This window comes from Abrus precatorius, unplaced genomic scaffold (assembly GCF_003935025.1).
Source record: "Abrus precatorius isolate BTA unplaced genomic scaffold, Abrus_2018 Scaffold7, whole genome shotgun sequence".
NCBI lineage: Eukaryota > Viridiplantae > Streptophyta > Magnoliopsida > Fabales > Fabaceae > Abrus > Abrus precatorius.
Window position 1 is genome coordinate 16,720,575 of NW_020874417.1, and position 251,656 is coordinate 16,972,230.

The following is a 251,656-nucleotide window of genomic DNA, read 5'->3' on the forward strand; positions in this document are numbered from 1 at the left end:
CAACGTGAATCCAATTAAAAGGCCTCCCACCTTATGTATTACTCCAAGAATATTGCTACCACTCATAATTTCTACAGGGAAGAAGCAACTTCCATTGGATGGATCCTGTGTCACAATAGTAGCCAACCCCTCGAAATCACATGCCTCAACACTTTGGTCATTCAATTGAAAGTATTGATTGAAAGCATAGGAAGCATTACCAGCTTCATTCAAATTTGCACAAGAACAATTGGGACCTAAGCTTGAGCAATCACCATCAGCACAAGCATAGCTTAGTGGACCTGGCAACATACTCATATTAACATTCTTTTTAAGGACACACCATTGACGCTCTTGGTAGACAACCCCTTTTGCTCCTATAGGCCATTTCTCTTGTCCTTGACCAGAAAAATCTATAGGAAACTTGGGTTTGCCATCATAACGAAAAATTCCCCAATGACGCTCAAAATTTCCAGGTGCAGTACTCTTCATGTTCTCATCAAATAGAGAAAATAGATAAGCATTCATACGCCCTGGGTGAAGTGGAGACCCTTTCTCACTCGCCATTTTCTTAAGGAAACCTTGGTAGAATCTTTTTGCATTATTTGCATTAGCTTCTTTGGTACCATCAGTTGGCCATCCAATTTCACCTATGGTGATTGTCACATTAGGATGACCAATCTTTTTTAATGACCAGACAAGGGTATCTAAATTTGCATCAAACACATTGGTATATTGTACATTTTTGTCATTAATACTTCTACTATTACTGTCGAAAAAAGCATAATCTGTTGGAAAATCTTCATTTTGATAGAGGCTAAGGAATGGATATATGTTGACAACAAATGGGGACTTCCTTTCATCAAGAAATTGCACTATTTGTTTCATGACGTCAAAAACATCATTGCGAAAAGTTCCATCTGAAGGCTTGTCTGAATTGGACTCGTATACATCAGCATTTAAAGCCGTAGTCACCTTTATTTGGTCTCCCAAACCAGCCTCATCAATAGCCTTTTGAATATTTTCCATCGCTGGAAATGTGGTCCCTATGTATGAACCATTGTAACTAGACAAAAATGGTTCATTTCCAACAGATACATATCTGCAACATAATAAAGAATACGCTTTAAGTTTATGATATGATGTTCATAACATCATATAAATATTAAATTTATGAGAAGGAATTACTTATATACCTGATGTTGATCCCTCCATCATGAACATGTTTTGTGACATTATGTTTTACCCATTTTTCTGCATGATGCTTACTTTTAGATAACTTCTTCAATTGATCATTAGGAATTCCAATCATGAGTTCAATGTCTGTGCCAGAAAAGGCACTTACAGTCCAAGAATCTGCATCGAAAATCTTTACTTTTTTAATTGCGTTGTCCTTTAGCATATTCACCCCAATGGTAGGATTCATGGGGTGAGATGCTATGGAACCCCAATTGACACCAATACCCTGTACAGTATTTGCCCCTTGACCACCTTGTAGCTGGCAATGAGCCAGAATGAAAATCATACAAAACACCCACATAAATGAGTAGTGAATGTTAGTCAAAGTAACAAAGAAAATAAAAAAGAAGATTCATCATCAAGTGAAAACATTTGTTAAGATTGAATGATTAATAACATATGAGCGAAAATTGAATGCTCTTAATCCTGTGTGTTTAATTAGCTACAATGTCTAAATAAAGCATTATAAGAGTATTGGTTATTAAGCTACCTGTGTAACTAATTTTCTAAATGTAGTTGCCATGTATTATAATATATAATTTTTTTATTATTTAAAATTTTATTTTTCCACGTAGAATTACGGATAGAAGAGAAAAAGTGATTTCGAAGTTAATTATATTTATAAAAATATTTAAATCCAAATCAAGGATGTAGGGTCTTATTTTTTCACTTCATACATTCTTATATTTTAAAAAGTTAAATCCCTGCGCAATAAGCAAACGATTTCCTAAACATATTTGTATAAACTAAAGAAGCAAAAAACTAATAAAAATATGTTGTAAAAAAAAGTATAGGTTTATATAATGTTTGTGGTTATTTTAAATATTGAATAAGATTTAAACTTGCAATAGTATATTCACTTGTATTGAAAATATTATGAGATTTTGTATAAGTGATAATTTTAAAAATATTTATATTTGTAAACAATAATAGTGCTAAATTCTTTTAAAAAAAGATAAATATTTTTGTAGGTTAAATTTAGTTGTTGAAAACAATATTATTTGATAGACATATATATATATATATATATATATATATATATATTGTATCATTTTTAACAGTTTTATCGTTTTTTTAAGAATATTTTAAGGAAATCATTACATGTTTTCTAACACTAAAACCCTTACATTTCTATTACTGAATTAAAGTTTTAAATAATTACTGCAAGTTAATTTATATATAGAAAGTAACAAAAAAACATTCATCTCTCAAAAAACTTATAAATATTTTGAAATCACACCATAATTTAAAATTAAAATTTTTGTCTGTATTGTAACATTTTTAATTGACATAGTAATATTTATTAGAGTACTATATTATATTTACCCTATTCTATTATTATATATTTAATTAGCACATTTATATATAAAATTTAAAGTGAATAATTAATCTACATTTAAAATTAATTTTAATATTTTAGTTTTTTAAGGGATTAAACTGAAACTTTTTATCTTTTATAGATTAGTTTGAGGTTTTATTTTTTAAATTAATTTTAAATCTAAATACATATTTAAATAAAGTAATATATTTTTTAGGAAATACATATTTTAAAAATATCTCTTTATCTTTATTGATTATATTTAATATATTAAATTAATCTTGTCAAAATTAATTTTAATAAACCTTAAAATAATTATGTTAATGAATTTAAATTAATATAAAAATGTATATTTTCAAATAGTTAATTTTATAAATCTATTTTTAAATATTTATTTTTAATATTTTCTTACAAAATTTTAAAAATAAATTAATACTTTTTAGTTTCTCAATTTTTACACGTTTTTCAAATTTTAATTTTAGTTTCTCAACTTTTTTAGCTCTTAATTTTTTATAAGTTAATGTTTTTAATCTCTCTTATTTTTGTATAACTTAATCAGTCATGCTATTGTTAAAGAAAAAATATTAAAATTTTCAAAAATTAACATTAAAATACATTTTTTTTAAAATTGTAAAAATATGAAGAATTTTTTAAAAACTATTAAAATACACAAATAGACTAAACAAAAAAATATTTATCCATCTTACCTGTTTACTATAATAAATAATTTCAGGTCAGAATTCAATTCACAGAAAATTGAATTCTAGACTGGATTTTTTTTCATTTTTAACTTTTTTTATTTTTTATATAATAAAATAAATATTATTATTTAAATTATATTTATATTTTGTTAAAATAAATATTTATAATATGTTATTCTAATAAATATTTATAAATATTTTGTTAATTATATATAATAAAATAAGTTTTATTATTTGAATCATGTTTATATTTTTATATTATGTGAAAATGAATAAAAATATTAATAATATTTATTTTACATATTTAAGATAATAAATAATATTTTTATTTTTTTATTATATTATTTAATATAATTTTAATTTTTTTAAAATAATATTAATATTATATTCTGAAATTATATTTTTAGTTATTTAATATTATATATTTTTTAAAAATAAAAATTACAATAAAAATTTATTTAATTTTATATTTTTATAAAATAAATAAAAGTATTAAATAATAATAAGTATATTTATTTATTTTGAGATATTAATCTTTATTAAAATTTATACATAATTATTTATTTAATTTTTTTTAATTTTAATAAATATTATTAAATAATATTATGTAGATATATATATATATGTATATATATAATTATATATTTAATATAAATTACAAATACTAAAAATTTATAAGTTACAATGACATTCATAAAATTAAAAATGATATTAAAATTTTTTTAAAATAATAATAACAACATAAATTAACGATAAGAACTAAAAATTTGAATTAGACATGGCTTACTTGTGTGATTAAAGTATAACAATAAAAATAATTTTTTGTTTGACTTTGTTATTTTTTAATATTTATTTCTGTTTTTATTTTATTAAATTTTTTAATTATGAATTTAGACATAAAGTTTAACTAGTGTAAATTGATAATAATTTAAATATGTGTATTTTAATATTTTTTCTGTAAAAAATTCGCCAAAACTAATCAGCTATAAAGAGAAATTGAGTATTATTTTATCAGGACAAGACAGTGAACTAAACATTCTAACCTGTCTTCATTCTGAATGATAACCCCTCCATAAACCCTAGTAAACACTAACAATAACAAGCAACAAAACTAGCAGCGGTTGCTCTCGACGTTCTTTGTTTCCCATTTGCTGCTGTCGTCGTTTTAGTCCAGGTCTCATTCGCGCTTTCTTCTCTCCTTTTCCCCTAGTTTTTCTCCTTTAATCCTTATTCATTGTGATATTAGTGATGGTTCACGATTCAGTTGTAGAATAAGGGATTTGAAACACTGTAATTATAATAATTTCAATTCCACGGATTATTATTATTGTTACTGATTACTGATGTTAAATTTCGTAGCAGAGAAATGAGGAAGAAAGTGGACGAGCGAATCAGAACTCTCATTGAAAATGGCGTCAAAACAAGGCACAGGTCAATGTTTGTCATCATCGGCGACAAGTCTCGTGACCAGGTCTCTCGCATTCTCTCTCGGTTCATTCTCACCACAAACATCGTTACTTTGTGTAGTAGACTTGTAGTGATAGGCCTATAAGAGTTTGAACTGTTTTGGAAACTTCATTTAGTGTCAAAGAAGTAAAGAGTAATGCGATTTGAGTGCTAAATGCAGTCTCTGCTTTGCGCAGATTGTGAATCTTCATTACATGCTTGGCAAGGCACAGGTCAAATCCAGGCCAACTGTATTATGGTGTTACAAGGACAAGCTTGAACTAAGCAGGTTCTGCATACAATTTATGAAACTGTCTTGTGTGTTTAAGCTTTGATATACTATTGTACTGGTTTGTTTTTGAGGTTTTCTGGATGAGGTTTATGAGAACTTGATTAATATGATTACAAATGCAGTCATAAGAGAAAGCGTGAGAAGCATATGAAAAAATTGATAAAGAGGGGTCTTTTGGATCGTGAGAAAGCTGATCCATTTACATTGTTTGTGGAAAGTGGAGGACTAACTTATTGCTTTTATAAGGATTCTGAAAGAATTCTTGGTAATACATTTGGCATGTGTATACTTCAGGTATCTTTCACTTCATTCCTGCTCAATGTCTTGTGCTTTCTAGGCTGTTTTTATTTTTCCATTTTCCAAGATAAATAAATTTCTTTGTCATCTTTCCTTTTTTTAGGATTTTGAGGCTTTGACACCTAATCTCCTAGCAAGAACAATAGAGACAGTGGAGGGAGGAGGGTTGGTTGTTTTGCTGCTTCGTTCTCTGTCCTCGCTGACCAGTCTGTACACCATGGTGATGGTATGTATGAATGTTGATTCATGATAATTGATATTTTTTTACTTTTTATTTTATTTTTTAAATCACTTGGTTAATTATAAGATTCCTATTAGACTTCTGTACTCCCCTCTTCTGATTTCTGGATATTCATTTTGTTTCCTCTTTTCTGCATTGCATTTATTGGAGTTCATAGACTTTCACTAAAATATTAGATATCCTCTCATAAAATCTCTTGTTTTATAAAAAGGGATATTGGTTATTATCTGAGGCATCTCTTACATCCGATAAGTAATGGCTTTCATGAAATATTTGGAGACTTCTCAGTTGTAAGAATATTTTATAACAGCAACAGACCAAAATACATCATTCAAGGATAAAATATGCCATATCAGAGATACCCTGAATTCTTGTCCCCATTAAAGGTATTTAAATATTTTTAATAAATTTATTTTATATAAAAACGTAATGATAAATTTAACCATAACAAGAAAGTTAGGTTTTCTCTACCTTAACTTAAAAAATAAATAAATAAATAAAAGAATGAAATTAACTACTGTTAGATAGTAAAAGCATATATTTTACGACCCTGTATTTCTTGCTACTCCTTTCTGACTTGATAATTTCTTTCATCATTTCATTATTAAATTACATATCAAAACAGGTTTGGATGCATATAAGAGGCATCCCCAAAGTTCTTCTGCTTTTCTGCTGAGAAAAGTTTGTACCAACTTAAGTTCATTTCTCAACAAGAATAAATTTTCATTTTTGTCAAGTTAAATCCCAAACTTAGAACTGTTTTAAAACACATATATCACAAAGGATTGATAGCCCTGTAGGTTTGATTGAGGCTTCACTAAAATAGATGTATGTTATCAGAGAAGTAGATATTGCCACTAAAATACTTATTTTATCTGGGGCTCTATTATAAATAATTGTGTTCTCATTCTCCAAGAATTTTACATGGAAGCTTGAAAACCCAAATTTATGTTTCTATGATTAAGTAGCTTATGAGGCCATTGCCTACCGTGCATGCTACTTTTCTGTTAATAGTCTCGTCAAGTTTTTTCATGCGGTTTACTAATTGCAGGATGTCCATGATAGATTTCGAACTGAGTCCCACTCTGAGGCTACTGGACGCTTCAATGAACGATTCTTATTATCACTTGCTTCTTGCAAGGCATGTGTGGTCATGGATGATGAACTGAATATATTGCCAATTTCATCTCACATAAGGTCTATGACCCCAGTTCCCGTTAAGGAGGTACCCACCACATTATGTCTTTAGCAAAACATTTCTTTCTTTTTCCCTTTTCTTTTTTTATGGGGTTTGCCTATGATTTTTGGTTTTAATGCATGTATGATGGAGGGCATGCGTTATTCACTTCTTTTAAATACGATATATGGAGGATAGAATGACCTACTTTTAATGATAGGAAAAGTGCAAAAAAAATTTGGTTTATTTAAATATTTCCCTGGTATTAATTCTGAGTTTAAATATGTAATGTGTCTTGGTTGACGTTTCTGGAGATTATGGTGCAAGTAGGTCCTCTCCGTCAAGAATCTAGAGGCATAGTTTTCTATATGTTTTGCTTTCTATTATATTAAATGCTTCAGAATCTTGGTGATATTGGAAGGCATTTTATAACTGAGAAAATTAAGATATATTTGTACTTGTAAAGATGGCAGGGAGAGATAATAGAGAGTGGAAGAAAGAATGGTGTAATTCTGTATCGGGATGATCTGTATAGCACCTCCCTATGTATATACTACCAGTATTGGGTCAAGGATGTAGTACTGTCTAGTATAAAATACATCTATCTCAGCTTTCATACTCTCACATTTCATAGCCCTTAACAATAGTGATTAATTTTTCACTTTTGGTCCGTCATTAGGATGCTAAATTCCTCATACTTAGTGTCTAATGCTCATTATTGAAAACATTATGATGATAATTTTTGAAGTTATTATTTTCTAATTTGTGGTCTTGTAATTTTGCATATAGTTAAGTATTTAATAAATTATGGTTTTTGTTCTCTTGCTATTTGATTAATTGCTAGTCTTACACTCTCGCTCCATTCTAATGTACATTCAGTTGTAGTTCATGGACTTGCATCTTTTATAATCATGTTACCATATATTATAGGATTTTTTTTTCTTCTCCCTTCCCTTTCTTGGCAACCAAGCAAGATGCTTGTTTCTTTAAATTTTGGTGGGGTTTTATCATTTCTATGTATTGATTTGTCTCTGAATTGATGCTGTAGGACTCTAACGAGCTCTCAGAAGCAGAACAGGACCTGAAGAACCTTAAGGAACAACTAAATGAAGATTTCCCTGTTGGGCCATTAATTAGAAAGTGTTGCACATTGGACCAGGTAGGATTGTCTACCTCAAATTTGCACTGTCTACTGTGTTCAACCAAGTTGGCTTTTTGGTGGTGAATGTCAGCAAGTTCTATATGGTTTATGTTAATAGGGAAAAGCTGTTGTGACATTTCTGGATGCAATTTTGGACAAGACACTTCGTAGTACTGTTGCCTTACTGGCTGCTCGTGGCCGTGGGAAATCAGCTGCTCTTGGTTTATCAATTGCTGGAGCTATTGCTGTTGGGTACTGTGTTTTTTGGACATACAGATGTGTGATAGTAACATAAATTTTTCAGTGTCTTATTGGAAACTTATCTATGTAGGTATTCAAATATCTTTGTGACTGCTCCCAGCCCTGAGAATTTGAAAACCTTGTTTGAATTTATATGCAAAGGCTTCGATGCTCTTGACTACAAGGTACTGGTTCTATCCCTTGATAATCTTACCAACACTACAAACTCTTTTACAGACACCTTTTTATCCTCAAGATAAAAAAGTATTTATCACAAAATCTTTTCCAAGGGAACACATTTTTTAAGAGTGCTACTGTTTCCAATGTGAATAGGAACATATTGACTTTGATGTGGTGAAAAGTGTGAATCCTGAATTCAAGAAAGCTACTGTAAGGATCAATATTTACAAGCACCACAGACAGACAATTCAGGTAAGTTCATTGGTAATGGTAATTTTTCTGCATTAATACATGAAGTAGAAATTGTCTTGATAGTAAGAACTTACTGTTGCTGTAAGGTTACAAGTAAATGTAATTATACTTTTTCCTCATCTTAATTTCTATCAGTATATACTGCCGCATGAGCATGAAAAGCTTTCACAAGTTGAACTGTTGGTTGTTGATGAAGCAGCTGCTATTCCACTGCCAGTGGTGAAGTCTTTGCTTGGCCCTTATCTGGTCTTCTTGTCTTCTACTATTAATGGGTATGGCAAGTGTTTGTTTTTGGTGAAACATCCATATATCATGCCAAAAGAAATCTTTATTTTTTGTAAAGAATTATCAATCCTTTTGAATTATTAGCTCTTTCCTTCCTCTCCTTAATCAAGTTTAATATGTCTCCTCAGTTAACTTCAGATGTGACTTAATTACTGAAAAAACTTTGTTTTGTTTTTGGAACTCATGTAAAGGTATGAAGGTACTGGACGCTCTTTATCACTGAAACTTTTGCAGCAATTGGAAGAGCAAAGCCATGTGTCTGCTAAGAGCACAGAGGGCATTGGTTCTGGTACTTATATGCTTCTTGCTTTTTGAAGCCACTTTAAATAAATAATGTGCTTGTCATGTGCTGTTCTGAATGGAAATACAGTCTAAGTGGATTATGAAATTAAGATTATTAGCTTTCAGTGATCCATTAAATGATTGTAATACAATTTATTTCAAGGTGCATGTGCATTACAGCTAACTTCTGAGTTTTATCTTTCAGGTCGTCTATTTAAGAAAATAGAATTGAGTGAATCCATCAGATATGCTTCTGGGGATCCCATTGAAAACTGGCTTAACACTCTACTTTGCTTAGATGTTTCAAATGCCATCCCTAATCTTAGCAGGTTACATCAAGCTTATTTCATATTTCCTTGAAAGATGAGACTTTTTTTGTCTATCTCCATTTAAAGTTTTTCTCCTGAAATCAGGTTACCTCCACCCAGTGAGTGTGATCTATACTATGTTAATCGGGATACCCTCTTTTCCTATCATAGAGATAGTGAAGTATTTTTGCAGGTGAACCCAAATTTATCTGATGATGTAGGGTGTCTTGTGATTGATATTTTCTTGCATTGAAATGTAGTAAAATATTGTATTATTGCAGCGAATGATGGCCTTATATGTTGCATCACATTACAAGAATTCTCCAAATGATTTGCAACTGATGGCAGATGCTCCTGCACACCACTTATTTGTACTGCTTGGTATATTTGATTTTCTTTCTAGTTATTCTTCTTTGTTTTCTCTTTTTAGATTAACATGACTTGAATTTGTCTTATAATGGTATTTGTATGACAGGACCAGTTGATGAATCAAAAAATCAACTTCCTGATATCTTGTGTGTCATCCAGGTTTGCATCTTTGGCATAAATCATCCTTCTTTTTTTTTTTTTGCATTTGGCCTGTCTTATTATTCCATGACTGGACTTGCCGCTTGCCTTGTCTTTTTTGGCATAACCTATTATCTCCAATTTTCTCATCACTTATTGTCTCTTGTCATATGCTTTCTGCTACCAATTTACCATGAGTTTTTTTCCCCACTGGTTGATTATGATCTTTTGCTGTGGCCAACTAAGAAGCAACCAGCATATAAATATAGCATATTATGGAAGCTGAAGGAAACGGTTATTTTGATACTAAAATTATCTGCAAACTGAGATGCTATCTTGTACTGGTTTAAAATGGTTGAAGTTTGGGGTTCTCTTTGTGTAAAATTTGATATTTAACAATGCTTGAGTTCTTAAATCAGATATAAGAAGCTGCTGTCTGTGCTTATGAGTTCTGATTTTTCTATTCCCTTGGGCTTTATCATACTGGACAAAACTTGTAATTTGAGGATTAATTGAAATGTTTCAACTTTATGCTGGTTGCATGATTTCTTTCACCCAGCAGAAACTTTTTCTTTTTGCACCTTTTTCAAAAAACTTGATGTTAGCTTTAAGTTGGTAATTCATTATTATTTATGTCTATACTGCAGATGGTTATGTAAATTATCCCCTTTTCTGCTTGTTCTCTCTTTGTGACTTCCCATTTTCCATAACTTCTATCTACAGGTCTGCCTTGAAGGGCAGATTTCTCGTAAGTCAGCAATCCAAAGTTTGAGCGATGGTCATCAACCTTTTGGAGATCAAATACCATGGAAATTCTGTGAGCAATTCCGAGATACAGTTTTTCCCTCACTTTCAGGTGCTCGCATTGTACGCATAGCTACACATCCAAGTGCCATGAGGGTAACTTTTATATTCTGGCATGTAGTTTAACCAGATTCCTTCAAAGTTGCAATATGTCAACTTTTATTGTCTTTCTTTAATTTCAGCTTGGATATGGTTCACAAGCCGTTGAGCTATTAATACGGTGAGTGCATGGTTGCTTTTTTGCTTCAATTGGAGGAATGTTCATTTTATCTTTCTTTTTACATAAGGTTCCAAGTGCATTGAGTATTCTTCAAACGTTTTTTATTTAATATTTGATTTATTAAGGGTGATCCTTGGTTCAACCATGTGCCATGTGGTAGAAAATATCTCTTTGTATGTGTACAGTTAATTAGTGCTCTAATTGAGGAGCTAATTTAGGAGCCTATTCATCTCGTCAATTGAAATTAGGATTTTAATTATTATGAGTAAAGTTGTATTAGTATAAATATATTCATCTGGTGTGATTACACAGAATTTTAACATATTCTGTTATCTAGTGAAAGGCTGCTGCCTTGAGACCTGGTGGTCATAGGTTCTAGTAGCAGATACAGCCTCTACACACATAGGGTAACCCTATGCACATCTTACCCTCGTAGACCTCACAATGGTGGAAATCTCATGCATAGGGCTGCCAAAAAAATTTGATTTGGGCTGTACATGAACTGTTTTGTTCATTAATGGTTTGCGTTAAGAGATGCTGTAACTCATTTTCAGTCTGGTATATGTGAAAATATTAAATGTATAGCATTGGAAATTAATCATTTACAACACTATCTGCAGCTACTACGAAGGGCAACTTACTCCTATTTCTGAGATTGATGTTGAAGATGAGGTACAGGCTCCACAAGTTAGAGTTACAGAAGCTGCAGAGAAAGTATGTTACCTCTAAAATTCATTTTTTGAATAGGTTTAGTTTATTGTGTTTGTTTGAGTCTCTGAAAGATATGTATATCATAATGGTACTGGAACCATGTAGGAGCCCTTTTATTGTCTAGCTGATTGGCACTGTTATTCAACCAGTAAAGAAAGCATTTCATAATTGTAGAAAATGTCGTAGGGCAATGCTTTAGAGCAGTCTGCATTGATTGCAGTTATACATTGTTTCTAGAAAGAGATAAATGCCAGAATTTTTATAGGAAGGGTGTGATGCTGCCCCTTCAATGGGACAAATCTTAGCTTCCTATTTGTGTTCAGTTTATGGCATTTTTGGAGGAGTTTCTATGAAGGACATGTAGGAGGATTAGAATGTAGACTACCATTGTATGGTTTATTTTGTTTATTTCCTCGTTACTTGATTCGTCTAAGAGGGAACCTTCTATTTTGCCTTTATTTTTCTCTTCCTTTTTAATTTGTTGTTATTTTTTAAATTAATTAAGATAAACAAAACAAGATTACAGAGTTGGTATTATAAGCTGTAACAATTGAGAGCAAAGAAAACACATCCATGGACAAAGCTACCCATCCCCTCAATATATATCTCTAACAGAATCCATATAAAGAGCCCATGTGCTTTTCTCCACATCAAAGCCAGACACGTAATGTTATCTCAAAGAAGTTGTTCATCCTAAGAAACATCCTTAAAAATGCTGGAATTACATTCCAACCAAATGCACCCAAGTGTAGCATAGATTGCACATTGCCACAAAAATTTAACTTCTTTCCTTCTACAGTTCTATGAAAACCTGTAAAGCTAGTAAACAGAAATGGGTCCAGGAACTATACCCATCATTATCCAAAAATGCCAATTGCCAAATGAACTCCATAAAGAATCAAACATAATGGTCTGAGAAGAGTCACAACTGATTTGGAGCTCACACTTTTCTGAACACACTATCAGGAAATAGCCTTATGTGACCTACAGACCATATCATTGATATTAATTATATTAAGCTCCGGTGTTCAAAAAAAGTACTAACCTCAGGGGGCTTTGGACTTTCAAATGGTTTTTCAAGATTGATAGATACTCCAATTCAACAAATGAGTTAGAAATTGGAAGTTAAGATTAGCAAGAAAAATTCCTCAGAAGGATTGACAAACCAAAACCTTTTCTATCTTGGCTAGAGGACACAATCAAGGAGACCCAGAGGATGGTGGTAGTAGAACCTCATTGTTTAGATTCAGTGTGGCAGTGAAATTTAGCAAATCATTTCTTTGATTTAATCTAATTCCTATTTAAAATGGGTTCCCAGTTCACAGGGCTACTCACCACCAATTTGGAGTATTGGGCAGGTCAAATGTCCATAGCCTTACCTTGGTGAGCTGGGAGACCGTTTTTGCAATCAAACCTTTTGACCAAGTCTCAACTCTCAATGCAATAACCTTGTTGTTATGCCTAGACTCACCCTCATTCTGTTATATAGTAGCATGGAGTTTGTTTGTTTCTTCAAATTTCTTTATGCTGCTTTATTGGGCTTTTCAATCAGCTTTGCAGCACACAGGCCAGTTATTGTAACTATGGGCATTGGGAGATTATATTCTTTTGCTCTTAATAATATAAATATGCGATGTAATGACTCTTTTCATTTGCCACTGCATGCACAAACATAAAAAGTAAGTGCACGTCTGGTGTCTCATGTGGACTATATGTCTATATCTTTTCAATTGTATATTCTATTAATGTTTTTCAAAGAAAATTTCTGTGATATTTTCTTGCTTCTTTCACTGCCTTCATTTGGATTTGCTAAAGAAAGACAAACGTTACTTTTACACAGGTCCTTGCCTATGTATCACTTCTCTAATAGTTGGTTTATTTTAGCTTTTCGATAGTGTTTAGTGACTGAATTCAAACATACAACGCTGGCTGCAGTTTGAGCAACAATAATGAGCTATATTTGATTTGTTATTGTGTTCTTTTCGATGCTTTAAACTTTTTAAGTCTATCAAACTATGTTTATATGCTTTACCTTTTTATGATACTAAGACTATGGATTCAGGTTTCACTACTTGAAGAAAATATAAAACCTAGAACAGATCTTCCTCATTTGCTAGTTCATCTCCGTGAGAGGCGGCCAGAGAAGCTCCATTACATTGGTGTCTCCTTTGGGCTAACCTTGGACCTTTTTCGCTTTTGGAGGAAACATAAATTTGCTCCTTTCTACATTGGCCAGATTCCAGTTAAGCTTTATTTTTTTCTTAAGCATTAGATAATACTGAATTTATTTTTACATGTAATTAACATGTTTCCTTTACTTGATAGAATTCTGTGACTGGTGAGCATACATGTATGATCTTAAAACCCTTGAACAACGATGAAATTGAAGCTGATGGATCAAATCAGTTGGGTTTTTTTGGTCCATTTTACCAAGGTGTGTTCATATTCCTTTGCTGTTATTATCTGTGCTCATTATTTATGATTCATTTTGTTAATTGTTGATGATTTAGTTCACTATTTGTAGATTTTAGGCAAAGATTTACTAGACTTCTTGCTTCCACTTTTCGTAGCGTGGAATACAAGCTTGCTTTGAGGTCAGTATTAAATATTTAATAGTTCACTCTTCTAACTTAGTTATTGACTTGGATATGTTGGAGTTCCTTGAATTCTAGGGACCGGGAGTTATGTAATGTTGACAATTCAATCATATTGACGAATAAAATGTTCCACATCTTTATTTTATCTCTCTGATAGAAGTAGTATTGCTAGAGGAAGTTAAATTCATGTTTTTACATTGTATAAAATTCTAAAGTTGTTGCATAATCTTATTCATTGATTGGAATTCAGTCGGTAGGATATGCATTCCTCATTTATATCTCCATTTTTTGAAATCCTTATTACCATGATTATTTATCCAGCATAATAGATCCAAAAATCATCTTCACGGAGCAAGAACCAACAAGGACAACATCTGATAAATATTTGCGGTCAGTTGGAGAATATTTATCACCACATGATATGAAGCGATTAGAGGCTTATGTTGACAACCTTGCTGACTTTCATCTGGTAAGAGCTAAAGTGATGCATGTGACACTAATCAATTTTTGTTGATGCTTTCTTGATGAATACATATCTAATACTTCTTGGTAATTGAAAATTGTTGTCCACTCCTAATGGCTCTCAGCTCCCTAGGTAAAATGCAATTCCCTTTTAACTTTTCAGAGTAGAATAGAATTCCATCTTGATCGCCTCCCCTCCCCTAAACACCCTACTAGTTTGTTCATCATATAGTAACTTGAAATGATCAATGGAAATTAATATATTTTTACTTAATTGTCATTTAATATAGTTTGTTCATCATATAGTAATTTTTAATTGGATAAAATGCAGTGGCCAGGCAAATTAAATCAATTTTCACTTGAGTTTGCATGAGCATCAATATGTAAGAATTGTGTTGACAAAATTTATGTTGGCCTTTAAAATGGTTCTCATTGTGGTGGTCTAGTGTAATCTCTAACTTCATGCACTATATGCATACTGCTGAAATTATGATGTAACTGTCACTGTGCCAAGCTTAATCCCGTGATAAAATATTATTCTGAATATCTGTATATGTGATTTGCAGTGCTTTTAAGTATGATCTTGACCTTTTTATCTTTTGGACAGATTTTGGATTTAGTTCCCACCCTTTCACATCTGTACTTCCAAGAAAAACTTCCAGTTACATTGTCATATGCTCAAGCTTCTGTATTACTCTGCATTGGTCTGCAGAATCAGAACATTTCATACATTGAGGTCTGTTTATCAATCCACTATTTTTTTTGAAATATTACACTTGGATGATAAATGATAACCTAACACTAAATCCTATTACCTGATATGTTCTAGAAGATGTCTAAATTATCTCAGCATTCTCTTGACATTTGAGTAGTTTTCCTGTTTACTGTCTTCTTCCATTGGTGTCTTTTCAAAAAAATGAAATCACATTCTTGTGTCCTTATGTTTAATAGGGACAAACAAAGTTGGAAAGGCAACAAATATTGTCTCTGTTTATAAAAGTTATGAAAAAGTTCTACAAATATCTATACGGTCTTGCATCCAAGGAGATTGAATCAACCTTGCCAAGACTGAAAGAAGTAAGTTTCTCAACAATAGTTTATCATGCCTATTCCATGGTATGGTGCTTTTGCTATAATTCATAGCCAAATTTGGTTAGTTAACTCCTCACACGCTAGGAACATAAATTCTACTAATGGTTTTTAATCATTAACTAATCTTGCACCTCTTCTTTGACCCTTTTTTCTGGGTGATGTTTTATTTTGTCCCTAGATTGTCATGGAACCTCACAGTGTCTCTGTGGATGAAGATCTCGACAATGCAGCTAAACAAGTTGAGGTATGTGCCTTCACCTTTTGCTTTCTTTTGTGGAAGATTCCTACCCAAATCCCATCCATAGCTCTTATTTTAAATCATTGTCACTGGATAGGATGACATGAAATCAAAAGCAGAAACACTCTTTACTCCTGAATTGCTCCAGCAGTATGCCATTGAAGATGGAGAACCTGGCTTTGATAATGTTTTACAAAATAATGGTGGAAAAATACCGACAGGTGGTCTTATTAGCGTGAAATCGAGTAGGAGTGTAGTCAAGCCTGAAAAAGAGAAGGGAAGTCATAAGAGTGACAAAAAGCGGAGTAAAGACACCCACAACCATAAATCAAAAATCAAGTAAAAGGAAAAGATCTTGACCAAGAGAACCATCTAAGATAAAATTGTGATTTCAGGGATTGTTGGTCCTGGAACAGTAGTCCAACAGCGATATAAGAGCAAAGTAAACGCGTCGGGGTTGTCTGACACGAGGCCCAGTTGATGTCCTGTATCATGGCTGTGTGAAATTACTCATAATTACCTCTCCCTTCTCTTTATGTTTTCCTCAAGGAAATTAGTGGGCAACATATCTGCATTGCTATAAATACGACGGCAGTAGAGAAATATGGCACCCATTTATCATTTTATCAGCCTTTTTTGACGGTTTCAGTGCACAACCACAATTGGAGTGTAGGAAGCAATATCCAGTTTTTTCTCCTTTGGTGGACAAGCACAAATGTATCAATGTTGTATACTCGTTCTTTCGGACAAAATATATTATATAATAGGAGACTGGTCTGATGGACACGAGTTTTGTGATCGGTGATAAAAGTGCATGAACATTTTCACTTATTATTGCATGAACATTTTCCCCTAATTTTCTTAATTGTTTTACGTAAAATGTTTTAAAATACATATATTCTGAGATGATACAACATAATTTATTTGATTAAAAACTGGTAAACCATTTAAAAATTTGATTTGGAATTGAGCTCAAAGGTATCATGAGATTCATGTAGCCAATTTTATCTTGGGATAAAGTGTAGTTGTAAAAAACCTGTACTTGCGCAAATTATTTTTAATTCACTTTTCTTTCAATCCCAACCCGTAACCCGTTAAATGTCTAGAGTAATGTTATATACAGCAAAAAACCGTTTGCCCCTTTTTATAATTAAAATTTCACATTATACAGTGCATGCATGATGACAACATTTTGGAGTTTGGACGACGTCAAAATTGAACTCTGTTGATAATGCTAATATATATATATATGTGTGTGTACGTACGTACGTACGAAGCTTGTTTATATTTGATTGAAAGTCATTTGCTTCGGAAAGAAGAGGTGCATTTGAGAGTCGCTTTTCCAATATACGAGCCACGTTTCAACATGCATCCAAGAACTCGAAATAGACATGATTTAATTATAAGCACCGGTAACCAGGTGATTGCAGATAAGAAACTTTCCTAATAGTGATAAGCCACAGAACAAATCAACTAGCTTTGAAATATTGAACCTGTACTTAAGCCGAATATAACCAAATTTAGAGTATTGATAGACAGTTTCGGGCACAAATAATCAGACAGATATCCTGTTTGGATCTTCAATTTGGACTATAGAATGTAAACTTGAACCGTCTGGAATTCCCAAGGGAGGATCTATGCATGAACAATTGTCAACAGTAAATAGCTCCCACTCTTTAATTTCACATTTGTCTAGAGCAGCAACTATTTTTGTCCTCTGTGTTTCATTTGGAAATGCTCCATCTGGACTAACAAGTACTGCCCCTGTATAAGACTGCCCTGCAGCCCGAGCAGCTCCATGATAGTGGAACAAACCCCAACTAAGATCATCAGCTACATCCACAATTGTCCAAAACTCATTTGAAACAACTCCATTATCTAATACACTGAAATAGAAGGTACCAGGTACCTTACCTCTCTTGACCCTATATTTTCTCCTCCTCCAGACCATTTGGCCTTCCAATGTTTTTACCTGGAATACTGGTTCATACCAAAATGACCCTTTTGCCTTTCCCCTATAGAATAGCTGGTATTGGCATGGAAATTGATCATATGCTGGGTTCTGCCCTGCCACAACACGCCAGCTCCATTGCAAACTCCCTAACCAACCAACAAACAAATCTTCTGCCATTTCATAACTTAAGTTCTCTCCATGAAACTTTATCATTGGTGGCACGTATGGCTGGTCAGGTACTTCTGCTTCCAAGTTAAGACAGTTGTTTTTCTGTAATACACATAGTGAAAAGGCTTCTAGATTTGTGCTTTCGTATGAAGCAATACATTGATAATTACATACTTGATCAACTGGACTACACTGATTCAAGCATTGAAGAGCTTTTCTACAATTGGGATCCAACAAGCAATTAAGTACCTGACGGCCACAGTTCCTCAACATACAGTTTAGGGTAGAAAAACCCTTGGCTCTCAAGTTCTTCAATACTGGAACTGGCCTTATATAAGCATTGATTAGTACCAGTAAGCAGAACCTTATATCATCAGAATTATGTCGATTCCATGCTTCCGACACAGTTTGCACTACTTTATATGATTCCTTAGTTTTATCTGATAGAGAAATTCCTATCACTTTTCTAAATATACTTCCCCTCACTTCATTGTGAACATCATAGCCTCCTAATCTGTTCTTCACATCTGGTGAAGAGTCAAAGCATATCACATTTTCAATACTTTTGCTGTTGATATTAATCCACTTCTTCGATTCTTTCTTTTTAATGGCGACAATCACCAATATATCAGCCTTCATTAATTCTCTCTGGAGTCTCAGGCTCATTTCTTCATTAGATTGAATACATTCATCAGTAAATACAAGAAGTTCATACCCTTCATCAACCCATTTCAATTTTTTTGCCTGCTAAAAAGGAATATTAATGGGACTGTACCCAATAAAATTTAATCACAATATTCATTTAGCAAAATTATAATGATAAAACATACTACAGGTCCAGCAAAAGACCCATCACAGGGAAATCAAAAGCTGCATGTTATCCAGACAAATTTAAGAGCAATAATGGCAAAGTGTCTTCTAGATGCATGTTATCCAAGCACAAAAGCCCAATTTTCTATCTTTGTATTGCATCTAAAACCTTGCTATGGAGTGGCAAAAAAGACAGAATACAAACCTTAAGATTGAGTTTGGATGGAGAATTTGACATCAATAAGAAGGAATATTTAACATGTGAATCAAGAATGAGAAGAATTATGAATGATAATTACAAAACGTTAAGGATAACATAGGACTTTTTAAATTCTCTCTAAAGACATATCATTTAAAATTCATTGTACTTTTGACATAAAAAATCCGTAGTTATAAATCTAAAGTATTCTAAAAATATTATTTTTAGTATCCAAATCCATATAATCTAATAATTTATAATTCCCCTATCCCAATGACAGGTTTTACTTAAATTAAACATACCTCTATTCTATTTTGTAAAGCTACAACAAAAGCCAGTAACATTACATAATAACAAATTGACAACAATGACATTATCGTCATTCTTTTTGCTCCATGACTCTCTGCTCTTGCCCGTCAGTCCAAATAAAAGGATTTGGGCTCTGTATCCTTCTTGGCTGTTTTTGTGCCAATCTCTTATTCAATTCCTAACTCATTCGTTGAATAGAGCTATCTGCAATCTCATAAACCTCCTTGGAAGTTCAAAGCTCCCTTAAAGGTCAATTTTTTATTTGGAATGTACTTCTTAATAAAATTAATACCAATGACGCGTTACAAGTTTTGAAGGCCAAATAATGATATGAGAATTAAGCACGATGCAAGCTCTGAATAAGTTAATAATTGAAAGAAAGAAAGAAAAAAGAAGTTGAAAAGGCGGAGAGAGAGAGAGAGGGGTACGTAACAGTGTGAAGCATGACTTGTTCCCAGGATGCAGACTTGAGAGGACTGACAGCTCCGTGGCCAACCACAGCCACCATCCTCACCGGAGGCTCAGGTGGGTGATCGGCCGTCAAGGCGGAGAAGACGGTTGTGGAAGGGCGAAAGCGGAGAAAAGTGTATGCATGTGGTGAGGGAAAAGAGAGATGCTGGGAAGGAAGAGTGAAACATGTTGACGTTGTTGCGGAGAAGGCATTGTCAACAAAAATGGGTGTCTGTGTCTGTGTCTGTGTCGGTTTCGTAAGATTCATTTGCAAAATCATAGACATCAAAGAAAAGAAAACGCTGTCCGTCTTACAACACTATCCAACCATTGCTATGCCACACAAGCCTTTCATTCCCAGTCTACAAACTCCAGAAACTTTCAGGGACTTTCATTTATCTTTTTTTATAAGATAGTTTATTTTAAACATTTAAAATTAATATCTTTTCAAATAATATATTTATTATATTAAAAATATTATAATAAAATAAACATTTTTAAATAAAATTTTAGTATCCTTAGTTATTTGAATTCAATTTTATATATTAAAGTTAATATTTATTTTATTTTATTTTGTGAGTAATGTCATATCCTTTCATTATATTTTTTTTATTAATTTTCTTAATACTTTATAAAGTATTAAATAAAATTTTAAATAAATTTAAACTTTTGAAAATATAAAATATACTTTTTATTTAATAAATAGAAAAATTATTAAAAGATATAATAAGAAGATTCAGAATTATTCTTATCATCCAACTTTTTTATGGACATATAACTATTTAGTTTTGATTATTACTACCACAGTTTCTTGAGAAATTAGTTCACGTATTTTATGCGCGTTTTGTTATCTTTTGGATTGCTCCATATAATAATTAATTTCTGTAATTCAATTCTTACAAAGGCAAAATAAAATACGTAATTTTAAAATGAATTCTCTCTCTTACGTACATATTAAAATACGTAAGTATTAAATACCAAATTGATTCGTTTGCATCCATTAAATAATACATGAAATAAATCTCCATTCTCCTGTTATCATTTTATGTAAGAAAATTAAATTTAAATTGCCTTAAATTCTATTTCATGCATGACATTGGACAAATCTCTGTTCCCGTATTTAAATAGTTCTCAAAATGATGTTAAATCGCATTTTAATCTTAAAGATACAACTTAAGGATATAACTTCAAATGAATTTGAGACAATATTAAATGCGGTGCACAACTCTCCATAACGTCATCGTACACCTCCCACAATACCAATTACAAGATAAATTTCATAAACTTTGCATTCAATGTTCTAAGCGAAAACCTAAAAAAAGCGCTAATGAATCCTATACTGGTAATCTTTCTAACGACGCAATAGAAACGTGTAGGACATTAGAGATCAATTCTTGCTATATTTTAAGAGACAAATTTCCGAACATTACAGATGCTCGTTTATATCTAAAGGAACAATTTCAATTTGTTTTCAAATGGGCGTATCATGCAAAAGATCACGTACTTCTTTTTGGGTAGATGGAATACAATCTTTAAATGTAGTAAAGATTGTTTAATGGGTTGACGAATTTCAATTAATCGATGGATGCCATCGAAATTGGGAACCACCATAAAATCAAAAAGAATAAATACTCGGAAAACATGACAGAAGAAAAATTTAGAAAAATTGATCGCCTCACTTCCAGTTAAACCTGGAATATGAAATACAAAGACCTTGAAAATTCAAGAATCTTCAAACTGGCATCAGTGTTGCACTTCAAAACCACCGGTGTCTACTTATTGAAGAAACACAGCTTCACCGTTATCCAAATGCAACAATTTCTAATGTATGCAAACATCTAGAAGACATTTTAAAGGAAGTTCCTGATGTCCAAAGTTTTGACATCAACCGATTCAGGCTCATCCTTGAATTCCTCCCTGAAATGGAAAACAGACAAGAAAAGATAAATCCTAATATGGTTTTAAAATTTCTATCCTACTTCACAAAGAGACAGGAGTAAAACATATTTCCAACAGAAGATAAAACAACAGTCCTATCTCAGCACATTGTTCGGTCACCATGTCATATTCATAAGTTCAAAATTCAAACCTCATAAACCTTACTAGAAAAGGCTAAATATCACCATTCCATATTGCTTGCTATATCTGAACTTTGGAGTTAAAATTAAGCAGAAAATAAAAGATAATTGTCACGTGCTTATCAATGGTGTTCTGGATCAAAAGCACCATGAGAATTATGATTTTATTGGTAATACCTCTTCCTTTGAGTATCCATTGCCTCTTTAGCATCCTTCTTCAGCTCCTCCAGCTGTGCTTTAGCTATTTTAAGTTCTAGATGCTCTTCATACTTCGGCAGATCTTCCTTTCGAATTCCAATCCTAAGAAAGCAACAAAAATGGTGGAAAACAGAAGGGAGGAAAACAAATAAAAAGAGAGAAAAAAGTAATTACAACCAAGTAGTGAATTAGGAATTTAAACAACCAAATGGAACATCCAACCAATAAAAGAGTAGGTCAATTGACAAGCAAGAATGGACTATACAATACCCTATCAAGTGAACAATGTGATGGGAGGTTCAAAGTCTTCATAAAGAACAAAAATACATAAAACTCTGTAAATTAGATGAGCCAACTGGAATCTTCCTTCAATAAAATTTCCTCCTCCACGTTTTATCTTAAAAAATCTTCTCTAGACCATCTAACGAAATGAACAGTTTTCCATATAATATGGGTGTAAAATGCCACTCCACCAGAGGAAATATTCATAAAATCACCAAGAATTACAATGAACCCATGCTCACAATCCATGACACATAAGTGAAATAAGATAATCACCTATGAAAGCTGGAAAAGCTTGAATCTAGATGTCACTTAATATTAATCCAACCCAATATGCAAAACAGATCCAGGGATCTGAACTTACTTCTTATTAATCTTATCAAACTCTGCCAAGAGAAGGTCCATTCCTTTCTTATCATTTCTAAGTAAAGGTTTGTTCAACTCCTTTTCAACTTTGTCCAATGCATCTATCATCATAGCCTCTGCACCAAGATCGTCCGTGAGACCTCTCCTGTGAAAAAACAAACACATACGTATATAAGCTTGTGTGATGAGAACCTAAGACGTCCTGAAGCAAGAGATATGTGTGTCATATGTTGCTTTTACTCTCAACTATATACATAAAACGTGTGTATACAAAAGTTTAAAAAAAGATTAGTAATCAGGCAAATCCTGATAATAATCAGAAAAGCACAAAGGGATCTGGCAATTTTTAGAACTGGAGGTTTAAAAGAAAAGCATTATTTGACTATAAGAAAAACAAAAGGTATATGGAATGAAAAAACCATTTTACATATATAAACTAATGAACCTGGTATAAATAAAAAAGTAAACGGAAACACATTACATATATCAATCAGCACATCTAATTACAAATTGACAAGAGTAGAATAGATCATCACACACTTGGTTCTTATTTCCTTGAGAGTCAAAAGATAGGTCCGTGCATCTGGAATATCCTGTGTCTCAATTTCAATGGTGGATTGGATATCTTGTGATTCTGACAACAAATTTGCCCTGCAGAATGCACAAGAAAGTGTTAGCATAACATAAAACATTTTTCAAAAAACAATAAAAAGTTGGAAAGATTACAAGATATAAACCAACAAAATTACAAAATATGGAGCAAAAAGAGCCTGGTAAAAACAAAAAAGGTAAAGCAGAATCTCACTTCTCTCTAACTGTTTTCATGACATTTGCATAATGAGAAACAGCAGCTGCATCATCAGGATCAATGGTGATCTTCTCCTTTTTTAATATTCCTATGGCTGTCTCAAATTTGTTCTTCACCTCCACAAAAATGTTCTTCAGCATCTCTTTTTCCATTCAATTAAGAGTATATTGTCAGGTGACATAAAAATAACAAAAAATTCTATTAAAGATCAAAGTGGATATTTTTAAAAGTATACAACTTCTCAGGAGAACTCACGATCTCCCTTAAGGGCAGGAGTGGCAGCCTCTTTAGCAAAGTGACGAACTGGGACAGCATACTCTTTTTGCAGAAGTATTTGACTTCCATAGATCTATAAAAGGAGAAAAAATTTCCGCACATGGCCAAATAAATCAGTAGATAAATCACAAATCCCATCACTTTTGAATTAATAAACAACTCGTGCATATTACCACAGAGGAAGCTTAAGCATGGAAACATGAATTTCAAATTATTCATTTTCACAAACTGTTAAGCAGCTCGGGAAGACGGATAATTAGGACATATTTTCATTGGGTGACCATGGCCAAAGACTCATCAGGTATCACAAACCCAAATGCATTGACTATTTATGGGATGCAAACAAGTGGAAAACCTAATTTCACCAATCAATATAATCAGAAAAGAAAGAATAACCTAATTGGCCAACAGAAATGAATGAAAGAAATCCAAACCCTCGAAATCTAGTGAAAGTGATTTTATTCTTCACATAATTTCGTTTTCAAATTATCGAGATAGATAATCAAACATTGCCGGAAATATTGAAAGCTATTTGGATCCCGACATTAGAATAACATAATCAGAAGTCAGAACGGTAAAAAGAAATGTAATCAATAGCTATTGAGAAGAGGAAGAATTGAAGATAAGAGAGAGACCAATTTGGATTTGGAAAAGAGACGAGAAGAGAGTGCCATGAGTGATGAGTGACGAATGTTGAGCTTTTCTTCTCTCCAATGCGTTAGGGCTTCTTCGTTCCACTTTGATACCTCTTCTTTCAATTGAGATCACTTCACACAAATCAGAGAGGTGTAATAATCTGGTGAGGTAAGCCCTACCCTATTCCTCATGAATGGGTCTCGCGTTATATTTTCGCCGTTGGATATCCGGCCACGTCGTGCTGGGTCTTTAGTAAAAGATCTACGGTTCCTGTTTTCTGGAATTAAACTTTGCTTCTTTCTTTTTTAAAAATTCAGTACCAAGTTTAAAAGGTAGTTTTTCAAAATTAAGCTTAATATATTCATAATGTCGGAAACATAGCTTAATTGCAATTTTTTTATCTGACTTAATTGCAAACTAAATTTTTCTATTTGTTTAAAATTTAACATATGTTATTTTTTAATAATAATTAAATTTTAGATGTTGAATCTTGAATCGGTCAATATATATATATATATATATATATATATATATATATATGTATGTATATTTGTAATTTTTAATAATTTAGTAAAATCATCATGTGTCAATCGGATGACAGTAAATTAAGACAAAGTAAATGATAATCACTTGTGATAATTTTTATTAAATTTTAACAATCGTGAGTAAACTCATTTTCCTTAACTAAAGAAATTTATAGATTTCTATATGATTAACTCGTATATTTATGTCTATGTTTTATTTATTAATGTCCTTAAAATACTGATTTAAAATATTAAAAAAATTAAAAGGGAGACAAAATTAGGAAGAAACCTTTTTTAAAAGGAAGACAAAAATAAAACGAAAAAAAAATTGATTCCCTCTCCTACCATCAACATATTTAAACCAAACTTAGTTTTAAAAAAGAAAGAAAAATCACTCTCTTCCTTCTTATCTCTTATTTCCCTTCGACCAAAGACCATATAAAAGAATAACCAGAGTCACAAATCCCTCAATAAGAATTCAATTCGCGAATCAATTAACTTCAGCTATGCATTAAAAAAAACAATAATTCCCCGTAAATAAACACATAGTTAGTAACTTTAATATCCAAATATTAGCTCTACTTTCACCGCGTGAAGCACCAACGATACAGTAAAAAGTCTTTCCTCACGCATTTACAAATCAAATTTAATAAAACATTTCTTCTCATACTATATTATGTATGATATATCCCAAGAAAAACCATTTTAATTATTCTTATGAGTCAACTGTAAATTTGCGTAAAGATACATCATTTGCTAATTGAATTTTTTTCATACTTAAGCAATCAGCAGGTGCTTTCGAGTTGAGTGCACCATTTACGTCAAAAATCGATGCGCCAACAACGAACGCGATTCAATATTTGTTTATGCGGTAATTTTACGTTATAACATATAGATTTCCTAAAACAAATTTAAAAGATATTATGAATATAGACTTTACCAATCAACTCCTGCGGAGCAACAAATGTAAACACAAATATAAATGGCAAATAAATTCCGTAATTTTCTCTAGACAATTCAGGTAAATCTCTATCTGTTAATTATAAAAGTATATATAGTCCAGAGTATAGCATGAAACAATCACCTCTAGTATTGTAACTACTGTCTGTCTATAAACATTACTTTACATTTCAGCAGCAAAGGATTTACCACATCCACAAGTTTGTGTAGCATTAGGATTCTTGAAAGAGAAACCCCCTCCAATCAGAGCATCACTGTAATCTAATTGCATGCCAAATATGAAGAGTAGGCTCTTAGGATCACAAACTGAAAAAACACATGCAGAAGTCAAAATATGCCATGCAGTGGCTTATGAAGTGTTTAATTTAAAACTTAAACTGAAACATCAAGCGCTGTAGTCAATACATTAATAATAAATATACAAAGAAAGAAATCTCAAGTATCAGTTACCATATACATGCACTATTTTTGCTTTGGCGTGAAATGGGAGACAGTTTGCTTATTGTTCCTTATTTTGTTTTCAAAAACTGTAAGCTTAATTACTGGAGGAAATCCAAGTGCACTGTTATGAAAAAAACATTTTTAACTGTTGTTCCACCATCAGAGCTGCAAAGACTCTAACAAACAAGGCTTAAAATGAAGAAAAGAAGATCAGGTTGAGGGAACCAAGCTTTCAATTCAGTCTAGTATTCAAATTATTTCCAACTGAATCAACATAAAGCTAGTAGGAGAATGGCTTCAATGTTCTGAAAATAAAATTATATTCAACAAAGTTGATACATGAAGCAAAAAGAATGTGCATAAACTGTTATGATAGTTGGATCCAGGAAGATTAATTAATTCTTGTAATTGCAAACGTTTAAGTTCTAAATACAATCACTCGTTCTCTATTGCAATTGATTAAAGTAATAAATAAAACTTTTTTAAGTTTCCAACCATATGTGCTCCGTAGAACCACTACTTCTTCCCAAGGAAACAATGAACTATGGGCTGTGCAAAGATATTTTTACATGCTAAATGCCTAAAATCAATTATATAACCCACATTGAACCAAAACCTCCTACCTAATTAAAACATAATAAATATTATCATCACTACCATAACTTCTTTAGTACCCTCCGCCTATTTGCAACAGCAAACTGGAAACTGGAACACATTTTGTCTTGGTCAAATAGCTAAATTAGGAGAATAATTTTACACCGGAAGTTACAGTGTCACAGTTTGTCATGTGAAGTGCATTGGCAAGCTTGACAAACCAAACTGAAAAATTGCATATATATAATGGATGTAGCCAAAGCATGCCAAATATTTTAACACCCCCAAAAAGAAACAGGAGATTAAGCCCACCTTGTGGATTATAAATGTTAATGATAAGAAACAGATTATGAATCATACCGATTAGAAAACCTTCATACTCAATGATGGAATCATCTGGCCTTGTATTGGCCATGTTCTCAAAATCCATCGTGTATGACATACCAGAGCAACCACCCTGTTTGACACCTATTCTTAAACATAAATCTTCATTTCGTTCAGACCTCATCTTATTCAAGTGCTTCAGTGCATTATCTGTAAGCGAAATTGCAGGGGCGAGAGACCCAGATGCTGGTGTGGCTGAAAGGTATTGAGAACGGGGATGAAGCAAAGATTAAATAAGTGCAGAGCAGTGTGGAAAAAGTAGTTCACATAGTGCACACCAATATATAACAAAAACCAAAATATACTGTTACACTCTGATTGATGATATTAAAACCAGAATGAATGTCAACAACATAAAGCTCTAGCTTTTTCTTGATTTCTCTTAGAGCACTGGTCCAGACAACTTGCTAAGAGGGTGCTTCGTGTGAGGAAATTCAAAACGTTAATCAACCACCATCTAAATGACTAAATTAATATACCTAATTAGAATCCACAGTCAAGTGTCAATGTAAAATTTCTCTACAACATCACCTAATTATGTAATGCCAAATCAGGAAAGGAGAATTTGATGAAAGCCTAAGAAATTTCTCTACATATACAATATAATTAAGCAAAAATTATTACAAAAGAGTTCCAGCATGACTGTATTGGTAAGAAAAAGGCACTAAACTTAAACGAAACCCTAAGCCTTAAAGAAATTAGAGTAAACAAAGCTCGAGCTATTAATACCAACTAGGAATTCTAACCTAACCCTACAAACTCTACCAAATAACCGGTTCTCATATTATACGGAAACGATTTATGCGCAATTGTTTTCATAATTCCTAATAAAGTCGTAAAATGAAAGAAAGTGCGTAATTCTAAGAAAATAGTACTTTCCATGAAATTATGAAAAATTGTCGAGTAAGAAACAAATGGTTAACGTGACTGGTGTTGCTAATTAACCGAGAAATTAACACCGTATTAATAAAGGAGGAAAGAAAGGCGTACGTACCGGGAAGTGAAACTGATCGAATAGATAGTGGTTTAAGGCGACGGAGATTTGGTGGAGAAAATCCAAAAGAAACTGAAGTTTGAGTTTGTGTTTGAGGAAAAGAGATCCGAAGACGAACGAATTGGGAACAGTGCGTAGTGATTGCTGAGAAAGCCATTGGAGAGAGAGAGAGAGAGAGAGAGAGAGAGAGAGAGTACGTGCGGTTCCTTCCTTCAAATTTCAACGACCATTACCATCGTGTGTGTGCGTGTCCGTTTTATCTTAAAGCAATTTGCGGGCCATAGTAATGTTTTCATTTCTATTATTATCGGCCGCAAAAATTTCAGGAAATCGTCCAAATAATTACATTTTCCTTTATGTTCTCATTTTAATAATATGATATTATGAAACAAATGTAAAAAAAAAAAAAAAAAGGTAGTAAGAATTTATGTAAATAATTATATGTCTTTTTATAGTTATTTGTATTTTTCTACTTGTTAAATCATTCAATTAGCATTATCCTTAAATCCAAACTGAGTGTTTTACGCAAATGTACAATGTATAAGAAAATTAAAGCAATGTTTTACAAGTCATAAATTACCATCTACCTGCATATAATTTATAAATATAATTCATTCCTATATAAGTTTAAATTATTTTTTTTTAAATAAGATAACATCTATACTTATTCTCTTTACTTATTTTATTATATGTTTTTTTTCATTTTATTTTTATTTTTAAAAATAAAAAATATTTTTTAAAACAGAAATCAAATGTATTTTTATATTTTTTTTAATGTGTTTTTTTTTTGTTTTTTTTTTAAATTATATGTTTCAAATATTTTGAAACGCACATATATATACCAGTATACATACAATGCATGGGATATTTGAAACCTGTTCATCAACTATTAATAAGATATACAAATAAAAAAAAAAAGAGAGAGAGATTTACATAGCATTTGTTCAAGCATGAAAATTAAAATTTCATCTAGATAATACAGAGAATGGTTTTCTATGCTTACTAAGTTTTTGGAACCTATAAGACATGTACCAATTTTGGGATTAAAAAATGAATACATCTTAATAAACTATAAGAGTACAAAATTAAATATGTTTAGCAATCATATATCTGACTTCAGCACGCACAACTACTTCTTTGTTCTGCTTCTGAAACTGTTTCAGAGATTCCCCGAAAATAACTGCCACAAACATAACAATATCAGATGCATCAAGAATTTAATTTGGATAGTAGATAAAAGTGCTTAGAATATAAAAATTATTACAATCTAATCTCTTAAGAGAGAAGAAAAAGCATGAATGTTGAATTTAAAGATAATTAAATGGCCTAAAAAATGGTGCAAATTTGGTTCTCACATGTCCTGTTCATGTTCATTTTCTAGTGCAATTTTAGCAACACGTAGAAAAGCCTCCTCAACATTGTAGCCTTCTTTTGCAGAGGTCTCAAAGTATGGTATGTTTCCTCGAGAAGCACACCATTCTCTTGCTTTTTTCTCAGTAACCTGCAACAACAAGGAGGGTTAGTCACCACTTCAAAAGTACCTTGGATTAAAAAGAGAAACTTTGCGGATGAAGCTTTCCCTAAGTGTGATTACCTGATTTGACAAAGGTGAAATAAAACAAAAAGAAATATGAGAGAAAGAGAAATGGGTGACTAAAAAGAAACTCTTTCTTTAGAAAGTTGGGGAGGGAAAATGGTAAAAAAAATTATTTTTTATTTTATTGTCTCACATGAAGAGAAAAAGAGAAAACATGTTTTTTTAATATATTATTATATCTATTTGTAGATTTATATTTGTAATGACATAATTGTTAATTAAAAAAATATTTTACCTTATATTTCATATTTCCCTCATTTCAAATAATTCTTAAAATTTATTCCTTTTTTCATTATTTTCATTTTGCTTAAAATTTTTCTTTCTAACAATCTTTTTTTTTTTTAATTCTTTCTGAAAACCAGAGAGATTGTTTGCAAGATGTGAACCTATGACTCCTGTAAGACAAACGACATTACCCTTACAAAAGACTCAATAAATATATGTACATACCCTTCTACTATTTCCACCATCTACATCCACTTTGTTCCCAAGTAATACAAAGGGAAATGCTTCAGGATCGTTCATATCTCCCTGTTCAAACACCAAAATGAAGACTGGAATATGAATCATTTTCACATGATTAAGCAGCAATTTGAACCAATCATATATAGAAATAGAACCAATCATATATAGAATAAAGACAGAAACCTCTTACTAACAAGGACAAAAAGAAGCATGTACAAATAACAACACACCTGCTTAAGAAACTCATCATGCCAATTGTTTAGTGTATCAAATGTTTTGTGTATATTTACATCATAAACCAACACACAGCAATCTGCCCCTCTGTAAAATGCAGCTCCAAGACTATGGAATCTTTCTTGCCCTGCGGTATCCCATATCTGCCATAATATTATATATTTATATCCATTATTTCATTATTTTATATATAAAAAAGAAAATCAAATAAAGCAAGAAAAAAATTTAAATTTCTAACCTGCAAGGTGACGAGTTTGTCATCAACTTGTATCTCCTTTGTAACAAAATCAGCCCCGATCGTGGCTTTATACTGCTGGCTGAATTTTCTATAAACGTATCTGAATTCAAAGTTAATGTTTCACAACATATTATACTACAAGGACTTTGTGGTTGGATAAGCACAAATCAAGATTTAAAAATAATATGAAAGCCAATTTGAGCTATTATTTTAAGTCAATTCTGATTAGTATACTAATTACAAGAGAGAGAAAAATTACCAATGTGCAAAATTTCTGACAGTTACTTTACTGTTTTATGGCAGTAAGCACCTGCCAGCTAGACTTGAAATACTGTTATTGTACACAAGCAATTATTGCCAACTCATACAACAATATTGGTCACAACTTTATATAGACTGATTGAAAAAACGGGACAAAACAAAAAAGGAAAAAAGTAAAAAGCTAAAAAAACTTTCATGATTTGGAATTAATAATGCATCTACAGCGAATCACTAACATGAGAAAATAACAAACTTTGACTGTCATTTTTTTCATTTTTTTATTACTAAAAATGCAAATGCCAAATGGATACTGGTTCATCAAAGACGTCTTTCCCACCCTGAAAATAAGATGAAGAAGGATGAATGAAAATTCACAGCTATCAAAAACAAAACTTTCATGAAGATATCTCATTAAAATAACATAAAAGAATAAAGGGAAAGAAGAAAACAATAAATTGAAAAATAAAAACTTTGTGGCATACCCACTATCACCAAGGACGATAACCTTAAGCAAAGTTCTCTTTCGGTGTGAAATGTCCATGATGGAGACTCAAAAAGGGTAATCAGAAGAAGCAGAAAGAACGATTTTTTAATTTTTCTGAAGATTGGGAAAGAAGGAAACAGATGGTGGAAGTGGCAGTGGCAAGTAAAGGTTATGAGAGAAAAAGGATACAAATTTTTGAGGAATTATTGATCCCTCTTATTTGTTGATGATGATATCCTCCTATGTGGGGAATTGCTTTTCTTCTTTTTTCTTTTTCTGCATTTGAATGATGAAGGTAAGAGTCATGTGAGCTTTGCCAACCAAAACCAACGTTCTAGTGACAGCGGAGCATTATTATTTTTAAACTGTAAAAAGGGGTGTCACCAAGTATTTTTAGTTGACTTAAAACTTTAAATTTCAGAGCCAATTTGAACTTTGAATATACGTGCGTGCCTCTCATTGTTAGATCTGAAAAAAAAAGGTTACACTGCTTAATAGTTGGACAGTTGAGAAACACTTTTCAGTTCGTTATGTGGTAGTCTAACTTGACATACTCTTGAAGCAATTGATGATGTCTGCATTTAATTTACAGCGCTACTATTCTCTTTTTCGTGAAAACTAGCATTTGATTTTGTTAGATGAGTATACATGAAACCAAATAAAAACAAGATATAATTCTATCCAGTAATGCTAATTTTAAAGTGTTTAAATAGTGAAACTGTTTCTTCAAACGTAGCTATTTCAATTTAAAATCTCTCTCTCTCTCCCACACACACACAATAAAATTACAGCTACAATTCACAAATAATCAGATAATGTTAACATCCATTTAATACTTCTCGTATCCCTTTTTTTCACATTATATTATTTATTATATTTTCACTCTTTTCTTTTTCTCTCTCTCAAGATATACATACATTCGTAAGTGTCTACAAAATATTTTTAAAATAACTAACAATGTACTTTGCTGTGTATTATTTATTATTCGATTTTTTTTTAAGTTTTAGAAGGGACACTTTTAGGTGTTCTTGTATTATTTAAACACAATCTACTATGCTATATATCATGGATCATGGATGCGTGATAATAGAATACCAATATGTGAAGAACGGGTCATTGCGTTTCTTCAGTCGTACTTGTACACCGTTCAAACCGAGTACCCCAAAAATACACAACATATAAGTACACCAAAAATATAAGGAAAATAGTTAAATCGTTCTATCATCCAGGTAAATACAAAAATTACTCATAATGATTAAAGAATCGGTAAATAATATTTTATTAAAACTTATAGCAAAAACATATTAATAACATTAAATTTTACTAATCAAAACCTTATCTATCAACCAATAAAGAAAATCTCTCAATATATGCTTTTAAAACTAAACTATTGAGGTGACAGTAAACCATAATCCATAACAGAATTGTTGCTACAAAAGTTGCAATGTTGCATAATAGAAACAAGGCTCCCAGAATCAACCATGCAAGAGGGTTGAACATTGATTGAATGAATTAGTTGATGCATTAATGGATGTTGATGCTGCAGTGTATCAGTGACTCTCACTGAATCAATTGTACTAGATGAAGGCCATGCTCCATATCTTGTTGAAGCATCATCTAGAGGTATGATGGACAGAGGAAAATTGTTGGCAATGTTGAAAGGATATTTTGCTAGAGGATGAGCATATGTTATAGCTTGTTCTGCATGGGAATTGTTAGGACATTGTATGGTTGATTGCAGGAGGGAATTTTGGTCCTCTGTTGGCATTATGTTAGCCATTATTTCACAAGGAACATGGCCAGCAGCAGCCAAAGCTTGAAAGTTACCCAATCTTCCATCAACGTTTGGTTGTAGCTGAGCCACTTCATCATTTTTCTTTAAAGAAAGTCTAAATTTCTGCTAATCAAAATAATAATAATGTTAATTGCTGTTGAGGGTCACAAATAACAGTGTATAATTTATAGTTTATTTTCTCTATTTGAATTGAAAACAAAGCTAGACACCTAAAGTTCATGTATAATTCTACGTGTCTACTTCTTTCAAATTTTAAAACTAATTGCATTATTTAAATTTTAAATTTAGTGTTCTCTAGATGGGTTTACTTCAAAGGAAAAATAACCAAACCTGTAAGTGACTGGCAACATTCTCTCTTGTTAAACCAGGAACTTTCATCACTTCAAGAATTTTCTTTGGCATGGCCTCTGAAAAATAAAGAGAAAAGAAAATTATCATTAGCAAAACTATAGAATATGCTTAAAATACTAATAATTCTTAGTGTCAGATTATGCCTTATACATATATTATTATACCACCACATAATTTCATTCATTGTATGAAAAAATAAAAGCCAAACAGAAAAGGGGGGAAATTGCTAAAAAACCATACTATCAAGCCCAAGTTGCATCACAGCCTCAACAAATTTTAGGTGCATAACTCTTGACCATATTACTCGAGGCTTCTTTGTCGGTGATTGATAATAATTATCCAATTCATCAACCGCGTCTTCCTTTGAATTGCTCTTATTTTGGTCTCCAACTACTCCTTTTGTTCTATCAATAATAGATTCAGAATCATCATTCCCCCGTTTCTTGTGATCATCATCTTCCAAGTTGCCAAAAGTTATCTGTAGTTTATTTTCCCTCCAAGCTTTTCTAGCAACATGCTGCCACATATTCTTGAATTGTTCCTTTGATAAAGGTTTAAGCCAATAATCAGAAGCTCCAAATTTAATAGACTTCATGACATCACTTGTTGCAGCATCAACAGAAATCACTGCCAATTACACATGATAAGTACAATAAAACAAGTAGAAAACTTATGTAACAAATTTTAGGATAGGTTTAGGCGCATACTAATAATAGGAACATCAGTTTCTTGACTAACACGCTTCAAGAATTCAAAGCCATCCATATTTGGCATATGAACATCAATAAGTATCATATCAAAATATCCTCTTCTTTCCCGCACAATATTCAAGGCAAGTGAAGAATTGGAGCATGTGGTAACTGCAACATGAATAGAAAATCATATCTTTCTCTAACAAATAATAATAAATCAAAGAAAATGTTAAAATCAGATTTTCAAAGTTGAAAAATAGTAAAAATTTAGAAGTGATTATTATATAAAAATACAAAAGTGCACTAAGTATTCTTTTTAATAAAATACTTGAAATTAAACTCGACTAATATTAACAAAATTGATAAATAAATAAGGTATAACAAACCTGAATAATGGTATATAATACCCATTTGCTCAAAATTTTCAAGAACATTGGTGTCATTGTCAACAGCAAGGACCCTTAAACCTACTGGATGTTGATAGGGAACCATGTTCTCAGTGGAAAAATTTACCATCGCTCACCACTTTGTGACTTGAAAATTTGAGAAAGCAATTGAAAGAAATTGGAGTAGAGACTTATTATATATTGGCAATTCAGGATTAGCATTTCAATTTAAATTTCAAATATACCTCGTCAAGTTTAAATAAATATTTAGAATGTTGCAAAAACAACGTAATGAAAATAATTATACCTCACCTTTCACATTCAATATTATTTTACCCTTTATTAATTATTAATTTTAGTGTATCACATATAAATTTGATAAATTAATTAGAGAGTAGAAAGAATCTAATAAAATTAATAATAGATTTGATTTAGAATAATAATTGATTGGAAAATCAAGTTAACAAGAAAGTAATAAATGCATAGATTAGTAATTTTTTATTTCGGTTGATAAAATATTTATTAGTAATAAATATAAATTGTGATGGAATAAAAATCAATTTAGAACTTGTTCTAAATAAAAATTAGATTTAGGACCCGTACAAAAGTAATCGGCTTTAGATTTAATTCCGAGGAAAGTCAAAGAAGAAGATACAAAATAAATTCCCGAATTCAATAACCAATAAATTGATACAAGACACAATATAACAAAATTTAACCTGTAGTATTTTGTTTATGGAACAATTTAAATGAGCTGCTACTCTTTTTGGCATAAAAAATTTAAATAAAAGAGTAAAATAAAAATAAGAAGATAAATGATAAAATAGTTTTAAAAAATTATATTCTCATTAGATCCACCTTATCTAAAATAAAATAAAATAATTTATTATAAAATTCAAGTGAGAAACAAAACATGTCAATATGAATAATTATAAAAAAACTTTAAATTAATATATATATATATATATATATAACACAATAAAAATATAGATATTCCTCATTCGAAACAATTTTATTCGAGTTTGGTAAAATTATTATAAGTAACAAAATTCTTCTTCCCATTATTTATTATCTATAAAAATTAATTGTTATTAATTAAAGATTAATTTATAACTTAATTTGGATTAAAATGATATAAAATAATTCTAAATTATTATATTATTTTTCCTAATTATCTCAGCTGAAAAAATAAGACAAACTTAAACTTCAGTCCCTTAATGCAAGAAAAATATTGATGTGATAAATATAAACATTTTAGATAGAATATTTAATTTAATTAAAATGTATAATTTTTTTATATTGTAGTCTAATTATACATATTATTATAATATGTATTTTACAAATTATATTTAATATAATTTTTAATTGAGTAACCATATAAAAATTTTATATTGATAATATATTAAAATTAAGTTCGACAATATTTTTTCAGTTATATTATAGTAATGCCGTGTTTCTCGATTACAAGAGCGTGAGATGAATTAGATAAATATGGTAACTAATTCAAAACAAAAATGTGGTAATTAAAAATTGAAACAAATAGTGTGATTTCGAAAAAGAAATTTAGCAACTTTAAAATTTTAAGTAATCTATTAATTTTATTTTACTTCCAAAGTTGCTTATTTAAATAAGGTAGTTAATTTTTAAGATCCACTTCTATATATCAAATTTGACTCTTTATTTTTAAACAAAACCATTTTTAGATTTATTTTATTATGCCATGAGATATTTCTTGTATAATATATATATATATATATATATATATATAAATTTTTAATACTTTTGAATATTAATTTTTTTGTTTTGAATTTAATTTAATTCAAATTAAATTTTTGATACTTTATATCAAATTAAAAATGTATTTTTAAAAATCAGTTTTAATGTTATTGAATATTAATTACTTATAATTTAAATTTTTTTTGCTTATAATCTATGTTTTAATTTTAAATTATTATTTTTAATTTAATTCTAATAAATATAATAAATTATTTTAAAATTTAATTCAATTTAGCATATTTATATAATATATTTTAATTTTAATTTTAATTTAATAATACTCGTTGAATTTAATAAAACACATTGTTACAATTAATTATGAAAGAGAGTCTAAAAGCAAAAAAATATATTTTTTTTATAACACGATTGATGTAACTTGACATTTAAATTAATAATTTAGTAAGCTTTGAATTATTTGGATAAATGGAATAAATTATTAACTTCAGACGCTGAATAAATTAAATACATAATAGCAATAAATAATTAAATAGCCTCTTTTTTTTTTTGCTAATAAATTAAATAGCCTCTTTAATATACTATTCGAAGGAAATATCATTTTCTTCTACAATAATAATAATAAGTACACGAAATAATTATGATAGAATTACAAAAAGTTGCAAACACCATTTACTATGTACAACAGGTTTTTGAAATGAAAAATATTAATCATATTTATTATGTACCATATACATATTAAAAAAATGAGTCATACATAATATAAATATAATTTACATTTTTTTTGTTAAAATATACAAATTGTGTATATCATATATAACTTACTAATTTAAAAAATAATAATAAGTCATATTTTAAAAACATAACTTATTTTATTTACACAGATAATTTAAAACTTAAATTAAATTAATAATTTCAAATTACATGAATCATTCACACAATTGAGATTTCAGCAAAGTGCTCATTTAACAAATGTCTATTAATCATCTTTGTAAAATAGCTTGCTATTCTTCTTCTTCTTGTTCTTCTTGGTTTTTTCGGGTAATTTCAGAGCAATTTCATCTCTTCCTGTTGAGTCTCCCATTCTCTCTTCCAAATCCCCACATTGGACTTTAAAGTATACCACTTACTCGTTCTTTATTTATTTTCCCAAAAGAACTAAACCTATGTGCTAGAGATTTTTATAACTCCTCACCCGAATTGAAAATTAAAAAATGGCAATTAATACCTTAATTTTTAATAAAAATAAATGAAAATAAAGAGTAGCAATAAAAAATGGATAAAAAAATGATCACGGCATAGTGGGTTACGGTGGGATTGAGTATTGACGAAAATGTTGGTGTGAAAGTGAAGTCAATGTTCTTATGGTATGAGCTATTTCCTTGTACTTTCCCATATATTGGTATTAATTGATGTGTGTCTCTAGAACAAAGCCTCTGAGTAATGCTCTCCACACACCCACTGCAAGTATCTCCTTCTCATTAGTCATTTTTATGACTATCGGTCAAGATCATATCAAACGTTACCACCTTCACATTTTGCCTCCTTTGACTACTTGTTTGCAAAAATCATCAAGTTTTTTTAAAAATATATAATTGGACAAGCACTTTTTTTAATTATAAATTATATTATAAATTAGCTAATCTTAAAGAAAAAATACGTTTTTTTTTTCCTGAATGTATCGAATTGTCAAAATTATCGAAAAAACAAATTTCCATTAAATGAAATTTTGAACGGTGTTACGATTCCGTATCGGCTCCCTCAATTATTAAAAAGATGGCTACAAACGAGTCAAAAAGTATTATTTAATTATTGTATTTTAATAAATATTCAAATATAGTTTTTATTTTTCTATTTATACAATTTAAATATTATGTTCACTTTGATTAAATATAACTATATAAACAATTAATATATGTTAACCTTTTTCATGAATCATCTTATCATTTAATGACTAACAGGCATTAAAAGTGGCATTTTTAAAAAAAAAATTTCTTTTTAAAATAAGAGATTTACTTAAAAAATAAAAAAAATAGTTATTAATGGTTAATATTATAATTAAATGCATACAAATTTTTTATATATGTACAAAGTATATAATAATTTTAATAGCAAAAAAAAGTATAAAATATATGTTGCTTAGTGGAGATATTTGTAGTTTGGTTTTTTAATATATATTTACTTTACTTTTTTAATTTTACCTCGGGTCTACTATTAGAAAAAATTTGCATATAAAAAAACTCAAATTTAAGACTTTATTTCACTCCAACTAACGTCGGTTATTTATTTCATTTTTAATCCTACATTTTACTAAATTAATATATAATTTTATTAGCAATTAACCATTACAATAAAAATTTCTAATTATTTATCTTTATCAAAAGAATTATTTTATCATTTGGTTCCCGTGTTTCAAAAGTTATGTGTAAATGTTTTAGGATTTTCACATCAATTAACATCGATGACATGAGCTGTAATTTAAACGAAATTATTGAAAATTCTTATGAAATAGGAATTCTTTTGTTATAGAGACAATACCAGGTAAGTCTAGTACACTTTAAATACGCATGAAGTTTAATACAGGTTTATAAAACTTGAAGGGACCAAAATAATTTCAAAACTTAATTATATATTATAAATTTAAAGTTATGGCAAATTAATAACCCAACATTCCAAGTGAAAGAAACAACTATAACTTTGTCAAAATGAGATCTATTAGGCCGCCACAAGCCCACAAGTCACAACTGTTGATGTTGTCGTGCAAAACTAGCCAACACTACTAGAGTTAAGAGTGATTAGACAGTGAAACCCAACGTGCAAATTAATTAGGGTAATTTCCATGATCTATTTAAAGAGAAAAACCATATATTAAACAATAAGATGTTGCCTTTGTGCCCTTAATTACAATTACATCATCATAATGACGTCACTTCACTAAGTTGACGTTGACACGTGGATGAGGGAGGAACCTTCATTGCATCCATATAGGAAGGAGATTGGAAGGATCATTGATAGAAAAGCACAGTAAGGAAAACTATATTTATATCCTACTAGTCATTATCTAAAATATAAAACCATGGCCTAAATTAACACTCATAAAAAAGGCCAAATGCTATCTATACCGTAGTCTTTGCACTACCATTCTCTATCAACAAAGCATAGCAATGGAATACTATTTTGAAAACCCTCATAATCCAAATCACCCCAATTATGCTCACTCTATTGATATGGTTCCATCCTCCTCTGACTTCGTGCTATCCGATTATCTCATCCTCGATGATTTTGTTGATCATCAAGACTCTCAATCACAAAGCACTGAATCATCGGAGAAGGCTACCTTCAGCGATGCAAGTCATGGATTCAATGATGCAACCTCTAGGGACAATAACATGCAAGTTCTCTCTTTTAACATAATTTTGAATACACATTGTATATGTTTGCATATCGTGTGTGTATAATATAATATATGGTCTCATTTGAATTGAATAATAATATTATGCAGAAAATGTAAAAGTGGGATAAAGCGCAGTAAGGGTGAAGAGAGTCCAAGGATCGCGTTTAGAACAAAATCAGAGCTTGAGATTATGGATGATGGATACAAGTGGAGGAAGTACGGCAAGAAGTCCGTGAAGAGCAGTCCCAATCTAAGGTAAAATTCTAATAATACTAATAAACCAAATATTACTTACATTTTCGACACTTTATTTTTTACAATTAACGATTTAATAGTATTATAGAATTATTTTTTAAAATATACTAGTAAAATAAAAATAAAAAACTTTTACTAGGGTCGTGAGTTAACGTTTTTGGCTAGTTTATTCACAGAAAATCATTTTAAGGAAGCTATTTTAGTGGGATAATAATAGTAATAATATAAGCTAGATTTAGGTTGTGGCGGCTGATATTATCTTAAACTGTAGGACATAGCTTATATGCAGTTCCAGTGTTACCAATGGACCCCAGTTTAAATGTGTGCTGTTTTGGCTAATTAAGTAAGCAAATTTGTCCAAGTCTAGAATACCAAACTGTTCAGTGTATATGTCCTCTTGTTTTACTTTGGTTTGCTTTCTACTCTCTTTTTGTTGATATCAGGTTTTAATTTTTAATATAATAGACATATAAAAATATTATGATTTTTTATTAAATTTGTTACTCATAGTTATTTAAACTCGATTAAAAAGTTAAATTAACATGTCTCTTTTATATTCTTTTTCTTTGCGCTTAAAATTGATAAAAGCTGTTCATGCGGGACTCTTTTTTTTTTCTCTTTGAAAGAAATTAATTATAGCTAAATATTGTTAATTAAGAAAATCTACTGATTAGAGATCGTTTTTGTAATCTACTCTCTTTTTAGATATGATTAGCAATCAAAGAAGGAAAAAGGAGACTGTAGGCTTGAATTATAAGACGTGATGTTTCATTTATAGATGTTTAAGACAGTAATTAAGCTCTAGAGTCAAAACTTTTTTATTTGGTTCACGATGTTCAACAAAATTAGAAAATTAGCAGAATTTTTAATTATTAATTTATATTCTATATACAACTTGGAAACTATAAAAGTACACGACTCTCAATTAAAAAGGAATTTATTTGCATAACAAAAGTATATATTATCACAATCAGGAGCCCCCTAGCGGCAACATTAACATAGACACTGTTTCATTGAAGCAATTTTGCATTGTAGTAAAATTTGATCTAAAAATAAACACTACACAGAACAGAGTGTATTTAGTAAATTTTGTGTTGTTTGTATTGCGTAACTATCACAAAAAACACACAAAACAAATATTTGTGTTGTGTCTCAAAGCAAATACTGTGTCATTTACTTGTATTGTCCCATAAAAACTTGTCCTTAGTGGTCGTATTTTGTACCATCTATATGATCGGTTAATGCTTACAGTGCAATTACTATCGTTAAGTAACTTAGTTTGAGTTTCACTTTACAATTAACGCATTCATTATTAAAGTAAATAACTAAGCAGGAGTTTCCATTAATGATGACAGGAACTATTACAAATGTTCAAGTGGAGGATGCAAAGTGAAGAAAAGGGTGGAAAGGGATAGAGATGACTCCAGCTATGTGATAACAACTTATGAAGGTGTGCACAATCATGAGTGCCCATTTACCACTTACTACAGCCAAATATCCGTTGTACATTCAGATGCTTTTGCATGTACCAAGTGAAACCAACTCCAAGCCCCTTTCCTCTAAACAGCAAAAGCTTTTGGGAGTCTAATTAATCATAATTATTTTCATGCTGTAATAGGTTGAAGAGAGCTTGTACTCAAAATCATGGTTTTCACTCTGAATTTCACACCCCTTTTTATGGCATTTTAGTTCTAGGTGTGTTTGATACCTCTATTGAAAACCAACCTTAGTTGGTCCATGTGAGAAGGTACATGCATGGTTCTCCTCGTGTAAAAGCCTTTCATGTTTTATGAATGTAAAAATAGGCAACAAAGAGTTTTATTCTATAAATGAGTCCACCTATATGATAAAAATTTAAAAATGTTTATTAACTTTTAAAGTGTTGTTACCCTTTTCAAAAAAAAAATAAATTAAAGACTTGATTCTCTAATCCCTGCCATCAACATTATTTTTGCACTATATTAAGAGGGGTAAAACAAGGTTATCATCAGTGGAAACGTGTATACAAAAATCACTGAATTAGTTAAAGGTAGTTTAGAAAAGCGATGCTGAACCTAAATAAGATGCTTGACAATGTTATCATTTAGTGGGATTGCAGCAAGTTGTGTAGTGCTGAACAATCCGCAAGCACTATGGCTTGTTTTTGACTTTGACAGAACAAAAACAGAGGAAGCTTCATGTCGGGACACCGGGAAGGGATAATCAATTAACCATTCGGATCCAAAATTATGTTTTGTTAAATTAAAATTTAATTATTATTTAAAATATAAAAAAAAAATGTTAACCAAGACACTGGTTAAAAAAGTAAAATAACTTTTTTTCTATAAAAATTATAATATTTACGTTATTAATAGACTGTTACTATTATTTAAAAAAATTATTTATTTATTTTTCAAATAGTATCTTAAAACACTTGTTAACCATGTTTATCGTTTGTGATGTTTTTATCCGACTCCAGCAGAATTATTTTTAGCAGAGGATACTTGTTATTCATATATAAAAAATAATATTTGTTAGGATTTTCATTTTCACATTTTTGTTATAAAATTTCCAAAAATAATCATAATTACCATTGAAATTTTAATTTTGACGGGATAAAAAAGTTTGTCCAAACAATTTTTTGTATATAATACTAAAATTCTTCTACAAAACTTGTCACGTGTTATTTTAAAAAATTTTCAACATAATTCTTTGATATTTTTTCATAAAATATATATTTCTTGAATTTCCAAACTATAAAATTAATTAAAAAAACTTGAAAGATTAAAATTTGACATGTCAAGAAACATACATATTGATTAAAAAAAAGTAAAAAAAAAAAGCAAACGAATTAATGAATCGAAAGAGTTTTAAATAAAAAGATAGAACAAAATATGCAACAACTTCAGTAAGAGTTTTTATATCACTATTGGTAGATGGATGTAAATTATAATGAAAAAAATTATATCATATATCACAATCCACACGAGTGCAAACACTAATAACTACATAACTCACTCAATAACAACAAATAACTATTTAATAAAAATATTCACATAATTTCTATCATTGTTTTTTAAATTCATGAAACTTTACACCTTGAATTTCATTCACAATAATTTGCTACTCGATGACATTTTTTTGTGGTCATTAATTTTTTTATTGAATGATTATTTATTAAGCATTGAATAATATGAATATTGGCTTGAGTTAGATTTTATAAGCGTTGAGTTTGATATATTTCTTAAATATAACATTCGAAAATTTCTTATTTATTTAATATAATTTGACTTTTAAAAAAATCCACCATAGTCTGAAAATCTGTTTATCAAATTACTGATATCAAGCCCATGTTAAGGTTGGGCTACACTTGCAAATAATACTTATAAAGGCCTTTTCCTTAAATTTTGTTTTGGGCCTGACAAACCTGACCTCGACTTGATTTTTTTAAAATATATAAAATACTAAGTGAATAAAGTGATATACGTTTGAAGAATTAAAAAGAAATGTCAATTTTTTTAAATATATAAATTGATATGTTTAAAGCATTTTTTTATATTTTAAAATTTGACCTGTCTTTTTTAATTCTTCAAACATATATCAACTTATTCACTCAATATACTTTTAGATATTAATGTAGTCTAAATTTTTTTTTTCATTTTTTAAAGTATAACTTTAAACATTTTGAATTAATATATTTTAAAATTTATGATTCAATGTTTTTTAAAATTAATCAATAGTCAATAACATTAAATACATGTGTATAATATTTGATGAGAAAAAAAAACATAAATTTACAATATTTGATGAGTGATTAAAATATAAATTAAAAAATATTTCACATACGTGTAAGTTTAAAAACTGTTTATAAGAAGATTCTTTTTTTATAATTATATGTTTTATTTAAAAATTATTTTTTTATAAATTGAGGTTTAACATATTTTATGAATTAATCACTTTTAAAAAATTTATTTTTACATATCCATCGCATGTTCCTTAATACACACATTCAGATTAAGTCTAAAAAATTTTAGACTTAAGAAGATTTTGACCCTACAATTATATATTTCATTTAAAAATTACTTTTTTATAAATTGAGCTTTAACATATTTTATGAATTAATCACTTTTAAAAAAATTTATTTTTGACATATCCCCCGTCACGTGCTACTTGATCGCGTGGCTTACACGTTCGAGTAGCGAGATGGTATCATCATCATTCTTCCTTCACCTCTGTGGCATCTTACGGGTTCCTTCGCTCTCTTCCAAAAACCATTTCAACAAACTTCACACCCCATACCATTCAATCTTCATCTGATTCATTTTCTGTTTCTCGTATACCACATCACAACTTCTTCATCAGATCTGTCGCTGAACTGCTCCGTTCGATTTTCTTCCTTTTTTAAAAAAAAAAAGTATTCCTAGATGTGTAACAACGATATGTCGAGTTCTCGCTCTGATCTCGGCGTGATTCTCATGTGACATGGATTTTGGGGTGAAATTAGGAAAACCTATATCCAAAAATCGGTGCTTGAATCCATTTGACGGAACTTGATAAGTGCATGTAAGGGTGTGGTAGTGAAGGGGGCATTTGAGTTTTACGTTTTGTAGTGAAGAGGGTGTGGAGAAAACCATGTTCTGGAGGGACCGTGAGAGGGAGAACAAAGAACTTAACGGTGGGGTGCTATGTGGCCAGGTCAGAGTCCTCGTTGTCGGTGACTCAGGTGCATCTTCTTTTTCTTTTTTCTTCTTAGTTGTTTAGTGTTAACCTTTTTCCAATTTTATGTGATTTAATGTTTGGAAATATGTTATCTAAACTCCTGGAGTATTCGTTCGGTTTAAATTTATGGTGATCTTAACCCACTAAAATTTAAGGTAGATGTGTATTTACTTATGGACTTGAGAGCTAAGTGCCTTGTCTTTATTTTTATTCCTTTTTTTTTTGTTATTGGGAATGGGAAATTCTGAAATTGTGTGGTTGGAGAAAAGCCAAGTTGATTGAGTGCAAGAGGTTGCACTGTAAAGATCCGTTGGAATTTTGTAGTAGTACTGCTGAAAATGTTAGATCAGGGGACTAAATAAGTAATTAATCTGGAGACACCATTGTAACACTCAATGGGGGATCCAGAAGATATGTTATTGATATTAGATTTAGCTGCCATCTGTGTGTTATGCGCAAGGTTATAGATGTTCAATTCGAAATGGTTTAGATGATATATATTTCTTATCAGCTTGTGTTGTGGAGAACCTAGTTATGTTGGCTGCTTTTAAAGGATTGACATCTTATAATGTAAGAGAAACAACTAGGAATATGGTGGAAGTTATTGAGAAACCTTGCGTGATTTAACATTCAGCCGATGCAGTAAGTATGAAAGTAATGTGACAATTTCTTTGGGCATTCTTTTGACACATGTATACACGAATTTTCAAAGTTATTCAAAACCAAGTATTACAGGATAGTAGGTCTACTTCAAATTTGTTATGGATTTATAAGGATTGTAATTTTTTTATTGTGAATTGGTGACTTGTGAGCATGATTGGATTAAAATGTGTTTTTTAAATACCATCTTAAGGACATACTGTCCTTGTGATGGAGAGCATCAAATGACTATATTTTTTTTATGTGAACGTCAAATCCTGCGATGAAATGTAATATTATTGATTGAAATAGCAAAGATCTGGAAATGAGAAATATGGGTGACATGAGCCCAGATCCATGTTCCTTGTACATTTGAGAGCCCAGACCCTCTCCTTTCACCGACTAACTTCCCCAAAATGTATCCTCTCCCCTCTACTCTTCTCCTCTTTATTCTGTCATTCAATTCAATTCCCTCCCCTGTAACCACCCTGTGACTATAGAAGTTAGGTAGTTACGCCCAACTGCCCTTCCTAGCATGCCTAACATAGAGTTTCTTAATAGGGTGTTTGTTAACATATTCCATTGCTGCAGTCATAGGGGCATATGCATTGGAAAATATCCTAGCATATGGTGTCTTTCTAAAGCTTTTTGGAAATATTGAGGTTGGGATTAATTGATATTATTGCATCATGGACATCAAAATAGGTCTTTAGGGCTTGCTTGGTTTAGCGAAACATTTTCCAAGATATATTTGTTGCATATTTGTCACATTTTCTCTTTCTTGCAGGTGTTGGGAAGTCTTCTCTAGTTCACCTGATTGTTAAAGGTTCTCCCATTGCTCGCCCTCCTCAGACAATTGGTTGTACAGTGGATGTGAAGGTAAACACTCCCCTGCAATTCTACTGTTCCTAAAGAAATATTTTGTTTCTGTATTCAAAGTCTTCACCAAACGTCTTCTGCTTCCTCTTCCAGCGCACTACTTATGGAAATTCAGGCAGCTCTTCAAGTAGCCTTAAAGGGGATTCTGAGAGAGATTTCTTTGTTGAATTGTGGGATGTCTCAGGACATGAGCGGTACAAAGATTGCCGATCTCTGTTTTATTCACAGATTAATGGTGAGTGAAAAAAGCTCCAATTGTTTTTGTTTTCTAAAATGCAACTGCTTATATTGTAATAAGTAGTTGTATACTTGTATACATATTCAATCTAATAATGTGAAAGTCTACAAAACGAAGGGTCAAAATTTGACCTAGGGAGAAAAAAGGAGGAGGATTTCTGTTCTGATATTTAAACAGTCATTATATATTCTTGGTTTCTCCTTTTCAAGCCTTGCATGCTTACAATTAATGAAATTTGATATGAAACTTTCAGCCTTTAATATTTTAAATTTGCAATAAGAAATGGTACAGATTTGGTGGTGTAAACTCTAAACTTCTTTTATTTGCAAATAATTACCACTATCATGAATAACTGCATTAATCTCTTAATGGTATTTGGGTATTCTGGAATTTTTTACAATAAAAAAACAGTTTGTTCATCTTTGCAAGTCAGCTGTCTGATTTTTAAACCTCGAATTCTTGTTTGAACTTCATATGCAGGTGTAATTTTTGTTCATGATCTTTCACAGAGAAGAACTAAGACTAGCTTGCAGAAGTGGGCAGCTGAGATTTCTGCAACTGGGACATTTTCAGCTCCTTTGGGTTCTGGTGGCCCTGGTGGCCTTCCTGTTCCATATATTGTTATTGGTAACAAAGCTGATATTGCCGCAAAAGAGGGTACAAGAGGAAGCAGCGGTAATCTTGTTGATGTTGCACGCCAGTGGGTTGAGAAGCAGGGTTTACTTCCTTCCAGTGAGGAGCTTCCACTGACCGAGAGTTTTCCTGGAAGTGGGGGCCTTATCTCAGTAAGTGTCTCAAGTAAAAATTTGTGTCAATTTTAGAAGTTTATTTTGTGCCACTTTCTATGCTTGATATAGTATGCTACCCCTTTGTAAATCAATAAGTTGTATTCAGGTAGATTTGAATAAATCTGATGTTATAGCTAAATACTAGGGAGTTTCAACTACTAGCAATTTAAAATTTTAGTTGATCTTGTTTTGTACTTTAAATCTGGCTGATGCTCTTCAAATACTTATTAAACGTGTTTAATTCAAACAGTTTCCACTTATTTTATTTTTTTGATCATATCACTGTATATAAAATAGTATTTTAGCTGATGGGATGGGATGGAATTTAATGTAAACCACAAAAAGCTTCTCCTTGCTGGCCCTTTACAAAATTCAAAACAAGTTAATATTGTATCTGTACCCTTCTACAGTTCTACTTTTTTTTTCCTGTCTGGCACGTTGTGGATATTATGGATGAATTGAAACTTCTTCACCTTTCACTTCGGTGCCATCTAGTTCGATTAAAAGTAGATATTTCAGCTTTCATTCATTTTCAAAATTGAGAGTCTAGCCATTAAACCTTTTTTATCTTTTTCATAGTAATATCTTGAATCTTATTAATGCATTTTTTTTTTGAGCCACTCACTGAGTAATGAATTTAGCTTAGCCATCTCCGGGCTGTGCTGTGCTTTGGAAATATGTTGAACTGAAAATGCTATACTTTGGGAATCTTGATTTCACATGTAGTCATTCAAAATGAAAGTACCAGTTGTGCCTATGAAATAACAAATCAAATCTGATAACATTTGATGCAGAGATGTGCCGCCTTTTGCATTCTGTTGAATAGTTGCTATCCAATCCATTTTTCTTATACTAGTTGTGATTTTTATGTTGGATGTCTACAGGCTGCCAAAGAAGCAAGATTTGACAAGGAGGCTGTGATGAAATTTTTTCGCATGGTCAGTATGGTCCTTGAACTCTCGTCTTATATTTTTGGGTCAAATGTATGGATTATGATATGAGTTTTCTGGTACCTCTCCTTTCAGTTGATCAGGAGAAGATATTTCTCAGACGAAATACCTTCACCAGCATGGTCCATTCCTTCTGCTCAGAGACCTGCCCAGCGTATCGATGAAAATTTCATTGAAGATGATCATCAGTCTTATAATACAGGGTATTTTATGCTTGTCTTAATAATCATTTGGGTGCTGGCATGCTCCTTTGTTTACTATCAGCAATTTCTTTGGCTTGAAGATGCTCTCTTGATCTTATTATTCAGCTTTAGAAAGACTCATCATGCATAGATGCAATTTCGGATTTGGCTACTTAGATTGAAAAAATTCCAGATCATAGTATTGATTGGTAGTTGTAGGATTGTCCCCAAATCCTACGTATCTTGGTAATGGAATTTTAGTACACCCTTATTCATGACCAAGTCTCTTAGAATAATAGAAAAGGAGGATTTTATTATTTGGCATACATAATACATAAGTATGATTTCACTATTTATATTAGCGGTGGAATAATTCTCAACTTATATCATATAATTGCTTCATTATATCACTAACTGTCAAGTGGTTACGAATCAACAAATTATAGCCTTTAACTAGGAAATATGGTCCTTAACACACACTAACTCACATCCTTTCATTGTTGTAACCCATGCAATATTTAATTATCTAATTATTATCTCTAAAAAAGTCATCATAGCATGTATTTTTTGGCTCTTTTTTATGTTCGATTTATGCTACTCCTTACAAAGTTATTGTTGATTGCAGTCGAATGAGTGATCCTTACAAGTATAACATGCTTCCGCCGCTTCCAGCACAACGCAATTTAACTCCACCACCCACGCTCTATCCTCAACAGCCAGTTTCAGTTTCAGAAAACTATAGTTTCCCTAGATTTTCTTTGTCTGGCTCCTCAGAAATCAGCACTTCAGCAAGAACAAAGCGTTCTGATATTAATGTCTGAAGATCTCTGTATTTGGTAACTAGTCACTGCTAGTACACGGATGTATTCTTGCATGGAACGAAGTTATATGTCTGTTTAAATTTTTTGTTCCGATTGGAACATGTCCATTGATTCATTCATTTTTAAGATTGGCTTTCTCAGTAGAAGGAGGAGCTAGTTGTCCAAAGTTTGGGAGAATTTTAATGATATATGGTCAATTCTTTTATATCATACCCTTTTCCTGCTATTGAAACTGTCAACAGTACTATGGTTATCACTCTCCGAATAAAATGAGTTATTCCATGTCCTAGATAGGGGAAAATTTTCAGTCTCTGAGATTACATATTTTTTGTCCCTTAAAATAGCAACACCCACTTTTGTATATGAAAATTTTTACCAAATTTAATTATTTAAAAAACTAAGCACAAAAAACCTATTAAAAAAAAACTGCACAGAAAGAAACTGTATTCCCAGATAGGCCTAGAAATGGCTTTAGTTGATAGATGCTTATAACCAAAATAAAGCAATTGTGCCACTTATTGACATGTAAGCTCTTCGCAGCTTTTGACGTATCTTAATTGTTTTTCTTACATGCTTGAACCTGAAGAACGGGGTACTCTGACTGTTTGAAAAAAGTAATATTTATTGAACTTAAACATGCATTCAATATTTGTTTATTAAAGTTTCTTTTTTATAGGAGAAAAATGTGAGGATTCACGAAAAAAGATTTTAAAAATTTGTGAGGTGAGTTAGATCTTATGAGGCAGCTATTCCAGAAACATTTTGGAATTAGAAAGATAATTTCATTATTAAGAAATAAAAATGAAAATGCTCACTTCACTACAAAGCCGGGGGAACATCAACCAGTCTAACAAAAACACATTATTAACCTTTACATTTTACATTTTCCTTCTGTAAAAAATATTACAATTTTTAATACGTAACAAAATTTGTTTCTCCTTATAATACTTACCGTCCACGTCCTAAAGCTGTTGTAAGAGAACCATCTTTAATTGTTAAATACAAACCACAGGGTAAGAAATAAAACTTCAAAATGGAATATGCAGTGCAAAAATATAATTAGCTTTCCTAACAACCAAAAATAAAATTTCCAAAGCTTTTCTTTAACTCATTTTAGTATTTCTCGTTATTTTTGGAGAAATAATTACAATGTTTGAAATATTCAAGGACCACTACATGCAAGATGCGAGCCTCACGTAGTAGAACCGGATCAAAGTAGAGAATCAGCAAACTAGTAACCTACCAAATCTGCCAAATACTTTGGTATCCCTCTTCTCTAATCTTGAACAAATCATCAAATACTAACATGGATAAATTCAGCAGAACCACCCTTTTCTTTCTTCTTTTCTTCGTTCTGATCATTCTTCAATTCCAACGTGCAACACTCGATGAAGGTGGCCAAAATGTTGCTCAAAACTACCCAGATAAACCACTTCTTTCCAAGCTACTGATGGATACCCTTTCTGTACTCAGAAAGTCACAAAAAAGTTCCTGGGACAAAATCAAAACTGTCATACATGATCTGCAAATGCAGTTCTCCCCACCAAATTTGGAGTAAGTAAAAATATTCTTACAAACCCATTTAAGATAAGATTCAATAGTTAAGATCTGTTCCTTTCATTCTCGCGTAAAAAGAACGTTCTCATTTGATATCTTTTTTATGCATGCATGCGCGCGCACATATATATATCATCCATATATATTTTCATATAAATGGCAATGTAGGCAATGTAGGCAATGCTTTGTGTTTTTTTTTTCAGTTTCAGAGGTGTGGGAGAGGTAGGAGAAGGATCTCATGGCGTGAGAGAAACGTTGAAAGAAGCAGCTGAGAAGAGTTTCGACGTAAGCAAAGATGCAGTTGAGGAAAGTGCTAAATCAGCAGCAAAAGCGGTAGGAGGAGCAATTCATAAGACAGCAGAAAAGATGAAGGATACTACTCATGATTCTGAGAAAGAGTCAGAAGCAGAACTTTAATTTATTTTTTTTAGGAGATAGCAATCTCTGTCTGAAACAATTTATTCATGGTAAACCTCTTTTTCTCTGTTTCCTTACATTGTTCTAATTTCAGCCACATGCATGGAAGAATGGGGAAAAAAAAATGTTACGTAAAACTGCAAAGAATTTCTAGTACTGAAGAATAGGTGACAAGAACTTGTCCGCAATATATATTTAATTGTTTTTTAAAAAAATGAAATAAAGTTGTGGATAGTAATTTCTTGAAGCAAACTCCCTTCCTCTATTTGAATTATAGTTTTGTATGCAACCGTATATAGATCTGTGTGTTGAAACTTAATAATTATAAGAAATACAAAGAAGAAAACGAGTACATGATGAAGATATATAATTATCGTTTTTCATTTAGAATTTTATGGATATGTGAATTTATTTCGAGATATTTAAGATTTGCAATATTTAGATTTTTGAGTTAGTTTTTCATGTGTAAATAATATTATACTCTCAATAACAGGTTAAGTCCTTGTTAAACTACAATAAACCAAGCAATACCTGATTATGCCGCTTCACTATATGCTCAAACGGATAATATTTACTGATCTACAAGAAGCCAAAATATTACAATTCACTGTGTCTGTTAGGTTATTGAATTATAATATATTGTCTGTGAAAAAATTATAATATATTAAACTATGCCCTGGAAAATATTTAGAATCAGGGCGCATACATCAATTGAAATTTCATTATTTTCAAAGAAAATATTTTTTGTACATCTTGAAGAGACATTTTTAAGTGTCTTTCATGTTTCAGAGATATATTTTTGGAATAAATGTATATTAAAAAAATAAAACAATAAAATAAAAAGCAAATAATGATATACGACATCACATTCAATATCAATTTTTACTAATTTAAATAATAGGACTAAATTTAAAAATATGATGTGAGAAATGAAGTAGAAGAAGCAAACAAGGACTACAACAGAGAGGGAAAATGATAAGAGAACTGAGGATGGAAGGTGTTTAACGAAAGCATGGAACAAAGGTTTCTTTTTTTCTAAAATTACTTAAGTATCGTCAATGTGGACCAAATATTCAACTATCAAAACTTGGCTCTTTGCCCAGCTCCAAAGGCACCACCATTTTAGCCAAAGGTGTTTCTAAACATTATGTAAGAAATACCCATTTTCAGTCAATGAGGGTGTATAAAGCCTAGCACTGCCCACTAATATTTCATCAAGAAACAAATAAAAATAACCTTAACATGTACCAAACTAAAGGTGTGTGATTATAAATACCAGCTTGTCATGCATGCGAATGAACTTTTCTTTAAAAATGAAACACACTCTTAATAAATTTCGAGTTTATTAAAAAGTATGTTGTTAGAATTTTTCTTTTTAATATTTAACGTCTCTTTATGGTTGATGTTGACTAAAGAGAGAAAATCTCAAAATCTGATGAACTAAAAATACATATACCTTTTTTTTTATGTGGTTAAAAATTATGTAATCGAAAAGAATATAAACCATTCATGTTCGGTGGTCGATGCTCACCGTGAAGAATTAAGCTTTCAATATAAACGTCACGCTCAAATTTTTAAAAATTAGAGGCTCGATAGAACGATTGTGTTTTTCTTTTCTTCTATTTTTTATTTGTGATTCGACGATGTCTAGGTAGGACTTTTATGTTTATTAACTTTTCAACATAAGAATAAATCCGATTGAATAGTCAAATATGACACATTGAATCAACTTCATTGACTAATCAATTGCTTATTAACTATCACATTCACCTTCTGTTGATAATAATGGTTGGGCAAAATGCTCAAGGAGAATAACCAATAAATTAATCAACAAGAAATATCTTTATAATTACTTGTATTTATTTGTATTACCTTTATTTGAAAGGGCATAGATTAATCTTTTTAATGTTATTGTTTTTTTAAAAGCTTAGTTCCAATCTCTCTTTCTTTCGGCCTAACCTTGTGTGAAGAAAAAAGAGGGTATCCCGTATCCATCCACCAAGGTAAAGTGAGTAATAAGGCCAAGTCAGACACAAAAGAACCAATAAATGAAGGGAAATGTAGAAGGCAGACACATAATATATTAAATGAAGTAATAATTTTTTTCAGTTTGAAAATATTTTTTAAAAATATATTTACTTTAATAAAAAAAATTGAAAGCCTTTTTCTATTGTATTTTATATGAAAATAATAAATATGAATAGCATTGAGATGTTAATAAATTAAAATTGATTTGATAGATGATGATACAATAATGTTAAGTCAGTCCAATTGCATTGTGTAGTAAGTTTCATAACAGCTCTATTTGGCTGCCGCATCACATCAGCAAAGCGGGACCTCTCTTTGTTTTCTTTCTATTGTGTGTCTCACTCGCTTTGCTATTGCTTCATTTACGATTCACTCTCTCTATAAAAACACGCTATTACTTCAAAACCCCTTTCAAGATCTGAAATAACTCTCATGGAACGTCGTAAAGAGGTAACTTCTCTCTCTCTCTCTCTCTAATCTAATCTAATCTATCTTCAGACTGTATTGATTCGAAGAAAAAGCAATCACCTCGAGTGTAGTGGATTTGCGTATCACTGTGTATTTAGTTTAGTTGCGCTTGCTGCATGCGTTTTTGTGGGAATGTGAAATTCTCTAATCGTCAGTCAGATCATGAATCTGGAGACTAAATTGCATGATACAAATGTTGAATCACACGAACCAGAACAGAAAACAGAGTCCCCTTGTCTTTTAATTTTGAAATCCATATAAGAAAACTTTGATTCTGTTATTTAATAGCTAGCGTGAAATTAAGAAGATTTAATTACTGATTAGCAAAGCCTTGAAAATCCGTATATTGTTTTGATATTTAATTTTGGTCATCGAGTAATGATTGTTATTGACCATGCATGATGCATCCTCAGGGATTGTTGCGTTTTTCGCTATGATTATTTCCTATTTCCTTTTCATCACTTCAATCTGATAAACGTAGACGCGAGGACGACGATTCGTAGCCTTTCCTTTCCACCTCGGATTAATTAATCATTTTGTTTTTTAAACCTTGAAATGGACCCCGATAACCTGGAGTTACTGTATTATTCTTAAATACTTTGCTACTCATTTGTCTATATTTTTTAACATCACAAATTCTATTTTACCGTTTCGTGTAAACTTTTTCTTTTTAAAAGGATGAAGATTCTCTAATCTCTACTATTGTCTTTAACCTCGAAGGAATCTTGATTGCACTGAAACGACAATAACTGTGTTGCAGTCGTACAAGTAATCATAAACTCCTTTCTAAAGCAAAGAAATAGTCAAATTCATCACTGAGATTCTTTCTTTCCCGCGTTTCCTTTTAGAGTTGATTAAATTGTGATATGCTGTCTATGAACTCGTAACAACGTCCCTTCTCGTATACATCTCATTGACATTTCTTTTATATATGCTACATTATTATTAACGTTAGAGTTTTATTGATGGCAGCTTTAAGAAAAAAGTAATAAAATTATATAAAAAATTATTTATTATATTTAATTATATTGAAAATTTATTTATTGTACTTTTTATCTGATAAAAAATTATTATTTTTAGTTATTTATAATCGAGCTGATCAATAAAATTTTATTATTTTTCCCTTAATATTAACTTGATTAAAAATTAGTGGTGATCAGCTGACCAAGTTGTTCATCTTGTCTTAACATAGAAAAATGGTCCTTGGCTATCAGTGCCACAATTTGGGGACTGGGATCAGAAGGGCGAAGTGCCGGACTACTCGCTTGATTTCTCAAAAATACGAGAAACTAGGAAGCAGAACAAGTCAAACATTTCCAGGGCAAGCCTTGGTAATGAAGAAGAGTTCATGGATTCAAGCTCCAACAGCGTCAACACTGGCCATAGCAGTGAGCCCCACCACCCCCAATACCATCAAACCCACTCTCCAACTGTAAGATTCTTAGATTCTTGGCTTGCCCACCTTGGTTGTTCTTTCTCTTCTTAGCTATTTTTTTGGGCAGTTACCATCAAGATGATATATATATATAACTTTAATATTCCAAAATAAAATGTGGTATGTGGCAAGAACATTCTTCATACTTTTTTTAATTAAAAATTACTTAAAAAGTTTAAAATAAACACTATCTTTGTGCGACTGTGAGTGTGTTTTAAATTTTAAATGAATGTTTTTGTATCTATGCTATGTCCTAGCGAAGTTGAGCCATGCAAAAAACAAATAAAAAGACAAGCGTGGTCAATGTGTTTTGTGAGACATGTCACTGTACCAAAATGATGTGGCTTAGCTTTTACAGAGTTACACTGAATTTAAATTAAAAAATATATTTTTCTTGCTACTAAAATTGAACAGTAGTCACCAAAAAAATGGAGATGTTCTCTCTTTCTGACTTTTTCTTTCTTTCTCGTCTCCTTGAGCATTTTTGCGATTAATTTTGACTGATTAATTCATAATTTGGATTAAAAAAACTCAGTTGACATTGAGAATTTTTTGCCAGAATTTTCGTTTCTCTTCAAGAATTTTCACTTACATCAATGTCTTCTCTTTCTGTTTTTTCTTCTTCAAGTTTAATTCCCTATTCTCCTTTCATTTTTAGTATTAATTAGGACTTAGGATGACCCAGCCTTACTAATCTTCATGTAGTTGAACAATTAATCTTTTCCATACTGCATCACAGAAAAATCTTTGACAGACTCTTGAAGGAAATTAAGAAAATGCAAAAACTTTAGGGGCATGTTGCACAAGTTAATTAACAACATGAATCCATGGTTTCGAACTTCTCCTGCCGTTGTACCATATATTTTTTTCACACAGAATATGAGAAAAAGTAGTGAAGAATAATGTAGTGGAAAACTACACAAATATTTTCCCATCCAGAGAAAGAAGAGGGTACTATCCAAAGAATATTATTGTGGGACCCAGATTAACTTGATGGATATAGATGTAAGGCGAAGGCTGTAAATTATTTATTTAAATACCTAGGCAGCACGCAATTCAAGTTGCTGCACATGCAATGGATGTCCGAGGCAATTGCATTCTATTCAATGGTAAGAGAACTACAAATTATAAAATTAATATATTGGGATAGGTTGCTCGTGTTTGTTGTTTGATAATGTCCCTTTATGTGGTTATGAGAAACGTAGTAGAGAACCCAATAACAATGTCTCTGATGGAAGTTTTAAATAGAACTTTACCGCACATCAGATTCATTCTCTAGATCCCCAATAGATTGGTCTCAGGTACATTTGTGGTTTCAAGTATTGCTTAACTATGTAGCATATACGCATGACCCGGCATCCTTTACATCTTTTTGACTTTTCTGTTTATTTTTTCCCCTACAGGCAAGGAAGAGCTTCCTCAGTTATTTCAATTGTTGTGTGAAAGCCTAATATTTAAGGGCAAATGCAACCTTTCTCTTGTTTTCTGAAGATTTCTGGATAGGAACAGTTATGCTTCTCTGTTCATTTGGTGATGAATACTTAGCTGTCGCTCTTGAATTAAAAAATAAACCTTTCCTTTTCAGTCCTAATCTCCCTAAGACACTTGTTATGGTAGCTCGAAATTTGGTTAATATAACTAGAGGTAAGGATGGAAACCATTAAAAGGGCGCTCATGACAAGAACCTGCATTATTTTGAAAATGACTAATATACCCGTATGCTCGAGACAGCATTATCTTAAAAACAAATAAAATACTTCAATAAACCTCTACCTCTGGCAGTCTGGATGAGTGGTCATGTGTTAATTGCTGATCACTCTTGCCAGCCTATAATGTTGCATTTTTGTGAAGACAATCAAATAAATATGGGAGTTGGAGGCTTTTCGACTTAAATGGGGTTTCCCTTATATTGATTGCTTTGGGAAGCACATGGACGAATTTAGCTGACCTACATACAAGCGTCCATATAACAAAAATGGGAGTAGGACCACCAGCATACACCCAACTGAATTTTCCTCTTCAAGATATTCCAACAAAGTTTTAGCATCAAAATTTATTTTTTGCAAGTCCTCTACCAAACTCTATCCCATCATACAATTCATATCTTTAGGCTCTAGCAAACCCTATTCTCACAAATCATACCATCCATAATAATTTCTTTTGGTACAGTAGCCGTAGAATAAATCTCCAAAGTTCTCGCAATTGTATGAATCCTGCATTTTATTAATTCCTAAAATTTTAAAATATTTGTTAGTCACCAAGTCTACTAAAAAAAGTTTAGTTTTTTTTTTCTTTATTTAAAGTGTTTTTTTTATATTGTAAAAAAATTAAAGTGAAATTCATTTGCAACATTAAGAACTATGGTAAAGCTTTTCAACAGTTTTTTGAGATAAAATAGCTCAAAAAAGCTGTTAGTATTTATTAAAATCATATTTGAATAAAAAAAAATTAAAAGCTACAAATTATTATTTTTTTTAAAAAAAAGCTAAAAATTAGGCATTCTCTTTTAAAAAGCTACTGAGACAAAATAAATTTTTTTAATAATCACTTTTCAATAAATATATCCAAACAAAAATAAATTCTACACATAATTAATTTTACATGATTCTTCAAATAATCTAATTTTTACAACTATTCCAAACACGCTCTACATACACGACACACATAACAACCTTGATGACAGAGCAAATTTTTAAAAACTAATTGTCAAGCCTCTATTTTAATATTTTCAAATAGAAATTTATATAATTATAAAATACTTCCATCTTCTTAACCGGGGGTTACGCATCAAGTAATATCACATAAACCATTCTAATATGACTTGAAACGTGATATAAATATAATTAAATAAATGTCAAGTCATAATTAAGTGTTGACACATAATCTCAAAAAATTTAAAATTTATGAAAAAATTATTTTTAAAAAACTACTAATACATTTTACTCTTCATTATTTCAAAAGAACCTCCTAATTATTTACTTACTCGCAAATAGCTATCACAAGTTATTACAATTTTAAAGATTTAAATATTTTTATCTTTAAATATATCACATTTTTATTTTTATTCCTTCAAAAATTTAGTTTACCTTTTAGTTCTATATTTAATTAAAAGAATGATGTTGTTTTAATCTCTCACTAATCACTACAAATGAAAAGCATATGATTTTTGCAATGTTTAATAATTCAAATAAATATTTTTTAATTTATATTCACCCTTTCTATTTTTTAACCTAACCAAACAAAAGATAAAAAAAAAAACACAACTAAGCATTTACAAATAAAATGAGAAGAAAGTTTAACCATTCAAAGGTACCTAAGTCACAGCATTAATCTTTCAATTTTTTAAATTATCAAATTAATTCCTCACTGCATTAATATTAAAATGCTACGATATTAATTTAAATTTCTAAAACTACTGACACAAAATTAACATTTCAAGTACCTAAAATATCACAATATTTTAACATCATAATAATCTCAATGGTTAAAATGCAAATTTATCGATGAAAGTTCTTAAAGGACTAATATGTAAAAACCCATGTAAAATTAAGAGTTTTCCCTGTGTATATATTTAACACAACTATATAACACGTCTTATTTTCTAATGTACTAAGGTACTATCAAAACTGCACCTGCCATAGAGACCTATTCGGAATTCCTAGTGTCTCATGTTCCTCTATACAACTAACATAAATTTTTGTTTTGGCACTAGTCACCAACCTTACTAATTACTACCTATATATGTGTTTCCAAGATCAGGATCCCTGCAGTTCTTTTTTTAAAACCACATGGAACAGGTCCCTTAACACAATAATTTCTTATTAAAATACTGAAGTAAAAATTCAATTTTTAAGAACTCTAGAGGATCCTTATCCCTGTTTCCAATATTCTTCGTTGATCGATCTAAGATGAAAGCCCCACAAAATATCTAAAATTCATACAATCAATAAAACGTTAACGAGCAAAATCCACGTCACAATCGATCACCTAACAAAATTTTACGTTCTTCCTTTGTCCGTTGCCAATAAAGTTATACGAGTGCAACTATTAGGACCAACATCAATCAAAACAGGATAGGAAAAAACATGAGCAACACTCCTCTTTTCTCTAGAAGACTAACTCGTGAGGCTTTACACCTGCCTTAAGGGAAAACCTGGCACCCAGATAAACCTTCAAGTCTGGAACACTTTCAATGGCTTTTATCACCGCAGAGTCTACAGTTTTCTGGTCATCTTTCTTCTGCTGGGGCAACACACTCTTTTCCTGCATTAGGACAAAGAAGGTAAACAGATCAACACACAGAAACAAGCGAGAATAACATGGATGAAATACATCAACAAAATAAGAAAGTTGACAATCCCACCCCCTTCTCTGCCTCAAAGAACTCGCCTTCACCCTTCTTTTTCTTTTTCTGGGCTTCCTTTGTAAAGTACTTGTCATCAAAGTTATCCACATTAACAGCAGAGACATCTACTTTGGTTGATGTGCCAATAACATAGGACTGATTCACACGTCTCAAAGGAACTCCATTAATCTTGAAAGGACCTGAAATGGAAAGTGAGAAACATGAGTCAGACCAGCGATAGGTAGAACTCGCGCTTCCACTTTGAGATCAATAGATACCAAAAAGCCAATGTCAAAGTACACTTTAAAACACACCCACGAAAATAACCACTAGCATTTGCTCACACATGCACATAAAAATACACAAAATGGAAAGTTAATACTATAACAAGAGACAACATTGAAACTAGAAACAAATGTATACACCTCAAGCAAAAAATGAAGAGGCAACATTTCCAAATCGATTACCCATCACAAGTAAGTCATCAACTTAATTAAAGTTCACAACATGAACAAAATACATGGCAATCAAAATCTCAGTAATAAAAAATTACACGATTAATGACAAAACTCACCAGTCACAAGAAGCAACCCAGAAGGAAGCTGCTTGAGAAATACTACCCTCTTTCCCTTGAATCGACCAGCAAGAAGAATCAACACTGTCCCAGGAGTAATGCTAGCCCTGAAAACACACCAAACAAAATAACATATGCCACGAGCGCCACATGAAAAAAAATACAAAACACAATAGTTTTTATTAAAAAAATAGTAAACAACAGTTCATTTCATCATTTGCCATTTAACACTGACTCCATTAGATCCCAAATTAATTAAGAAACGTCGCTATAAAATAATGAGATAAATAACTTAAATCAAATATAAACAATATATAAAAACTCAATAACAAATTTACACAAGTGATGATGGGATTCATAGTGTGTGAGAATGCACCTGAGCATAGTGGGTTTTGGTTTGTGCTTGTTTAGAAGAGGCTTCTTGACATCATCGGCAGGGTAAAACTTAGGGGGCTTTTGAGGAGTAGCTTCAGGTTTAGGTTTAGGGTCATGGCGAGGAAAAACGCCACCGTTTTTGGCCTTGATAGCCCAGAGACCCCTCTTGTGGTACATCGCCGACCTCGAGTACTTTCCAATTCCCCTTATCAATTCAGGGTTTCTGCTAACCTTCCGTGTTCTCTGCTTCGCCGCCATTGCTGCTACCACCACAAACCCTAATTTCGGTTCAATCAATCTACGCAAGTGAAAAGAGAGAGGCAAAAGTTCTAATACACCTTATTTGTAATAAAACCTATGAACGGGCCTTGACCTGACTCAGGCCCATTAACTGCATTTCTGTAGATCCAAGCCCAGTCCAATATGTCCCTGATTTTTTTATTTGCTGGTTTTTTGTTTAATGCGTATGGTAATTAATACACTGAAAGTATTTAAATAAAATTTTACATAGCAACGCATTAATATCGTTTTTGACATAATACACCAAAATTAAAATTCTTATAATTTTACATGACACTATGAGAAAAATGCCTAAAAATATATTTGATAAAGACTACGAAAACAATAACAATTCTATTTTATTTACCTTTACGTCTTTTTTTCACTAATGGTGACTCTCTTGTACTACTTAGTAATATTTAAACATCACCATTGTAAAATATTATTTTATATATAACAGTCAATTTGAAAGTAATCCCCTTTTTTTTCATTCATCTTTTTTACTTCCCAAAGTTGCTTTGAATAGACTCGCATTCAGGACAGAAAAAATATTTTGGTAGAACACATTAATCAAATACAATGATCTTATTCATGTGGGAAATTTTTGCTTTCTTCTGAGAAAGTATACAGACAAAGGTCATCTTTAACTGCATTCTTTACATAATTGTATATCTTGAGTAACTAAAAGTTAGCATCCTCGTGGAGCAACCATGGTATGTAGAAGTAATGTTACTTATTACTGAAAAATGAGTCCTGTTCATTTTTTTAATATATTTCTTGTAAGTTGCAGGGATAATAATGCACTAAATTCAACCTAATTGCAAATTCATTGTGGTGAATTACTCAAGTATTTGACTGTATACAACATTCTTATGTAAACAATAACATTTGTTATTAATTTTATGTTTTCCTCTCTTGTAGTGTAACAACATTCTTATGTTGCTAACGTCAGAGCAACATTTGGGAAAGGGTTTGAACAATGAATTTAAGCAATTGATTTCAACAGTTGATGAGCAACTTAAAGGCTTGGCTAATTGTAATACTATCACAGTTTGATTCATCTCAATCGTCAAGCAAAACTGCGGTAGAGCTATGCACATAACCAAACCCTTTGATCTGTAGAATCAAATTGTCTAAAATTAAAGATACAAGGGTAGAGTCACAATGGGTTGTGTCTCTGGCAATAAAGGTGTGTTGAGAAATATATTTAAAACAATGTTATGTCGCTGCATATTTGTGCTGCTCTACTTTCTTTGACATAAAAAAAGGGTTGAAAGGTTATACGAGTGAAAACTGATAAAGTCATGCAGCACCCTGAAATAACCTGTTATTATTTATTTTTTAATTTGAACGGGGCATAATTTTATGTTAGTTTCGTTTTTTAAACGAAGTAAACTTAATTTTTATTTTTTTTACTTGTAACTCACAATTACTCATTTTTATTTGAATATTCAGGAGTTTGCAATGGACTTTAAATTTAAAATAATTTTAGAACTTTAAAAATTTGTAAATTTTAAAAGATTTATGATACCTAAGATTGAGGTTTAAAGTGATTATTTCTTTATTTTAAGTAAAATTGTACGTTTTAAAATAATTTAATTGATTTAAAAACAAAATAAAATTTATGATTTTAGATAAAAGAAAATTGACAGTGAAACTAAATTTTTTTGAAAAAAAAAATTGTTGACGCTAAAACATCTGAGATAGTAAAATTTAAATTTAAATTAAAGCATAATTAATATTCAAATTATTATTTATAAACAAATCTCTAATCACATTTTAAATATTTATATAAAAGTTTCAATAACTTTTTATATTTTTCTTTTTCCACAACTCTCCTCTTTTCTACACCTCTCTCCGACTTGCATCACCTCTTCCTCCGCCTCTTCCCTTTTCCTTTTCAATGGGACTTTCACAAGATATATCCAGCTTGTGTGTGTAAGATTAATGTTGTGTTTGGGAGGTGCAATTGAAGGAAAGTATCCAGCTCATGGCATTTTTGGTCTCAACCCTCATTATTAGAAGCAACAATTGGAGGATGTATAAAAGAACTTGCCTCACCCCAATTAGTGCTTTGGCCACAAGTTAAAGAAGTGTACATTATCTTATTATTTTATTAGTAATTATGTCTTCTCCATATAGAGGAACTCTAACTCACTTAATCTTTGCAAATAATAATTAATAGAAACTATTTTTTACTTACTTAATTTTTGCAGATAATAATTAGTATAAACTATTTTCTCAATTGTTACAGTAAAATTATCTGTTACTATTAAGAATACACTTATCTTTTGTGTTTTCTCTCCTTATCTTCTGATATAATATTCTTGGTATGACAGACGTGAATATTCCTAATTCTCTTATTATGACGTGGGAGTTACCTACAAAAGACACTCAAATGGTAAAGTCACATGTTAGTTTAATTTTCTTTTTATAAGCAAGATATTGGACTAATGGACTTCATGACTAAGTCCTGTCTTTAGCCTTCTTATTAAATAGATAATTAATGATCATCTATTTTAGTTTCTTTAATCATTTTTATTAATTTATTTTAATATGACTGAAGTGATGTCTGTCTTTAGGTCAAAGAGGTATTCGGATTCCTCTTTTTGTTGTAATGATCAAGTAATGTCTTATTGAGTACACTATCTTATTCTTATACTAAGTCAGAATAATACTCATTAATCTGAGCAAATTGAACTTTGTCGTTGTTAATAGAGTTCATATAATAAGAAGAGCCAACATGAATTTTTTCTTAATAAATATTTTATTGTGTTGATGAGGGATAACAACCATCTAAAAATTGAAACTTCAATCATTCACTACATGACACAATTTTGAAAGGGAAAAGAAAAAAGGTTGCAGGAGGGAGAGAAAAAAAATGAGGGTTTAAGGGTGTAAGAAAAGAGAGAAAGTAGAATAATGGATAGGGAAAAAGGATTATGGAGGAAGAGGTAGGAGTGAGGTGAGAAAACGGGTGTTAAAATGTGGATGTGGAAAAGGAGAGAGTGTGCAAAGAAGAAAGAAATTTTTTTTTAATGTAATTATATAAAATATATTAAATAATTTATTTATATTATATAATTTTAAATAAAATAAATTAAACGTAATTTTATGTAAAGTGTGTAAAACTGGCTCTTTATTAGTCAATTAATGGTAAAAATTAATTTTTTAAAATAAAAATTTATCATAAAAAAACATATATATTTATATGTATATTAAAAATATAATTAAACCTTAAATAAAAATAAAATAAAGTTGCAGGTAAGGGTAGGTAGGTTTTGTGGCATAAATGGTAGGTAAGAACTTTCTTCTCGTCGAATATTTCAACTTATCAATCCCAAAGCATTATAATAAAAGTATGTAATTTTAAAAACAAAAATGGGTCAAATAGATTAGCAGTCAAATATAACTGTTTATAAAGGGCAAAATAATCAACCCTACGGCAAGCCAAAGAAAAACAAAAACAAAAAGGAGATCAGTGTTAATGCGAAGTACTGCGAAGTGCCAAATCACTGAATGAATAAATTAGACTAAATCCTTGTTCCGGTTCTCGAGAAATTTTGAGTCCGGTATTTAAATTGGTAATTAAATATTACTTTACTCTTAAATTTTTATCTTTATCATTTATTTTAGTTTTTAAACTAAACTATGTTAATAAATAATAATAAAAAAATTAACATATCATGTTAAGTATTATGTTAAAAGTATAGTTAGTTGAAACAATGTTATTTTTAGATGATAAAAATAGCATCGGTGAAAAAAATTGAAAAAAAACTTCTTAATTATTCAAACATTGTTCAAACATTATTGTATAATTTTTTTCTTTTAACTTAGAGAAGAACCCTAAAATTTATTGTATAATTTCACTGAAATTATGTTTATGTTTAGCGTTGAAATATTTAAAGATTAAAAGATAGAAACTTTACTTGAGAGAGAGATATCTATTTAATGAAGTATATTAAATAGAATAGAACGAGGAGTCTAATTTGAGAAACTTCAAAATTCAAGAGATGAGATAGATTGAAAATGTTTTTATGAAATAGAAAAATATCTTAAAAGAAAAAGTTACTTAGTTAAAATGCAAGATTATAAATATTAGCTAGTTTTAGGTGTAGATTTTTCAAAGATTATACTAGTTCAACTAGACAATTTTGACCATCACGAGATATTGTAAATAACTTAAAAAAAAAAACTTCTCATAGTGTAAAATAATGGTCTAAAATCAAGGTTAGAGAAAGTTAGATTGAAAGCTATAATATAAGTAAGGACAAAATATGAAAAAATCTCACATCTTTTGATCTAATTCTTTATTTGTTAAACTTATATCCGTTTGCATTTACTATCATTAAATTGATAAAAATGTTAGAAAGTGAATAGGCGTACTAGCCACTTAGTGTAAAAGTCTAAATAAACTTTTCCTCATCCTAATTACTAATTTCAGCATTTCTATTTAAACTTCCTTTATTTCAAATTTTAAAAATATTGAAGAAACTAAATGTGAAAGGAGGATTTACTCATAAAATTAAACAATTAGAATAAAAAATCCTAAAATTAAGAGAAAAATCCTAACTATATTGTTACCAATAAAGAATCCAAATCTAAATACAAATAATTCTTAGAATTTTTTAATATTATTTCATCTAACTAAACTTTTAATAGTTAATATAACATGTCAATACCTGTGAATATATGATTGTATAGTATCTACTAAAATAACTGACACAAATAAAAATAAAAATTAAGAACTAAGGTGTCATTTTAAATTTTTTAGTAAATTAAAATGCAAGAATCAAAATCTCGCAAAGTATCAAATTGAAGGTTTGGTAGAATAAAATAACTCTATTCATGGCCATTGGTTATACCCTCGTACCAACCCATTTTTTTCAATTCTTATTTATTTATTTATTAAGAGAAGCAAAAATCGGTGGAGAAGTGCGTAGTGGTGAAAGTTGAATGCTGAATCAGAAACACAACGTGAGGAAATTATGCAGAAAGAAAAAGAACGTGAAAACTGAAAATCATTTCACTCCACAATCATAATCATTCATTCCTACCTTTTTTATTTTTCAGCTCTCTCTCACACCATTCTATATATCAATCTCTGTTCTCCTCCCATTCTCTCTTTCTCTGCACTGCAACCACTTCTTCTTTTTTATTTTTCAAATCCAAGTAGCAATAGATTACAGGTTAGTGATGCGTTTTGGATTCAGGTTTTGTCGCTTTTGTTGATCGATGACTGATGAAAACGCTTCGTCGTTTCAGAATGGATGCTAAAGCTGCCCGGAGGTTACAGCTTTCAGCGGTGGTTCAGCCGCAGAAGATTGGGAGAAGACTGACTTGTAGTTTGGGGATGTCTCGGGAACCGCAGAGGGTTCGGGTTTTTGTTTCGGCCAAGTTGTCTTCCACGATTCGGCGCAGGACGACCAAGTTGGAGGTTGCTTGTTCTTACGACAACATTCCAGGTTGTCATAAAAATCAATTACCCTTTCACAATACCCATAACTTGTTTTTTTTTTTGTATATTTTTTATTTGTGTATCGTTGGATTGCGTTTTTGCTTTTCTAGCTTTGGATTTTTATTCTCTTTTATTGTTGGAGTGTTTTTTTTTTTTAATATAAATACACATAATGAACCATTCTTGTAAATTATCAATGAATTGGGATCAAGGGTCTGTCCTTGTTGTGTGGAAAATTGCAAATCTGCCCCCAAAGGTACCTTCCCTTTTGTTATTTTGATGACTTCATTATTTTTCCCCAATCTGAATTATGCACACAAACATAGCTTTTTCTAAGGTTTTTTTTCCCCAGTAATGTTTATATTGAAAAGCATGATGTGATTAATATGAAATGATAGTACTAATAATCACGGCAGCTGGTCCCTTGAGACAGTAGTTTCTGTCGAGGTGAACCTGGTATAACTACATTGCCCAATTTTGAGCCAGCTTTTATTATTTGCAGATTGAATTAGCCTTCCTATCTATTGATTAGTTGAAAAAATTAACTTACGACATCTTTTAAGGAAAAGCATGGTGGTTGAGATGTAGTGTGTAATATGCCTGCATTGGATCTAGTTTCTTACTGGATAAAACAAGTGCTACCCATTTGGAATGTTCACGTATTATTTCTAATGTTATTTTTTGTAGCTTCAATATTGGAATCTGGAACTCATCACGCTCCTCTTGATGAAGAATTGATTCTGAAGGTAAAACTATGATGCTCTATGTCATTTTTAATTAATTTAAGCCATTTCAGTCTACTAATGCTATATACATATATCCATGTATAATAGAGTAAGCAGAATGCAGAAGAATCAAGATAAAATAATGTTAGCTCAATTTGTTGCTTGCTTAAGTATCTATATGCCATTATCTTACTTGAATCAATAAAATTGCAGAATAAATCGCAAGAGATCAAGTCATATTTAAATGGACGCTGTATATTTCTTGTTGGTCAGTTTCTTGGTTGACTTCTTGTGCTTATGCAGTATGCTTTGGAAATATGATTACTTTAGCATTCAAAATGCTTTGAATTTGACGTGCAGGAATGATGGGCTCTGGGAAGCCGACTGTTGGGAAGATAATGTCTCAAGTGCTTGATTATGCATTTTTTGATAAGTTAGTAGGTTAATTGCTCACTTTTTCTTCACAAGGAGAAATTTAGCTTAATAACAAGTAAATCATGTGTTGGAATACCCAATGGACCAGTAGAAGTAGAACACAGAAAGAATGATATCTGGCCATAAAGCACTCTAGTACTCTATTCTTTTTATTTGTGCAATTATTTCATTATATTTAGTATCTGATATGAGCTTCAACTGGTGATTCGTAATCAAATTGATATTAGAGATAACTGAGGACATGTAACAGATATAAATATGTGTGATTGTATTCAATAAATGAAAACAGGTGGGTATCAATTACTGTGGGGAAGGTGATCTACTCTGGTGTACAATATTTCTATTCAAGATCCTTATACAATCGTGTACATATTCTGTCACTTTACAATTACTCTGTTTCATGATCACATTAGTGGTCTTGCTGAATATTTTCTCTATTTTGTTGCACCCGTGGGTGTTTTAGTGATACATTGGTGGAGGAGGTGGTTGGTTGGAGATCTGTAGCTTATATATTCAAGCGCAATGGTGAGGATTTATTTCGTGATGAGGAGGTCAGTTGAAAATATGGTTCAGTGTGTAGGGAATTTAAGTTGTTTTTAACTTTTAGATTTTCCTGTCTCTTTAATCACATCCAATATGCTTATGTTCACCTATATTTATATCATAAACTTTGGCAAGGAGATGGGAGATCAAAGTCAATGTATTCTGAAATACCAATGAATGACACTATCCTAGTACTGTCATAGGCAGGATGGCAGAGTACAAAATCAAACCAAAAAATACAATAAAATTTAATAGTTTGTGACAATTTACATCAGTTACTTATTTAAATCAAGTCAGTGAGATGTATGTCCTACATTTTAGCATCATTTGTTAGAATAGATGAAGTGCAGTGCTCCAAGTAGTTTGGATTTCTGCTAGGATTTGATTGAGTTTGGTCTGTCAGGAAAGTAAACAACCAAGGAGAGAGCAGAGGCCTATAATGGTTGATTATAAGGCATGAAACTTCTATTTGTTGACTGAAGGGGTTGATTTGTTGTCAGTCTGACTTTTAGGCATAGGGTCTCTTCTGCAATCCTAACTCTATTTAAACATTTTAACAGAGTCACTGTGCCTACTCGTAAAAATAAATCCTCCTCCCATAAAGGATGTTAACGGACAGTTTCTGGTTGTAGTTCATTGGGGCATTGTCATAAGAGCTCTTTATGTGTTAACTAACCATTGCTCCGTGTCTTCATTGGCCCAACAGGGCTTAACTGTTGCATGGGACTTTTTGTAGTTTGGGGCCACAGACTATGCTGTGAGTTCCCACCTGGTCATGGAGCTATAACCTAATCCAAGCCATGCTGGCAGACACATTATTCTTTAAGGTCTACAATTAGTTTAGTCCTAAGCAACATGCCAGATTAGTTGAGGGTATAGTTAGTTTGAAATAAGGCCAAGTTAAAATTTTGGTACTTTGGTAGAATAATTTGTCATAAGGTTCTGGAATATGATGTTAATAAAAGTCGGTTCGCTTAGTATCTGACGAATGTGACAACAAGCCACTACATTATCTCTGAATTACTGTTCTTCTGTTCAACTATTAATGCATTTAAGTGTTGTGAATTGTTTTTGAAATATTTTGTGTTGTCATCACATTCACCGTTCAGTTTCTTTACTTACTGTTTCAGACTAGGGCATTGTATAACTATTCCCAGATGCGTCGACTTGTTATTTCTACTGGTGTTGATGCTGTTACGAGGCCCATCAATTGGTATGAGAATTAACTCTCTACTGGAGAAAAGTTTAGGCTTCACTATTTTTTTACCAACTCTTAAGTCTTACATGGACTGGTGTGTGGATGGATTCTCAGGAAATATATGCACAAGGGGGTTATTGTTTGGTTGGACGTACCAGTGGAAGCCTTGGCACCGAGAATTGCAGCTGTAGGAACTAATTCTCGCCCCCTTCTACGTTATGAAGCAGGGGATGCATACACACGGGTAAATTATTTATGTTCCATTGTGGGAGTATTTTTCTTTGGTAAACATAATATAATAATTTAAGAACTAGTCACCGTAGTTGGAGCAATTTATCATTATAGGAATTTGTACCAAAATGTTTTTTCTGCCAAATTATTTTACCCTTTGAATTTCACATGCAGGCTTTGATGCGTTTTTCTGCTATTTTTGAAGAGAGAAGTGAAGCATATGCCAATGCCCATGCCAGGGTCTCATTAGAAAGTATGTCTATTGATCTTTCTTTTTTGTTGAGAAATAAAATATGTGGAATTGTCCAGACTCTCTGGGAAAGAACAAAATTGCCTTGTATTTACATATCTGGCATTCTGTTTGGAGCTTAATATTTTTCTCGTGTTCTGACTCAATTAGTATTTCAAGATTGCCCGAATACAAAGCATGTAAATTTCATTTTACAATCTTTTGTGAGGCTCAACCCCCATTATTCCTTCATATTTCTGATGCCAGTCTGTTGCTTTGTGCAGATATAGCAATAAAACTGAGCCAAAGTGATGTGTCCGAATTGTCTCCAATTGCGATTGCAATTGAGGTATAAAGCAATTTCTGGCCCTTGCCCTTCTAACAACATTTCATTTTGTTGGCCTAGGCAAACTTAAAATTCATGGGCACTTAAAGTTGAATCTAAATTTTCTATCATTGATATGCTTATCTAACGTATCCAATTGTGTCTTGTAGGCGCTCGAACAAATTCACAACTTTTTGAATGGCGAAGGTAGCTGTTATTCAGAATGCTAGTACATACTTTGAACCCAAGCGTGTTTTGATTGTTTATATTTTTTTCATGCAATTTGAGATTGCAATTAAGGTCATGCTCTTATGCAGTGTCTTTTCATTTGGACTGAAAAAGAAAGAAGTAATGCAACATGGCACTTATTTAGCATAATCTGACCGCCGATAGCAAAAGTATTTAATTTATTTGTTTTGTTTAGTGTTGATGTATGTGGAGTTGTTTGTTGTAATTCGAGTTCGTTTGATCAATTTATGTATGCCTTCTTCTAAAGAGGTTTGTATGCTGTAAAGTGACTATAGTATATTTTTAAGGAAAATACTAACCAATGTCTGAAGGTATTGGTTAAAGAATTAAAAGAAATTATTGAAAAACATAAAAAGACATTCATCTTCGTAATTTTTAATAAAACTTATTGTTTATTTATTCTTTAACAAATGCTCTTACATCATAAATTTGATAATTATTTTTTCGTACTGTATACAACATTTTTATGTAAACAATAACAAGTTTTATTGTTATCGATTTTATGTTTTGCTCTCGTAGTGTAACAACATTCTTATGTGACTCAGAGCGCCCTGATGGACTACATTCATCAACATTTGGTGAAGGCTTTGAACAATGAATTTAAGCAATTGATTTCAACAGTTGATGAGCAACTTGAAGGCTTGGCTAATTGTAATATTATCACAGTTTGATTCATCTCAATCCTCAAGCAAAATTGCGGTAGAGCTAGGCACATAACCAAACCCTTTAACCGGTGGAATCAAATTGTCTAAAACTAAAGATATAAGTGCAGAGTCACTATGGGCTGTGTCTCTGGCAATAAATCTGTGAACTTCATTATTCACTTCAATCCAACTCCAACCTGGTTCTTTCACTGCCCCACTTATGTCCATTTTCTCCCTCACCCTTCTTACTTTTGCCCACATACCTTTTGATGCAAAAATATTTGAAAGTAATATGTATGATCCACTATCTGATGGATCACACGAAATTGCCATCTCAGCAGCATATGTTCCCAGTTCAACATGACCTAAAACTCTGCATGCACTGAGCAGGCTCCTCCACACTACTGCTGCTGGTTTTATTGGCATCTTCTCAATAAATTCCTTAGCTTCATATATTCTACCAGCCCGGCCCAGGAGAGAAACCATGCAAGCATAATGATCAATCCCTGGTACAATTCCAAACTTTGACATTGATTCAAAGTAATGAAATCCAAGGTCTTGAAGCCCAGCATGGCTACATGCTGATAGAACACCTACAAAGGTGATATAATTTGGCTTCATTCCCTCCAAAATCATGTGCTCGAACAATTCAAGAGCTTTTACTGCCGCTCCATGCTGGGCATATGTTGAAATCATGGAATTCAAACAGGCAATGTCTCTTTGGTTTGTGGAACTGAATGCCTTGTGAGCCTCTTTGATGTTTCCACACTTGGCATACATATCCACTAGGGAATTTGTGACAAAGGGGTCATCATCAAGACCCATCTTTATCACCTGGTTATGAAATTGCTGACCGTGTCGGAGACTTGCCATGTTACTTGCTGCTGTGATTACTGCAGCAAAAGTAAATTCGTTGGGTTTTAGTCTTGACATCTGTAAATCTTTGTATAGTTTGAGAGACTGCTCATTTTCCAATTGTTGGCTGTATCCAGAAAACATTGCATTCCATAGTACAATGTCTTTGTCATTTATCTCCTCAAAAGCAACTCTTGCATCCCCAACACATGAGCATTTTGAATAAACATCTATCAGTGCACTTCCAGCGAAATTATCTAAAGAAACACCATATTTAATAATCAGGCCGTGGATTTGGCTGCTTAGTTCCAGGTGAAATAATGATGCGGATAGCCCAAGAAGGCTTACAAACGTTAATAGAGTTGGTGGTGATAAACTTAGCCTCATTTCACGAAAAAGATCCAATGCTTCGTACAGTTTGTCTTGTCTTGAGTATCCTTCTATCATTGCATTGTAGGATACTACATTTGTTACAGCCACCAGGTCAAAGACTTTTCTTGCTTCAGTCAAGGAATCACATTTGGCATACATATCAATCAAACCATTTTGCACAAAGTCATCATGATCTATGTTGACCTTAATAGCATAAGCATGCACTTGTCTTCCCGTTTCTAGGGCCTGGAGTGAACCACATGAATTGAGAATACTAGTGCAACCAAATGCATCGGGCTTCCAACCCATTTTAACCATTTCAACAAACAGATCTATGGCATCCCCGTGGAATGAATTCTGCATGCAACCAGCAATCATTGTGGTCCACGAAACAACATCTCTATCTATCAGCTGATCGAATAATTTCCGCGCTGTCTTCACGTTGTGACATTTCAAATAAAAATCTATAATTCCATTCACCACCGAAACATCCGTGTCAAAGGCCCTCCTTAACACATAGCCATGAATTTGCTTCCCCCCTTCAAGAAACTCAAGCATCGAACAAGCACTCAAAACGCTAGAAATTACATATCTGTCTGGACATGCATCTTCCTCTCTCATTTGTTTAAATATCTTCAAGGATACGTCACTTCTTCCCTGTTTTGAGTACCCTGATATAACTGTAGTCCACGTGACAGTGGTTTTAACTTCTTGGCCATCAAAAATCAACCTTGCTTCATCAACATAACCTTGCTTGGCATAAAAATCAATCAAAGAGGTACCCACATAAACATCTTGAACAAATCCACCCTTAATAACAAAACCATGCACCTGGAGAGCTTCACTGAGACTGCCCAATTGTGTACAAGCTCTAATGACACTGGCTAAAATGTACTCATTCGGTTCCTCGCTGCAACTTCTCCTGAACCGGCAGAACAACACCAATGCTTCTAAACTATAACCATGTTGGGTGTACATAGAAACCATGGAAGACCAAGTAACTAGGTTCTTCAGAGGCATTGTTTCGAACAGCTTTTCTGCATCACTTATAAGGTTTAGCTTTGAGTATGCGTACACGAGAGTGTTAACAAGGAAGACATCATGTTGATGAAACCCCAATACCACAACGTGGGCATGGATTTTCTTATAGTAATAAGGAATAGAAATGTTTGTACATGGCAATTGTAATAATTTGGCCAATTCACGACCAATTTTCCGTTGTTTAAGGATTGGAGAATCATGTAATTGAAAAATATGAGGTGACAAAATGGAGGTGTGGAACGTTTGGCTAACATTGAATTTGTTAAGGAATTTTAATTGGAATCCTAGTAGCAGTCGATGCTGGCTTCGCATCATAGATACGAGGTGAAAGCATGCTCTAATGAATCTTAGTTTAAGTTATGTCAAAATCAAAATGACCATTCGATCTACTTCGAATTCATGAGTATTATTGTCATGCCAGGCCGAAAAATTTATCTTAAAAAATATGAAGTCCGAAAAGCCCAATGTTATTAAGAGATCCACTAGTAAGGCACACTTCATAATTGGTAAATTTGTAAAATATTAAAATACTTACCTTAAGAATTGATCCATTTATAAAGATGTCTACGATATTTTATAAAATTTACTAATTACAAAAGGTGTGTTGAGAAACATATTGAAAAGAATGTTACGTCGCTGCATATTTGTGCTAGTCTATTTTCTTTGAAAAAAAAAAGGTTTATTTTCGTCATCTACGAGAGAATTTTGTTATTAAGATACATATTAGTAAGAATTTGCACAAATATACATGAAAAAATAACAATAATTATTATGCAATTGAGAGTGAGTAGACGAAACTATGTTTTAAAATGTTGAAAGATTATATGAGAGAAAACTGATAAAGTCATGCAGCACCCTGAAATAACCTATTATTAATTTTTTTTTTCTTTTAAACTGGGCATAATTTTATGTTAGTTTTGTTTTTAAAATTAAGTAAACTTAATTTTGGTTTTTTGTTTTTGTTTTTGCTTATAACTCACAGATTACTCTTTTTTATTTGAATATTTAGGAGTTTTCAATGGACTTTAAATTTAAAATAAATTTTAACAGTTTAGAAAATTCGCAAACTTTTAAAAGATGTATGAGACCCAAGATTTGGGTTTAAAGTGATAATTTTTTTATTTTAAGTAAAATTGTACGTTCTAAAATAATTACCAATTAAAATTTTATGATTTTAGATAAAAGAAAATTGACGGTAAAAGTAAGTTTATTTGAAAAAAAAAATAGTTGACTCTAAAAACATGAGGTAATAAAATCCCAATTGAAATTATCGAGTCAAAAAGTATAATTAAATAAAAATAAAATAAAGTCGCAGGTGGTGGGTAGGTAGGTTTTGTGGCATAAATGGTAGGTAAGAACTTTCTTCTAATCAAATATTTCAACGTATTAATCCCAAAGCATTATCATATATCTGATTCATTAACCACACCCAGAAAAAAAAATGACTGATTCAAAAGTCTTCTTCAAAATTATGACCTGAATCTACCCTTCTCATTGCATGACTCATATGCGGCCCACACATTTTAGATAACAAAATGCATTTTGACTCCAAGGAACTGGTTTTTCTTTACTACGTTCTTTATTTTGAAATATAAACTTAGCTATTTTGAAAAGGTAAGTGATGTCGCAATAACAAAGCGCTTAATTAATTAAATGAATCCGTGTATAATTAACCACTTTTATATATTAATGATAAACAGATTACTTAATGAAATTATTAGTGTGTAACATTATGCACTCCAAAATATCTGTACAAATTATGAAGCTTGTGTTTGGTTATAAGTTAATACACGCTCCAATGCAATTAGTTGATTTGTAATGCAAATTTAATACACAATTCTGTTTGTGTGTGTGTGTGTGTATGAAAATTAAAAAGTTTAATGGTTTATATAAAAAAATCAAGGATTCAATGATCAATTGGAATATAAAATAATTTTAAAAAAGTTTAAAGATAGATTTTATACCACAACACGAGAATAAATTTTGAAGATAAAAAATTTGAATGTTTTATTTTAGGAAAAACGAATGGTTTTGGTTGTCGAGTTTAGGCAATAAAAGTGTAACATATTTTAATTGGTTTAGTTTGTAAAAAAATTAATGGTTTTGTCCACAAACAAAAGGCATAAGAATCACAATTACTTGATTTTAAAATTAAAAAAAATTCAAATTTTTTTAAATACAAATATTTCAAACAGCATGAAGAAAAAATATAATTAAACCTTTTTCTTAAGTAATGGCTCAGATTCAAACTTTACAAACAAAAAAATTATTAAAAATTTGGCCTTATTTTGCCTTAAATTAAGTGAAAACTAGTCCAATTTTCCTTCAAAACACCCTCCCCTATAAAAGAACTATATATATTACGAAGTAGAAAAATATTGTGAATATGACTAACTTTACGACAGCTTTAAGCATCAACTCTTATTTTATCTCCTACCAACAAAAAGTAAAATGCGTAGCATTTTGAAACTAGCATTACCATCATACCGCTATAGAAATAAAGCTATCACTATCGTCATTGGGATTAATTAATTATGCAGCAATTGAAGCATTTTGCTTAAAAAACCTAAGTTTGTATGATATTGCTAACATTCTTTTTTTAAACTAGAGATACGACCATAAGCTTTTGCTAAAAATTAATTATACGACATATCATTACCTTGTAAGCTTTTGCTAAAATTAATTATACGACATACCATTACCTTGTAAGGTAATAACCTACTCTGTATTTGTTTCAGGTCCTATGATTATTGCGAATTTGTAGTAGACTCATGTTCCTTGCAATTGCCTTGGACGCAAAGACATTAACATAATTGAACCCCCTTTTCTTTGTCGCAGATAACCTATTAATAGGCTGTGGGAAACATAGCAAGTATTCTTGTATCCCACAAACACTCACAACAAACCGTAAAAAATGAAAAAAAAAAAATGTATAAGAGAAAATGTTGTTTTATTAGTAATAACATAATAGAAACTGATATATGAAATATAAGCATTTGATTTTCTAAAATTTTGAAAAACTACAAAACTCCTTTAATTGCATGAATATTTAAAGAAGAAAATATCAATATGAAACATTCACAAGACATGCATATCACAATATGGGAAATGAGAGTGTGTATAAATGTCATCCTTTTAAAGATGAAGATTCAATTTTTATACTACAGGAATGATTGTTTTAGCACATATTTGCTAAAGAAATGTTCACTACAAATTTGTGACAAAAGATTTCCAAATTGATAAGGAAACTTTGCCACAATTTCATAGAGCAATTTCTACTTCATTGTTAGTAAAACTAGTACTCACAACCTTGATTTAGCTAGATTATATTCTAGAGGCAACCTATTGAACCTAATACTCGTGGATGTTTCGTTAAAATTTTATCAAAAAGTTCCCTACGTTCAATTTAGCAGCTTCACGTGGGCCAGTGCCCTGAAAAATATCTCAGTGGTTCATAAAATGACAATAAATGATGAAATAAAGTAACTTTTTTTTTTATACTAGACCCAAAGAAAAAGAGAGGAGAAGTTTAACTTTACATATGTAAATCTAGTGCATGTATAGTAAAAAAAAAGCATGCAATTTGCTCAAACCAAGTTATAATGATGCACAAAACAAAGTCATAAACAGTGGAGAGAAAAATTATTAAAGGAAATAATTAATTTCATCAGATTATGTTGGACAAATGAACTTTACAGTGATACAGTAAAAATATAGAATGACTTGAAAAAGACAAAACAGAACCTGTGATCAAAATTAATCGAAGACGATGGAGCGATCGTTGTCTCACCAAGAACGTTGAGTTGATGTGGCGTCAATTTATCGCTCTCTGTTTGTAAAAAGACCCCACTCTCCAAACCGTACGACCACGCCCACTGCTTCCACCAACTTCAAAACTCGTGGTTGGTGTGCCAGCACAATGTTAAGGACGCACATGTCCATTTAATATTAACTGTACATTTTTATGTTTTTTATAATTTTTAAATCAAAATTGATGTTTTAGTTTAATAGAAAAGTATATATCTAATGTTGTTTAGCAGCTGTTAAAGTAAAATTTTTAAGATTTCAATATAATTACAAATTTTAGATCATATATAAACCGACACTCAATTTTATAAACAATCTATTTGGACAATAACCTTTCCTTTTGGTAATTAATTTAAGTTCAAATCTTCTAGATGAGTATTTTTAAATTTTTAAAAAAATATTAACATCTTAATTAATAAAATAAAAAACTTAGATTGGAAAAAAAATGTATTATGCTACATGCGAATGCGATCCCGTGACATGGCTGTATATATATACGTAGGTACGTACGTATAAGCCCTCTACAGCTACGCTTCTGAGTGACTGAAACCAAACCTACCACGCTTTCCACCCATCCAATGATAAAATAGGACGAAAAGTCAAAAGGGTCAATGGTCGTGCCAAAAGACCCCCACTCCTCAATTCTCTTATTATTTTTATAAATTATTTATTTTTTCTTTTTCGTCATTAGAAATTTTTTATTTTTTCATTTTTTCATTTTGTTATCGTTGGAAATAATTTTGTATGAGGATTGTGATCGTTGTTCTTCTAAATACCGTTTCGTAGTGCTATTTATTGGGGCATGTAAGGTGTTTAAAATATCGTAAAGCTATTTGTCAATGAGTCAGAAATATTATTCTTAAATGATTGAATATAACATTTTAAATAATAAAAATTTCAGACACGATCAATAGACTTGTAAAAGACAATTTTGAACAAATTTTGGTTTATGAAGAGTTAATCATGTGATTGTTTTTATTTTGCTTTTAGCATATAGATTAACAAAGTCTAATGATTATATTTTTAAATATATTAACAGAATTCGATTACTAATTATGTATATGAAAAAGATTTTATTGAAAAAGGCAAAAATCATACAAATAAATAAAATATAAAAAATTACAAAAAATTGTAACCTTAAGTTAAATAATGAAATAATATTTTACAGAAAATTGTAAACATTTGATAATACCCAACAATGATTAAAAATGTAATTACTATTCAAAAGTTTCTGAATTAAAAACATGTATGAAAACTAATTAATTTTAAAAACAAATAATGGTCAAATAGATTAGCAGTCAAATAAAACTGTTTATAAATGGAAAAAATAATCAACCCTACGGCAAGCGAAAGAAAAAGAAAAGGGAGATCAGTGTTAATGCTAAGTACTGCGAAGTGCGAAACCACAGAGAAGGAATAAAATAACTCTATTCATGGGCATTGGTTATACTCTCATACCAACCCATTTATTTTTCAATTCTTATTTATTTATTTATTTATTAAGAGAAGCAAAAATCGGTGGAGAAGTGCGTAGTGGTGAAAGTTGAATGCTGAATCAGAAACACGACGAGAGGAAATTATGCAGAAAGAAAAAGAACGTGAAAACTGAAAATCATTTCACTCCACAATCATAACCATTCATTCCCACCTTTTTTGTTTTTTTCAACTCTCTCTCACACCATTCGATATATCAGTCTCTGTTCTCCTCCCATTCTCTCTTTCTCTGCACTGCAACCACTTCTTCTTTTTTATTTTTCAAATCCAAGTAGCAATAGATTACAGGTTAGTGATGCGTTTTGGATTCAGGTTTTGTCGCTTTTGTTGATCGATGACTGATGAAAACGCTTCGTCGTTTCAGAATGGATGCTAAAGCTGCCCAGAGGTTACAGCTTTCAGCGGTGGTTCAGCCGCAGAAGATTGGGAGAAGACTGAGTTGTAGTTTGGGGATGTCTCGGGAACCGCAGAGGGTTCCGGTTTTTGTTTCGGCCAAGTTGTCTTCCGCGATTCGGCGCAGGACGACCAAGTTGGAGGTTGCTTGTTCTTACGACAACATTCCAGGTTGTCATAAAAATCAATTACCCTTTCACAATACCCATAACCGGTTTTTTTTTTTATATTTTTTATTTGTGTATCGTTGGATTGCGTTTTTGCTTTTCTAGCTTTGGATTTTTATTCTCTTTTATTGTTGGAGTGTTTTTTTTTTTTTAATATAAATACACATATCTGTCTTTAAAACAAGATGAAAGATTACTAATTATGGTAAGAAGGTATAATGAACCATTCTTGTAAATTATCAATGAATTGGGATCAAGGGTCTGTCCTTGTTGTGTGGAAAATTGCAAATCTGCCCCCAAAGGTACCTTCCTTTTGTTATTTTGATGACTTCATTATTTTTCCCCAATCTGAATTATGCACACAAACATAGCTTTCTCTAAGGTTTTTTTTTCCCCAGTAATGTTTATATTGAAAAGCATGATGTGATTAATATGAAATGACAGTACTAATAATCACGGCAGCTGGTCCCTTGAGACAGTAGTTTCTGTCGAGGTGAACCTGGTATAACTACATTGCCCAATTTTGAGCCAGCTTTTATTATTTGCAGATTGAATTAGCTTTCCTATCTATTGATTAGTTGAAAAAATTAACTTCCGACATCTTTTAAGGAAAAGCATGGTGGTTGAGATGTAGTGTGTAATATGCCTGCATTGGATCTAGTTTCTTACTGGATAAAACAAGTGCTACCCATTTGGAATGTTCACGTATTATTTCTAATGTTATTTTTTGTAGCTTCAATATTGGAATCTGGAACTCATCACGCTCCTCTTGATGAAGAATTGATTCTGAAGGTAAAACTATGATGCTCGGTGTCATTTTTAATTAATTTAAGTCATTTCAGTCTGCTAATGCTATATACATATATCCATGTATAATAGAGTAAGCAGAATGCAGAAGAATCAAGATAAAATAATATTAGCTCAATTTGTTGCTTGCTTAAGTATCTATATGCCATTATCTTACTTGAATCAATAAAATTGCAGAATAAATCGCAAGAGATCAAGTCATATTTAAATGGACGCTGTATATTTCTTGTTGGTCAGTTTCTTGGTTGACTTCTTGTGCTTATGCAGTATGCTTTGGAAATATGATTTCTTTAGCATTCAAAATGCTTTGAATTTGACGTGCAGGAATGATGGGCTCTGGGAAGACGACTGTTGGGAAGATAATGTCGCAAGTGCTTGATTATTCATTTTTTGATAGGTTAGTAGGTTAATTGCTCACTTTTTCTTCACAAGGGGAAATTTAGTTTAATAACAAGTAAATCAATCGTTGGAATACCCAATGGACCAGTAGAAGTAGAACACAGAAAGAATGATATCTGGCCATAAAGCACTCTAGTACTCTATTCTTTTTATTTGTGCAATTATTTCATTATATTTAGTATCTGATATGAGCTTCAACTGGTGATTCGTAATCAAATTGATATTAGAGATAACTGAGGACATGTAACAGATATAAATATGTGTGATTGTATTCAATAAATGAAAACAGGTGGGTATCAATTATTGTGGGGAAGATGATCTACACTGGTGTACAATATTTCTATTCAAGATCCTTATACAATCGTGTACATATTCTGTCACTTTACAATTACTCTATTTCATGATCACATTAGTGGTCTTGCTGAATATTTTCTCTATTTTGTTGCACCCGTGGGTCTTTTAGTGATACGTTGGTGGAGGAGTTGGTTGGTGGGACATCTGTAGCTGATATATTCAAGCACAATGGTGAGGCTTTCTTTCGTGATAAGGAGGTCAGTTGAAAATATGGTTTAGTGTGTAGAGAATTTAATATTTAAGTTGTTTTTAACTTTTAGATTTTCCTGTCTCTTTAATCACATCCAATATGCTTATATTCACCTATATTTATATCATAAACTTTGGCAAGGATATGGGAGATCAATGTCAAATGTTTTCTGAAATACCAATGAATGACAGTATTCTAGTACTGTCACAGGCAGGATGGAAGAGTACTAAATCAAACCAAAAATAAAATAAAATTTAATAGTTTGTGACAATTGACATCAGTTACTTATTTTAGTCAAGTCAGTGAGATGTATGTCATACATTTTAGCATCATTTGTCAAAATAGACGAGGAGCAGTGCTCCAAGCAGTTTGGATTTCTGCTAGGATTTGACTGAGTTTGGTCTGTCACGAAAGTAAACAACCAAGGAGAGAGCAGAGTCCTATAATGGTTGATTATAAGGCATGAAACTTCTATTTGTTGTCAGTCTGACTATTAGGCATAGGGTCTCTTCTACAGTCCTAACTCTATTTAAACAACATTTTAACAGAGTCACTGTGCCTACTCCCAAAAATAAATCCTCCTCCCGTAAAGGATGTTAAGGGACAGTTTCTGGTTGTAGTTCATTGGGGCATTGTCATAAGAGCTCTTTATATGTTAACTAACCATTGCTTAGTGTCTTCATTGGCCCAACAGAACTTAACTGTTGCATGGGACTTTTTGTAGTTTGGGGCCACAGACTATGCCATGAGTTCCCACATGGTCATGGAGCTATAGACTAATCCAAGCAGTGCTGACAGACATGTTATTCTTTAAGGTCTACAATTAGTTTAGTACCAAGCAACATGCCAGATTAGTTGAGGGTATAGTTAGTTTGAAATAAGGCCAAGTTAAAATTTTGGTTATTTGGTAGAATAATTTGTCATTAGGTTCTGGAATATGATGTTAATAGAAGTCAGTTCAATTAGTATCTGATGAATGTGACAACAGGCCACTATATTATCTCCCAGTTACTTTGCTTCTGTTCAACTATTAATGCATTTAAGTGTTGTGAATTGTTTTTGAAATATTTTGTGGTGTCATCACATTCACCGTTCAGTTTCCTTGCTTACTTACTGTTTCAGACTGAGATATTGTATAAGCTTTCCCAGAAGCGTCGACGTGTTATTTCTACTGGTGGTGGTGCTGTTACGAGGCCTATCAATTGGTATGAGAATTGACTCTACTGAGAAAAGTTTAGGCTTCACTATTTTTTTACCAACTCTTAAGTCTTACATGGACTGGTGTGTGGATGGATTCTCAGGAAATATATGCACAAGGGGGTTAGTGTTTGGTTGGACGTACCAGTGGAAGCCTTGGCACAGAGAATTGCAGCTGTAGGAACTAATTCTCGCCCCCTTCTACATTATGAAGCAGGGGATGCATACACACGGGTAAATTATTTCTGTTCCATTGTGGGAGTATATTTCTTTGCTAAACATAATATAATAATTTAAGAACTAGTCACCATAGTTGGAGCAATTTAGCATCATAGGAATTTGTACCAAAATGTTTTTTCTGCCAAATAATTTTACCCTTTGAATTTCACATGCAGGCTTTGAAGCGTTTGTCTGCTATTTTTGAAGAGAGAAGTGAAGCATATGCCAATGCCCATGCCAGGGTCTCATTAGAAAGTATGTCTATTGATCTTTCTTTTTTGTTGAGAAAAAAAATATGTGGAATTGTCCAGACTCTCTGGGAAAGAACAAAATTGCCTTGTATTTACTTATCTGGCATTCTGTTTGGAGCTTAATATTTTTATCTCGTGTTCTGACTCAATTAGTATTTCAAGATTGCCCGAATACAAAGCATGTAAATTTCATTTTACAATCTTTTGTGAGGCTTAATATTCCTTCATATTTCTGATGTCATTCTGTTGCTTTGTGCAGATATAGCAATAAAAATGGGCCAAAGAGATGTGTCCGAATTGTCTCCAATTGCGATTGCAATTGAGGTATAAAGCAATTTCTGGCCCTTGCCCTTCTAACAACATTTCATTTTGTTGGCCTAGGCAAACTGAAAAATTCATGGGCACTTAAAGTTGAATCTAAATTTTCTATTGTTGATATGCTTATCTAATGTATCCAATTGTGTCTTGTAGGCGCTCGAACAAATTCACAACTTTTTGAATGGCGAAGGTAGCTGTTATTCAGAATGCTAGTACAAACTTTGAACCCAAGCGTGTTTTGATTGTTTATATTTTTTCCATGCAATTTGAGATTGCAATTAAGGTCATGCTCTTATGCAGTGTCTTTTCGTTTGGACTGAAAAAGAAAGAGAAGTAATGCAACATGGCACTTATTTAGCATAATCTGACCGCCAATAGCAACAGTATTTAATTTATTTGTTTTGTTTAGTGTTGATGTATATAGAGTTGTTTGTTGTAATTCGAGTTCGATTGATCAATTTATGTATGCCTTCTTCTAAAGAGGTTTGTATGCTGTAAAGTGACTATACTATATTTTCAAGGAAAATACTAACCAATGTCTGAAGGTATTGGTTAAAGAATTAAAAAAAATATTAAAAAACATAAAAAGACATTCATCTTCGTAATTTTTAATAAAACTTATTGTTTATCTATTCTTTAACAAATGCTTTAAAGTAATAATTTGTAAGATCCTTACTTTATCTTTCATATTCGACTCCGATGGATGTGCAATTGGCCTTTATCAAATTTTGAGATAATATTTTAGAGAGATCTAACTATTCGAAATATGCAAGTCTAATGTGACATATATCCGATTCTAATATACAGTGTTTTGTGTAAAAACATGCTAAAAATTGATATAAAAATGACAGCTAGTAATATTAAAGTATACATAAATATATATTCGTTTAAATGAGAATTTAATCGTTCTAATAGATTTATTCTTATTTTCAATTGGGTCAATTGGATTTGAATTTATTTTGTTTTGTTTTTTCGGTAAGCAAGCAAGGAAGTTAGTTCATACATATTATCGGTGATTACTTTGCATCATATTTGAGATGACGTGATTCGACGTCAATACCCTCTTAAGTCGTATCCGCCATTGCCATGATGCTTTTTTCAACCCAATCCAAAAGAACCCGATAGAATCTTTAATTAATAATCCCTATTGACTACAAATAAAAATAATAGGCCCTCGAAATTAATTCAAATGAATTTCGGTAAATACTAATAATATTGTAGTTATTTAGCTGAGGTGTTGCCTTTTGTGGAATGCATATATCGTGAGGAGTCAAGTCAATTGTAGATTTGACTCAGTAAAAAAATAAGATTTATTCATACTTAATTTGAATTAAAACATTTTATACATTTAATTTACTTTAAATTAATGATAAATAAATTTTCATTATATAAATCCTTTTTTAGAGTTAAATTCATGTGTCACACGTCACTCCATATCATTCAAGCCATTAATTTCATTTATATTTCTGTTTTCATATTAAAATTTAGCAAATATTTAGATTATTTAATTAATATTTTGAACCAAATAACAACAACGTTGAGATGGCCGAGTTGGTCTAAGGCGCCAGATTAAGGTTCTGGTCCGAAAGGGCGTGGGTTCAAATCCCACTCTCAACATATTAATTTTTTAGTTTTTTCTTTTCTACTTCTTTGGTCCTACCAAGTCTCAACTCCTTATCTGAACAAAGCTACAGCCTCCAATAATCCAACAATTAGACCATAACAGATAGCAAAGGGATAATGTGGATGACAACCATGCCTTACTCATCTCTCCCCAAACTCAGTTATTACCATAATTTCCATTTTCACCATCAAAGATGCTTCAACATCAACCTCTCTAAATTGACAATTAGAGCATCCTCTGCTGCCCCTCGTGTAGACCTCAAGACTCTAGAATCTGCCATTGCCAAGGTCTTAGCACCAAACTTCTGTTTTTTTCATTACCAATATTTCAAAGTGCAATAAACAGTTTCCGTGTTTGTTACTGTAGTCACCATCTAAACAATTTTTTTTTCTATAAGATATATGTCAACAAGATATGTGGGTATGCTTAAAAACAATGAAGAATATTAAGGTTTCCTAAGAATTAACTTCAAATTAGATTCTTTGGATTTATACTTATGCCCCCGTGAAAATATTCATATTAAATCAATATGATAGATTGGTATTTTAGTGTTTAATGTTTTGCATTTTTGGTGCTGCCACTGGTGATGTAAATGACTAACAAATATATAATATAATCATAAAATAAATATCTTTGTGCAGAAAGATAGTAATGATGTTAAAGAGGCACTTGATCAGCTGAGTGAAATTGGTTGGGCCAAGAAATGGAGTTCTCAGCCATATGTTTCACGTCGCACGGTCAGTCTCCAGTTACAAATGTGAAGTTCTTGGAAAGTGCCACCTAAGCATTAAGTTTATCAACCAACTATAGCTTTCATGTATACCGTTCAGTGCTTCCTATACTTATTCATATGCATTGTAAGCTTCATCCATCATACAAGTTTTGAGCTTGACTTTTCAAAATGTGTAGCAGACATCACTCCGAGAGTTGACAACTCTAGGAATAAAAAATGCAGAGAACCTTGCAATTCCTAGTGTCAGAAACGATGTGAGTTTCTGAAACCTCTCTCACTATTTAGTATCAAAAGGAATGAGAAACATTTGTTAATCTGTAATTTGTACAATATCTTGAAAAGAGAAACTCTTCAATAGGCTTCCTATGATTATTTGGTCCTTTAAAATGTCAAAACAGTTTTTTAAAGATGGCTTACTTATAAGAAATGTGCTGTGTGTTCAAAAACGTGGGTTGCTTGCATTTCTTGTCTTTAAATTACGCATGTGGCAACCTCTGTGTCTTTATGCATTTGTAAAGAGAGATTGTTCCAAGTTCAACAAGTGATATTGATCTTTGATGATGCAGGCAGCTTTTCTTTTTACTGTGGTGGGAACAACTGGATTTTTGGGTGTTCTGGCTGGCCAGCTTCCCGGGGTATCCTTAGCACACCTCTATGTTGCTCTGTATGTCTGTTTAATGTTCTCATGTCATGAACCATTTCAGAAGTATGATGAAATCTTATAATGTTGAAACATGCATTTGTAAATGCGGATATGGCAGCCCAGTTTGTTTGTACTCTTGTACTTGATTCCTGGAAAAGTAATCTCAATTATTCAAGTAGAATATATTTTATGGATTATAAATGCTGTCTCGGCAACCAGAGTTGAGAGCAACCAAAATGGAAGATTTGGCAATTCTGTCCTTTCCTATATGTCATATTACTACATGCTATCTCACTCTACATACTATATTCTACTTCATTTGAATAATTTGCCAACATTGGTGATGCTTAGACTGTATTTATGCTTTCTGTGGTTTCGAAATTAGAATTGTCACCTCTTCTAAGTTGACAAACATGCATTTAGTTTACGAGTTTACGTAATAAACAGAGCTTAAGGGTGTGCTTCGTTGAGTAGTAGGAAAGTGATATTTTTGGAATGAAAATTCTTTTACACTTGCTTGGTATAGCTACAAAAATATGTAGAAAGTGGAAAGTTTTGGTTGATAATACTTTTTTTTCTTCCTTTTATTCTTCACCTTGCTACTTTCCACCTACTCAACCAATCAGACCTCAAAAAGAATTTTGACTTTCGTTACATCTCTGATTGATGCATGCTCACTCTTGCAGGATTGGGGCTTCTTTCTACCATACTTGATTGGGAGTATCTCCTTAGTAGTTTTGGCTGTGGGCAGCATATCCCCCGGGTAAGAATTGGGTTTACCATGCATCAATGATCACCCTCTTTAGTTTTAATTTGCTTTAGCATTAATATTCTTGTGTTGCTATTGTAGGCTTCTCCAAGTAGCTATTAGCAGCTTCTCATCACTTTTTCCTGATTATCAGGAGAGGATTGCCAGACATGAAGCAGCTCACTTTTTAAGTACTTTTTTCTTGCTGATTTACTTTCAGAAAGCATCAGAGATTTGTGACTTTGCTCTAGCTCATTTTTTAGTCTTTTGTTCATTCTAGTTGCTTATCTGCTTGGGGTACCCATTTTGGGCTATTCACTGGATATTGGGAAAGAACATGTCAATCTCATTGATGAGAGGCTGGAAAAGCTTATCTATAGCGGTCAGCTTGATGCCAAAGAGCTAGATAGGTACGTACCATGCACCTGCAATTGCTCTTATCCAATGTTGAAGAAATAAGCCATGCCAACTCATAACTTTTAAAGTACTAATATGCCTATGATTTGAAAATTAACTACCAAGACTTCTCTTGAAGAAATAGGTAGAGTTGTAATTGCCCTTTTTTACTATCAGATTGGCTGTTGTGTCAATGGCTGGACTGGCTGCAGAAGGTTTAACATATGACAAGGTGGTTGGTCAATCTGCCGATCTTTTCACACTCCAGGTTTGAGATCTCTATTTTTGTAAGATGTGGATATTTATACCATTCACTATTATCCCAAATAATCATGATAAAAAATATCTTTTCCTACAGAGATTTATTAACCGAACCAAGCCACAACTCAGCAAAGATCAACAACAAAATCTCACAAGATGGGCCGTATGTTCTTCTAATACAACATATATTTTCACAGTTTTATCAGTACTTAAGAATACTCGTATCCCCAAATTTAAGCATTTTTCTGATAAAAAAACTCATGTTTGCAGGTTTTGTTTGCTGCTTCTCTCTTGAAAAACAACAAGGTGACTCATGAAGCCTTAATGGCATCGATGGCAAAGAAGGCAAGCGTGCTGGAGTGCATTCAAACAATCGAAAACGCAGCATAATTCAACATTTAACTGTTTAAGCTGTGAAATACAAAGTATGACCATTCAACATTATCCTTTGACACAATCTATTGTGTACAAATTCTCCCACCACTTCTTGTTCATACAAAGCCAACACATTAGTTTAAACCTATTTGATACAAGTAAATAGTTGCAATTATTTAGATAATGACATAGGATTGAAAACGGCAGTTCACATAATAGAAATTGAAAACGGTAGTTCACATAGTAGAGTCTTGGAGTTCTTAATGATAAACCCATCCACGTTACAAAGAATACATTTCATTAGCTATGAATGCTCAAGAAAGGGAGACATATTTGTTTACAGTAAACGTCCAATCGTGAAGCAATCTGTGGACTATGATGCGCATCATATTTTCTTTTTTAGTTTGCATTGTGATGGCATCGCTTTCGCTTTTCTTCGTCTAACCATATGTGTATATATATTATTTGTATTGCATCTTAGTCTTAATGTGACTAAGATTTTTACACACATTTAAGAGTGTAAAATGGTAAGAATTATAGTAGCTAGTGCATCAAAGTTCATCAGACCAATCGATAGGGTCGCCGCTATCATAGAACAGGCCATCGACAATTTGGTCAATTACGGAGTCTATGAATGCGTTGCAGCTTACGGTGAAGATTCGACCAACTCTGTTACGGGCACTGGTGAACCAAGCAAAGAGTGCTGCACAAGTTACCGCACCCAAACACACCCCACCCGCCTCTGTGATTGCTTCAATATCCATCTTTCTGAACACAGAGTTTCCTGTCACCAACTCCATTGTCACCGTCGCTGCAAACACCATCTACACCAAACCCAATATCTTTCAAACTTAATATATCATCAAAATGAAAATGAAAACATTGATCTACCAGAAATGTATCTATAATAAATTGATAATATTAAAAAATATAATTTTCATATAAATTTATTGTTTATTAATTTCTTATCGGTTAAAAATATACGTTCTATAAGAAAAATTCTAACAGTACACTCACTCTTTCAAGCATTATCCTTATTAATGATTAAATTTTATTACAAATTACAAAATCACGCTCCTAATTGAATAAATTTCGCCGTTAATTTCATAATTTTTAATAAACTTGAATCATTAAAGTGAACAGAGTGAATTAGAGAATGTTGCCAGAGTGTTCTTCTATGAGGTTAAGACTGTGATAAATCTTATGATATACTCTGAAAAAATTATTATATATACAAGATCTTGTTGGTGTGCAGCGCATCATAGTATTAAATTTGTAAGAGAAAGACAATAGGACGTCACCTTTTTAACTTCACAAACTTTATCACTCTAAGCAACTAAATCCTCAAAATAAATACCGAATCCAACGAAAGCAACTCACCAGACTTAATCAATTTACTATTTTCTAAATTAAGTATAATTTTCACAACAATGGAATAAAAAAAAGTTAAAATAAACTGTGATTGGTTTTGATTAGCTTATGAAAATAGTAGTAATAGTTACCATAGCGAGACGACCAGATATGATCTCAAAATCGTGACTCTTCTTAGAGCTCTCAATATACTCCGAAAGCGTCGCGAAGAAAGGAGACACGTCGTCCTTCCCGCTCTTCATCACACCCAGACGATCCGAACCGTACGATCTGAGAGTACACAACCGCGGCTGCAACACGATGTTATTCGTCGCTTCCGCCTCCACGGATTTCGGTTTCGGAATCGCTAAGTGAACCGAACCGCCATGTTCCTTCTCCGGAACCGTTGGTCTCGACGACGACCTCAGCTGGCAGTGCAACACACGCGCCGCAGACGCCATAAGAGACAGAGTGAAGATTGTGCAGAGTTTATATTGTGCAGTGAAGGGAGGAAGGTGCTAGAAGCTCTACGAGTACGATTCGAGATGGTTACGTGTCTTCGTCTTTGTTGCGCAACAAATTGAATACGTAGCACTCTATAGTATCAGATATAAATCATGAGGTCCTCTTTCTTCCACTAGTTCTATTAATTCACGTAATCTTGTGCTACTGCTAATTTAAATGTTTATAGTAAATGCACATTTAGTCAAAGCTATGGCACAAATGGTTCCTTATTAATTCATGCACCTCGTTGCTTCTTCTTTGTTTATTTTCATTTTTGGGCCCTAAACGGTCCTCTTCTCTGGCCCAATTCCAAAACTGGACCAGCCCCCTGTCAATAAACTAGCCTAACCACCGTAGATCACACGCATCGTTTCTCTTGCCACACTTGTTCACTGTTGTTGCTTGCATGTTGCACACTCGTTGCTTTCTTCGGAAGTTATGTTTCAAATATCTCATTTTTTTATAATTTTTATATATATTGTTTAGAGACTTTAAATCAATAATTTATATGTAGGTTTATATTCATTAACATGAAGGCAAATTCGTTGACCTATTTAAAAGACTTCATTATAAAGACCAGTTCTACCCAGAGCGCGTGTCAAACAATCGCTATTATTTTGTCGTTTACTTGCTTATCATTATGTAGTTATTAATTCGTTATTTTCATTTCAATGACTTGTCAAACGACTGTTATGCCAAAATTGAAAAATAAAAACGCGTCACTAATACCTGTGTCGTTCATTTAATTATTATCACATCGTTATTAATTCATTGAAAGCTTCCCAACAAGTGTTATGCCAATTGAGAACAATTTGCTTTAAATTGTTTTTTATTTATTTATTAATAGATGCTTTAAGAATCTCGATTATAACTTGTTATTAATATTTGCTATAAAAATAGTTTATTTATTAAAACTAATAAAAATATCTATATATCCTAAATATATATTATAATTAAATAAATATTTATAATATTGCGATTAAATTGGTAAATTATATTTTATATAAACAAATAAATTTAAATAATTCTAAAATTTGTTACTTCTTATGCATATATACATATAAATTATTAAATAAATTAATAATTTATTTTTTATATTTTAAATATAGCAAATTTATATACTTTTTATATAATATCTTCTTTTAAAAGTAGTAAAAATATCATTGCAAAGACATGTGAAAAGATATAGCGCATTTTATATTTACTTACATTAGTAATGAATGAATGTTCCTTTAATATAATTTTCATAATAAAAAAATTATATACAAATTAAATAATTAGTATATAAACAAGTGTTTTAATTCTTATAATTAGAAAATAATTAACTGCCAATTTTATAAAAAAATATAAACAGTGATAATTGATAAAAATATATTTTTAAAATTAAGTTAAAATAGATTAAAAACTATATGACTAGTGTGTTTTGGGTCTTTAAACTCTGTTTATTAGAAAAAAAAAACATGTTATTTGGTATTTTTCAAGTCAAATATAATAAAATAAATAAGTACAATTTTTAGATAAAAAACACAGTGATAATTTATTTAAATGAAATTATTAACAGATATATCTTTTATTGCAGTAGGGTAAATTAAAAATCGTTATCCTACAATTTGGCAAATTGCACAAATTAAAGTAGCACGGGATGTATTGATGGGAGTGGGCCGCACAATGCATGGAATATCTGTTTGTTTTTTATTAAAAAATAATAACATTTTGTTGATGTCATAATTGTTAATTTTTTATTGAACTTTATTGAATACTTTAGATTTATTTTTTATTATTTAAATTTCTACAGCACATCATTAACAACAACAACAATAAATTTTTAAAAAGGAAATACGTGCACATCTAATATTTATGTTAAATAATACAATTTTACATACTTTCACCATTGATTAAACTTTAACACAAGTTCCAAAAAATTAGTTTAAACATTTTAAGTGTGTTTTGTTTACAAATTTTACAGAATAATAATAAGAGTAATTGTAACGTACTTTTAACACGATTTTATCTTTGAATAAATTATAAACTAGTTAATTTAAACTGTTTAAACAAATATTTTATATAAAATACGTTATTAATATTTTCATAAAAATGTGAAAAAAAGAGTTTGTTAGTTTAGCAGTGTATTATTATTGATTAAAAAATTTTAACAGTGATTTTTAAAACTGAGTTAAAGTAGTTAATAACAATAACTTTTATTAAAAAAGAAATGGTTTATTATACATTTATAATTTTAATATAATAAATATTTATAATAAGAACATTAAATTAAAGTATATTAAAATTAATTTTAAGAATTAAAATTAATAAAATCATTATTATTATCATTGTAAGCGAAAAAAGCGTATTATTGTTTTTCTTTTGGAGGATCGTATTATTGTTATTACGGTGTTAGGTTTGTTTTATTGTTGTGATTCATATTTAGACGATCCCGAGTGGCCATTCCTCTGGGGTCAGTGTCAAATCCTTTTTATCTTTCAACATAGACTGTGTGCCACTTCGTTGTTTGTGGCGTTCACTTGATACATTAACTTCAACTCTCTTCCTCTCCCCCATTTTCTCCCTAATCTGATATGTTGGATTTTGGAGAAGAGCTCACCTTAGATAGTTTCAAGATTCCATGGCTCATATGGATTCAACTTCTCATTTTGCTTCTTCTCTTAGCCCTTTTCTTTTTCTCCTCCATCATTGCTTTAGATCCCTCCCACGATACCGTTCCTTCTTCTGCCTCTTCAACTCAGCATGATTTTCATTCTCAATCACTCCCCAACACCAACCATTCCACTGCTGTGGTCAACCGTCTTCACAACACACGGGTACACCCCATGTTTCTTTAATTTTTTCCCCTTATTCTCGTACCGTTTTGGATTGTCATGCTTCTCGACATATAAAGTTTGTGTCTTGCTTGCTCTAACTTATTTTTTCTTTTATTTTCTATTTTTTTAAAGAAACTAAGGGTGTAGATCTTTTTTGCTAAGGGTAAAGAAAACCCAAAAATTTGGCTTTGTTTGCATAGATTGGTTTTCGTTTTAGGTTGTTTAATGTCTTCTGAGAATTTTGGCTTTGTTTTGTTGTTTGTGGCGTCTGATTTGTGGTTTTAAGGTTAAGGAAATTCGAGGTAGGTAATTAGGTGAAGAAAGTGAATTGACTAAACTCCTTAATATTTTGTTGCAATTTATTTGTTCTTTTTCTTAGATTTATGATAGCCTACCTCTATTTCTTTATTTGGTAAACACTAACCAAAGAGAGACAGAGAGAGAGAACTTTCGCTCCCTTTCCTTTATGAATTTATCGTAGGCCGTATTTAATTTATTTCCATCTCATTTCCTCCTTCAAAATCTTGTCATATGCAAAACTGGGCTATACCCATATTCTAGATTGTTGACCTTTTGGTTACCGTATATTCATGTATATTGTAAAGGGTTGAAAAAATTACTCGAAGCCATTAGCCAAAGCATTCCTTGATCTCTTTTGTTTTCCAATGTAAGTTGTAATCCCGTCTAACAATACTACAGTTTTTTCCCACTGTTTTTCCATTTGATTTCTAGTTTCCATATTTGACCTTTCTTTTTTATTTATCCTTAGTATAAAACTCTAAATGATACTGTCTTTTTAATCTAAGGGCCTGAAAGGTTTCCATTCCAATTTACTGAATAATCACGTCATTTGTTGGTCAGTGTGGCTGGAAATTCGACTCGACAGTTTAACTAATAAATCCAAAATTACAAGTAATAAATAGCCTCTCTGTATTCAGTACGTTGTTGCCATAATTTTTGGAGTCTTAATTTTGATTTTTCCCCTCAATTTGGCTAAGTATTTGTTATTTTTTAAAAGTTTGGATCTTGCTGATCAGAAAAAAAACATTTTTAAGCGATAATTTCGGCATGCAATTTAATATTGGTATGGTGCTGATATCTTGTTGATGATGTTGAATCTAAAATAACTAAGTCAGTTTTCCTGTGTACATATTAATTTACAGTTGGGTCGGGGGGTTGAGTTGAAGTGGGCTGATATCTTGTTGATGATGTTGAATCTAAAATAACTAAGTCATTTTCCCTGTATACATATTAATTTACAGTTAGGTTGGTGGTTGAGTTGAAGTGAGCTGTGAGAAAAATATGAACACATGTAATTATGTTATTATCTAATGTGTGTGAAAATGTGGGTCCTGTTTTGCAGGTATTTGTTAAGAAAATTAGTAATTGGGAAGAGTTTATTAAAATTCATGGGGGGGGTTACATTAGAAATCACGGTTAAAGTGTGTTTAGAACTATTTTTTATAAACTTTTTAATCTTTTGATTCTTTGACGAGCCTAAAATTACTTGTTAGCGTTCTCTTATATAATATTAACTGACCTTGCTTTAGAAGTTGAAAACTTTTCTTTTTTGTTATAGATATATATATATATGTGTGTGTGTATTTATAGGCAAAAACTGAGGATTACTGTTGAATTCTAAGTGGGCAAGTATGAAATCCTAAATCCAACAAGAGGTAGAAAACCCATGTCCATTTGTCATTGAACATTTTTTTGTTGTTAGAAAAACATGATAAAATCATTCTCACTGAACAACACAAAATCATATATGCATGTTAATTAGCTCATTGATGGGGCATATGCACTGACTGAAAGCATTTTTGGCAGGGGGCAGAGAACGTAAGTGTTAAAGGGGAGATAGTATCAATTGCAAGCACAGGAATAGTGAGTGAAGAGATTGCAGAAAGGGAGGGTTCCTCACTTTATTTCCTCCACCCTTGTTATTATTTAAAATTAGCTAGAGTAGCATTTCTCAAATGTTTAGGGCTCGATTCTTCATCTGAATTTGATAATCCTTCATCCCAAAAGCATAGGAAAACAAAAGAAAGCTGATTATCAAAACTATGTTCTCCTCATTTATGACAAAAGGATATTATCTCAGCAGTTTTCTTATTTTTCTTTTATTGGGTCCCACTTTCGCATCATTTGGTCTCAGAAGGAAGCTTCCCTTTTTATGGGCAATGATTCTTTCATTATCTAACCAACAGAATGGATAAGCAAAATTGTAGGAGGATTTTTTTTTTTCACGTGACAATTTTCTTTTTCAAATATTTATACATGGAACACTAAAAATAATCTTTAATGTTTTTATACAATTTTTTTATGATTGGGAATTAATATTTGGTTTTTTATTTGGTTTTTTAAGCAAAATTGGCCTTTTTTATTTGGTTTTTTAAGGTTTTTTTTTCTTTTTTTGTATAGAAAGTTTTTATGTTTCATTTGAGTTTTTAGTTTTTTTATTGCCATTATGAAAATCTTTATAATTAAATTGTATTAAAATATACTCAAAATAAAAAAAATTCAATAATTAATTTTGGTCTTCAATTTTAATATATAAATTTTTTTTTTATATTAGTATAAGTGTAAAAATTTTAACATTTAATCTAAATTTTTTATATAATAATTTAATAAATTATAACTTGTTAGATATAAGTTAAAAGAATGATTTATATAATGGTTTAATAAATACTATAAAAACATTTTGACTTAAAAATATCAACTAAAAATAAAAAATATTTAAATAAATAAATAAATAGTTTATAGTAAAAACAAATCTAATTTGGTTTCTGCACAATTATTTTTTAAACTAATTTTTTATTAGTTTTTTTAGTATGAAATTACTTAGAAGTGTTTTACATATATTTGGCATATCAAATGTTAAATATTATTAATCAATTTCTATGTAAAGTTATGAAACACTCACTTTAAATGACTTGAAATATTTTAGTTTATTCTCTTTGGAAAAATATATAAAATTTTAATTTTAATTCACCACCTGGCCACTATAGAAAAAAAATGGTTTGAATTAGTATAATCCAATTTTCTTTTTGTTTGATTATTTTCAAATAGAGTAATAAAAAATAATTAATTGAGATGACCAAGTCCAAAATTATAAAAGTTTAAATATTTAAATATATTTTAAAAATACATGATGTATACTTTTATTCAAATAATGATATAACTTTTTTTTTTCATACATGCATGAATGATTTAAAATGTTTTAACTGTCAGGTATAGAAAAATGTAAACTAGACATAATGACCAATGAGAGAAATATTTGGATATTAATAAACGGTTACTTGTTCTTATAAAAAATAAATCAAATTCATTTATTATTACATTTTTTGGATTAAACATTTATTATATTAAAAACAACAATTTAAGCTAAAACATGCAATTATGATAGAGAAAATATAATTATTATAATAAGATGTTCAATAGTTTTATATTCGTTTTTTTAATAAATAAAATAACTTTAACAAAAAATAAAGTTTAAATAAAAAATTGAATTCAACAAATTACGTAAACTAGGAAGGCAAGTAGACCTTTATCAAGTTCATCACGCAATATACTGTGTTGTCCTTTGTCTATATTCATTTTAAATTTGATACTTAAAACCAAAACCAAATAGTGTAATACAACTATTTAATAAAAAAAATAAACATTTCATAAATTAAAGCGACCGAAACCTTTTTTAATAAAAATATATATTTCAGTGAATACTTAAATAAAAAATTCTACCTTGTTATATCTATAACACTGCCTTAATTCTATCTGCAGTGATGGAGAAACAAAATGAAGAGAGAAAAATTTTAAAAAAGGAACAAATCTAAAATTTTATTTTAAAAGTCAATATTTAAAAATATTATTATTTATTTATCTTTATTTTCTTTCCTATAAACTAAGTGAATTACTTAACTAATAAATTTTTGGTAAATAACTAATTTTGAATTGTGTGGTAAGTTGGACCCCTAAAAAAACAAAAACAAAAACATTTGGATGTACCAATTAACTTTTAAGACCATAAATATTTGTTTTTGGTAATTATTTAAAAGGTTTTTTTTGAAAAAAAAACTCTCATGAATCATATTGCAATATTTGTATCTACAAATTAAAATACATTAATAATATATACCTTTTTGGTATAGATTCTGATATCGATAAAAATGATTAGTAATTGTGATAATTATTTAAAAATATACTTTTTAAAATAAAAAATGTAGCATTAAAATGAATTGGTAAATGTTTAAGCGTGGTAATGATTGATTACATAAAATGAATACGAAATCCAACGAAAGGTGATAATTAAACTGTTTAAAGATTGGACAAGAGCCGCGTCGTTCTCACGCCTTAAACCCTCCCAATAAAATCAAAAAGTAATTTATTTAATAAATTTTCTGTAAAATTGCGTTTAAAAAAGTCTCTGGCGATTTGAATCCGGATCCAGCGCCTTCTATTCAATTCACGCTCAAACCCAAACCCTATTTTTCTCTCTCTGTGCTCATTCTTCCCTGTTTGGTATCTGGCCATATATTCTGCGTTGTCTGAGCGACCAAAATGAGGAAAGGAACTAAGAGGAAGGCAAAGCAGGAACAAGAACCCAAACAAGACGCTACAGCATCGTCATCCCAAGAAAACAAGACCAAAGCACCTTCTCGAGCTAAACGCGCCAGAACTTCCAAGCCTCAATCCGAACCTGAGTACTTCGAAGATAAGCGCAACTTGGTAATTACTTACTTTAACTTTGCGCCGAACGAAGAAGTTGTCAAGAATAATGGAATCCAACCTTTTATTTATTGAGGAGAAACGAACCTCACTGAATGGTTGATTCTTTGTTTTTTCACTTTCCTTTTGCTTTCTTTTAGCCATACTTGGAAGTCGCTGTAATAACTACCTGTTTTTTTCTTCTTTTTTGTGTGGTTTTACTGATAGAAGATGTCTTTGTGAATTTGGATTGTGTAGGAAGACTTGTGGAAGGAAACGTTCCCTGTTGGAACTGAGGTTTGTTCAAATTTTTTAATTTTTAATGAGTGATGTTTTTGCTTTTTTTCTTTTTCCTTACTGCTTTGTGTTGTAATGCCAGTGGGACCAGTTGGACTCGGTCTATCAATTCAAGTGGGATTTCTCTAATCTAGAAGTGAGTAATGCGGGCTGCTTAGGTTTTCGTTGGTGATCTGTGTTTGAGTGAAGTTAACTGCTTCATTTGATGACGTTGTGATTTGCGTGCTGTTTGTGTTTTCAGAAAGCGTTCGAAGAGGGTGGTGTTTTGTACGATAAAAAGGTTTACCTCTTTGGTTGCACTGAGCGTAAGTAGCTTGGGAACTTTATTTTTTCTGATCATTTTGTAGGCTTCTGATTTGCTTGGTATTGGTAGCGGTTTTATCCTTATTTGTTCGTTCATCTTACAATTATCTTATCCGTCTTGTTGTGGGCAGCTCAACTAGTCATGTTTAAAGGGGAGAGCAAAGTTGTCTGCATACCTGTTGTAGTAGCAGTAAGTTGTTGAACTGTGATCTTGCAAATGTGCAATAATAATATGTTCCTTCTAGCTGTGACTTGTGTGTCTCTTATTGTGGAACATGGTTTGTGAGTATCAATTTAGATTAGAAACACATGTTGTGGGTATCAATTTTGATGGTTTGAATTTTATGTGACTTTAATTTTAAGAGTGTTGCAACGTCCTATGTCACACAGGTTGTATCACCTTTCCCACCATCTGATAAAATTGGGATTAACTCGGTTCAAAGAGAGGCTGAAGAGATAATTCCCATGAAACAAATGAAAATGGACTGGGTTCCATATATTCCTCTGGAGGACAGGTATTCATCCCAATTTATTTATTTGTTTTTGGTGGTTCCTTTGGAATCTATATGAAACATTCATATGATTTTATGTCTTCAACAGAGATAGCCAGGTTGATAGACTGAAGTCTCAAATATTTATCTTGAGTTGCACCCAAAGAAGGTATACCTTGTTTTTTTCCCTTGCATTTGCAATTTGGTATGCTATATCAAGTTTTAGACCTTCTGAATGGGTTGTTTCTGGAGGAATATATATACCTTCATGAATAATATTGTTATTCCGCTTTTGTCTGCTATCCAGTTATTTTTATTGTCATCATTTTTCACTTTTTAAGGTAATTTTATAGTCAATATGTCTCATTAAATTTTGTTTGGTAGTTGCATCATATCCTTCTCCTGCATTTAGCCACAAAAACAATCCATAGCTTTTTATAGTTCTTCAACTGTGTGCATATTTTTCTGTTTTACCCTCCAGTACATGACTTGTTTAAGTATTCTGCGAATGTAAAATTTGAAAATTGTTTTCATTATCCTTGTGTGTTCCATTTGCCATGGTTTTCAGTCCACAATGCAGAAATTTGCTGAACCTCCCAAATTCTGCAACATTTAAATTATAGTTAATTTTTTAAATTTTATCACCTGTACTGTTTCCTTTGCTTAGTAGCATCTGGAATATCTGGTTCTTATAGATGAGTTTGTGGGTCTATAAAAACTTAAAATAGGTGTTTTTGGTAAAACTGAGTATTTGGCAGATTATTTTGTATATGCAACTTGATGAATTCACCCTTCACTGCAGTTGTTGGCATTTGCATGTAAAGATTTTTGTTAATGTACAATTGACCAGTTGATCTGATGTAGCGCATTTATGAACATGACTCATCTTATCTGCCCTGGTTCAGGTCTGCTTTGAAACACCTGAAGTTGGATAGATTAAAGAAATATGAGTACTGCTTGCCTTGTAAGTTTTCTGACTTTGACATATTATAATTGCTCTCATGAATTGGTATATGTTTATTAGTTCTTTCTAATAGAGGGCAGAAGATAATGAATTTGATTAAATTAAAAATGGGAATGATGGAGACTTATGGACAGTGCTATTTTTCAGTTGATCAATTTGGTGCTTCATTTTGTTTAATGCATAACAGTTCATCATCAGTTATTGTTAATGTTCTTATTAAGATAGTTGTTTATGACTTCTATTCTTTCTGCAGATTTCTATCAGCCATTTAAGGAAGATGAACTTGAACAGAGCACTGAAGTTCAAATAATATTCCCAGCTGAGCCAAAGCCGGTAATTATGAAATTTTCCTAGTTTGGATTGTTTGGGTTTGCTTTTTTTTTTCTTTCCTAATTGTTTGCATGATGAATATTCTGGATAATTTGTTGTTAACGAGATGGGCAGGTTAGTGCCATAATTGGTTTTCTAATTCTATATGTATACTTGCTTGTTGCAGGTCTTCTGTGAATTTGATTGGGAATTAGATGAACTTGAGGTAAGTTAACGTTTTGGTGCCTATGGTTTAGAATATTTCAGATTTAGCCAGCTAGCAGTTGCAATTAGAAAATGCAGTTATCATTTTACAACTCACAATCCTATAATAGTCAATTTTGTGAAAGCAACAAATCATGCAGCTTGACATTATTCTGCTGGAAATTTAAGGTTTCTTCTGTTTGGCATTTTGCAATTACTGTTGCTGACTCTAAATGGCTGCATGTTGCTGACTCTAAAGTCTTTCATTTGCTATTGTTTGTATGTGTTTTACGGTTTCTCCACCTTGTTGCCCTCTTAATAAAGGGTGGAATTAACAATTATAGGGCATCAAAAAACAATGAAAAAAGTTCTGACATTCACTTATTCTATATTCTGCAGGAATTTACTGATAAGCTTATACAGGAGGAGGAGTTATCTGAAGAACAAAAGGATGCCTTCAAGGTATCATATAATAGAAAATACCAATTGATCCATAATTTCCATACCCTTTAAGCAATAAAATAGGCTAATTTTTTTTTTAACATTTTTTTAGGACTTTATCAAGGAAAAGGTTCGGGAAGCAAAAAAAGCTAATAGAGAGGTATTTTTGGTGTTGTTTGTTCTGCACATAATGTGTTGCTTTCTGCTTTTTTTTTACCTAATTTGTGTCATGTAGGCAAGGGAAGCTCGGAAAAAAGCCATTGAGGAAATGAGTGAGGAAACTAAAGCTGCATTTGAGAATATGAGATTTTATAAGTTCTACCCTGTGCAATCTCCGGATGCACCTGATGTATCAAATGTTAAGGTAGGTGTTTGGGCGTTATGATGTACAACTTTTTTCCTGTCTTTTTGATAAAAAGAGAAATTGATTTAGGACTAAGACGATATGAAATAGTAAGGAGTATAAGATGTCCTTATAATATACAGAAAATAAAAACTATAGAGAACAAAAAAATAAATATTGATGAAACAAGGCTAGTAGGCTACCCAATCCCTCAGCATATCATGGCAGAAACTACTTTAGAAAGACCACATGTTTTACACCAAAATATAAGCTGATTGCCTTATCTTATTTTTAAGTAGCTGCTCTATATTACTTTCTTCAGTTTTGATTTCTGCTGCTAACGTCTGAATTTGGCCTTGTGGTGTCTCCTTACACTGTTTATTTGCAATTCCTTTAAGGACAAAACTGAAGTACTATAAGTGCTTTTGCTGCTGTTCTTCAATTGAGATTTACCTCAATAATGTGTCTGCTTTTAATATTTACTTTTATTGCGTGGATTACTGAAGTAAGACTCCAATCTTAATTGAAAAAAGGCCCAAAAATACACAGAGTATCACGCTTGAGTTTTGTCCTTCCTTTGATGTAACATTTAATACTTGTAATACATTTTGAGAATGGCAGGTGTGTTAAGTGTGTCTGTACAGATACATGTGTCTACTTGAAAGCACTGATGGAAATAGATATTCAATTTCTAATTTCATCTTTAGATTGTGGAAGTGAAGGGTCAATGAGAAAACATGCTATACTTTTTAAAAAAAAATAAAATCAACTAGCTATTCCAAATTAGGTTTATGAAATTGTTGAACTACTAGCCACTGCAGATTCGGTGGCCCCCCTCTCCTTCACTTCAACCTGCTTCACATTGACTTTATATTACTTCTTACAATTTATTGGAGCGAAAAGAAAGTGAGCATGTGAACATCTTTATGTCTGTAACCATTTTCTTCCGGGAATGCATGTCCCTTTTAATTGGCTGGATTGTGCTTAATTCAGCCATCCAATTTCTTAAAACAATTTAGTCTCATACGGGAAGGAAAAATGCTCTTTGAGCTTTTAAGGCATGTCATTTAGAAAAAAAATTAACCAAGCAAGCTTACCTGTATGATCATGATGGCTCTACTAACAAAAGTTCAGAAGTTGAGACAAATGTTAAAAATAGTGGCATGACTGCCGAGGATAGAAAGTCCAAGCTAATGAGGAAATAAGCAAGGAATGCAAATCAGAAAGAAAATAACTTCACAGCAAAACGGTCTTGAAAGCATGTTCATGTAAAGAACATATGTTTGGATGAATATATCCATTTAATTACATAAAAGGAAGCCAATTCATGGCAGGATGGCTGCTGATATTGAAGATATTATATTTGTTCGGTTGAATTTCTAGTTTACATTCAGAATGCATTTTCTTTTTACCTATAATTTACAGAGTATCATTCTGTGTCTGCAGTCTCCATTCATAAACAGATATTACGGAAAGGCTCATGAGGTTCTGTGATTGGCTTCAAGACAGTAATGGCAATTTTCCTGGCTTCCTTTGCCTAACACAACAGATGTTTTGTTTTATATGAAGTTGAGGATGCAACCCCCTTGTGCCCCATCAAATTTTCTTTGCCAGTGTAGTTGTCTAAAGCGACATGAAATGTATAACTGTAGATCAGAAATCCTAGAGAAGTGAACTAGGTGTTGAGAAGAATTGAGACATGTTCCTGGCTTCCATTTTGATGAGAAATTTCTGAGCTTCTGGAGCTGCAATTTGCGTGGTTCTTGCATGTCTTGGTTTTCTCTAGATTATTCTTTTCCCATTAAAATTAGATGTATGACAGTTTTGGTTAGAAGCTAAATGAAGAAATAAATTCTTTATTGTTTCGTTTAAAGTAGCTCAGCTCTGAATATGCTGTTGTTGTTATAATATTGAACTTTGTATTTTCCAGTGGAAAGGCAATTTGATACTTGAATTAGGTAAGTTAATAATTCCAATATGCTAATAATGTTGGTATCAATTTTAAGGATTGGATTTCATTACATCGATTTCTTGTTCTTTGAGCGTTTATTTCCTGCTTGCCATCCAGATCAAATTGGTTGCTCTGAAGTGTTAAGCCTTATATCTTTGGACGTTTTAACTATGTTTTTGCACTTCCTGCTGATGTGTGGGAATGGAATTATTACAAAGGAAAAAAAATGTTTTGCCTTAGCGGAGGTTCACAACGTATAAGCAAACACGCTCTTAATTTATACAGCTTCATCGGAAGCTTCAATTATAGGAAGAGCACTTGTGTTACGGAATAGAATACATAAAGCTATTCATTTTGAATGAATGAAACATTCCCAGATTAGGGATATGGCAGAAATCAATTATCGTCTTCCCATTGGAAGAGATCTCCTAATTTTGGCATGTTCTTATCCGAATCTGTTTCTTTCCACCGTCACTAGAAAAATGTAACACTTTTTTCAAATATACTATTAGTTATGAATTAAAATTTATTATTATTATTTTTATGCTTTTATAGTGTTGATTAAATTAATGAATGACTATAAGTCTGGTAAAAGAAAGTACGTTATAATCACTGTGTTAGGTTGCTATTTACACCGTTGGATAGCTTTAAGTAAAACTTGTCTAACGCATCCTCCATGGAACAATTTTTACTTGATGTTCGTATAACAAGCTCCAATTTTTATAACTGCAGTCCACAATTGATTATTTAAGTTAGTAATTAACATTTTCAGTTAATTACTTACTGACTTTATCCTTATTTTATGACATTGAGAATTCATTATTAATAACTGGTATTTACAATATTTCACATTGTCTCTTTATATTTTTTATTCATCTCATACTATTGCTTAAATTTAGTCAATCAAAATTATTATTTTTAAAAATTTTCACACACATATTAAATTTAAAAACACAAAAATATTATGTCTTTGTTCAAATAATTTATTTCTATCTAATAAAATAGAGTCCAATAAAACATCCTTATCATATTTTAATATTTTTAGAATACACAGTTTTATCACTATTCAACGGTGATATTTTCATTTCATACATATTTTAAATTTACTTAAATTTTCGAATATACGTGACGGTAAATTTCTTTTTTATCGAACTACACTTAAGTACAGTACTAGAGATTTTCTTTATGTTATTTATCAAATAAAATTAGAAATTCACTTTGATGAAAAGTCTTAGTCACACATTATCAAGATATACTCTAGTTTTGATTAAAAAAACACCAAAAGAACTACACTTAAATTTTTTTTTAAACAAAAATAAAATTTAAATATTTTATAAATAGTCAAAGCAATCTCTTAGAGACAACGGGACACGAAACTCATCATTTGTCTCATGGCATGTTGGTGGAACTGTGCTTTAAATGTGGATGAAGATAAATCATAATGGGTGGTTCTGGTATAAATTCGATTATGGGAAGGAAAAGTGATTGCACCTTAATTCAATTATCAACACCAACAACGGCTTAAGATAGAAATGTCTACTTTTCATAATGCTTTAGTGACTATAGAATAATTTGTGGAAAATACATAATTGAAAAAGTAAAATCGTATTAGTGGAATTGTCTTTGAATATCCTCTGAATATGAATGGCAATTGAGAAGACCAAATTGTTAGAACTTTCCTAAGACAAACTATCTTATTGTCTTTTGTGTAAAACATAAAATACTCCTAGTTTTGATAAAAGTGTCCCAAAGTTTTGCTTTCAAAAGGCTTCCTGAATAGTATTTTAAAGAAAAATATATAATTAAATAAATATCCAGTGCTTTTTGTTTTAAATTGATTTTTATATAAATATATTCTTTGATAAATAATACTTTGAAGGAGCAACTCTTAGTATAACACTATTGTGGTATTAATAATTTTATTAATTTAAAGCTTTGTGTACTAAAACCATGTAATAATAGATTGAAATAAAATTTACTGTGCTTTGACTTCATGAAATTAGAATGACAAAACGGGTCAAATGTCAACCAATTTAATTACCCAAATTAATGGATTACGTTGTGTTTTGTTTTTAAGTAGATTATTTGAATCGATTTTGTATAACCTGTGACTTATGTAGCTTGAAGCATCTTGACTTGTTAAATCACTTTTTTTTTTCAGAATTTAAGTTACCATTTTCATTCAATTTTAGGTTGTGTTAGGTATATCGGTCAACATGTAAGTTGGAGCATAACCTGTATTTTTTATTCATGTTTTAAAACAATTGAGTTGACGTATTAAGCTATAAACGAGTTAAGCAAACCTTTTAACCTATTTTTTAAAATAAATTAAATTATCTTATTGTATTGTTGAGAAATGTTGATTAAATAAAGCATCGTTTCTTGCTCAGAATGACAAATGAAATTGCTTAGAACAAAGCAAAATTATAACTAAATCACTTTTTTTATCAAACATGTTTTAGTAAAACTTTATAATTATAAATAATTAATAATTTGAATTATACTCCTAAATAATAAATTTTTATTAATTACGCTTTGACGAAATTTTATAACTAAAAATAAATTTTAAATTTTTACATCATACAACTAAATAGTAAAATTGCATTTGACGTTAGAATCACAGTTTCATGTTTTGTTTCTTTATAGTTTATACAGCCCAAAAATAAAATTTAGGATTTTAAGCCAACTTCATTTGTGAAAGAAAATCAAAATTTTTATTTCAATTCCAATTCTAATTTCTCCGTCTGAATGAAAATTTTATAAATGAAAATCTTGCCGTGATATGTATGTACGTATGTATCAATATTTAGATTATAATTTACAATACTTAACTAATTTTCCGCTTTCCCATGATTTATTAAGTGAGTAATTAATTTTTCATGAAGAGGTTATTATAGTACAGTTCGTATAAGCCTGTAATGATAAACAAGACTTCTGTATAGAAAGACTTGATTTTATTGATGATAATTAACACATTAAATTATCCCATATAATTTTAAATATCACTTAATTTAGGTTCTAAAATTATTAAATATAAGTCATTTTGATCTTTATTGTCACAAATCAGTGACTAAAATGGCTGTCATTTAATTATTTAAGAGTTAAAATAACAATTATTTGATAGTTTAGAGATTCAATTAAATTTTATAATTTCAAGAATAAATTGTCATTATTTCATAGATTAATTTGATATATTACTCATTATACTAGGAGAGAATATGAAATTAGACTTGATAGCCAGCTAGATGTTTCCATGCTAGACAAGAGAATCTCTCCAAATGCCCAGAAGTTATTCCCATCACTGAAAACATTTCTATTAAACATTTGAAATTGTATCACCCATCCATATGGAGGATGTATAGTTGGAACAGGGACACTGATCAACATGCCTGTTAAAACTTTCCCTTTGTTCGAATGTCTTATATTGTGTATGGCCATTGTTCATAATGGTAAAAAAACGCTTGAATTTTGAGGTTCATATGTGAGGCTTGTTCGCAAGTACTCTGTGAAGTTGCATTATTTTTGAATTGATAGATTATGAGGCATTTGAAAACTTCATACACAACTTTGAAAAAATAACTTATAAATTTTATAATCAAATATACAATATAAGTCTTTATGTAATACAAATTTGTTAAATGAATATTAACAAATCATTTTAGCTTTAATAGAAAATACACGATCTAATAAATATTTATAATTAAGATTTCTTTTTGCAGATATTTTAATTACATTCAACAATTTAAAATGATCATAATTAATACTATTTAACTTTAATACAATCGTAGTTAAGTAAAACAGTACATCACAAATAGGAGCTGAACGTGGATTACATATTTCACCCTTGAAGAACAAGAGTGTTGGTCGTGGATAACTGGAAGCGATTGGCTCAAACAACATGAAGAATATTTGAACTCGATCACCTTTTAGCTTCCTAATCGTCTACCGTACGATCTCATAGATATTCTGGAGAACATTTTGACTCAAACACTATGGAGGAATTATGATAGAGAGATAACTACTAAACAACTCCAAAGCCCAATAAACAGTGTCACATGCAGCAACTAATTAACAATTCAATACTATATCCTCTCTAATTGTATGAAACATATAATTATATTTAAAGTAATTAAACTAATTCGTTCCCTGGTCTAGCCATTAAGCAACGAAAGTTATATCATAATGATAAAAATATTATTTATATTATATATAATATATAATATATAATAGATATATAACTTGAACTTGTTGCTATCATGTCACATCTACCATTCAACCCTATAACGTAGGTGGGGTGGCATCATTCTATTACCACTTGCATCTTGATCACCATTGACCGCACTTTGAGCAATGACCCTGTTCATGGAACTCTCTCTATAACCAGTGATTCCTCCAATCTCAGTGAAACTCTTTGAAGTAGTTACTTGGGGCCCAACAGAGTAGAATCCACCATTGAAAGTGTTGAAATCTCCTTTGGTTGAGACAGAATGAGCCAACTTGTTGATTTCAGCTACCCCATCATTGGGTTGATCTGTTGGAGAGTGATGATCTTCTTGTTTAGCCATAGAACTCTTTTCTCCCTCAGTTTCTCTGTAGTTGTTGAGATAAACCTTCAAGGGTCCAACATAGTTTTCAAAACCAAGTGTTGTCATGGCCCAAAGAAGATCATCACCGTTAATTGTCTTCCTTTTTTCTCTCTGACACTTGTCTGAGGCTTCACCAGTGATGAAGCTTATGAACTCAGACACACATTCTTGGACTGTTTCCTTAGCTTCTTTTGAGATTTTGGCATTGGCTGGAAGTGCCCTTTTCATGATTCTGCTAACGTTGGCTATTGGGAGGAACCTGTCTTGTTCTTTTGAAGAACTGTCTGAGATGTTACCAGATGTGGGACTTCCTACAGGACTGGTTTGGTTTCTCTTCCCTGTCATGATGAAGAGAGAATTTCAATAGAGTAATTGAAGTTGAACAAATATTCTATTTCTACCCTTAATTTCTCTCCCTATGAGTGCAAGTGTAAATGTGCAAGTGATGCTTAGCTTAGGTGCTGCATGCGGCTTTTAATAAGGGAACAAAAGTTGGGGATATATAAAATGGAAAAGCGGAAAGGTGCTTTGATGTGGAATATTAGAAGAAAGCAAAGGGTGATGAAGAAGATCACAAACGATGGTCTTTATATTGGTTAAGAGGACCCGCTTGGTCATATAAAATAAATGTGGTATTCAAATTAAATGAAAACAAGAAAGTAAACAAATAGTACTTTTATTCAATGACCTTGTACAAGTGTGTTTAACTAGACCTTTTTTTAATGTATCAAGCCACATATTGAGAAAATGAACAAATAGATAGGTTCGGCAATGTTGTTTAAATAAATATCATTCTGGAATCTTGTGTCTAACTGGTCATGTGAGAAATTATTATATAGATTAAATCAAATATTGAGGGCCAGAAGAAAAGAGACAGGAAAATTCAAAGTTTAAGTTAGAACTTATTCATGAACATAGTGCACTGGATTAAGTTCAAAGTAGTGTGTCTTTGGGGTTTGGCAAAATATTTCGTATATATCCCATCTTTGTTGAGGTACTTGTGAAAAAGAGAAAATGCTTTCCAGATAGACCAAGATCTACCACAATATCAAAACCTGTCATTGTTTGAAATTGCAAGCTAAATGATGAGAAAATGATTATGGAAAATATTTTACTAGATGACAGCGCAGTTTGGTTAATTGATGTTGGCTTTTAATTGGTTTGGAATTCTTAATCAGACCCCATAACATGAATTATTCGTACTAGTGCATATGTTATTTTTGTACGGTTTTTAAAAAAGGGGCTCAAAAAGATGAGGCACCGGGATATATGCTTTCACTTTGTCATGCTTTTGTGTTGCTTTGTCTCACTGAGATTCTTCTATCACATACATATTATTGCAGGACAGTATCGTCTCAAGGCATCTCAACCCTCAGTCCCCAATTTTCTTCTTTTCAACATGACTATTTCTTGAAACAATGCAATTAATGCACGAATGTTTAGCTAAATTAGGGAAATAAAAGAAAATACTTATATATAAAGAGACCCTTTTGCTTTTGTGTTAATACCCTTATCGAATATGTCTTAAACTGGCTCGGTTCTTTGATCAGTTCCAACCTGTCAAGTCTCACCTGCAGGATTCTGTGGAAAAATATCAGAACCTCACAGTGTGAAGCTATCAAACAGGCTTCTGACACATGGAACCTTTTGAAGCTACAATGTACTAAATATTTATATTGAACCGGCTCTTACGTATTGTCTTAGATTTTTGTTGTTAAGAGCAAGCTGCAAGGTGCACTTGCAAAATTCAATTATTGGATTGGACATGATAAATGATTATGTGCATTATACCATCACAATAGTGTTTATTTTAGTTTGACAAAGTTGGGAAGTTTTTTTTAGTCAATCTCAGAATTATATTAACAACGTACGATGATATGTGATCAAAAGCATAAAATATGATACATATATAGAAAGAGCAAATTTGTCAACATCTGAATTATGATATCCTCCCAACTGCAAATATAACTTATTAATGATATCAAATTAACAATTACGGTTTCTAATGATTAATCAACCCAGCCCTTCATTCTTTTTATTAGATTTTTTAGCATACATGTATACAGCATAATTATGATTGATTATTGTCAAAATTTGGTCTTTCTCCAAGTGAAATGGATTGACAATTTTGGTTACAATTGTTTGACAATGTTTTCATGGGGCGATTTTCAACACTAGCTCATTTCTAGATTCTAATCTAGCTGTTCACCAATTTCTGGTTTCTTATACCATTGCTTCAAATATCTGCTATTCGTTTCTTTTTTGTTTGTATGCTAGCTGTACTTCTCAATCCCTTCCACTAATAACTAGTAAAGTTGTCTATGTAGTGCTCTGCATCATCCAGCTAATAATAGGCACTGGTTTAATTGGAATCATCTTGCATGTAGGTAAGTTAAAGAGATGAATCCAACATCTTTGCCTATTTTAATTTGCAAAATTGAGTTGTTTATGCATTGTTGCTGTGAAACTAATGGTACTTATGGCGAGTTTGGTCAATTGTGTACATTATAAGCTTATGTTTTATTGTGTTCTTTAAGGTTTGAAAATACGTGAAGTGGGATTACATCATGATTGATTAAAATATTCATATTATATATATATATGAATACTCTTCACTTGTGCTTATGCTGGTAGCTGGAGGATTATTGACAAACTGAATAAAACAATTTGAAGATATTATTACTACTCCTATGGTCAATTTGAATAATATATATACCATTTGCAAAACTGCTAGTCAACTTGCCGGCTTTTTGAGAATGCTAGAAAGTCAGATAACATCAAAATCAGAACTCAGAAATATGGCGAAGAAGATTATAAACGTGATGCTGATGAGAGCTTACTACTGTAGCAGGCCATTCATAATAGTCATAAGATTCTATTCTGTTTATCTAATATAGATGAATGAATGAATTACACCAGTCTTCATACTTATATGATGTGATTTTAATTATTTAAATTAAGTTAGATACCTTAAAATTTTATTTAATGATTAATGTAAATATTAAAAAGTATGACGTATTATTATTTTTAATGAATTAACAAAGAAAATTATATATATATATATTTAAATAAAAATAAGAATATAATGAAGTAATTTTTATTCAACTATTATTATTTTATTTATATATATATATTTTAAAAATTATACAAATTTATGATCTATTATATCTATCTTATATTTTTTATTAATTATTAAATAAAAGTTTAGATTAAGAAACTTAATTTAAATAATTGACCTTTGTAAAAACTAAATACAAGTAATTAAAATTAAAATATTGAAATTATATTTAAACTAAAATATATGAAGGTAAAAAAAAAGTGTAATTAAATCTATAAAAAAACACTCTAATGCTTTTGTTTCTTTATTTTCATACACTTCGCTTTTATTAAAACAAAATAGTATGGTGGTACTGGTAGGTAACATGAGCCTTTCTAGACTAGCCTCAACAAGGAAATTATCTATGCTTTAGTCTTAAAGTAGTCATCATTTTTATAAACGCATGCTGGATGCCATCATGATTTTAACATGAACAGATCTTTGCAGTTTGCGTAATTATGCTACAAATATATTATTTTAATAATTGACCGAATATGTAGATCAATAAACTTAACCCTTTGAATAGAATAAATAATAGTAGTAAATATTAAATTTAGACATTATATTATTAGATATAAAATATTTCTTTGATGATTTAAAATTAAAATATTTTTAATTAATAAATTTATAAAAAATCTTAATGTAACTTATTTAATAAATAAATCTAACCTAATCGAAACGTTACATTAGTTAGATCATAAAAGTCAAACTTATTTGAGTTATTTCCATATCCAAAGTAACCTATAGTCTTCATTTTTGTTGGAACACGAAAGTGGGAAATGCGGGTTGGGCTTGGGCGAGAGTGTTAATGTAAGATTGGAGGCCCATTGAACCAAAGTTTCAATCCAAGAAACAAAAAAAAAAAAAAAAAAGCAAAAGATGTTAGCTGACACGTAAGCTTAAAGCGTCCAAATAACTTCCACGCGAGCACAGAGCGTTTGTGGCTGAAGAGGAGTTGGGAAATTCCTCCACCAATCACAATCTCCCGAAACCTTCAAGGCTCATCTTTTCACTGCCACGTGTCCTCTTTATCACCACCCCCCTCTTTTCCTTTTATGTTTCAATTCAACTCTTTCTCTGTCTTTTCTCTTCAACTCTTCTCTTCTTCTTCTTCCTCTCTTCTCACTCTTACACTTCCTCGTTCGAATCGAACTCCCTTCTCTCACGCGCCATGAAAACTAGGGTTTAGCGTTGATCCTCTCTCTCTCTCTCTCTTTCTCTCTCTACACTCATTAAACAATGGCTTCCTCATCTCTACTCTTACTCGAACTCAAATTTCTTGCTCCCAAAATCACTCCCAAACGACGTCGTTCTCTCTCTAGATTTTGCTCTCGCTGTTCCGTTTCTAGGAACTCTAGGTACAATGTTGCTCTTCGCACGCGTGTTCGCGCCGTGAAGGAAGAAGGTGCTTTGATTGAAAGAGTGAACGGTGTCAAATGGAGTGGAAACGGAGCTGCTACAAGTGTTGCCACCGAACGCGGTGGTAATGGCTCCGTTAACAGTGGGTTGGGCGTTAAGAGTGAAAATGGCGATGGAGTTGGGAATGGAGGCTTGGTGAAGTACGTGAACGGCAATGGCGTAGCGGCGGAGGTGGTGGAAAATTCTGAGGAAGCCTCGAAACGGAGGGAGGATGGGAGGAAGAAGAGGTTGGAGGAGATTGGGAAAGAAGACGCGTGGTTTAAACAAAGTGGTGAAGCACAGATTGAGGTATGAATATAATTGTTTCGTGTTTTGGAATCTGGTTATGAAAATTTTGTTGAAGATTTGAATGGGTGAGATGAGTGTGCGATTTTTGGTAGGTGGCGGTTGCGCCTGGAGGTCGTTGGAGCAGATTCAAGACTTACTCGATAATCCAGAGAACGTTGGAAATTTGGGGATTTGTTATAACGTTTATCTTCAAGTCTTGGCTGAATAATCAGAAGTTTTCTTATAGAGGTTTGTTTTTTCTTATCTGTTGATTATATAGTAGATTGTTTGGAAACATGGGTTGATACTACTTAGCTTCAAGCAGCATTTCTTCTTCTTCTTCTTTAACGATGCGAATGAGGTGTTCATGAATCTGCTGAGATCGCGCCATGTGAGTTAGAGTACTTACTTTTGGGGCACTTGTTATCCTTACTGGAAACTAGAATTAGTAATCCTAATACTGATATGATTAAGCGTCATTCTTTACCTGTTTTAGTTCTAATATTATGTTAATTGAGTGACCATTTGAGTTATTGCATTCATAGACCATCCACAAGAGATAGAGAAGTTTACTATTAGCTATGGAAACTGGAAACTAACAGCAATCACTTAAATAGGGAGTGTGAGAACCATATGTTATTTACCATTTTCTTTTCCCCGATCTGGTTCTGGTTCTACCCTCCTGGAAGACTCTACCATTTTGGGTATTTGGTGTATTTATCCTTCCTGATTTCTACGTAAACTTATGTTATAGTCACACTTTGATATAGTGAAACTGCTAGCTTATAAAGCTCAAGAAAAGCATAACTAAATTTGTGATATTTATCAATTTTGTCTGTTTGGAAATCAATTCATAACAAGAAGAAATAAACCTGTTAACATATGAATTCTGAAGTGCTTTTCATTGAATTTTCAGAAATCTCAACAACGTTATTGTTTGTTTTTTATTTGACTCCCTGACACCCAAGATAATATTTACAGGAGGAATAACAGAGGAAAAGAAAACCTTAAGGCGGAGGACCCTTGCCAAGTGGCTGAAAGAGAGCATTCTGAGATTAGGTCCCACATTTATAAAAATTGGCCAGCAATTCTCCACAAGGGTGGACATTCTTCCACAAGAATATGTTGATCAGTTGTCTGAACTTCAGGTTAAATTGGAGTTTTTGACAGAAATTATTATTTCCCTGCATGAGATGTTTTAAACTTGCTTATGTTTTGTTGCCTTTTATTCTAACTTTTTAATTTATGCTATTTATAGTTTCAGAAAAAATAGGAAAATTTCCCTAGCTTTTAGATTTTCTCGTCAATTCTATTTTTATTTGTGATTTGGCTTTCTATTATTGACATTTTATTAGTTGCTTGTATTCTATTATTATCTTCTTTTTGTTTCTCATAGAGTAAATGATTATCAATAATATTTTTACTCTTTTAACATCTTTATGATCTCATGAATTCAAGTCATCTATTTGTTGAAAAGAAAAGAAAATACTTTGGAAATATGTAACAAGTGAATGCCTCTGCCTGTGTGCATTTAATGCTAATATTGTCTGAAAAATTGTTCCTTACATGTAGTCATGAACCCCTATGAGGATATTTGTTCACCAGGCCATTAATCTAAAAATTTAGTAATTAATTTTTGATAATTGAATGCCTATATTTTCTAAGCAATCACATGTAGTTTTCTTGCTTAATTCATTTAGACTTATGCACATTTATGTTGAAATTATTTTCTTGAGAAGTGAATTTTCCTTTTATAAGGTTGGGTAGAGGCTTTGTGATCCATGTATTCTTGAGGTGTTAGTCGTAAATCTTGTTTAGAAAACTAATGGCAAAATAGTCTTGAGCACAAAAGCAAGAGAGACTAAAAGGTTAATCAAGAAGAGAAAAACATATTAAGGTTGTATTTCTTCAAAGCCTAAGTTATCTCATTTTTTTGGTTCAGGATCAAGTTCCTCCATTTCCCTCAGATACTGCAATAGCTATTGTTGAAGAAGAGCTTGGTGCTCCTTTAGTGAGCATCTTTGATCAATTCGATTACGAACCAATAGCTGCTGCAAGTCTTGGTAATCAATGCTTTACTTGACATGTATTTGTAATAGAAAATGTGCAGTCATAGATGGAAACCCAATTAAGTGTGTTGTACCTAGGTTTTAGGTGTAATATCTGATTAGAAGAAAGGAGCACTGAATATCTTTCCCCCAATGCAGGTCAGGTTCATCGAGCAAGATTAAGAGGACAGCAGGTGGTTGTTAAAGTGCAAAGGCCTGGTCTTAAGGATCTTTTTGATATTGATCTTAAAAACCTGAGGGTTAGTGTTACACTTACAGTTCCTTGTGCAAATGTAATATCACTCTTTGATAATTCTATTACTCTCTCCTTAATTTATCATATAATTTTGGGTAAACTTCCAAGATCAACAAATCTTCAAAATTCGAACTTTCTTTTAAATTTTTATTCTGTGCATGAAGGATTTTTAATAATATGACCTCCAGCCATGGAGACTTGCAGCACTGCTTAAAACACTTATAATTGGGATTTTTCACCGTCCAGGTTATTGCTGAATATCTTCAAAAACTTGATCCTAAATCAGATGGTGCAAAGAGGGATTGGGTTGCTATTTATGATGAGTGTGCCTCTGTCTTATATCAGGTGATGGTATTCTAGAATGTTGCTGCATTCTTAGGTTACTTGAGATTAACTGAAGAAAGAATATGTGTGGCTATTCATCATAATGATGCGATCGTGCTGCAGTGAATTCATATATAAAGATTGCATCAGAATGCTACTTGTTTAGAGTTTGATTAGGTTCAGTTGCATTGGATGGTTCAAGAAGCTGGCTCTGCCTCATGGGATTGCATATGGCAAAACCAATGAAGTTTTTTAGATCAAGGGAGATTTTTATAACAAAATTCTAGAACATTTCTGAAGGTTGATTAAGAGGCTCTTTATGCAAATTGCAAACACAGAGGAGATGACTGAGTGTTGCTTGAGTTGTTTTGACATAAGGGAAAAGGTGGCTTACAATTTTACTTGGCTAGGTGATGCAGTCAATTGGCTGATAGGGATTTTTATTTTACAGGTGTAAATATAGTGCTTCAGATGAAAAAGGCATACTTGTTGAGAATTTCATACGTCATAGCTGTTTTCTAAAACCTTGAACAGTATAATTTCTTTACAAGGGTTACAGTCTAGCCAGTGTTAGGGACTCTAGCAAATTTGAAGGGAGGGGGGGGGGGGGGGGAGGGGTTGATTTGTGGATCTTGTTTTTCAGCATGATGTTTGTATTTTTTGGCCCATCCTCAACTTTATCTGATCCTGTTAATGTAAAATTAACAATTTTCAGGAGATTGATTACACCAAGGAAGCTGCTAATGCAGAACTGTTTGCAAATAATTTTAAGAACATGGATTATGTGAAAGTCCCTACAATCTTTTGGGATTATACCACACCACAGGTTTAACCTTCATTTCTCATTGATATATAACAGTTGTACATCTTTTCCATTTTTACTTATGATATCTTTCTTATTTATCCTTATTTTAACGATTTTCCCAATGCAGATTCTGACAATGGAGTATGTTCCAGGGATTAAAATAAACAAAATACAAGCCTTAGATCAACTAGGTGTTGACCGTAAAAGGTTAATGGAGTTTGTTTGTCTTCATGCAAAATTACTGTTGGCATTTGACCTTTAACTTTCGTGCATCTCAACAGCTGATGATGGCATCTAAAATTCAATTTAACACAATTTTCACTTTATTTATCTTCTGCAGGTTAGGGCGATATGCTGTGGAGTCTTACTTGGAACAGATTCTATCACACGGTTTCTTCCATGCTGACCCTGTTTGTTTCTCTCTCTGACTTTTAATGATTCTTTTGGATTGTCTTTCTGTTGCCTCTAGAAGCCTCCCTAGGGTTTTTCACGAGGGCATTAGAAGTAACTTCATTCTCATGATGAGTATTACTGACTGCCAAACAACCAAAACTATGTTAGAAACTATTTGAAATATTGCCCTGCAATGTCCCTTTTCCTTTTTCTGAGAAGAAACTGTGTTAAGTGAGGAATAAGAAATTCTCATAATTTATGATTATCATGAAAGAAGTTTGATGTGATGCTTCTTGTATGTAACAAATATTTACATTGTTCATGCAGCATCCAGGAAATATTGCAGTTGATGATGTCAATGGTGGAAGATTGATCTTTTACGATTTTGGAATGATGGGAAGGTATCTTATTTATCTTTTCTGTATATTTAAAATATGAATTTACAACTCAAGCATTTTATACACGGTGAGATGAATTCCTTTGGTGAGATGAATTCCTTTGCAATTATGATTGCTGTTGCACCTTACAGTATCAGTCCAAATATCCGAGAAGGTTTACTTGAGGCTTTTTATGGAATTTATGAGAAGAATCCAGACAAGGTAGAGTAACTATATCGTGGATGGTGTCTCTATGTCATGAACACTCTTGCATGATATTCTATTCTCATGTTTAAATTACTTACCATACGAAGATTGTGTTCTGTTGTAGGTCCTTCAAGCAATGATTCAAATGGGTGTTCTTGTCCCAACTGGAGACATGACTGCTGTTAGACGAACAGCACAGTTCTTCCTCAACAGGTAGTTTATTAAACCAATATAGTAGGAATATGTAAAAAATAGAGACATCTACAGAAACTTGGTGGTAATATTTCTATAAATCAATATCATTATGTAGCTTGGAAATTATTGATTTCAATACCTGCAGATGTTGCTTAGAACTACTTAAAAATGTTCTTAATAGGAGAATCTAAACCTTTTATTTTGGGAAAGGCAATTTTTTCTCATTGATTGGGATTTGTGCACTGCTGAAGCACTTGGATGTCCTGATTAGTTATGTCAAGAATATAGTGATATTAGGTTGGCTCAAGCAGTAGGGTCAAACTGTGTCAACTCAGTTAAAGTTCTCAAATTTGATTCTTGTTGATCTTTCATTGGTAGGTCATCTTTAAGTACCACTGTGAGCCCTTGTTGAGGCTTATGCTTGACCATGACATAATGCCACCTCCCATCCCTCTAAACCTTCTTTCAACAAAAGAAAAAAAAAAGGATATTTATTTGAAAATCGTTACTGCAAAATTCTGATTAGTTTATATTTTAAGCTTATATTTTCTTATCTCACTAATATTTTATGGTTAGAGTTACATATCTTCTGATTGGTTGTGGTAGCAATCTACTGCATTCTCTGACCTTGAGCTCTTCAATTTTAATTCTTTATATAGTTTTGAAGAGCGTTTGGCTGCACAGAGGAGAGAGAGAGAGATGGCAAAAGCTGAACTTGGATTTAAAAAGCCATTAAGCAAAGAGGAAAAAGTAATGAAGAAGAAAGAACGCTTGGCTGCTATTGGTAAAGCACCTGGTCTAGTTGTGGGTCTTTAGGTTTAGATTATTTGGAAGTATATGCATACATGATACAACAATTAAGTGGGTCATTTACAAAGATGAAAGTTCTAGGGAAGAATATATTGTTTGAGGCTGTTGGCTATGGATTAGTAACTTCTTATTTTATCCAGTAGCTCTCAAGTAGGTGAAAAGCTATGTGCAAATCCATATACTATGTTTTTTGAACTTAAATTGGTTTTCCTAATTGGTTAAAGTGATTTCATCCACGATGGTTGATATGACCTGCAATGCTAGTTTGGTTGGATGGAGTGGATGATCATTTGCATTCCCATTCCCATGTTTGGTTAGGTGACTTAGATCATTGGAATGGGAATTGGTATTCATGTACAATTATGGGAATATGTATTCCATTACAAAAGTGATGGAATCCAATTCCATTTTCCAACGTGTTAAAGTAGGCCCAGCTTGTCTGGCTGACCTGTTCAAGAGCAAGGTCATTTTGAACCAATCTGTTTGTTTTTAAGCTAACAAAAATTATATTAGCCTGGGCCAACATGGGCTCTGCCCATCCCAAAAAATTGGCTGCCTCACATCAGACCAGGCCGAACCTATTTAATCCAAAATATCATAAATTATTTTTTCTTGTATCAATCATAGAATATGAACCTAAAAAAAATGGAATGAAGTAACCATTTCGTGTCTATTCATAGCAAACGAAACATAGGAATAAACATTCACCTTCCATTCATCGTTCCATCAAACAAGACATGATTTAGTTCAATACATTATGCAATCCATTGGCTCATCACTGTAGTTCTCATACTTTAAACAGGTGAGGACTTACTATCCATTGCAGCAGACCAGCCCTTTCGATTTCCTGCTACATTTACATTTGTTGTTAGAGCTTTCTCAGGTGTGTATTAAAAGTTTAATGCATTACTTTGCACATTCTATGCATGACACTGCAAGGTAACTAGTCAATGTTGTTTCTGCAGTATTGGATGGCATTGGAAAGGGCCTTGATCCTCGTTTTGATATTACTGAGATTGCCAGACCGTGAGTCTTGTATTCGTAACTCATAATTTTTTAATTCTTTTTAAACTCTGAAAGTTTTAAATTATACGCATTGGATATCTAACATGACCAGCCTTCTTGTTCCTGTAGTTATGCTCTGGAGTTGCTAAAATTCCGTGAGGCAGGGGTTGAAGTTATCCTAAAGGTTGACTACAAACTTGTTTTGCCATGTTTGAATTCAGTTTAAGTATTATGATTTCCTTTCTCATATTCTTCTACATGTACAGGACTTCAGAAAGAGATGGGACAGACAATCACAAGCATTTTACAACTTATTTAGACAGGCTGATAGGGTGGAAAAGCTTGCGGAAATCATTCAAAGATTGGTCTGTATTTGATTTTTTATTTATAATGAGTTTTTTTTTTTTAATTGTATCTTTTGTTTGTTCTGGATTTCTGGTATTTTATATCACATCTTCCTGCCATTCATTTTTCCACAGGAGCAAGGTGATCTAAAGCTCCGAGTCCGAACTTTGGAATCCGAGAGGGCATTCCAACGTATTGCCACTGTCCAAAAGACACTAGGGAATGTGAGTGAAGCTAGCCTCTAACTTAGTGGAAATATAAGTTTAGTCATTTCTTCGGATTTGGTTTGAGTCTGTTTAGTAAACTGTAAATGTTCATATATTTGTCACTTTTTCGGAGCTATGGCTCTTCAAATTATTATCTAGTATCTTGTTAATTTCTTTCAAGAGATTTTAAGTGAATGATGGACGTGCGGACACTAAGTTCCTTGACAGAAGTATATTCGATGCACGTACTTATTGTAAACCGTGTGCATGATTTTTAGAATCAAGATATATATATATATGACAAAAGACAAGAATAGTTGGCGGTAATGATATGCATATTTATGCGGCCTTTTTTGTCAACTAATAGGCAATAGCTGCTGGGAGCCTGATAAATCTTGCAACAGTTCTGTATCTCAATTCAATTAGGGTAAGCTGTTTCCATTCTACTTGCCTTGCTTTTGGTGATTATCAGTTTAATTAATTGATTGTCTGGTGGTAGTGGTACTTTCTCATTCCTCAGTCGGCATGGCTTTTTTTTCAGGTGCCTGGCACTATAGCTTATGTCTTTTGTGCAATATTTGCTTTTCAAGTTCTCTTTGGCCTTGTGAAGATCAAGAAGCTAGATGAACGGGAAAGGTTGATTACAGGAACTGCATAAGCAACTACTAGGTGAATTTACTAATTTATTTATTTAATTCAGAGTGATATAATGTTAAGATAATATACAAAATATCAATTAGGTAGTCAAAAATATTATTTGGCAAGTTTTTTGACATGGCAATTTCTTTTCCTTGTGGTATTTGTTTTTGCCTTTTGACGTGATGGCTATGGGTTCTTGTTGCGCTAAGACTAAGGGCCTCTCATTCATATGGGTCCTCTGTGCACATCTTACCCGTCCCAAAGACATGATGATGGATGAGGCTGGTGTATTGCACTGCCCTTTTTAAGGCTTATTTTTCTGGCTTCCCTTTTCCCATTGGTTAGACAGCAGCATACATTTGAGCCTCCTCAGATCAGACACCACAATGGTTGGGAACCTTGTGAATTGGGTCACTCTTTTATACAGTTCAGTTCTCAATTTGGAATTAACCTATGGTGTTTGAGACTAAATTTGCAACTTGCATACTTTTAGTTAGACGTGACAATTTTACTCGATGGCATCGCACTAGTCTTAAGCATATTGTGTTCTGATATGTAGCTAATTTTAAGCTCAAATGAGAAAATTTTACTTGATGCATGCCGCGTGTATTTATTTCTTTTGATTGATGTTATGCCATTACAGATTTAGGATGGATATGTAGCTAATATTAAGCTCACGGTTACAAGTCAACCTCCGGAGCATCGAAAGGTTTAGGGGCTGAGAGTAATAGCCAACAACTTGGAAGACATCAGCATATGCAAAAGCTTTATACTGGCAAGCATGCTGGAAGCTTCTGTGTTTCGACTACTTTGCTCAAAGGATCGGCCTGTGAGTTATAGCCAATTGGCGGAACCACATTTTTGTTATTAATATGTACCCATCCTGCCACTGCCCTGCCCCCTCCCTCCTAAAGCATATTCCCAAAGAATAGTTTATTAGTGTTGGTGTAGGGTTTGTTGTTGTAACCACCACCTGGTCTGGTGCAGCTTCCACCTTCCAATAAAATTTGACAGCGGGAAGCTTTGTTTGTAACTACTGCCTTCATAAATTTGTCCAATGAAAATGTAAATGAAAGTATTTGCCATCCATGTTTTGATTAAGTTCCCCATGAAAATACTTATAAAAGTTGCTTAGGAAATTATTATGTAAATCACAAATTATAGTTGATTTCTAGTATTCATTTCTCATTAAAGATTTTTGTATAAATTTTATAGTCAATAAAATAAAAGATGGGATTATGTATAATTAAAATAATATAGCATAATACAAGCACTTAATAATATTATACTTTTTGTTTTTAATATTAATTTTTTAAAATTTATATTAGATGATTTTGTGATATTCTCTTATTCCATCGTTTTTTTTTTTGTTTTCAACACTTCAATTTTTTTTGAAACATAATGTAATATTATTAAATATAATGTTATGATATATATATATATATATATATATATATATATATATGGTATATAATCTATTGTCACCAGGGGTAAATCTAAAAAATTTATATCAAATTTTAATTATATAAATTAATAATTTAACAATTAAAAAATTACTTTTTTTTACTCGTTTGTATTTTATTACTTTAGTAAAATAACAAATAACTTAATTAATAATTTTATTACTCTATATTATATATATAAATAAAAGATTTTTTTACACTAGTTATAATATGTTAGATTTAAATTAAATAAAATATTTAAATTGAGTAGAAAAATTATATAAAAAATATTTTCATATATATATATATATATATATATAATTTTGTATAAAAATAAATCGTTATTTTAAAAATTAAAATGTTATAAACAGTGATATTAAACTAAACAAAGAAGAGGTAAATAATAAGCTTTTTATATAAGTTATCAAAATAATTTACAATTAAATTTGTAAAATAAAGTATCATTTAAAAAATATTAAATAAACCCCAAAGATCAGAACCCAACGAGGCAGAGTGATTCATTGAAGATATAATGATTGTGCAATAGATGAGTAGAAGAGACCTCGATGCATTGTAGCCACTTATCTTCCTTCCCGAGTTCTTCAAAGAGTAAAAAGCAGTTATGAGGATCTTCACGTACTTGTTCAGTGTTTTCACCAAAGGCTCTTTGTCGCTTATCTTGCGCGTGAGATGACGAACCAGCTCCTGGGCTTCCCAATTGTCGCTGCTTTTCTTCCTCTTAGACATGAAATTCGGGTGGGTGAAGCCACGCGCGGATGGTTACCTGCGTAATTTGGAAGTGAAAGAGAAGAACATCAAGCTAAGGATGAAAATGGAAATAGTACCCGTCCCTATACATGCGGTTTAATCATACATGCTTTAAAAAAACAATATTCGGATCTAATTTAGTCTCGTATGAATATTAATCAATCTTCGTATTCGTATCTTTATACTTATCTTATATCCATTAGTTTGAAAAAAAAATTTATAAAAAAAAATATATTTATATAACTTCAGTAGATAATAATATAAAAATTTAATATGTAATTATCAAATAAAATATAAATAAAGAAATATATGTGTATATAAAAAAATTATATTTTTTTATTTGAAGAAAAAATTAACATATAAGAATTAACAATAATTTTTTATATTTTATATATTTTTAAAAATTTATTTGAACATAAATAAATAGTAAAAATAATATTATTTAGATTCAATAAATTATAATTGTACTTGTAACGCACATGTTGTATAGAAAAATATTATTTTAAATTAAAATATAAAAAAATTTAAATATTATCAATAAATAATAAGTTTATAGTAATAATAGGTAATTGTAAAATTTATAAACTATTTATAATATATTTATTATTTATCATTCACTTTATAATTTAAATATCAATACAACTTTATTAAAAAAAATATTTGTGTGAAAAATATTTTATATGTATCATATATAAATAATATTTTTTTAAAAAATCAATCTTATATCAACTATGTAATAATTAAGTTTTATTAACTTAATTAAACGATATAAAATAGTAAATAATTTTTTTATTAAAAATATAAACAAAAATAAATGTTTTGGTTTACTTTATTATTAAATATATTTTTATATTAATTTTATATAATTTTACATAAGTAATATAATAATACAAAATTTAATACATAATTATAAAACAAAGTTAAAGCATATATATAGTTGTACTTATATTCGCAACTATTCTCATTAAAATTTGTGAATTTTTATCTATATCTATATTCATATCTATATAGCAGATACATATTCTACCTATTATATATAAATTTTATGGGTGTGCATGTATACTTTACCCATTATAATACAGAACAAGTAGTGGAAATGCACCAACACATGGATGCCACCGCCACCGCCACCGCCACCGCCAACTCAAACTCAAACACACCCACTCAGCCAGATACCATACCTTCTTCAATCTACACATTCTCTTCCTGGGGCCATCATGGGCTCACAACACTGGCCCTGTTCTTTTCTTTCTCTTGAACTCCAATGCGGAAGCTAAAAAGGCCTCACGGCCCAAACTGTAGGAACAGATCTTGCTCTTGGAGCATCAATTGTTTGACCATATCGTTTTAATCTCCTTCCATTTTTTTTAAACCTGATCAACATTTTGAGAGTGAGCGAAAGCTCTCAAGAGAATGATGTATGTGACAATGTTGGGTTTACAGGGCTGCGTAGCTTTCATCTTCTCAAAGTAGGAAATTGCTTTGGACAAAGCCTTTGTTTTGTCAGAAGAATGAAGGTGGGCAGTGATGACTGCATTATAGACAGAAGTATCTGGACGACAGCCAGTGTTACGCATCTCAGAGAAAAGCCACATAGCCATTCTTATTTGGCCTTTCCTTCCCATAATTGATATAAGTTTAGAGTAAATTCCATTATCAGCAATATACCATCTTTGCTTTTGCATCCATCTGAAAACCTAAACACTGGGCCTGTGCTGTTCCTGGCCCATGAATCATTCTTAGATTGAAAACGAGGAAACAAGTGTTGACCACTCATACTTGAGTTGAGGAGGTTCTTTACTGAATGCACCAACGATGAGAAATGGTTACCCATTTTGGTGTTACTCCATGCATGAACCGTTTTTCAAACTTGACGTGGAACTCCAACATAAGACAGCTTGTGAATCATGGGCATCCCCAAAACGCCCTTCTTCTTTTCCGCCACATGAAGCGAAGTGGCGTTTCCCCCAACAACTCTACCTTTCCCTTCGTAGCAAAAGCCTGTGCCATCCTTTTCAATCTAATAAACTCCCAAATCATCCATGCCCATGTGGTCAAATCTCGGTTCCAATCCAATATTTATGTGCAAACCGCTATGGTTGACATGTACGTTAAATGTGGGCACTTGCAAGATGCATACAACGTGTTTGATGCAATGCCTGTGAGGGACATTGCTTCTTGGAATGCAATGTTGTTGGGTTTTGCTCACTCTGGCTTCCTTACTAAGTTGTCTTGTCTTCTACGTCAGATGAGGCTTTCTGGGATTCATCCGGATTCAGTCACTGTGTTGCTACTTATTGATGCGATTTTGCGTGAGAGAAATCTGGCATTTTTGGGTGCAGTTCATTCTTTTGGGATTCGAATCGGTGTTTGTAATGACGTTTCTGTGGCCAACACTTTGATTGCTGCATATGCCAAGTGTGATGACTTGTTGTCAGCAGAGGCATTGTTTGATGAAATTGAAAGTGATCTTAGGTCTGTTGTTTCGTGGAATTCTATGATTTCAGCGTGTGCGAACTTTGAAAAGCACGTCAAGGCTGTTAATTATTACAAAGGGATGCTAGATTGTGGGTTTTGCCCGGACATTAGCACAATTCTCAATTTGCTTTCGTCTTGTGTGCAATCTAAAGCACTATTTCATGGCTTGCTAATACATCCTCATGGAGTTCAGTTGGGTTGTGATTCCGATGTATGTGTGGTGAATACTCTTATTTGTATGTATTCAAAGTGTGGGGATGTTCATTCTGCAAGATTTTTGTTTGATGGCATGTCTGATAGAACTTGTGTTTCATGGACTGTAATGATTAGCGGGTATGCTGAGAAAGGGTATATGAGTGAGGCATTGACCTTGTTTAATACAATGGAAGCTACTGGTGACAAACCGGATTTGGTTACAGTGCTTGCTTTGATTTCAGGTTGTGGCCAGGCGGGGGCGCTTGAACTTGGAAAATGGATCGACAATTACTCTATTAACAAAGGGTTGAAAGATAATGTTGTAGTTTGTAACGCACTAATTGACATGTATGCCAAGTGTGGAAGTTTTAATGATGCTAAGGAACTTTTCTACACCATGGTTAACAGAACTGTAGTGTCTTGGACAACTATGATTACTGCTTGTGCTTTGAATGGAGATGTTAAAGATGCCCTGAACCTGTTTTACATGATGTTAGACATGGGAATGAAACCAAACCACGTAACATTCCTTGCTGTTCTCCAAGCTAGTGCACATGGAGGTTTACTAGAAAGAGGATTGAAATGCTTCAACATGATGACACAAAAGTATGGCATAAGCCCTGGTATAGACCACTATTCTTGTATGGTTGATCTTCTTGGTCGTAGAGGGCATCTTAGCGAAGCTTTAGAAATTATTGAAAGTATGCCTTTTGAACCTGATGTTGGCATATGGAGTGCGTTGCTCTCTGCTTGCAAACTTCATGGTAAGATGGAAATGGGTAAGTATGTGTCTGAACAACTATTTGAATTGGAGCCTCAGGTGGCAGTTCCATATGTGGAAATGGCAAACATATATGCATCAGCTGAAATGTGGGATGGAGTTGCAGCTATAAGAAGAAAGATGAAACATCTTCAACTGAGGAAATCTCCCGGTGAAAGTATTATTCAAGTGAATGAGAAATCTACTATATTTACTGTTGAGGATAGAGATCACCCTGAAACCTTGTACATTTATAATATGCTAGATGCCTTAACTTCTCATTCTAAAAAAGTATTACTCTCTTATTCAGAGGAGATTTTTGAATGTGAATAGAGTGAAGAGTGAAGCTATTCGCAAAGAAAGGCTGAGATTGGAGAGCTGTGTATAAATACCGATTTGGTGGATTGATTCATTAATGATTGAGAGTTTTTTTATTACCATTTCAAGTAAGCATGCGTTCCTGAGAAAAGGATAAAACAAATGTGTAAGAAGAGACATATCCTGTACATTTATTATACGGAAATTTTTTAGGTATTTAGAAGTAAAAATTTTAGCAAAATTTTATATAAAGAAAGAAAACTTTTAATTTTTTTATTTTTTATAAATTTTGATGTTTGACTTGTAAAGAAGCCAACAATAGTCTGGTTCAAGAAGGACGAAAAATTATAACATACCCCTACTTTTATATTTTATCGGAAATAACTTGTAAATTCATTAGAATTACAAACCGATTGTTAACTTTTAAAAATTTCGATTTCACAATTTAATTAAATTAGGAGAGCTGGTATTTATTACCAAAAAATTAACACAAAAGTTATTAAAAACAGAAGTGTTACCAATTATATTGCAGTTGATAAAAATACACAATTAGATATTAAATAAACAAATGGTTAAAACATTAACTCGTCATTTCATGCATCTTCAAAATTTTTCTAACATTGAACATTAAGCATATATTATCATCCAGCTGGAACACCGCATAAGCTTGTCGTAATCTTCTCTTAAAGAAAACAAAACAAAACAAGATAACAACGAAACTTAGGATGCAACACAGCACTCATCCTCGAATTCATACTTAAGGAATCTCCGTGCCGCTAATTAACCAGACTTACTGATAGAAAATATTGCTCTTTTAATATAAAACAAGTAATATTCGATAAATTCTAACTAAGATTCACCCTTTGCCTAACAAAGGACAGGCCTTAGAAAAATCCGTCAAAATTAATCTTTTCATTCATAAACGAATATAATTCTTACTTAATAAGCAATTTTAATATTTTAAATAAAAATACACTTTTTTCAAAATAAATTATTCCATAAAATCATTCAATTAGTTGCATATAATTTTGAAAATTAAAATAGTCACATATATTTTTAAAATTAAAATTAATTTAAAATTATATGAATTGCATTCTTTTTATGTAATAATTTTATTTTTTCATATTTTTAATTTTAAAGATAAAATTTTTTAGTTAATTTTTTATTAACTTATATAAAATTTCATAAATATTTATATTTATGAAAAATAATTTATTACCTTGTATAAATTTTTTATGAATAATTATTTTTATGTTTATAAAATTTATAATATTTAATTCATTATTTATAACAGTCCTAAAAATGTTTTCAGCAATTACGCATTTTTAATTTTATATAACTTTTTTAATCATGAAATCTACCACTTTCATTAACCTTTTTTTAAAAATCCTATTTTTAAACAATCACTCTCAGATCTTTATTCAGTTAATACCACAAATTTATTTTACACCGATTCCACCAAGAACAAAGTAAAAGTAGAATTTATTTCCTGTAACTCATTCAAATCGACCTCACCAAACATAAAATAAAACGTTGTTATCACATTTCATACACCTAATTAATCCCTTTCATCGTTAAGGCGATAGGTTGGAATAGCAACTAGATTATTGGCTCTACCCACCGTGACACCAAAATGTTCGATCATGTCCAAATCAGTTGGCAAGATTCCATGTGGTAACTTCCAATGAAAACAATGAACAAGTTGAGCCACTACTATCCGAACCAGAGTTAGACCCAATTGCAATCCAGGACACCCTCTTCTTCCAGACCCAAATGGTATCAACTCAAAGTCATGCCCTCTAACATCGATGTTACTTCCCTCAAATCTCTCTGGCCAAAACTTCTCTGCTTCACTCCATGCACTTGGCTCTCTCATAATAGCCCATGCGTTTATTATGATCCTTGATTTCTTAGGTATGAAATATTCTCCAACCATGCAATCTTCCATTGATTGGTGTGGTAACAATAACGGTGACGCCGGATGGATCCTCATGCTTTCCTTAATAACCATGTTCAAATACTCCAACTTCTCTAAGTCTGATTCCTCCACCTTCCTCTTCATACCCACCACACTTTCCAACTCCATTTGCACTTTCTTCATCACCCTTGGATTCTTTATGAGCTCAGATAGTGTCCTCTCAATTGCCGTACCCGTAGTATCTATTGAAGCCGCCAGCATATCCTGTGCACCAATAACAAAATCAAATAAAATGTGTCAAAGCATCATTAAAATCAGTATGAAGCCAACAAGCTTGCAGCTTGCAGCTTGATTGGTTTCTGTCAAACTCTTTGGTACTTGAGTGTGCCATGTTAATGGAGAAGATTTGTTCCTTTGTCTTATAGTCATATGGCAAATGTTATTTTCATATTCTTTTAAATATTGCTTTAAATTTTAAAAAATATATATACTAACTATGTTGTATTGTAAAGTGTTTCAAAATGTATTTTAAAATAGTGTATTGCTAGGAACATTTAAATTATATATATGTTAGGAAAATATTAACTATGTTATTCCTCTTTACCAGCAAAACGGCTTTGATATTGGAGCGTTCAAAACGGTATTCAGATTCTTCAGTACAGCCAACGCCCAACATGACATCCACAAAATCCTTGATCTCGTCTTCTCCTCCCTTATCTGATTGCATGTGCTCATCAATAATTTTGTCAAAGAAGTTGTCAAAGATTTTTCGAACTGCTTTCATGCGCTTTGTTAGCCCTTGAAGGTCAAGTGCACCAATGTAAGGAATGTAATCAGCAAGGTTAGGAATTGCTGCTAAATCCATTACCTCTCGTAGCACAGCCTTGAACCCCTTCCCACCTAAGTCTTGGCCCATGTAATGCTTTCCGAAAACCATTCTACAAGATATGTCAGCACTGAGTGTTGCAACTTTGGCACTGAGATCAACAGCAGTTTCATCATAACTTGCCTCCCTTATAAACTTTATCAATAGGTCAAGTTCCTCTTCCCTCACAGAGCTAAAGGAGTTGGTTTTGGTTTGGCTTAGCAATTCCAATGTGCACATCTTACGCATGTTGCGCCAATAAGAACCATATTCACCAAAGGTTACGTTCTTCCCAAGCAATGTGCTTTGCAGCCTCATGAGGTGGTCTACTTGCAAAGACAAGGTCATGGGTCTTGAGGAATAGTTCAGCAGCTTGGGGTGAAGAAACAACTATGGTGGGCACAAAACCTACTCGCAAGTACATGATAGGTCCATGCTTTTGTGCAAGTTTGTGAAGTTCACAATGAGGATTTGCACCCAACATGTGAAGGTTTCCTAAAATTGGTAACCCTTTTGGACCAGGTGGTAATTTCTTTGTATTCTTCTTGCTTCTCCATAGCCATAGAAAAGTAAGAGAAACTAAAACAATTGCTATCCAAATCATTCTAGCTATTGCAGTGCTATTGCTTAAGTGTATCTCCAATAACAAAAGCAAGTGTGACTTCTAGAAAACCATTGAAGGGTTTATATATAATCTAAAATTTGCAAGTGATGACACCGATGGTTTGATAAAGATGCGTTTTTATCAGTAAATTTGCAAGTGAACCCTTTCTCATAATTATGATATTAATTATTTAAAGTACATTTTTATTATACTAATCGTTATAATTAAAATTTATAATATCAAGTAAGTCTAATAAAATTTTAAAAAAATGTTTTCTCTTCTAATATATGAAGAACTTGCTTGATATGACAATATTTAAAATTTATATTTTTTTTATTTAATAAAATATGATTTTTTAAAGAATCTATTAAATTTTAAAATAATTATATAATATATTTTTAACTATATATTGAAAAAAAAATTTAATCTAATCATACATATGCATGCATAAGAAAATGACAGATTAACTTAGAAATGTTAGGTTTTATTACGGTGCAGTTGGCATATGTTGTCCATGCAAGGCAGGCAATGCCTAACAGCAAGTTCATATGACATGTTCATTTATTTAGGCTGTTGATGATGTTACGTTTGTTTAGGTGAAGGCTAATGTCCTCAAACTTTAGAACTGTTTGATGTATTTTTTATTTTTTATTTTAACTTTCCGTTTTATCTTTTAATTATAAATTTTTCATTTTGTTTTTACTTTTAAAATTTTAAAAAAAATCATAAAAGAACGAAAACATATTTTTTATGTTTTTTATACAAATCATAATAAAAATGAAATAGAATAAAAATAAAATGACAGTTTTATAATTTTAAAAAAATCTAAAAACAACAAACCCTAAATTTTTCTGATCTTGGAGGACCGACCTTTCAATATTTTTTAACTGTTCATTTTTAGTAAACAGTATAAATTGATGTTGCTAATAATATTTTGTCTACCAAATTAGCAAGTTTACATTGCTACAAAACCTATAAATATAGACAAATTTATAAATAGTTTTTTTAATTATTACAGACAGATGTTAGAATTATAAACGGATTTACAAATATTTTTAGTCAGTCTGTAATATGCGCGTCAGTAAATAATTATAGATGAAAAAATTCTTTTGTAATTACAGACAGAAAAATCTGTCTATAAATTACAAATGAACAAATCCGTTTGTGAAATTTTAATTTTTTTTCCATTTTTTTTACAAATATAATTATTCTTTACTGTTTCTAATTATCATAATTTATAAACATAATAAAAACTATAAAATTATATATTTAAAATCAAAAATTATTTATAAAATGTAAAATTAAAATGTCATTACAAATGAAAAAGTAAACATCCAAATAAATAATGTCAAAAATAAAATAATAGTGTATATCACAAATAATTGGTGTGAATTTTTTGAAAGAGCATCCCCATCAGTAGCGGAAGAGTCGAAGGAAGAATGACGCATTGAGCTAAAGATCAGTGATGTTAGAGCTAGTGGAAGAGGTATGTAGCTGCTTGTTCTCATGAGTTCAAAGTATGCATGCATCTGCATATGTTGCTGCTACATCTGCTGTTGCACCACTCTTTGCATCCTCGATACTACATTCTTCTCTATTTTGTTTGTCAACTTCTTCTTTCATGCACTTTTCTTGGTCTTCTACATCTTTTATTTTGTTTATGTAGTTCTTCATTGAAGGCATAAACCTGAGTGCAGACCATATCCTTCACTTCCTCAGGGGACATGGAGTCTGCAAAGCGGTTTCCTATGTTATAAATGTGGCCTTTATAAAGGTTACCCACTGTCTTTGACAATATAGTATCCTCATCAACTGATTCTGGATCTTGAAAAGATGTCTTCTCAAGCCTTTGAACATAGTTATCCTACAGTTCAGTGCAGATACTTATATATTAGTCTCGAGAACTATTTAATAAATCATTAATAATAACATATATTGTCAATAAAGATAACTTACATATGTGGTATGAGATTATGTATCAACCCACAAGGTTTTGTCTCCTTTATGAGTATATGTCTCCTTCAACGTCTCTCCATGTGTAGGTTGTCTTTTCAACTACTTCTCCTACAATTTCAATTAAATTACCATCTCAAATATCAATTATAAATTGAATAAAATAAATTTTAAAAAAAATTAAAAATCACATACCAAGTTTACCTTGGTGCCAGCAAAGTCATAAAACCACCAGTATGCAATAATCTTCCTTTTAAGGATACCCTGTTTGTCTTGTTCTTTATAAAGAGATTTTTAAACTTATCTATACCCTAATACTACTGTAAGGCATGAAGAAAGTTGGGTGCTATCCAATCATCAGATGATGGATCCTGATAAGCCTTAGTGTACATCTGTCTTAGTCGCTTTGTAGTGTGACTTTTCCAAGCCTTGAAAATCATCTTTCATCCTGGGAGGGAATGGAGAAGTTGCTCTACATAAATATAATTTTATTAGAAGAGGTACAAGAAACAATATCTAATTATACTTAGCTGAAATTAATTAATTGTTATTACCTTCCAATCTTTTAACCATTCCATCTTTATATCCTTAGGCACCTTTGCAAAACTTGTGTAAGACGCATCAAACATCTTCTTAATGGTATCTATTACTTGGTGGAGACCCTTATGTGGTGGTATCCAACTTAACACACAATAAAATAATATAATTATTATAACATTCATACTGAATAGAGTTATTAGTCATATTTTAAATTTAACTTAGAAAGTATATCCATCTCATCTTAAACTTATAAACAATCTCGATGATGCCTAGGTCTGTGATGATTGTTGCCCACTTACAGCTGAGACAGCAGTGAATCCCTCACCTATGCTCTGTGTAGAAAGAGGTTGTGTGACATGTGTAGTCGACAGTGTGAAACTCGCTGTACTGGAGGGAGAGGAGCAACATACACAGGGTTGGGCACCATGATAAACTGCTCTTGCCCCCGAGCCTGGGAGGTCTGCACAATAGCTGGTGTGGAGGTGGAAATGAGAGCGGTTGGTGAAGGAGTGTTGTCACGATCAAGATGTTGAGTAACACTTTTCTTACCTTTAACTGTCATATCTAAATCAAATATAATATATGTTTAAAGACCAAATACACAATGTTGTATCAACCTTTTATTTTACATTACACAAATTTCTAATATGAATTTTGGCAGAATTTTTACTAATATATAAATATTTCTTTACATTTGTTTACACTTAATACAACAAATTTTGAATGTAAATTTTGGCAGAATCTCTCCTAATATATGAATATTTCCTTACATTTGTTTATACTTAATACAAAAATCTAAATTTCTTTCACACATAATTTATATATTATATAACAATTTATTAATCAATGCATCAAAAATATACGCATCACAATCCTAAACTGTTCTAGAGCACATCTCCTTGTAACTCCACAACATGCATATTCTACGATCTTCGCAAGCATAAACAACCCCACGACACACAGTAATCAGGTTCGAGAAAGGAACTCCACGCCCATCCTCTCAATCATATAATCTCCAGTCCTACAACTCTATCTTAAAAATTTTAAGTCTCTATTATACATCAAAAATTAAAAAAACCAGCAATACAGTGATGCAAATTAATTTCCAAATGGATACTCCAACCACTCACAAAAGTCAAAAAAACTGATAATGCTAGAGAGAAACAGAGATAGGAAAATGAGAGAAAGAAAAAATAATGGAAAGTGAGAAAAAAGAAAGAATAGGTGCAGTTTTTATAGGTTTCACACATTATAGACGAAAAAATTTGTCTGTAAATGGTTTAATGAAACGGTGCGTTTTAGGAGTTCAATTACAATCAAATTTTTTCATCTGTAAATCTGCCAAAGACCATTATAGAAAAAAAAATCTTTCTGTAAATTGACAAATGAAAAGTCAATAAAAATACTCATTTTTACAAATGGATTTTTTTTGTTTGTAACTCCCACTTTAAAAATTTAGCTAATTTTTAAATTATAGATGAAAAGTTTTATATGTAATTCTATCTATAATTTTTTGCACCAAATAGTAAATTATTATACAGACAAAAAAATCTGTCTGTATTATAGATAAAAAAATCTATTCGTATTACATATAAATTTACTGATTTCTCAAAAAAAAATAAAATTGAATATCCATGTTTAAAATTTGTCTATATAAAATGTGTTTCTGGTAGTGTTAGTAATATAAGTAATACAAAATAATATTTTTATGAGTAAACATTTAAAATAGTTCTAAAAATACGATATGTTTTCTCTTAATATTTGTTTATTTAAACAAATATTTAATTATTCATATTGCAATTATATATATATATATTTTGTTATACTCTAAGAAATAAATAAATATTAGATTAATAATTATTTATGAAATTTTTTTAAATTTATCATGAAAATGTAATAAATATCATTGAATTTTCATATAGATAATATAATTTTAACTTTTTTAAAGTAGTCTATTTTTTAATTTTTTATATGAAATAAATGAATAATTCATTACTACTAAAATTAATTAATTAAATATTATTTTTATATTTTATTTCAAAATATCTACATTAGTAATTGAATTATAGTAGCTTGTATATTAAATGAATAAGTGCATTATTAAATTAAATTTTACAATAAATCGAGAATGTAAAAGAATCGCACCGAATATAACTTAAAAAGATATATACTTTTTAAATTAGAATAAATAATACTCTTTGTTTTTTCTTATAAAAAAATAGAAAGTAGCTAGTATCAAGGCTAATATGTACTGAAAATTTATTCTCTAGTATTTCTTTAATAATATTTTCTCGTGAAACATTAAAATTATGTAAACTCAAAATGTATCTTTTTAATGGTTATCAGTAATACCTTGTGAAAGATTTCAGAAAGACTTGAAACATAAGTCGTTAAAATTGGTTAATTAAGTTTATAAAATTGTAACACTCAATTCTATATTTCTTATTCATATTAACGTAATTATCTAATTTTTAATTAATTTAATTTTAATAGAGTATTTTGATTAATACTTCACTAAATGAGATCGAAGAGAACAAGATAAATTAGAACCCACCCAAAGACTCGTTATTCTCGGCCAATAGTCACAAGCGAAAGATGAAACCATTAGCTACAACTTAGTTTCTACTATTCCTTAAATTACTATATATCAATTAATGGTCCTTTTCAACCCACAGCCAGAATTTGTGGCCAAGATTAAGTGTAAGCCATAAAGGTATCAATTAACATGCAATTTTAGCTTAAGTTTGAGAAACATACACAATGAGTTGTCAAAGCTAACTTGGAATAGGAAAGACATGTGAGAAACTTTAATCAATTGGAGACACATAGCTGCCTTTCTGCCAAGCTAAATTTCGTTGCTTCGTTTTCCAAATTAATCTCGGCAATTGAACTAAAAAGAAAAGGAACATAAGATGCTTAATTTTTTATTGAAGGAGAGTCTTTAACTGGTGTGTGATACATGCTTGCTAATTTTTATTTTAAAAATTCTGATAAAACTTTATTCGACTTTACTTAATATCTACTTGAGTAACTGACATGGCAAAAACTTTATATTGAAAACTTGACTATATTTTGAAATTAACTGTATTGTAAACAAATACATGTATATGAATTATTTAGTTCTTTTTTATGTAAATATTCATTTAAACTTACAAAATGCTTATCTAGTTCCTCTCTTTGACTCTCTCTCGTGTCAACTGGTTCAGGTGCACAACGGACAGGTTAATTTATTTGACATAAATCTTATTAAAATCAACCTAATTATTATAACTTATTTAAGCACAGAGTACACACAAAGTTATTATCACTTATTTATTTTCTCCTAATCCATTTCATCGTGAAGGCGATAGGTTGGAACAGCAACTAAATGATTGGCTCTGGGCATTGCGAGACCAAAATGTTCAGTCATGTCCAAATCATTTGGCAGCATGCCGTGTGGTAGCTTCCAATGAAAACAATGAACAAGTTGGGCCACTACCAAACGAACCACAGTTAGACCCAATTGCAACCCAGGACACCCTCTTCTTCCAGACCCAAATGGTATCAACTGAAAGTCATGCCCTCTAACATCATTGTTACTTCCCTCAAATCTCTCTGGCCAAAACTTCTCTGCCTCGCTCCATGCACTTGGCTCTCTCATAATTGCCCATGCATTTATTATTACCCTTGATTTCTTAGGTATGAAGAATTCTCCAACCATGCAATCTTCCATTGATTGGCGTGGTATCAATAATGGTGCCACCGGATGGATCCTCATACTTTCCTTTATAACCATGTTCAAATACTCCAACTTCTCTAAGTCTGATTCCTCCACCTTCCTCTTCATACCCACCACTCTTTCCAACTCCATTTGCACTTTCTTCATCACCCTTGGATTCTTTATGAGCTCGGATAGTGTCCATTCAATTGCCGTAGCAGAAGTATCCATTGAACCCGCCAGCATATCCTGTACACCAATAATAAAATTAAATAAAATGTTTCAAAAAGGATCATTAAATCAGTGTGAAGATTTGTTCCTTTGTCTTATTGTCATGTGGCAAATGTTACTAACATATTCTTTTAATATTGCTTTGATATACTAACTATGTCATGTGTGTTTAAAAATGTATTTTAAAATAGTGTATTGGTAGTGACGATATACTTGCAGCTATTATATAACATTTAAATTAACTATGTAATTCCTTTTTACCAGTAAAACGGCTTTGATATTGGGGCGTTCAACACGGTATTCAGATTCTTCAGTACCAACAAAGCCCAACATGACATCCACAAAATCCTTGATTTTGTCTTGTCCTCCCTTATCTGATTGCATATGCTCAACAATAATTTTGTCAAAGAAGTTGTCAAAGATTTTTCGAACTGCTTTCATGCGCTTTGTTAGCCCTTGAAGGTCAAGTGCACCAATGTAAGGAATGTAATCTCCTATGTTAGGAGTTGCCGCTAAATGCATTCCTTCTTGCATCACACCCTTGAACCCTTTCTCATCGAACTCCTTGTCCATGTACTTCTTTCCTAAAATCATTCTACAAGCTATATCAGCACTGAATGTTGCAACCTTGGCACTGACATCTACAGCAGCTCCATCATTTGCATCTTCTCTTAGAATCTTTATCAACAGGTCAAGCTCCTCTTCCCTCATGCATCTGAAGGTGTTAATTTTTGTTTGACTTAACAATTCCAACGTGCACATCTTACGCATGTTGCGCCAATAAGAACCATATTCACTAAAGCTCAAGCTCCTTTGCTCCCAAGAAATGTACTTTGCAGCCTCATGAGGTGGTCTACTTGCAAAGACATGGTCATGGGTTTTGAGGAACAGTTCAGCAGCTTGGGGTGTAGAAACAACTATGGTGGGCACAAAACCTAAGCGCAGGTACATGACAGGTCCATGTTTTTGGGCAAGTTGGTGAAGATCACGATGAGGATTTGCACCCAACATGTGAAGACTTCCCAAAATTGGTAACCCTTTTGGACCAGGTGGTAATTTCTTTGCCTTCTTCTTGCTTTTCCATAGCCAAAGATAAGCAAGAGAAAGTAGAAAAATTATTATCCAAATCATCCAATCTATTTGAGAAAGTTCAAATTGCATTGCAAAGTGTCTATGGATTTATACAGTGGTGCCTGTGGTCTATAATATAGGAGATGTTACATCATCCACCGTAATAAATATCTTGTAATAATTGACGAGTTTCAAAATTGTTATTTACGGGTCAGACAAAGATGCTAGTCGATATTTCCGCGGCCACCGCTTAAGTTGAATGACTTCGCCTGCAAAAGATACTTTGATATTTGATATTTCCACGACTTTTTCATGTATAGCCAATTTAGGCGTGTGAAATCAAATGAAAACCAGCTGCAATGTTTGTCTCTTATTAATTGAAAAATATATCTTTGTGTGACATGATAATTAGTCACATCATAGATTTGTAGTACCATTATATTTCCTTTTAAACGGTGTTTCTACATCATATCTCAACCTTTGATTATGAATTCCCCTGGCTATTAATACTTAATATTATATTCCTAAGTCCTAACTCGGAAGACGAATTTGAGTTATATCTCCTGCCCCACATGGACTCTCCCACGTACAAAATAAGAAAATAAAAATGTATTTAACATTAATTTTTAGTAAATTAAGTTTATAAAATATGTTAATATAAAATTAATGGAGAAAAGGAAGAAGGCTTTTTTATGGTAAAAAAAATGGAAGGAGATTAAAACGATATGGTCAAACAAATGCTGCTCCAAGAGCAAGATCTGTTCCTACAGGTTGGGCCGTGAGCCTTTTTTAGCTTCCGCATTGGAGTTCAAGAAAAAGAAAAGAACAGGCCCAGTGTTGTGAGCCCATGATGGCCCAGAAAGAGAATGTGTAGATTGAAGAAGGTATGGTGTCTGGCTGAGTGGGTATGTTTGAGTTTGTGTTGGGGTTGGCATCCATGTCTTGTTGCGTTTCCACTACTTGCTCTTCTTCTCCTTCACTTCCAAATTACGCACGTAACCATCCGCGCGTGGCTTCACCCACCCGAATTTCATGCTCTAAGAGGAAGAAAAGCAGCGACAATTGGGAGGCCCAGGAGCTGGTTCGTCATCTCACGCGCAAGATAAGCGACAAAGAGCCTTTGGTGAAAACACTGAACAAGTATGTGAAGATCCTCAGAACCGAGCACTGCTTTTTACTCTTTGAAGAACTCGGGAAGGAAGATAAGTGGCTACAATGCATCGAGGTCTCTTCTACTCATTTATTGCACAATCATTATATCTTCAATGAATCACTCTGCCTCATTGGGTTCTGATCTTTGGTGTTTAGGTTTTCAGATGGATGCAAAAGCAAAGATGGTATATTGCTGATAATGGAATTTACTCTAAACTTATATCAATTATGGGAAGGAAAGGCCAAATAAGAATGGCTATGTGGCTTTTCTCTGAGATGCGTAACACTGGCTGTCGTCCAGATACTTCTGTCTATAATGCAGTCATCACTGCCCACCTTCATTCTTCTGACAAAACAAAGGCTTTGTCCAAAGCAATTTCCTACTTTGAGAAGATGAAAGCTACGCAGCGCTGTAAACCCAACATTGTCACATACAACATTCTCTTGAGAGCTTTTGCTCACTCTCGAAATGTTGATCAGGTCAATTCCTTGTTTAAGGATCTTGACGAGAGCATTGTTTCACCCGATATTTACACTTTCAATGGTGTCATGGATGCTTATGGAAAAAATGGCATGATTCGTGAAATGGAATCCGTGCTTGCTCGAATGAAAAGTAGTCAGTGTAAGCCTGACTTAATTACCTTTAACTTGCTCATTGATTCATACGGCAAGAAGCAGCAGTTCGACAAGATGGAGCAAGTTTTTAAGAGTTTGTTGCGCTCTAAGGAGAAACCTACATTACCTACCTTTAATTCTATGATTTTGAACTATGGGAGGGCGCGCCTTAGGGACAAAGCTGAGAATGTTTTCAAGAAGATGACTGACATGGGTTACACGCCCAGCTTTATCACGCATGAGAGTCTCATCTATATGTATGGCTTCTGTGATTGTATTTCCAGGGCTATAGAATTGTTTGATGGGCTGGTTCAGTCAAAATCTCAGATTAAAGTTTCAACCCTAAATGCTATGCTTGATGTTTACTGCATTAATGGTTTACCACAGGAGGCATATTCACTGTTTGAGAGGGCCAGAAGTATTCAAGTATGTCCACATTCATCAACATATAAACTTCTGTACAAGGCATACACTAAAGCCAACCAGAAAGAGCTTCTAGATAAGTTGCTGAAGCATATGGATAAAGATGGCATCATCCCTAATAAGAGGTTCTTCTTGGATGCTTTGGGTGCTGTTGCATCTTTGCCAGCAAATTCGCAATCTGCTGGTGCCACAACTGATTCAAGCTCAGCAAATTCAGAATCTGCTAATGCTGCAACTGATTCAAACAACCCCCAAGATTTTGCCAAATTGGCAACTCATGTCAAGGTTTTTTTGACTCATCCATGACTTGCATACAAGCAGCTCAGTTCTTTTGTGAGGTGCTATATGATATTACTTTGCCGCCACTTCTCTATCATTCTATTTCCCATCTTACTGATTGTTCTGAGGAATAGATTTTTCCTTTGACTTCTTATGGAATCACTTTTTTTTTTTTGCTTCTCTTTGTTTGCTTTTCTAATAATATAATGATCCCGTTTGGTTGAAATTAAATAATTCATCTTATAAGATACTACTTCTGTTTGTGTCCTAACCTTCAAAGTTCAAACTCAGACTTGGTTTTGGTTTTCCGACGACAAGCGAATTTTGTTTTATTATTATTAACTTACGCAAGTACCTTTACTAGATTAGGGAAGTCACAAGATTCACAATAACAAAACCTAGGTATACTTTAGGCATTTTAGAATACTTGGTTAAATTGACTTTTGATGCTGAAAATTAATATTCCTAGGACAAAAGAAACAAGAATAAAAGATGATTTGTGCTTGTTTTCCATAATTGTGTAGAATATTTTATTACTAGTCCATGTGTAATTGTGTATAATTACTTTATTCATTATTTTCTTTAAGCTGTGTCTGTTCACCTTAATATGCTTTTTCCCTTTTTGTTCATTGCAAGTTTGCCAGTTGCAAATGAAACACTGAATCCATTTTAATGAAGTAATCAGCATAAATATAAGCGTAGAAGGTCCTATTTCCTAGGCTTCATATGTTGTATATAGTATATTCAACTAGTTCTTGTCTGAAATTACAACTACTTTCTTTTACTGGTGATGGTGCAGCACTAGATGACAATGACAACCAAAATTATGCTTCTTTTATTTGCTTAAACTTTTAAGCCTTTGAATTTTTTTTCCCTGTTTTATATTTGGAAGAATTTGACGGGGATGCTTAATCCACTGACTTTCTGGTTCAGTGACATGTTGGAAAGTACCATTGCCTCCCAAAATGTTTGCAGAACGATTATAGACTGTATATATATACTTCATTATTTAAATGGTTGGCCACGACAATTTTTACTTGGCCTTTTAAATACCACACCACCAAACATCCATGGAACAATATAATATGAAATTAATTGAAATGTTATTCTTTATGTATTATTATTGACTATTTTTATTTGATCGTTCGGAAGTTTAATATTATTTTGGCAAATTTGTTTGGATATTTTTCTGTTTGCTTCCTGAATAAAATTTGTCTGGCTTCGCCCATCTTGACTTTGGTTCATTTTTGTTCATAGATATAGAAGTTTTTCCAGCACATTGTCCCTTGTCTTTGTGACACTGTGGTCTATGATGAACGCATCAGACGTGACAGCTGCCAAAACTAACAACCAATCAAAAAGAGCAGGCTTGCTACTGGAAAGCAATGAGTAAATCTACAATTTACAAAATTGAGTTTTTATCAATGATGTTATGGATAATTCGTGTACAATGATCACTCTGGTGCAATATGAAGTCAAGACTAAAAGATTGGCTTGTAATATTTCTGCCCAGTAATGAAAACAATTAATTAATGAAACAGTTTGTTGGAAATTTAGATTTGTGACTTTTAATCATTTCCTTCCCTCTACTTGCAAAAAAGGTTTTTTCCATTACTCATGTTTTATAAAGGAATTAATTTTGATTCTTGACTTTAATGGGTTTGATTTTCTTCTTGCTTGTGGCCCGACTCACTTCCTTGAGACCCAGGCACGCCATTACAGATTGCAACAGTGCATCACCATGCCTAACTCTATTTCCGTGACGTCGTAGGCATGACCAAACCATAGTACATATCTTCCTGTCCCAACTATCTATGCCCATTCTGTTTTAATCTTTTCTGTTTCAGTTATTATGCCAGTGTCTTGAAACATTGATTTTAAAATTTTGGTTGGACTTATTTGTTTAGATGCATTTGAGATCTGCATGGCATTTGGTCTTTTGCGTTCTAATGCGTTTTTTTATTTGATACTCCCAGTTTTAGCACAGGAAAATATGAAAAATGAGGAACCAAGATTTGGGATTTCTTATATGCTGTTGGATAAAGCCATGCTTGCATGGTGTTTATGAATCCATGCTCCCTCGTTTCTAATGCAGATTTACGAGGTGTTTATGCTAAAAGTCATCTCAATTGCAATCACACTAGTAGTGTAGGTTGCTGGAGGTGCTAGCTATAAAGTACTTAACAGGATTCTGATATGGATGCTATGCTGTAAGACTTTTTATTTGAGTGGAAGATTGTTATGCAAGTCTTATTTATCAATTTTCACACTCAAGTTGAAGAGGTTATAAACCTTATTGTAAAGTGGTTATAAGCAGAAACCAAACAAGGTTAGAGCCTTGTTTATCAAGTATCAAGAGTATAAAGTCAGAAGTTATAAGCCTTAGTCCTGGATATAATCGTAAGTTCAGCAGGTAATAAATCTTTTACTATACTTGATTCCTTAGCTTTTTTCATCAAAACTTCATAAGCTAAGCCTTATTTCACTTGGTTAGAAACTCAGGGTGAGGAGGTTATAAACTTTTACTGCACTTGATTGGCAGCACAACGTGCCTTATTCATCGATTTTCAAACAAAGGCTCACAAGTTATAAACCCTATTTTACTTGGTTACACCCTCAAGATGAATAGGTTATTGTTATAGACATTTCTTCATTTGGTTATAAGCGAGGGGGAAAGAGGAAAAACTAGATCATACATAGATGGCATAATTCAGCTTGAGAGAAAGACTCAATAATGACAATGTACAACAAGAAAGAGAAAAGAAAGAAGAGAAAAGGAAGAAGAATTCTGCCAACAATAATATATTTTAACTAGAGACAGGATAGGATAAAAAAAAATAAGACGTAACTTAAAAATATATAAAATTTGTTAAATTAAAGAAATAAAGAGTAAAATTAAATAATCTCATATAGATGATAAGCTAAAAAAATGCAAGTTAGCAGAAAATGAATAAAGTGTGGGGGGAGGAAGTATATAAAAGAAAAGAAAGATGGAGATTGACAGCAGAGATCCCGTGTTTTGTGGATAGTGGGATAAGATCCGCTGATCCAATCGCGTGATGACTATGCCAATTGCCAGAAAACTCGTCTCCGTCTCCGAGATAACTTCATCCCATCAAACTTCCTCTCATCATTCAAATCATAATCATTATGTTAATACAAACTTCTAAAACCACACGTATGTTTAGAGGGGAAGGATGGGTTTCAAAATTATCAGAGATATTACGCAATATGTTTTAGAAATTGTGCAATATTGCACAAAATTATACAATAATTAATTTAACAAAATTATAAAATTTTCTTATAAAAAGTTACTAAAATATTTTACATGTCTTACAAAAAAGTCAAAGAATTATTCGACACAATTTTAATTTTTTTTTTCAAGTTTTGTTAATCTTATAGCAAAAGTTAAGTATTTGAAAGATTATAAAAAATATTATTATTATATATATTTTTAGGTATAACAACACTCTGCTGGTTATTTCACGTGGGTATATTTTTATTACATATTTAAGATATAATTGGTGTTTTAAAATATCAAAATTAAATAAATATGAGGCAACATGGTAGGAAAAAATATTTTGTTAAGAAATATTTTAAAAGTATTAGTTAAAAAATTAATACTTTAAAAAATTAAAATATTATAAAAATTATTTTTGTATTTTTAATAAAATATACTTTTAATTTCTTATTTAATATATTTAGATACTCTTTAGCATTTAAAAAATACTAATAAATACCTTTTAAGGAGTTAAAAAATTAGAAAATATTATTAATATATCCTTCATAACTTTTAATATATTTTAACAAAATTTTTAATAAAAAATTTTAACTTCTTAAATAATATCTTAAGAATAGTGATTAAAAATTTTAAATAATAAACAAAAATGCAATCTAAAAATTCAAATGTGAAAATATTATTATTATTTTCCTTATAATGGATAACTATTTAAAGTAGTGAGACGTAACACTTAAGAATCAATGCTATTTAATGCTAGTTAAAATCTTCATTTATTTTCTTTTATGAAGAGATAATTTTCTATAATAAATATTAATTGTGATATCATAGTTTTAAATGTTGCAATAATTTAATATAAAATTTTTCTCTCATTTTATAATCTAAATTTGAATATTTTCTTTATCGCTTCATTTTCACTCCTCTCAACTAAATGCATAACGACTTGGTCATCATACTTGTTTACCAATTATAATGACAAATACCATTAAAAAAGAAACAACAAAAACAAATAAATGGATATGTAGACTCAGTATTTTTCTAACAATATATCCACAATCATCATATTATAAAAAAAATTACTTTAACAGTCAATCAAATTTGACACTAATAAATGGTACAGATGAAATTCTCTATTCCAAGAATACTAGAAAGTAGTTGGTATATATTCATAATATTCTTAAAGTGTGTTTGTCTCTCAAAATTCAACATTAAGTAAAAATTGAAGATAAAAATAATTTATAAATACTTATTTTTTTCGATCCATGAAAATGCTCTTTAAAGACAAAGTTATAAAGCATAGAAAAGTAAAAATAACCAATGTCTCAAATAAGATGAACATGATAAAATTTAATGATATGAAGCATAATGTTGTACTTTGAATTTGAACCGAAGATCCCCTTTAAAAGATAGAAGAAGAATGTTAAGAAGGAATTCTTTTATATCGTACATTTTTTATTTATTAATTAAAATGTATTAAAAATTATAAAAATAGAAAAAATTTATTAGAAGAATGAAAAATGAAATATACATAATTTTTATATTTTGTAATATATTTCTGTAATAATTAAAAAAAGTGTTTAACATTAAAATATAAGATTCCTTTCACATCGATGAGTCCTATATGTGCCCTTTCCAGTCCATCACCACGTAGACACATATTTCCAAAGCTCACACCGAAGAAGATACAATTTTCTATCTTCAGTTTGATTTAAGAATTAAAAGAATGCACATGCATTGGCCTTTTATTGCATTAACAGTTAATTTCTCTTATTCTATATAAACACTAAGACATCACCACTGAACCAAAGCATTGAACCAAGCAACCACGCAACGATGACATCGATGCAAGCCCTACTCAAGAGAACCATTGCCACCGCTAAACCCAACACTTGCAACTTATGCGCATCCTTTTCTTCTCTACGACCCTCCGCCGCTACCGCCGACAGTGTCCCTGCGCGGCCGCAACTTCCGCCGTTCGATTACCAACCCCACCCCTATCATGGACCCTCCGCCGACCAAGTCCTCGCCAAGCGCAGAAAGTTCCTTGGTCCTTCCTTGTTTCACTATTATCAGAAACCGGTGAGTCTCCGAAATCAAAACTGACAACCTTAATGTCCTCGAAACTTGTTCTTTTCTTTTATATTTTTATTTATCTCGTGTGTAATGTGAGTTTCTGATGTTCCAAAACTCAAAGATCTACTACCATGTTTCTCTTTCTTTTATTTATTTATGCATGTTGGTTGTCATTAAAAATTAAAGTTTTGTTTTGATTTTTATTTTATTTAGTTTTATAGCTTTGTAGGAATTTTGTGAACAAGAAGTGATGTCTGATTAAAATTTTGAATGTGTATGCAGCTGAATATTGTGGAGGGGAAGATGCAGTATCTTTATGATGAGAGTGGGAGGCGTTATCTCGATGCATTTGCAGGGATAGTTACTGTTTCTTGCGGACATTGCCACCCTGAAGTTTTGAATGCTATCACGGAGCAGAATAAACTTCTGCAGCATGCTACAACCATTTATCTGCACCATGCAATAGCTGATTTTGCTGAGGCTTTGGCATCAAAAATGCCTGGAAACCTTAAGGTCAGTTTTTGTGTCTAGTTCTTACTTGTTCCTTGAATCTTTTGACTGTGTAATGTGTATCATTGCATAATGCTTCTCATTCTTGAAATGATTTGTTTCTTTTCTAGTACTGTGTTCTGATGCAGTTTAACATCGGCATGCCTCTAAAACACTTGACAGTTGCTGCATGTTGTTAATTTCTGTTTTATTTCTTCTGTCAGATACTATGTTTTTTATTGAATGAGAGGAAAGGGGGCGAGGGAGCCTTTCTGTTTCATGTCTTGCATTCATTGGAGAAATGTGATGTTCAATTGTATAATGTGTTTGATTTTATTCAATGTGGATCCTAATTGTGATTGTTCAAAACATAATTTTAAATTGCAGGTTGTTTATTTTGTGAATTCTGGTTCAGAAGCAAATGAATTAGCAATGATGATGGCTCGTTTATATACTGGTAATCTTGGTATGATTTCTTTGAGGAATGGATATCATGGGGGGAGTTCTAATACAATTGGTCTGACTGCTCTGAACACATGGAAATACCCAATTCCAGAGGTTTGTCTGTATATTTGATCGCAAAATTTCAATTGATCGCGGTTGATCTTGCATGACTATATATGTAATCCATCAACTGTGACAGGGGAACCCGTGAGGCCCTTTTTCTTCCTCAATTACTTGATGGTGATTGCAGCTGTTGTGTAATTTATTTCCTTGTCAACATGTTTTACTCACTTGAAGACAGAAGTCAAGATTCTGAAATCTAAATTTATAGCATGCTTTTCAATATCATCTACCTTGGTGAATTTATTTTTCTCATTTTGACCCTTTTTGTCTATAATTAACAGGATCTGGGAAGATGATCATAGATATTACATAAACTTCAGTTTGAAAAAGTTTCAAATTTGTAAAAGTAATCCTCTGTTATTGTTGATTGTCTTTGTTCTGTTTTTTTCATGCAGAAATAAACCATCAATAAAATATATTAGCAAGTACCTACTCCAAGCTCGTCTAGTTATAATTATACCATTTTGAATGCGGTATCCATTTTTCTATTAAAGATGGTGCAATACAACTATTCTTAACAATGATTTAAACCTTTCAGGGTGAAGTTCATCATGTTATGAATCCAGATCCATATCGTGGAGTTTTTGGCGCAGATGCTAATAGCTATGCAAAAGATGTCCAAGACCATATTGACTATGGAACATCGGGGAAAGTTGCCGGATTTATAGCTGAAACAATTCAGGTGTGTATAATCTATCAGGTTTAATATTTAAAGTGGCATTTGGAACACCCCATTGGCCTGGCCTTTGTTTACTTATTCCTCATGGCTTATTCTAGGGAGTTGGAGGAGCAGTTGAACTGGCACCTGGGTACCTAAAACTTGTTTATGACATTGTTCATAAGGCTGGTGGTGTCTGCATTGCCGATGAAGTGCAGACTGGGTTTGGCCGCACAGGAAGCCATTATTGGGGATTGGAGACCCAGGGTGTTATTCCTGATATAGTTACCATGGCAAAGGTAAGAACCATCATATCATTGTTAATTATCCTTGTTCCTGAAACCTTCACACCTCAATCATACATTTCAAGCGCAACAACTTATGTATAATTGTATCTTGTCTTATGATATTCATTGTGCATTATATTTCTTTCCTCTAATATTTGGCTTTAGATATTTTTTTATTATAGAATATATTTTGTTCTAGCTTTTTAACTTTTATATCATCTGCTATTATTCCATTGTATCTCATGTTAATCAATATCAGGGTATTGGCAATGGTTTGCCATTAGGAGCTGTTGTTACAACACCAGAAATAGCAAGCGTGATGGCCCAGAAGATTCAATTTAATACGTTTGGTGGGAACCCTGTATGTTCTGCTGGGGGACTTGCAGTGCTCAGGGTTCTGGATAAGGAGAAGCGTCAGGCTCATTGTGCTGATGTTGGTTCTCACTTGCTCGAGCGTTTAAGATCTCTTAAGCAAACACATGAAAGTATGTAATCTTGAGTTTAACATCCTCAAAATAGATAGTTTTCTTTTTATCTTTGTAGAGGAATAAACATTGGTTTATGCTGCAATTATGTTGATTATTTGCATTTTTAACATATAATGTGCCAGTCATTGGAGATGTGAGAGGAAGAGGCTTAATGGTGGGAGTAGAGTTTGTTACTGATCGAAAAGAGAAGACACCTGCAAAGGTTGAAACTAATGTCTTGTTTGAAAAACTTAGAGGTGAGTCAAGAATCATTTTAATATTTTATGCTTCTGAAGCCTTTTTTTTTTTTTTTTCAAAATATCTTACTAACAGTCTAACCATTTATTTGTATATGAATTGAAGAGCTTGGTGTTCTAATTGGAAAAGGAGGACTGCATGGAAATGTTTTCAGGATTAAGCCACCAATGTGTTTCACCAAAGATGATGCAGGTATATAATTTCACTCTCTCAACTAGGATGAGGCATCCACTTTTTATTTTTAAGCCTTTTTCCTAGTAAAATGTCATTTAACCGACCGTTCTCCTTGTGTGCAGATTTTCTTGTGGATGCCTTGGACTATGCTATATCAAAGTTATGAGATGATTATGCATCCTGCTAGCATGAAATGAAATCCTCCATATTTCACGTTCATGTGTTTCGCATATGTTCCTCAATAAATGTAATGTTCACCCTTAGGTGAGTGTGGACAACTGTTGTATATAATTGGATTTCATGTTGGAAAAAGATTACTCACATGTTGGTTCAACTTCATTCTGGAAAATTAATCGTTATTTTCAAAAATTAAGTTAAAATATATAAGTAATTTTTAAAAATAAGCACAATTAAACAAGCCATACATTTACATCTTGGGTGGGCCACATCAAATCACAAAATCAATGACCCGCTTGAGCAGTTTTACTCAAACTTGAAAGTCGAAGTTCTAGTTTCCAATAATGATCTTAAAGATTTATTTGCTTAAGTGAAAGAACAATGATAAATGATTCAAGATTCAACAGAATAATTTTCGTTCTAAAAGATGTGGAAAAGTGGTCCAAGTTAGCACCGCCAAGTCAACTATTATTAAAAAAAATAGAGATAATTTAACTTCTTATATATTTTTCTTTTCTTAAACTAATTCTATTAAAGAAAATAAAAGGACTATGCATCTTTACTATTACATCATTCTACACATTTTACATGACCCGCTTCCACATAGGGATATCACAAACACCAACTCATAAATGGGCAGAGACATATTTACAATTTCTCTTTGAGGATCATAATAATAATAACAATAATAATAATAATGATTGATGATTAAGCACTAAGCAGGTTCACGAGGACGATTAGCCCAAAGTTTGCTCAATGCTCTGAGGCGTTGAAAATATTCTGCCAAAGTAAGAAGAAAACGAGCAGTTTGACGAATGGTAAGTATTCGACACATTTGGCGTAAAGTTTCTTTTCGGAGATGATCTGCCTGCTCACGGCAATACCTTTTGTTAACTTTCCAGTTTACATATAATTAACCACATAGTTTCACGGAATAAATAAATTAACAATGTATCTATATCTATATTTAATTTTAATAATATCTAATTAATAAAAAATTAAAAAAATTAGAAATGATAAATTATAATAATAAAATATAATTAATTTTAATAAATTTTATTTCTATAAATAAAAGTTAAATTATAACTTATATCTATATTCTATATTATATGTATAAATAATATCACAAACATTTATTTTTATAATTTAATTATATTTCTAAAATATTTGTTTATTTTTATTAATCAGACATTGTTAAATTAATGTATTTATTATTTAGATTTTGATGATGTTGCTTTGTCTAGTTAAATGTCCATATATTATTGAATACATCAACGTACGCTTCATTGTATTTAAATTCTTAACATTATTTTATTAAGAGTATTATTTTTTAAAAGATTTAAAAATATTTATTTCTTATTATTTTGATATATTCTCGAGACACGTGCAATGTGCTGAATGATAGAATAGACGTTCTTATATACACGTGCGAGTGAGGGACTAGGAGTTTTATTTTATACTTATGATAAATAACTTCCTAGCAATTCTTTAGGATAATATGGTCAACGAAGGTCAGTTAAATTGATAAAGATTATAATTATATTTCATAAGATCGTGAGATCAATTTTTATCACTGATATGAGAATTTTATTGATAAATCATTTACAAATATTTTCCTTTAGACTTTATAAATATTATATTTAACCTTTAAATATACCTCGAATCTGGTGATTACTTGATACCTAACTAGCCAAAATTTTGACATGCCGAAAAATAATTGCATTTCAACCTTTGAAATGATTGATTAGTTAGATACTTTGAATATATTTATCAAATAATTTCTTCGAAGAATTTTGAATATTTTTAGGGTTAAATGTGAATGTCTTCAACACTAACAACTTGTAATTAAATTTTGAGATGAAAAACTAAGTAATGAAAAATTTTCCCTCTGTGATGATACAAAGTTATATTAAACACTTTAGGTTCGAAATAATTTAAAAAGGTAATGATAATATGCTTTAGTGATAAAGAAAAAAATCTTAAATTCAAATTTTGTTGTTGGCCATACTTATATTTATTTATTTTTATTTTGAACTCAATAAATATTTTAGATTTTGACTAATTTAAGTTGAGTTGCATGGACTTATTAAAAGAGCAGATCGAGGTCTTTTTGCCATTAATTTTTTCTATTTACATAGCTCAAATATCATATCATACTTAAGAGAAATTAAATTCTTTACGTTTTGAATAATAAGAGTTGATATCAGAAGCTATTTGAAAATGTTTGCTACTTCACTTATAGCTAATTTGGAACCAAAAATTTAGTGTGAGGCCAGATCAAGCATCATAATGCAAAAGGGGAATGAACAATAATTAAAGAAAGAAAAAAAAATCCTAAACAACTTATATAGGTCATTATATTAGTATTTCAAAAATTTTAATCAATGAATTAATTCTTCAAAAGTTTTTTGTCATTAATTTAATATTTTAAAGATAAAGAAAATATGCAATTTCATTCAAAAGTGAAATTTTGTGTTAATTTTGTCCTTAAAATTTGCATGAATGTCAACTTAATAACCAATTAGTCCTTACAACTTGTAGTTTATCAAATTTGGAGATTAAATTTATTATGAATTCAACATATATTATACAACTAAACTGTCATGGAGTTGGCAAATTTGGAAAGTTTTATATACATGAAAGCTTTCAAAGAATAAATTAACATTGATTGCCATTTTTAAAAACGATTGTATATTTATTTTTTAAAGATTTTATCATTGAATGAATCCTTTAAATATTTCACTTGTCACTCTAAAAAAAACTGTCTGCATTTTAATCTTTCATATGATGAATTTGGTAACATTTTAATTCTTTTAGAAAAAAAAAATTACACAGATTAAGAATCAAATCATTTTATTATAATTATTTGATACTCTTTCTAATATTCTATTTATTGATGGATTTTTTTTAACATTTGATATACTTAATTAGTATAAAATATTTTATTTATTACACTTATAATTTTATATAGACAAAAAAATATTAACGATTAATATTATCTTAAACTTTTATATAAATAAATAACAAAACTTCATCTTCTCTTTTTCAACAGATAAATAAAAATAAAAAAAGTATTAAAAAAAACTTTTAAATATCCCTTAACTAGTACACAAAACATAGAGAAACAAATAAATGTTAATATTTGGAAAGGACGTTACTCTTTTTGACAACACATAGAATGACTAATTAGCTGAGAATTCATGCAATTGTTTTTTAGATATGCTTGGGAGAAGATTTTTAAAAGAAAAGAAAAAGGAGGATATACTTTTTTTAATTTTAAATTAAGAGATTTATATGCTACGATAAATATATGAATTTTATATTAATATATTAATTTATATATTTTATTTTTAAAAAATTTATTAGTTTTAAATATATTTATTTAAAATAAAAAAAATGGTCCTCCCCTCTATCCTTCACTTAAAAAAATCTCTCATTTTCAAATAATTCCTTAATAAATCACACATACTTAAAAATTGAAAATATTTTTTGTACTATTAGTAAGAGTCTCTTTTATATTTTAAATGTATGTTTAGATTACATGTATACGAAAAAAATAAAAATTAAATGTGTGGTTGATTCAATTTATTTTTTAAAATGTTTAGCATTTTCAATCATACACTAAATTAAGAAGTGAGTGATTATGAATAGAGTGAAGGAAAGTATAGATTACCTGGTTCACAAAGCTCACCAGAGCTTCGAGCCTCTCCATTGCAATATCCATATGTGGAAGACCAACAGAGTCAGCAAGCATTTGCTGAAGTTTTTCCATACCTTGTGAAAGGGCATCTTCTGCTTGCTGGCATGATTTTTCAAGGCCATAGGCATCAAACCGTTGTTGCTCTGTCAAGGGTTCACTCAAAGGAACCAGAACCTGAAATTGAAATACAATTTTATTCCTAGCTTACATGATGTTATATTAGAAATATGGCGACAGAAACAATCCCAATAAAGCCATGAAGTGAAGATAAAATCTAGGTAAAATTCATACTTTTGTCTTTTAATTTTAATTTGATCCTCTAATTATTTTATTTTTGTTCTCTAAGATTTTTTTTACTGTGGATTTAGTTCTCGATCTATATAAACTTTTCCTTTTTCGTTTCATTCTCAGTTTAGTCTTGTAACTTTATTTTCAAGATCAAATAAAAAATTTTGAGAATCAAATTACTAATTTTGCTAAAAATCTAAATATCAACTTTTGCTGGATGCTCTTTGGTCAGATAAAAACATTGAGTAATAACCATTTTAATACAAACAGTACTGCAGTAGGTCTTACTGATGTATAAAATAAACACTCACGAATTATTACAGTCACAGTTTACCTATTCTCTCAATCAATCAACAGAAGATGCTGGTAATAAAATTCAAAACCTAACTAATAATTATGAGGAACTTCAGTAATAATAGTGCTACTGTTGGCAGTGAAAAACAAAATGAAATCAAAATTGTGCATTAAGCTTCCGTACTCATTGGCAAAGTATGTATGCTATTTTCAGTGTCTAAACAGTGTCATCAAGTGGAAGATCAATACGAGTAGTTAGTTCAATAGATAGCAAGGGATCGATTGGGTAGATAGACAACAACTAAGTATAAAACAAATTGCAAACTTGCTCATTAGTGAGTATCAAGTGAAATACCTTACTAGAAGGTCAACTACTCATATATACATAAAAATACTAACGGGTAAATAAAACAACTACTTTTGTTAACTTCAATTCTAAAAGTTGAGTTTAAACATTCATAAATAAAAAAAATTTAAAAAAATATATAATTATTATATTAAAGTTATAAAAATATAATAAATATATTTTTTTTAATAAAATTTTACTAACTGCTTATCCTCAGCCTAAAAATTAAAGTTAACAAAATTCATAAAATAATCATCCAATCCTAAACAAAGAAACTTCTCTCTCCCTCTCCCTCTCCCTCTCCGGGAATAAAGGTGAATGTGTAATGTTCCTGAGAAAAAGTTTGCATATATCAATAAAAAAATAATATTTATATTGTTACTGTGTCCGGTTACATAAGCCTAAAAGATGACTGCCATAACATCCTAGTTTTTGAAGAAAAAGTCAAATTAGATAATATGAGTAAAATTCACAACTTAGTTCATTCCTTAGATATTGAGCATCACCTTTAGAAGTTCAGAGGGGCGAAATCCTCCGATCCATAAGAAAAATCGTTCAGCTGTGGTCTTCCACATACCAGACATTACATAGAAAACATCTGCTTTTGCAGCAGCTGATTTCATGCAGAAGAGTTTGGAATAGTGGTTCATTATGCCATGTACAAGTGTCTCTAGCTGTAAGTCACCAATATGAGCACTTAAGGCACTTCTCAATTCCAAGATTTGTCTATTATGCTCCTCCACCCATTGCCCATACTCCGTCTTAAAATTTGATATTTCTGTAAATTGTGGTAATTTTAGAGCACAAATGCTACTATATCAACCAAAATGAGGTATTTGAAGTTTACTAGACAACTTAAGAGTTGTAGTTAGATATAGTGCTGATATAATATAAGACTCATTTTTAAGATGCGTTTATGGCGCTCATATTTATGTCAACTTATTGACAATTCAAGAAAATGGCTTTGAACAACTTTGTAGACAATGTAAGCAAAGGTAGAAATCAATTACAACACAAATTTTAATGATTTTCATCTCTCAGACGAGATAATCTAGTTTGGCAATAGCGAAATAGATATAACGCTGCCATTAGGCACACAATGTGCATTAAACTTGCAATTGCCATATTAAATTTTCGAAGATTATGAATAAATTCAGAGTTCCGAAATTGGTTATTATAATATCACACCAAAAGTTTTCTGCGGGACTTGAACAAAATGTCTCTATATATTATGAAAATTGTGTCGAGATGAAAATTATTAGAAGGGTAATGACTTAGACCCTCTTTAGAATAGCTTAAAAAAACATAATTTTTTAAACTTATTTTAATAAGTTATCTACTATAGTTTATTAGAATAATTTTGTTATTCTAATAAATTTTATTGTCAAATATATTATGAGTCCTCATATTAAAAAAAATTAAATAAATGCTTATTTCAAATATATTCAAACGTATCCATAAAGTGTAGGTGAAAAAAATTGACATGCCCATAAAATTAATTTTAGAAAATGATATAAAAAATTGCTGATATATGGATTAACTGCATTTGAAAGAAAAAACCAATAAAATGGTAGCAATATCTAGCACTAGCAGCTTAATAACCAACAAACCTGAATTTACAGAGCCAGCAAAATCCAAATTATTAGAACCCAATCCGTCACCAACATACAATCCCTGCAGTTTTGTTGGCTCAAGATAATGACAAAAGAGGGGAAAAAAAAAAAAAAAGCAGATATTGAACAAAATAAAGAAAGTGGTCCAAAGCATAAACTATGAGTAGATTAATTCAGCTTCACCGCACCTGTTGTCTTGCATGATCAACCTCTTGTTCTAACTGCACCAGCTTCAAACGACATGATTCTAACTGCTGCACATAGGCCTGTAAAAAAACATTAAAAAATCACATGAAAATTAGTGTATGTAAGCAAACACTTGTTGCATTTTTAGTATATCTTTCAATGTATAAAGTTTCATACCTTTTTCCTCAAACGACTTTTACGAGCAGCCTCTCGATTTTGTGCTAGACGTCTTTGTATCTGCATTTTCATCACGTTAAATTCCCTTTTCTTAACCTTACAAATATAAAATAGTTATGATTATGTTTTCAAGCTAGACTGCCAAAATTGGGAAGCAGAGGACCTCTTAATTTGTAGTGAATTCAGCTTCATTAGAGTGCAAAATGTGGGTCTAAAATACTTTCCAGTGTCACTTATAATTTCTACATAAAGCTGAAGGTGGAGGCAGAAGAAAAGAGTAAATGGTGTGTCTTCGCAAGCTGGTATATTTATTTAAAAATGATGTTTAAATACACTTATCACATTACAGAACAATATCCTACAAAATGAGGTCCCCAAAGTGATACTATGTTTAATGATGGTATTATAATAAATAAATTTCCTAGTAAAAGAAACCTCTTGTGAAGCTAAGCACAGAAGTAAGACATCTGCATTCAGAGACTATTTGAACTTAATAGTACTCGAGGGTCACCATAGAAACCAGTTCAAATTAGTAAAAATTAAAAAAAAATCAAAAAAATAACAATAAATAACCCCTTCCTTTATGCTGTTTATGGGAAAGATGGTTTTACTTGACATGGTCTTACCTTTTCAGTAAGTTTGTTAGCTTCTTGGTCATACTTCGTAGATGTTCCCAACATTTCATGAAAAGCATCCTCTGACTATTTAACATTAAAAAAAACACAATTAATGGACAAAATAAGCATTATTATTTTGCAGAAAACAAAGTATAAATTTGGTAAACTTACTTGCACCTGAACCTGATTATCTAACTTCATGCCCGCCTCCTCAATTAAGCATGTGGATGCACTTAAATTACTGTTACTTTTGAAATTTTCTTCCCACATGGTAATTTGGTGGATAGGATCGTATACACCCATCCTTCTTGAGGAAACAAACTGTGAAGATGTAGAATCCATACTCTGCGGATTGATTAATAATAAAGCGATTTAATACGTACACATATACAGTATGCTGCAGTTAATTAAGAATACTTAAAACGCTTTAAAATTCAGACAACAAAAAATGCATTAATTATAGAAGCCACTCAAATATTAATAATAAAATAATCAAATTTATAATTAAAAATTGAAATGGATGCACCTTAAGAAGATTGGTATAAGGTGCAGAAACATTCTGCAGTAATAAATACGAAAAAAAAAGGCAATAATAGAAACCTTATAGTAATACGGTATCAAATCTTAATAATATTGCATGCACCATAAGCGAGTAACATTTATCATACGGAATCAAACCGGGACCAGAAGAATAAAGAAAAATCTCCCAATTATGTAACATAGCAAATATAGAAGCTGGACAAAATGCAAGGAGGGGATAGATACATTTTAAGAAACACTACTCATTTAAACGATTCAATCTAGAGTTGTATACACTCCAAAAAGAACTCGGTTTTCTTGCTTAGGCGTTCCTTCATCACGGTAGAGGGTAGTAAAATATAGAAGGGTAGCGGAAAATCAAGCAGTGGGGGCACAATTTTTAAGACTGTGTGCACAAGTACGGGGAAGGATACATGAAAATTTTCTTAATTTTATTGCCAGACCAACCATAAACGGTAAACAAAACAGAAACTTTCGATTTCAGGAAAATCTAGTTTATCCCAAGTACAAAAAGCAGCAGAAAGTACGCATAAATTCTTTTAACTGATCCACGTTTGGTCTTCTTTTTTTTTTTCCTTCATAGACAACAAAACACACCTACGCAATAGATTCGAGGATACTAGTCCTCATCCGAAAAAAAAAAGCAACAACCGAAATCATCATTTTTGGTACGTACGTGAAAGCAAAGCCAAATCGGTATACACACTTTTTCAAAGACAAAAACAAAAATGATTATAGAGAGAGAAGAAGAAAGCACCTGTGAAGGTGATCATAGAAAGCGCACAACACAAGCAATTAGTTAAGAAAATAAAGAAAAAGAAAACAAAAGAAGAGCTGTCATGTACATAGTATCTCGTTCTCGTATTTGGTCCTTCCTCGTTTTCCTCGGCGGTTAAATCTTAAAAATTAGAAGAAAAGAAAAGGGATTTTTTTTTAAAAAAAAGGCGAACCTTTGAAAGGTACTTTGAGAAATGAGAAGCTTTTATTTCCCGCAAAAAAAATTCCACCTTGCCTAAGCCTTGGTGACTCACCAACAAAAAAACAGAACCAAATTCCCAACGCAAACCATTGTCTAATCCAGTCTCTTCCAATTGCCAAACCCTACCCTAATCATCTCTCATGGTAAGACGCAAGCTTAAGATTATAATTAATCGGTATAAATAAAATAAGGACCACATTTCTTAGATGAATAAAAGCCACTAATTTAAATTGAACTTTGTGTTATTTTATAATAGAAAATAAAAATCGAATGGAGACGTGATGTATAGGAAATTAGGGAGGATTGTATTTTTATGCGTGTCTGTTGTGTGTTGTGCTCATGGTAGCTACAGAGAGTCAAGGGTTTCACACAGGAATGATCGAAGCATCATCGTAGTCATGGTCATGTTTCCACTACCACTGATGTGCGCACCAGGTAGATCCTTCAGATTGGTAGGGTCTTACGTCATTTTACGTTCACTCCACCCGCCACCAAGTTCTCTGTGTACACAGTATATATATATATATATATATATAACGTAAGAACAGTTGTCGTCAGAATATCAATCTATAAGAAAGACATAATTTTACCTTTTCTGCAGGTTTATATAAACTATTGTAAAAAAAATCGTAAGACTATCATATCTCTAAAAATAATACTTTTACATGATATTTTACGTGCTTTAACATTGTCTCTTTTTATATTTTTATATGTCTTTCTTTCGTTTTCTTTTATACATCAACAATGTTCTACATCATCCAATATATAAATTATGTGAATCAAACATTATCTTGAGGAAATACATCACCTGTCACGGGGAATAACAGGTGCAGACAATGAGTGAAACATCATCACAGATGTATCTGACATTCACTTGCAACACGTATTGATAAGTATTTTATATGTTGATGGAACTATTATTTGTAAAGAAGATGAATGAGTTTTAAATTTTTATATATTTTTTTAAAAATAATTTGGTTTTATTTTTGTTTAATTTTAATATTTTTTGTTCTTAATGATTATGTAATTAATTAAAAAATGGTTTATATCAATTTTTCTTAATTACACTGTTATTAGAAAATTGAAATTTATATTTTTTCATTAAAATTTATCTCATTTGATAAATCTGGTACATGAAATTGGTAAGGTACGTTAAAGTTAGTGAGTGAATTGCATTTGCTAGGGCCATTTGATCGCGTCACTAACAGCTAAAGTCTAACAAAATAAGCAATATTGCATCATAAAGACAAATAAATAATAAGCAGTGGATAAAATTGGTGATATGGAGGGATTATGTGCTTTAAAAATGGCAATAAGAAAATAATTTCATAAATGATGATAAGTTTAAATTATTGTATAGACAAGTAGCTCTTAGAATGACTCGTATAATTATAAAGCTACAATAATGTTGGTGGTTGCATTTTAGAATGGATGGCCAACCTATTAGTGATTTTCCTTTTCATATTCTCAGAGTGCATTGGGTTGATTTGATTACTAATCAATCAAAGAAATGAAACGTCACGCAAGCACTTGCTGGCTTTTCCCTATTCGTGGTTTTTATTCTCAAGTGCAACTCAAAGTGGTTGCCACTATGTATGACTTTGCCTCTCTCAATTATGGAATATTTTAGATTCTCTACCTTAGTGATGCATATGTTTCTGGCAAACAGGAAACATCAAACATTGTAAGGGGCACAAAAATTTATGAAAAAATAGGAATGAGCTACTAGTCTAGATCAACAATGAAACATTACATGTCTGGTCTTAATTTAAAAAAATATATTGTAATTCTTTTGTACTTAACTTCGATTGTGATTTCTTTAATTCAAATATGTTACTTTTAATGCAAATTAAGATTCATGTCTGCTAAATAAAGTGTTCTGCATGGTTGAAAATTGACATAATTGGCAGACATAGGAGCGCTTCCCCTTTAGTGGCTGCTTCTATAATGTCTTATTCTGGCGTCATTCAAGCTCCTGGTTAGGCTACTATCACTAATGATCTGTCACATCACCGCTGTTTTTTCTTTTCTGGTAAAACCAAAGCTTTTTTTTTCTTCTCATTGACAAGTAGATAACCCGTGATTATATGCTGAAACGTTAGTCTTGTTCGTGTTATGCTTAGATTTTTTTAAAAGTTTTTTTATTTCGTAAATTATACACGAATTTCATAAGCTTAAAGAGTATTTGATATTATTAAACATTCAAATTTTGATTAACTTGTGTTAATAAGCATGTGTCGTCGAAATATTAAATTAATCCAAAACTTACATTTAAGTATCATAAATCTCTCTAATTTCATACTAAATTTTGAAGAATTAAGCGTTTCATAAATTAGTCATCAGACTATATCACGATTCAAGCTTAATGTGAATTCCAAATTGAGCGAAGCACGACAAAAATAGAATCACGTACATAATTTAAAAAAAAAAAACAAGAAAGAGATGAAAAGCATGGTTAAAACTCAATTTAAATTCAAACCTAAAAATCTACATCAAATTCACCAATAAATCAATTTAACATTAATTAGTCTTTCACTGAGAAATTCAACCAAAATACAGTAAAGAAGAAGAGGGAAAATCATAAGAGAAAAAAAGAAAGGGAACTAGAGAATAAGCTTTAAGGAAAAAAAAACCATTTCCTCCAAAATTCAAACTCATATCTTCTGTTGATAACTTCTCAAAAGAGCCTTAAGTGGCTCTGCCCACGTTTGGCCGATTGGAGATAATTAGCCCAAAGTATAGTTAATTATCTTACAATATAGTTATGTGAGAAATTTTGTGGGTAGAAATTTGGAGCATGCTTGATTTTTATTTTAAAAATATAATATAATATAAATTTATATTATATTTTAATTTTAAAAAAATGATTTTTAAAATAGAAAATAAATATGCTCTTAATCTTGTATTTTTTACCTCAAGTTGATTGAATTAGTTTTTAGAGTGTTCATAGAGTTATAGAACAATATGTAAGGATAAAAATAGGTTAGACATGTCAGACAAATATCTACAGCTTAACTTATTTAAACTTTAATCTGATCTAACCTATTTAATTAATAGACTTAATTTAAGCTTTTTAAAAAATTTAATTAATTAAATAGATCAAACTTAAACTTAAGAAAAAATCTATTAAACCTATTAAAATAGCTTATTTAAAATTCATAAAATTTATAATAATATATTAATAATTTTATATAAAAATTATAATATAATAATATATAAATATTCAATTAGCTTCATCACAAGTATAATTTGACAAAAAAAAAATCAAAGGTAATAACTTCTAAAAGTATTTTTTAAAAATATTTGTAATCACTATTTTTAAAGTATTTTTATTCTAATATTTTTCTTTACTTTAAAAGTTGATAAACAACATGAAGAGATCTCTTTGAAAATTTGATGACATATTTGCTACTTTCCATTTATTATAAAAAAATATTGTTATTTGTGTATTTTAAATTTTTGTTTGTTGCATTTGCTAATTTTAGGTCTGAAACTTATTTAATTATATTGTGTTTGTTGATTTAATGTATAAGACTTTATGCTACTAGATTTGCTTAATGATTTATAAATTGATATTCATTTTATTGTATTTTTTTTGTATGTTTAATAATTTGCTTATTTAAATTAAATATGTAATTTGAAAGTGATAAATAAAAATATATAATTTTATTATACATATTTAAGGTGTTGAATCATTTTTTTAATAGTTTATTTAGATATAAACATTATGACTTTTAAAAAGACATACCTATTTAGATAGTTTAATAGTCTATTTATAAATAATTTAATGACCTATTTAATGTCTTAATATAAAGTAGATTATTAAAAAAATTAACTGACCAAGTCAAGCTTTTAAAAAGGTCATGTTAGACTTAATAAAAAAAAATCTATGACAGGTAATAAGTTAGACTTAAACTTTAAAATTATTAAATAGGTTAGACCTATTTATACAAAACTTAGCTTACCCTGTTTCTAACCTTAGCAATGTGTCATTGAACAATCAATGTGTGTCACAAGTTAATTTAATTTTTGAACATTTATCCCAAAATTAAGTTTAAATTTTTACATGATTTGGACTAAATTTTAGTCCAATTCTCCTCTCAAATGTGTAAAACTGTGTTCTAGCTATTCATAGAATCTATAATTCCCTCAATCCATCATTTAGAGATGATAAAATTAATGTGAAAAGGATTAATATTAAAAAGATAACAAGTTTTTAAAATAATGTGAATTGCAAGTATTATTTCATGAACAATAATATTTTGCAGTGCAATGTTATTTAAATTTTGATGTTTTATTAAATTTTAAATTTAATATTTTATTTTAAATATAAAATTATATTTAAGGAAAAATCACTAAAATTAAATATTATATATATATATATATATATTCATTTTATTTAAAATACTAAATAAAAAAAGAAAATAAAACCAAACAAGTTTTTTTAGTTTTTAAAAATAAATTTATCAAACAATTTTTTTATTTCCTCAACTTAAAGAGAGTTCTGAAAATTAAACTAACAAATAAGTTTTATTCTATTTTTAAAAAAAATTATTTTTAAAAAATTAAAATTAAATCAGAAACTAACAAGTCCTAAGACTCACATTTTCCTCAAATAAGATTTAATATATTATTTCTGAAAGTTATTTTTTTAACTTACCTAAAAATTTAATTTACCACAAATTATTTTCTCAACCTTGAAATTAGCCCAACATCGTGATATACTCTTGAAACCAATTTTGTTGATTGCAATGGAAAAAAAAGTTTCAATCAGGGTCAAATGCTTGTGTTTAATTCAAGTTGGCGGTTTTTTTAAAAAATAATTAAAGTTGGCAGTTATCTCCCTATGAAAATAATTTATGATTATAAATTCTTATTCAGAGGTATGCATTAAATTCGGGATAAAGTAAAAAAAAAAAACCTATAAATTTGGTCTAAATTATAGGTCAAGTGAAATTACTATGCCTAGATCCTATTCCCACTTCTTTCTTCGTCATGCGTCGTAACAAAGCAACCAAATTGCGAGTATAACAAAAATGGTGTAAGCGTCGCCACGTGCGTGGGTTCAGATTTGAGAATATATTCTCATAAATAACCAAATTACCACTTATTACTAACATTTACATCTATTTATTAGTTATATACATAATTTGATCCCAAAAATTTACATAAATCATTTTAGTTTCTAAATAAATTATTTAATAATTTCTTAAGATTGTAAATATGAAACATTTCAGACCTTTCATAATTTTTTTATAACTTTTTAGGATACGATTAGTCCATTAAATGTTAATATGTACTGATTTAATCTCAAAAAATATTAATAACTCGAATTAGTTTTTAAAAATATTAACCGATGAAATGGATGAAGTACTAAAATATTCCCCACGTTTACTCTTAAGAGACGATTTAACAACTTGTTCTTCGTAAACTTTATTGAGTGCAGTAATTTTCTTAATAATAAAACTGGATATTTACTCTTGTTTATTTATTTTGTGTTATTTAGTAATTATTTTCATTATATATTTTTTAATTATCTTTAATTACTGATTTTCTCTTAGAGGTTCAAATTCTTGTTTTTTTTTTTACATTTTCTTATATCATTGTTCATTCATAATTCCTTTTAATTTTAATTTATTTTATAATGATATTTTAGAAAAGGCATGTTTGATCATTTTTCATAAAAATTAGGAAATAACCCTTGGTCAAAAAAATTATTCATATAACAAGTTTGGTTGTATTTTTTAAAAATATTTGTACTTCAAGATTTTTGGGTTTTATTTTTTATATACTATAATTATGATTATATTTGGCACATATCTTAATTATATTTAACAGATTAAAATCAATTATGTGAATATTAATTTTATTTAATTTTAAAATAATTAATATCTTTTATTTTTTTTAAAAAAACTAATATCCATTTGTCTCAAATTTGAGTATTTAAAAATACGACACATTGAGATAATACGTGATAGAAGAGCCTTTCACTTAATAGTTCAAACTCAACTTAAATATTTGGGACGGTATTCATTTTTTTTAGTATTTTAAAAATTTAAAAATATTTATATTTTTTTAAATAAATCAATATCTCTACTGTTGATACAACAACAATAATAATAATTTTATGTGTAAAAAGATATAAAATATTTTTTTAATTTACAAGTCACAATAAATATTATCTTTTATTTATTTATCTATTTACACGTTTGAATTAGTATTAAGGAATTACTGTCTTTTTTAATTATATCTTTAGATTTGTTTAATCCTTCAATACTTTAGACATTTATCATAAATAAAAATAAATCTCTTACTAGGAACTTAAAAATAATTGCAACATAAATAAAATATTGGTTGGCTTGGGTTTTGGGCATTGGAATATTGCTATTGGCACTGCTTTCTTAAAGAATAATTAGTCATTATTTCTCCCCTTCGTGTTTTCCTATTTTTCTTTGGTCAGTTTCTTGGGCCGAAACATTCTTGGGCCGTTATTGCTACTTTCATACAAAAGGCTAAGGAAAGGAATAATGCAGGTATACATACTGTCCTTTCTATTTTATTTTTTTTTATAGTACTGTTATATTTTAAGTTTAAATAAATTTTTAATTCTACATTCTTATAAATGCTTGATTTTAAATTTTTAATTCTAATTTAATATTTAAATTTTTCAAAATTATTATTTTTAATCTTTAATAATAATGTAATTAATTAAAAATGTGTCACATGTTAATTTTTTTTATAAAGTTACGTTCTCATTATGAACTAAAAATTTATAAAATTAAGAAAAATAAAATTTTTAGAAATAGAGAAATTAAATTTAAAATTTTATTAAAAATAAGGATAACAAGTATATTTAGAATGGCGTTTTATTAATAAAAAGTTCTCAATCTCTCTAGAGACAAAGCATTTAACATTGTCTTTTAAAAAAGGTTTAAAACAAGGTATTTATTCGCCGTTTTTTTTTTTACTTCTAAATTTGTAATATTCACTGGTTACCTTCTTAATCCTTGCTTTAGTTTTGTTTGGATAATTTTTTTAAAAATTAATAAAATTTAATTTTTAAGTTGAAAATTAAATTATTTTCTCAAATTTTAAATGATAAAACTTTTCTTAAAAATAGTTTGCATAGGTTAATTTTAATTTGTATAAGAAATTTAATTTATTTTATTACTTAAATTTTTATTCTTATAAATACTCAGTAAAAAATTTATCTAAATTAACTTTAAATTTAACGACATTTACTATAATATTATTTATAGTTTTATTTATAACAAATAAAATATTTAATTTATAAATAAATTTATATTTTTGTTATTCAAAGTAAATCATTTTTTATTTAATTAATAATTGAACCGCTGGTTAATCATCAAATTGTATTTTGAATTATTTTTTAAAACTGTCTCCTCGTTTCACCCAATTGAATAATAATAATTTTTTAAATTAAAACTTTTTTTTCAAGAATTTTATACATCTTACTTTACTGGATGATTTAGAATACAAGTACTTTAACTTAAAATTATAAGTTAAATTAAAATAATCTTTTACTAAATATTTCATGTACTCAAGTGTTTTTAAATATGATAAATTAATTAATCTCATATTTTTATGCATAAAACATATAAAAATTCATAAAACAAAAGATAAGTTGTATCTCTATTTTTTTGAAGTTTAATTTATAAAATGATAATGAATATATTTTTTATACATTTGTATAATTCGTTAATCTTTCCGTTCTAAAATTAATTTTTGTCAAAATTTAGGTAACTGTTGGTTATATGCATAAAATGAGATGGAATTTCTTATCTTATTTTTTATTCTGTCTAAAAACATTTTTTTTGTTATTTTTGATTTCTCCCTTTTAGTCAAATAGATGTACTTTTTTAACCTTATGTTGTATTTTTAAGCACACCAAACATAGAGGTCATGTATTTGTTAGGTTGTAGCATGAATGTTATCTAATTCTATCTTAAACTACATAATCAATACTAAAGACCAAGAAAATTTAAAAACGGGTCATTTTTTTCAACTGCATATTCAACTGCTATAATTCTACTTGAGATTAGGTAAATTAAATAGTTAGTCAAAAGATACAATTTTAGAGAATGTGCATACTTATTTAATTATTTAATTAAAAAATTTCAAATTCCTCTCTTCTTAATTTTTCCCCTTTTAAATCAAACAGAAGATTAATCTGCATCTAAATATCTAATAATCCTTCCCTTTTCTTTTTGAAAAATAACTATCCTTCCTCTTACTGCCACAAAGTGCATTCCACGTGCATTCAAAAGACAAAATCATTACAAATTTTTTTTTAATATATTTTAAATTTTTATAAACTAAAAAATACTTGGTCCAAACACAGCGTTAAAAAATCTCTTGTCCAGGTTATTTAATACTAAGAAAGAATAAAAATATTCGGACATGAGTTCCGTTTTAACTTGCCAATTTAATACATATATTTGATATTTCAACAACCTCTCCTACTCCCTGTGGTTAGTCAATCCTGGTTAAACCAGGGTAGTATTAGTAACCATGGTTAGGGAAGATAATCATAGGAGGAGAAGTGATACAATGACACACGTGCGACGTTTTGCTCGCACAAGTGCCAATTCTTTTTTTTTTTTAACAAGAAACTGGCATTAATGTTTTAAGATTTAAAACTTGACTTTCCGGTGAAGAGAGGGTAATTAATGAAAATCATGCCCATCGGAGCCCAAAAATGAATGAATTTAAAAGTAACTAAACCCACACTTGTCCTTACCTGCTTTGTGGGGCAGCCCGAAACAGGAATTTTCGAGTGTTTTGACACTGCCCGAAGTGCCCGATACTTGGCTGAGAAATTACGAGCATTCGGTCTCCAGTACCTGTGTTCCCTTCTCTCTCTCTCTTTCTCACTGACCTCTGATATTTCTATATTTTGGTGCTCCGCGTTTCAACGATCAGGATCCAACGGTCCAAAATGTACGGGGCTTCTTCTGCTTGTTTTCCGAGGTTTTAGAGCTCCAAACCTTCAGATCCAGGTTATTGGTCTCTAGATCTTCCTTCCTGGTATGCTCTTTCATCCTTCTTCTTCTACAATTCTTGCTAATTCCTAGTTTTCTCTTCCCACCTTACTTTTTTCCGCCACTTTCATCTTTGTATTTCTCTTCCTTTACGATCTCTCACTTTATGTGTTTAAATTAATGCTTCTCTAAGTTCTTAGCTTCAACTTTTCCATCACCGCGGGCTTTTTACTCTTCAGTTCCAAGTTTTAAGACCGAAAACTTACTTGTTTTTTTCCTTTTAAAAAATTAGTTTAAATTATATGTGTAATCAGTGTTGTGAATTGTTATCTCATGCTGCCGCTGGTTGTTCTCGTCCTGTTGTGTCTTAAAAACAACTGTTTTTTTTTCCGGTGGTTTTTTTAAAGGTACTGAGAAAAATCTCCTTAAAGAGTTCTTTTAGAAAATAAAATAAAAAGCTATGGTTTTGGTATTTTTGGAAAAGAGATCAGCAACTGTCATAATTTCGCAGAAGATCTAAGGATGGTGATATCATTTTGTAATATTTAATATTATTTATTGTTTACAGGATAACATTTTCTTGTTCGAGGAGGCACTTTTGTTTGTCGTACGAAATGGAAACCAAACAGAGTTCGGTGACGGTTACGCTCAGTCACAGCGCGTTGACGTGTGCCGTGGAAGCGCTAGCGACTTTGCTAGCCTCCGCTGTCGTCAAAGCCACACTTTTAGCTCCGGTGAGTCACTCTCTACCCTTATTATAGCTCCAAAACCTAATTTTTTAAGTCTGAAGTTCTAGTGTTAAAAAGAACCAAAGTCTTGAAGCTTTTACTAGCCTCAAGCTCGACAAGATCTAACCTTATCTATATCTTTTGAAAGCAATTTGTGTTATTTCTTGAGTTCATGTTTTTATGGTCTAATCAATTGTGGGAAATTTTTTTGTCTTTGTCAATATGCGCCTATGCTACGTGCTAACTTGCGCACGGTGGATGAATCACTAAACCGTGAGATTTTTATTTAAAAAAAAAGAAAGAAAGAAATTTGGATAACCAATGCAATATATCCTTATCTTTGAGTGTACAAGGCCAGCTCCCGTGCGCTGGTAAAATCTTTTTAGTTTTATGGATGCTAACGAACTCACAACTTTTTTTATTTTCATTTTCTAGTCTTTATTCCATTAATTATCCGGAAAATAAAATTTAAATTTTGTGGGATATTTTGGTTATTTAAAATAATAACAAGGTTGGGGTTCCCATTGTTTCCCCTTGCGGAACTGGGTGGAGATATGAATTGCGGTTGTGGGATTAGTTAGTTCCGAATTTTTTTACTAGTGGGACCCGGTTCAGAATATAAAATATCTTTTTGTCGTTTGTGAGAGTAAAAGTCAAAAGTCAAGGAAAGAGAGACGAAGCGGATTCGTATGGATTATTCGCTTGGATATGCCGTTGATGAGCGTAAAGCACGTTTCACGAACGCGTGTCGTTTTTGTGTTGCTGCCTTCCTGGCATCTTGGGTGGGAAAAAAAGGTGGAATCTAATACGATGGGACGTACTAATGAATAATGGTAGTGTCCACTGCTTTAACTGTTAATTAACTGTGTCAGTCACTTGTGTGGCTCATAATATTACCAAAATAATTATTAGGAGGAATATCTGATATTGTCTTATTTAATATCAATTTTACCACTCTAATTAAGTAGAGTACATGATGTGTCATTGAATAGTATTTGCATATTCTATTTTTTATTTCTTTCATTATTAAGTTGTATTTATGTTTATTGTTTATCTATACAGTAATATTTCGCACTAAATGCTTCACACTGAAACAAAAAATACTTCTTTGGTTGGACTTTGGAGACTGGTAATTAGGGGATTTTATCATTTATATTTTGAATTAAAATAAAGTTAATAATTAATAACTTGTTTAATAATCAATAGATTTTAACCTAATAGTCCATATCAATTAATTTTTTAAAATAATTTTCATCTTTAAAGAAAAAAAGTTTAATCGGGTTTGTTCATAAATTTTAATTTTGGTAAGCCTTTAAAGGTACTATCAAAAAGTAAATTTTGGGTGACTTTAAATTTAATTAAGCATCAAACAAAATTAATGAATAACTTTTAGGGTAAAGATGTATGTGGCGTGATAAAATAAGGGAAAAAGCATCTTGACAAATAATTATTTATACTAGAATAATTATATGCTAAAATGAAGATTTGCAACTCATTAAATTAATGGCTCAGGATATGTCATTATTCTTTTAACAGAAAAGTAGTTTTAAGCTGAGGGTCCCGATCGAAGCTTCTTAATAACAATTTTAGAAAACTTTGAATTCTGAACTTTCTGCTTTGTCGAAGGCCCTGCTATTTAAAAGTCATCTTAAATCTTTATTATTAGATGAACTAAGTAAAATCATTTGAAGACACAACTTTTTTTGTACTTTATCTAGTCACAATCATTTTGAGTTTTGATTTAACTGTAACATATAATTTGAGAAAATTAAGTTGCAAATGAGTCATGAATGGAGTTCTTTTTTAAAATTACTTGAAGCGTTGAGCATATGATGTTACCTCTCTGTGTCTCATCCTAATCTCAATTTGGGTGCTAGGATTTAACATTTTTCCCGTAGTTCATTTGTCTTAAATGTCAATTATAGTATATAGTATTGACGAAATGGCTGCAGGATCTCTATCGGCTGTTATTAATCAACGCGCCTACAACCAAAGGAGAGAGGGAAGACAAGCAACTTGATGCTGAGGGAGAAGACGGTAACGAAGATGAAGGCGAGGATGATGATGATGGAGATGCTGGATTTGGAGAGGGTGAAGAGGACTTGTCGTCTGAAGATGAAGCTGGATATGGCAACAACTCCAACAATAAGAGCAACTCTAAGAAGGCACCCGAAGGTGGTGCCGGTGGGGCAGAGGAAAATGGAGAAGAGGGAGAGGACGAAGATGGTGAGGACCAAGATGATGACGAGGATGACGACGACGAGGACGACGATGAAGAGGAGGAAGGTGGTGAAGAGGAGGAGGAGGAAGGTGCCGAGGACGACGAAGGTGAAGAAGAAGAGGAGGAGGAAGACGAGGAAGCTTTGCAACCCCCAAAGAAAAGAAAGAAGTGAATTTAGCATAGTGGAAGCCTCCTGTTTGTATTGTTGTGTACGAACTTGCCTCTAACTTGCATGTTTTTACTTTTTTTGGGAACTAAACTTCCATGTTATTATTTAGTTTATAAGGAGGCTTATGTAGGACATGCTTTAATTCATATCTGTGTTTACCATTGCGTAATTAGAATGCTACATTATTGAGCAGGCAATGTTAAATTTAAAAGAGAAGAAATTTTATGGTCTTAGATTTTACTTAAGCCTTTTCACTCTCCCTTCACTCTATTATTGTTAAAACAAGTCACTCTAAATATCCTCTATCTTTACCACTAAAGCCCCGTATATATATGAAGTGATCTACTACTTCAATTTAAGAACAGGGCAGGGGGAGGAGTATCATGGACCAAATTTAATATTAATAAACCTTAAATATATATATATGATGTATAAATGTTTTAATTATATAATTTTGAAATGTTCACTTACATAATATCTAATACTATTCACTAATGTATCTAGTATTAATAAACCATTAGTTAGTTGTCTTTAAAATTATTGGATGAGTTAAACAACAATAAATGATATATTTTGATCTAATAGCGGTTAAAAAGTCGCTCTCAATCGTCACAATGACTTTGGTGTTATTAAAATAGTGAACATTTTTGGTTTAGCTAAGTGAAAAGAAATCTAGAAGAGAAAAAGGCGAAAGATCTACGTGGACTCGGGTGGTGGGGAAGCAGTTACTTTGAGTTTCGAACGAGCAAGATGACTTGTTAATATTATAAAAAATAAGTGAGAAAAAATAATAATGAAGATAAGAAACTTTCTAAATTTGTCTGTGAGTGAAGCTTTTTTTTTTTTTGAGAGAAAATGGAGGAAAGAAAATATTTATGTGATAATTATTTTATCTGTAAACTTTTAGATAAGAAAGAGAATATACAAATTTTCTGAAACCCCAGTAATTTTATGTTTTAAAATTTTTTCTATTTTAAAAAATAGTGTATTAATTATCATTCTTCTTTCCTTTCTCCCTCAAATGCTTTGTTGTTTCAAACCTAACTACCGGATCATACAAGGGCTTGACACTATGGTCATTGGTGTAGTTCAATGTCAACACTTGCTCCATTTTATTTTATGGAGGATGTTGAAATTGTTGACCAAAGTATAAATTGGCATGCATACAAGCCCAGCTTCATTGAATTGTTAACAACTCTTCCTTTTGCTTTTATATATAAAATTGAAATTGAGTTTAATATTTCAAGTTGAAGAAACGAAATAAAAGGGTGGATGGAGTGGCTTTTCCAACATGTCATAGGGACCTCTAATTTGAAAATGTTTGAGATTTTATCAATTTATTGGTTTTATATTTACTTTTTCACAAACTTTTTCACGGTCGTTTCTGTATTTTAATTTGGATCCATGACTTGTTCAAATGAAATCTCTTATTGGGCCCTAATTCAATAAGCATAGGTACTTTGAATAAAGCAATATATAAGTAGTGACAGACTCAAAATTAAACTACGAAGATAACACAGCTAAATTTGCGTGAATACTACATGTACATATATAAATATAAATATAATACATGCAATATTGCGGAAAAATTACATTTCTTTTTTAGAACAATTCGTAAATCCTTCCCTTCTTCATCAAGGAAGTTATTTGGAAATGGTATGGTTTGTATTGTGTACTCTCTTTTAATTTATTTTATTTCTATTAATACTTCCCATCTCGTTTCAAATCTCTGTTACTTATGTTTTAAAATTAATAATTGACTTAATTTTACTTTTAGTCAATATACTTTAGTTTTAAAAAATATTTTATAAAATATAAAATTAAATGTTTTCTAACTATTGCAAGATTATAGAACTGTTTAATTTTAGATTTTGTAAGAATTTTTGTTATAAAATTTATTTCTATTATTTCGTGTATAATTTTTTAAAAATGAAAAAGAATGAAGGTAAAGTAATAATTTGTAATTAAAAAAACATTTTGGTAAAACAAACAGGCCTAATTTTGTAAACGCAAGAAAGAATGTTGTCAAACAAAATTAATTTTGAGTGAGAATTGATTTAGCTGTGCTTAACTAGATTTTCATAAATAACCAAACAAACAGGGCACTAAATTCTCGTGAATTAGAGAGAGTAGTAAAAGGAACCGAACGGGTCCTTGGAAATGGAGAATTGTGATTTGAGCATAAGAAATTACGTTTATTATTTTATAATGAAGTTGTGAGTAGTCAACCAATTTCAACATCTCGTTTCATTGATCTTTTTTCTCTAAGTCCTAACCTTATCTTCCTTTACCTAATGACGGATCACTCAGATTCTTCTCCTCTAATCCCTCCCCCACCCCTCGCCGAGATCGACCTCGAAGCCGCTACCACCGAACAAATTCAATGCCGAATTTGTCTTGAAACTGATGGTAAATTCATTTTCCTTTCATCTATTTTCCATTTTCAGGTTAGGGTTACAAATACTTAGATCGCTTTATGGTTTTAAATTATATGCATTTCAATCGAGCACTTATGTTGTTCTTAGTTCCTAGTTCTTGCATTGAGTTATTGTTTAGTAGAATGTCACTTAGGACTATTGGCACAATGTATGTGGAAGCTTTATTCTTGAGCTTAACATTTAGATGTGTTATGATGTGTCCTATCATTTACAATCTACTCGTTTTGTTTGTTTATGCTTTTGTCCCCCTCAGGTAGGGATTTCATTGCTCCTTGCAAGTGCAAAGGTACATCAAAGTATGTACACCGAGAGTGTTTGGATCATTGGCGAGCGGTTAAGGTAAGGATGCCGTCATCATTAAAGGTTTTTAAATTTTAATTGCTGTATCGAGATGTATTGTATGTCCTACGAGCATTGTGTAACAACTATTATATTTTCAAGATTGCTAGAGGCTGACAACTTTAATGTATCTCGACTGTAAGCTGTTGTTGGTGGTTCATATACTTTTATGTTCAGCTGATCAATTAGGCAACCTACATCTATGTTATCGTTTGTCTATCTCTAAAAGTAATGGTTAGGAAGGAGTCTAAATATGTTAAACAGAGGGTTATAGAGAAATAGTTTGGATCTTCCTCTTCTGTTATTTCCATGTTCCGTTTCTAACTCTTCCCACCATCAGTGATAAGTGTGTTTACCTTTTTTTTTTTTTAATTTTAGGTGGTTTATGTTCACAAATTTGGTTTACTCTTTATGGCTTGTAATATGTATTTCCTATGCTCTGCAAATTTACTTTCAGGACCTCCTTGTATGAACACATATATTTAGCCTGTTAGCTATCTTGTGTGTTTGTCCTTGTAATTTTATTAGGTGTGAATTTATTTGAATCTAATGGTAATGGCTGTACTGGAACTTTAATGATATGCAGTGTCCAGATACTTATATTTAAATGACTTTTTCCTTTACCTAATTATATAAAGAACATAGACTATGTGAGCTAATTTTCCCTCGGAAAAGGCCCCCTGAAGTTCAGGTGCAACTTAAGAGAGTCAAGTGCCAGAGGGGACAATTGTTGACCGAAACTTGCTGGCACACACACAGACTAGCACTTTCTTCTTGAATTTTATTGCTAATATTTCTCTGTGCAGAAAAGTGCCTGACGTACTAAATAAATGTAAATTACTGAATATTCTTGCAGGAAGGGTTTGCATTTGCTCACTGCACTACCTGCAAGGCTCCTTACCATTTGCGTGTTCATGGCGCTGCTGATAGAAAATGGCGTACCTTGAAATTTCGTTTTTTTGTGACCAGAGACATTTTGTTTATATTTCTGGCTGTACAGCTTGTATGTGGATTATTTTCATTTTCCTAGCCATACAGATGCTTATCCATATGTAATTAATGAATTGAATATAGATGTTTTAATTAAACATGGCCACACCTTATTTCCTTTGTCTCCAGGTCATTGCTTCATTGGCTTATTTGATTTATCTAATAGATGGTTACCAGCAGTATTGGCTTCGCCTTGTTTGGGGTTTTGATAGTGAACTGAGCTTTTACTATATTAGCGGTAAATTACTATGAACTTGAGCAACAGTCACCAATATGCTTATAAGTTATAACAAGTACTATTGTTACTTATTGTTTGGGGTTGGGGTTGCGGTTGGGGTGGGGTGGGGGGTGGGGGGGTTCAGTAATCCAGGCATTGTTTTATTTCTTTTGTTCACAGCTTACTTTATCCATATGTAAGATGCTGCATCTTTTGTTGTTTATTTCATTTTGGTATTGTCAAATGTAGGAGCATTGTTGTTTTTTGTGTTGCTTGGCCTGTCTGGATGCTTTATTACTTGTTATGATCGAAGAGTTCGCAATGATTTGGCTCAGCCTTGTAGAGAAATATGTCTTTGTTGCTGTCAACCAGGGTAATAACTCTGACTTTAAATAAGCATGAACCTTTGATATTGTTAAAAAACATAATTATACCCATAGCAACTGCTTGAAGCATTATATATTTTCTGTTTTATATTTTTAAATACATCCTATGATGTGAGAAACCATGTTTGGAGACTAAAGTATGATATTTAAAGTATGATGAATATAGAAAGTATGTAGCTCTTGTATTACATATGCTTTCCTTGGACATGATAAATATAGAAAGTATGATGTTTCATGTTATATTTGAAGTATACATCAGCGGCAAGTCTGTGATCCAGAATGGCAGTGACTGATGTTGACATGTTGGCTTTGTTTTGTTTGTTGTCATTACAGAGTTTGTGCAGACTGTCATTTACCGGGTACCCTTTGTATGTGGACTGATTGCACTGCATGCTTTGAGAGTTGTGGAACCATGGCAACTGAATGTGGTGGATGCATGGGAGGTGCTGGGGAAGCAGGGTTACCATTATTATTCATAATGGCTTTGATTTTTCTTGGACTCTTTACTGTAATTGGGATATTTTACAGTGTGTTAGTTGCTACCATGGTTGGACAACGGATATGGCAGCGCCATTATCACATACTTGCAAAAAGGATGCTGACAAAGGTGCATCTACCTTACTTTATAGTCTTTTGTGCATTTGGTACAGTGCGATGAACTGTCAATTATTGATTCACTGCAACTGCTAATTCAACCTAAATATCTAACTGATATGTGCAATTAGCCCATTAGTCATTTGCCTAGTATACCGAAGGTCTGAAGGAACTTATCTAGAAACTCCTATAAATATGTAATTAGAAGGTTTTCTGTTTGTTTATCATTTAGGTGCAAGATATATTTGCAAAGATATTTATTATTATGGGAGGACGAGCGAATAATATTAATCCTATTTCTTTCTTCTTTCTTTCTAAGTTGCTTATTTAGACTATTTAGCATTAGAGCATTTTAACTGAATGTATTTTGGTGACTTGCTTACCCTGGATCTCGTGGACTTCAATGTTGCTGTTTTACTTACTTCAGAAGAATCTTGCCGTCTAATTCTAACGAGTGAACTACAGGTCGAGGCGTCTTGTTTCCTCCATTATGGATGGGTAGTGTAAATCTGGCACACTGAAACCTATGACCTACAAATTACCCAAACCCCTAGTTACTGCCCTACTACTCCAAATGGTTTCTAATAGATATTCCCATGTATGAAGTTAATTGCATGTTTGATGGGTACTACTCTTGAATATTCGACCATCATCTTGAATTCTTGATTATGGAATTGTGTTGCTTATTGTAGGAGTATGTCGTGGAAGACGTTGATGGAGAGATAACAGGGTCTGATTGGTGTCCTCCGCCTCTCCCCTCGGAGCATGTACAGCAGCTGAAAACACTGGGCCTCCTATGAGTTTGAAACCGTAGGGGTAAAACTGGCACTTTGCTTGGTAGTTTGGTTCTTGTCAGGGAGATATGCAGTTAATTGATAAAATTTGAGCTACTCAAGTGACTCAACTCAATTAGTTTTGACTTGTAAAATTGTGCTAGTCTATCGACATTTGTGGATTTCTATTGCGTCTACAATTGTAAAGAAATGGAAGAGAATTCTTTGAATATATCTAATTACAGATATATTGTAATGTAATAATGTCCACGATTTTGATATGTTTTATATTTCTGCTTGGTTTAGTCTTGTTTTCGATATGAATCCTCAGTAGTTATTTAATAACAGCATGATATTTCAGCCTCTAAAAACAAATATTTTTGATATTATTACTTGAAACCAAACTTAATTTATAGTGAGTCGACAAACACGGATTTTAAACTGCACCTTATGAAGGGTTCTAAAGTGAACGGTAAAATATCCAGCTTCCTTATTCTCTTTTTGGTGCCTATCACTTCATTATACTCACCAATCATGGGTCCGACCACTCATTGTTTTGCAAGCTATTGCTCTATTGCTCGATGGTGTTGGTGAAATGTCTTCGATAGCAATTGCACCATTCTTTTAGAAAGTTGAAGATCTAGTTGCGGAAGTGCGATGAAAGCATTGCGCAATCGATTTTATTTTACATTTTATTACTTATAAAGTCGAATAATCACAGCCCACTGGGGACTTGTCGATGCAATTGATTGGATGAGGTTTGAATGGACGGCACTAATGTCTCTATTTTTGCTATCATATTATAATTCATTTTGATATTATAATTAAGTTCCTATTTGAGGATGAGGTTTGAATGGACGGCCCTATTGTTTCTATATTTGTTATCATATTATAATTCATTTTGATATTATAAATGAGCCTTTATTCTTCAGTTTCTTTTATTTAATTAATATATTTTTTAAAATTATTTTTAAAATTTTAAAAAGGTGAAGATATTCCTTCTCCACATGTCACGTGTTTAAAAAAAAAATAGTAGCACTTAACAATACACTTCGTGACATGACAAAAACTTTCAAACAAGAAAGTAGTGCTATATATATATATATATATATATATATATATATATATATATATATATACTAATAAAAGAAATAAATTTTAAAAATATATTAATTAAATAAAAAAGCGTTATTCTTGACTTAGTATTTTTATAAGTTATTTGCTTTTTTTATTAAGTTACATTATTTTTATTTATAATTTTTTTGTTTTAAAAATTATTATTTAAAATTAATTTTCAATTTTAAATTTAAATTTTGATATAATATATTAAATTAAATATTTTTTGAAATGGATTAAAATTAAAATATACTTTTAATTAATCTTAAATTGAACTTAATTTTTAAATTTTGATATATCATTAACTTGAAGATTTGAAGTGTTCTTGAAGGACTCTGTTTTTCTCAAATTACATATCGGATGCAAGATTTGGCCAAACGTAAAATACATGTATTAACATCACTGGCATGCAAATATTTTATTTCGGGGACAAATTATACCTGATTGGTACTTGATAGAAAGGTTGCCGAGGAGAAAACAAAAACTTGAATTCTAAAAACATTACAATTGTCATTTTGGTTAAGAAATATTAATGTTCGTTTAGTTTAGCATTAGAATAAAGTTGAATAGAATGTCTTTTGAAAATTGAGAAAAAAATTGCATTAGAACATACATTTTTTTTATCAGAAAATGAGAAAAATCAAATTCTAATAGTAAAACAAACGGACCTAAATTGTAATTATTGTATCAAATTGTTATAATAATTTAGTGCTTATTTGTATCTCTGTTATAAATAAAATTCTTTAGAATCGTTTTTTTTACCCCTCTCACATTACTTGATTTGTAACGGACAAAAGTGTATGATAATTCATGTAAATTCACATCTTAAACAAACAAGTCATTAATTCTTCATCAAAACCATGCATATACTTGAGAGAAAAAAAATAGGATATTCAGTATACGTAAATATTCAAGGTAATTTTACAACAATTTCTTAAAAGATATAGTCAAGCTTAAACGAAGTTTTCACTTTAATCATACTTTCATAAAGAAAAAAAAAATTGTATATAATATTGATATCTTGTTACAAAGCATTTTAAGGAGCTTAGTTAAAAAATAAAATAAAATTATAACATTTAATAAATTGGGAATTTAAAAGTGTTTATTTTATATTACAAACGGAGTTCCCGTGTTTTTTCAGATAAAAGCAAAATTTCGCAAACACGTATTTTCACAACAAAATTATCCCCTTGATGAACGCAGAATGTTGATAGCAACACAAAGGAGTCATGAATATACAGTTGGAATATGCTTACAACATTATAATATAGAATTATAAGTAACTTCTGTTGAGGGAATTATCAAACCTGAGCCCATGAAAGAAAGGAAAGGACAAAGGACCACTAGACTGCGATTTCGCGTCTGAAATTGGTAATTACATCAAAAAGAGACTTTGGCATGTGTGTGCATGTTGGAATTTGGATACAGTGAGCGGTCAGTGACCCCATTCTGTGTCTCTCTCTATGCATATACACAACATAGCTTTACATGGTCCATTGCCCCTACCCCACTTCTGAACTTTTGGTCATTTTCCACATTCAATGGGCGCCCAACTAACCTATTAAATTATAATATCAAAAATATGAAAACAAGGTTTTGTATAATTTAGAAAACAAGGTGCCCCACCCACAAAAAGTGTATTCACAAAACAGACAATCAAATCCACTGGCTACAAGCAACAACTTCACAAGTAGGCTTCAGCCTCACCCTTATCCAAAACAAGTTGAAAAGTCCCTTCCTATATATTGCTTATGCTTTTGTCAAGGTTGGAGTACGAAGCAAGAGTAACCCTTTTAGTAAAACAAATCACACAATTTCTTAAGTAGTGTACGAGGATGTCAGACATTGCTATGTTGGTGGCTGAAGAGTATGAGAGAAGGGTCAAGAGTTTAAGAAAGGGTGGAGCCGTAGGAGCAGGGGAAATTGACCTGGCTTCTTCTGTTTCGACTATGATTTCGAGGCTCAAGGAAAAAAAGCAACTTGTTCAATGGGTTTTGGAACCCAAGACCCAAGTTTCCATGGCTGCTTCTGACAGCTTCTTCTCGGCTTGAAACTAGTGATTAATCTTTATTTTCATCAACTATGGACTCTGTTTTGGTTGCTGATTTTATTTAGTTTCCGTCTTATAATTTTCCAGCAATGTTGTACATAGCTGTTTCGAATTCAAGTTAGAGGAAATTCTGTTTAGAGAGAGTTTCTCCGATTTTTTTCAGTTCTTGTTCTCTCTGTTTCCTTAGACCTTAAATTAAGGAAACATGTTATGCTTTTTTATTATTCTATTGTTATAGATAGATATAAAAGTATACCTTATTTTTACTTTATTTTCTATTCTTTAAGATTTGTTGTTTTCATTTCGGTGGATACCCCTCGTGGGTTGGCCTTGTACGAAATAAACTACATATTTTTGGTGCTGAGTGTAGCGCTCGTCCAATAAACAGAATAAAATATTTATTCTTTACTGATTTATTTATATATATATATATATACACAATATCAATTAATATTATAATTATAAACAACTTAAAAAGTAAAATATAAATTTATAGCATATAATTATATTTTATTAATCTTAATAATTTAAATATTTATTTTTTATAAATAGAATCACAGATAACAGTAATTTTAAAAGTTAAAATTTCTTTTTACTTGCATGCATTTCAGCAACCTTGGAAAGGTACACTGACTAAGTTGACTTGACTTGAATCTATTACAAAATGAGTAGTTTTATAATCATAGGAATTAAAACGGTTAGTTTTTAATAATTTAAAAGCTTTTTTATAATAATTTTAGAGATTAAATTAACATATACTTTTTAAGACTAAAAGACTGTATCGTTGAAAAAAATATATTTTATAGGATTATTTCTTAACCTAACTCTCTTCCTCGAAATAAATTTTAATCTAACAAAACCCAAATAAATAAAATAAAATTCATTATCTTATTATCCTATCTGAACATCTCTTCTGACCAAGAATATGGGAAATATTAACTGTCTGTGGTAATTTATTTATATTTATAGTTATAAAATTGGTATGATTCTGCGTCGGTGAATATGAGATAAGCTTGTTGGAAATGCATCATGTCAGGTTTCGAAGTTTGGCCCATCTTGCAATGTCTCATGGCTCACAAGTTTATATACATGTATCTAAATAAACAATACAATATGTACAATACTTATAAGAAATAAGAAAAAAAATCATTTTAAAAAATTACTCAAACATAATTAAAAAAACACAACTTACTTCTTCGAAAGTGATAGAAAATTAGATTAAAAAGTTGCAACCTTAAAAAAATTATAAAATAATGAAAGATATACACCTAGAAGATGCTTAGCGGCACTTTGGTTAATTTGATTTAGCATAAGTATAATTTTTTCCCCTTGATTTTTTTAATTAATTGAATCTCTTTATTTTTAAAATTATATAAATGTAGTCTTTTTTTTATTCTTTATCTAAAATATTCAGTTTTTTTTATTTAAAATCTTAATAAATTGAAATAGTTAAATCATTTTACATTTTTCCCCTTAAAACACGCGATCCACACACACACACACAAGTATTGTCGAAATTTTAATTTTTGAAAGTAAATTTATTTTATATACGAATTTTATCATAAATTCCTTAAATATTTGAGTAGAAAATAATAATATAAATATTCAAAGTAAAATAAATTTAATAGAGGGGCCAAATTTGCATGATTTTAAAAGTAAAGAACATAATTAATTCTAAAAGAAATTAGAGTTTAAAAAATAGTTAAGAAAAATTGAAGTATAACTCACGTTTAAAAAATAGTTCAGGAGAAAGGAATTATCTAAATCTTATAAAAAATATCCAAACCATATTATATTTTATTCCACTTTCTCACATATAGATAGACTATCATTTTTTTTTCACAAAAAATAATTGCTTGTGCAATTTTTTCCGTTTGTGGCCGGAAAGATCTAAACATCTTACTTAAGATATTAGTCAACTAGTGTTTTAAAAGATTGATTAAAAATATTAGAAGTTACATTCAAACATCAAAGGATATTAAAAATTATTAGAAAATACATTTTAAGAAAAAAATAGTTTAATTTTCTAGATAGTATCTACTTTTGATTAAAGGGATGAGAGGCGTTATAAAGTTAATTATTTAGGAGTGGGCTCACAATTTTATTAAATGGCCGTGGATGAAGCTAAACATAAATAGTGACCAAAAGTTGCATGGAATGATTAGGCCCAAAACCTGTTGTTAGTTGTACCAAAACTTGCTTATACTATTAAGAATTTTATCATAGTGATTTTTATATAACTCCTTTAAATTATTTTTTACATTAGTTTTTTCATATAAACGTTATTAGCTTTTTCTAATCAATAACGATGAATATAGTACATTGTTTTTAGACTTTTTTTTATGTAGAGAAAGAAAGCTAGTTAAAGTCACTGTTTAAGTGAAAATGTATTAATTAATTAGGTGAAAATAAAACAATATAATTAAAAAAGTAATCAATGATTTATGAAAATATATCCCATGCAATTGCTTAACTAGTTATCTCAATGAAAATTTTAACAAATTAACTTGTATTGTTCATCTAAGCTGATAATATTAGGCCCTAGTTTAGTAATCCTAATGAAAATGGATTTGAAAAATAAGATTTGCATGGGTTGGTGTGGTCCAAGTAATTTGAAGGTACGTAGAAACAGCACAAGTGCCCAATTTACAGCTACGACTGTTCATTTCCTTTGTCCTACTATATTGAATTTCCTCATCCACCTTCCCTCCCAGCAACAGATCTAGAATCTTGGGTTAGTGAGAGTAATTTAATACAAATATTATAAAAACTAATATATAATCAAATAAATTACATACCTTACAATTATTTTTATATTTTAAAATCGTTAAATGATTAATTTGCTATTAATGCTATTGAACATGTCTTTTTCCATGATAATTCAAATGGTAAAATCTTTTTCTTTTTATTTCATGTGTATTCTTTATTTCTTCTTTCCAAATTTTCTTTCTTTTCTTATAACTCTTTTTTTTAAGCTCCCATCTTTCCCATTCTTTTTCTAGTGAGCACATATTTTCAGACTTTCAAATCATCGTCATTCCATCTTTCTTTTGACATTTTGATTTTATTTTTCTAGTCAATTCCTCACAATTGATAATTATTAGACAGAATATACTAATATTTTTTTTTCTACTTGTTGGATAATAACACTTTGACACTATCGCTTTAATACCTTCATTTTCTTAGTTTTTAAATTCTCTGGTTAGCTCTTCACCGTTTATAAAAGTCAAATAGATTAACATAATTTCCTACCCATAGATTAACACTATCCCTTTTTAACTCTTTTTTTTTATTCGAGTAATTTTATTTTCTTTGTTTTTCCAATATTATGAACTCGTATGAATTTGGATATCAACACACACATAATAGAATTTTTTTGTAAAAATATTTTTTTATAGAAGTGATCAGAATTTACATTTTATGGCTTCATGATTTTAAGTTTATTGGACTTAAATAAAAATATTAGAATTCAAGTATGATGAAGCATTAATTTATTTTAAAATATATCACCAATGAATAATAAAATATCTTATCATTGATAAAATACATAATGATACATCAAGAACCAAACAATACACATGCGATTTTTATGAAGATTAAATTAATTAAAAAAACCAAATAAAAACATTATATCAAATCAAAACCTGAATAAAATCCTCCAATGAGAATAATGAACAGGACAATGGCCAAAATGGCATTATTGTGGAAACTAATTCCATAAATGATAGAGGTAAAGTAACATCCTAAAAATATTCATTAACATTTTTCTTAAATAAATAAATTTTATTTAACTTAGCTTATTTAATATATACATAAACTTAAATTGACATAGAACTCAATCATATAAGTTGAAGTTGGATCTAGATTCAGTCTTGTAACTGAAATGTTTTGTTAGTGTATTTTACACTTTTGCTTAAGCGAAAGTGTAAAATTTTATTTGACTGGATCATTTAATTTTTACAAAAATAGACTGAATTCTCATCTATTGAAATTAGAATACAGAATTGACTTACGCCAAAGTTTAACATAAGATTAGAGCTGAGGAAAGAGAAAAGAGGGACCTTGTTGTACTCCCCACCATTTTTAGAGTTTAATTGTCTATTTTAACTCTTAATACAGGTATTTATTGTTACTTTTATTTAAATATTTTTTATATGATTACATCTATTTTTTAAAATAGAAGTGAAAATAGATGCATAAGAGGGACAATAAACCCTGTCTTAATTCAATATATTTTTCTTGCAGCCCACCATATATTAAATTCAACAAAGAGGACAGCTCCTTGATGCAAGGTTTGAATTTGGACTTTATTACAATGGCATGTGTAAAAAACCCCCACTCACAATCAGGTCGCTATTTAAAATGGAAAAGGTTACTCCACTCTTTGGGTCCTATCAACCTAAGTTTGTAGAAGACCCAGTCCTAAAGTACCCATAATTCTTTAGGTGAAATAGTAGCAAACAGGAAGAAGGAAAATGAGTGTGGTCCTGCGTGGAAAATAAGGAGATAATGATGAGTTACTTGCATTAACAACACCATTTATAAGTCAACAATACTGGCACTATTAATCTGCAGCTACTTTTGTCTGAGTTGGGGGAAGCTTGATATCAACTCTATTTCTCTAATTTGGAGGACTTATTTGTTTTTTCCCTCTTAATTCTCCAAATACAGTACTTTATAAATATCAGATCGGAGGTATCCACCGTTAAAAGCTTTGAGAAAATATTAATTAAACAAATTTTGGGTACAACTAAATAGTTGGGTATAATATTACATATGATATGAATATTGGCTTATTCTAATAGCTGAAAAGAAATATTGGTAACTAGATAAATTCAACCATGTCTAGTGTTCTTGCATGCATGTGAGTAGCTCTGGCTTGTGGGCACTTGTCACGTTAAAAAAAGGTTGGTCTGACCTCTGAGATTGTTGCGACCAGTAACATGAGGAGTCACTCTTTCATGCATCAAATCATTAAACACTTTCATCTACCCATTTATTAGCGTATTAAGGAGGGTGTTCTGAGAGCTTCCATGTCTATCTACTTCTCACTACTACTTCTAGTGAACAAGCCACCTCTTTCAAAAGCAAGTTGATTCCATCACGCCAACCCGTTCTTGTTTCTCGCCAAAATATCTCTTTTTTCAGATATTTCCGACGTGGACTCTTACCATCACCCATATGATTCTGCAATTTTTAAAGATCTGTTTAGTTATACATAATAAATATTTATATATAATAAATTTTATTAAAAATTATAAAATTTAATATAATTTTATTAACTTTAATTTTAGAATGAATAGCATGTCTTTAAAGATCGAAACGATGATAACATTGAATACTATAAATTTTTAATAAAGAGTAGAATAATTTTAAAATTTTCTATTTTTATGTTTATAATTCTTTTTAATTATTGAGTATAAAATATTAAATAACTTTTATAATTAGTATTTAATATTGTAAACTATTTTGAAAAGTGATAATCTTAAGCGAAATTCAAAGGATATATCGACAATGTATCATGCAACATAACAGTGACAACTAGGATCTTTGTTTTACTATACCCTTGAATTGGAAGGATAGATACGTACAAAAGTCTAAGAATACATTCAATGTCCTCTTCTGAGGAAATCGCAAAAGGGGAAGAAGAGATCCCTCTATGTACATGTAAGAAAGATTAATTAATTACCTGAAAGAGAAATTGATTAAGTAGAAGAGTAAATCAGAGATATCTGTGCAAAGTACTACCACCCCTTAATGCAGACAACAAAAAGATAAGCTGGTCATCATTGGCATCATATTCAAGCTGGTTTTGAAGAAGATGGTACTTTTCCACAACATGATCTGGTAACACTTTGTTCCTGCAAAGTGGACAGGTAGCACAGTATTGCTTCAACCACTGGTCCAAACAATCCTTATGAAATGTGTGTTTGCAATTCAAGTTCCTCACATTTTCTCCTTCCTCGAATTCTGATAAGCACACCCTGCAATCTAAGTGGTCTACCTTCAATCTTCTGGTGTAACGAATTGTGGGGTTGTTCTCTTCAATGAAATTGAGGTATTGGGTGGTGGAAATTGAATTTGTATCTGACTTTAGGTAGCGAATGATGAGAATAAGTTCTATTAGGATATATGTTAATAGGACTATAGTTTTTGAATAAAGCTGATACAAGAGCTCTGAGAGAGCCGTCATGGCTTCTACTTGCTGCTAATGAATTCTTCGAAGCACAACTTTTTTCCTTTTTTTCTTTTATAGAACATTCAATGCACCCTGCTGCGCTATAATTACATCTACATCTTTCTTCTTGGGGAACGGTTCTTTTATGAGTTCTTGTTTCAGTTTAAGTGTTTTCACCTTCGCGGATATAAATTTACTTCCTTGTTTTTATTCCTTTTTTCGGTTTTAAAAATATACAAAGAACAATAAAAATGTCTTTTAAAAGTTTTATTTTTATCTTTTATTTTGTTAATTGTTAACAAGATAAAATGAAAATTAAATAAAATTCTATAATTATGGGTGAAAAGTATTAATTAAAAATAAAAACATATCTATTCCATAAAAATGAAGTGTAGATCACTTGAACATATAAGAGCAAATAACTGCATTTTATATTAAATGTTTATATTTATTAAATATAATATATAATTGATTTAAATGATATTATTGATAAAATATTATATTTATTAATTATAATACATTTATTAGGCATATGAATTTTATATTATCAAAATTTCTTGAAAATTTATTATTACTAAAAATAAATGTAATTTTTATAAATTTAATATCTACAAGTATATACTAAACAGGTTTATTCATCTTTATATAGTTATTTAGAATAGATTCAATTTATATATATCGATTTTTAAATAAAAAATAATCAAAATGCATATATGTATATATATTATGATTTATTTATCAATTTTAAATTTTAATTATGATTTTGAACAAATATAATGAACTAATTCAAATTTAAATATAATGTATTCTTAGTTTTAATTCTTACTGTTTATAAAGCATTTTGAAGTAGCAAAATTTGTCTACATATTAATATAATTGTAAATTATTTAAACTCTTTAACATTTTAAAAAATTAATTTAAACATTATTTTTTATTGTACCTTTATATTATGCATTTAGTTATAGTAAATTGAAATTTATATTCTATAATAATTAAATATAAGAAAATATCAGACATATATGCAACTTGTAAATTGTAATCGCGTTCTAATTATTAATTACTAGCAAGGGAGTACGCAGATTCGACTCTGTTGATTTTTTTGGATAAAAAGTCATACAATTTAATCATAAAAATGTATATGTTGTTTTCTTTTAGAATAATTTAAATAAAAATTTGAATTAATTTAATTTAATCCGATTAAAATCAATTTAAATGTAACTAAATAATTTAATTTTTATAATTTTTAAATTTAGTTAAAAATAAAATAAAAAATTATTTCATTTTTTATATTCTATACTATTTTTATTTTAGTACTAATAATTTATATTAAATTGAATCGGATTTTGAAGCTTTAATTAGTAACTTTTCTCTGTTACACTGTTTGAGCTTTTGTTCAATTACGCGTTAATGAAAAATGAATGTCTCAAGCGGTGGAAGTTGGACAACTACATTCCCTTTCCCCCAAACGTTTCTGTAATTATTATAAGAGGAATTAATGTTAGTATTATATTTCTTTCAATAAATATGTCTGTCACTGATTTTTTTTAAGAATAGTTTTAAAATTTTGTATCCTTTAGATTTATACTTTTTTAATTATTAAATAAAAATTATTATATATATATATATATATATATATATATTATATTTACATACCCGCAACCAAATTTTGGATCATTATTGTTGTTTTGGCCATTTTATTTTATAAACTATGAAATTATTATAAAGAAAATATAATGACATTTTTGTAAATATAAAAAAATAGTAACTATTTTAGAAAAATGATATGAAAATTGGTGGCACGTGTGAGTGGAAAATTGATTTAACCGTCCCATGTCTGTCTAAATTAGGTGAAGTGGGACAAGAGAGGTGTTACTGAGGGCAGAACCATATAGGAGAACAATAATGTATTTTTAATATGTTTTTTATTAATTATTTTTAAAAAATAATTAATTTATGAGATATATATTTTAATAATTTTAAAATAAAATAATCATTAAAAATAAATATTGTTAATGTTTCTCTTTTAAATATATATTTTTAGATTCAATCTTATGATGATGTCCATATATAAATAGTCCAAACACTTGAAATGAATTTCACTAGCAAACAAGCAGACGCCCGGCCTGGTAGGACAGGGAGAGAAAACTCTCCCACGTGACATGAAAGATCATATGAACATTTTCTTTATATTATTTTTTAGAAAACATTAATTATAATCCTTAAGGTTGAATTTAAGTAATTAGTAATACTAAATATTTTTGATAAAAATATTACTTTTAATATTTCAAAATTAACCTTGAAGGCTAAGATTAATAAAACCATAGTTTTTATAGAACTCTACTAATTTAATGTTTATTAAAATGGAGGTCAATATAAAACTCACGTACGACCCTATCAAGTGAAATTTAGCACTGACTATTAAGCCAAATTGGACTAATTGAAATAAAAAAAGGATTGAGCTAAACCTTTTACAATGCCATTCATACTTTATATTGGACTCATTGGATTCGCTCATTATATTCTATCCATTTTGACATCCTCAATTTTTGGAAAGATGAAATAGGCCATCTCTTGGAAATATTTCACCAGTTTAAATTCATGGTTGTGCAATTAGCATCCCCACTTAAAAATTCTAATTTTTTCATCGTCTTCAAATTGTTTGAATTATTTGGTCTTCAGCGTGAATAAGTAAAACATATTAAAGATGTCTGTAGTTCAGTTTAAATCACTCTTGAGATAAAAAAAAAAAGTCATCTAAATCATATAGAAAAAACTTGTACTCTTATTTAGATTGATTTGATCATAATATCAAATTCCAATTAATTTAATTAATTCCCTACCGTTTGAATTGGACTAATTTTTTTTAGATTTTGCCTTGGTGTCATTTTACATTTAAATGTGTACAAATATATTTCCCAAGATGTGTGTTCAACAAATCCCAAAAAAGACAAGTACGATATGCGCTTTTAATTGCTTGATTGGAGATTTGAATCAGATATGTCATGACAAAATTTAGTACTTAGAAGTTATGATAAAATCAAGTATAGATTTATTAAAATTTAAAATTAATTATAATTTCAATCAATAATTATTGGTATACTTAATCCTTCAAAAGATAGCATTAACGTTACTCTCAGTTTCCTTGATCTGAAATAGCATTAACGTCTCAGTTTGGGGTTCACTACCCTAAACAATTATACATATCTCAAAAAGAGGTACTACTCGTTTAACACACTTAAATTTTTTCTCTTTCTTTCTATCACCTCAAGCATCATATCTATCACTACACTCTTTCTTCTGTTCCTATCTCTCTAGGTATATACATCCAAAGAAGTATCTGCCAAATATTTTCCTTTCACATAAGTAAAATACTGACGCATTGTTGGTTTCCTGATCAATCTTTGTCCACGAGAATACAATCCAATAATTATTTGATTAGCCAATTATGTACAACTAATACAAGTACATTATAATCAAAATTTTTCTGTCAAGTATTTCTCAGATGAAATCAGTACCTTGCTCATCAGAACTCACTGCTCACAAAGTCTCGAACGAATTTGTTATAAAGCATTTAGAATCTTGAGGTGTGCTACTTTCCTTTTACAGTACAACCCAAAGGTTAGGGAGCCAGTCTATAGTTTGGCTTCCACGTATTTGCAGCTCAACCCTACCTTTCGCGCACAAAAAAAAATAATCTCCAGATTTTGCATGGTTCCAACAGGTCAGGTTGATTAAATTCTAATTACTGCAGGGTTTCATACAGAATGCTGATGATTACCATAGTACACCATTCCTGGAGGTTGAAGTGGTCGGAAACTAGGAGGTGCTGGGGCTTGCTGCGTCATTGTTATTGGTTGATGCTGAGTTATAGGTACTGGCTGTTGCTGCGTTATTTGCAGTGTCTGATGTGTTGGAGTCACCATTGGGCCCACCATATGGGGTGGGGGTGGTCCTGGTGGTAATGGAGGGATGCTACCATAACCATATGGAGAAATGACCCCTGCAGTTGATTGCAAAAATTGCTGGGAGGATGAGTTGCAAAGCATGTGATATTGATTTTGTGATGCAGCTGCTGGATTCTGCATGGTGGGTTGAGGTACCAAAACCGAAGGATATGAATGATTTGGTGTAGCAATCAACTGTTGTGCAGGCATAAAAACGTTTGGATCTGACATAGGTATTGACATCTCAGGTTTTGGCATGGGCTCAGAAGATAGACCGGCATTTTTTGCCTCTTGCGCTGCAAAAGTTGACAGAACAGAAGACATGATTAATTGAGATGATGAAGAAGCTGTTAGCTTATCGGCAACCTCAGCTGCAATTGCTGCAGCTGATTTCTTCACTGCCGCTTCTGATTTTGTATTTGCTTCAGTAACTGAAGTTGTTGCCGTTGATTCTTTATATGAAGAATCTTCATTGTCAAGTCGCTTCCGCATGTAACTAGCCTCTTCTATTTGTGCTTGTGCTACCTACATAACATTAATGAGATATTTATGAGCACAAAGTTCAAATTTGTTAGCATCATTACTAGTAAAAGCTTGTCCAAGTTCCAAAATGAAAGCATACTCAACAAAGTATAAATGGCATCCAATGCTTGACAGGAACTTACTTTATATTTGTATGATACTGCATTCACTGAGTAGTTTTCACCTTAAATTACCTTTTTTTCTATTTCTAAATTGAGTTCATTACACTGAATGCCTTTGAGGTTTATGAGAAGTATGCATAAACTCTAGTTTTAGAAATAACACTGAATTTCCCTATTCCCCTCCAAGATTGAATACGTTCAGATATATATACTCCAAAAATAAATCAAGGAAGGCCTTTGTATAATATTTTTCTAAGGGGAAAATGTCCCTGCAATTTACGTAAACTTCAAGGAATGTCAATCTAATTTATTCTATTAAATGTTTTTACAACTGCCAACATTATTTATGATTGTTCATTGAATTTACCATAATAATTGTAGAATTACCTCTTACAGATATACAAAGAAGAGACACAAAAGAGAAGGAATTAAATGATGGGAAACCTAGATGCATGACAACTATACATCATATTTACATCTCATAAGAAACTACTCAAAATAGGACAGTCTTCTGACGATAAGAATCACGATAGTACATACCTGAATCTGAGTTCGAACATTCTCCAGCTCAGATTCCTGATACATATATACAAGAATGACGAGATGACTTAGAATTCAAAATATAAAATCTTATTGAGCACAAAAATATGATAGCTTGCCTGCTCATGCAAAGCTTCTTTTAACCGAGATACAAGTGCAGCTCTACTTGCTTCAACTAATTTCAGATTTTCAATGCATTGTTTTAAAATATTTTCCTCCTCCACTAGTTCCTTAGCCAAAGTTTCTCGCTTAGGGTCCTTTACTGAAGAAGAGAAAAAGTGTAAGAATCCTAGCTTCCAAAACTCAGGTGATAATTTCTTTATGTTGATTTCTTACCAACAGCACATGCAATATCAACATCTTTTTCCATCTTTCTCACATGATGAACAGCTGACTTGCACTTACGCATCACTGCATCTTCATTGGAATGTTCATTAAGGACTGTATGAAATGCTGAGACTATTTTTTCAGCTGTACCTCCAATGGACAATCTCTGAATTTCATAAAATTCATGACAGTCAGCTAAGCAAGAAGAATTACAAACTAGTCTGAAGGATGTAATAATCAAAAGGATAGAAAAGTTTGAGTATAAAGTTGGGGAGGGAGGAGAGCCACAAAGGCCCTCAGTCTCACTGTTTTAATGGAGCGAGTATCCTTTTTCACAATTCTAACAGAACGGGATCGCTTTTTGTTGAATTCCAATGATGGAGGTGCTTCTTTTCCAAGTACTACATTTACAAGATCCTTCACTTCAGATCCAAACACTGCCCTTTGCTCCCATATTTCAACCTAAAGTTAGGTAAGAAGCACCAAGTTAAATAGATCAAACTGACTACAGTGAAATCAATATCATGGGATGCAAATCATTGGTCAAAAATTTATGTCATGTCTGAAGTTTCAGCCCATGCATGAAGAATTAAGTCTGCAACAACTTAATATTCAGATCATACATAGCCCCTCTTCCCACCTTTATTCACTTGTACTCACCCTAAATCCTGGAAAAGGGACTTACCAGTCTAGATACTACATTCTTTTCTTGATCATCACCTTTCTCAACAACTTCCTTAAGAGCTGTGGGAAGAACCTTCCAAAACTCAATCACAAATTCATTTCCTTTCCGTTTACTGTTCTGCAGGATGTCATTTGCAAGATACAGAAGGGGGACTCGCTGAACCTTCTCTGAATTGCGCAGCTGTTTATGCCATGTTTCCACTACCAGTTCTGCTTTGCTCCAATTAAATATGCACCAATGTGACAAAGCTATTCAAAAAATTAAAGATAACAATGTGTATGACACCAACAACCAATTCACGTACTTCATAAAATCAACTTTATACTAGGCAGCAAAATTAAACTGCTTTTAAGACTGAAAGAAAATCCACGTAAAAGTACTAATTCAATAACTCACTCCAAGTTACATTGACCAACCCCTAACAAGTTAATCTAAAAACTGAAGAATGTGTGCCAACAAAATTTTGATGCATCAAACATCTGACTTTGTTAAATTAATAATTTGTTATAGTGTAAATAAATTCTTAAGAAGCCAGGGCTGCCACTGCAGTAGACAAACCCTTTTCAAAGTGGACATTGTTCTGATCAACAGTGGGTGTCACTGCAGGTCCTAAATAAGAGAGAGAGAGAAGGAAAAAGGGAAGTGCATTAAAAAATACATGCAAGAAGACAATAGATACCCTGAAAAAAGTTTAAGATCTAATTCTTTGTAGGTCTAACAGCTGAAACAACACTTTAAGTTTAACTAATAAAAACCAAACAAGCAATTATGCAAGAATTAGACTCACTGCGTAAAATCAAATTGATATGGCCATTAACTTATTCCATCTCCTTGGCATATGTATCACATGAAACACTGAAACACGTGTGCAGTTTAAATAATACTGCATAACTTTTGGCATGACTCAGATAGGATAGTCCATTACATTCCTTTTAGTAAAAATATGCAACTTAACAAATAAAAAGCTTCCTCCTACGTTTTTTTAGCAGTTCTATTTCCACTTCCATGCTTGACAAGAATTTTCCATACGGTTTTTGGTCTAATCATGTATTTCGTTTATCTTCCTACTTTGCTAGTCATCTAGAATGATAACTTTCCAAAATTCTACAAAGACATTCAATCACGGAAAGGCATCAACAACATATTCTAGGGCAACAATACATGTGTATTTCAAAGAACCAGCAATCAAAAGTCACAGTTCAAAAGTTTTCACTTCTTCCCAACTTAGAAATCACACACAGACCCAAAAAAGATTGACATAGCCACAATTAGCACAACACCTGAAGATATAATTGCATCTTCATAAATGAATATTGTAATTCCAATTACAACTCAATAATTTATGATTCGGATTCATATTCCGTACTCCCAAGGGCCAACCTAACTCAAACATTTTTAATTAACTACAACACATAGAAACACTTCCAAACCCCACAACACAAATCCCAATTTGATATAAAAAAAATCAAACAATTAAAAGAAGCACATTCATTAATTAAGCACATTAATACAGTTATTTAATTTTATTTAACTAAAAAAGGATACTTTCAATGCACTTCTGCGTGCCGTTAAGCTTGGACAGCTTGTCCGCGAGTATCTGCTCGTTGAACGCGCTATTCATTCCAACCAACCTGCACGAGAAATTACACGAATGAAACCCTAGCACCTTGCAGAGCAAAAAACGCGAGAAATTGTAAAGTTGGGGAAGAAAAACTAAAACCCTAGAACCTAATGAAAACATAGAGGGTGAACGAGGAAAGGTACTTGAGAATCAGAAAGAAACATTCAATTGAATAATTAAGCAAAAGCAGAGAATGAAGGAAAAGGAATTGAGGAGTGAGATACCAAGTACAACAATGCCGGGGGTTGAAACGACCGCGTTTAGGGGAAGCCGCAGAAACTTTGAACGAAGGTATAATAACAATTGATAATAATATTATAATTTATAAGTGAGAAAGAGAAGAGGGGGTTGAAGAAGAAGAACAAGAAAGAAAGAGAAGTAAAAGTTAAAGGTTTACGTTTGCGGGGTTTGGTTTGTCCATTTGGCGCAAACTCTGCGAAGTCTAAACGCAGCACCTCCCACATACACCAAGTTCACATTCATCGTATGCTCAAGTAGTAATAATAATAATAATTATCAAAATTCATGTATGTTGTAAATTGTAACGTATTATTTTCTAGTTTTCAAAAGGAAATGTCAAAAGGTATAAAGAGGAGCAATTAAAATTAATAAAATTTTACTAAAATTTAATATTTCCATTTTTAAAATATAGAAGAATAATAAGTATTTTTTTAATAAAATATTATTTTTTTAAGTGTTTAATTTTTATTATGAAAAATTAAAATTAATTTTTTTAAGCTAGGTAAGAAATAAAATGCCAATATATTTTATAGATGGCATGTTTAAATAGTTTATTAGGATGTGTGTGTGAGTTTAATTGAAGAGAATAATGGAAAAAAGGTTTTTTTTTTTTTTTAAATTCTTCTCTTATTTTCTCTTTATTTTAAACCATTTTTTTTTCTTTCTCTCTTGTTTTTTGTTTCTGAAATAAACTGTGCCATCTAGCGATTATAAATACACATATAAGTTTGATTGAGGTTGTGTTTGGTCACTTGATAACAAGTTGTTGCGAATATTATAAGACAAAATGTGAAAAAATTTACATTAAATCAAAACTTCATTAAACATATATTGTAATTTTCTCAAGGTATGCTTAAGAATGATGGTTTTGGAGAAAAAGGAAAAAGTGAACATCTTTTTGATTTGTAATGAATTTTTTAAATTAATAAATTTTAAATAAAATATTTATTAACATAAATTTAATGTATTAATATTTTTTATTTATTATTATAAAAATTTTACAAATTAATTAATTGAAAATTAAAAATATTCCTTCTTTGTTTTTTTCTTCTCTGAAACTTTACTTTTAAACAAATTATTAATTGATAAAGTCCATCGACGGCAATAAAAGTAAAAATCCCTTCTACTTAGGACCAGAAAAATTTTACATCACGTTAATTAAACCTTAAAATAAAATGAAAGAATGAAAAATATTTTGAGTTTAATTTTAATACGTAATTAGTTTACATTTTTCTACACTATCAATTAATTAAAATTACTATAAATATGACTTTTAAAACAATTATTATAAAAGTTAATAATTTTTAATTACATAGCAATTTATGATTGGATAAGGGTAATTTTTTTTTTACACTAATAGTATATTTTAATTTATTTTAAATATTTTCAGTGATGAATAAAGTATTTGATTAATGAATATTATATGTCATTTTGAAAAGTTAATTCTTTATAAAATAACTTTTACTCCAAGAAAAATTAAATGTAGAAAATTTGAAGCAAAACTATTGTAACTAATGTGAATGTAAAAAATGAAAGTAATTTAAAATATTCATATGACTATTGAATGTGTTTGCATGTGTATATCCACCGTTCCTTCTAAACAAATTTTCAACTAAAATTTCTATTATTTCCCATCTTAAAAACGCAAAATTCTTGTTATTGTACATCGATTTCCTTCCCTTTTAATTTTTCCTTAAAGTTCTTAGTAAGTTCGATAAAAAGAATGGCAAGTTTTGTTCATTAATGACAATTTTTTACTTGTATAATTTAATTAGCAGCCAATTCTTCAAACATTTATGGATCTCAATCCATGGTACATATTTTGGGGTCTTCACTTTTTAATTTTATTACTTAATTCGGATTAGTTACTCAACAAAAAATAGTAAAATCATATGTTTCGTCCACCCTCTTGGGATCCATCTTTTTTTAATCTGTTTGAGTTGTCAGCTCTAAGAAAATGCATGTGACACGTGCTAGGCTTGACTGGATGATTCCATAATTTGGTTCTAGGACACCAGAAAACCATAACCTAACGTTGATTTTTTCCAAAGTTGAAGATGTCTGGGCACTTCAACCAGTTCAGACAGCTGGGAAAATTTATCCACTCAAATAGCTCTTAGTTTGTGACGTTCTAACAGTAAGCAAATGTAGGACTCAACCCACGTAACTAACAACATCAAGAACCAGAAACTAAGCATTGGGAACAACAATTTCTTCTCAAGGCCAACAACAGCACACCTGCCAAGATGGATTTACAAAACGCTTCTTACTTAGCCTGGTGGTCAGTGATAAGAAAATCAACAAAAGCAGCCACGGATGAATCATATGCCTACTGCTTGATGCCTCTAGCCTGTGCTGCAAGTTTTGCTGCAATTTGCTCCTTAGATAAAGGTAAATAGTATATTCGAGGAGTAGCTCTGGTTTTGCAGAAGAGATCATCAAGTGTGACAATAGGCTGATCAACCTTCTTTGGAATGGGTGGTGGGGATGGAAGTCGTTCTCTTGCAGCTGGTGGGAGCTTTGACAACACTGGTGGAGGTGGGAGTGTCGCTGGAACTAGAGGCTGCTGCTCCCTATGCTGGTGCAGAGCCGGCTCTGGTTGTAAGGTAGGTGCTACAGGAGGAACTGTTGAATCATTGCTGACTGAATCAACCTGAGCAGGAGGGGCTTCCATCTTCATAATCACTTCTTCAGGATTGACGTATTCTGCAACTAAAAGGCGTCCACCATTTGGAGGCCATTGCAGATTGTAAACAGCATTTCGTGTCTCAATGGCTTCTTCTTCGGATGAATACTACATCATCATCAGAAGATTACTTAGAAGCATATATCATGAATGCAGTGACTTCACGGGGGAAACCTCAGTAGCAGGGAGAGATATAAGAAGTCTTACAGTGACATAGCAATGGGTCTTTATTTGGTCCATCCAGAAACTGATGACGTTCCCGGTTCTACTGAGAAGTTCTTGCACAGCTTTTAGGGTAAAAGGACGGAGGAATCGATCAATCCTGAGGGAATTAGTTGGGGCCCTTTGTGATTGTGGAACTGCCAAAAATAAAAAGCAACACTTTTAAGAGACAGAGAACATAACACATGCCAGTACGACAACAAAGCAAAATCTGAAACATAATGCATATCATAAAAAAAATTAATGCAGAAATATTATTATAAAAATGTATACAAGTATGAAAATTAACTAATAAGTTGATTATTTATGTTCAAATAAGAATATTCAAGAAAAGCATTTTTATAAGTCCATCCCAAAATGTGCTTTGAGAAGTGTCAACATTTGAATTTGGAAAATTTCAAGAATTGATTTATTTATTTTTAATCTACAAGACAGGATTCAATATGATATTTATTAATCCAACACCTGGAATTAGAGAATCACTTCCATATACCTAACCCCCCAACCAGAATAAATCTTCAACCCACCGATGCGTTCTTTGGGTGTATCATCAACAGCTGAGGAATCAGCAGCCCTAGAGAAGTTGCACTTCAAAGCAATTGGTTCATCGTCTGGTGTAGTAGTGGATCTGAGAGTAGGGCTCTGTGGATCAAAACCCTTAACTGTTTCAGAGTTCCACCTTTTTTGCCGTTTTGCAGGCTCATTGTTCCTAGCAGTTGCTTGATCTGTGACAATTTTTCAAATAATTCAGGGAGAACAAAATAGATAAATAAGCTTGTTAACGACAATAGCATTGCAGAGAAAAAACAGAGATCAGACACATGATTCCTTGCTTCTGATGCATTTACTTAGGATAACATGCTTATACCATCTAAGAACCAATTAACAAATTTAAGCAATCAAAAGATTTAATTATATCCAACCATCCTGTTGATCTTGCACACCGTATATCAGAAACTTCAATACTTCAATCAATTACAACTATAAGATCATGCAGTATGTCACCATCATCAAATGTGCTTAGAGAATAATGAAATAAAAAATATGAAGCCTACCACAAAATTTTCGTTTCTCAACAACAGAAGCAGGAGAGTCAATATCATGGTGGGTACCACCTTTTTCTGCAGATGAACCATCTCCAACAACTACACTACTGCCTTCCTCTTTCACAATAGACAATTCAACACTCTCCCCCTTGCCTTTAGGTTCGTCAACATTAAACTTAAAATCAAATCGCTTGCTCTCTGGCAAATCCTCTTCCATGGAGTCATCACCATAACTTCTATCCAAGTTTAACTTTTCTGGATATCCGACATCTTCATTGCTATTGGTCTTGTTCAAATCTGAACTTTTATCGTTACTGCTATTTTCCACAACATACACCTTTTTCTCATGCAGCTCTCCAACAGCCATTGAATGAGATTCATCATAAACAGGGGCATCTTTTCTGGATGACGGTTCTTTAACAATCTCAGGCCTAACAGTATCTTGTTCTAATTTGACATTATCAGCAATTATAGTATCCTTTAGTTTATTCTTTTCATTAATTGACACAGAATTACTAGAAATAGAATCAGATTTTACTGGAGACCCTAAACTAGGGTTGACCTCAGATACCTGATTTTCAAGAAAAGAAGAATTGGGCTTGAGATTCTCAAGATCACACTCCATCGGGCGCTTTAAGTCCTCTCTATCCAGCCACGCTTTTGACTCCTCATTCTCCTGCTTGGTTACTGATTCCTGACCATGATCTTTCTGTGCTTCTGCACTACAAGACTCCTGACCACTGACCACTACTTCTGTTAAGACACTCTCGGTGACTGTAATGGTGGTCTCCACAGTAGAAGCACATACAATTAGGTCCTCTCCCACATTTGCAGAATCTTCACCAGCTGAAAAGTCCATATGTTCGACATCTTGATCCACTGCTGGCACACTACTATTAATGTCAACCGGGAAGGTAACACCATACAACTTGTCATTCTTTTTGCTATCATAATCCATAACCTCGGGAATCTTTGCTGAATTTTCTGCTTCAATTGGTTCAACTATAGCAATGTCACCCTTTTCAGCTGTTACAATTGTTTCATCTTTTTTCCTTACAGTTGCATCGGCTACTTCAGTAACTACATCCTCTGTATGTGAATTGCTTAGCCCAGCTACATCACCATTGGAACCATTAACCACTTCCTTCTTAGAAGCCTCTTCAGCTTCCCATTCAATGCGAAGGGCTTCATCCAAACGCTTGATCAAATCATCCTTTAAACCTTTTGTAGTCAGTTTCCTTCTCTTTAGCTCCTCTTTCAGCTCTGTAACTTTCCACTGATCAATGGGTCGATTGTCAAGAATTGGATATCTTGATGACATTATTAATTTATATCCAAATCAACTCCACTTTCCCTAACCTGGAGTCAGTATTTAAATTCAACATACAATCAACAAATTAACCTGGAGACAATACATTAATAAAAAAACATATAACCAACTATTGGAAGAAGACAATTACAAGTATAAGAACAACCCAAAGTCGGGTTCTGAAAACTCAAATCAACTCAAGCAAATAAAATAGTGAAGGACAATTACTAGCCAGTGCATCTCAAAAAAATAAAAAACATTATTTTCCTTCTCTTTCTACAGTCTGAACTAATAATAATATTATCTATCCTTCTGCAGTACTTATGATAAGACAGTGAAGCTTGGAAAGGATTAACTAAAAATTCCCAAATATTATTATAATCTAAAATTACCCAAAAGGACATCATCATTCAAGAGAATCAATGGAACAAATAACAGAGAAATATAGTTTTGAAAGGTATAACATACTAATAGCAGAAACTGTATTTAAAACAGAACCTAAACAACATGCATTTACTTAAAATCACTCCCAGTAGATATTCAAACGGCAATAACAAGCAATCTAAAGCATCCAAAATTTATCAGAGGCGTTTATTTATCAACAAAGAGAGAAGGAAGATGCTGAGAGGGCACTCACAGTGAGGAATTATGGTTTCTGGAATAGAAAAGGTGTGAGAAATTGCTTAATGGGAAATGTGAAACCCTAGAAGAAAAAATGCAGCATCAGTTTGAAAGTTCACAAGAAGAAACCCACAAAGAGATAGAGAGAGTGGGATTATGATTAAACTCCCTACACCAAAAACGAATCCTCATGCACTCTCTCTATCATACTCTTTACTCTCCGGCCCAACTCTTCCCATTCCTGAAAGCAGCCAAACACACAACTCTTAAACAAACAATACAAACTCAAAAAATTAAATTCAACGTCAACAAATGTTTTATCCAACAAAATTATTAAAAAGAAATGTGCAAAATTTTCTATGCTTTGTTTCTTTCTCTTCTATTCTAATTTCTAGAGCTTTTTCCCCCACTTTTATTTTACGTTTTGTCAAGTTTAGATTAGTGCACTTATTCTAAGAGAGTGTCGGGGTGTGGAGGGATCCCTTCAGTGACGACCGAAAATACCCTAAATGCACGTGGCTGCACGATGATCTTTTATTGGGGCCCTAAGCTGCAAGACGATCCGTTTCCAATTTTTTACTGAACAAATTTTTTTTGAAATTGACCCACCCAATTTAAGGCCCAGTTACTAGCACTAATTTTCTCAATGTTCAGTTACCAATCAACGTTTGACAAGAAAAAAAGGGTTACCTGCTATCAACGACAGATAACGATGCTAGTGTAAACTCTAGAGTTCGCGAATGTTGTCGCAAAATATATGCAACAATCGTTTAAATGATTCACAATTCTTAACACCTTTCTGGCTTAGTTACCCTCTTCTGCTTTTATTTAGGACAAAGCGAGTAATCTCATTCTTTCGTTTCTAATTATAGTTTTAAATATCTACTTTACACTTCAATTTATTATAAGTTATACAGGATATATCCATTTTTCTCATATTTTTTCCTCTAAATTTAGCTTGTAAAACCAATAGAACTTTCTGGTTCAATTTTTAAAACATTTTCCAATAGCATCAGTTTATTTATGGGAAAGTGAAATTTTACTGTACAATTTCTTGTACACATTTCAACTTTTACATAAGGTTTTCATCTATTTATCGATAATTTGAATATTTATCGGGTAATTTAAATACTAATGTATTTTCAATTTTTATTTCTGTTGTAAAATTTAGAGCAGCAGGATAGAACTCTTGCAGCCTGCACACTAGAAACTACGATGATGAAAAATCACACATTCAGAACACAATGAGAAAATGTATACCTTACTACCTGCTAAAACTCGATAACGTGTTCCTATTTAAATATTTTATAAATGGAAATAGAAGATAGAACTAGGAAGTATGCGCCACCCGATGATAACAATACACATCTTTGTCAACCGAAAAAGCTTTCCCACTAAGCAATTATGCATTGCTAACATCTCCAAATTACTTCCAGCATGGCTTGAGAAAATATCTTGCGTTAGATATTTAAGACTCGTTTACTCACTCTCCTCATCGCTATTGACTATGTGCAAATGATTCATGTTCTTTTCAAGAGGCGGAAGCCCATCTTCAGAATCGGAAGAGTTATGAATTTTATCCTCACTTTCAAGTGTCGCAACTGTTCATGCAACAGTAGAAAATAGAAAAACACGTTAGGATAAATTCTCAATATATTAGAGGTATATATAAGTAACAACCTTTTCTTTGTGACACAATAAAATTCAGCACCTGAAGTATACTTAAAACAAATCTGAAGCATATTCATGGCTTTATGTGCCACTTTTGAAGAACCAATAATAACTACACATTGACAACTGACAAGATATAGCTTTCTGCTCAATCTGCCTTTAAAAAGTTGATATTATGCAACACCCGTACAGAACAAAATTCAGAAAAATGAGAGATAATGGAGGAGTAAAAGGTTAAGACCACAGTGGACATGTATGCATTAGCGATACCATTAGTTCTCGCATTTGGATCAACCAAAGTAGAGCCACGGCATACCTTCCTTGCTAAATACACAGATACTAGAGTATGTTTAACAAATAAGAGTAAAAGGCTAAGAAAAACTGCCAAACTAAAGCGGAAGGTAAAAGAAAGGCAGTCTAGTGCCTAATGTACAAGGCTGCCAACTGGTGAGATTCAGGGTTACCCCCACAACCAGAGAGGCTGTTTCCAAAAAGGACAGCTCAAGTCACAATCCAAGTAACCTTACAGTCGTGCCAAAGCAGCAACCCGCATGAAAAAGATAAAAACAGCCAGAAAAATTAGATGTTAAATCCTAGGCAACACAAACACAAACAATTAGTGGCAGGTTATTTAATCTAGGCTTCAACTTTAGGATTGACTAATTCATTGAGGCATATAATATAATCCCAAGTTTTCTAATAGAAGTACACTCAAGCAATTCCATTAAAAAACAATCTATGCTTCATAAAACCTGCTATTGAAAAGGATGAAATAAACAATGCCAACAAACTATGGAAGTAGAAGAAATAAACAAAGGTACCTGATTTATAAAATGTCTTCTAAGCGTTGATCGAGATGATATTTCGAAAATGGACCTGCGATAGGCACGAGGAAATCGGTCTCAGCCACCGTATCTTACACGCTGTTCCCCAAAGCACCCAATGACAGTTAGGTCATTCTAGTGAGAGTATCGCCATTCGCCATATTAATTTATGAGATCAACTTTGATGACTTAATTATAATGATCTTTGCTATGAATTTTTTATATTAATATTATAAAATTCAATATTTTCATTAATATGATTATTTATAATTGTATTAATTCTAAAAATATTATACTATTAATATATTTAAATAAAATTCTTAAAAATTTACATTTTCAATGAAAAAATTTAAATCAATAAAATAATAAAAATTGCTTAGAAGTAATTTATAAAAAGACAGTTAATAAAATAGTGTTGTTCCATTTAATTAAAAAACCTGATATTGAACTTTTTTCATTTAGTTTCAAACTAATTTTGATTTAATGTTAAACAATTTTATTATTGTACAGATAAATGTTAATATTTTTTAGATCGAATCGGCTATTGAAGCAGTGAAGTTGTTGATTAATGTTCCATTATATACATTATACGATATATTAAATAAAAAATTATTACAAAATCGAAAAATAATTTAGTTAGATAAATTTTTGTATTAGTTTAAAAGGATTACATTATATATCTTATAAAATAGAAAAAAATTATAATAAATAATTAAATAATCATAGGAGAAGAAAAAAAAATTGGACTCTAAATAATGAATTTTACCATATTTATTGGACATGTCTTATCGTTCACGAAGTTTATCATCAATAATTAATAATTTTAGTTTCTTAGCAATTTATGTATTAACAAAAGGTTATCCTAGGTTAAATGTAATGTGAGGGATGCATTTAGGTTTGATAAAGAAAAATATATATATTATTCTATAAATAAAGCAAAATTTGCATTAAAAGTGAAGATTACAGAAACACCCCTGCTGGCGCCGTGTGTTTGAGAGAGAGAAATTAAGGTTGCAGTTCGTCTTTGAAAAAGGAAAAGAGAAGAAAATTGGAGTTGAAGCTTGTAGGCTACAAGGGACACCATCACCGCAATTGGGGAAGCATTCAGTGGATCCATTCCACTCCATCACTCATTCTGAACCAACCAACTAACTACTCTCACACTGCCATGTTCCGCAGGTATCCCTCTATCCCTCTCTAACTCTAAAATCTAAATCAATGTTCCTTTTTCTTTTCCTTTTTTTTTTTTAATTCGAATCTTTTTCATTCCTCTAACTGCTCTTTTGATGCTTCCTCGTGCCTATCGCAGGTCCATTTTCGAAATATCATCTCGCCCAACGCTTAGAAGACATTTTATAAACCAGGTACCTTTGTTTATTTCTTCTAGTTCCGTAGTTTGTTGGCATTGTTTATTTCATCCTTTTCAATAGCAGGTTTTATGAAGCATAGATTGTTTTTTAATGGAATTGCTTGAGTGTACTTCTATTAGAAAACTTGGGATTATCTTATATGCATCAATGAATTAGTCAATCCTAAAGTTGAAGCCTATATTAAATAACCTGCCACTAATTGGCATAGATAAAATCCTAGGCAACACAAACAACCTAACTGCCTCGGAAACCGAAGCCCCAAAAATGATAGAGATGACCAAAATATCTTTATGATTCGCAACATAATAAGTTTACAAACTCTTAAGCTTCCTCGTCCTTGTTTTTACTACTGCCTGGCGGATTTTCTTCGGTTTGGGGAAAAGCTAAACCTTAAGTTTCAAACTGTGACTGTATATCGTTGCCTCTGAGTAAGATTTTTTCCCCTAAATATTGCTTCAACCTCCTTGTTCTTGAAGAAGGAAATGGTTATAATTTATAGAGACAAACGACTTTGTAACTCACAAGGTTGTATTCGTGAGGGGTGTTAAAATTGCTATTAGGAGTATCCCTTGTGATGTATTATTCTCTGGATAGTTTGGAATCATGCACTTGAGTAACATCTATGTTGTCTCTCCACTTTCTGTTTTCTGTGTTCTTGTCTTCTACATTTTCTGTTTAGTGCAGACTTAGTTGGCTTTTGTAGGTTTTGCTCCATGTTCATTCCTGATCATAGTTGTTGATGTAACTCCCAACATAAAAGCAAGATGCTGATATGCAAATTGGGATTAAGAGAATATATTAGAAGTGTTTATCAACAAAATTATGATGGAGTCTCTTGCTGCTAAATGATGCATAGCATGGATATAGGCTTGTTCTAAAATTTGAGTGAACATACTCAATGGCTGGTTATGCTCAGATGTAGATAGTTATGCTAAAAAGTAGGAAAAGTACAATATTTCAAGCATGTAGTACTGTGTTATTTACCAAAGAAAGAAATGCACAGCACAAATTGTACAAGATCCTTGACAATTTAGAATGTTTGAAGCAAGAAGAGTACTTTATACCATCATGATGGAACCGTCACTCTTGTGGTCTTGCCTGCTTGTATGCCCACTGTTGCCATGTTGCTATGAAGTTTCAAAACATATTTCAATAAAAGGAACATCTAGTCTGTTGGCGCAATTGATATCTTTGTATTATATTTTGAATTACTGTTTCTAACTAACAACATTGTAGCAGCAATGGTGTAATTTATATGCATCTTTGATATTTCACTTGTTATAGCATCATGATCAGTGAATTTATTTACTGATATACCTCAACACTGATGCCAATACCACTCTTGTTTCTATTGTACTAATTTGAATACAGGAATGTAAGGTAGAGGAGGTGTTGTTGAAACACTTGTTCTTGATGTAAAAATACAATTTATGCAATTTACTAAACTAATTATATATGTGGGAACTATATAAGTTGTTGATTTGGTAATACTCATTTCCAATTTGGCTTCATATGTTACCCTTTTCTGCATTACATAATTCTGCAGACAACTTCACATCTGGCTTCACGAAAGAAATTCTCAACTGCGTCAAAACCAGGTGGTGCCTCAGCTCCTAGTTCGGGCACGCCACCTGAATCTCATGGCTCTCTATCAAAGTTTTTTGTTGGAAGTGTTGCTGTCAGTGCTGCTTTTCTGGCAGCTTATCAAACGGGTTATTTAGATCAATTTCTTAAGGAGGAGCAGCATAGTTTTCCCCAGGAAGCTCAGATCAATGCTGATGCTGGAGATTTAAAGGGTGTGCAACATTCAATAGACCAGTTAGTTTCACCGGGTGAGAAATTTAACAACGAAAGTCCTGCTGTAGAGCTTGCAGAGAAGAATATTGATGCCCATCTTTCACAGCCAGAAGTTGTAGAAGAAAACAAAGGTGGTAAGCAGATTCCTGTGCAAGACAAGTTTGATATTGCTGAAAATGGTACTGCTGCTTCCAAAGAAAACCAATTGCCCAAATATCCTCAAAGCAGTCTAACATCTGATGATACAAGTAAAGAGTCTGTGATACAATCAGATGGGATTGTTGGGAGAAAAAGCATAGAGGCAGATGTTGTCCCAACAGTGGAAGAGGGACTTCAACATACAACCACATCTACACAGACCAGTGTAGTTCCCAATGAGAATGAGATGAAAAGTATTCAACCAGAGCATCAGGAAATACAAGAAATAGGTGAGAGAAGCGAGGTAAGTATGAGTTTGTCATGACTTGATATGCAGGTTATTCATTAATATCAGCCGTGGTATTTTTGGAAAGTATGATGGTTTAAATTTGTATTAGAATGTGGGCTTACCAAATAATTCAGTCATTCCCTAGCATTCACCAAGGATTTTTTTTTTTCCTAAATGAATTTTGACATTTATTGCCTTTTAACATATTTCCTTTGTTACTCCATTACAGAGTGCATTACCCAAAGTTATAGAACAACAACCTACCCTTCTTGAGGAATATCACTTAAGGAATAATTTGGAAGGAAGCCCTGCAACGTTGTTATACAGTCATGGCTTTGCTAAGAACAGCCATTTGCCGGAAGAACCAGAGGTTATTTCAGAATCTTAGTGTTTTTTTTTACGGTACATTTATTTGTGATCTTGATCATGCATGAAAGCTAACTTTATTGAAGCACTAGGAACTTATTGGTGCAACGGGGGAGTTGAAAGATGGTTACTTGTCTAAGGATGGGAAACTGGTTCTTGATTTCTTGCAAGCCATCCATGCTGCAGAGCAGAGGCAAGCTGACTTAGATGCACGTGTTTTTAATGAAGAGAAAAAAGTGTTGAAGGTTTGGCCTAAAACATATTAGCTTTCCATGCAAGTCTGCTTTATTATTTGTTATTTTGTGGTTTATTTATGAGCTTTATAATCTGTTTTTTCACTTAAAACTTTGTTCATGTTAGGAAAAATATGAAAAGAAGTTGAAAGATGCAGCTGCCAGAGAACTTATGCTTGCTGAAGAAGCTGCAATGTTGGACAAGGTAAAAGGCTTTATGGTCTTCTATTATTCAATTTTACATATTTTTTGCTTGCTGGTTTTTGTCCTAAATACACAGATCAGAATAACAAGTTATGAGAGTACACAATATACTGAGAGAGCTTGCCCTGTTTTTTAAATTGAGAATAATTACTGTATAAGGGACAAGTTCATTGTTCAGTGGATACACATTTAACTCAATTATAGTTACTTCGTCTTGAATGAGCATAATAGTTCACAGTGAAATTTAAGCTATATCATTATACTGTTAGTTTGACTCAAAAATGGTCTCAAAAAAACAATCAGAATCAAATTTGAGAACTCAGCCTGTTAGATTTATTTTGTAATTGTGAGGCTTTTCCATTGATCAAGTTGAATGATTTCTTTGATATGTGTTGTTTGCCTTTCTCATGCTGGTTCTGTCCAGATGACCAGAATCCAAATCTATGGTTATTAAGTCTTTATCTTTCCTCAATTTTGATTTTATTACTTTTCAGGAGCTAAAAAGAGAGAGAGCAAAAGCAGCCCTTGCTATCAAGTCACTTCAGGAAAAGATGGAAGAGAAATTGAAGATTGAGCTTGAACAAAAGGTGCACTTTGATTTGTTGTTTTGTTGGTAGTATAAGTACTGTTTTCCTCCTTTCTCTGTATCTCTATTGCTATTATTATCAGTGCTCATTATACTTGATAAATGGAGTGCATATTTGGTAATTGCAGGAAATTGAAGCAGAATTGAAGTTGAAAAAGTCTGAGGAATTAGCAAAGGCAGAGTTAAATGCAGCCATAGCAAATGAGAAGGCAGCCCAAATTGAAAAAATGGCTGAAGCAAATATTAATGTGAGGCTTCTGCTAAAATCAAGGATGGGTAGATATAACCACTTTACATTAGTTATAGCTTGGTAATGGTGAAGTTGATTAATTTATGAAAAGGGAGAAAAATTTCAATAGGTGGTTTATAGAAGAATAAAACAGCCATAATAATTTTGTATGATTATAAAAATTTCCTGGCTCAACGTCCACAAAGAGTAACATTGTCATAAAGTTCTAAAATTTAGTAATTAACTTATAGCAGCATGCAAAATGACATCAAATTATGGCTTTAGCTTTCTTATGCAATTTTTATCAGAGTAAAAATCCGCAGGGTAGGCAATTATGTTCTCAGTCATTATTTGATGCTAGTATCTAAACAGAGAAAAGTTTGTTCACCACTGTAGATTTTCTGGTATGGAGGATCTTTTGACTAAGTACAGACAGAAAAAAAATGGACTTCCTTTATATATTGGTGATATTAGGGAACTGACTTAAACACCTTACATGCTGAGAACCAAAATACTAGTTGACGTATCATTTGTTTGAAATTTGAATCTTCTTTGGTCGATTGGCCTTCATGTACATCCAAAGCAAATGTTGAATAAATTATTAACAGATCAGTACACCCTGAATGAAAATGTAAACGAGTGGCTTTTTTGGCTTCAAATTTTTCATTTATGAACCTGTGTTACCTCTTTAATCATACCACTAAGTTTACATTGGATTGTGCTGGAATGAACTACTTATTATTTTGTCAATGGAAACCATATTTATCTTTGCATCAGTATGTGTTGTTAGAAAACTACAGCATGGCTGCCTTGAAATTATTTGAAAAATTGTTTTGTGCAATCCTTGTATTGATCAAGGAACATTCTTGTTGAATAAGGGCATAACATTGTGTAGACTTTTGATAGTTGTAAAGTTGGCATCATTTTTAGCGAGAGTAATGATCATACTTGTTGTTAAATTTTTTTCACTTGTCTGTAGCTTTCATATGTTAATCAAAGTTGAAATTGGACTTGATTCCAAAAAAAATTCTTCCAATTCTGTAGATAAATGCCTTGTGCATGGCATTTTATGCTCGATCTGAAGAAGCTCGACAAAGTCATGCTACACAAAATTTTGCTTTGGTAATTTCTCCCCCAGTTTCTTCAAGCTGCTTTTAGATGCATTTCATCTCTAGAAGAGCTTAATGGTGAAATATAAGTTTATAATATTTTATTAAACTTTTACAGTCCTGCTTACCAATGTGTTTGTTATGCATGTTTTCTGCAGAGAGCACTTGCACTGGAAGATGCACTGTCAAAAGGATTGCCAATCCAGACAGAAATAACATCTTTGCAGTCTTATCTTGAAGGCATAGATAAAGATTCAGTTTTGGATTTGGTACTGTCATCCCTTCCTGAAGAGACACGAAACAGTGGTACAGACACACAACTGCAGTTGAAGCAGAAGGCAAGTTGTTTTCTTGTCTGTTGTTGACATTACTTGAGATTTGAGTCTTGGATTGCATGTTTTATGTAAAATTTCTACATTTCTTCTTTAAATTGTTTTTATTTTTGAACCTTATAAGACTTTAATTTGATGATCTGCTAAAAATTATAGCAGGAATATGAGGCCCTTTAAATTGATTTCTTTATTTTCCATCAGTGACCAATCGCATAGATTATGTCTTTGACATTCAATAATGAAATGCTCTTATCTTGTGAATCTGCCTTGGTTATAAATTTATAAAAAACAATTAGAATTGACTACTGAAGCAATTTCTGGAGTTATAAAACATTCTTTGCGACTTTCCTGAAAGAGACTTGTCTGTTACTACTTCCGTTCTAGAATGAATCATATAATTTGTATTCAGTCATTAAGGTTTTTAAAATGTGCATATGCTGTTGCAGTTTGATGCCTTAAAAGGTACACTACGACACTTCAGCTTCTTCCCTCCAGGAGGGGGAGGTATATTGGCACATTCTTTGGCACATGTAGCATCCTGGTTGAAGGTATGTACATAACTGACCAACTTGCCATTTACATTTAAGGCTGTGCTTTGTGTGAAAATAGGATTTGCGAGTGCAATGATAATTGGTGGCCATTTAGATAAAATATGTGCATTGATGCCTAACTCCTCTCTTTTGACTTCTATTATCACAAAATACATGATGTTACTCTAGTGTATATTTTCATGTTTTTCTTTGGGTCGTGCTCAGGTTAGGGAAGATGACCAGTCAGGTGATGGGATTGAATCTGTCATTAATAAAGTTGAGAGTTATTTGGCTGAAGGAAAACTTGCTGAAGCAGCAGATTTTCTAGAAGAAAGTGTCACAGGCACACAAGCTGCAGAAATTGTTGCAGGTTGGGTGAGGCAAGCAAGAAACAGGGCCATTTCTGAGCAAGCTATGATTCTTCTTCAATCTTATGCTAATTCTCTTAGCCTTACATGATTCTCCAATTTTGAATATTTACAAAACCATGTTGATTCAATACCTAAGGTTGCAGAGATTGTCTGGCTCTACCGAGGATGCCAACGGGAATTACCCAAATTATTGACCTACGACCAAAACAAATTAACCTTTTTCTTTCATAGCAGCTGAAATTTGTTGTTTTTGCGATTTCTATTTAACTCCAATGGCTTTGGAGTTTGGACTGAAGCGATCTGAGGCTCTGTACAATTTTCCTTTTTCTTTTCTCTGAATAACGAAAACGTTGCATTGCAACCTATTGAGATTTTAATAATATATACCGGGCAATCAGGACAAGGCTGGACGTAAAATGTGTATTCTTTCAATTCAAAGAATAGTTTTTATTTTTGGGTCTTGGGGTCATGGGTTTTTTACCCCTGGCAAAATGTTGGATTGCGTTCTTCTAATTCAACTCAATTCGAAGAATAGTTGACTACTGGCTATTTCTATTTTCAATTAGTATTTTCATCCTAAATCAGGAATGAAAAGAAAAAGACTCATAACATAAACTAGCCGGGCCATGGCTTGACATGGACAAGTTTCAAGTTAGCCTAATGGAACAACTAGTTGATGTTATACTATACTGCTGAATTAATTTATTGATCCGTATGTTTGTTTTAAGTCCAACTCATATTTCATACATAATGAAGCACGAAAACAAGGAGAAAATGTAATTATTCTATAACGAACACACAGTATAAGTCAATGAAGTTGGATCAATTGAAATGCACATTTGTGATTTTCTTGTATACCATGAGAAAGACTAGGCATTAAGAAATTATCTTTTCTGTTTTTTTTTCCCCTATATTCTTTGGTTTTCAGATAATAAAGACCGTGAACACTCCCCCCCCCCCCCCTCCCCCCTCCTCCTTTATTATGCCTAAATAAAAAGAAAAATGGAAAATTTCTAGTCGTGCTAAATATGTTGCTATATATATATATATATATTTTCAAACAAAGCCATGTAATTAATTGTTAACCAAAATCATTAAAAAATATTTCTTACTATAAATTCGATTAAGTTTGTTATCAAATATATATATATATATATATATATATATATATATATATATATATATATAGTTGGGGTTATATATCCAATATCAAATAAGTTAACTCTTAAATTTTAAATAATATTCAATTCTTTGTCAAAGAATGAACGTTAAATATTATAATTGAGAAGATGAAGCCAGGGGAGAATGAAAACAACTGCAAATCAATTAATCATTTTAATATTAAAAGAAAACATTGCACATGAAGCAAACATACCATCCAACTAAGGAACACCCCTGCTTATTGCTTGCTTTTATATATATATATATATATATATATATAATGGAAACAGTTGTTGCTTTTTTTCAATCATTCTATCATAGAGCCCCCCCTCCCCCAACAAAAAAAAAAAAAAACAAAATTATAACAATAAAATCGTATTATTTTCTTCAATTCTAACAAGAGTAACGAGTCCACAGTCTCAATCACTAATAGTGACATATCAACAAACTATGTGAATTATAGTCTTAAAGTGTGAAATAAAAGTAGAAAGAATGAAATGCAGGAACTTGACTAAATGAGCTTATTCAGGGGTTGTGGTTCTACTGAGATTAGTTTAAGAATATTAACTAATGATTATTTTAGGGAACTGATTTTGATATGGTAAGGGGTCCCAATCATAAGAGGGATATTAACAGCAAATGCTTACGGGGCGCAGCTGCTACTAACATGACTCATTACTTGCCACTTGATTTGATTGCATAATATATCTAACCTCATAACTTGCCACTTGCTATTCCAGCTTGTCCAAATAATAGTAATAAAATTTTTCAACCTCTTATAATTTGTGTGTATCTCTCACGGCTAATAATAAGACCAGTCTTATTTTATTATTTGAATGCTGTCATTGTAGGTACCGAAAATCAAGCTTATAGTATTTTCTTAGCATCTACTGTCGTGTCCCATTCTACATCAATGCATTGAGGGTGTGTCATCGTTTACCAAATCATAAAATATAATTCCAATTTTTTTAATTAAAGAGAATATTACATGTATGTATAATATACTTCAGCCAACAAACTAAGTATTCTAAGACCAAAATATAAAGGAGGAAAGAGAGGTTTGTTAGGCTTGACGGTAGTCATGGCTTTGGCTCACTGAAACTCAGACTAATGTGATGAATTAATTATTAGAGTTTGGTTCCTCTTAAATATTGTATATGAAAGATTTGCTTTGGGTATGCTAACAAGAATATCTCTCTTTGTGTAAAGAATTGTGATTAGGTAAAGTTTTGTTTAAAATAAAAACTTTAAAAGTTGAATTTTTTATATGAAAAATAACATTTATTTGTGTTCATAGATTATTTTTATTGCAAACAATAAATAATTTAAGAAACTTCAATATGACGATTGCTCTTGCAACTTGAAACAACTACTGATATAATAAAAACAGTGAAAAAGCAGTTTTAATATATTCCTAAAAGTTTATAAAAACAATTTTAAAATTATGTCATAAAAGTTATTTTAAGAAAATTTAGTACAGTAAAATAATTTTAGAAGCCCTAGCAACTGCTTGTAATAACTAAAAGTTACAAGATGTTTATTGGTATGCTTGCTTTTATGTTGGTATAATAATTATGTATAAAAGAAAATCTTTGTATAATAATTTAAAAAGTACAGGTTGCTACAACAGGTTTATTTAATTTGAAAAATATCTTCTACTGTGTATTAAGATGATTTCTTAATTAATAGTTAAAGGTTAATTGCTTTCAAGATAAAAGGATCATTAAAATTGATATAGTCTATCTTAAGATTATTTTTCTACACCTGTGACCAAGAATCATTACTTAAGTTTGGTAAATGTCTAAATTTTAGAATACATTTTATATTTTATTTTTTATATTCTTATAAATAACAAAAAAATAATCTGATTTTATTTATAAAAACAAAGAATAAAAGAAAGTTTTCAAAATTAAACATGCCTTTAAAACTTCTCAATTCTATAGTTTCACTCAATAATTATATTTTCACATCTATATTTTTTTAATCAGATGTTTACTTTTTTTTTAATCTTCCTCCATTTTGTACCCATTTTAACAACCATTTATGGGGGGTGACAAAATACTACGTTAACAGGCCATTTTGACTAATTGAAGTGAATGTGAAGCCGACATAGAGCTGTCAGCCGGTAAATGTTTGAGCTTGGGTTGGGCACTTGTCGGTGCTCCGTTCAAGTTTGTGATTTCATTTCATCTAAGATAACAGTAACACCCAAATTAATTTAAGTATCTATCTTTCTCTCACTGCTATCTAATATTCATCAGAGACAACAATGAAAATGAAAACGTAAGACACAATCAAAACACCCACAAAGTAAAAATCGAAAAGGAAAAAAAGGTACATTACAACAAACTATATTTGTTCCTTTTTATCTTCTACGAAACACATACATATTACACAGATGCATGTGATTTCTTCTTCAATTCCACTCCCTCGCTCTCATTACCCAATTGCAATTACATTCAACTCCCACTCATAGTTGTTGCTGATTTGGATCTGAATGATGCTGTGAGTCTAGATCTGAACTTGTTCTACTCAAACTCAACTGAAGATGGCCACCACACTCACTTGGAGGCTCGCTTCCAACAATGGCACCAGCCTTGCCACCAATGATCTCGTACCTTTCTTCACTCTCTTTTCCATCTTTCTTTCATTTCACTGTGTTCTTATAGAATTCATTAGGATTCGGACTTAATTTTAAGTGTTTTGATCAGTGTTTGCATGGGATCAAATCTGTGGATCTTATTCCCATTTTGTTACATCTAGATTTTTTTTATTGGTTAAATTCAGATCGCTTTGCTCACTCAATGTTCTAGGAAGTATCATTGAGGATCACTCACTCAAGGAAGTTAAAGAAATTATGTGATTTACTTATGCAATCTTAAGGCTTTCCCATTTCTTTTTTCTGCTCTATATGCAAATGTCTGTGACTAGTCTTCAGATTGAGATGTTTACAGTTTTATGAGTATTATGAATTTGGTCCGACTTGTTTATTACAGAAAGCAGGGGTGATTAACTGCGCAATGCAGGGCAAAAGTAGAAAGAAAATAAACAAGTGCTTTTGGGCTGATTTTTTCTATGCTATTCATCTGTTTTTGTGTTTATTTTTGCTGTTTCCTTTGTTTAATTGAAGTACTCAGAGATATGCAAGGTACCTTACCATTTAACATTTTCCATGGTCATTCTTTTGATGCAGGAAAGAAATGGTGATGGGAAGGCTCAAGAGTCAGAGCCCCCAACTCCACATTCTGTTCTGAAGATGGGATTGAGGTTGGTTACAACCTCAAACATATCTAAAAGTTTTGTCACACAAGAATACTGTACAGCCTAATAAGATTATTGATTAATTGCATACAATGCTGCTGGAATCACTCATTGCAATATCTTTTGTTTGATTCATTTTTGTGTGTTAGTATATGTTCTGCTTGAAGCCAAGTAAGTTAGCAGTCTAGCCTGTGGGACTGAGCTAAAAACCATGTGAATTGATGCTTTCATTTATAGACTATGGACATTCAAATTTGTGTGCACAAAATTTTGGCATCTTACTTTTTTAACCGGTTGCTCTTGCAGAGAGCGTAATAGCAGCATGGAGGATCCAGACGGGACATTAGCTAATGTTGCCCAGTGCATTGAGCAGCTGCGTCAGAGCTCATCTTCTGTGCAGGAGAAAGAGTATTCCTTAAGGCAGTTATCAGAGCTCATAGATACACGTGAAAATGCTTTTAGTGCTGTTGGATCTCACTCTCAGGCAGTTCCAGTACTTGTTTCCCTTCTCCGGTCAGGTTCATTGAATGTGAAGATACAAGCAGCAACTGTCTTGGGCTCTCTTTGTAAAGAAAATGAGCTGAGGGTGAAGGTCTTGCTTGGAGGATGCATTCCTCCATTGCTTGGTCTACTAAAGTCCAGTTCTACTGAAGGGCAAATTGCTTCTGCAAAGACTATTTATGCTGTATCTCAAGGTGGTGCAAAAGATCATGTTGGTTCAAAAATTTTCTCAACTGAAGGAGTTGTACCAATGCTCTGGGAGCAGCTGAAAAGTGGCCTGAAGACAGGAAATGTAGTTGAAAGTTTATTGACTGGAGCATTGAAAAATCTCTCCAGCAATACTGAGGGATTCTGGAATGCAACAATACAAGCTGGAGGAGTGGACATATTAGTGAAGTTACTGGCAACAGGACAGCCTAGCACTTTAGCTAATGTGTGCAATTTACTTGCTTCTATAATGATGGAGGATGCATCTATTTGTTCAAAGGTGTTGACAACAGAGGTGACAAAGCAACTTCTAAAACTATTAGGCCCTGGTAATGATGACTCTGTTAGAGCTGAAGCAGCTGGTGCTCTTAAATCTCTTTCTGCCCAGTGCAAAGAGGCTAGGCGAGAGATTGCCAATTCTAATGGTATTCCTGCTTTGATCAATGCTACCATAGCTCCTTCCAAAGAATTCATGCAGGGTGAGTGTGCTCAAGCATTACAGGAGAATGCTATGTGTGCTCTAGCAAACATCTCAGGTGGTTTGTCTTTTGTCATCTCTAGTCTTGGTCAAAGTCTTGAATCATGCACCTCACCCACCCAAATTGCTGACACATTAGGAGCTTTAGCATCAGCTCTCATGATATATGATAACAAGGCAGAATCTACCAGAACTTCAGATCCTTTGGGAGTTGAGCAGACATTGCTCAAACAATTTAAACCTCGCTTGCCCTTCCTTGTACAGGAAAGGACCATTGAAGCTCTTGCTAGTTTGTATGGAAATCCAGTGCTTTCAACCAAACTTGCAAATTCTGATGCAAAACATTTGCTTGTTGGTTTGATAACAATGGCAGCCAATGAAGTGCAAGACGAGCTTATAAAAGCTCTGTTGACACTGTGCAAAAGTGAAGGCAGTCTATGGCGTGCACTTCAGGGTCGCGAAGGAGTTCAGCTATTGATATCCCTTTTGGGGCTTTCATCAGAACAGCAGCAAGAATGTGCAGTTGCCCTGCTTTGCCTTCTATCATATGAAAATGATGAAAGTAAATGGGCAATTACTGCTGCAGGTGGAATACCACCACTTGTTCAAATTTTGGAGACAGGATCTGCAAAAGCAAAGGAAGATTCAGCAACAATCCTTAAGAACCTGTGCAATCATAGTGAAGATATACGTGCTTGTGTTGAAAGTGCTGATGCTGTTCCTGCGTTGTTGTGGCTATTGAAGAATGGAAGCCCAAATGGGAAGGATATTGCAGCAAAGACCTTAAATCATTTAATTCATAAATCTGATACAACAACTATTAGTCAGCTTACAGCATTATTGACTAGTGATCTTCCTGATTCTAAGGTTTATGTTTTGGATGCTTTGAGAAGTATGCTTTCTGTTGCTCCCCTTAGTGACATTTTACGTGAAGGTAGTGCTGCCAGTGATGCATTTGATACCATGATAACATTAATGAGTTCTACCAAGGAAGAAACTCAGGCAAAATCTGCATCAGCTCTGGCAGGAATTTTTGAAACAAGGAAAGATGTGCGGGAAAGTAGCATTGCTGTTAAAACTCTTTGTTCAGCCATGAAATTGATTAATGTTGAGTCTGAAAGTATCCTTATTGAGTCCACACACTGCCTTGCTGCAATATTTCTTTCCATCAAAGAGAACAGGGATGTAGCTGCTGTCGCTAGAGATGCATTATCCCCCCTAGTTACACTAGCTAACTCTTCAGTTTTGGAAGTTGCAGAAATGGCAACATGTGCTCTAGCAAATCTTATTTTGGACAGTGGAATTGCAGAGAAAGCTATTGCGGAGGAAGTTATCTTGCCTGCCACCAGAGTATTATGTGAAGGCACAATTTCTGGAAAAACCCATGCTGCAGCAGCAATTGCTCGCCTCTTACATTCTCAGGAAGTTGATTATGTTGTAACTGATTGTGTGAATCGTGCTGGAACTGTTCTTGCACTAGTTTCTTTCTTAGATTCGGCTGTTAATGGATCTGCTGCCACATCAGAAGCTCTAGAAGCACTTGCCATCCTGTCCAGGTCCGGAGAGACCAGTGCACATACTAAACCTGCTTGTGCAGTTTTGGCCGAATTTCCTAAAAGCATAAGCCCAATAGTGTTGTGTATTGTTGATTCAGAACCAATGTTGCAGGATAAAACTATTGAGATTTTGTCTAGACTATGTAAGGATCAACCTGTTGTTTCAGGAGACACTATTGTGTCTGCACCTGGATGTATATCTTCAATAGCTAAGAGGATAATTAGTTCCACAAGTGTAAAGGTCAAAATTGGGGGAGCTGCACTTCTTATTTGCACTGCAAAGGCAAATCATCAGAGACTGTTGGAGGATCTCAATTCATCAAACTTATGTGCTAATCTGATCAAGTCTCTAGTTGATATACTTATTTCTTCACAGTCGTCTTTGGGTTATCCAGATGATGACAATAAGGAATTCATTAGCATATGCAGGCACACAAAAGAAGAGGCCAAAGGTGGTGAATCCAACACTAGCACCACTGTTATATGTGGTGCTGACTTGGTTATATGGTTACTGTCTATTCTTGCTTGTCATGATGAAAAAAATAAAATTGCAATAATGGAGGCTGGAGCGATTGATGTTCTCACCGATAGGATCTCAAATTCTTTCTCACAATATTCTCAGGTATTGATGTGCCTCTTTTCTATCAGTCAAGAAGAAATAGACACTTCATCTGATTTTGATTATAGTTAATACTTTATAGGGAAATTTATACTTTAACCCCTCCACCTCCCTTCCCCTTGAAGTTTTGTCCAAAAGCAACTTTAGTGCCCCAAATTAAAATCCTACAGTTCAAGAAAAGTTTCATAATCTCCACTATTCATCTACTTGTGCAGAATTTAACAATGTGTTTGGTATTTATCCTCTGAAACATACTTGTTGGAGAGACATGAGTTTTGTGTATGATGAAAAACTGTTCAAGACCCAATGAATTTTGAATTTTTTATTGTAAACAGTAGAAAACAAAGTGTTGGAAAAGGATATGCCTTTGTTTGGTGAAGTTTCGCTATAGAAAATTATCACAGTTTGGTCAATTACGTATCCTTTGTCAACTTGTAACTAAATTTCTAACCACTGAAATGTTTATCTTCTAGAAATTCAGTGGAGCAGGGTTAAAATGTAAGTTTAAAAAACATAAGGGATGTTAATGTTTTTAAACTTGATTTAGACAAAATTTTCTTGGAGATAAGCAGTAATTTTCCCTGGTAACATTTACTTATTTGGGCATAAAGGCATCCTTGTCTATAAAACTGAAGCAACATTACTATTTGATTTCAGTATATAAGCCTTGTTTACTTCTTTGTGGGGAATATGCAGATTGACTACAAAGAAGATAACAGCATGTGGATTTGTGCTTTGTTGTTGGCAATATTATTTCAAAGTAGAGATATCATACGGGCACATGCAACCACAAAATCTGTACCAGCACTTGCCAGTTTATTGAAGTCAGAGGAATCAGAAAACAAATATTTTGCTGCACAATCAATAGCTAGCCTTGTCTGTAATGGTAGCCGGGGAACACTTCTGTCGGTGGCAAATTCGGGGGCAGCAGGTGGACTTATCTCTTTGCTTGGCTGTGCTGATACTGATATACAGGATCTTTTGGAGTTGTCAGAGGAATTTTCTTTGGTGCGTTATCCTGATCAAGTGGCTCTTGAGAGGTTGTTTAGAGTAGATGACATAAGAGTTGGTGCCACTTCTCGAAAGGCAATACCTGCCTTAGTTGATCTGCTCAAACCAATTCCAGATCGCCCAGGGGCACCATTTTTAGCACTTGGGTTTTTGACACAGCTTGGCAGAGATTGTCCATCAAATATGAATGTAATGGTAGAGTCAGGGGCCTTAGAGGCACTTACAAAATATCTTTCACTGGGTCCACAAGATGCAACTGAAGAAGCTGCTACGGATCTGCTAGGAATTCTGTTTAGCAGTACTGAAATACGAAAACATGAATCAGCATTTGGTGCTGTTACTCAACTTGTAGCTGTCCTACGATTAGGAGGAAGAGGTGCGAGGTATAGTGCTGCAAAAGCCTTGGAAAGTTTATTTTCTGCTGATCACATTAGAAATGCAGAGATTGCTCGGCAAGCTGTTCAACCCTTGGTGGAGATTCTCAACAGTGGTTCAGAAAAGGAGCAGCATGCTGCCATTGCTGCATTGGTTGGTTTACTAAGTGAAAACCCATCTAGAGCACTTGCTGTTGCAGATGTTGAGATGAATGCAGTGGATGTTCTTTGTAGGATCCTTTCATCAGATTGTTCAATGGAGCTCAAGGGGGATGCTGCTGAATTATGTTGTGCTCTTTTTGGAAATACTAGGATTCGGTCCACAATGGCTGCTGCACATTCTGTTGAACCACTTGTCTCTGTCCTTGTAACTGAATTTAGTCCTGCTCAGCTTTCAGCTGTACGGGCATTGGATAGGCTTGTTGATGATGAGCAACTAGCTGAATTAGTTGCTGCACATGGTGCAGTTGTTCCTCTTGTTGGCCTACTATCTGGTAGGAATTATGTACTTCATGAAGCCATTTCCAGAGCGCTGGTCAAGTTAGGAAAAGACAGGCCTGCTTGTAAAATGGAAATGGTGAAAGCTGGAGTTATTGAAAGCATACTTGACGTCTTACATTCGGCACCTGATTATCTATGTGCAGCTTTTGCAGAATTGTTGCGTATATTGACCAATAATGCTAGCATAGCTAAAGGACCATCTGCTGCTAAAGTAGTTGAACCATTGTTTTTGTTGCTGACAAGACAGGAATTTGGGCCTGATGGACAGCACAGTGCATTGCAGGTTTTGGTTAATATCTTGGAACATCCACAGTGTCGTGCTGACTATTCTTTGACTTCTCACCAAGTTATTGAACCACTTATCCCTTTGCTTGATTCTCCAATATCAGCAGTGCAACAGTTGGCTGCTGAGCTTCTTTCACATCTACTTGTGGAAGAGCACCTTCAGAAGGATCCAGTGACACAGCAAGTGATTGGCCCTCTTATCCGAGTTCTTGGTTCTGGTATACACATATTGCAGCAGAGAGCTGTAAAGGCCCTAGTTAGTATTGCACTAACATGGCCAAATGAAATTGCTAAAGTGGGTGGTGTAATTGAAATTTCCAAAGTGATATTGCAAGTAGACCCTTCCCTTCCTCATGCTTTATGGGAATCTGCTGCCTTGGTTTTGTCAAGTATTCTGCAATTTAGCTCTGAATTCTACTTAGAAGTGCCTATTGCTGTATTGGTAAGGTTGCTTCGATCTGGCACGGAGAGCACAGTTATTGGTGCTTTAAATGCTCTTCTGGTGTTGGAAAGTGATGATGGAACTAGTGCAGAAGCTATGGCTGAAAGTGGTGCTATAGAGGCTCTCTTGGAACTCCTGCGATCTCATCAGTGTGAGGAAACTGCTGCAAGACTCGTAGAAGTGTTGCTGAATAATGTAAAGATTCGAGAAACAAAAGTTACAAAATCAGCTATCTTACCATTATCCCAGTACCTCTTGGACCCTCAAACTCAAGCACAGCAGGCAAGGTTGTTGGCAACTTTGGCTCTTGGGGATCTGTTCCAGAATGAGGGTCTTGCTCGAACAAGTGATGCCGTTTCAGCTTGTCGTGCTTTAGTGAATGTGCTTGAAGACCAACCAACAGAAGAAATGAAAGTTGTAGCCATATGTGCTTTGCAGAACCTTGTGATGTACAGTCGATCAAATAAAAGAGCTGTTGCGGAGGCAGGTGGTGTCCAGGTTGTGCTAGATCTAATTGGTTCAAGTGATCCAGAAACATCTGTTCAGGCTGCAAATTTTGTTAAACTTCTCTTCTCAAATAATACCATTCAAGAATATGCTTCTAGCGAAACAGTCAGAGCAATTACTGGTGAGTTTTTCTTTGCTTAAATGCAGTTTTTACTGCTTGGCTGATTGAACACCATAACATTTTTTTAAAAAACTCTGAAAAGAAAATGTTTACTTTGTAGAAGAGGCACCCTCAGTGCTGGCGTGAAGAGAAAACCTGATTTTATTTAAATAACGGAAGTTTTTAAAAACCAATTGTAAATGGTTTTTAAATAACAACAATAACGAAATTCCTTAACTGGAGGAGTTTATATATAAGTGGTAGGTTTCGAAGTGCATTACTGATGATATTTTTATGTTGGTTTAGTTATAGTTAAAACATAAAATTGAACAATTTAGGAAGTATAGAAGGCAACAAGGGAGGGATACATTTTCACTTTTGTTTCAAATATTAACATAAAATGGGCTGTTAGCTACTTTTGAAGTTCTGATAAATTGAACATGGTAATTACTGATTGAAAAGAAGACATTGAACATGGTAAATGTTTTTTAGCCTTACAATAAGCCAAGACATAACTTTATTTCTAAAAGATTTTCAGTAAAATAGGCAAAATACATCTAATAAAGTTACATATGAAGAAGTGAATGAATCTTTTGAATAATAGAAGAGCTAATTTTTAATTGGTCGTGCATGTAAAATTTATGGAAGAAGCATAAAAATTATTAGACGTGTGTCCTGTTGACTTCAACCTGTTGTTGCATTATTTAAACAAGCTTGACTCTAGTTGTGCTTATATAACCTCTTGTGGCAAAAATAGACACACATATTGCTTTATTACATATTCCAATAATGTATGTAACTTTAACAACTACAGATTGCATGTCAAAGCCTAATTTACACATAAAGTTGCAGCTTTTCCTCGGAATTGACTGATGAACAATGATGATTCTTTCTAGCTTCTTCACCATGAAAACAAAAACACCTGTACCCTCCCCTTTTATATTTCTGTCTTGATTTGATGTGTGTAAACATGATCTAACAAAGTTTTTGGTTCTTATAGCCGCTATTGAAAAAGATTTATGGGCTACTGGAACTGTGAATGACGAGTACCTGAAAGCCTTAAATTCTCTATTTAGCAACTTCCCTAGACTGAGAGCAACTGAACCAGCAACACTTAGCATTCCTCATCTGGTTACATCTTTGAAGACGGGTTCAGAGGCTTGTCAGGAAGCTGCATTGGATGCGCTTTTCCTGCTCAGACAAGCTTGGTCAGCTTGCCCTGCTGAAGTTTCAAGAGCTCAGTCAATTGCAGCTGCTGATGCAATTCCATTGCTGCAGTACCTAATCCAGTCTGGTCCACCTCGGTTTCAGGAGAAAGCAGAATTTTTATTGCAGTGTTTACCAGGGACACTTGTGGTTATCATCAAGCGTGGCAACAATATGAAGCAGTCTGTTGGAAACCCCAGTGTTTACTGCAAACTTACACTTGGCAACACTCCACCAAGGCAAACTCAGGTCATTTTAGACATTCATGCATAGACAATACAATCTTTGACTGTTTTTTGTGTTAAGGGGAAGAGGGGGCTACTTGCTTGTGTTTATGTATGCACTAGGATCAAGTGACATGGGTGTAATGTAAGAGTAAATGTGAGTATTATAAATTACTAATATCCGTGATTATGTGCTCCTCAGGTGGTTTCCACTGGCCCTAATCCGGAGTGGGATGAGAGCTTTTCATGGTCCTTTGAGAGTCCTCCAAAAGGCCAGAAGCTTCATATTTCTTGCAAAAACAAGAGCAAAGTGGGAAAGGTATTTAAATACGGGAAAAACATTAAATGCTGTTTATTCATCTTCAAATATTTTGCTTTTAACTCATGCTAAGGAGCGTTTTAAGAACACTAGTTAAGCTAGCATACTATAATTTATTTTAATTACTTTCATTAATAAATAAGTGATTTTTATATTTTTAATATACTAAATATCCTTAACTAGAATTATGAGGATACTTGCATTTGTCTTACTGTTTTTGCACTTGCCCTGTGATTTGATGACAGAGTAAATTTGGGAAAGTAACGATCCAGATTGATCGAGTGGTAATGCTTGGATCAGTGGCTGGAGAGTACACACTCTTGCCTCAAAGTAAAAGTGGGCCCCCAAGGAATCTAGAAATAGAGTTTCAGTGGTCTAACAAGTGAAAACATCCAGCTTTCAAATTGGAACGTTTAAGATCAAGCTGGAAAGAAATTTTTGGATTTTTTAAAAAGAAATCACGTGTTTATAGCTGTTGTTTAATTTTCGTCTTATAGTTACGGAACAAATTCTTTTGTAACTTGATCTTTCATTTCCTAGGATAAACACTAGGAAATGATTGTTGTATGATTCTTTGCGTGTTGTCAATCTAAAGTGAAATAGCGAGTCTGTTTTATCATGTCATGCTTTTGGGCTGTATAAGTACAACTTATAATTATTTGAGACTACATTGAATGTAAATAACAACGAGAAAGATTGTCGAACTTGAAATGTGGGTCCTCTTGATATGCAGATCTTAGTTTAAGTTCAAACAAACCACATTAAATTGGCAATGAAACTCTGAATCCTTGATGTATGTTGCTGTTTGCTAATGACAAAGGTAAAAAGTCTTTCATGCTGGAGGAAGTCCCAAGTAATAAATGAACAAAAGACTAACAGCATCTAAGGAGTGTTAGGCTGAATATTGAAGAGAAAATAGAAGTAGGCCAAAGCAGTTGAATTAAAAGATCATAAACTCACTCTCATTCATAAATTTTTAGTATTTCATGCCCCAACTCCCTCGCCATCTTCCTCTAGAGAGGCTATGTCATGACGATCGATGGCGAATTCATTATACTCTCACCTAATCCTGTTCAGTTTATTGCGTGCCAGCTCAAGTTTACGTATATTTTATTTTGTTTCTTCACTGACAAAATAATGATTCATTGGACAACTGGTTTACATTATCTATCTTTCTTTTATCTTTTCATGATATGCATTATCTATCTGATTTCATTCTTTTTTATTTCTATTTATAAAATTATATGTGAAAACTTGTGTGAGAATAGCATTTTCAAAATAAATACATGAATCAAGTTGGAAAGAAAATTTTCTTGAACTTAAAATATTAGAAAGAGACATCTTTAAATAAACTATTAAAAATGTATATGAAGCTAGTTTTTTAATTACTTGAGCATTAAAATATTATACTTTTACATTTTTTTATTGTTCAATTAATTTATTAAAAAATTTAAAATACACATTTTCTTTTTATTGAGAATTAAAACTATCATAAAAATGATTAGCCTAATAACGAATTTTCTCAATATTAGTAATTATTAAATTCTTACAATTGCATTGAAAGGCATAATATATTTTTAGCTCGATTAAGGATATGATTCTTAAAAAAATTATGATTTTTTTTCAAATTAGTCCCTTTTAAAATATTTTATGTTATAAAATAATTTTATTTGATTTTTTAAATATTACAAATTCTTCATTCAGTCCCATTTAAGGGAAGACTGAATGACCAATTAATAATATTTATGAGAAATTTATATCATTTAGAAGGATAAAAAATAAAAAGCTTTATAATATTAAAAAGATCATATGAGCATAAAAATGCACAAGTGACTATCAATTTGATAGAAAAAATATATTATAAAAGTCTCGCTGGAAAAAAAATATATACTATCCTCGTCTTTTGGTCAATAATTAATTAATTTTATCATGTTCACCCACCTTCCACCCTCAAGCAAAATGTAGTTATCCAAAACACACTTTTTTTTATTTAAAAAAGAAAAAAGAGGTGATCTCATTTAAAAAAAAAAAAAAAAAAACTGGAAGAAGCTTCATTCTAACTGTGAATGTACCTTGGTCCAGATCAATAAAACCTAGACAATACTTACCAGAAAGAAAAGAAAAAAGTTAGGGAGAATAAAGTGGAACATAACGAAGAAGAAAAATAAATATATTTTAACACCTTTTTTTTTCTATACTTTTTCCTAAACAAATATAATGTAAAAAAAGTTTGAAAAAATGGCATGCAAACGTAAGTTTTCTAAACAAATTAACGCATGTTTAGTTTTGCATCTATACACTGTGAACGTGCTTTTTTTAAGCAGCTGACAGTAGCTTATAGATTCAAATCATACATATATATAATATTACTAACTTTCAAATAGGCACTTAATAAGTGGTCGATCATTGGAATTGGAATGGGAAGATACCAGAGAGGACTAGCTCCACCTTCCTTCCCTATTTCCTAAAGTGTTTTATTTTCGTAATAAGAATATGGAATCCAAAAGGGAGAAAGAAAACACAGAAAGATTGTTGCAGCTTTCCCTCGTTAATTAGTTAGTACCCTTCACCCCTAATGAGTTTCAAAAGACAAATTCCATGTGTCATACAAACAAATTTCCAAAAGCAGAATGAACATATTGCAATTGCTAATTCCTATTCCACATATCAATATGCCTTTCTCTGCCTTGCATTTTATCATATACTTTTTCCGGATAAAGAGAAAAATATTTTATGAAGAAGTTATCACTTTTGATTTTAGGAACATGTTTGAAAAACACATAAAAAATAAAAATAGATAAGAACAATTATATACAATGTCACTTACAACATCAAATTTTAAACATTCAAATAACTTGTTAACAAAGCAATGTCTTGGTATTTTTACTATGCTAATCTATGTTATAATTAGACCCTTTTTTCCTTTCTATCTTAAAGAAAATATGTCATTCTGATAAAATGGTTTGGGTGTTCAAGAAGAAAATAATTAATAGAGTGCCCTATAAGAACATATCCAATTGGTCATATATTTACAAAACAAAAGTGTATTTCCATGTGATCACTCTTCTGAATAATAAATAAAAGTTCAGTTTCTTATAATTGTAGTCCTTGAGTTAATTTTCATGTTCCCACCTAAAAGCTACCCATGAGGGACATCAATGTTGACATCCGTGTTTGTGATTTCAAATCAAACATATATAATTGATGAAATGCTTTAGCGTATGTCATCGTTCTAACAATCCATCTCTATTGGTTATTGCTTTACATTTCCGGCACCAAAAGCTTACATTGATATTTTCGAATGATGATGCATGGTTTCTCTTTCAGTTCTCACCTACTATATATTGTTAGTACATTATTTTAGTTTTTATTTTTTTCTTACCTTTTCCAAAAAGTGAGAGCTTTCTGTGCAGTGTTGCTGTTAAATGAAAAGACTCATGCAGGTTGGTTAAATTATTTAAATTGCTTCATTTGGGTCCGTTAGAAAATATATATCAGAACGATCAACTTCTTTTAAAGTTTTTTCTTTTAAATAAATATTTGTCATTATTTTAATTTAAAATATGTATTAATAGAATGATACTAAGTCATTAAGATTTAAAGATAAATAATATCTTACTTTTTTATTTTATAAACAAATTCACGTTAAAGTTCCTCTTTTCAATCAGAAAGGAAGCTGTTGTGATGTTAGCTTTTGTTTAAAAAGTATGATTGACGAATCAAAGCTCTAAGGAGGGGTAATTCAAAGCTCTAGCACTGAAACCACTGTTTGCCCCTACCCCGCTCCCTACGTTATTATTATAATTTTATTATATGATTTAATAAATTTAAAGACAATTTGTATTAATTTTTATAAGTTTAAGAAATAAATTACAAGTTGCTTGTGATTTTAAAAATTAATTTCATGTGTTACTTAAAAAGAAAAAGAAAGAAATCCAAAGTTTAGTTATTTCCAGATGTGCTTGTGTACATAATTAGAAAACACCGTGACTTTTATTATCTCTTATAGAATATTAAACGATTCTTTTACTACCATATACTTTTTAAATTAAATTAATTTTTTTTATCCAAATAAGTAGAAATATTTTTTTTTATTTTTATCTATATACATAATACATAGTGTAGTTTTTAAGTTATTTCCTTCCTTTCTATTTGATCTTCCATCTAATCATACCGTATTATTCCTCTCAAACTATGCCCCTTCTTGTAGCCATTTAATTAGGAGAAAGAACAATGTGGATGACGCATGATCCTTTATTACCTACATTTAATGCCCCAACTTTTTTTAAAAACAAAACTAGAAATAACCCAAACCGTTAATCAGATAGCATTTCATTGGTATTAACCCTAAACTCCAAAGAAGGTGACAATGATGGATTTGTCCATACGCATCCACCATCTAAATTGATCATATTTTAGGTGGAGGCAACAATTTCAATATATAGTGCATCTACACTTTTGAAGAAATGGTTGTTTTGGGTAGATAGATGGATCAAATAAAAGAGTCTATCACTATAGTAATATGCATGCAAGTGCATGATTAAGTGAAAGGCATGCATAATCATGGGGTTGGTGAAAAGGGTGGGGCTTTGTTAAATCACATGCATTCAAATCTAGAGGCCGTAATAGCTGTACGACAAAAACAACACACAAAACGACATGCCCACTTTTATTATATCCATTTGTTTTCCCTCTAAGTTAACAATTCGAAAGTTTTAAGAGACAGGTAGCAGAACCTGCTATGTGTTCAGCGACATCAATAAATAAATAAAAGCACAACCACAGTGTAAAGTTGTATATCAAAGCAAATAATTTAATTTTTTTCGTCAATACTTTTTTATGAATTTTATATTCTAGTCTCTAGTTCTTTTTTTTAAATCAACACTTTAATTTTCTAATGAGCACTAGACATTGACGTAATTAACTAAACATTTGTAACATATTACTTGTTTGTATGATCATATTAATAAGATAAACTAAAATTTAAATCACACAAATACAAAGATGAAAAAAATTAAATCAAAACCTCATAACAAATAAAAATTAAAATATATTTAAACCTAAAACTAGTAAAGTTGCTAAACAAAAAATAAACATAAAAGAAATTTAAAAAAGGGTAAGTTTGACAGATAAACAAATTAATAGTTATTAATTGTCCCCCTTGGTCCTTAAGTTTGTTTAACTCTTAGTTTCTGCTTTTTTGGACAAACCTACAAATAGAAATTAATCTTTTTTAAAGTATCAAAAAACATTAAATGAGTACATTCCCATGAAAACAATAATCAGTCATCTAATGTTATTAGTCAGTAGAAATTATTCCATTTTAATAACGATGATTATCAATACGAAAGGCAAGCACTTTTATTAAGATAAATTTTAGATATAGTTTCTTAATTATTTTACTATTATTTTTAATTGATATTAAATTTTTATTTTGATAATTTACAATAATATTAAATATTATTATTAGATTATTAAAATAAAACTTTAAATTAAAAACAAAAAAAACCTTAAAAAAATGCATGTATATTTTGTCCTTATGTCAAACCACGACCTCTCCTCTTCTTCTACATTTAAAAACATGTTCTGAAAATATTTTTTATTATTTATTTTTTACTTTTAATATTCTGAAAATAAAATTATCATTTTTATTTTATCATAATTTTTTATTTTTTTAAGATTCATACAATAAATAGTGAAAACAATAAAAGTTATTTTTAATATTTCTTATACAAATCTTTAAAAAAAAATTAAAATTCAGAAACCAATAAACTCTAATCTTCGGCTAAGAAAGGGATAAAACCTCAGATAATTGGATTAAAATACTGGTTTTGGAATTCATGATAATGCACCAACTCCTGGCAACAGCTGTGTGAATGTTCCCAACCAAACGCGTTCGTGGCTTCTGTCATTTGACCAATTTGTCACACAAACAAATTTGTAACAACAAAAATTTGAAACCTCTTCTTCTATAAGGAACTGTATATCAGCTTTTTACTTTTTTTTCTTAAAACCATTTATATGGTGTGTTGAGTTGAGGCAATTAACTGCTAATTATAAGCTTCTTTTGGAACTTAAATCGTAACTGGAACAGCGCTATGCCAGCTATATTCTTTCCATTTATATTGGGTTTTGATTTCGAGTGAAATGTTGTGGTGGGGATAAATGTCGGTCAAAGAAAATTATCAAAATGAAAAAAAGCTTTGTAGTTCAATTGTTTTCCAAGGATTTGAATTTGATACAATATATGTGCACATATAACAAAAATCTATAAAATTATTAAAATTTTAATAATTGATTTTTAGTCAATTATTGCACTATATCTTTTAAAATACAATAATCATTTGAAAAAAATTAAATCCAAATTTTCAAGGCCTATAGAAAGGGCGCGGCCATGGATGCCCCCCGTTTACTTTTATATAGCAATATGTTCTTTGTGCAACCGAAGCATTTCAACCCCAATGGCTTGATTTGAAATTTTTAACCTCTCATACACATTCTGTGTTCATTTATGCTTGGGATCGATAATTGTTTTCATTTTCATTAATTCATTTTTGCTCTTCGATTTGAATTCGAACACTTAGTGACACAATTAACATAAGCTATCGTTTGATGTATGCCAACCTTTTTTTTCTTTTTTAATGCTCCATTGTCTGAAAAAGGCTCTATAATGAAACACGATATTTATCCTAAATCTCGATTTCATTAACATTAATTTAATGAAAATGTTCATACTTGATTAACCGAAAGTTTCATGTTTGATTTGAAGCTCTATTTGTGAATATTTTACGACATTATTCACGTTAAACTTCATGCATCGAATACAAAATGTTGTGCGTAAAAATGCAAGGATGACTAAACAAGGTTTAAAAAAGCTGAAATGAAAAAGAAATTTTAATACATTTTTCATAAATTTTAAACAAATATTAATTATATAACTCAAATTGATGGTTAAAATTATTTTGTTAAATGATATTAAGAATTTATTCAGGACTAAGGTCTGTATTGAATGAACTTCTAGAAAAGTCTTTTAAAATAAATTAGTATAAAAAATTGTTTTTTTATACGTTAAAAATAATTTATACTTTTTATTTTTATTTTTTAAGTTTTGAAGAATTTTTTTATTTAACTTTTCTATAAATTCCTTCAAACTTATATTAAATCACTAAAATTAACTCCTTTTTCATTTATCGCACCCTCTTTCATTAAGTAGGTGTGAGAAGTTAAAGAGTTAGAATAAACTCTTTTTAACTTTGTTTGATATGTCTGTTATATATACATATATAAAACAAATATCAAGATGATGATATAATTTATATGTATGTTGATGTTGTTAAAATTATAGAATCCCAAGCTTTTGCATGTAATAAAAGGCTCACATAGACATGTAATAGAATTAAACTTAAGTTTACACGTACTTAAACATTTCTTACACATTTAATATAGAACATCTTTTGATTTTTTTCTAATTTTAAAAATATTATACATATTATTACATAATTTGTTAATATTTTTTATGTTCAAATAACAAAATAGTGAATACAAAATCTGGGGGCTCCAACAGTGCTTTTGTTTACCGGTGTTGGTGGGGGCCATGGGCTTTCCTCTGTTTGAATCTGATTAAACGTCTCTATAAGTATAGGCTGTATGGCTGTGTAAAAGATCTCAAACGTAGTATAGAAGTTCTTCATAGAGCAGAGAGCAGCATTATTTTTTCATTATTACAAGGTAAGAAGGAAGGAATCCATTTTTATTTTTTGGGTACAAGAATCCTTTTTTTTCAGAAAGAAAGTTCCTTGCAACTTCTTTTTTCTTTCAGAGCTGGCTTCCCTCTGTTTTTCAATATTAATATTAATCCCTCTTTATAGTTATACATTCAAATAATGATCATCACATCTTCTATATATATAATACATGCACCCCTTCTTCACTCTCATCAAACACCCCTTTTACTCCACTCAACTTCTCTCTTCTTGTGGCACACTCAACAACTTCAGCTATCAATATTTTATTATCATACATATTCATTGGTTACAAAGCCATCTTCACTTGTTTTGTGAATATACAGAAATGGGTGTTGGAGGCACACTGGAGTACTTGTCTGATCTAATGGGAAGTGGCTACCACCACAAGAAGAAGAAGCAGCAGTTACAGACTGTAGAGCTAAAGGTGAGGATGGACTGTGATGGCTGTGAGCTTAAGGTCAAGAAAGCCCTTTCTTCACTAAGTGGTGAGTTATACTTCATTTGTCATCATTTATTATCTATTTATACTACTACTAGTACTCAACATGAAGCTGATGAAATGGTGGTGATGTGATTGCAGGAGTGAAATCAGTGGAGATAAACCGTAAACAGCAGAAAGTGACAGTAACTGGGTATGTTGATCCAAACAAGGTGCTGAAGAAGGCTAAGTCAACAGGGAAGAAAGCTGAGATATGGCCATACGTGCCTTACAACTTGGTGGCTCATCCTTATGCTGCTCCAGCTTATGACAAGAAGGCTCCTCCTGGTTATGTGAGAAGAGTGGAGGTTTCTGCTAACAATGCAACCGTCACAAGATATGAAGACCCTTACATCACCATGTTCAGTGATGACAACCCAAATGCCTGCTCTATCATGTAGTCACAAACATGTTTTTCTTGGCAGACCACTGTAAATTTTCAATTTTTAATGCAGTGTTTTTTTTTTCCTTCTTTTCATTTTTCTGGTCAATTTCCGGGAGCGTTGACTTTTCTTTGCATAAAAAGGATGACAAGAGACCTTGCCGTATTTTCGCTTCAGTGTTTCAGAATTGTAACCAGTAATTGCTTGCTGCAGGAGGTCAATTTTGTTGTTATAGCCATATTCTCCCGTAAAAGAAACGGGATTGAGTGTAAAACAATCATGTGAATGAGAAACCGCATTTGGACAACAAATGGGTTTGCAACACAAAGGGGAGAAAATAAAAAAGAGCAATAGAAATGCATGTGATAAAATGAATGATGTAACAAAGAGATAAAAAAATGTTTTATGAATAATATAATTGAAGGAGAAAAATCGTATTCATGTACTCATTAGATGTATATGCATAATAAGAGATAAGAGAAGAAAAGAGAAAATAAGTAATATGATAATGATAAAAAGAAGGAAAAAGAAAACAGTGAAAGAGAACTATAATTCAGAAGTTTAGTTTCTCAAAAGTGAAAAAATAATAAAATATGAATCAATTTCCTATTGATTTATATTAAAGTATTTTTATAAATATAATTAATCCAAATTTAACTGTAGATAGAGTTCATTTTCTCATTTTATACAAGCTCTGACGTATGAATACCACAATCCTAGCAAAGAAGCTGCAAATAACTGTTGAAACACTCGCATTGCGGGCAAATATACAAGCATCGATCATTTTCCAATACTATATTATCCTCTACATATTAACAGTGGCATTGCATTTGGCCCCTCTTTTTACCCAAAAAGAAACTTTTAGCTTCTGCATTGGGACTGGTGTTGCAAATACATACATAATTTAAACTCAATTCCAAATACACTTGGTTACCAAAAGAAGTTGGAGCTAACAGGAACAATACTGTTCAAGGAAGGCATATCCTTTTCTCTCATTCAACGTGAGGCAGGAATCAACTTTACTTTTTCTGCTTTGTCTTTTTCTGTTTCCCTCTCCCTTTACCAGATCCTCACAAAGTGTAAAGGCACATGCAACCCCGGGTCAGTATAGAGGATTCGACAGAATTACGCAGATGGTGACTCGCTTTATTAGTCATCACCACCCCCATCATCATCATGTTACAAGAAGATCTTCAAGTGTGTAAAATACGGATACGGGTGTGACAAGCACAATTTACATTTGAGAGAATTAAAATTAGGATAACTTTAGGAACATATTTCTACTTTTTTATGAATTAAAATAATCGAATCAAGTCAACATAGAAATCATTTTTGAACATATTTAACTACAAAATGTTAATCATCCGAAATTATCATTCTCCCTTTGCATTTTAGTTTCAGGAAGATCCAAACGGTATAGCATATGATGTAATAGGGATGACATATACCATATAAAGAATTGATAAATTTATCATTCAGAGAGCAGTAATGAAAATTACATATACACTAAAGATACAAAAGGTGCATGGCATGTCGTGTATGTAGAGATACACATGAATTGTCTAATCTATATCGCTTGGAAAGGTTTCTCATTACTCTCAATCTCAAAAGAGGTATCCAGGTCGATGATGTTCAACTTCCCTAACCAGGAACAGTAACTTGAGGTAGCTGGAATCAGGAAGAAGATTCTGCCAAGTGCCAAAAAAGTTGATCCACATTCTCTTGCTAAAAGTCCATTTCATTGCTCTAAACTACTTGAAATTAGAATTATATCTATTTTAGATAATCCAGACCAGAGATGAAAGAAAGCATACCAGTAATTGTCACCATTATCATTTATAGTTTTACCTTTTTCCCCTTTATACTATATGAAGTAAGGAAGATATATTAAGTTTACAAATACGCTGCTCTACTTCTAACTGACAATAAACATAATATAATCTTAAATATCGGTTACATCACTCAGTCATTAGACAACATGTGGTAAATTTCACAAGTGTTTTCACACAAGAGTATTATGTTTTAACTACGGTCGCTTGTGTCATAAAATTTTAATGTTTGTTGTTAGATATAATCAATTCCAACTGGTTAAACCAATAAAGCAGGTGATCAGTATTCTATGGTGCAGTGCTACATACACCTACAAGTGCATAAAATCGTCCTGATTACATGACCAAGGTTGGAAGCAGATGCTTACTATTTTATCAATAAGGAAAGAAAGCCAACAAATTTAGGTGCCACCCATAGAGAGAGTAAGCTGGACACAACAATCTGAATGCTTGGTTATCTATTTTAAGAATATAAATATTCTAAGGGAATCTGGAAACTCCCCCGATCCATGTGTGGTCCATATGCATATATATGTATTTGATCAGTTTTTTCTGTTGCCCGAGTAAATACCAACAAAATTAATATCATACAGAAGAGTAGCATTGCCGGGTATATTGCAGTCACCTGTTGAATCAGTGACAAACATGTCAAAATCCAACAAATTAAACAACTAGCTGCCTCTTCTGATAATAATCAATAAAACGAAACATAACCTGAGAAGCACCCCGCAGGTTCAGGGCCATATGCCAACTGGGGAGGAATCCTGAGCTTGCGTTTGCCACCTGGGTAAAAGCGGGTATATTAGCAAGTGACACGTGTCATGATGTAAGAATCTTAAATTGCTCCAATTAAATTTGATACCTATCCGCATTGGAGGTACTCCTTCACCCCCTAAAATTCCCTGATCCAGTCCCCTGATTACCTGCTCTAGATACACTCTTATTAGTGCAAAACAATGTTACAAGATAATTTATTTAACAGAAATGAAAAAGATAAAGTTGCATTAAACCTTGCCAACACCAATGCGCATGGTGAGAGGTCTACCACGTTTATAACTGCTATCAAACACTCTCTCATCACCGAATCTTGCAGTATAGTGAACCTGTAGCGTATATCGTTCATTCAAAAACAAGACAACAAGGGATAACTGATTAACTATGTTTGTTAAGTGAGTGAGTAACTGACATTGATAAGCTCACCGAGTGGAGCTTCGTCACCGGTGCCCTCAACAATATCGCAGTAACCGAGGCCAGATTTAACGTAGTTGAGCTCACACAAAGGCTCTCCTACAGTGGCGTAGTATTCGATTCTCGTGGCGTCAGCATTCAACGCCGTAAAACCCATCACCCAGGCCGTAACGACACCAATACCGATTCCAACCAATGGATTCTTATTGTTATTATGATTATGAGGGGCACATGATACCTTAGTTGCCGCTTTGCAACTCTTGCCGTTTGATTTCCAAAAACAAGGAGAAGCGTAGGGAACGCGTAGAGCGGAGGAGAGTGAGAGTGCCATTCTCATTCTCTTTTCCCAATTACACTTATCTATATCTCTATTTTAGTTTAGTCTTTTGTATGGCTCACTGAGGATATCAAACCCTGCCCCGGGTCCACCAACACCCAACAATTAACCGTTCCTTTTATCTCCATCATTATTTATTATTCATTTATTTTTGTAAACAAATAATTAAAATATCTTTCCTCCTAAAGATTTTTTCTTCAAAATTAAATCTCGCCCTGTTTCTTACTTTTAGAAGAATAAATTCTATTATTTTAAAATTTTAGAGAATTTAAATTATAAAGCGATTAAATTAACGCATTTCAATCTCTATCGCTTACAAAATCTTTGTTTCGATTGTGAAATTGATAAGGAAATTCAAATTTTCTTACACAGACGAGTACGTGTTTTCTTCAAAGCGATACCAAATCACATCCTAACAAAGCACACCAAATTACTATGAATGCAGGTGCTGTAGCTCATTAAAATTTGTGGAAACAAGCATGGCAGTGAGAGTTAAGCGGAATCCAACTTAAGTGCACACACTGCCATGGAGTTGGTCAGATCATTATCTCAACATTTCCTGGAATCTTATTTTCTCAGGAAACAAGCAAGAGGTGGTAGCAAACTGAATGGTTTTGTTTTGGGCGTACCAGGGCCTCTAGCTCATTTTATAAAATTACCAACGAATCCCTTCCTTCCCGCGTTTAACTGTACAACTGAATCTAAATAAAATAAATTCAAAATCGTTAAAACATATAACAACCACGTAACTAACAAGCACGCTTCGCCAAGATTCCCCTAACGACCTTCTTCACAAAACCGTTTCGTTCCCTCCCCGGCGCGCGCACATATAAATACCTCTGCACTTCCTCACTTGCTTCATTTTCCGTTGCATTCACTCTGAAAATCATCGCTTCTCTCCCCGCCATGGACAACTCCTCCCAGCGATTCGCACTGTTCTTGGTCATCTCCTTCGCCGCCATACTCTGCGGCCACAAGGTTACCGCCAATGAAGGACTCGAAGCTACCTTCACGCCACCAACGCCCGCAACACCACCGCCAACAACTCCACACGATCTCCAAGAACACTCGTTCTTCTCTCACACCGCGCTCCTCCCTCCGATTTTGTCTCATCTCGGTTTCCACGAGCTGGCAACGGCTGCTCCGTCGCTCTCCGACACTGCCTCCGCCGCTTCTTCCACCTGGAGCGGTCCTTCCACCATCTTCGCTCCCTCCGACGCCTCCCTCCGCACCTGCTTCTCTTGCTCCGTCACTAACCTTCTCCGCGAACACATCGTTCCGGGTCTCTTCACCATCGATTACCTTCGGAAACTCGCTTTCGGCACCAAGATCGAGACCTTGAGTCCAGGCCGTTGCATCACCGTCACCTCCGATACGGTCCATCGGAACACGAACAACTACACCGCCGCGAAGGTCTTCGTCGGAGGCGTGGAGATCACGCAACCTGATATCTTCAACAACGGCATGGTCGTTGTTCACGGCCTCCAAGGCTTCGTCTCTCCGCTATCTCCGTTCTCTTGCGACGTGGAGAGGATGACCTCGCTCTCCTTCCCGTTCCATCCAGATCACCGTTCCGGTCACCATTTCCACGCTCCCGGGGCCACGGCGCAGCCAGCTATCATGCGCCTCATGCTCAGAGACGCTATGCTCAGGCTCCGCAACAACGGCTTCAGCATCCTCGCCCTAGCCATGAAAGTAAAGTACGCAGAGCTCGTGACTCTCCACAACATGACCGTGTTCGCCGTCGATGACCTCTCTATCTTCTCCGGTTCCCAGTCGTATATCAGCAACATCAAGTTCCATATCGTGCCGAACCATTATTTGTCGTTAGCGGATCTGGAGAAGCTTCCGGTAGGGACTGCTCTGCCGACATTGGAGCGAGGCCAACCGTTGCTTATTACAACCACCGGCGGAGGAGCAACCGCGGCGCCTATGAGGATTAACTATGTGAGAATTAAGGTGGCTGACGTCATCCGGAACGTGAAGATAGTGGTGCACAGTCTGTACTTGCCTTTCCCGCATATTAATCCTGTGGCTGCGGCTTATGACAGTATCTTAGGGGGTGAAGGAGCATCGGAAGGAGCGGTTAATATTCCAGATCCTGCAGAACAGACGACGGAAGGGACCTGTTCTGTTCTTGATGGACGTGGAAGTTGTGGTGTCAGTGGTGTGTCTCCTATACCTCAGGTCAAGCCGATGGTGGAGATCGAAGACCACCATGGTCTCTGAAAATGTCATGATATATCCTCATCGATGATGAAGACGCAAGCTGTACTTCTTTCCCTGCTGAATTGTAATTAGTTAGTTCACTCTGTTGTCGATATCCATCAAGAGTTGTTCTATCATGTTCTGTTTAGTTTGTATATTGGTATGAAATTTTAGTGTTCTTTAGTTTGAGCGCATGTATATTGTGTTGTACACTTGTACACGCCAATGATACGTTACTGTTATCCCTTAATGAAATTTCGTTGATTCAAACTTCAGAACGAGTCTTTTTTGTGTTAGCTAATAGATTTTGCCTGCAGTAGTTGTTTCTTTTGCTCTCATTGCAATGTGCTTCTTGCCTTGCAAGTTGCTCTCTGGAAGCTGATTAGAGTGATATTTGACCATGTAATTTGTCCTAGAGCCGTTTGGTTAAATAAATCTATTATCTAGCTAAATTGAAAATATTCGTATTAAATTTTGCGGCTGAGGAGTGGGGTTACTTGAAAAGGGTAAAAGGATAAAGTTGACTCTCACTGGGGTCGTAATAACTAGAGGATGTAGTATCATGATGAGCTCCGATTTTAACCCTCCGCGGGGAATTATCATGTGGTAATGCCCCTGGAAAATTTCCTTTGACTTTTATTTTTTCATTTTGGGTAAAGTAGAGGCGTCCTAAAAAGCCGAACTAATCAAGCATTTCCTAATGGAAGCACAGGTCCTCCCTTTCAGACGTTTATTTTTAGGGTCACAAGGCAGAGTTTTTATTTTTGGGTTCCAAACTAGCAGAGTTTGTATAATTATTTTGACACGAGAGATGATAATAGATAGATTGTGGATAGAGTACTACATAATTCATATTTGTATTTGTGTTTTAAAAAAATATATGTACTTTTTAGGTATTCATACCCTCATATTTTGTGTTTATCTAAAAAAAATATTTATCTAATTTTACATATAATAATATAAAAGTTTATACATAACTACTAACAAAATTTAAACATTAAATAAAAAATAATTATTTAAAAATTATAAGTGCTAAATATATTTTAATACATTAATTTTTTATTTAAAGAAGTTACTCCTCATATATTTTTTATTTGTTATTAATTATATCAAAGAAACAAATAAATCAAAAATTTTATTTAACATAAGTCAATATAATATCACATAATTTTCATTAAATTTTTAAATATTTTGTATGTTTCATATGTAAATGTTTTTTCAAAAGTCAATCTCATAAATTGTATTAGCCTAACGATATAAAATAGTGAATAAATTTTTTTATTAAAATATAAAAAAATTATTTTTATAGTTTACTTTATTGGTAAATATATATAAATAAATTTAATTAGATAGATGTTTATATTTTTAAATATACATTCTTTTATTTGAGTAACATAACTATTTATATTAAATTTTTTAATATTTTATTTTGCATAAAAGAAATTTAAAAATCAGAGAATTATAAATTGAAAGATAATATAACTCAAAGATTCAAAATAAAAAATTTGTCCATTCAAAATATAATAATTATGGCCTATAACATGAAATTACATAAAATAAATAGTGAAATCTTTATCTTGATCAAAATTTTACAAAATACAAAAAATTTCTAAAACCTAAAAGTGAATTAGGTTCTTGTTGTCTTGAATTCTTAGTTACTCTATTAGAAGTAAAAAATTATTCAAACGAGATTATATGAAATTAGAACAATAAAAATGATTAAAAATATCAATAATAATTATAATAAAATTTTAGGTTTACTTGTTCAAGACTTACTTTTGTATGAAAGTTCTCGTACTTGACCTCTGAATTTTATGAAAAGTGATAGGTTAGATTTTCTCCGTAAGTCACATTATTAAAACACAACTTTCGATAGGATAAGTTATGAAGCAACTCATATGATTACATAATTATTAACAATTATAGAGGGAACCTAACCAAATATTTAAAGTATTAACTCTAATTCTCTCTTTTTGGATTAAGACCTCCCTCACATGTAGGTATGGGGTGGGGTGAGTATTTAAGTACTCATACTTGCACCCATCTCCATTAAAATTTGTGAGTATTTTTCTATACTCATATTTGTATTCGTTTAACGGATAAATATTCTACTCGTTGAGGGATAAATTTTAATTGGTCCACGTGGTAGAATTTCTAAAACATTTCCTGCCTGTCTCTCTCCCCTACTTCTTCTTCTTTGCTTCATCTTCTTCCTCGAGAAAACAAATGGTGCCAAAAAAATTAGAAAAAAAAAAGATCTTTTGGATAGTAGAAAGAAGATATTATTTCACAGGGTAATTTCGTTGTTTTAAAAATTTGTAAGGTAAAAAGAAATTATTTTATACTAAATATAAATATTAATTATTTTTAAAAAAATAATGCTTTTTTTCCATTTTAGGAAAAAAAATTTTATAGGAGCCATTAAAGTAAGAGTGAAAGATCGTTATTTGATCTAGAGTAAAAAGAAGTTATTTTATATTAAATATAAATATTAATTATTTTAAAAAAAATAATGTTTTTTTTTCCATTTTAGGAAATTTTTTTTATAGGAGCCATTAAAGTAAGAGTGAAAGATCGTTATTTGATCTAGCACTCCAACAGCAAAGTTAGTAAAAATTAAAGTTATATTTTATTTTTTGTAATTTTTTGCATGTGAAAAATAGAAAAATAAGAAAACATGAATATAGGAAAATAAAAAATTATGAAAATAGGAAAATTAAAAAATAAAAATAGCAAAAAATAGGATAATAGGAAAATAGAAATTTATATTTTTAAATCAGAATTATTAGATATATAATTAAAATATATTATAAAATTTATAATATTTTATTTTTTAGGTAGAAAATTATATTTAAAAGTAAAAATAATGTTGATATTATTTAGTATTGTAAATATTATTATGTTAAAATAACTAAAATTTAAACATATATAAATATATATTAATTGAGAAATATAAAATAATTAAATTAAATAAATATATGAATTAAAATTACATGTGATTGTTAATAGATTACTAAAATAAATGACTAATTATAACAAAATAAAATTGAAATAATAAAAAAAATATATTAATTAATAAATTTACATTCTTAAAAAAATCTACAATTGCTAAATTTGTAAAAAAAATAATAAAAAATATTTTGTCATATAATTCAAAAATACTAACTAATTTAAAATTCTGAAAGATAAAAATATAGTCACTAATAATTTAATTATAAATTAATTATTTTAAAAAATTAAAGAGTAAAAGAATAAAGAATTAAGTGAAAAAAAACATGAATATATAAAATTAGCAATAAATTAAATTGAAAATATAAAATACTAAAATTCAAATAAATTAGATAATTAGTAATTTAGACATTTGAATCTTTTAACAAGTTTGCATTTATTTATATGATTTAGATTAAGAATAATAAATTTATGTGTTAAAACTATTAATTTAAGTGTAAAAAAAATATAATAGTTGATTACATTAGTAAAAATTTAGATAAATAATTTTTTTATAATGAAATTTTTAATATATAAATTTTTTTGTAAGCTGTTGTTGAAATATATGTTGTAGATTTACTAATTGAAGATAAATTTAGTAAAAGAGTTATTTTTGTTAATACAATCATTTATAAAGTCTATTTAAGGTAGAATTTGTTTAATAATAAAATAAAATTATTTTTGTTAATTTTTATTACTTATATTGAAAATATGAAGTTTATGATTTACTTGTTTAAACAGATTTTAGATGACATCATCTTTGTCTCGTAGTAGAGTGTTAAATCTCGGCCTTGAGGATGATTCATTATTGCGCTATCAGTCTATTCATATTTCAGAACATATTTGGGATAGGCGTGAACACCCAATTTTGAGAGTGAGGAGATGTCATTTCATATCTGTTGGCATGTAAGAAGTTCTAGTAGAGATTCTTCCTCATTTAACACTAGCAGGATTTGCTAGAGTTACACAATTGGCTAGTATTCCTATTGGCTGTCAGTTGATTACAAATTTGATGAAAAGATGGAGGCTAGAGACTCATACCTTTCACATGCCTCTTGGAGAGTGTACTATTACTCTTGAAGGCATTGCTATTCAGATGAGTCTTCATATTGATGGAAGGCTAGTTATTTCTCTTGCAGGAGGTGATAAGGCACAGATCGTTGAAGATTTGTTGGAAATTAGACCACCTAGTTCTGCATTTATGCGTAGCAGCTTGAAACTTACTTGTTTGGATAAACATTTTTCCCATGTTGGCTTGCACAGCCAAAATGCCATTCAGCTAACTCAGTTTGCTAGAGTTTATATTTTGAAACTGATTGGTGGATTTATGTTAGCTGATCATTCCAGTAGAAGGGTTCCAATTAGGTACCTTCTATTACCTGAGGATTTGGAGATCACTGGATAATATAGCTAGGGAGCTATAGAATTAACATTCCTATACAGAGAGTTATGCATGTTTACAAATATTGATCGATCTGGTATTTGAGGATTGACTCCACTAGTGATGATATGGACATGGGATAAGTTTCTATTTTTAGTTTTGGGTAATCCCTCTACACACAGAATGATCTTCCTTATGATGCACGGTATAGCTACGATATTTATTTTTTCATTAAATAGTTATACAAAAATATTATGTTACAACCATTAGTACTGATATTTATGTTTGTATAGGTGGTTAGGTAATCAAAATTATAAGAAAGAGATAAAGGATCTTGCATACTTTAGATTCAAATTTGATCATTTGAAATGTGATGAGGTATTTTGTTAATTGTTAATGATCAATGTTATCAATTTATGAATAACTAAATTAATTGTTTTTTGACTTGCATATTGTGTGGCAACCATAAAGTATGGATTTAATGCATACTTTCCCCGCCATATGCACTAAGGGTAAAAACAATTATGCCACTTATTTCTTCTCAGATATGTGAATGGTACCAGCTCGATCGTGTCATGCGTCAATTTAGGATAGTACAACATTTTCTCATACTCCTTATTTGCCAGACCAGCTACATGACACTACTCTTAGAGGGAAGACCATTGACAATTAGGAGTCCAAGTTTAGGGTCGTACTAGAGCGTTGGGACATAAGATTAGATTGGGTAGTGAGTAATTGGTATGTTGAGTTTGAACTCTGAATACATGTCGTAGTACATTACTCATGCCAGACGGTGGATGAGCAAGGATGATACAATGTTTGCATTACTTGTAAGTATTATTCTCCTATTTATGTTATTTACTTTGTTTAATAAATTATAATATGATATGCAATGATAATGCAAAGAGATACTCATGAGAGGACATATTACTTGTGTAGTGATGGTAGTGATACATTTTCATTTGAGGAGATAAAAGAGTTGTGTGAGACGATATTATCCTTACAAAATGAGTAGGAACACATCTTGGAGCCTTCATCCTCATGTGACCCTTCTATCCAAAGTGAAAATATAGATGAGCCTCAGATTGACATTGGTATGAGGGACAACATCAGAAAGGCAAAGGTTTGCAACATCGATGAACGTCAGTTCAGGTATTTAGCTGTTATGCTTAATTGGAGACTTGTAAATAAATTCTTTGTTTTAGTTTATTAAATATTGTTTGGTTTTTAAAATTACAGGCCACAAATTTTACTTTACCCCCTTTGCTTTAACAAGGAAATAGTGTTTATTATGTCCCTCCACCTTTCCCATTTCACCCTTCGCAAAGGACACAATCATCTTATGTTCACTCATCACAATACACAAACATCCCTCATGCATATCCACTTTCCACCAGTGAATATTATGTTTCTGATGCTACCCTTTTTATGACACCTCTTCCGTATGAGCCTATGTTCTTTACACCGAATGCACCCGATGTAGGAACTCATGAAAGTGAACAAGGTGGGCAAACAACATCATTGCTACCAAGGAACGAGCGTGGAATTGATCTTAATGACGAATTCATTGGAGCCTCAGATGTAGCAGGACTTGATGTGAGACGTAACCCTTACCGTAGAGCGCGAGATCATCGTCGACAGTGTATTCTCACACCTCATGAGGAGGGACCTCATGACTAGTCCTTGTATTTTGATTGAAGATATGTTATCATATTGTATTAGAGAACATCGTGATTTTGACTACTTGGGTGATTAGTTTTTTTTTGTTGTTGTTGGTTGTTATAACATACCACTGATGTTAGTTAATAGTTTATTTGGTTTAGATGCACAAATGATTTATATTTTTGCACATTCCTCATGTTTCTTTCATTTCTTAATTAAGTGACATAACATCAATGCAAACTAATAAGACAACATACTTTTAATTAATCTAGCATAAGTTTACAATGATAAATGAAACATAAAGACTATGTTATTCCACATTTCGTTATTTACCAATCGATGACAATGTTACTCTTCAGTATTATTATCATTGCTTTGTTGAGGACAATGACGTTGATTGTGACTCAATTGTCGATATAACCTACATCGTTGTCGCAATTGTGACTCAACTCAATTCACTTTATTTCTAATTCCAGAAGCCTTTGGTCATCCTTTATCTCGTGCTCTATCTTGATCTGGCAACAACTTTTACTCAGAATTTTGTAAAATGTTATTTTCATTTTTAAGTGGCCACCACTGAGATAAGTATGCGTTTAGAACATACTACAAAGTATAAACATGGTCAACATATTATCAAAAGTCTATACTCAAAGTAGCACAAACAGCTATGACATGTAAACATGGATATTGGTATGCCTGAAATTTACCACATTCACAGAATTGTGTAGATAATATCACACTCTACTTTTGACCGCCCTCTTGTGTCATTGGATTAAAAGCCTCTTCAACTTCAAACCTTATTCTTTGTATGTCATAACACGAACCTGATATGAAAATGCTTCTTCTTGATTTTTTTTTCTATAACTTTACAATATCTTTTACCATTGTTCATGTCATTCATTGCCCTCTTACCATGCTTCACAAAATACTCAACCAATCTAGCATACGTTGCTTTGACAAAGGCAGTAATTAGGAGATTTATTGCCTCTTTTAAAACCCTATTAGCTGACTTTGACAAATTAGTAGTCATGTGCCCATAACACCGCCCTTCATCATCATAAACCAAACTTCACTTTTCCTTTGATATGTTGTCAATCCAAGTTTGAATTTCGGAAGAATGCAAACGAAATGTATCAAGCTTTGCTTCAAATCTTTGCTTGCAGGGTGTATATGCTATATTTAAATAAGTCATAGGGTTAATGGTGAAAAATAGGTATATATTGATTAATTAATCAAAATACACAAATGTTATAAAAAAAACTTACCTAACTTGATAAGTATACTCTTCAAGGTGGTATTTTTTAATCTTCTATTGAAATTACTTGCAATGTGACGAATACGATAAATATGGTAAGCATTGGGAGGTTGTCACTCAATGTGTAGGTTAGACATAACACCTTTAATACTTTGGTGGCGATTAGATATCAAACAAATTCCATTCTTATCAATAACATTCACACGAATCATTGCTAAGAACCATTCTTATGCTGATAATGTTTCTCTTTCAATAATAGAAAATGCTATAGGAAGCACACTGTTATTGCCATCTTGAGTTGTAGCAATTAGCAATGTTTGCTTATACTTACCATACAAAAAGGTACTGTCTACCTATATTATAGGCTTACAGAACTTGAAGGCTTCACGATATTGCCTAAATGACCAAAATAATCAATGAAAGACTTTGAATCTATTATCTACTACATTACCTCTAACATAATCATTGGTTTCAATTTTGTAAATCGACCCAAGAGCATGTAATTGCATGTATTCTAACCATCTTGGCAATGTTGCATCTTAATTACCAAATATTGTCACAATTGCTTTTTATTTTGCTTTCCATGCTTTTTTGTATGAAATTGAATATCCAAATTGTCTAGTTATTCTCTCTTGGATTAATGAAATTGGCACTAATGGTTCTTGTTTAACCATACTTGTCAATAAAAATAAACAATATTTCTTAACTAATGATCATTTAAACATCATTTTAAAAAAACAAACAAAAATAAAATCAATTAATTTACATATTAAGAATGTATGAACAAATAAAATTTGAATCTAACTTTTTGTGGTCTTGAGAAGTCATGGTATTTACACATGTATGCGTATCACCCCATTTTCTAATTTCCTACTTATTTATATTTTTGGGTAACAATGCTCTTACTTTCCAAGGACACCCGAAATTATGATTCACACACTTGACAACATGAGTTGTCGCTTTTAATTCAACTACAAAAAATGTTTGATGTTTCCTCATTGCATAATATTTTATCGCCATTTTAACCTCCTTTCTAGAGTCAAAGAATTGTCCAACATATAATGCATCTCTTTGTATTCATGGTTGTGACGAATGCAACTTAAAAAAATTCAATTCTTGATCAGGATGTTCTCAATTAATAGCAGTGTAGTGTAAGCTTATATTCCAAAATGGTGTTAAAGAATCTGTATTAAACTCACACAATGTTAGTAAAAAAAAATTCACAATTAATGTATTATATAAAATTATACTTGTTAATTGTCCTTGCATATCATTATTTCTTTCAATGTTTAAAATATTGATCATTGAATCAAAACTATCATCCAAATCACTATTAGAAAAATTGTCTAAAGGAATTTTTTCTTCATCTTCATAGTCATCATCGTAGTTATTAATAAATTAGTAAATTTGAACCATTATCCAATTTAAATAAATATTATATATTACCTCTTCCAGTTGCATAATCTTCTTCTTTGTCATTAACATTAACAAGTGACAGAGATAAATTTAAACCTAATGATTGTGCAATAACATTAGAAGTTTCACCAACCGTAATATCTACATATAACTCAACTACATTTCTTTGATGTCATTCTTGACATGCACTTATCATGCAGTCAATGTCTTCATCATCACATACATTTAAAATTGTGTGATTTTTACTCCTTGCATCAACTAACATTTGTGAAATTAGTCTAAAAATTACATTACTACTGCACAATCTCAGTTTTGTATATATCTTTTTTTCAACATCCCGAAAAAAATTTCACGTTCTATCTTAATCATCTTCTTCTTCCCTTCAAGTATTATATTCTCATTTTCTTCGTACACTCTTCCATTCCAATATAAAATAACCACAATTTCAGTCATCATGCATATCAAATTAAAATAATACAAAAAAATATTATTAAAATAAATTAACTACTTAAACAAATACTAATAGAAAATATTACAAGAATATTAATTTAAAAGAGATTTATATTTATATTTTTAATATTGTACTTACATTAAATAAATTATTATAGCACCACAAATATTTTTAATTTCATAAATTCATAATAATATTAATATTATTATTTCAAACTTAATTGCAAAAATTAAAAAATTAAAATTCTAACCTTCAACTCCTCTTACAAATTTAGCTACTTCTAAACTTTTTACAACCAATACACACCTGAACATCTATATATATATACATTTTAAATTGGGTAAAATTTGGTAGAAAAAAGAGTGTAATATTGTTTAACTACGCGGTAAAAGCGTGACTACCGCATGGTGCACTAGGCAAGTGTCAGCGTCAAAGTAACCAATACATTGTAAATGTCAGAATTTAACCTACCGACACACAGGTGTCGCAAAAAATTCAACCGACATATAAGTGTTGAACTACTCTCGGCCAACACTTATACCAAGTGGTAGAAATCTAAATTAGTGTCAGTTGTTATTTTGCTAACACTTTTTTTTATATTATATAAAATTTAATATTGCTATATCGTAAGCCGACATTATGCACAAAAAACAAAATTTAATGTGTGTCGGCTAGAAAGTTGACGATACTGTATTAATTCATCATAGACAGAGCATTTGTATCGCAATCATCCTATTTGAAGAAATTGTTTCTCTATTCACCCCATGTAGGAAAAAAAACTCTTGCAATGCCAATAGTTTATAAACAGTAAAATATGTTTTTAATTTTTATAGATATAATTAAATCTAATTTTTATCTTTTTAAAAAATATTCTAATTTTAATTATCATCAAATATCATTCAATGCTGAAGTAATATGTATCAAGATTTGCATAGCATGTTAGTTTAGAATGATCATTAATGTAATAATAAAAACCTTTTTAAAAATTTTAAATTTTAAAGAGTTCTTTTTAACGAACTCTTTTAAAAAAAATTACATAAAAAACTATGTAAACTAGCAAGTATTTACTATATTGTACAAGTACATTCAAATTTACATGAATTTCAAAAATCATATTTATTATTTTAAAAAATTTTAAATAAAAATTAAAAATGATTAATATAAAAGTTTTTTAAAAAAATATATAAAGTATCGTTTTAAACGTGAAGAAGTCGTGTAACTAAAAGAAAAGAGGGTATGGGACTGTATTATTTCAAATAAAAAACAATAATTTTATCTTGTTTTTATTATATGCTAACCGGTTAAACACACGATGCATCACTTCTTTTAAGGGTACTAGATCGATGCTTAAAAGTTTAAACCACCTTTCAATTACATTTTCTTAAACTAGTTTACTATTTGTTAGGTTATGAGTGATGCGTTGACGTTGAGAGAGAGAGGCGTCTTTTGTGACCAAACTTGCTTTCCGCTGTGTGGAGTCTGAACTGGGGAAGATCGTAATTATGTGAGAATTTAAATAATGAGACATATTGAAAATTATATACAGACAGATAAGCTCGAATGGAATTAGCTTCTCCGTCAAACAAATACGAAAGGGATCCACCGTGTACGCATACTCATATGGATCCAAAGAAGTTAATTAGTATCTCATTGTTGACCATTATAAAGTCAATTTTGTGCATTTAAAAAAAATATAATTTCTCATCTGCTATAACCAGGAACTGGTACAATTACTATTTTACAACCTATAACAATGAAGGCACAATTTGCATAATACTTACACATATTTCTTTAAAAAAATAAAAAAATACATGTCACGATGTTTCTCTTAATTGGACACATTGCTTTCAATTAATCAGGGCCTATGAAAACCTTTGGTTGCACCACACCCCATAATGGATGAAGGCAACTTCCCAACCCTCTCTATTCCTTCTTCGAAAACCACTCCCATGCCCATATAGAAGTGAGACTCTATATGGCAATGGAAAGCCCACACACCAGGATTATCCGACCTAAACCTCAAAGCAGTCCATCCAAATGGGTGCACTGGCACGGTGTTTTTCATAATGGGGTTCACCAAATTATAATTTTTAGTTTCATTGTTCACATCAAACTTACCCTTCCCATACCCAAGAACCCAAAAATCATGCCCATGAAGATGCCACGGATGTGTCTCGCTGTTGTTTACGTTCATGGTATTAGCATTTTGAAGTATAATATCCACCGTTGTGTTGAACTTCAGCCTATAAATCCCATTGCTAGAAGTGGCATTAACGTTTTTGGACACATTAAAAATGTCATAATTAGCAAAATCATAGCCATCAGGGGGAGGAGTGGGGTTGAATGCATCGGTTATGTTCTCTTTGAGAGCAATAAGATATGGGGTATGAGGGAGTGTGAAAGAGACATTGTTAACCGACCAGTGTCGATAACCGTTTATGTTGTTTTGTGTGTTCAAGAACACTATAACTCTATCCGAGGTTGTTGGAGGTTTGTGTATGTAACCTTGGCGTGCTTTGATGGCATTGCTTTGAGCCAGCCTTGGCACTACATCATCCCAAGCAGGAGGAGAAGGTGGAACCGTTGGAGGGGATCGTTTTGGATGGTTAGGGTAGTAGTTGAAAATGGCCAACCCAGGTGGGGTGGTTCTATTTCTACTTACCACGTTTGAAGTGATCCAATAGTTCCTTGATGGGTCTTGATCAGTTTTCACGAGAACCGAATAGGTCTCACCAGAATATATGAAGAGATTTTGAACTTCAAAAGGCTCAACATAGTGACCATCTGCTTCAACCACGGTCATGTTATGGCCCTGCTTCATTAGAAACATGTTATGAAGAGGCAAAGAGTAGTAAAAGTAATGAACAAAAGATTAAGCTGATTTGACTTGACAATTGTGAATGTTTGATTACCTCTATTTGGAAACTAAGTGCTGACAAAGCAGTCAAGCTAGCAATTCTTAGTCGGTATGTTTTGCCTGGGATCACAGTCTGTACAAAGGGAGAGCATTCAGGATTTGACGTGTTGCAAATTGCAGTATTTGAGCTTGGAGACGTTGAACAGTTGAATCTTCCTTTTCCATGAATCAGAAGTGACTGAGGGAACCAAACACCCACAAAGAATAAAATCAACAAATAGTTATTGAGATTTTATATAAGCCTTTCACATTTTGTAAACTCTTTCTTAATTTCTAACTTTATAATGTGTCATTTTTAATACAAAATAACAGTAAAAAATAAAATATAGTTAAAATAAGTTACTTTTAATAAAGTCCAAGCTAAATAAAGAATTTTAAAATTTTCAAAACTAGAAATACCCAACCTTAGTCACAAAAACTAAATTGAGAAGACATGTAGATGGTAAATTTTAAATTGAAGCATTTACCTGAGGTTCCCCCACCCATTGAAAGGGAATTGCAGACAATCCAGCAGCTTGTTCATAAGTGCTTTGGTGATACCAATCATTGAGAATGATGCTTCGGTCAAGGTCATAAGCAAAGGGTTCAGGATCACGGGGCGCCACACGAATCATTCCATATAACCCTGCTTCCCTTTGCATTCCATAGTGAGCGTGGTAAAGATATGTACCGGGCTGTAATATAAAAAAGATGCAAACAAATTAGATATCAATTGTTTTGATTGATGACATGAGTGGATTACAAATATAGCTTATTAGTGTTGAAAAGCAATACATGAATGATTGTTGTGATTTTTATTTTTTTTTCAACTTTCAAAATATAGAATTACAACACCAAATAAAAAGTAATCAATTGATCACTCATTGGCTTAACTTCATACCGCTTAAGTTTTTACAACTAACCCTGTCAACAACAAACTGATAAAGGAATGTGTCTCCAGGTAATATGGGACATTGAGTTACCCCTTCTGTTCCATCAAACCAAGGAGTTCCAATCTGCCACATACATGATTAATCAATAAGCACAAGAACTCCAAATTAACCTTATAAAATATATATATCTTAATATTTATATTTAGATAAAATACTTTGGACAAGAACATCCAAACCTGTCTAATCCCATGCCAGTGGATGGCAAGGTTTTCTGTCACCAAACTGTTTTTAACTTCAACGACAACAGTATCACCCTCCTGTGCCTGGATGGTGGGTCCTGGAGTCTTGCCATTAATGGTGATAACAAGCTTCTTATAGCAATCAGGGGACCTAAATTCATACTTTACATCCCATTTGTAATGTCTAATTCTAGCTTCAGCTGTGTGAAAAGTCCCCAAAAGGAGATAAAAAAATAGAAACAATAATGTTGGCATGGCCCTTGATCTTAACTGAAGCTCAACTATGCCTAAATAGTCAAGTATGTTTAGTATTGTGAGAGAGCTGTAGAGCAAATACAGAGATATATTGTTAAGGTATTGACTCTGATGATTGATGTAATTTTGGTGCTGGGATTTCCTTTAAATAATGAATGAATGAGGTGGAATTATAATAAGTCTATTTACATTGCTACCTCGGCCATTTCAAACTAAGTGGGTGATAGAAAATTCCTAGATTGGAATTTTGAATTTTTCGCAGCGCGTTGACCAATATCTCTGCATCTCGTGCCTCGTAGTTTCCTTTGCGATTCATTACTTGGTTTTGATTTGGTCTATGTGGACTAGAAAGAAAAGTACAAGTTATATAAATTATTGTGAATTGATGTTCCCAAGTTGATATTCATAATAATCTTTGTAAGTTTACTTTTGGCTTAGTTACAATTTTAGTTTTTGTATTTTAATATATACGTGCAATTTTGATTTTTTTTATTTTAGTTTGTTTATATTTAGTTTATTTAATTTTTTAAATTGTTCAAACTAAATATTTCACTCAAAAATTAAGATTTTTATTATATTTTATATATTTTTTATTTTTTATTTATTTGTATAAATTAATAAAATACCATCATTTCATTATACTTTTATTAATTATTAAATAAAATTTTTGGATGAAATACTTAATTTAAACATTTAAAACTTTATATATATATATATATATATATATATAAGTATTTAAAATTAAATACCAAACCATAATTTTCTATTAATAGTCACCAAACTTTTAAGTTTAATTATGTTATTCAGACAACAACTTCAAATGATAATTTTTATAATATTTTCTTATATTAAAATAAGTATCTCATTTTTTTAAATTATATCACTTTTTGTACAAAATTTGTTTATGAATACAATTTCTGTGTAAACTATAGCAGATGAAGTCCCAACAGTTTAGCAACAAACGATCTTGATCGATGCTAGTAATAAGATTAAATTGATTTGACTCAATATTTAGATTAGAAACACTTTATTTTAGTGTAAACTCTACTTATGTACTTATGTGTGGCTTGATTAGTAATAAGATTAAATTAGACCTGCCGGCTTAATTAATATATAGGCAAAACATATAGATCATATAAAAATATATATATTTTGCGATGTATAATAATAGTTCGTGAACCATTAACAATTGTATTGACTAATAGTCACACTACTGACAATTCTATATATATAATTTTTATATATTTAATAATAAAATAATGTAAATTATAAATATAAGTAGATAAAATTATAAAGATAATAGAATAGAGTTACTAATGTAGTGTTTGGGTAGTTTGAATAAGATTGTAGATTCAAATGTCGTGGTTGTCATTAGCAACAAAACTTGACACAGTTAACACAGATAATTAAATTTTTAATTATATAATTAAAGTTAATTCTTAATTATGTGTATCAAAAAGAGTTTATTAAGATATATAAAATTTATTTCAGTACCTTTTTGCGCCTTGAAAGGATATGATTTTCAACAGAAAGACCTTTTGGTACATAAAAAAATACTAAACATGACAATGAATTTACGTTAATTTTTGTAAATGCAGGCTTCATGTGTCCAGAGGACCATAATTCAATTTTTATATTTCACTGACTAGTTATTACTAATTCACCCATCAAATTGGGAGATAAGTAATAAACAAAGTTTATACTAATGAAGGACCTAAAAATCTTAAACTGTGAGAGTAACATACATACACTTAAAACTAATTTTTAAAAAAAAATTCTTAATCAAATTTTAAAACTCTTTCCTACTTATGTATGCAATGTTTTATATCTACATTATCATGTGCTTGAATAGAAGACTTTGATTTTTTTATAATAGACAAAATTCCATTACTAAAAAAAATCAATGCAAGCATAATTAATTTTATGCTCTTATAATACCACGTTTCGTCTAATACATTAAAATGAATGAATAAATAAAAAGAAAAAAAAATAATACACTAATTTTGACAATCATCCTCACCTTCAGACTTAACAAACTTGCTTAGGTAACCAAATGCCAAAAGATGAAAATGATAAGCATGCTGGACTCTCCTTCAAAATATAAATAATTAGCATTATTCTAAAATATATTATTACGCTATCAAGGAAACCACAAAATATGCTACAAATATAATTATTTTTTTTAAATCAAAGGGTGTGATTTGGGTTTTTTTTTAAAAAAAAGAGAGAAACAAAATATAAAAAAATAAAGAAAAAGAGAAAATAAATTAAAAAAATAAGAGAAAATGAGTTTAAGAGTATATTCTAATCAAAATTCATTGACAACATAAAAAAAATTTTGTATGCTATCATTTAATCATAAATTGACACGTTATTAAAAATTTTATTCACATATAATTAATTGATCGTAAAAATTCTTTTACAATAACAATATATTAAAATAATTGTATAATTTTTTAACAAACAGGAGGTGATAAAAAAAAGTCATTTTTATGTTAAAACTTGAAAGTATAGTTTTTTATTTTTTTTGTATAATTATATTTATTAGAATCTATATCTATATAATATACTAAACTTAATCCATTTCTGTACACATATCATAAGGATATTTTTTAAGAGTTTTTAAAAATAATAATTTTACAATAATTTTTATTTTTAATTTTATTAGTAATAAAAGAGTAAATTAGTTTAATTATATTAATTTCTCTAATTACTAATTAAAAAAATTTAATAATAAAAAGATCTTCAATTTAGAGATACAATAAAATCAAAAATAATTGTCCAATAAAATTGTGAAGTAATAATTAGTATTTCTTTTTTAAAACTTTCTAATAAAAAATTTTCTAAATTAGGGATACAATAAATTAATTTAAATAAAAAATAACAAATAATTTAAAATAAATATTAAATCATATTTTATATTATGTGATTTCTAATAAAGTTTAGCACAATATTTTTCTATAATTACATAATTAAAGATAAAATTAAAATTAAAATTAAATCAAAATAGAGTACTTTAAACAAAACTAATAAAAATATTTACTAATTATTATATTATACCCTATAGTTATTTTTGTAAACTTTCTAATAAAAAAATATTTGAATTAGAAATATGATAAGATCTAAAAAAATTATCCAAAAAAATTATGGAATAATATTTAGTATTTTTTTAAAAAAATTTCTAATGATAATTTTTTTTAAATTAAAGATATAATAAAATAATTTAAAAAAAATAAATAATTTAAACTTAATATTAAATCATATTTTATATGAAACAAGAATAATAATATAAAATTATTATTATACTATACTCTATAATCTCTTTGATGATTATATTCATATATTCTGCTATAAAATAATAAAATTATAGAATAATATTTAGTATTTTATCTTGAATATTTTCTAATGATAAAATTTTTTAATTAAAAATACAATAAATTAATTTAAATAAAAAAATAATTTAAACTAAATATTAAATTATATTGTATATTATATGCTTCTTAATCAGACTTGACATAAGAGAATTTTTTCTATAATTACTCTGATAGTACATAATCAGAAATAAAATTATTATAAAGTAGAATACCTTAAACAAGAATAATAATATTTACTAATTATTATAGTATTCTCTATAATTATTTTTAAATTTTTTTTAATAATAATAAAATCTTTGAATTAGAGATACAATAAAATAAAAAATAATTGTCTAACGAAATTGTGGAGTAATAGTTAGTATGTCTTTTTTGAAAACTTTCTAAAAATAAAAAAAATCTTTGAATTAGAGATAGAATAAAATAATTTAAATAAAAAATTACAAATAATTTTTACTAAATCTTAAAACATATTTTAGATTAAGTGCTTTCTGATTAGACTTAACAAAAGAATTTTTTTCTATAATTATTCTAACAGTACATAATTAGAGATAAAATTAAATCAAAATAGATTACCTTAAATAAGAATAATAATATTTACTAATTATTATAGTATACTCTATAATTCCTTTGCTAGTGAAGTCTTCTTGCATCTTGACCTACTCGCTCGCTATCTATCTTTCCCACTGCCTTGTCATAGATTGTTATCTCTTGGCAAAGCCAAGTTTCTTATCAATTTAATGTTTGCCAGGCTGCTACAGCACAACGTCCTACCTACTAATCACGATTAGCATAAGAGTCTTTTCTTTGGTTATTTCCTCCAGTTAGAACTTCGGAACCGTTTCTGAAAGTGAAAAATGTTAGAGCATTTCCAAACTTACTTCACTACAACATGATATCATCTCCAAGTCTCCTACTTCCTTGGTACAAGCTGAATTACTGGCTCGTTCATTTGATGAGCGCTACCTGTTATAGAGTTCAGTTGCACGATGAAAACCAATGGTGCCTTCCTCTGACAAAA

The 251,656-nt window shown here is 31.5% G+C and overlaps 38 protein-coding genes and 1 non-coding gene across 68 annotated transcripts in view; 21 read left to right on the plus strand and 18 right to left on the minus strand.

Annotated features, from left to right (window-relative positions):
• Positions 1-1,519, minus strand: part of LOC113871557 (glucan endo-1,3-beta-glucosidase 8-like) — a 1,537-nt gene extending 18 nt beyond the window's left edge. The window contains exons 1-2 of the mRNA XM_027508647.1: positions 1,176-1,519; positions 1-1,081 (exon numbers count right to left, since the gene is read on the minus strand). The exon at positions 1-1,081 is cut by the window's left edge and continues 18 nt beyond it. Coding sequence (XP_027364448.1) covers positions 1-1,081; positions 1,176-1,519 — 1,425 coding nt within the window. The remainder of the gene's footprint in view (positions 1,082-1,175) is intronic.
• Positions 1,520-4,250: 2,731 nt separating this feature from the next.
• LOC113872446 (RNA cytidine acetyltransferase 1) lies at positions 4,251-16,860 on the plus strand. 3 transcript variants are annotated; one of them, XM_027509997.1, is made up of 27 exons: positions 4,251-4,411; positions 4,600-4,708; positions 4,881-4,972; positions 5,098-5,269; positions 5,376-5,498; positions 6,565-6,738; positions 7,739-7,849; positions 7,950-8,083; positions 8,163-8,256; positions 8,405-8,503; positions 8,639-8,775; positions 8,980-9,077; positions 9,276-9,399; positions 9,484-9,571; positions 9,660-9,759; positions 9,854-9,906; positions 10,609-10,785; positions 10,872-10,909; positions 11,530-11,623; positions 13,683-13,862; positions 13,946-14,054; positions 14,145-14,214; positions 14,539-14,686; positions 15,287-15,415; positions 15,631-15,756; positions 15,950-16,015; positions 16,107-16,860. In XM_027509997.1, exons 2-27 carry the CDS (start codon positions 4,604-4,606, stop codon positions 16,350-16,352), a joined length of 3,087 nt encoding a protein of 1,028 aa, XP_027365798.1. In that variant the 5' UTR covers positions 4,251-4,411; positions 4,600-4,603; the 3' UTR covers positions 16,353-16,860. The 3 variants fall into 3 exon arrangements, with proteins under 3 accessions (XP_027365798.1, XP_027365799.1, XP_027365800.1); XM_027509998.1 differs by having other exon boundaries at positions 4,338-4,411; positions 4,597-4,708; positions 16,107-16,847; XM_027509999.1 differs by lacking the exon at positions 4,251-4,411 and having other exon boundaries at positions 4,601-4,708; positions 8,980-9,071; positions 16,107-16,452.
• A 475-nt stretch (positions 16,861-17,335) lies between these two features.
• Positions 17,336-20,277, minus strand: LOC113872447. Of its 2 annotated transcripts, none has more exons than XM_027510001.1 (2): positions 19,883-20,277; positions 17,336-18,875 (listed from the first exon to the last, which is right to left on the minus strand). In XM_027510001.1, exons 1-2 carry the CDS (start codon positions 20,183-20,185, stop codon positions 17,565-17,567), a joined length of 1,614 nt encoding a protein of 537 aa, XP_027365802.1. In that variant the 5' UTR covers positions 20,186-20,277; the 3' UTR covers positions 17,336-17,564. The 2 variants fall into 2 exon arrangements, with proteins under 2 accessions (XP_027365802.1, XP_027365801.1); XM_027510000.1 differs by having other exon boundaries at positions 17,336-18,878; positions 19,883-20,253.
• A 1,072-nt stretch (positions 20,278-21,349) lies between these two features.
• On the minus strand, positions 21,350-24,674 carry LOC113872449 (probable ATP synthase 24 kDa subunit, mitochondrial). The gene is made up of 7 exons (XM_027510002.1): positions 24,543-24,674; positions 23,887-23,980; positions 23,629-23,773; positions 23,364-23,474; positions 22,822-22,968; positions 22,155-22,277; positions 21,350-21,816 (listed from the first exon to the last, which is right to left on the minus strand). The coding sequence occupies exons 1-7, from the start codon at positions 24,579-24,581 to the stop codon at positions 21,750-21,752; spliced, it is 726 nt and encodes a 241-aa protein (XP_027365803.1). The 5' UTR covers positions 24,582-24,674; the 3' UTR covers positions 21,350-21,749.
• A 1,293-nt stretch (positions 24,675-25,967) lies between these two features.
• LOC113872451 (iron-sulfur assembly protein IscA, chloroplastic) lies at positions 25,968-28,676 on the minus strand. 3 transcript variants are annotated; one of them, XM_027510010.1, is made up of 3 exons: positions 28,441-28,676; positions 27,423-27,641; positions 25,968-26,333 (listed from the first exon to the last, which is right to left on the minus strand). In XM_027510010.1, the coding sequence occupies exons 1-3, from the start codon at positions 28,595-28,597 to the stop codon at positions 26,191-26,193; spliced, it is 519 nt and encodes a 172-aa protein (XP_027365811.1). In that variant the 5' UTR covers positions 28,598-28,676; the 3' UTR covers positions 25,968-26,190. The 3 variants fall into 3 exon arrangements, with proteins under 3 accessions (XP_027365811.1, XP_027365812.1, XP_027365810.1); XM_027510011.1 differs by having other exon boundaries at positions 26,080-26,288; positions 28,441-28,630; XM_027510009.1 differs by having other exon boundaries at positions 26,087-27,641.
• Positions 28,677-29,451: 775 nt separating this feature from the next.
• Positions 29,452-31,898, minus strand: LOC113872450 (ras-related protein Rab7). Of its 4 annotated transcripts, none has more exons than XM_027510005.1 (7): positions 31,718-31,898; positions 31,547-31,573; positions 30,975-31,074; positions 30,729-30,879; positions 30,488-30,564; positions 29,796-29,941; positions 29,452-29,620 (listed from the first exon to the last, which is right to left on the minus strand). In XM_027510005.1, the coding sequence occupies exons 1-7, from the start codon at positions 31,774-31,776 to the stop codon at positions 29,557-29,559; spliced, it is 624 nt and encodes a 207-aa protein (XP_027365806.1). In that variant the 5' UTR covers positions 31,777-31,898; the 3' UTR covers positions 29,452-29,556. The 4 variants fall into 4 exon arrangements, with proteins under 4 accessions (XP_027365806.1, XP_027365804.1, XP_027365809.1 ...); XM_027510003.1 differs by having other exon boundaries at positions 30,488-30,591; XM_027510004.1 differs by having other exon boundaries at positions 29,453-29,620; positions 30,488-30,568; positions 30,733-30,879.
• A 1,208-nt stretch (positions 31,899-33,106) lies between these two features.
• On the minus strand, positions 33,107-35,073 carry LOC113871558 (two-component response regulator ORR21-like). Its single transcript, XM_027508648.1, has 5 exons — positions 34,944-35,073; positions 34,573-34,725; positions 34,106-34,492; positions 33,845-33,921; positions 33,107-33,616 (listed from the first exon to the last, which is right to left on the minus strand). Exons 1-5 carry the CDS (start codon positions 35,071-35,073, stop codon positions 33,107-33,109), a joined length of 1,257 nt encoding a protein of 418 aa, XP_027364449.1.
• A 4,691-nt stretch (positions 35,074-39,764) lies between these two features.
• Positions 39,765-41,989, plus strand: LOC113873164 (probable WRKY transcription factor 51). The gene is made up of 3 exons (XM_027511167.1): positions 39,765-40,065; positions 40,177-40,323; positions 41,679-41,989. The coding sequence occupies exons 1-3, from the start codon at positions 39,839-39,841 to the stop codon at positions 41,857-41,859; spliced, it is 555 nt and encodes a 184-aa protein (XP_027366968.1). The 5' UTR covers positions 39,765-39,838; the 3' UTR covers positions 41,860-41,989.
• A 2,580-nt stretch (positions 41,990-44,569) lies between these two features.
• LOC113872723 (small GTPase LIP1) lies at positions 44,570-51,734 on the plus strand. The gene is made up of 8 exons (XM_027510490.1): positions 44,570-45,025; positions 46,448-46,539; positions 46,633-46,774; positions 47,258-47,562; positions 48,450-48,503; positions 48,591-48,718; positions 49,323-49,533; positions 51,279-51,734. The coding sequence occupies exons 1-7, from the start codon at positions 44,935-44,937 to the stop codon at positions 49,516-49,518; spliced, it is 1,008 nt and encodes a 335-aa protein (XP_027366291.1). The 5' UTR covers positions 44,570-44,934; the 3' UTR covers positions 49,519-49,533; positions 51,279-51,734.
• LOC113871559 lies at positions 50,825-51,492 on the plus strand. The gene is made up of 2 exons (XM_027508650.1): positions 50,825-51,072; positions 51,279-51,492. Exons 1-2 carry the CDS (start codon positions 50,825-50,827, stop codon positions 51,490-51,492), a joined length of 462 nt encoding a protein of 153 aa, XP_027364451.1.
• Positions 51,735-53,830: 2,096 nt separating the features above from the next.
• Positions 53,831-56,983, plus strand: LOC113873402. The gene is made up of 3 exons (XM_027511506.1): positions 53,831-53,970; positions 55,181-55,420; positions 56,827-56,983. The coding sequence occupies exons 1-3, from the start codon at positions 53,953-53,955 to the stop codon at positions 56,872-56,874; spliced, it is 306 nt and encodes a 101-aa protein (XP_027367307.1). The 5' UTR covers positions 53,831-53,952; the 3' UTR covers positions 56,875-56,983.
• Positions 56,984-59,247: 2,264 nt separating this feature from the next.
• Positions 59,248-61,032, minus strand: LOC113872374 (60S ribosomal protein L6-like). The gene is made up of 4 exons (XM_027509882.1): positions 60,719-61,032; positions 60,343-60,449; positions 59,787-59,968; positions 59,248-59,686 (listed from the first exon to the last, which is right to left on the minus strand). The coding sequence occupies exons 1-4, from the start codon at positions 60,973-60,975 to the stop codon at positions 59,531-59,533; spliced, it is 702 nt and encodes a 233-aa protein (XP_027365683.1). The 5' UTR covers positions 60,976-61,032; the 3' UTR covers positions 59,248-59,530.
• A 4,893-nt stretch (positions 61,033-65,925) lies between these two features.
• Positions 65,926-70,757, plus strand: LOC113873768 (shikimate kinase, chloroplastic-like). The gene is made up of 12 exons (XM_027512072.1): positions 65,926-65,973; positions 66,070-66,185; positions 66,262-66,461; positions 67,142-67,200; positions 67,393-67,447; positions 67,540-67,612; positions 68,078-68,165; positions 69,288-69,370; positions 69,470-69,599; positions 69,761-69,839; positions 70,100-70,164; positions 70,311-70,757. Exons 1-12 carry the CDS (start codon positions 65,953-65,955, stop codon positions 70,368-70,370), a joined length of 1,029 nt encoding a protein of 342 aa, XP_027367873.1. The 5' UTR covers positions 65,926-65,952; the 3' UTR covers positions 70,371-70,757.
• A 43-nt stretch (positions 70,758-70,800) lies between these two features.
• Positions 70,801-73,705, minus strand: LOC113873767 (pentatricopeptide repeat-containing protein At4g39530). Its single transcript, XM_027512071.1, has one exon. The coding sequence runs from the start codon at positions 73,614-73,616 to the stop codon at positions 71,067-71,069; it is 2,550 nt and encodes an 849-aa protein (XP_027367872.1). The 5' UTR covers positions 73,617-73,705; the 3' UTR covers positions 70,801-71,066.
• Positions 73,706-78,499: 4,794 nt separating this feature from the next.
• LOC113873769 (shikimate kinase 1, chloroplastic-like) lies at positions 78,500-83,533 on the plus strand. 2 transcript variants are annotated; one of them, XM_027512074.1, is made up of 11 exons: positions 78,500-78,890; positions 78,967-79,166; positions 79,896-79,954; positions 80,147-80,201; positions 80,294-80,366; positions 80,832-80,919; positions 82,035-82,117; positions 82,214-82,343; positions 82,505-82,583; positions 82,839-82,903; positions 83,051-83,533. In XM_027512074.1, exons 2-11 carry the CDS (start codon positions 78,968-78,970, stop codon positions 83,108-83,110), a joined length of 891 nt encoding a protein of 296 aa, XP_027367875.1. In that variant the 5' UTR covers positions 78,500-78,890; position 78,967; the 3' UTR covers positions 83,111-83,533. The 2 variants fall into 2 exon arrangements, with proteins under 2 accessions (XP_027367875.1, XP_027367876.1); XM_027512075.1 differs by having other exon boundaries at positions 78,798-79,166; positions 83,051-83,392.
• Positions 83,534-84,433: 900 nt separating this feature from the next.
• On the plus strand, positions 84,434-84,514 carry TRNAL-AAG. Its single transcript has one exon. It is a non-coding gene; the product is annotated as a tRNA-Leu (tRNA).
• Positions 84,515-84,573: 59 nt separating this feature from the next.
• On the plus strand, positions 84,574-88,014 carry LOC113872144. Its single transcript, XM_027509458.1, has 10 exons — positions 84,574-84,808; positions 85,163-85,258; positions 85,434-85,508; positions 85,821-85,889; positions 86,584-86,660; positions 86,748-86,836; positions 86,926-87,055; positions 87,219-87,309; positions 87,400-87,465; positions 87,573-88,014. Exons 1-10 carry the CDS (start codon positions 84,638-84,640, stop codon positions 87,690-87,692), a joined length of 984 nt encoding a protein of 327 aa, XP_027365259.1. The 5' UTR covers positions 84,574-84,637; the 3' UTR covers positions 87,693-88,014.
• On the minus strand, positions 87,665-89,684 carry LOC113872145 (stress enhanced protein 2, chloroplastic). The gene is made up of 2 exons (XM_027509459.1): positions 89,180-89,684; positions 87,665-88,501 (listed from the first exon to the last, which is right to left on the minus strand). Exons 1-2 carry the CDS (start codon positions 89,486-89,488, stop codon positions 88,229-88,231), a joined length of 582 nt encoding a protein of 193 aa, XP_027365260.1. The 5' UTR covers positions 89,489-89,684; the 3' UTR covers positions 87,665-88,228.
• A 2,358-nt stretch (positions 89,685-92,042) lies between these two features.
• Positions 92,043-94,447, plus strand: LOC113873407. The gene is made up of 2 exons (XM_027511512.1): positions 92,043-92,350; positions 94,178-94,447. The coding sequence occupies exons 1-2, from the start codon at positions 92,108-92,110 to the stop codon at positions 94,400-94,402; spliced, it is 468 nt and encodes a 155-aa protein (XP_027367313.1). The 5' UTR covers positions 92,043-92,107; the 3' UTR covers positions 94,403-94,447.
• A 2,300-nt stretch (positions 94,448-96,747) lies between these two features.
• Positions 96,748-102,364, plus strand: LOC113870916 (protein HEAT INTOLERANT 4-like). Of its 2 annotated transcripts, XM_027507462.1 has the most exons (15): positions 96,748-97,075; positions 97,216-97,233; positions 97,313-97,351; positions 97,434-97,487; positions 97,593-97,656; positions 97,786-97,844; positions 98,045-98,169; positions 98,255-98,314; positions 99,051-99,109; positions 99,363-99,442; positions 99,606-99,644; positions 100,022-100,084; positions 100,176-100,223; positions 100,299-100,427; positions 101,853-102,271. In XM_027507462.1, exons 1-15 carry the CDS (start codon positions 96,908-96,910, stop codon positions 101,898-101,900), a joined length of 1,053 nt encoding a protein of 350 aa, XP_027363263.1. In that variant the 5' UTR covers positions 96,748-96,907; the 3' UTR covers positions 101,901-102,271. The 2 variants fall into 2 exon arrangements, with proteins under 2 accessions (XP_027363263.1, XP_027363264.1); XM_027507463.1 differs by lacking the exon at positions 97,216-97,233 and having other exon boundaries at positions 96,792-97,075; positions 101,853-102,364.
• A 4,258-nt stretch (positions 102,365-106,622) lies between these two features.
• LOC113871560 (nuclear transcription factor Y subunit B-like) lies at positions 106,623-107,370 on the minus strand. Its single transcript, XM_027508651.1, has one exon. The coding sequence runs from the start codon at positions 107,286-107,288 to the stop codon at positions 106,623-106,625; it is 666 nt and encodes a 221-aa protein (XP_027364452.1). The 5' UTR covers positions 107,289-107,370.
• A 3,726-nt stretch (positions 107,371-111,096) lies between these two features.
• LOC113870944 (protein ACTIVITY OF BC1 COMPLEX KINASE 8, chloroplastic-like) lies at positions 111,097-120,576 on the plus strand. 3 transcript variants are annotated; one of them, XR_003505714.1, is made up of 22 exons: positions 111,133-111,747; positions 111,840-111,975; positions 112,708-112,874; positions 113,669-113,789; positions 113,934-114,034; positions 114,277-114,375; positions 115,070-115,180; positions 115,287-115,366; positions 115,500-115,569; positions 115,880-115,953; positions 116,082-116,151; positions 116,261-116,349; positions 116,991-117,115; positions 117,944-118,024; positions 118,107-118,167; positions 118,276-118,330; positions 118,413-118,511; positions 118,626-118,715; positions 119,065-119,124; positions 119,239-119,366; positions 119,546-119,762; positions 119,980-120,418. XR_003505714.1 is itself a non-coding variant. In XM_027507530.1 (21 exons), the coding sequence occupies exons 1-20, from the start codon at positions 111,280-111,282 to the stop codon at positions 119,353-119,355; spliced, it is 2,274 nt and encodes a 757-aa protein (XP_027363331.1). In that variant the 5' UTR covers positions 111,097-111,279; the 3' UTR covers positions 119,356-119,366; positions 119,980-120,576. The 3 variants fall into 3 exon arrangements, 2 of the variants coding, with proteins under 2 accessions (XP_027363331.1, XP_027363332.1); XM_027507530.1 differs by lacking the exon at positions 119,546-119,762 and having other exon boundaries at positions 111,097-111,747; positions 119,980-120,576; XM_027507531.1 differs by having other exon boundaries at positions 119,546-120,418.
• A 2,012-nt stretch (positions 120,577-122,588) lies between these two features.
• LOC113873338 (pentatricopeptide repeat-containing protein At4g19191, mitochondrial) lies at positions 122,589-125,512 on the plus strand. Its single transcript, XM_027511417.1, has one exon. It carries the CDS (start codon positions 123,369-123,371, stop codon positions 125,310-125,312), a length of 1,944 nt encoding a protein of 647 aa, XP_027367218.1. The 5' UTR covers positions 122,589-123,368; the 3' UTR covers positions 125,313-125,512.
• A 1,343-nt stretch (positions 125,513-126,855) lies between these two features.
• Positions 126,856-128,684, minus strand: LOC113873662 (cytochrome P450 CYP736A12-like). The gene is made up of 4 exons (XM_027511900.1): positions 128,356-128,684; positions 128,036-128,297; positions 127,820-127,969; positions 126,856-127,479 (listed from the first exon to the last, which is right to left on the minus strand). Exons 1-4 carry the CDS (start codon positions 128,682-128,684, stop codon positions 126,856-126,858), a joined length of 1,365 nt encoding a protein of 454 aa, XP_027367701.1.
• A 4,466-nt stretch (positions 128,685-133,150) lies between these two features.
• LOC113873829 (cytochrome P450 CYP736A12-like) lies at positions 133,151-136,274 on the minus strand. The gene is made up of 2 exons (XM_027512162.1): positions 135,367-136,274; positions 133,151-135,123 (listed from the first exon to the last, which is right to left on the minus strand). Exons 1-2 carry the CDS (start codon positions 136,264-136,266, stop codon positions 134,500-134,502), a joined length of 1,524 nt encoding a protein of 507 aa, XP_027367963.1. The 5' UTR covers positions 136,267-136,274; the 3' UTR covers positions 133,151-134,499.
• Positions 136,275-137,076: 802 nt separating this feature from the next.
• Positions 137,077-141,079, plus strand: LOC113873830 (pentatricopeptide repeat-containing protein At4g39620, chloroplastic). Of its 2 annotated transcripts, none has more exons than XM_027512164.1 (3): positions 137,077-137,401; positions 137,485-138,651; positions 139,903-141,079. In XM_027512164.1, exons 1-3 carry the CDS (start codon positions 137,084-137,086, stop codon positions 139,906-139,908), a joined length of 1,491 nt encoding a protein of 496 aa, XP_027367965.1. In that variant the 5' UTR covers positions 137,077-137,083; the 3' UTR covers positions 139,909-141,079. The 2 variants fall into 2 exon arrangements, with proteins under 2 accessions (XP_027367965.1, XP_027367964.1); XM_027512163.1 differs by having other exon boundaries at positions 137,485-138,704; positions 139,903-140,996.
• A 2,581-nt stretch (positions 141,080-143,660) lies between these two features.
• Positions 143,661-147,191, plus strand: LOC113873831 (alanine--glyoxylate aminotransferase 2 homolog 1, mitochondrial). The gene is made up of 9 exons (XM_027512166.1): positions 143,661-143,962; positions 144,239-144,469; positions 144,833-145,003; positions 145,551-145,694; positions 145,790-145,969; positions 146,217-146,442; positions 146,568-146,681; positions 146,788-146,874; positions 146,979-147,191. Exons 1-9 carry the CDS (start codon positions 143,717-143,719, stop codon positions 147,020-147,022), a joined length of 1,443 nt encoding a protein of 480 aa, XP_027367967.1. The 5' UTR covers positions 143,661-143,716; the 3' UTR covers positions 147,023-147,191.
• Positions 147,192-147,429: 238 nt separating this feature from the next.
• Positions 147,430-156,634, minus strand: LOC113873832 (transcription factor TGA4-like). 5 transcript variants are annotated; one of them, XM_027512168.1, is made up of 9 exons: positions 156,582-156,634; positions 154,426-156,273; positions 154,264-154,338; positions 153,638-153,697; positions 153,463-153,540; positions 153,272-153,335; positions 152,168-152,439; positions 150,707-150,907; positions 147,430-147,901 (listed from the first exon to the last, which is right to left on the minus strand). In XM_027512168.1, the coding sequence occupies exons 2-9, from the start codon at positions 154,594-154,596 to the stop codon at positions 147,749-147,751; spliced, it is 1,074 nt and encodes a 357-aa protein (XP_027367969.1). In that variant the 5' UTR covers positions 154,597-156,273; positions 156,582-156,634; the 3' UTR covers positions 147,430-147,748. The 5 variants fall into 5 exon arrangements, with proteins under 5 accessions (XP_027367969.1, XP_027367970.1, XP_027367968.1 ...); XM_027512169.1 differs by lacking the exon at positions 156,582-156,634 and having other exon boundaries at positions 154,426-154,599; positions 155,745-155,876; XM_027512167.1 differs by lacking the exon at positions 156,582-156,634 and having other exon boundaries at positions 154,426-154,599; positions 155,552-155,660.
• A 7,903-nt stretch (positions 156,635-164,537) lies between these two features.
• On the plus strand, positions 164,538-168,131 carry LOC113871616 (nucleolin). The gene is made up of 3 exons (XM_027508712.1): positions 164,538-164,821; positions 165,344-165,509; positions 167,456-168,131. Exons 2-3 carry the CDS (start codon positions 165,390-165,392, stop codon positions 167,894-167,896), a joined length of 561 nt encoding a protein of 186 aa, XP_027364513.1. The 5' UTR covers positions 164,538-164,821; positions 165,344-165,389; the 3' UTR covers positions 167,897-168,131.
• A 1,890-nt stretch (positions 168,132-170,021) lies between these two features.
• On the plus strand, positions 170,022-173,907 carry LOC113872811. 2 transcript variants are annotated; one of them, XR_003505915.1, is made up of 8 exons: positions 170,022-170,302; positions 170,585-170,670; positions 171,527-171,673; positions 171,790-171,898; positions 172,127-172,250; positions 172,597-172,870; positions 173,323-173,482; positions 173,550-173,685. XR_003505915.1 is itself a non-coding variant. In XM_027510641.1 (7 exons), exons 1-7 carry the CDS (start codon positions 170,188-170,190, stop codon positions 173,655-173,657), a joined length of 963 nt encoding a protein of 320 aa, XP_027366442.1. In that variant the 5' UTR covers positions 170,022-170,187; the 3' UTR covers positions 173,658-173,907. The 2 variants fall into 2 exon arrangements, 1 of the variants encoding a protein (XP_027366442.1); XM_027510641.1 differs by lacking the exon at positions 173,323-173,482 and having other exon boundaries at positions 173,550-173,907.
• An 8,611-nt stretch (positions 173,908-182,518) lies between these two features.
• Positions 182,519-182,989, minus strand: LOC113871561 (probable E3 ubiquitin-protein ligase XERICO). Its single transcript, XM_027508652.1, has one exon. The coding sequence runs from the start codon at positions 182,987-182,989 to the stop codon at positions 182,519-182,521; it is 471 nt and encodes a 156-aa protein (XP_027364453.1).
• A 3,026-nt stretch (positions 182,990-186,015) lies between these two features.
• Positions 186,016-191,231, minus strand: LOC113871289 (regulation of nuclear pre-mRNA domain-containing protein 1B). Of its 4 annotated transcripts, none has more exons than XM_027508309.1 (8): positions 190,960-191,231; positions 190,660-190,745; positions 189,115-189,362; positions 188,736-188,891; positions 188,439-188,595; positions 188,222-188,364; positions 188,103-188,138; positions 186,016-187,443 (listed from the first exon to the last, which is right to left on the minus strand). In XM_027508309.1, the coding sequence occupies exons 2-8, from the start codon at positions 190,733-190,735 to the stop codon at positions 186,730-186,732; spliced, it is 1,530 nt and encodes a 509-aa protein (XP_027364110.1). In that variant the 5' UTR covers positions 190,736-190,745; positions 190,960-191,231; the 3' UTR covers positions 186,016-186,729. The 4 variants fall into 4 exon arrangements, with proteins under 4 accessions (XP_027364110.1, XP_027364107.1, XP_027364109.1 ...); XM_027508306.1 differs by having other exon boundaries at positions 191,133-191,225; XM_027508308.1 differs by having other exon boundaries at positions 190,660-190,780; positions 190,960-191,080.
• A 1,570-nt stretch (positions 191,232-192,801) lies between these two features.
• LOC113872206 lies at positions 192,802-199,328 on the minus strand. Of its 5 annotated transcripts, XM_027509571.1 has the most exons (8): positions 198,540-199,328; positions 198,128-198,460; positions 197,033-197,100; positions 196,876-196,941; positions 194,939-196,288; positions 194,411-194,608; positions 193,869-194,020; positions 192,998-193,769 (listed from the first exon to the last, which is right to left on the minus strand). In XM_027509571.1, exons 5-8 carry the CDS (start codon positions 196,248-196,250, stop codon positions 193,305-193,307), a joined length of 2,127 nt encoding a protein of 708 aa, XP_027365372.1. In that variant the 5' UTR covers positions 196,251-196,288; positions 196,876-196,941; positions 197,033-197,100; positions 198,128-198,460; positions 198,540-199,328; the 3' UTR covers positions 192,998-193,304. The 5 variants fall into 5 exon arrangements, with proteins under 5 accessions (XP_027365370.1, XP_027365373.1, XP_027365372.1 ...); XM_027509572.1 differs by lacking the exons at positions 198,128-198,460; positions 198,540-199,328 and adding an exon at positions 197,307-197,366 and having other exon boundaries at positions 192,986-193,769; XM_027509573.1 differs by having other exon boundaries at positions 193,004-193,769; positions 198,347-199,324.
• Positions 199,329-200,330: 1,002 nt separating this feature from the next.
• LOC113872363 lies at positions 200,331-207,336 on the plus strand. Its single transcript, XM_027509867.1, has 12 exons — positions 200,331-200,533; positions 200,664-200,718; positions 202,271-202,963; positions 203,178-203,318; positions 203,407-203,559; positions 203,675-203,752; positions 204,246-204,338; positions 204,466-204,585; positions 205,611-205,688; positions 205,834-206,013; positions 206,454-206,555; positions 206,763-207,336. The coding sequence occupies exons 1-12, from the start codon at positions 200,523-200,525 to the stop codon at positions 206,994-206,996; spliced, it is 1,938 nt and encodes a 645-aa protein (XP_027365668.1). The 5' UTR covers positions 200,331-200,522; the 3' UTR covers positions 206,997-207,336.
• Positions 207,337-210,318: 2,982 nt separating this feature from the next.
• Positions 210,319-220,363, plus strand: LOC113872081 (protein CELLULOSE SYNTHASE INTERACTIVE 1-like). Its single transcript, XM_027509332.1, has 7 exons — positions 210,319-210,683; positions 211,263-211,336; positions 211,637-214,694; positions 215,388-217,932; positions 218,912-219,366; positions 219,544-219,660; positions 219,906-220,363. Exons 1-7 carry the CDS (start codon positions 210,618-210,620, stop codon positions 220,044-220,046), a joined length of 6,456 nt encoding a protein of 2,151 aa, XP_027365133.1. The 5' UTR covers positions 210,319-210,617; the 3' UTR covers positions 220,047-220,363.
• A 6,985-nt stretch (positions 220,364-227,348) lies between these two features.
• Positions 227,349-228,284, plus strand: LOC113872880 (heavy metal-associated isoprenylated plant protein 23). Of its 2 annotated transcripts, XM_027510755.1 has the most exons (3): positions 227,349-227,388; positions 227,729-227,890; positions 227,986-228,284. In XM_027510755.1, the coding sequence occupies exons 2-3, from the start codon at positions 227,731-227,733 to the stop codon at positions 228,282-228,284; spliced, it is 459 nt and encodes a 152-aa protein (XP_027366556.1). In that variant the 5' UTR covers positions 227,349-227,388; positions 227,729-227,730. The 2 variants fall into 2 exon arrangements, with proteins under 2 accessions (XP_027366556.1, XP_027366555.1); XM_027510754.1 differs by lacking the exon at positions 227,349-227,388 and having other exon boundaries at positions 227,483-227,890.
• Positions 228,285-228,369: 85 nt separating this feature from the next.
• On the minus strand, positions 228,370-231,663 carry LOC113871242 (photosynthetic NDH subunit of lumenal location 4, chloroplastic). Of its 4 annotated transcripts, none has more exons than XM_027508202.1 (6): positions 231,282-231,627; positions 231,106-231,198; positions 230,958-231,018; positions 230,810-230,878; positions 230,598-230,720; positions 229,103-230,064 (listed from the first exon to the last, which is right to left on the minus strand). In XM_027508202.1, the coding sequence occupies exons 1-5, from the start codon at positions 231,618-231,620 to the stop codon at positions 230,638-230,640; spliced, it is 645 nt and encodes a 214-aa protein (XP_027364003.1). In that variant the 5' UTR covers positions 231,621-231,627; the 3' UTR covers positions 229,103-230,064; positions 230,598-230,637. The 4 variants fall into 4 exon arrangements, with proteins under 4 accessions (XP_027364005.1, XP_027364003.1, XP_027364004.1 ...); XM_027508203.1 differs by having other exon boundaries at positions 229,104-229,954; XM_027508200.1 differs by lacking the exon at positions 229,103-230,064 and adding an exon at positions 230,089-230,350.
• Positions 231,664-232,526: 863 nt separating this feature from the next.
• LOC113873798 (fasciclin-like arabinogalactan protein 21) lies at positions 232,527-233,849 on the plus strand. The gene has a single exon (XM_027512115.1). The coding sequence runs from the start codon at positions 232,527-232,529 to the stop codon at positions 233,847-233,849; it is 1,323 nt and encodes a 440-aa protein (XP_027367916.1).
• Positions 233,850-244,604: 10,755 nt separating this feature from the next.
• LOC113873426 (L-ascorbate oxidase) lies at positions 244,605-247,376 on the minus strand. Its single transcript, XM_027511533.1, has 5 exons — positions 247,007-247,376; positions 246,801-246,893; positions 246,366-246,572; positions 245,894-246,076; positions 244,605-245,793 (listed from the first exon to the last, which is right to left on the minus strand). The coding sequence occupies exons 1-5, from the start codon at positions 247,262-247,264 to the stop codon at positions 244,837-244,839; spliced, it is 1,698 nt and encodes a 565-aa protein (XP_027367334.1). The 5' UTR covers positions 247,265-247,376; the 3' UTR covers positions 244,605-244,836.
• Between the last annotated feature and the right edge of the window lie 4,280 nt (positions 247,377-251,656).

Excerpts from the sequence above, each read along its gene's own strand:
- LOC113872446 (XM_027509997.1), top strand. The coding sequence starts at position 4,604 with ATGAGGAAGAAAGTGGACGAGCGAATCAGAACTCTCATTGAAAATGGC. Across the intron at positions 10,786-10,871 it reads CACATCCAAGTGCCATGAGG|CTTGGATATGGTTCACAAGC; the intron begins GTAACTTTTATA and ends CTTTAATTTCAG. Across the intron at positions 14,215-14,538 it reads GAATACAAGCTTGCTTTGAG|CATAATAGATCCAAAAATCA; the intron begins GTCAGTATTAAA and ends TTATTTATCCAG.
- LOC113872447 (XM_027510000.1), bottom strand. The coding sequence starts at position 20,185 with ATGTCTATGATTTTGCAAATGAATCTTACGAAACCGACACAGACACAG. Across the intron at positions 18,879-19,882 it reads AACAAGTCATGCTTCACACT|CAGGCAAAAAAATTGAAATG; the intron begins GTTACGTACCCC and ends ATTCCTTTTTAG.
- LOC113872449 (XM_027510002.1), bottom strand. The coding sequence starts at position 24,581 with ATGGCACTCTCTTCTCGTCTCTTTTCCAAATCCAAATTG. Across the intron at positions 23,981-24,542 it reads TCTTTTCCAAATCCAAATTG|ATCTATGGAAGTCAAATACT; the intron begins GTCTCTCTCTTA and ends CTCCTTTTATAG. Across the intron at positions 23,475-23,628 it reads ATGAAAACAGTTAGAGAGAA|GGCAAATTTGTTGTCAGAAT; the intron begins GTGAGATTCTGC and ends TGCATTCTGCAG.
- LOC113872451 (XM_027510009.1), bottom strand. The coding sequence starts at position 28,597 with ATGGCTTTCTCAGCAATCACTACGCACTGTTCCCAATTCGTTCGTCTT. Across the intron at positions 27,642-28,440 it reads TCGATCAGTTTCACTTCCCG|CCACACCAGCATCTGGGTCT; the intron begins GTACGTACGCCT and ends AATACCTTTCAG.
- LOC113872450 (XM_027510003.1), bottom strand. The coding sequence starts at position 31,776 with ATGGACATTTCACACCGAAAGAGAACTTTGCTTAAGGTTATCGTCCTT. Across the intron at positions 31,574-31,717 it reads ATCGTCCTTGGTGATAGTGG|GGTGGGAAAGACGTCTTTGA; the intron begins GTATGCCACAAA and ends TCTTATTTTCAG. Across the intron at positions 30,880-30,974 it reads ACAAACTCGTCACCTTGCAG|ATATGGGATACCGCAGGGCA; the intron begins GTTAGAAATTTA and ends ATATTATGGCAG.
- LOC113871558 (XM_027508648.1), bottom strand. The coding sequence starts at position 35,073 with ATGGTAAATTTTTCCACTGAGAACATGGTTCCCTATCAACATCCAGTA. Across the intron at positions 34,493-34,572 it reads AACTGATGTTCCTATTATTA|TGATTTCTGTTGATGCTGCA; the intron begins GTATGCGCCTAA and ends TGTAATTGGCAG. Across the intron at positions 33,617-33,844 it reads ATGTTGCCAGTCACTTACAG|AAATTTAGACTTTCTTTAAA; the intron begins GTTTGGTTATTT and ends TTTGATTAGCAG.
- LOC113873164 (XM_027511167.1), top strand. The coding sequence starts at position 39,839 with ATGGAATACTATTTTGAAAACCCTCATAATCCAAATCACCCCAATTAT. Across the intron at positions 40,066-40,176 it reads ACCTCTAGGGACAATAACAT|AAAATGTAAAAGTGGGATAA; the intron begins GCAAGTTCTCTC and ends AATATTATGCAG. Across the intron at positions 40,324-41,678 it reads AAGAGCAGTCCCAATCTAAG|GAACTATTACAAATGTTCAA; the intron begins GTAAAATTCTAA and ends TAATGATGACAG.
- LOC113872723 (XM_027510490.1), top strand. The coding sequence starts at position 44,935 with ATGTTCTGGAGGGACCGTGAGAGGGAGAACAAAGAACTTAACGGTGGG. Across the intron at positions 46,775-47,257 it reads GTTTTATTCACAGATTAATG|GTGTAATTTTTGTTCATGAT; the intron begins GTGAGTGAAAAA and ends CTTCATATGCAG. Across the intron at positions 48,504-48,590 it reads TGATGAAATTTTTTCGCATG|TTGATCAGGAGAAGATATTT; the intron begins GTCAGTATGGTC and ends CTCTCCTTTCAG.
- LOC113871559 (XM_027508650.1), top strand. The coding sequence starts at position 50,825 with ATGGATAAATTCAGCAGAACCACCCTTTTCTTTCTTCTTTTCTTCGTT. Across the intron at positions 51,073-51,278 it reads TTCTCCCCACCAAATTTGGA|TTTCAGAGGTGTGGGAGAGG; the intron begins GTAAGTAAAAAT and ends TTTTTTTTTCAG.
- LOC113873402 (XM_027511506.1), top strand. Across the intron at positions 55,421-56,826 it reads ATCAAACCCACTCTCCAACT|GCAAGGAAGAGCTTCCTCAG; the intron begins GTAAGATTCTTA and ends TTTCCCCTACAG.
- LOC113872374 (XM_027509882.1), bottom strand. The coding sequence starts at position 60,975 with ATGGCGGCGAAGCAGAGAACACGGAAGGTTAGCAGAAACCCTGAATTG. Across the intron at positions 60,450-60,718 it reads CCAAAACCCACTATGCTCAG|GGCTAGCATTACTCCTGGGA; the intron begins GTGCATTCTCAC and ends GTGTGTTTTCAG. Across the intron at positions 59,969-60,342 it reads TGGGTTGCTTCTTGTGACTG|GTCCTTTCAAGATTAATGGA; the intron begins GTGAGTTTTGTC and ends TTTCCATTTCAG.
- LOC113873768 (XM_027512072.1), top strand. The coding sequence starts at position 65,953 with ATGCTGAATCAGAAACACAAC. Across the intron at positions 67,448-67,539 it reads ACGCTGTATATTTCTTGTTG|GAATGATGGGCTCTGGGAAG; the intron begins GTCAGTTTCTTG and ends TTTGACGTGCAG. Across the intron at positions 69,840-70,099 it reads TGCCAGGGTCTCATTAGAAA|ATATAGCAATAAAACTGAGC; the intron begins GTATGTCTATTG and ends TGCTTTGTGCAG.
- LOC113873767 (XM_027512071.1), bottom strand. The coding sequence starts at position 73,616 with ATGATGCGAAGCCAGCATCGACTGCTACTAGGATTCCAATTAAAATTC.
- LOC113873769 (XM_027512075.1), top strand. The coding sequence starts at position 78,944 with ATGAAAACGCTTCGTCGTTTCAGAATGGATGCTAAAGCTGCCCAGAGG. Across the intron at positions 82,344-82,504 it reads CAGGGGATGCATACACACGG|GCTTTGAAGCGTTTGTCTGC; the intron begins GTAAATTATTTC and ends TTTCACATGCAG. Across the intron at positions 82,904-83,050 it reads CAATTGCGATTGCAATTGAG|GCGCTCGAACAAATTCACAA; the intron begins GTATAAAGCAAT and ends TGTGTCTTGTAG.
- LOC113872144 (XM_027509458.1), top strand. The coding sequence starts at position 84,638 with ATGTGGATGACAACCATGCCTTACTCATCTCTCCCCAAACTCAGTTAT. Across the intron at positions 85,890-86,583 it reads TGGCTGGCCAGCTTCCCGGG|GATTGGGGCTTCTTTCTACC; the intron begins GTATCCTTAGCA and ends TCACTCTTGCAG. Across the intron at positions 86,837-86,925 it reads TGAAGCAGCTCACTTTTTAA|TTGCTTATCTGCTTGGGGTA; the intron begins GTACTTTTTTCT and ends TGTTCATTCTAG.
- LOC113872145 (XM_027509459.1), bottom strand. The coding sequence starts at position 89,488 with ATGGCGTCTGCGGCGCGTGTGTTGCACTGCCAGCTGAGGTCGTCGTCG. Across the intron at positions 88,502-89,179 it reads TATCTGGTCGTCTCGCTATG|ATGGTGTTTGCAGCGACGGT; the intron begins GTAACTATTACT and ends GGTTTGGTGTAG.
- LOC113873407 (XM_027511512.1), top strand. The coding sequence starts at position 92,108 with ATGTTGGATTTTGGAGAAGAGCTCACCTTAGATAGTTTCAAGATTCCA. Across the intron at positions 92,351-94,177 it reads ACCGTCTTCACAACACACGG|GGGGCAGAGAACGTAAGTGT; the intron begins GTACACCCCATG and ends CATTTTTGGCAG.
- LOC113870916 (XM_027507462.1), top strand. The coding sequence starts at position 96,908 with ATGAGGAAAGGAACTAAGAGGAAGGCAAAGCAGGAACAAGAACCCAAA. Across the intron at positions 97,352-97,433 it reads CGTTCCCTGTTGGAACTGAG|TGGGACCAGTTGGACTCGGT; the intron begins GTTTGTTCAAAT and ends TTGTAATGCCAG. Across the intron at positions 99,645-100,021 it reads GGGAATTAGATGAACTTGAG|GAATTTACTGATAAGCTTAT; the intron begins GTAAGTTAACGT and ends TATATTCTGCAG.
- LOC113871560 (XM_027508651.1), bottom strand. The coding sequence starts at position 107,288 with ATGACAGGGAAGAGAAACCAAACCAGTCCTGTAGGAAGTCCCACATCT.
- LOC113870944 (XM_027507530.1), top strand. The coding sequence starts at position 111,280 with ATGGCTTCCTCATCTCTACTCTTACTCGAACTCAAATTTCTTGCTCCC. Across the intron at positions 116,152-116,260 it reads ATGAGAAGAATCCAGACAAG|GTCCTTCAAGCAATGATTCA; the intron begins GTAGAGTAACTA and ends GTTCTGTTGTAG. Across the intron at positions 118,331-118,412 it reads GGGTTGAAGTTATCCTAAAG|GACTTCAGAAAGAGATGGGA; the intron begins GTTGACTACAAA and ends CTACATGTACAG.
- LOC113873338 (XM_027511417.1), top strand. The coding sequence starts at position 123,369 with ATGGTTACCCATTTTGGTGTTACTCCATGCATGAACCGTTTTTCAAAC.
- LOC113873662 (XM_027511900.1), bottom strand. The coding sequence starts at position 128,684 with ATGATTTGGATAGCAATTGTTTTAGTTTCTCTTACTTTTCTATGGCTA. Across the intron at positions 128,298-128,355 it reads TGGGAAGAACGTAACCTTTG|CCAAACCAAAACCAACTCCT; the intron begins GTGAATATGGTT and ends GGAATTGCTAAG. Across the intron at positions 127,480-127,819 it reads ATATCAAAGCCGTTTTGCTG|GATATGCTGGCGGCTTCAAT; the intron begins GTAAAGAGGAAT and ends ATTGGTGCACAG.
- LOC113873829 (XM_027512162.1), bottom strand. The coding sequence starts at position 136,266 with ATGCAATTTGAACTTTCTCAAATAGATTGGATGATTTGGATAATAATT. Across the intron at positions 135,124-135,366 it reads ATATCAAAGCCGTTTTACTG|GATATGCTGGCGGGTTCAAT; the intron begins GTAAAAAGGAAT and ends ATTGGTGTACAG.
- LOC113873830 (XM_027512163.1), top strand. The coding sequence starts at position 137,084 with ATGTTTGAGTTTGTGTTGGGGTTGGCATCCATGTCTTGTTGCGTTTCC. Across the intron at positions 137,402-137,484 it reads AGTGGCTACAATGCATCGAG|GTTTTCAGATGGATGCAAAA; the intron begins GTCTCTTCTACT and ends TTTGGTGTTTAG.
- LOC113873831 (XM_027512166.1), top strand. The coding sequence starts at position 143,717 with ATGACATCGATGCAAGCCCTACTCAAGAGAACCATTGCCACCGCTAAA. Across the intron at positions 143,963-144,238 it reads TTCACTATTATCAGAAACCG|CTGAATATTGTGGAGGGGAA; the intron begins GTGAGTCTCCGA and ends ATGTGTATGCAG. Across the intron at positions 144,470-144,832 it reads AAATGCCTGGAAACCTTAAG|GTTGTTTATTTTGTGAATTC; the intron begins GTCAGTTTTTGT and ends TTTAAATTGCAG.
- LOC113873832 (XM_027512168.1), bottom strand. The coding sequence starts at position 154,596 with ATGGATTCTACATCTTCACAGTTTGTTTCCTCAAGAAGGATGGGTGTA. Across the intron at positions 153,698-154,263 it reads CTAACAAACTTACTGAAAAG|ATACAAAGACGTCTAGCACA; the intron begins GTAAGACCATGT and ends ATGAAAATGCAG. Across the intron at positions 153,541-153,637 it reads AAAGTCGTTTGAGGAAAAAG|GCCTATGTGCAGCAGTTAGA; the intron begins GTATGAAACTTT and ends GTTTTTTTACAG.
- LOC113871616 (XM_027508712.1), top strand. The coding sequence starts at position 165,390 with ATGGAAACCAAACAGAGTTCGGTGACGGTTACGCTCAGTCACAGCGCG. Across the intron at positions 165,510-167,455 it reads AAGCCACACTTTTAGCTCCG|GATCTCTATCGGCTGTTATT; the intron begins GTGAGTCACTCT and ends AAATGGCTGCAG.
- LOC113872811 (XM_027510641.1), top strand. The coding sequence starts at position 170,188 with ATGACGGATCACTCAGATTCTTCTCCTCTAATCCCTCCCCCACCCCTC. Across the intron at positions 170,303-170,584 it reads AATTTGTCTTGAAACTGATG|GTAGGGATTTCATTGCTCCT; the intron begins GTAAATTCATTT and ends TGTCCCCCTCAG. Across the intron at positions 170,671-171,526 it reads ATCATTGGCGAGCGGTTAAG|GAAGGGTTTGCATTTGCTCA; the intron begins GTAAGGATGCCG and ends ATATTCTTGCAG.
- LOC113871561 (XM_027508652.1), bottom strand. The coding sequence starts at position 182,989 with ATGACGGCTCTCTCAGAGCTCTTGTATCAGCTTTATTCAAAAACTATA.
- LOC113871289 (XM_027508306.1), bottom strand. The coding sequence starts at position 191,218 with ATGAATGTGAACTTGGTGTATGTGGGAGGTGCTGCGTTTAGACTTCGC. Across the intron at positions 190,746-191,132 it reads ACAAACCAAACCCCGCAAAC|GTTGGTTGGAATGAATAGCG; the intron begins GTAAACCTTTAA and ends TTTCTCGTGCAG. Across the intron at positions 187,444-188,102 it reads ATGTTCGAACTCAGATTCAG|GTAGCACAAGCACAAATAGA; the intron begins GTATGTACTATC and ends AATGTTATGTAG.
- LOC113872206 (XM_027509569.1), bottom strand. The coding sequence starts at position 196,250 with ATGTCATCAAGATATCCAATTCTTGACAATCGACCCATTGATCAGTGG. Across the intron at positions 194,609-194,938 it reads TGAGAAACGAAAATTTTGTG|ATCAAGCAACTGCTAGGAAC; the intron begins GTAGGCTTCATA and ends AAATTGTCACAG. Across the intron at positions 193,770-193,868 it reads AGACCCATTGCTATGTCACT|TATTCATCCGAAGAAGAAGC; the intron begins GTAAGACTTCTT and ends ATGATGATGTAG.
- LOC113872363 (XM_027509867.1), top strand. Across the intron at positions 204,339-204,465 it reads AGATTGAGCTTGAACAAAAG|GAAATTGAAGCAGAATTGAA; the intron begins GTGCACTTTGAT and ends TGGTAATTGCAG. Across the intron at positions 206,014-206,453 it reads AACTGCAGTTGAAGCAGAAG|TTTGATGCCTTAAAAGGTAC; the intron begins GCAAGTTGTTTT and ends ATGCTGTTGCAG.
- LOC113872081 (XM_027509332.1), top strand. The coding sequence starts at position 210,618 with ATGGCCACCACACTCACTTGGAGGCTCGCTTCCAACAATGGCACCAGC. Across the intron at positions 219,367-219,543 it reads CTCCACCAAGGCAAACTCAG|GTGGTTTCCACTGGCCCTAA; the intron begins GTCATTTTAGAC and ends TGTGCTCCTCAG. Across the intron at positions 219,661-219,905 it reads ACAAGAGCAAAGTGGGAAAG|AGTAAATTTGGGAAAGTAAC; the intron begins GTATTTAAATAC and ends ATTTGATGACAG.
- LOC113872880 (XM_027510754.1), top strand. The coding sequence starts at position 227,575 with ATGCACCCCTTCTTCACTCTCATCAAACACCCCTTTTACTCCACTCAA. Across the intron at positions 227,891-227,985 it reads AGCCCTTTCTTCACTAAGTG|GAGTGAAATCAGTGGAGATA; the intron begins GTGAGTTATACT and ends ATGTGATTGCAG.
- LOC113871242 (XM_027508204.1), bottom strand. The coding sequence starts at position 231,620 with ATGAGAATGGCACTCTCACTCTCCTCCGCTCTACGCGTTCCCTACGCT. Across the intron at positions 231,019-231,105 it reads TGCGCATTGGTGTTGGCAAG|GTAATCAGGGGACTGGATCA; the intron begins GTTTAATGCAAC and ends TATCTAGAGCAG. Across the intron at positions 230,879-230,957 it reads AGTACCTCCAATGCGGATAG|GTGGCAAACGCAAGCTCAGG; the intron begins GTATCAAATTTA and ends GCTTTTACCCAG.
- LOC113873798 (XM_027512115.1), top strand. The coding sequence starts at position 232,527 with ATGGACAACTCCTCCCAGCGATTCGCACTGTTCTTGGTCATCTCCTTC.
- LOC113873426 (XM_027511533.1), bottom strand. The coding sequence starts at position 247,264 with ATGCCAACATTATTGTTTCTATTTTTTTATCTCCTTTTGGGGACTTTT. Across the intron at positions 246,573-246,800 it reads ATCAGTTTGTTGTTGACAGG|CCCGGTACATATCTTTACCA; the intron begins GTTAGTTGTAAA and ends TTTATATTACAG. Across the intron at positions 245,794-245,893 it reads CACTTAGTTTCCAAATAGAG|GGCCATAACATGACCGTGGT; the intron begins GTAATCAAACAT and ends CTAATGAAGCAG.